The sequence below is a fragment of the Notolepis coatsorum genome, assembly GCF_963971535.1.
Source record: "Notolepis coatsorum genome assembly, chromosome: 2".
Taxonomy (NCBI): Eukaryota; Metazoa; Chordata; class Actinopteri; order Aulopiformes; family Paralepididae; genus Notolepis; species Notolepis coatsorum.
In genome coordinates, this window is record NC_140166.1 from 205,021,074 (window position 1) to 205,223,642 (window position 202,569).

Here is a 202,569-nt window from a genome sequence, read left to right on the forward strand (position 1 = left end):
TGCTCTGTCCTCTGTCCATGACTGTATTGTGTCTCTCTGTATCCATATCGTATGTTCTACTATATATGTGCTTTTGTTTGTGTTTTTATTCTAATGTTATTTATCTTGCTTTTATTCTGTTTGTATTGCTAACCCTTTTACACATGATTTTAGCCTGTACCTTCTGCAGAGGGACTGCGAATGGAAATGAGCCTTTTGGCAAAAATTGGGTGCATTTACGTTTTTAAAATGTTTTATTAATGTACGCTGTCCCCCTTGAACAAATAAAGTAAACCTAAACCTAAACCAGCAGCTTTAAGCTGACATTTTCAACAAAAAAAAGATGTCCAGCCTCTGATGGGCACTTTGTGTACTTTTTGATGTGGAATGCAATGGTTGTCTTAGTTTTCCAATGTGACCCCAGGAATACACTGGCAGGCAGCCAAAAACATCTGATTGACCAAAGAAATCAGCTCCCTGCGTCACTAACCAATCAGATGTTTCTGACCTGCCAAGTGGTGTTCCCGGGGTCACATCGGAAAACTAAGACCACCATTGCGTTCCTCGTCAAAAAGTATACTCACAATGTGCAAAACCAGCTGCCAACCAGAGGCTGGGAAATAAATATATATTCATATTCATCTTAAGCTGGTGCCTCTGTGAGTCTGTGGAAAACATGCATGGGCTTGAAAAGTCATGCTTGCTCTATTTCTTCAGGGCAGGTAAATTCAATTTATCAGAAGTTGCCTACTGCAGCTTTAAGTAAATCAAATGTAAATGTATTCTAATATAGCTATACCCTCCATAGAGCACATGTGTCAAACACAAGGCCCGTCTGGCATTCTAATCTGGCGTGCAGACTGAATTTGCTTAATAATAATAATAATAATAATAAATTAAATTTGTACCGCACTTTATATTTGTGAAAATCTCAAAGTGCTACAGGAGATAAAGATAAAAAGTTAAATGAATAAAAACAATTAAAATGAATAAAACAACCAATGAAATGGAAGAACATAAAAATAAAAATAAAACCATAATAATAATAATAAAATGAATAGAAGTAAAAATAAAAGTAAAAGAATAATTCATAAAGAATAATTGTTAAAAATAAATGTTTTTAGGCCCCTTTTATTAAAAACCTCAATGGACTGTGGTGCTCTCAGATGGTCGGGGAGGGCATTCCACAGCCGAGGAGCAGCTGAGCAGAAGGCCCGGTCACCCATGGTGCGAAGGTGTGTCCTGTGTATGGGTCAAGTCAAGTCAAGTCAAGAGTTTTAATTGTCACGGCATACAGGTATACAATGGTCTTGCCCGCAACGATGTGCAATACAGTGGTACATATAATAGAATCAAAAGAAGAAACAACATTGTGCAGTAACAGATAGCAGGTAACATGGAGTGACATCTCGGTATCTGTACATAGTTATTTACAGCGCATGTGTGACATGCTAGTTAGCTTTGGTAGTGCAATACACTGTTCCTGTTATTCTAATTTAAAGTGTCCTTTCCTTTGGCCATAAGTGTGCGTGTGTGCGACATGAGTGTGTGCCCGCTCATGTTAAAGTGTTAAGTGGCTGCTCGTGTGTGAGCGTGCACAGTGTGCGTGTCGTGTGTGTGTTCATGTGTGCTTGTGTGTGGACAGTTCAATGTTCTGAGCACTCAATGTACATTGTTCATGGCTCTGATGGCCTGGGGGAAGAAGCTGAGCCTAAGCCGCTCTGTCCTAGTAGCTAGGATTTGCAGGCGTCTGCCTGACCTCAGCAGCTGAAACAGGCTGTTATTGGGGTGGTGAGGGTCTTTCATTATCCTGCAGGCTCTGGATTTGCACCTCTTGTTGTATAGAACCTGCAGGGGGGGTAGTGCAATACCCGTGGTACGCTCGGCTGAGCGCACCACTTTCTGTAGGGCCTTCTTGTCCTGTGCCGTGCTGTTTCCATACCAGGCAGTGATGTTTCACTGCCTGGTATGGAGTGTGTTTGAGTGTCCAGAGCGGAGGGAGCGGGTGGAGGTCGGGGGAGCGATGACCTCCTTTAGATAGGAGGGTGCGTTGCTGTGGATGCACTGATGGGTGAGGAGGGAGACCTTGTATTCAGATTACAAATTACGATACAAATTACTTTTGCTCAGTCATCCATTCTCACTCGACTCAAGCCGTGGTATTATTCGGTTGCATCCAATTACAAAATGTTAAGTGAATTATTGCTAATTCCTCATACTTACTCTGAAATGAACTCTGTGGAAATGATTGGTTTATCACAAGATAAGTGAAAGCTATGGTAGAAAGAGATGCTGAAGTGAGAGATTATTTCTGTGTGTTGCTTGTGTGTGTGTGTTCCAATTAAACCCTTTACCGAGGTGCACTTGAAAATCAAGTGCATGCATCGCCCGGAGTTGCCTTTTTGGACATAGAGCACACAGCATGCTATTCTCCGGGGCAGACATGTTCAGACATAAGGAAATACTGCGCTTGGTTTAGGCGAGGGGTGGCGGTTGGTAGAGCAAGAGCATGAGGCAGAAAGCCTACCTCCTCCGGCTGTGTACGCAAGATCATCATTTAAAATGCTCATGTAACTCGACATCTCCAAGTCCAGGACCAGTTTAACCTGTAATTGCCAATCTTACAAACTCTTGTGGGCCAATAATTAATTGAAACCTAGTAAACTAGGTATTATTAGCTTGCAAATTCATCATTACTTTAATACATTTCACATACCTACTCTAGTTTGTGTGCGTGTGTATTCTACTTTGTTCTTAATGCTCCAATAGTTTATCCTACAATTGCTAATCTTACAAACTCTTGTGGGTGAATAATTAATTTAATCCTAATATATGTCATTAAAATCTGTAAAGATTAAAGGCAATTATCCATAAATGATGCCTCCTTACCCACTTTTTAAACAGCCCTCATTGTATTCATTGAGAATGAACAGAAGTGCATTTTCAACATATTGAGCTGGTATGCACAAATTGAATAGATAAACAAAATTACCAATTAAGATAGTGACCTCAGGAAAATGCAGCTTTTTCAGGTATTATTATGTGTCCACCCGCAAAATCATCTGTATTTATCATTTTGGGGCTTTAAAGAGCTTTGGGGCTTTGGGGCTTTAAAGAAAATACAGTGGTTTATTACTGAGGTATAGGCAACGCGTTTTCAGGCATATTCTTTTGGTTCTCAACAACAAGACAGATGATTGGATTCTGAAGCCCACTTAGATGTAGCCTGAGCTTTTAAAAGCGACCAATCTCCTTGTACATAAGTGCAGTTTGGAGCATGTTAATAATAATAATTAATAATAATTTAGGACCTGCTCCGAGGTCACCATTTGGCACACATGCGAACCATGCATACAATGCGTATCTGCGATTAACCCATCCCGTCGTCCTTCCCCCCCAAGGGCAGCCGGGAGCAGACAGGCGCCACGTGAGCCGCGCCAGGGGACCAATCCAAGTGCTCCTGTCCGTCTTCGTCAAGGACGCCACAGCGTTAGCGATCTTGTTGTTGTGCATGTTTTTCCATTGGGTTTATCTTATCGGGGGGGGAAACCCTTGCGAGCACGGGGAGAACATGCAAACTCCACACAGAAAGGCCTGGGAGATACCCCACCTGGGTAACTGGCATCATGGAAACCTGGTCCCCAAGCGGGATTCGAACCCTGGACCTTCTTGCTGTGAGGCGACAGTGTTAACCACTACACCACCGTGCCGCAATTGAATTTAGTTAGTTATAATTAACATAGTTAACAAGACATCTGCTGCTGAATGAAGTCATAGTTTCAGAACATGGAGAAAGACGGGTTTTAAAAAAGATTATAATAAGGGGGGGGGGGGGGGGGCAGAGCTTTTAGAAAAGTGTAGAATAAAAGTATTGCTTCCCCCCCCCAAAAAAAATTATTGAAGAATGAATTTATCATATAAAAAAAATGAAGGTCCAAAATGAATGTTGTTGTTCACATATTGCGTGCATGTATCTATCCCCTCCTATACTTCCCATTTCCCCATGTTGAATGCACATGATTGGATAAATTACATGCTGGTGCTCTAGTGTGACATCTAGTGGCTAGATGTATAATAGGAATCGTATCTATAGCACCTTTAACTTAAGATAGCCTATACATTAGCTTTAAAACATGGGAAAACTCAATTTTACAAACAGAAGTGAGTAAATTTAGTTTACATGAGTTTAGTCTCCACAGCATCCATTTTACCATGCACCCAGCCTTTCCAGTTCAGGGACTGGCTTTGTCCACACAAGGTCCTTTACACAAAACAATTTTGATGTTTACATGTTTACATTTACATTTAGTCATTTAGCTGACGCTTTTATTCAAAGCGACTTACAAGTTCTGTACGACAAGTCAGCAGGAAGGGTACAACTCTTTCAGCTGAGTAACAATGATCCAACAGTGCTGAAACTTGGGTGCTGCAGTATTGAGTGCAGACATAAGACATATGAGTATAGTAGGAAGAGTGCATGGTAGTATAGGACAGTAAGAAGGTTAGTGGTTTATTTATTTATAATTTTTTCATTTCAGATATTGATTGAAGAAGTGTTTTCCCCTGGCAAATGATTCAAGATTCAAGAGATTTATTCGTCACATACTGTACATACACGAGACATATAGTGAAATGAAGGTAGCCATGCCCGCTTTGATTGTGCAAAAAATACAAATAATAATAGAATAAAATAGAATAGATAATAAAATAGACATGAAAAAAAGTACTAAGATAAAATACAATACAATGCTAAGCTTACGAATTAAAGGTAATGAGTCCTATATACACTACTATACAATATACCAGGGGTCAGCAACCTTTTTAACATGGAGTGCCTGTTTGAAATATAGTTGTAACTAGTGTGCCTCAACAATATTCCATGCATCGTAATTCTTTTCTTCTCATAATCAGGTCTTTTTAATGATAATTTTTACATTATTACATCATTATTGTTATTGTTATTATTAACAATATTATTATGATGGTTGTATCAACCCTAAATCTGAGTTGGGGGGGGGGGGGGGGGGGTGGATGCAATGCAGACAAACAGCTGCATACAGTGCGACCATTTAACTCACATTTGCCCATTAATTTTTGGACACATCACACACCATCGGTGTGTGTACTGTACGTGTGCTGTCATAGCTCCACCTACAGGCCTAATGGAGAACACCAGGAGAACACCAGGATGTGAATGGAGGGTGAATGTGAGGTATATCGTGTAAATAAGTTTTGATTGATCGCAAGACTACACTGTAAAAAAAATAAAAAATAAGTTACCAGAACTTAAAAATATTGAGTTCAGTTACTGTGCATTAAGGTTTTCAGTTTTCAATCCATAATAAGTTAACAGAAAAATAAGTACACAACCACATTATTTCAACCTAATAAAACTATGTTTATTGTCATTGTTTTAAGAACACAAGTTGACTTGGTAATACTCACATTTTGAGTAAAAAAATGGCTTTTAACATGTGCAATGTTCAATGAAATAGAAAAATAAATAATACAATTTGTTGATTAATCCCACTGGTCACAATGGTGACCGTAATAATGTTTTTGTTATAAGGCTCTGCAAATGTTACTGAATTATGTAGCAATGTACTTCCAGCTAAATTGAAATAATAAACAAATAAAGGGTCTCAATTAAATATGTGGTAGTAAAAAAAACCTGTGGGAGGATTTCAACAAGATAAATGTGACAACAGTGCGAAATATTTCACTATAATATTTCAAAGCAAACATTTTTTTTTCTTTTTTTTTAATGCTGCCCCCTGTGCCTATGAAAATGCCCCGCGTGCCTATGCAGGCACGCGTGCCTACTGCCTAGGGTTGCCTACCCCTGCATTATACAATACAATATACAGTTATACTATATCTAACTATGCTATACTAGCTATATTACTAACTATACTATACAAAAACATATATATATATATATTTTTAAAGTTACCTTTTCTTTTGTGTTTAAAGTGTGTTTAAAGTGTGTGTGTGTGTGTGTGTGTGTGTGTGTGTGTGTGTGTGTGTGTGTGTGTGTGTGTGTGTGTGTGTGTGTGTGTGTGTGTGTGTGTGTGTGTGTGTGTGCGTGCGTGCGTGTGTGGAGAGATCAGTGTTCAATGTTCTGATGGCCTAGGGGCTGCTAGGTAATGTAGTGGGCAAGGCGCTCGCCACCAATGCAGGAGACACTGGGTTCGAGCCCAGCTCTCCGCATTGCTATCAGCTTGGCTGGTCGTTCATACTAACACAATTGGCAGTGTTAGGGGTGGGAAAGCTGATGGGTGGGGATCGGACGTTGTGGACAGCGACTCCTACAGGTCGGTTGGTGCGCCTGCGCAGCAGAATCAGGAAGCGACGGGGGCGACGTGTCCCTCCAAACGCAGACCCCCGCCGCTGAGAGATCGCGCTGTGCAGGTGAAAAGATGCGACGGCTGCTTCCTCGAGTACACGTGATGTAAGGCTTCGTCCACATTGCAGCCGGCTTGTGGGAGGCATGGCCTAACAGCGTTCGAGACAGGGGAGGGTAGAATTGGACGATACGAAATTGGGATGGGAGAAAAATAGAAAAATGGGAGAAAAAAAAGTAGATAAAAAAAAAATCTGATGGCCTGGGGGAAGAAGCTGAGCCTGAGTCTCTCTGTTCTTGCTGCGTGTATACGGAGGCGCTTGCCTGACCGCAGCAGCTTGAACAGGCTATTGTTGGGGTGGTGAGGGTCCTTCATTATTCTGCAGGCTCTGGATTTGCACCTCCTATTGTATAAGTCCTGCAGCAGGGGTGGTAATGCACTCTCTGTATAGAGCCTTCCTGTCCTGGGAAGTGCAGTTGCCAAACCAGGCAGTGATGTTCCCAGTCAAGATGCTCTCTACGGCCCCGGAATAGAAGGACTGGAGTATCTTCCCCGATACTCTGTACTCCCTTAATTGTCTCAGGTGATAGAGGTGATGCTTTGCCTTTTTTACCACAGTGTCTGTGTGTGTTGTCCATGTCAGGTCCTCTATTTAGGTGGGGTGGTCAAAATACTAATTGATTAGTAAAATGTTTGTGCAAGAGACAAACCATAGATGAATGTTTATTAGATTTGAGCCATGTAATCAAATTACATCACAACAACTTAAATCATATATTTCACGTACGTAAACTCTTGTAGGACAAATGTAGTCTACTGTGTGAATCAGGCTAGCCCAGTTCAAGCCCTGTTTGAATTAGGCAAATACACAACATTATACAAGACAAAATTCAAATTTACCTGCAGCATTCTCTATGTCGTACCTAGATTACTAGATCAAGGAAGTTATTGTTGCATATAGGCAAATATGCTACCTATCAAAATCACACTGGGTAGATGACAGAAACAAGAGTTTATTAATGGCCAGTCTCAACAGGCCTAGGCTGTAAATCCCTATTTTATGTATCAACAATGTTAATACTGTCTCATAGTACACAGTGAAGTCATATGACAAACAGGTTTGTTGCATATTGGATTAGTGCAGTGACATTCACAAACGATTCGATTCTTTTGAACAGCTCTTTGGTACGAACGAAGGGAACCGAGTCATACTTGGTGGGAGCCGTTATTTTTATTGTTCGTTTGTGCCCATTTCACCACCTGTCCTAAATACATTCCCCTTTACATGAACACACGTGGATCTTGTTGTTATGAATCTAAATGCTGCATGCACTTTATTGTTCACACTCAAAAGTTGTTTGAGTACAATAAGTACAAAGTCAGTACAATAAGATGTCACATGGGACATTTTCGGGGGCAAGATATGGTTGAGCAAAGATGACTTCATTCAGGGATATTTTTTCATTAAAACTTTGGTGGACACTTAATATCACTCATGTTGTATCATATCATGTTCTTGGTATCTAGGGACATCTATGGACCTCAGGGAATGTATTTCCAGTATCAGCAATATTGCGTCTGTTACTATGCTTGAGTAAATTGTAATGAACCAAAGGAGAATATACATTTTTCTTTTTTCGTTTCTTTTTTTCATCTTTGACGATGAATAACACCATGAGCTCATGGTTGTGGCCAAGCAGTCACTGCTCCGGAAGGTTGGAGACCTCCTCCTTGAAGTGGACGGCTGCCTAATCCACCCTTCCCCAGAAGTTCGCAACCTGGGCGTCATACTGAACTCCACCCTCTCCTTTCATTCCCACATCAAAACAATAACCAAATCAGCCTTTTTCCATCTCAGGAACATTTCCCGACTCCGGCCATCTCTCCCCGACTCCGTAGCAGAGACTCTCATCCACGCTTTCGTCACCTCCCGTCTGGACTATGCAAACTCTGTCCTCATAGGGCTACCTAGTAATGCCCTGAACAGGCTACAATATGTCCAAAATTCTGCTGCCAGGGTTCTCACCCGCACCAAGTCCTGGCACCACATCACCCCCACCCTCATCCACCTCCACTGGCTTCCAGTCAAGTCCTGCATCAATTTCAAGATCCTCCTCATCACCTACAAAGCCCTTCACTCCCTTGCCCCCCGGTACCTAGCGGACCTCCTCCATCCATACATTCCGCCCCGGAGGCTGCGGTCCTCTGACTTCGGTCTCCTTTTGATTAATATTTTGTTGTTACGTTGTTCCCTGTCCCCCTCCCTTAGCTGTTAAGCGCCTTGGGTCTCCTGAAAGGCGCTATATAAATTTAAGATATTATTATTATTATTATTATACATTCTAACGTTTTGAGGCTTTGTTTCCAGGGGCTTTAAGTATCTAGTGTAAGTTTAACCTCTTAAGCCCTAGCCATATTTTCAGAAAATTTGCCTAAAAGTACATACCCAAATAAATGGAAGATTGCTCCACTTCTACAAGGTCCATGTGCATGTTCTTGGTATCTAGGGACATCTATGGACCTCAGGGAATGTATTTCCAGTATCAGCAATATTGTGTCTGTTACTATGCTTGAGTAAATTGTAATGAACCAAAGGAGAATATACATTTTCTTTTTTCTTTTCTTTTTTTCATCTTTGACGGTGAATAACACCATGCTAACATTGACCAGACGTGAAAAATTCAGCAACTTCTTGAGATCAAGTGTAGAAAAAAATCTAAGCAAATGAATAAAGGGCAGATGATTTAAAGGGTTTTTTGTAGATACAGTACTGAATTTTGCCATCCAGACACATGCTATTTTAAATATGAATATAGAATATAGAATATCAGTCCTATAAATGACCCTATTATAGCCAAGTCATACATCTATGGATCAGGTCAAAGCTCCTCTTTCCAATGGAAGAGTTAAATCTGGATTTAGTACCACCAGGCGCCCGCAAAAGGGCAGCAAAGACCGTGAATGAAATCTACTGTAAGTACAGTTACTTTTTTGTAATGAAAAATGCTCCGCCATTTTTCATCAGATTGAGACACTTCTTTCTAGAAGTTCACAGAAAGGTAAAGAAACAGACGACGTTCTATTTTATGGCAATAACATTCAGGTTTGTTCATGAGACATAATCACGAAAATAACGTGCAAAAATTATTTCACACCAGACGGCTCAAAATTTGACAGGGGCTGGTGTGAGCTGGGTAGTGTAGTTTTATGAAATTCGACTGTATGAATCTATTTATGACGTGAAATAAATCTTGGCCCGTTACAGGGCCCGTCGTATCCAAATCCTATCCTATCATTATCCTAATGACTATGCTGTGGATAAACCAAAGATTTAGATTTAAGACTGATCAACCAAGCCCCACCCCTAAAAAAAGAACGGTGGGAAGGGAACGCAGCCAAAAGACCTGCCTCACTTACAATTCCCATCCCTACTGGGGATCATACATATTAGCTTATCAATTAAATAATATATTGATACCATCAGTAGGATATCACAATGGGACAACACATTTTCACAAACACAATTCTCGCAAACTACAGGGCTGATTTGGATGCACATAGGCTGACAGCAGGCAGAAGACCTGACTTCTCTAATCTTTTTCAAACCGGTCATCAACAACTATTTTATTTCAAATAAAATTCCATCATTGTCCATTGAAATAGATATTCAGTATATAGTTACACCTTTTGAACACAAGAGGGCGATACTACACAGGTTCGCTGCTCAGAGCCAGAATCAGCTCTCTGGCCCCTGTTTGTGTGTGTTTACAACATGGAAATGTCATATGAACCTATTGTCGTTGATATACCTATGCATTAAAACATTATTTCCACAGTGAATCTCTTTGTCACATCAATATTGCTCTGCCAGAACAGTCTTACATTTGCAGGTTAAGTATTTAATGTTCGCCACCGTCATCTTATCAACCAGGAAATGCTCACGTGAAACAGCTGTCTCTACTGAGCGCACTTTTCTAGTTGTCTTTTGGATCCAATCACATTTCGTCCATTGTACCGGCCCAAATCCTCCACTTCATTCCAGCAGGGGACCGAAATTTCCCCAGGTGAAATAATAATAATAATAATAATAATAATAATAATAATAATAATAATAATAATAATAATAATAATAATAATAATAATAATAATAATAATAATAATAATAATAATAATAATAATAATAATAATAATAATAATAATAATAATAATAATAATAATAATAATAATAATAATAATAATAATAATAATAATAATAATAATAATAATAATAATAATAATAATAATAATAATAATAATAATAATAATAATCATAATAATAATAATAATAATATCTTAAATTTACATAGCGCCTTTCAGGAGACCCAAGGCGCTTAACAGCTAAGGGAGGGGGACAGGGAACAACGTAACAACAAAATATTAATCAAAAGGAAAGAAAGAAAGAAAACAAAAGAAAAAAAGGGGAAATCAGGCAGACTTACTTACGCCTATCGCTCCTTTTGTGGGAGCATAGGCCGTCGACAACAGTTCGCCAGGGTCCTCTGTCCTGTGCTTTGCTTTCCAGCTGTTTCCATGTCAGTCCGCTCTGTGTGATGTCTGTCTCCAAGTCCCTGCGCCAGGTGTTCTTGGGCCGGCCTCTCTTCCTTTTGCCTTGGGGGTTCCATCTAAGGGCCTGTCTGGTGGTGCTGGTGTTTGGTTTGCGTAGTGTGTGGCCGATCCATCCCCACTTTCTTCTCTTGATTTGTTCTTCCACTGGTTGTTCGCCCGTTCTCTGCCAGAGATCATTGTTACTGATGGTATCTGGCCAGTGGATGTTCAGGATCCGCCTCAGGCATCTGTTGATGAATGACTGCACTCTAGTCATTGTGATCTTGGTTGTCCTCCACGTCTCTGATCCGTATAAGAGTACTGGCTTGATGTTGGATTTGAATAGTCTGATCTTTGTCTGCTGACTGATTACCTTGGAGCTCCAGATGTTCTTTAGTTGGATGTATGATGCCCTTGCCTTGCTGATTCTTGCTCTGACATCTGCCTCCGTGCCACCCTTCTTATCTATGATGCTACCTAGGTAGGTGAAGGATTCTACTTCCTCAAGTGCTGTTCCCTCCAGGTTTACTGGGTCTTTGTTGTTTGTGTTGATCTTGAGTATTTTGGTCTTTCAACAACAAATCAGGCAGAGTCATTTACAAATTTGGTGAAAAGGTGGGTTTTGAGTTGGGATTTGAAAGAGTGCAGGGATGTAGCACTACGGATGTTTGGAGGGAGTGAGTTCCAGAGGGTGGGTGCGGCCACAGAGAAGGCTCTGGGACCAACAGTCCGCATGTTGGTGGTTGGGATGGAGAGGAGACCGGAGTCAGAGGACCGCAGCCTCCAGGGTGGGATGTAGGGATGGAGGAGGTCCGCTAGGTACCGGGGGGCAAGGGAGTGAAGGGCTTTGTAGGTGATGAGGAGGATCTTGAAATTGATGCAGGATTTGACTGGAAGCCAGTGGAGGTGGATGAGGGTGGGGGTGATGTGGTGCCAGGACTTGGTGTGGGTGAGAACCCTGGCAGCAGAATTTTGGACATATTGTAGCCTGTTCAGGGCATTACTGGGTAGCCCTATGAGGACAGAGTTTGCGTGGTCAAGACGGGAGGTGACGAAAGCGTGGATGAGAGTCACACAAGTATACACACAAGTATACAAATATACACACAAGTATACAGCCAGTCGTCCTAACGGACTGGCAACAGTGTAACCCTTTTGTGTAGATGCCCAGTGTAACGGAATATGACTCTGATATTTTGAGCTCCGAGCCTTGACATTTAGCCTTTATCCTATTTTCATACTAGCGCTCGTTTCCCTATGCTTTCTCTTTTGTTGTTGTTGTTCTTAGCTCTATTCTATTTAAATCTTTAAAAAAAATTCTTATGTACCCCAGTTGCTATTGCATGTACATATTTGTGTTTTATTACACGTATATGTACATACCAACTATTTCGCCTGTTTTATTCTCCACCCATCGATCATCCATAGAATAGAATAGAAATACTTTAATCATCCCGAGGGAAATTTGACACTACAAATCACTCACAGTAAACATTTAGACATTTAGACAGAACAAAGTCACGAATAAGAATAACAAAACAAATAGCCTAAGAATAAGAATAGAATAGGCCTAAGAATAAGATAATAATAATAGAGTACGGACCGGGATTCACATTTCGTATGTTATGTATATATATTCTAGTAGAAAATATACAGTAGAAAATACACAGTAAAAATATACAGAAGTCTACAGGAGTCTTCAGTAAGTGTAATATTGAACAGTGTTGTTTTAAAAGTAAAAGTCCAGGAAGATGGTAACTGTCACCCTGTGCTCAGTGATGCAGTGAGGCACATTGATCCATTGTAAAGTCTGATGGCTGTCGGAATGAAGGACTTCCTGTGCAACACTACTATCACTGACATCCAAGAAGGGGGATCCCCCCTTGAACGGCCCTTCTAAGGTTTCTCTCCTCCACATTGCCTGTGGTGCTTTTTTCCTATTGCTAAGTTTTTTGTGAGTTTTTCCTTACCTTCACTGGGGTATGTCTGGGAGTGTTGCATTTATTTATTTTGGATTTCATGGTGGGTTTTTTGTTCTTGATTTATTGTGATGTTTCCTCTTGACTTGTTTAAAGAAGACTTGTCCGACCCATGGGAACACTAACTTGTGATTGCGGTTGCAGGCTTTACAAATACATTTGATTTGATTTTTGTGGTGCACAATGTAGTTCCACAAGAGTTCCCTACTCCTCCGGGTCTCTCCTCTCTTTATACTTCAGTTGTAAACCTCACTGTGGTGGTGGTGGTGGTGTGGGTCACCTGAAGTAACGATTCTAATTGCCTACGAAAGGGCATTAAGGTTGTGTTCAGCCTCCGCGATTCGTCACGGTTCTGAATGAAACAAGCTTAAAAGTGACTAAGATACAGAGGAGCGGTGGCCTCACATGGCCTGCTGTCTGAGTTCATATCCTGACAAAACACGGTCCCTCGCCCCGCTGGTTAAAATAATCCCTATGCTTTTCTATAGAGGCTGTACAATAGCTTGTAATAAACACATTCATCAGCTTGTCACATTGTTGACAACATGTTGTCATACTCTGGGAAATAAACAACTGAAATTAAACATAATTTTTTTTATCATCATCACATACTTCCTCAACAAAACATGGGCATTTGTTTTTGGTTATGCTTTTGTACACATTTGAAGATATTAAATGCAAAGCATAAGTGTCCCATTTTGCCAGGAGTCCAGGTTTGCATTCATTATGGTACAATTTACTATGGTTAGTGCCGGGGCCTGGAGAAAAACCGCAGGAATACGAGGCAAAATTACAATAACAATGTAGGAGGAAACAGTAAAGTATTACCCTGCCATGACCAGCTGATTGTTCAATTATAGTCATTACAACCATACACAAGTGTTGGTGGATAATGAAATTCAGCATTGTTTTCATTGTTGCTAGATTTCATGGCAACTAATTTGATCCAGTACTCAATCTAAATTGTTTTTAGAATAGTATTCTATGATGCTGCTCCAAGGTGGTGGTGGGTCACTCTCTGGAGGACTCCTAAACAGCTGCACGCCCAGACGGGCGGACAAAATCATCTTGGACCCTCCTCATGTCCTGACACGAGGAGTACCAACTACTGCCCTCTGGGAAGTGCTTCAGGGTGCCAAGCTGCAGGGAGAATATTTCCACACAGGGGACACAACACAGGGGACACAGAGGGACACAACACAGGGGACACAGAGGGGACACAACACAGGGGACACAGAGGGGACACACAGATGACACACAGGGGACACAGAGGGGACACACAGATGACACACAGGGGACACAACACAGGGGACACAGATGACACACAGGGGACACACAGAGGACACACAGGGGACACAACACAGGGGACACACAGGGGACACAGAGGGGACACAACACAGGGGACACAGAGGGGACACGCAGTGGACACAGAGGGGACATGCAGGGGACACACAGAGGACACACAGGGGACACAGAGGGGACACAACACAGGGGACACAGAGGGGACACGCAGTGGACACAGAGGGGACATGCAGGGGACACACAGAGGACATGCAGGGGACACAGAGGGGACACACAGGGGACACAGAGGGGACACAACACAGGGGACACAGAGGGGACACAACACAGGGGACACAGAGGGGACACACAGAGGGGACACGCAGGGGACACAACACAGGGGACACACAGGGGACACAGAGGGGACACAACACAGGGGACACAGAGGGGACATGCAGGGGACACACAGAGGACACGCAGGGGACACACAAATGACACGCAGTGGACACAGAGGGGACACACAGGGGACACGCAGGGGACACACAGGAGAGACACAGGGGACACACAGGAGAGACACAGGGGACACACAGAGGACACACAGGACGCTGAAGGACAGTGAGGTGTCAATTCTCAAGTGTGCAAGAGAGCCTGGCTGTTCACATCAGAAGTTGTTTCTCCGTGTCGGTCAACAAGATTAGTCTCCTCTGCTTCCAATCACATGCAGAGAGATACTTAAATAGAACAGACGCCATCGCTGGAGATTGTGAGCCTGCCGCGGTGAGGTTGGTAAGAACGGGAAGTTAACACGGGCGCCGAAAGCAAACTGGCTGCTCTTCCCGGCATCCGCTGCGCTTCGGAGGCGTGTTTCCGGTGTGTTTCTGGTGTACAAGCCCTCTTTTGTTCTTCATAACACGGCTCAACCAACAGAGGAGCACAAGGCGGTGATCATACCCCCCCCCCCCACACGCACGCACACACACAGGCACACACACACACACCCCCCGTGGGTTAGGTCTGGTCTAATCCTTCATTTTTGACTACATCAACTCTAACATCGAAAGCCGTGGATGAACAGAGGGGTTCGTCTACTGCTGGAGGCATGCAACACCACTTTTAGATCTGGTGATGCACAGGCTTACTGTTCAGCCAGGGCTGAGCTGAAAAGGGGCATCAAACGGGTCAAGCACTGCCACAAGCTAAGGGTTGAAGAGCACTTCAATAACATAACGCATGTGGCAGGGCATCCAGGCCATTACAGATTATACAGCCATCAACAACTCTCCCCCAGCCACTGACCCCTCCCTCAATTACTTTTGACATCAAGGCTGTTCTCCCTGCTGACCTCCAACCCCTCACTCTCTCCCCCATGACATGTGCTACACTGAGCAGGTCTAATGCACGTAAGGCTGCTGGCCCTGATGGCATCCCCTGGTTGTGTGCTGAGGAACTGCACTGAGCAGCTGACTGAGGTCCTAACGTAAGGTTATCCTATAACCCTAGTTACATGAGTATAGCGAGCGCTCTGCTCTTTATGGAACTATCCCTTTATCCACTCTAATAATGAATAATTTTCTCCACATGCACACACCTATCCGCCTGGTCACACCCACATCCGCTCCTCTATATATAACCATCAGCTCCTTCCCAAGTCTTTCACCACCGAAGGCGAAGACCACGGGGTCCTCAGTAAGTCAGAGCAGAGCGCTCGCTATACTTATATAACTAGGGTTATAGGATAACCTTACGTTATAGATCGTATAGCTTTACGCTCTGCTCTTTATGGAACACAGGAGCTGAGCAGAGCGAAAAGCTCGACAGATGTACCCGCTGAGGCCCCCCACAACCATCAGAACTGGGGAGGACCCGAGCCCCCTGGACCCCCCTAGTGGAGGACGGGAGGGAATCGGATCCGACTGTGCAAAGAGGGTTTAGCACCTCAAACGCACAGGGTGAGCAGACCGTGGGACTTACCTTCATTCAGAAGGACCCGCGACCACTCAGGCTCGCATCCCAGATGCCACCAGGGAACGGACGGGAAGCAAAACACCTCCGTCACAGCCCCCAACATCACGGGGTCGAAGGTCAAGAACCCAACCCCATGGCAAGGCCGTAGCAGCGGAGCGCGGAGGAGCTCCCAGCCCTAGGACAACCTGAGGGCCAGGACCCCCCGAAAAAAGGGGGCCTGGTGAGGCAAACAAGGCCGTAGCATCGGGACCACACCAGACGGTCACTGGTGACACCCCCCCCCCACATCGCCAGCGTATCGGACAGGGCCCAAATCAAGAGCAGGCCCTTCCCCCCTCAGCACGCCGCTCTGAAGCACTCTACAAGAGGCTACTCCCCCACAACACTGCGGGGCCAGTCGGCGTGCCGGGGAGACAACCCCCAAGGAGGTTGATCCCTCAATCCAGGCAACAGGCCCCAAGAAAACTCGCGTCCCTCGTGTACGGGAGGCTGCACCGGGCGCCATCGTCCGACGCGGCAGATAGCTGGGCATCTCGTCTCCGGGGTGGAGGTTTTAATCCAGTCCCAGAGTACAAGGAACCCCAGGGAGACGTAGCACTCCCTGCCACTCCCAGAGGGGGAGAGTGACACGTCTCCGCCGGGCCTTCAAACAAGAGAGCCCCCGCCCCCTCCATGTAATCCTCAGTTTCCATCGGATATGGAGAAGAGGCGAGAGAACTCTCGCTCGGCTCCAGCACAACACTACAACCAGGCCGTTCACCCCCGCCGAGGCGAAGAGTCTGCGACGCAAATCCCCGGCCACCAGAGGAACTTTCAGCCTATCAGCCTAGCGGGGGAACCAGGGCCGGAACTCGGCCACCTCACAGGAGATGGGAGCTCAACGGCCCATCGGCGAAGCACACTCTCCTCCGGGCGCCGCCCAGGCGCACCTGTTTGCCACGACTGTGGAACCAGAGACGCCCCACGACGCACGGAGGACGCCGCGATAGTGAAGCGCTGGTGGAGGGTAGCGTTGTAATCGTCTAGACCCTCCAACGGTGAAGACATTATCTTTTTGCTTTTTCAAAAATTTGCAAGAGAGAAAAAAACAAAGATACAATGTCAACGTAGCTCCTCTCCAACAACTATTTTGGCACTAAACTTAAAGTGGTGTGTTACAGACACTTTTCGGTGGTGAAAATAGGGAAGGAACTGATGGTGTGGCCACGACCGCGCTTATATAGAGGAGCGGATGTGGGTGTGGCCAGGCGGATAGGTGTGTGCATGTGGAGAAAATTCTTCATTATTAGAGTGGATAAAGGGATAGTTCCATAAAGAGCAGAGCGTAAAGCTATACGATCTATAACTGACATCTGACAGCTCCAAGACAGCTGCACTCCTGTACATGGCTCCAACACAACTGCACTCCTGTCCATGGCTCCAACAGATGCACTCCTGTACATGGCTCCAACACAGCTGCACTCCTGTACATGGCTCCAACACAACTGCACTCCTGTACATGGCTCCAACACAACTGCACTCCTGTACATGGCTCCAACACAACTGCACTCCTGTACATGGCTCCAACACAACTGCACTCCTGTACATGGCTCCAACACAACTGCACTCCTGTACATGGCTCCAACACAACTGCACTCCTGTACATGGCTCCAACACAACTGCACTCCTGTACATGGCTCCAACACAACTGCACTCCTGTACATGGCTCCAACAGATGCACTCCTGTACATGGCTCCAACAGCTGCACTCCTGTACATGGCTCCAACAGCTGCACTCCTGTACATGGCTCCAACACAACTGCACTCCTGTACATGGCTCCAACAGCTGCACTCCTGTACATGGCTCCAACACAACTGCACTCCTGTACATGGCTCCAACAGCTGCACTCCTGTACATGGCTCCAACAGCTGCACTCCTGTACATGGCTCCAACACAACTGCACTCCTGTCCATGGCTCCAACAGATGCACTCCTGTACATGGCTCCAACACAGCTGCACTCCTGTACATGGCTCCAACACAACTGCACTCCTGTACATGGCTCCAACAGCTGCACTCCTGTACATGGCTCCAACACAGCTGCACTCCTGTACATGGCTCCAACACAGCTGCACTCCTGTACATGGCTCCAACACAGCTGCACTCCTGTACATGGCTCCAACAGCTGCACTCCTGTACATGGCTCCAACAGCTGCACTCCTGTACATGGCTCCAACACAACTGCACTCCTGTACATGGCTCCAACACAACTGCACTCCTGTCCATGGCTCCACAGCTGCACTCCTGTCCATGGCTCCACAGCTGCACTCCTGTACATGGCTCCAACAGATGCACTCCTGTATATGGCTCCAACACAATTAACAGGTTTGACGATGAAGCGGTGGTGGGTCTCATCAAAAACAACTATGAGTCTGCCTGGCGGCGTGGTGCGCCGACAACAACCTGGCCCTCAACACCAAGAAAACCAAGCTCATTGTGGATTTCAGAAAGACCAAAGCAGGCATGCACGTCCCCCATCCGTATAAACGACCCTGGTCTCTACCCTGGTCAAAAAAGCTGATCTTCTCTTCTTCCTGAGGAGACTGAAGGAGAGCCCATCTGTCTCTTTGGATTATGGTGAACTTCTACCAATGCACCATAGAAAGCATCTCACTAACTGCATCACAGTCTGGTACGGCAACTGCTCTGCCTTGGACCAGAAAGCACTGCAGAGGGTGGGGAAAACCTCCCAACACATCATCGGTACACCACTCTCTGCAATTGAGACTGTCCAGCACAAACAGTGTCTGAGGAAGGCATGCAGTATCGTCAAGGACACCTCTCAGCCCAACCATAGTTGGTTTGCCCTCCTTCCCTCTGGGAGGCTCAACAGGAATCTCAGTTCCAGGACCAGCAGGCTCAGGAACAACTTCTTCTTCTCAGCTATCACCTCCCTAAACTCTGTACCACAGTGACTGCCCCCCCCCCCCCCCAACCCCTGGACTGGACCCCCTCCCATCCCCCACTAAACCTACTCCAGAACTCTGTTGAAATCTGAACTTTGTTGTCTATACTCAATCCATACTTATATACTGCCTTACTGTGATGGATCACGGTTTATGTGGGTTTGATTTTAGTTTATTCTTGTGTGTATTTGGAGTTTTCTCTGGTGAGCTGTCAATCACCAGACACCAGTTATTTTTGGTTTTCTCTTGTGAGCTGTCAATCACCAGACACCAAATCGAAAAAAATCTAATCGGATTCAGGCAGAGAATCAACGCTCTAACACACACACACACACACACACAGGGCAATGATATGCATTTCATTGTATACTTGTATGCCGTGACAATTAAAACTCTTGACTTGATATGGCAATGATATGGCATTTTGGATGTGGAACGAGTATGTGTATGTGTGTATGACTACGGCATGCTGACTGACGGACAGCTGAAGGACTCAGATGTTGTATTGTGTAATTTTGATGATTGCTGGAGCATGTAATCATACAGATGTTTTTATGTTGTATCATGTTATTTTTATGATTGTTGCAGCATGTGATCATACAGATGTTTTTATGTTGTATCATGTTATTTTGATGATTGTTGCAGCATGTGATCATACAGATGTTTTTATGTTGTACCATGTTCTTTTGATGATTGTTGCAGCATGTGATCATACAGATGTTTTTATGTTGTATCATCATGTTATTTTGATGATTGCTGGAGCATGTGATCATACAGATGTTTTTATGTTGTATCATGTTATTTTGATGATTGCTGGAGCATGTGATCATACAGATGTTTTTATGTTGTATCATGTTATTTTGATGATTGTTGCAGCATGTGATCATACAGATGTTTGTATGTTGTATCGTGTTATTTTGATGATTGCTGGAGCATGTGATCATACAGATGTTTTATGTTGTATCATGTTATTTTGATGATTGTTGCAGCATGTGATCATACAGATGTTTTGATGTTGTATCATGTCATTTTCATGATTGTTGCAGCATGTGATCATACAGATGTTTTTATGTTGTATCATGTTATTTTGATGATTGTTGCAGCATGTGATCATACAGATGTTTTTATGTTGTATCATGTTATTTTTATGATTGCTGGAGCATATGATCATACGGATGTTTTTATGTTGTATCATGTTATTTTGATGATTGTTGCAGCATGTGATGCAAGATGCATTTTTATGTGAATGGACAATCATGTTTTATCTTGTCATATTCTTTCTCATCTCATCTTATGATATTATATGATATGCATTATTCCATTTTAATGCTTTACGGTGAGACGTGGGGGAGAACATTAGAATGCTGCAAAATCGACTGAACAAGCTTCAGGCCTTTACTTAGATGCTGTCTTTTGAAAAGGCTTGTGCGTGGGCTGTCTCATACTTGCTCACAGTGTTTGTATAGCTGGTTATGTTTATTTATACTTGTCTGAGGGCCATTTTTGCCAGGATGCACTGCAGCATGTCATGGGCCAGCCTGGGTCCACTTTCAAGGTACCACCATGGTAACAAGACAGGCGTTGTGCGGTCAGTATTTTCAGGCACTGGGGTTCTGACCAGCAGTCACATTTGGCAGCTAACCTGGGGTGACCCCTGCCCTTTAGTAAAGCACTGGGCCAAGAGTGCACAATAAACAAACCGTTCAACCGAGCATCACTCAGCACATTCTAAAAAAAGGTGTTCCCTCAAGGAGGGATCGTTTCAGGCCAACCTGACCTAAGCCTAAAATCGAAATAACGAATTACGCATGTGGTCTCTGCGTGACAGTTTATAAGGGTCGTCTTTCAGAAGAACACACCCCTTGTTTATCTGGAGGCTTCCAGAATAATTCAGTATGTCCGGTTACCTGTGAAGGAATACATTATGGAGTTATATTACTGTATTAGAAGTGAATGATCCCAAGAAGAGCTGCCTGGTGGATTAAAAATATACATACATCCTTGGCTGCACCTTTAGGGACAAATACTTTACTTGAGGTCTTATATATATATTATTTATATATATTACCATTGCCAATGAGGTTGTGTTTTCGCCCCTGTCTATCTGTCTGTCTGTGAGTTATTCTGTTTGTATGTGAACAGTATATCTTGAAAGGTAATGACCGGATTGCCATAAAATAAGTATAACTTATATAACTTGTAATTATACCATTTGGCTTATAAGTATAAAAGTATATCCAGTAATACTATCACATTGAATAAAACACAGTAGGTATATATTTACATCTTTAAAATTAAATTGTCTTGTTTGCACAAGATAAAAATGCAATTAAAATAATATTTTAATTATTATTATTATTTATTTTCTTTATCCACTTTTTCTCCTTATTTTCTATTTTTCTCCCATCCCAATTTCGTGTTTCCAATTCTTCCCTCCCCTGTCTTGAACGTTGCTAGACTATGCCTCCCACTGGTTGGCTGTAGTGAGGATAGAAGCCTTGCATCACGTGTCCCCTCCGGTACACGAGGAGGCAGCCTGTCGCATCTTTTCACCGCAGCAGCTCGAACTCTCAGTGGCGAGGAGTAACGCGTGGGAGGCTCACGCTGCCCCCGATACTTCCTGTTTCTGCTGTACAGGCGTCACCCAACCGACCTGTAGGAGTCGCTGTCCACAACGTCCAATCCCCACCCACCGGCTTTTCCCACCCTCTAACACTGCCAATTGTGTTAGTATGACGGCCGGCCAAGCCGGTAGCAACGCAGAGAGCTGGGCTCGATACCAGCATCTCCTGCGTTAGTGGCGGGCGCCTTGCCCACTGCGCCACTCAGCCGCCCCATATTTTAATTATCTTCTTCTTTTATCTTTTATTACGGATCCCCATTAGTCATCACTGCAGCAATAACTAGTCTTCCTGGGGTCCACACACAACCAAACAGTACATACATACATAACATTATAGTAGCATACATTAAAAAATATATTCCAATATTCCTACATATAAAAATAATTCCAAATAGCATTACAGTACACAAACAGGGTATCAGATCACAGAAAATACAATTAAAAGTATTAATGGCAAATAAAGAAATAAAGAAAATACACACAGCACTAGAGTCCGTGCAGGGTTTAGTAGTTAAGAGTCATGATACACACTGCGCTAGATTCCATGCACGGTTTAGTAGTTAGTCATGATACACACAGCACTAGAGTCTGCAGGGTTTAGTAGTGCCGTTAGTTCTCCAGCTGCTGGCAGCAGTCCATGCCCCCGGGTTGTGAAGTCTGATGGCCACTGGCACGAAGGACTGGCCGATGTGGTTAGCGGTGGGGGGGGGGGCTGAGTCCGTGGCTGAATGTCGTCAGCTTGTGACTGCAACTTGTTCCTGTTTGCGGACGACTCAGCCCTGCTGGTCTCTGACAAGAACAAATTACAGGTTGAAAAAACCCTCAGCTCAGAACTAAGCAAAATCTGCATATGGCTCGCTGATAACAAACTATCATTACACATGGGCAAAACAGAGTCCATTCTCTTCGGTTCAAATAACAAACTCAGCAAGACCGACGGCTTCTCAGTTACAGTGGGTGACAATATTGTCACAAGGAAAGAAGATATTACCTACCTGGGTTCCATCCTAGAGGCAAATCTTTCCTGTGACAAAATGGCATCCAATGTAATAAAAAAAGTCAACCAACGAACTCGTTTCTTGTACCGGATCTCCTCACTGGTAAACAAGAATACCCTGAAGACTCTAGCAGGAGCACTCATTCAAGGGTACTACGACTATGCTTGCACCTCATGGTACCAAAGCACCTCAAAGGCGCTAAAAACAAAATTACAAACATCTCAAAACAAACTGGTCAGACTACTGCTTGACCTTACTCCTAGAACCCACCTCACCCCTGCCCACTTTGACAACCTAGGATGGCTTAGAGTAGACGACAGAGTACAGCAACTTGCAATGGGCCTGGTCTACAAGATACACTACACGACCAAGGTACCCATGTACATGACTAAATACTTCCCAAAGGTCAGTGAATACCACGATCACAACACCAGAGGGAGCTCCACAAATCATGTTAAACCCAGATTCGGCTCAAACAAGGGACTAAACACGTTTCGCAATTATGCCACATCAATGTGGAACGCCCTACCCAAAGCTGTAAAGGAATGTGAATCACTACCCACTTTCAAAAACACTCTCAAAAAACACCTAAGGGAGACTGCAACTCGAAACTGGCCCCTGTAAATGTCCGAACACAACCCCCGCCAATGTACAGTAAATTACCAAGTATGGTCTTGTCAATAATCCAATGTACAGTGTTGTTTGTACAGTTGTACAGTGTCCCCCACCCACCCCTCCTACCCACCCCCCCCCCCACCCACCCAACCACCTCCAATGTACAGTCCAATGTACAGTCCCATAATCCAATGTACAGTGTTGTTTGTACAGTTATACAGTGTCCCCCACCCACCCCTCCTACCCAACCCCCCCCCCCCCCCACTCCTACCCAACACCCCCCCCCCCCCCACTCCTACCCCCCCCCCCCCCCCCCCCAACCACCTCCAATGTACAGTCCCACCCCCACCTACCCAATCCAATGTACAGTTTCTACGCCTAATGTATATACTCTTTTCTTTCTGGACTCTTTTTGTATCACAAATACAGTACTGTAATTGCAAATCTGGTATGTCATAAATGTATAGATGTAGCAGTACTGTCTATCTGTATGTCATGTATGTCATATATGTTACGATGAATTGGAAATGGGGGACCCTGGTGTAAACAAGACGAAAGTCTTTCTCTGGTCTGCATCCCCTTAACAATTGTATGTATTGAGCGGTACTGCACTGTACCCATTCTGCAATCTGTTAATAAAGTTTTCATTCATTCATTCACTCCTCATCTTGGCTAGCTCCTCATAGAGGGGGTGGGAGGGGTTCTCCAAAATAGCATCCAGCTTCTTTCTTACACCAGTGTATATTTACAGGCAGACATTTATAAGACAAGATAACATCACCAACACAATGTCTCCTTCTTTCCGGTTTGTCTTGAATGGAGATTGAATTCAAAATAGAGGCTCTGACTAACGTCTAGGCACAGTGTCAGTATTCAGAATATCAGGAACCATAGATATAGTCAGAAACTCACATTTGAAAGAGCAGGGTTCAGAGGTGAATCATTTCTAATTTACTTGGAATTACACGTGATATGTGCTACAACCTGAGCACTGTATCCATTATCACCAGTGTCGTAGACTAAGAATAGCTGGATATGTGTACAAAATGTCTGACTTTTAAAAGTTCTCTAAGCACAATTATTTGGCCAACTCATGTGAGATTTGGTGTGAGGCACTTGCACACCAATATCTGTCATTGTGAGATTTCCTGTCTCGATCGTGTCATTTTTGTGAGTAGCACCACCATGTGGCCGAATGACACACAACTTTGCACACCTCATACCTACCATGGAAGAAACATGTGTGAGTTGCAACGCCTTTTTCTAAATCCAGGGTGTGGCGGTCATAAGGTTTCAGAATAGCCTAATAATGATACACAGCAGGTTTTGTGAGAATCGGGTGGACAACCTAGGAGTAGAGGGTAAAGAAATTATTTAAAAAAATATCTAAATAGCGGGAAATCCAATAGGTGGATGGTGTGATATTTATTGTGATGCATTGGGTCTAGTTTATTTTATTATTTTTTATTATCTTTTTCCCCCTCCTTTTCCCGATTTTTCTCCCATCCCACTGTTTAGTCGTTATGCCAATTCCCAACCCCCTTCCTGGTTGTTGCGCACTCCCCCCTACTGTTGGTCCGGGAGGCCGGAGACTGTCACATGCTTTCCTCCGACGCATGTGCAGCCAGCCGGCAGCCAGCCTGGCAGCGCAGATTCTCACCGGGAGAGTGTAACGTGTGGAAGGTGACACTACCTCCCTCCAGATCCTACCCTCGCTGTGCAGGCGCCCAGACCGAACTGTAGGGGTCGCTGTCCACAACGCCCAGGACCCACCCATCAGCTTAGTATGAACGACCAGCCAAGCTGATAGCAACGCCGAGAGCTGGATTCGAACCCAGCGTCTCCAGCGTTGATGGCGAGCGCCTTGCCCACTACACCACCTAGCCGCCCGCATTGGGTCTAGTTAATCATACTATGGTTTTATTAGACTAAGGTCCAGGGGTGGCTGCATGCGGCTCTTTGCCTGCCAATGTGTGGCTCCTCCCTCCATTTATAAAAGAAAAAAAAAGAAATATATATATATTATAATTTTTTTTGTCATTCATTCCATACGACATAGAATAAACATTTACGGATTTTTTTTTTTAAATGGTTCATTTGCATGTTCTTGGTATCTGATTCTAGGGGCATCTATGGACCTCAGGGAATGTATTCCCAGTGTCAGAAATATTGTGTACGTTACTAGGCTTGAGTACATTGTAATGAACCAAAGGAGAATATCAATTCAATTATATATATATACATTTTTTTTTTATCTTTGACTGTGAATAACACCATGCTAAAATTGACCAGACCTGAAAAATCTAAGCAAATTAATAAAGGGAAGATGATTAAACAGAAGGATTTGTAGATACAGTACTGAATTCTGCCATCCGGACACATGCTATTTGAAATATGATTATAGAATATCAGGCCTATAAATGACCTTATTATGGCCAAGTCGCACATCTATGGATCTGGCCAAATCTCCCCTTTCCAATGGCAGAATTCAATCTGGATTTAGTATCACCAGGCGTGATTCACAAGTACAGTTACTTTTTTATAATGTACATTTCTCTTGCAACGCCATTTTTTTCTAGACGTTCACAGAAAGGTAGAGAAACTGTGTTCTGTATTATAGTAATAACATTCAGGTTTGTGGGATAATCCCGAGAAATAAAAAAGTTTATCCAGAAATCAGATGATTGACAGGGGCTGGCGTGAGCTGGGTAGGGTAGTTTTTCGAAAATAGAAAGTCCATCAAAAGCCCTGGGTCTCTTCCTTCAAAAGACTACACTCACTTTTGGCTGCGCCACTTCCTCCTGTCAATATGCGCTCTGACTGGTTGGCCACCCCACTCTAGTTCAGCAGACTAGGGTCTTATTAGACTATGGTCTAGTTCAGGGGTCGGCAACCTGCGGCTCCGGAGCGCGTCTATGCCAAATACAACGCTGTTCGGTTTCCGGGTTCCTCTGATTAGCCACGACGCCCACGTGACCCCGCACTAGCACGCCCCCTTATCCACGCCTGCCGCTACGCCGCGCCAAGCTCCTCTGTGTGTTGCAGCGCGCGGCAGAGGTCCCTGTGTGTTCTCAGCTTCCTCAATTTATACGCATGGAAGTATTGACTACGCCGTAAAGAATCATTAAAAAAATGTACCGTTAACTGGAATATGTTGTTTCTTTACACATATGTTGGATTATGTAATTGGTTTGTCATGCGCGACAATATTATAAAATACAATATTATAAAGCACTTAGCAGCACTTAGCACTTTAAACGTACCAGAACTTTAGCACGTGGAGGCGGAAACAGGCTTCGACAGCGACTTTAGAAGCGGCTGATTAAACAAGACGAAAGCGAAATACGAAAGTGAAAGTCAAGTCGTCGCCACTCATAGCAAATATGAGAGCTCTGTAGCGATTTTATTGGTTTGTCATGAAATTTGTCAAGAAATTTTCACAAATAAGGGAAGGACTCAAATATACCTGAATAGTTCAGGGTTTTATTTCAAAGTCGGTCTACAGACACCAGTGTTTTGTCTCCTCTTCTGTGTTTTATTTAAAAATAGGTCTACACAGCCAGTATTTTTTCTCCTCTTCATAAGAGTTTGAGGTTTTCCTTTGTTATAACAGGTAAAAACAGCAATAAAAAGTAAAACTAATTATTTTTGTTGCTTTATAATTCCATTAATGCAACAAACTGTGTGCTATAAGTATAAAGTATAATAAATCGCAAATTACTTTGGGTATGCAATTGTCAGGCATGTTATGCTAAATGTGGGGTATGCTTGGGGATATATAAAACGTTATACACTGTGTTATCTTCATTTTAAGGGTAAATAAGTTGTGCGGCTCCCTGAGCATTTTATTTTGTGGGAGGGGGGAAAAGTGGCTCTTTTGATAGTAAAGGTTGCTGACCCCTGGTCTAGTTCATCAGACTAGGGTCTTATTAGGCTATGGTCTAGTTCATCAGACTAGGGCTGTTCCCGACTAAGGATTTGGATAGTCGACTTTGATTGGCCAAAATGTGCAGATAGTCAACTGGTAGTCGACTACCCCCCTGAATGCAAAAAAAAGAAAATGTAAATGTATATATATATATTTTTTTTTTTATCATTCCATTTGGGCTGTGGGGGGTGCGTAATGTCTGAAGGAGTCGACTGAAGGCTCCTTGTCCTCTGCGAAAGCATGCAATTGGTCCACTGATGGATACATATAGATATTTGTCTAGTCTAGTGTGTTCATTAGATGGGTGAAATCCTCTTTCAGTGCCTCTGTGCCTGTTTTCTTAGGTAGTTAGCCTCGCTGGTATGCACGGCCATTAGCATTAGCCACGCTTCTAGGCCTCTTTACTTTTGGAAAGAATGATACAAAAAATTATAATTATAATATATATTTTTATTTTATTTTTTGCATTCGACTAAGAGGTTGGCAGTCGACTACGGCTCCTTTCGATCGATTAGTCGAATATTAGACTAATTAGGGTCTTATCAGTCTAGGCTCTAGTTAATCAGACTAGGGTCTAGTTCATCAGACTAGGGTCTAGTTCATCAGACTAGGGTCTAGTTAATCAGACTAGGCTCTAGTTAATAGGCTCTAGTTAATCAGACTAGGGTCTAGTTCATCAGACTAGGGTCTAGTTCATCAGACTAGGCTCTAGTTAATAGGCTCTAGTTAATCAGACTAGGGTCTAGTTCATCAGACTAGGGTCTAGTTCATCAGACTAGGGTCTAGTTCATCAGACTAGGGTCTAGTTAATCAGACTAGGCTCTAGTTAATCAGACTAGGGTCTAGTTAATCAGACTAGGGTCTAGTTAAGCAGACTAGGGTCTAGTTCATCAGACTAGGGTTTAGTTAATCAGACTAGGGTCTAGTTCACCAGACTAGGGTCTTATCAGACTAGGGTCTAGTTCACCAGACAGACTAGGGTCTAGTTAATCAGACTAAGGTCTAGTTCAAAAGACAGACTAGGGTCTAGTTCACCAGACTAGGGTCTAGTTCATCAGACTAGGGTCTAGTTCACCAGACTAGGGTCTAGTTCACCAGACTAGGGTCTAGTTCATCAGACAGACTAGGGTCTAGTTCACCAGACTAGGGTCTAGTTCATCAGACAGACTAGGGTCTAGTTCATCAGACTAGGGTCTAGTTCAAAAGACTAGGGTCTAGTTCATCAGACAGACTAGGGTCTAGTTCATCAGACTAGGGTCTAGTGACCCACTGTGCACAGCTGCTGGAATGGCCACCAATGTAAAGCTATCAGTGCAGGCTATTTATCTTATTAATCTCCTTATTCAAGCACTTGGCCTATAGGATTAGCTCCGTATTTGGATAGTGCAAGCCAGGGCAGAGGTCTTTGTGTGTGTGTGTGTGTGTGTGTGTGTGTGTGTGTGTGTGTGTGTGTGTGTGTGTGTGTGTGTGTGTGTGTGTGTGTGTGTGTGTGTGTGTGTGTGTGTGTGTGTGTGTGTGTGTGTGTGTGTGTGTGTGTGTGTGTGTGTGTGTGTGTGTGTGTGTGTGTGTGTGTGTGTGTGTGTGTGTGAGTGTGTGTGTGTGTGTATTTGTGTGTGAGTGAGAGGATAGAAGAGAGAAGGAGAAACGTGCCTAACATGAATCTGCCCTCTATGTTAAAGCAGCCTAATCCATAGAGTCTGTGCGTCTCTGTATGATGATGAGTGTGTGAAGTTCAGAGCATCACCAGGCGAAAAACAACAGTCAATAAAATACATTAACATATAACATGCTAAATAAAAAGCAAAGTCAGATTTCTGAAAGTATTTCATGATCACGATACATCATCATAGAATAATAATATATATTTGTTTCCTGGTTAGATTGTGGCAAGGAAACAATAAAATAAGGAAGGAAGGAATCATTACGTCCAAACACCAGTGTTCTATGTTCTGCTTGGTGCCAGTTCTATTGAAGCCTATGGGAGATGCATGGAGAAGCAAAATATACCAGCTATTTGAGGAAATATACATCAACCAATATATAAAATGTTAGCTAGTTAATAATGCGACAAATTGCAGATGATTCTGACATCCGAGGTGATAACCTGTTTAAATGACGAGGAGATGGCTGATCCCATTCGACTCAATGTCGGCAGAACTGAACGTTTTCAGTTTTCACATTTGGCACCATTTTCACATGTGCGTTCACTCGCTACACGGTGACGTAATGACACTTCCTTCTGGGAATGCTTAACCAGTTCACAACCAGGAAACCAATAGAATTCAGAGGACAATGTGTCTTTGAATGAAACAACAAATATCACAACAACATTACCCTCTTCCGCAACACGAGATGCGATCAGCTCCATCCATCCGTCAGCGACATAATTTCCCTCAAACAATCAGCTCCATCTATCCATCAGCGACATCATTTCCCTCAACCGGTTTAGACGAGCATCTCTGCATTCTGAGAAACACTGATTTGTGTTAGAATGCATATTTGATATGGGAAAAGAGACAGGAGTTTGGCATTGAAATTAACTAGTCAACTTGCAAAACAAATTCCATCTGTCAGCAAGCATGTGTGTGTGAGAGAGAGTGTGTGTTTGCATGCATGCACGTGAATGTGTCATCTGCTCTACAGTGTAGTCACAGTGTATATTTGACACTTTTGACCCAACTACACAGTGAGCCGGTGTTAAATGTACTCTTAAAGCATCAAATACACAGTGAGCTGGTGTTAAATGTACTCTTAAAGCATCAAATACACAGTGAGATGGTGTTAAATGTACTCTTAAAGCATCAAATACACAGTGAGATGGTGTTAAATGTACTCTTAAAACATCAAATACACAGTGAGCTGGTGTTAAATGTACTCTTAAAGCATCAAATACACAGTGAGATGGTGTTAAATGTACTCTTAAAGCATCAAATACACAGTGAGATGGTGTTAAATGTACTCTTAAAACATCAAATACACAGTGAGATGGTGTTAAAAATTTAATGTACTCTTAAAGCATCAAATACACAGTGAGATGGTGTTAAATGTACTCTTAAAACATCAAATACACAGTGAGATGGTGTTAAATGTACTCTTAAAGCATCAAATATACATTGTAACTTAATTTGCACCAGTAGCAGTTTGCCCTGCTAATGATCATGAGCAATCATGGTCACAAAGTAGGTCGGATTATATTGCTACCGCCATGACAGGTAATAATCCCACTTGCCTAGCTTCATCTCAGCCTCTGGCAGCGGTTCCACAGCACGCAAGGTTAGGGGAGGGGGGGGGGGCAATTGTGACAGATGTCACCTGTGGAAGATTTGTGGGCCTCGTGCCGATACTGAAGTAGGGCTTTATAAAAGGCTGCAAGGCCTCAGGCCTTGGGTACACCTATATTATATAGGGTTGGATAGTAATTACTGTTAATTACAGTCATCCGTTACCATGGCCACCTATGTGTGTGCACGTGCATGTGCATGTGCACTTATGTGTGCATGCGTATGTGTGTGTGTGAGAGAGTGTTTATGTGTTTATGTTGCTACTACGTTGCATGTGAAATAATGCTTTTATGGTGAAACTGCAGAACGGATGAAGTTCCCTACTGTGAAATAAGAGTACAGTATCTCATCTTATATCTTACTTTACTTACAATGTGATTAGAAGCAGTCAACTAATGTGTTACAGTTCGCCTGATGTAAACAAACTGTCCTGACGACACACTGCATCATGTGATTGTCGTGGGCTTAAAGGGGCAGTTCACCCAAAAAAAATAGAATAGAATAGATCTTTATTTGTCATTGTTGGTACAACGAAATTTGTTAGGAACATCACCACTGGCATACAACATAAGATATAACATGTGCAAAATAATAATGTCAATAATAATAGTAATATAGTAATAAAGTAATAGAGTATCAATGTCCCAATGTCCCAATATATAACATACCATCATTGTCCCAAGTGCATCTAGTGCTTGTGCAAATAAATTAATAAATATAAATATTTCAGTCCAGTGAGTTGATGGAAGGAGGGGGGGGGGGGGGCGTTGACTTGCAAAGGACAGGCGTAGGCCGCTTCGGAGCAGCAATGCAGAAATGGGGTCTCGTGGACCGTGCCCAGTGCGAATGCGGGGACCCAATACAAACTGTGGAACATATAATGAGCAGCTGTCCCAAACACCGGCCACCGAATGGCGATCGTGGTCTAATTGACCTGGACGATGATACGTTGGACTGGCTTGCCTCAATGGAGCTGAAGGTCTGAGGACATACGCCAGAAAGCTCTGCGTAGGCTGGTTCCCTCGTACCTAAGCGTGTTTTTGTGCACTAAGCAAAACACGTATAGCATTCGTTCCCAAAATGCTCTGAATTTGGATGTTCCCGATAACTGAATTGGGAAAAAGGGCTTTTAAATATGCTGCTCCTTCATCCTGGAAGTGGAACAAGCTACAGGACTGCCAGGACAGGTCACCCTCTGAGCATTTAAAACCATCTTAAAAACCTATGAATTCAGTTCCCTCGGACAGTGCAACTGTGTTTGATAACTTGCCTGAAATTGGATCTTGCTGTGAATGTTTTATCTGTATTTTATTGTGATGTTCTTTTTTAAGTTGAAACTTTCTGCTGCCTTGCTTGGCCAGATCACTCTTGAAAAAGAGATTTTAATCTCAATGATGCTTATCTGGTTAAATAAAGGATTGATTGATTGATTGATTGATTGATTGATTGATTGATTGATTGATTGATTGAGAGAGAGACCCAAAAAAGAAAAGAAAACAACAACAGCATCATTCTCCTTTCACCCAGAGTGCTATCTATCCATCCAGATAGTTTCACTCCAATTCAATGGAAGTGAATGCGACTTGGTTTGTGGCTCAGAAGCAATGTCTCTTTCCAGAAATGATGCCCCATTCACTCAAGATAATCCACAGACCTTGTTGTGAACAGTGTCATTTAGGAACTATTTTATATACCGAAGTACACCCCCATTCATTATCATGGCATTGTATTTACATTGTACAAATTGTTACATGTTACATACATCTGGGGGGGATCTTTAACGGAAATACAGAGGTTCACAAAGAATAATTTAGCCAAAAATAAATTATGTATACAATAATATTGTATATAATATTATTATATTATTAATATGAATACATTTGATTTATATAGCACTTTTCTAGAACTCACAAGTCACCTGATATTGTTATTATTATTATTATTATTATTATTATTATTATTATTATTATTATTATTATTATTATTATTATTATTATTATTATTATTATTATTATTATTATTATTATTATTATTATTATTATTATTATTTATCTGTTTTTGTTGTTGTTGTGGTGGTACTGGTAGCAGTAGTGTGATGATTATTACTTCTATTATTATTACTACTACTACTACTACTACTACTACTACTACTACTACTACTACTACTACTACTACTACTACTACTACTACTACTACTATAATGATGATAATAATAAAACCAAAAATGTATATACCATTATATCATTGTATAGGAATGTACATAGGATCCAGTGCCTTTAAGCGATTTATTAACATGTCTATTTACCATGTCTATTCTAGTTATCTTTTTATTATTATTACTATTACTGTTGTTTTATTGCACAATCGAAGCGGGGCATGGCCAACCGCATTTTCACTGTATGCCCTGGTATGTATGTGATGAATAAAACTCTTGAATCTTGAATCATCTCTATGTGAGCCATGTACAGTAATCTATAGTTTCCTAATCTCCCCCTAATCACACAACGTGGCACAATCACCCATATGTTTCCGTTTACAGGTGAGCTTCCATCTTTTAATCTTCTCATTGCATTCCAAATCCTTACCAACTCTTACTTGCCGGCCCGGTGGGGATTAGGGTGTGTTTTTTTTTTTTCATTTACGGGTGTCTGGGAGGCTGTGGGGCTGTCGAGAGGCTTAGTCTCCAGGGTGAGAGGTAGATGACAGCCCTCCACCCTGCTGCTATAGCCACCAAATGGGCCATATGAGCCAGCGGGCCACAAGTGGTCCCATTATGGCCAAGCAGCCCAAATAGACCAAGGCTATTCAAAGACGAGGGACTACTGTAGGACTTTTGTGTACAAAATCCTCAAATGGGACTAGATGTACACAAAGGGACTTACTGTACATGCTCTTTCAACATCGGGTTCTTATTTCTCAGTTTAACTGACTGTGGGTCATGGGTCATGGTAAGGTATTCATGAAAAAAATAATCTCATGCTTTGAATTTTTTGCAAACCTTTTGAACAAAGGTGCGGTTGTTCTGCTGAACTAGTGCTGCCAGCCTGCCACAGTCAATAACCACATGTCAGGTTTAGTTGTGTCAAACAGATATTTATACTATACAACAATTAGCACACCTTGATTCAGGCATTTAGGTCTTGGTTGATTAGTTGATTAAGTAATTAATCAGACATAGGTCTTAGTTGATTAATCAGTAATTTAGGTCTTGGTTGATTAGTTGATTAATCAGTAATTTAGGTCTTAGTTGGTTCATCTGTAATTTATGTCTAAGTTGATTAGTTGATTAATCTTCCTTCCCACCTCTCGCAGAGACAAGTCGCATTTCTTTCCTCTCTCCCTAAGGTCTCAAGGCCGTTCCTATCGCTGCCTCACACTGCCTCCCTGAAGCCTCCCTGCTGTGCTCTGTGCTTCGTGCCATTTGTCGAACTATACTCAAATCAACTCGAAATGGATCTAATCAGTGGATTGCATATTTTCGTCAAGAAAGCAGAATAAGAGGGCGGCTAGGTGGTGCAGTGGGCAAGGCGCTCACCACCAATGCAGGAGACGCTGGGTTCAAGCCCAGCTCTCCGCATTGCTATCAGCTTGGCTGGTCGTTCATACTAATATAATTGGCAGTGTTAGGGGTGGGAAGCTGATGGGTGGGGATCGGACGCTGTGGACAGCGACTCCTACAGGTCGGTTGGTGCGCCTGCGCAGCAGAATCAGGAAGCGACGGGAGCGGCGTGCCCTCCAAACGCAGACCCCCGACGCTGAGAGATCGCGCTGTGCAGGTGAAAAGATGCGACTGCTGCTTCCTCGAGTACCGGAGGGGACACGTGATGTAAGGCTTAGTCCACATTGCAGCCGGCTTGTGGGAGGCATGGCCTAACAACGTTCAAGACAGGGGAGGGTAGAATTGGACGATACGAAATTGGGATGGGAGAAAAATTGAAAATGGGAGAAAAAAGTAGACAAAAAAAAGGAAAGTAGAATAAGGCTAACCCTCTCTGCCTCTTGGGACATTTCAATCGGGCTACCAACTTGAAGACGTGGACATTTGGATTATCGAAGCTTTTGGATTGCAATAAGAAGATTTTGGATCTGTTTACAGCGCACAGGACCTACCAAAATGAACTGACTAAGACACTTCGACTAACGCATTCAGTCATTTGGACGGAGTTGTTAAAACTCACTCCACTCAAAGCAATAGAGTTATAATTCACTCTACTCAAAATCAAATTTAAATCGACGTGGCTGGAAGAAATGTTGCCAGTCAGCCAAAACAAATTCCTGGACGACTCACCAAGGTCGAACCAGAGAGCTGCTGGAGTCGAAAGAAGATAAGGATTGGTATGCGACGTCCCATCCCCCAGCCCTCTCCCACCCCCCCCACCCCCCACCACCCCTCCCTCCGCATGATGGCGCCGCGTTGTCGGCCGCCAATGTTTGCGGCGGTGAATATGCATTATGTTTGTCTCAAGGCTAGTCCTGCATGCATCAACAAGCGCATGTCGGTGATTTTATGCTCTGTGCCATTATTACTATCTAAAATGTAATAAATTGTGGAATATTACTATAAATGAGCTGAATGTGTATGAACCAAGCGTCCTATGATCTCACACTCTTAGGAGCAAAACAGAAAAAAGCATTTCATGTAAAAGTATTCTGTATTTTTGTATGACAACTAATAAAGAAACTTGAACTTGTAATTTAGGTCTTAGTTGATTAGCTGATTAATCTTTCATTTAGGTTTCAGCTGATTAATCAGTCATGTAGGTCTTAGTTGATTAAACAGTAATTTAGGACTTTGTTGATTAGTTGATTCAGTCATAGGTCTTAGTTGATTAGCTTATTAATCAGTAATTTAGGTCTTAGTTGATTATCTGATTAATCTGTCATTTAGGTTTCAGTTGATTAATCAGTCATGTATGTTTTAGTTGATTAAACAGTCATTTAGGTATTGATTGATTAGTTGATTCAGTTGATTAATCAATCATTTAGGCCTTGGTTGATTAGTTGATTAATCAGTTATTTAGATCTTGGTTGATAGCTGATTAGTTGATTAATCAGTCATTTAGATCTTGGTTGATTAACTGATTAGTTGATTGATCAGATTCAGATTATTAAATAATAGTAATAATTTAGTAATTTAGTAAATTAGTAATAATAAAACAATATATAAAAATAGGAATACCATTAAAATAGTGCAAATGTGTGTGTGTGTTTGTGTGTGTGTGTGTGTGTGTGTGTGTGTGTGTGTGTGTGTGTGTGTGTGTGTGTGTGTGTGTGTGTGTGTGTGTGTGTGTGTGTGTGTGTGTCTGTGTGTGTGTGTGAGAGGGAGTGTGTGTGTGTGTGTGTATGTGTAACAGGCAACGTGGGGCAACAGTGGCTCGGGAGGTAGGGCAGTTGTCTGGTAATCCGGAGGTGAGCAAGACACTTGACTTAACCCCTAACTGCTCCCAATGAGCAGGTTGGCACCTTGCATGGTTGCCTCTGCCGTCGGTGTGTGAATGTGTGAGTGAATTAGTGGTGGTAAATCCGGTTCATTTTAGTGTGAGTCACTCACTAAAGTGATCCGGATCACGTGAGTCACTCCCCCCTCCCTAACAGTAACAGGAGATCGCTAAGAGATCTCGGTTGTTCCTCTGTAGAAGGCCCCTAGGATCTGGGGCCCGTGCCGGTCTGCACGTCCCACACGAGGCCCTCTGTGATGTGGACATAGAGGAACGTGAAGCTCACTCCCAGGCCTCTCTCCCCCCCTCCGCTGCAGCCCACGAGAGAGAGAGAGAGAGAGAGAGAGAGAGAGGAGAGAGAGAGAGAGAGAGAGAGAGAGAGAGAGAGAGAGAGAGAGAGAGAGAGAGAGAGAGAGAGAGAGAGAGAGAGAGAGAGAGAGAGAGAGAGAGAGAGAGAGAGAGAGAGAGAGAGAGAGAGAGAGAGAGAGAGAGAGAGAGAGAGAGAGAGAGAGAGAGAGAGAGAGAGAGAGAGAGCGAGAGCGAGAGCGAGAGCGAGAGCGAGAGCGAGAGCGAGAGCGAGAGAGAGAGAGCGAGAGAGAGAGAGAGGCTGTTCACCACGACCAGCTCCTTGGTCAAATAAGATACCTCTCTGGAATCACATTTAGATTCAGAAATAATGGTTCAGTCTTTAAAGGCCCAATCAGTGATCAAAACGTAGCCCTATAAGAAAGGGTAGCTCTACTACCAAATATAAGAAATAGGAATGGAAACCTGTTTTTATTCTAATAAAATAATGTGTTTTTAATTATAGTTTGTTTGTTGTTTTGTGGCTGTCAAGTATTTGTTTAAATAATAAGTCAAACAAACATATATAGTGCATTAAGAAAGTTAAAAAATAAATATATATATATACACTCTTTTGTATATTTTGTTTAACTGCCTGTACATTGTATATTGCTGTTGCACTTTACTGCTACATTTTCACTCTGGTTGGATATTTTCATTGTACTGTACTTGTGCTGTATAATGACAATAGATTTGAATCTAATCTAATCGAATATATTTATATTTCCATCTACAGATCACATTTCTATGGTAAAAGAAAATCACAATGTAATGTAAAGAGGTATCCTGCATTATCGCATTAATCTGGAGAAGGGCTTCATGAGAGAAAAGGAATTTAAAAGATTTGTTGATTAGTGTAAATGGCTATAAACTAAACTATATAGGCCGCCTACTGTTATCTTCATACCATTTAGGCCGCTGCACTAGAATGTAAATTATTCCTTGATCAAAACAGTGTCGTCATCTAACCTTTTCGTTTCTTCATTATTCTGTATGTGCATGATATTGAAACGACGAGAATCAAATTGCTTTTGACTAAACCCTTGCCAGGTAGTTAACATAATTGCCGACTGATTTGCAATGGAGGAATGCTTTGATTATACAGGAAGACTCTATCTGGCTTCGGGTCGCTTTTTCTGGTTTAGCTGAGGATTTCCTGCAGCGACTTGCCAAATACAGTTGTTGTAACCAGCTGTCCTCGCACACCATCTAGATTACACTGTGCTCATGACTCCACAGAATATCTGCTCAGCAAAGAAATAAAGCCTGTAGTAACACACTATGACCACTGTGTGTCATCACTGAGCAGTGAAACATCAGTACAATCTCTACAAACCACATCTGCTAAATTCTCTAATCTTTACTCTGTGTGCTTGGTTGGTACTGTAGTAGGCTATTGATTCATCGTATATCCGAACGTCAGTTAAATAGCAGTGAATCTAACCGACTGTCTGACTTTCATGAGCACCACCTTGAAAGGAAACAAAGGCAAAATACCTGTGGCCGGCAGCTGCGATGAATGTGATCTTTCTGAGTCATGTGTAATGGATACTGTCCAAATATGCCGCCTGGCTCCAACTAATGTCATTACCATCCACACTGTGGACTTCCTTTTATCCAAAAGGACTACCTCAAGTTCTCCATAAGAATCAGCCGAAACAAGAAGGATGTTAAATATATTATCTGTCTGTCTGTCTGTCTGTCTGTCTGTCTGTCTGTCTGTCTGTCTGTCTGTCTGTCTGTCTGTCTGTCTGTCTGTCTGTCTGTCTGTCTGTCTGTCTGTCTGTCTGTCTGTCTGTCTGTTTGTCTGTCTGTCTGTCTGTCTGTCTGTCTGTCTGTCTCTCTCTCTCTCTCTCTCTCTCTCTCTCTCTCTCTCTCTCTATCTCTCTATCTATCTATAAGCTGGATGCATCTCCTTACATGCTAAGGGCCCCATACTCAAACGCACCATAAACCACTGCCTCTACACGGTGAAAACAACAACACTACACAGGGATGGGAATCAGCACCAAACAGCTCACAGTATGGTAAATGGACTGTATTTATTTATATAGCACTTTCATCCAAAACGCTTTACAACATGTGCCTCACATTCACCCATTCACACAACGACGGTGGAGATGACCATGCAAGGTGCCAACCTTATGCATACTGCACCTTATGTGACACTGTGAATAATGTGAATATTTCTTCAGCTAGTCAGATAGTAAATTATATTGACCATATTGACCAAATTGTTTACACTGCCTGTGTTGTTTTTACTACCTGTACACTGTGTTTTTGTTTTACTACCTGTACCCCCCCCCCCTCCCCCCCATGCTGCTATGATGCCTGAATTTCCCCAAGGGGATCAATAAAGGAATATCTTATCTTATCTTATCTTAACCTGCTCATCGGGTTAGCAGTTAGGGGTTAGGTGTCTTGCTCAAGGACACTTCGACACACTGCCAGGAGGAGCCGGAATCGAACCAGGAACCTTCTGATTACCAGACGGCCTCTCTACCTCCTGGGCCACTGTTGCCCCCAACAGTATGATATCCACAATGATGTGTCACCACCTTGAGACCAGCGGACCCATCCTGACATCCTTCTACTCATAACCCCAAGACTCTGTCTGTTATTCTGCTCTCAGATTTATTACTCACCATTGTATCCTATAAAGTGTAAAGTACTCGAGTAATTGTTCTTCGTTACAATACTTAAAGGGGAACTATTTTACTATTTCTTTCACTATTTGGGCACTTTTACACAATTCCTGTGAGTTTATGGAACACATATGTAAGGTTTATATTTCTTTTTAAAACATTTTTTTCTTTCTAATCAAGTCCTCAAAAACAGCATTTTTCTACCTGAAGATCTTAAGCTGTTTTGAGGCTGGGCTCCTAAACCACTGTGTGGCCTTCGTGGCATCTGGGACATTAACATGCAGCGGAGTCTCTCTGACATCACAGATCATCACATTTTCAGATGACTCAGTTCAGTGAGGGTGAATATTGTGAGAGGAGAATTGGAAGAATGCGCCAATATGAGAATTAGAGACTTAGATCATATTAATATAAGTCCACATAGCTAGGAAACAATGCTAAACACTGAAAAAGGCCATTTATAAGATAGTTCCCCTTTAAGTACTGTTTTTGGGGATTTGTACTTTACTCGAGTATTATTAGGTTTGTATACTTGTACTTTTACTCAATTACATTTCAGAGAAAAAAAACATACTTTTTACTCCTTACATTTAAAATGCAGACCTACAAAGTACAAAGTACAAATCTCGCAGGTCCAACTATTTTAATTAGTATATTTGTTTCTCTGGCCGAACTAACATTATTAATCCTGCGGCTGCACTTTATTTAAAAACGGCAGATCAAATCCCCATCAATGGAAAATGAACCCGCCCATACCCATGCTGATTGGTCCTTGTGCAAGACAAGAAAGCGGGGATCTTTGATTAAACAGCTGCTATCAGAAGAATAGACAGTCAGAAAAAAAGTTTTTACTTTAACTTTTTAGTACTTAAGTACATTTAAAAGTAGAAACTTTTTTTACTTTTACTCAAGTGTGTTTTTAGCCAGATACTCTGACTTTTACTTGAGTAAGATTTTGAGACGGTACCCATACTTTCACTTAAGTATAATTTCTGGGTACTTTTACACCCCTGCCTGTATGATAAGGTGGGTTGCTCTTCTCTGGCAGAGAGGCGTAATAACCACTGGTATTTGTTTATCAAGCCCTAGTTGGTAGGCATGGCAACCGCCTTACATCGCAATGACGCTGGATTGGAACTTTGGAGCCTATCTGACTCTAGCTTATGGTTAACACTTTCACTACCACACTACCAAATGGTTAACCCTTTAACTGCGACACTACATAAGGTTAATCCTTTCACTACCACACTACAGAAGGTCCCCTGAACACTGTCTGGAATCAGTTGCTCTAAAATTCTTGGAATGATGTTCAACACACGCTAAAGGTCAATACACTACTAACCTATGGACAATTCAAAACCATGATCACAAACCTCCCTGCTTCAGTGATTCATCCTTCGCCACTCGAGAGGAGATGTGCTGGACAAGGTGTCGCATCCACTCTGTTTTGCTGTCAGATAGTGGGGTTTGGCTGAGCTGCAATGGAGATTAAAGATTAGATAAAATTGGACTTGAAGTAGTTTTTATTCGTAGCACACATTTCAAGTTTCAAGTTTCAAGTTTCTTTAATAGTTGTCATACAGAAGTACAGAATACTTTTATACAAAATGCTTCTTACTGTTACGCTCCAGAGACTGTGCAAGACAAGATAAGTAGTCATGCAGCGAACACACACACATGCGATAGGTGACAAAACACCCATGCATTTTTTTGGGGTCGCCGATTACATTTCTTCTCTGCGCTTCACCCATCCCGTCGCCAAGGGCAGCCGGGAGCAGACAGGGCGTCGGCGAGGTACCGCACCCGGGGACCAATCCAAGTGCTCCTGTCCGTCTTCGTCAGGGACGCGACAGCGATCTGTTCTGCATGTTTTTCCATTGGGCTTATCTCTTTTTCTGGAGGGGAAACCCTTGACACCCTTGTGAGCATGAGGAGAACATGCAAACTCCACACAGAAAGGCCCGGAGATACCCCACCTGGGTACCTGGCAACCCGGCAACCTGGTCCCCAAGCGGGAATGGAACCCTGGACCTTCTGGCTGTGAGGCGACAGTGTTAACCACTACACCGCCTGCTGAGTGGCGCTGGGTTAACCTTAAGTGCATTGGTGGTGACTCTTTATTCATTTGACTGGCAAACGACAGGCAGCTTCGGGAGAAACAACCTTTTGGGTGGCTGTGAGATGTGTGTGTGTGTGTGTGTGTGTGTGTGTGTGTGTGTGTGTGTGTGTGTGTGTGTGTACGCCACGGTGTTGTGTCTCGTGTGAACACGTACGTCAGCGTCGATAGGTGTGGCGGCTTGACAGACTAAACTGTCAACACAAACCTTTTGATGGGGATGCCATCAGACAAGCTGCTCATTGAATCCACAGGTGGAAAAAATAACCCAGGCATCAATTTTGCGGTTCACTCAGAGCCACGCTATCTACACCAATGCGACGCCGACGCCCCTCATTCATAGCCATGTGTGCTTTGTTGGAAGGATTGCAGCAACATCTTTATGGGGTAATTGAATGAGCACTAATACAAACACACGGCAGGGGCACCTCTCGAAAAAGTGTTTTCCCTTCTAACTGAACCCACTTTATTTTCCATTTCCAAATCTATTATTTGTGGAAACCTCTGCTTGTCCAGAGATTCTGTGTGGTTCGTTGCTCGTTCATTGCTCCTGATGGATGTAGATGCATGAACATAGGTAGACTGCCTCAGAGGCTCTGAGTAAATATACCAAAACATATTCTATTCATGTTCTAATTGTGTTATCAATAGGGATGCACTAATGTTTGTTTTCATTCCAATAGAGCGGCACATTTTTCCACAACCAATATTGGCAGATATAGATACAGATTCTTTTTTAGGTACAAAACAGGTTCAGACATGCCTATCTTCATCAATTAGTGTTTAACAGGGTGCAGCCTACCTCTGTAAAACACTACACAGCCATGTAAATTAACTGAAATGTATTTGTTCTTTATAGATCCCCTCCACACATATTTTTAACACTTACCACATAAAAAAAACGTGTATATTGAATACGAATTTGTTTGGTATGGTTTTTCTCCCGGAAATGTTGAATAAACTACTGAAAATGGCTTAGCTACATCCCTACACCTTTGCCCTCATTGATAATGCAAGCCCCCCCCCCTTCCCCCCACATGTACCCCAAGCAAACTGTCTTTTTCCACCTAAACGGTTCGCCAAAGATTCCTTTCACTTCTCAGCTACACAATCATATTAAGTTATAACTAAGAAATTCGCTGAAAGAAATATTGTTTTTGTGCATAGATCCCTAGATGTATCAACTTAGAATACAAGTTTCATGTCAGCATTACACATTAACAGTTGGCTTTTCCTGGATGACAGCAAGGAGGGTAAAATCAAGGAGATGTCCCTCCCTCGTCAATCATATCGCATCAGACGTGTTGGAGTATGACACATGGGGTATGACACATCTGACTCCATACCCCCATCTCCCATTGGATGGCTGACTGGTGACTCAGCCTACATGTATTAGCCTTGGATGACAGTGTAGCCAGCTGGGCAATAGTGAATGAATGAATGAATGAATGAATGAATGGATGGATGGATGGATGGATGGATGGATGGATGGATGGATGGATGGATGGATGGATGAATGAATGAATGAATGAATGAATGAATGAATGAATGAAAACTTTATTTAACAGATTGCAGAATGGGTACAATACAGTACGGCTCAATACACACAATTGTTAAGGGGATGCAGACCAGAGAAAGACGTTTGTCTTGTTTACATCAGGGTCCCCCATTTTCAATTCATAGTGACCATGATAGGTTTGCAGGATTCACAAAGGCGAAAGTACAGAGCCCCCCCCCCCCCCCCCCCCTCCAGTGGAACAATGTGAAAAGGGCGCTCTGGTGACAAGTTCTGCACAAATAACTATCTGTCATGAAGGCATGCCTCCAAGGAGTTAACCGTAGAAGAAACAGTGAGTGAAGGGTACCTTTAAACAAAAGTCCTCAGTCTGTGTAATCTGTTGTTGCTTACTCGTATTAAGCAACACACTCCCAGTGACAAAGGTCACAAAAATGCAAATCAATTTCAAATCAATTGGCCGCAAAGATACAATTGCACAGATTTCATTATGGCTCCGCTCAGCGTCAGTCTGCACGCACTTCACTTCGTGCACGAGCACTGAATAAAAAATTCCACAATGTACCTTTACATCCCAACATTCGTCTGGCCACACCCCTATCCGCTTACCTTCATAAGCAGGTGTGTGGTCACCTACTCGCCTCCTTCTTCACTTTCACCACAAGGAAGTGCCTTCGGTAGATCCCACACTTGACGAGGTTGTTAGCTGAAGAAAGTTGAGACGTGTTTACATTTTTTCTTGCTTTTTTCTTCTCTCATATATTTCGAAAGAAAAAAGCGAAGTCATAATGTCTACTTCGGAGGGTCGCGCTCGCAACGCCACTCTTCACCAGCGGTTCTCCATCGCCGCCTCTGTCGTGCGTCTTGGAGCGGGGTTGAGGCCTCTCTCGTGGTCGGCAGCCACGCCCGGTAGGCGTCCGATGGGTAGTTTGCCTCTCCAAGGAGCTGGTGCACCAGTGCCGTCTCCTGTGCGATGGCCTGGTTCCGGCTCTGGTTCCTCTGCTTCCGGGGAGTCGTCCGCTGTTGGGCGGCCGGTGTTCTGCAAAATCCTACTCCCTGCAGAATTCTACTGCCGAGCGCTTCTGCGCTTGCGCACGCATGCGCATGACCCACAATCCCTTTCCACTCGTTTTCAGCTACAAAATTCTGCTGCCGAACGTCTTGTTTGACTTGTTGATGGTGACGCAATATCTTAAAACATATTTGTACATACATAACTTATTACTGTATAAGCATGTAAATATTTGCATGCAATTGGCTTTGCAGCAGAATGTATAAAGCATGTAAAGTAGATAATAAAATGTCGTACACCAAAATGTGACGATGACGACATCCAGCTGACACGCAGCTGTAGTGCGCAGCTGTAATACCCAGCTGTAGTGCCCAGCTGTAATACCCAGCTGTAGTGCCCAGCTGTAGTGCGCAGCTGTAATACTTACTCTTCATCAGTAGTGTTGTAAAGGCCGAATGAGTGTTTTTTGTTATTTATTATTATTATTATTATTATTAGTATTATTATTATCATTATCATTATTTTTATCAATAGAAGGTTACAATTTATGGGAATGTAATGATTGAGGGGAATGTTATGATTGAGGGGAAGGTTATGATTCTGTGTAGCCTGTTGGGTGGACTCTGTGGCGCTGTGAGTGGATCACCTGCACCTGTCGGGTGATCGGGCACAGCGCAGCGGAGATCATTAGATAGGTGATAGGAATCAGCTGTTGGGCGGTAGCCGATGGGGAAACCATATGATTTTCTTACCGCTTCAGGACGCTTTCGGAAACTGTTTAGATTACACTTTAAGCAATTAGACCAGGTTATATGACGTTTTAGGATCACTGTGATCAACCCTCCCATGTAACCTACTTATTCTAATTAAATCGGGTCACCACATCGGTGTCTGATAACGGAGCTTAAATGTGTGGAAAACTATTTCTTTGGACGTTGAGCGCGTATGGATTCACTCCCCGTCTACACCAAGAAGCGGCATTCTGGCATGTTGCCGCTATATTAAGTAAGAAAATCGCGTTTATTGAACCCCAACCAGCTTCAATAAAGTGAAAGAGGACTCGCGCAGATATTGACGCGACCCAAGGCAGAGGCGCGCGTCAATAAGCACAACACCAGAGGAGGACTCGCAAGAGGACTGACAACAAGGGGCCAGCATTGTTGTGAGAGACAATCAAAGATCAGCGATCAGCAGGAAGGAATCGATCCACATCAGCACAGTGAATGATCACAGCCCGAGGACATCGCTGCCTGTGATCAGCTACAGGATCGATCAACGAAGGCATCACCACCAAGAGGGGAGGATCTTCCCTCCCGGCTCGAGGACATCAAAGGGAACGTGCGTGAGTAGAATGTATGAATGGAATAGACACTACCACGTACGTGGCGCGCGCAAACGGCGCTGTGGAATATAAACCAAATTATAAAACTGTCTTAAGAACTGGTGGATAAATATAGACAAGATGTCGGATATTGAAACAGAGAATATGGATTTGACACAAGCGGATATTGAGCTGAAACAACTAATGGCATCACGTAAAGCCAGGCTTGCAGCATGCACCCGCAAGAAAAATGAGATTATTCTGATGATGAAATCAAATGATGAACAAGGAGTAAGAACGGACATGGCACTGTTCAATAAGACACTCAGTGCTTTTAAGTCAGCAATTGAGTCTGTACAGCCGTATTTACAGGAAAGCGATGAGGATGAAACACAACGGTATAAACCAAGAATAGATGAATTCAATGCATTTATTAATGTGATGGAAAAATGGTTGATGGAAGGGAATAAGGAAAGGCAAACTCCAGCCCAAAGTCCAACTGGGTCTGGGATCCAAGAGTCTCCAGTAGAGACTCAAGATGAGCTGGAAAGGGACCTTCAGGCTACAATAGGCCCAGAGGATAGCGTTTCCAGGGCCCCATCAAGATCATCCAAATCATCAAAATCATCAAGTAAAAGCCAATCATCCAGGTTATCTGCCGCCCGTCGAAGGGCTGAAAACGAGAGGGCCACCATTCTGGCAAAGGCCGCTGCACTTTCAGCCAGACAAGCCATAAGCCTAAAGGAGGCTGAATTAGAGGTTGAAACAAATCTAAATAAAGCTAAAGCCATAGCTGAATTAAGTCTGCAGGCTAGCCTAAAGGAGGCTGAATTAGAGGTTGAAACAAATCTAAATAAAGCTAAAGCCATAGCTGAATTAAGTCTGCAGGAGGCTAAAGCCAAGGCTAAATTAAAGGCTGAGAAGGATAAACTCGACTTTGACACAGACATGGCTGTATCAGCGGCCAAACTCAAGATACTGGATGAGTATGAGACATTATCACAAACCAACTCATCTAGAACCACGAGGTATCCATCACAAATTAACCAGCCACCCTCTCAAGAGGACGGATATGTGTACAAGATGCAACCTAGAGATGGTATGAATGATTATGTTGACCAAGCACATGCTCTAGACACCTCAGAAGGACTACCGATATTGCAATCCACGGTAGAATATGCATCCATAAATGCTGTTCCAAAAACCCCTGTGCAAAGACAGCTCTTGGACCAGTATGCATGGGCGCACACACCACAACAACAACAACAACAACATCAGCAACAACAACAGCATCAACAACAGCAGCAGCAACAACAGCAACCACAACAACAACAACAACAACATCAGCAACAACAGCATCAACAACAGCAGCAGCAACAGCATCAACAGCAACAACAACAGCAACAACAACAACAACAACAACAACAGAGGCCTCCACAAGTAGTGAGACCCAAACAGCCGTATATACAGCCACTACCACCTGTACAGTATCGACCACCACCATATGTGCTACCTCAGCCACAACCTTGGCAACAACCACATGCTCCATATCAGCATCAGAACCCTGTGCAGCTTCAGCTACAACCATCTGGAGCTACTGCAGGACAACAGGGTCAAACCCAAACAGACCAGGTTCTATCAAATGTCATGGCAAGGCAGAACGACATTGCAGATATACTTGTCTCACAGCAGAATCTGGCGCTACTCCCAACCAGGGAGATTCCCATGTTTAACGGAGATCCTATGAACTTTAGGTCATTCATGCGAGCCTTCGAGTATGGCATAGAAAATAGAACCACCAGCGAGCAAGATAGACTCTACTTTTTAGAACAATACACCACAGGGCAACCTAAAGATCTTGTGAGGAGCTGCCTACACATGCATCCACAGGATGGATATGTGGAAGCCAAAAGACTACTTAAAGAGAATTTCGGTGATGAAATAAGGATAACTAATGCTTATATAAAGAAGGCCTTGGACTGGTCCAGCATCAAACCAGAGGATAGTCAGGCTTTGCGCGCCTACGCCCTCTACCTGAGAGGATGCAGTAATGCAATGCAGGAGCTCCACTATATGGATGAGCTGGACAATCCATCTAACCTACGACTGATCTTATCCAAGATACCCTTTAGGATCAGAGAAAGGTGGAGGTCAACAGCCTACGACATCCAGGAGCGCACTGGGCAAAGAGCCAAATTCAAGGACCTTGTGGCTTACCTGGAAAAACAAGCCAAAATGGCCTCCGACCCATTGTTCGGTGATATTCAAGACTATGGTACTGACAGAGCTGCCCCAAGGTACCTCAAGACGGCAGCCTCTGGATGGCAAGCACGAGCAGGAGCATCAGCCGCACCGGTTAAAGAGAGAAAGGAGAGAAGCAGCTTTGCCACGACAGTGACACCGGCCACAAACATACCGTCAACCGTCGGTAATGTAGGATGCAAGGCAGATGGCTCTGTGGCTTTTAGAACTCCTTGCTTGTACTGTGCAGGCGATCACTCACTTGAAGCCTGCAGGAGGATAAGAGCTCAGAAACATCTAGACAAAATAGAGTTCTTAAAGGTGAAAGGACTTTGTTTTGGTTGTCTCACCAAGGGACATCTCAGTAGGCACTGTAGCCAGCGGATGAGGTGTCAGCATTGCCAGAAAGAACACCTGACTCTGCTACACATAGAGACAAATGACCAAGAAGGACCAGGCCATCAAAAGGGAACAGTCAGGTCTACGACATGGAAGGTGAAAACACCTCAACAGGTGAGGACACCAACCGTGAACAAGAAAACTGTGGGTAGTGCTCTGGTGAGGCTGGGTGAAGATAATGGGGCCGGTAAGGACTGTGCCTTAGCCATCGTGCCAGTTAAGGTGAAACAAGCTGACGGAAGTAGGTATATAACTACATATGCCTTCCTGGACCATGGCAGCTCGGCATCCTTTTGCACAGAGAGCCTCATGAGGAAGCTGAATGCTAAGGGCCGGAAAACCTCAATTCTCCTTACAACCATGGCACAAGAGAAACCAGTCCCGGCATATGAGATATCAGGCCTGGAGGTAGGCAACATCGATGATGACACATTTCTTGCACTGCCTACAATTTACACGCAACCAGCCATCCCTGTGTCAAAGGAAAACATCCTTACTCAAGAGGAATTGAAAAGATGGCCCTACCTGAAAGATGTTCACACCACTCAGATTGATGCAGAGGTGGAACTTCTGATTGGAGTCAATACCCCAAGAGCCATGGAACCTTGGCAGGTCATAAACAGTCAGGACGACGGGCCATATGCGGTGAGGACACTCTTGGGATGGGCGGTTTGTGGTCCACTTAACATCAACGCGGTGGATGAGATGGGAAGACCCAAAGCCACAGCAAATAGAATATCAATCGTGAAACTGGAGGACCTGCTTGTGGAACAATACAATCAGGACTTTTCTGAAAAGCACCATGATGAGCAGAATGAGCCATCGGTAGAGGACAAAAAGTTCATAAAAATCGCCACCAGTTCAATAACCTTAAAAGATGGTCATTATCACTTGCCACTCCCCTTTCGAAAGGGAGATGTGATGATGCCCAACAACAGACAGGTGGCGACACAACGAGCCATAGGCCTGCAAAAGAAGCTCAGGAAGAATGAGGAGTACCATGCAGAGTACAAAAGCTTCATGGAAGAGGTAATCAGCCAGGACTACGCAGAGAAGGTACCTCTTCAAGAGCTAAGCAAAAAAGATGGCCATGTCTGGTACATACCCCATCACGGGGTGTATCACAAAAGAAAGAAGAAATTACGAGTGGTGTTTGATTGCACATCATCATTCCAAGGCACATCACTCAATGATGAACTGCTTCAGGGTCCAGACCTGACAAACACACTAATAGGAGTGTTGTTAAGATTCCGTCAAAACCAAGTAGCCTTCATGGCAGACATACAAGGAATGTTCCATCAGGTCAGAGTCCATCCAGATCACATTGACTTTCTCCGATTCTTATGGTGGCCAGATGGCGATATCACCCGGCCGCTGGAAGAGTACAGGATGAAGGTACACCTGTTCGGTGCCGTATCTTCACCTAGTTGTTCCAACTTTGCTCTGAGACAGACAGCGGAGGATAACAGTGATCATTACGGCCAAGAAGTCACCGATACCATCAGGTCTAACTTTTACGTTGATGACTGCCTGAAGTCGGTGGAGACAGTGAGCCAAGCCGTCAAGTTGACAGAAGGACTCAGAGAAGCATGTGCAAGAGGTGGATTCAGACTCACCAAATGGGTGAGCAACAGTAAAGAGGTGCTGGCTAGCCTCCCTGAAGAGGACAAGGCCAAGCAGAACGTTGAGTTGGATCTTGATTGGGAGAAACCACTCACTGAACGGGCTCTAGGCATCCAATGGAACCTTGAAAGTGACACATTCAATTTCCGAGTTACTATCAGGAATCGACCCCTAACCAGGAGAGGCATTCTTTCCATTGTATGTTCCATGTATGACCCACTTGGTTTCCTAGCTCCTTATGTGCTCACGGCAAAAATGATTCTTCAAGAGCTCTGCAGGAACAAGTGCGGATGGGATACAGATATCCCGGAGCCACTGGCAAAACGGTGGAAAGAGTGGTTTTCAGACCTGGACAAGCTGTCAGAGCTCAGGATAAACAGGTGCATGAAACCCGCCGGTTTTGGGAAACTGGAAGCTGTTCAACTCCACCACTTCTGCGATGCAAGCGAATCAGGATACGGCACAGTGAGTTACGCAAGGTACACAAATGACCAGGGCAAGATACACACGGCATTTGTGATGGGAAAAGCAAGGGTAGCCCCTCTGAAACAAGTAACAATCCCTCGGATGGAACTTGCCGCAGCTACTCTGGCTTCCCGTATGGACAGAATGCTCAGAAAAGAGCTACACCTGACACTGAAAGAGTCGGTACTATGGACAGACAGCCAGACAGTCCTAAAATATGTCTACAATGAGAAAAGACGATTTCGGACATTTGTGGCCAATCGCCTCGCCATTATTCAGGACCTCACCACGGCATCTCAATGGAGGTACGTGAGCTCGAAGGAGAACCCTGCAGATGAGGCATCAAGAGGTTTGGATGCTGACAGGATGCTCAGGTCAAAGCAATGGTTCAGTGGCCCAGAATTCCTACAGAAGGGAGAGGAGCACTGGCCGAATAGACCAGAGGAATTATATGGTTCGGTGCACCAAGATGACCCAGAAGTCAAGAAAGAGGTCTTTGTAAGTAGTGTTACGGTAGAAGAGGCGAACCCGACAAGTCAGCTGATTGGGCACTACTCAACCTGGAATAGGTTGACAAGAGCAGCTGCGTGGTTCCTAAGACTAAAACGACTACTTCGAGCCAGGCTCCAAAAGAAGGAGCCAGGCCCTAGCATGGATCAAGCCTCCACCGACTCCATAGTGCAAACTAGCCTGTCAGTAGAGGAACTGACTAAGGCCAGGCATGCGCTCATACGCTACTCTCAAGAGCAGCACTTCAAGGACGAGATAACATCCCTCAGGAAGGGAAAATCTGTGAAGCTATCCAGCTCCATTTTAAGACTGGATCCTCTCCTGGATGATGGATTGCTGAGAGTGGGAGGTAGGCTGAACAAAATGGCCATGCCAGTGGAAGAGAAACACCCACTGATCCTGCCCAAACACACTCGCATATCAGGCTTGATTGTGAGGCAGATCCATGAACAACTGCAACACTCTGGGAGAGGACACACCCTTTCCAGGCTAAGGGAGCGATACTGGCTACCCTGCGCTAATTCCATGACCAGGAAGGTCATTAGGGAGTGTGTAGTCTGTAGACGTGTACTAGCCAAGCCTGGTGTACAGAAAATGTCAGACCTACCCGTGGATCGGATAACGCCGGACCTCCCACCTTTTACTCATGTGGGTATTGATTATTTCGGCCCCATAGAGGTAAAGAGAGCACGGAGTACCGTCAAGAGATGGGGTGTCATTTTTACTTGCCTAGTGACACGGGCCGTTCATCTTGACGTAGCACACTTCCTCGACACTGCATCCTGTATAAACGCCATCAGAAGATTCATTTGCAGACGGGGTCCAGTACGCTCCATAAGGACGGATCAAGGGACCAATTTCGTTGGTGCCCAGAGAGAGCTAAACCAGGCCCTCAAGCAGCTGGACCAAACTAAAATTAGCACCATAATGGCGGACTCTGGAGTAAAGTGGATTTTCAATCCCCCCTCTGCGGCCCACTTCGGTGGGGTATGGGAGAGGTTGATCAAGTCGACAAAAAGGATCCTCCAGTCGGTCCTGAAGGAACAAAAGGTGGATGATGAGACTCTCCTCACAGCACTGTGTGAGGTGGAAGCCATTATGAACGATCGCCCACTTACCACGGTGTCCAACGACCCCAAAGATTTAGAACCCCTTACACCAAACCACCTACTCCTCTTGAAGGGACAACCTGTTATGCCTCCAGGTGTATTTGAGAAGGAGGATATGTACACCCGCAGAAGGTGGAAACAGGCACAATACCTGGCCGACATCTTCTGGAAACGCTGGGTGAGGGAGTGCTTGCCCATGATGCAGGAAAGATGTAAGTGGCAGACCCAGAAAGAGAACTTCGCCCCTGGTGACTTGGTGGTCATAGTGGACGACACAGCGCCCAGGAATTCCTGGCCGCTTGGACGGATCCTGGAAACCTTTCCGGATAACAAGGGCCTGGTACGAAGTGTCAGGGTGAAGACCAAGACCAATGTGCTACAGAGGCCAATCACGAAGCTTTGCCTACTACTGGAGTCAAAGGAGGATTGCCAGCTGTAATGAACACTCGCCCGACCATATTTTGTAATTGTGTAGGCACAATTAGGGGCCGGTGTAAAGGCCGAATGAGTGTTTTTTGTTATTTATTATTATTATTATTATTATTAGTATTATTATTATCATTATCATTATTTTTATCAATAGAAGGTTACAATTTATGGGAATGTAATGATTGAGGGGAATGTTATGATTGAGGGGAAGGTTATGATTCTGTGTAGCCTGTTGGGTGGACTCTGTGGCGCTGTGAGTGGATCACCTGCACCTGTCGGGTGATCGGGCACAGCGCAGCGGAGATCATTAGATAGGTGATAGGAATCAGCTGTTGGGCGGTAGCCGATGGGGAAACCATATGATTTTCTTACCGCTTCAGGACGCTTTCGGAAACTGTTTAGATTACACTTTAAGCAATTAGACCAGGTTATATGACGTTTTAGGATCACTGTGATCAACCCTCCCATGTAACCTACTTATTCTAATTAAATCGGGTCACCACATCGGTGTCTGATAACGGAGCTTAAATGTGTGGAAAACTATTTCTTTGGACGTTGAGCGCGTATGGATTCACTCCCCGTCTACACCAAGAAGCGGCATTCTGGCATGTTGCCGCTATAAGTGTATATATACTGTATCTTAGTCAGGGACAGCTCTAGTGTATATATACTGTATCTTACTCTTCATCAGTAGTGTATATATACTGTATCTTAGTCAGGGACAGCTCTAGTGTATATATACTGTATCTTACTCTTCATCAGTAGTGTATATATACTGTATCTTAGTCAGGGACAGCTCTAGTGTATATATACTGTATCTTACTCTTCATCAGTAGTGTATATATACTGTATCTTAGTCAGGGACAGCTCTAGTGTATATATACTGTATCTTACTCTTCATCAGTAGTGTATATATACTGTATCTTAGTCAGGGACAGCTCTAGTGTATATATACTGTATCTTACTCTTCATCAGTAGTGTATATATACTGTATTCTGCAATATACTGTATCTTATATTATACACTAGGCTTGTCCCAGACTAAGATACAGTATATTGCAGAATGGGTACAGACTACAGTACAGTACGGCTCAATACACACAATAATAAGGGGATGCAGACCAGAGAGTTTACATCAGGGTCCCCCATTTTCAATTAATCAGGACATATATGACATACACAACATACAGATACAGTACTGCTACATCTAGACATTTATGACATACCAGATGTTCAAATTTGAGTACTGTTTGTGATACCAAAAGAGTCCAGAAAAGAGAGTATATATACATTTGACGTAGAAACTGTACATTGGAGGAGGTTGGGTGGGGGGGGGGGGGGGAATTGTACATTGGAGGTGGTTGGGTGGGTGAGGGGGGGGGGGGACTGTACAATCAAAACTGTAAATAAATACTGTAAATAAGTTTGAATGTTGATAACTGATAACATGTTGTTCAATGTTTTTTTTTTTCAACATATGCATACAGTATACATGGTGTATATAAATAAATCCATGGTTAAAAGCAACAGTTTTGTTCCCTGAATTCTGAGTTTATTTGATAGCGATATATTGGTGTATTGAAATACCTTACCCCAGAAATCTTACATAAAAATGTTATGATAGAGTATAAAAATATGCTCACCATATGCATACAGTATACATGGAGTGAGTAGTGAGGTCATATAAAATGATTCTGTAGTGGGAGCATTCTTTGATAGCGATATATATGTATTAACAATTAGATTAAAAACAACTACTCTGCTGAATTCTGCTGACAGCGCTCCTGTGCTTGCGCACGCATGCGCATGACCCACAATCGTTCACTCTACAATATTCTGCCACCTTGCTGACGAACGTCTTGTTGAGTCTTGTTGATATATCTTAAACAATATCATCCGAATGTATTTGTAGATGATAAAATGTCGGTACACCTGTTGGAATTCGGAGTGAACTATAGGGTGACGTCACCCAGCTGTCCAAAGATATAGGCGATTCGCGCTACGGCAGTAGTTCTCAGCAGAGTAGTAGAATTTTGCAGACGCGTTGTTCTGCGGAATCCTACTGCCTCCTCGCGTCTAGCGAGTCGCGCTACGGCAGCAGTTTTCGAGGAAGTAGTAGTGGAATTTCGCAGCACTGACGTCACCGGCAGTAGTTCTCAGCAGAGCAGTGGAATTTTGCAGACGCGTCTAGCGAGTCGCGCTACGGCAGTAGTTTTCGAGGAGGCAGTAGGATTCCGCAGAACACCGGCTCCTTTGGTTGCGGGGGATTTGAGACGCAAACTTTTTGCGTCAGCTCGCTCCCGTCGCAAGATGGTGGCTTGCAGATGCGAACGGCCTGGTTTTGGTGAGTTACTGGAGCCGGATGAGGATGCGTCTGTCTCTACATGGCCGATGGAAACAGAGGACTACATGATAGAGGCGGACGGGTTCTTGTTTGAAGGCCCGGTGGAGACATGTCTCCCGCCCGTCCAGGTAACACTGGAGGGGGGTGAGATGTCTCCTTGGGGTTCCTCGTCCGCGGATGTTGGGTTAGAACCTCCGACTCGGCAACGGGATGCCCTGCTATCAGCCACATCAGAATGTGGCTCCTTGACCAGTAGTCTGCTGCATGTGAGGGACGCGGGATCGGAGGAGGAAAGTATGCAGGGGGAACTGCGTGCTTTGTTCCCCGAGCTCATGGCGGCGGCGGCAGTTGCAAACGGTGTGCCGCTGCCGCAGCCACTGCCCGTTCCTGTCCCTGACGATCTCATAGGTCATCTATGGCAACGTCGCCCAGTGAGAGGGGTAGACGTTGTCTACCCATTTTCCCCTCAATGGCGGCCTACGTCCGTCAGGGCCAGGTGGTCTCCCACATCATGGGCCTTACTCCCGCCTACGTGCAAGTCACGCGGGTGGCGGGTTTGGTAGACGGCATGAAGGAGGGCGTGCCACGGCTTGATAGGCCGATGGCGGCGCTCCTTTGTCCTGAGGTCGTGTGGGAGCCGTTACGGAAGCTGGTTCCCCAAGGGAAATCGGCGAGGCGGTTGGCATTTTGGAGCGACCAGTCATTTATCACCGGAACACAATCTCTAGCTGCCACTTCTAACATCGCGCAGCTGGCGAGATTCATGTCCGGGATATTGACGGGCGGCACGGAGCTGACTGATTTACAGCATGGTCAGCTCGCCCAGTCGGCAGGAGCCATCCTGCATCTGATTCAGCCGCAGGCTATAGCCGCTGGGAAAGTGCGCGCCCTGGCCACTCTGATCCAGCGCCACCTTTGGCTGGAGCAGGCGCGTGTGCCGGAGAAGAAGAGGACTCCCCTTCTGACGGCACCCCTCTCCGAGGCTGGACTATTCGGGTCGGCACTGCAGCTGATGACCTCAACCTGCAGGGAGATGCAGGAGGAGCGCTCCGTGCTCCAGCCTCATTTCCCCCCGCCCGATGTTGCGGGTGGAGTCAGACGGCCGCCGCGTCGTCGAGGTTCCTTTGCCGTGGCCGCCGCTGCTACCACCGCCACTGCTGGACCTTCGGCAAAGAAGGCCAGGAGGAGAGAGGGCGCCTCCGCCACTGCAGCCGGCCCATCTACACCCGGAGATGACGGTAGGGATCGTCGAGACCAGCCGCCGATCGTTTACCGTCCCTCCGGGGCTCCACGGGGTGGGAAGCCCCGAGCGGCTCGTGGCAGGCGTCGCTAAACTTCATTGATTTTTTCCCTCTGTGGTCCCCCCCTGTTCCCTTCCCGGCCCCTCTATGATTTTTGTTCGAAAATAAAGAGTCCCTCCTAAAGGGGGACTGTATTTTTTGTTAACAAACTGTGTGTTTATTCACCAAACATATGATGGGGATGCAACGTGTGAATCTTTCACTAGTATGGGTTTGATAGGAGGGCTAGACGTTACTTCATGTTAGAGCTTAAGCAAGGCCTGCAGCCTACACTCGGTTGAAAAAGGGTTTTTTCTGCCTCGACCTGAATCTTCACATAAAGGTAGAGGTTATTTGTGTGCTCGGTTGCTTAAACAGTGATATTGAGCTGCAACACTATTGTGTTGGTTTGCAGTAATGCTCGTATGAAAACGTATCACGGCTCAGCCGCTCTCTCTCTCTATCAGATTCTTCTGTGTCTTACAACATAGATACGGGTGTCGGGTTTACACATACACAACTTGGCCTTGCTACAAACCCTGTTCACAGATGTGTCTGTGGCTAGCGGGCATTGAATTAGCTTGCGCTATTCATTGGCATTGTTACTGAAGGTATCATATGGCTGTTGTTGTTGTCATATGCGAGGGTAGGCTTGCGAGGGGGTACCGGATAAACCCCTCCTTCCCTCTTCTGATTGGTCAGGGGGTTCTGGGACTCTCTTTTCATTCGGTCAGGGTCAAGCTGTTAGGCAGCTTGGCACGGGGGGGGGAAGGGTTTCCCAGACTCCGCACCTATCACAGGCGATTGAGTCTTGGGTTTCCCCCCGTCATAGCAAACGTCTCTACGCACGTTTCTATTGGACGACGGCTTCCGTGAGTTTAGACCCGTATGTAGGGTCTGTTGTTGTCAAGTTGTCGGGGCAGAGCGTAGGAACTTACTGTTCTACTACGCTCGATATACGTGTAACTTGAGTCGGTTGGTCACATGACTCAATGTTACCGTGACTTTTCAATCTATGGCTCACGTGGGAAGTCTCGCTGAGGAGTTCCGTCTCTCCTCTGTAGTGAGGGTGGCGGGATGTAAAAATGTAAACAATTTTTACCCTCGGCTGCGTCACGTGGGATTCATGTCAGTCGGTGTTTCTTTCTTTTTTAATAAAAAAGAGTGGAGAATATGAAGCACGACAACCTTCTTGTCGTTCTCCCAGGCGCCTTGAAGGATCAATGTGGGGTCTGGTTAGACTGTCCATTGATATGTTTTGGGTCCCGACGCATACATAGTGCTGGCTCGGGGTGTTTCTGTTAAGAATCATGCAGGAGGCTAGTACGCCTTGGTTGCTTGTTATTAAAACAGCGTTTTTATAGGGCAACTGGGATGGGGGATTTTTTCCTCTTCCGAGAGCCTGTTACTGGGTCTCGACGGATTCTCGTTCATATCTGGGGGATGTTAACGGAATAGATTGGTACATAGGTAGAGGGGTCTCACGCCCTTGGGGTGGGCCACTGAGCGCGGTATAAATAGGACCGTCTGGGTGGCGCCCTCTTTTCATGTTTTAGATCAACACGCATTCCTGCCCCCTCTCCTGGAGTGGGCATGTCGGAGTGGTTAGGGCACGGGACTGGTTCTGGTCACGCTGGGGTTAGGCGTTATGGAGACCCTTTGTTGGGTACACTTTGTACCTGGCACTATTATAAGGTGCTGGTTCTCCTTTCTTTCGCTCCTCTCTCACGCATGGCGAAGAGGGGGCTGTTGGGGTGGTCTTCTGGACCTCCTCTGGTAACCCTGTGTGCTTCCCGAGCCGCCGGGCCCGGTCCGAAGTAATGTTTCGTTGAAACCGTAGGCCTGGGATAACCCTTTTTTCTTGAGGGGTTATAGGAACAACCACCGTAGTTGGTACCAAGAGGGTGGTTTATTCCCTGGTGTGGTGGAGCAGAGTAAACTCCCGGGTTACCCGGTTGAGTGTGCCCCTGCACGTTCATGACGTCTGCCAATCGTGTTAGCCTTCTCTGCCTCGACCCCTCTGGGTGGGTTTTTTTTTATGGAGGCTTTGTCATGGTGCGCAACAGTGCCAGCATACGCCCCTTCCGCCGGGGGGGCTGTTTTCAGTTGACCCCTTTGGCGCCTGTCTCGTCCGCAGTGCTCCAGGCTCGGGTCTACAGCCTGCTGCCTGGTTTCCCCGGTGCACTGCCTGCTTCCGTTGGTTAACCTTTGAGTGCTTACGGCCATGCTGACTGCCTGTGTTGCAGGGTCAGTGTGCCAGGCGGTGTACTATTGGGGGGAAAGGGCCCGCTCTTGGAGGGGCCCTATCCGAATACGCTGGCGATGTGGGGGGCGGTGTCACTAAGTGACCGCCTGGTGGGGTCTTGATGCCTGGCGTCATTGACCTCTCCGGGCCCCCTTTTTTCCAGGGGACCCAGTCCCTTCAGTGGGTCTGGGTCTTCCTTCGCGCTCCGCTGCTACGGCCTTGCCACAGGGTTGAGTTTGCTCTTGACCCCGTGATTTTGGGGGCAGTAACGAGGGTTGGTCCTTCCGTTCGTTCCCTGGTGGCATGCGGGTTGTGCGTAGTCGTGGGGTCAAGCCACGGTCTGCTCACCCTGTGCACTGAGTTGCTTGAGTTCCTCTTTGCACGGTCGGATCCGTCTCCCTCCCGTCTTCCAATAGGGAGGGTATCCCTCCATTAGGGTCGGGGGGCTCGGTCCTCCCCGGTCTGATGGTTGTGGGGGGCCTCAGCGGGGTACATTTGTCGAGCTTTTGGCTTCCGCTCAGCTCCTCTTGTGCAGACTGACGCTGAGCGGAGCCATAATGAAATAGAACGTAAGGTTATGTATATAACCAAGTTCTATGAATTATGGTGACGCTCAGCGTCAGGACGCCACTGCGGCCCTTGATCTCACCTTGTGGTGAAAGTTTGGGAAGGAGGCGAGTAGGTGACCACACACCTGCTTATGAAGGTAAGCGGATAGGGGTGTGGCCAGACGAATGTTGGGATGTAAAGGTACATTGTGGAATTTTTTATTCAGTGCTCGTGCACAAAGTGAAGTGCGTGCAGACTGACGCTGAGCGTCACCATAATTCATAGAACTTGGTTATATACAGGGGGCGAAACTAGAACCCGCCAAGCGCCATTGGCGGTCAGTTTTTACGTTTTGGGGACTCCCACTGAGAGGTCTGCCACCGTGTGGCGAGCAATCAAATAGTCATGTGAAAACCGAAAATCATTATCCAATTCTGAGCGGAGTTCTCACTCGCTGTCTCAGCACAGACATGCAGCGCACCGCGCACTGCTCCTCCTACCCCTCCCGCACCCGTTTCTGTATGCTGCATGTAAACAGAGGCTATTGCCTCGGACAGTCACCGTGACGTTAGTCTAGTCAGAGGGACCTCCGTGAGCTAATGTTAGCTACTGTTACAAAATGACCCAGTCAACTATTCACTTTTAGTTTAATACATGAGGCATTGTGTAACGTTATCCAGCCGGCTAGCTACTGATAGCTCCCGACATCAACAACTGCTCCAGCAAGTGTCCAGTGCATAATACCTCCGTTGGCTAGGTAGCTCATGTTAGCCCACGTTAGCTCACTAGTCACTACGAAATGTCCCAGTAAACTAAATAGTTCAGAGGCGTTGTCCCAACGCCATCCAGCAGTAGCTACAGATAGCTCCTGACATCAATGTCCTACACCATGCGTATTCGAGCCCCTGGCTTACATCGCATGAGGGCTGCTGAATAGGGTCCAGCTGCAGCGCAGGAGAATCCTTTCATGCTGAATGTAGAGTTTAGGGTCCAGCTGCAGCGCCGGAGAATCCTTGCTGGAGCTGGAGGCCACTCGAGTATACACACAGACAGTGGAGCTGTTTGCAGACAGCGAGGTGGCGATGTCTCGCAGATAATACAACTACAAGTATGATTATATAATATATATATTTTATTAAAAAAAAATTATATAAAATAATAATTTTTTTTTTTTATCAAAAAAAAGTTGGCAGGTAAGAAATATGCTTGGCGGGTAGATTCTTCCCATCTACCCGCCACTGGCCGGTGAGTCAAAACGTTAATTTCGCTCCCTGGTTATATACATAACCTTACGTTAACCTTTCACTACCACACTACAGACGGTAGTGTGGTAGTGAAAGGGTTAACCTTATGTAGTGTGGTTGTGAAAGGGTTAACCCTTTGCAGTGTGGCAGTGAAAGGCTTAAAGAAAAGCACAGGCACTTCACCCTCTCTCTGAGTCCCAAAGCCACAGCTGAGCTCATCTCCACGGGTCATTCTGAACGACCTCTTGTCATTTCACCGTCCCTGTGAGGTTTCGTGCAGCCTCTTCCTCCTCATGTTAATGTGTCCCTCTCTTCTTCTTCACACTGAATCATGGCCATTCATCGCCGTAGAACAGTGGGCCATTATATCGGACTGTACATTATCATACCAAGCTTCCCAAGTAGAGAGGACTACAGAGTAGCCTACTGGGCCGAGCAGATCAACAACACCGTCACTATCCTTACTTACAGTAAGAGTACAGATCTCTTCATTCCTCAAGCATTTGCTCTGTAGTCACAGTAAGCCATATGAAAGGAATACAGAGTAGTAGGGGAAGTAGAGGAAAGAAGGCTCTGGCAGGACTGAGGCCAAGAGAATCATAAAAGATACCAGCCGTCCGAACAGTAGACTCTTCTCTCTACCGAGGACAGGCGAACACTACCGCAGCCATTAAACCGCTTTTGATTAAGAGCATACACAACCATGAAATTTACAATGCGTAGGATGTGCAAAAAGAAAATAACAGTAAAGCGGTAGATATGCGAACAATTGATTCTACAAAGGAATATGGGCATGTCGTGCAGTCAATGAGTAGTGTACAGTTACTAGAGAGTAGAGTGTGTATTGTTTATTTAGGATCTTGTGGGTAGTAGCTTCACTTAAGCCTCTCTGTGTTGGCCTAGATTCATGGCAAGTCCTTTCATGGAGATTGTCAAGAGTTTTATTCTATTAAAGGTGGAATCTGTAATGCCATCAAACAGCAACCTCTCTAGGCAAAAGAGCCCATGCTTGGCACTGCACATTGTTTAACTTTTTTTTAGTTTTTGGTCTGATGTGTGGGTGGGAGCCGAGTGGAGATATGGGGATGGGTTGCTATGGCAGGGCCACACCTCTGCCAAGAGAGGTTGGAGAAGTTCACACTATAATAAATTGCAATGTAGCACAGTATATGAAGAAATTCACACTATGATAAGATACTATATACTGCAGCTTATCTCTCTTGGCAGATCCTGCGTTGTGGCCAGCAATAGCAACCCCTTCTCTATCCCCACTCAACTCCAACCCACAAATCAGACCAAAGCCTTTGAACAAAGTGCATTACCTAGTGTGTGTGTGTGTGTGTGGGGGGGGGGGGGGGGGTGCCTAGAGGTTGCATTATAGACTCTATTAATTTAATATTGAGTTATTTCTAAAATAAGATATTCCTTTATTGATCCCCTTGGGGAAATGCAGGCATCATAGCAGCATGGGGGAGGGGGGAAGGGATACATTTATAGTACAGTTGAAAAGATAATACAGTGGTTTATTTGATCTTTTTGATAATTTATCCCTTTATCTTTTATTTGATGCTTGCTATGGGGGGGGTGTTCTAGGGGCGTGGGGTCAAGCAGAAGAAACATTTCACTGCCACAAATAAAGACTTTGACTTTATTTAGCCCGAACAGCAACAGGACCATACAGGCAGTTCTCCTAACAACCACAGTTTATCCTGGCATGTCTACTGTACTTCTACGGAGAGTGAACATCATTGGTTGCATGGTGGCTCATCCATGGAGAGGGAGAGAAAGGAGGTTTCTATGAGCCGTGAGGAGGAGGGGGGGCTGCAGCTGTCCTATGGACCAGTTTATGACTGCAGATGGGCGGAAGAGGTGGCCCTCTCTCTAACAACCCCCCCACACACACACTCAGCCAGAGGGGGAGGGGGGGGGTCTCTTGGCAATGGACACATGATGAGGTACTGACCCACTCCCACGCCATGCCACAAGTGTGACCAATGGTCCGAGTTGGACTTATGCGTGTGTATGCGTGTGTATGCGTATGTGTGTGTGTGTTTGCGTGCTTGTGTGTGTATGCGTGCGTGTGTGTGTGTGTGTGAGTGAATGTGTGTATGCGTGTGTGTATGTATGTGTATGTGTGTGTGTATGTCAGACATCCAAGCGTCTCCATCACAAGCTCAATGCTGGTGTTGATCCATTCCACAGTAGGTGGACGGGGTGTCGCGCCTTAAGAAGCCCAGTGAACAGACCGCTGTACGGCCTGTCGGACAGGTAACGCATGCAGACCCGTTTGGTTGGCAAAGTACAGATGGAGCACCTTTGATCTGCCACAATGACCTTTCTTAGGGTCAAAGTTTCCTTAGGGGCAACCGTACACGGTGGTGTAGTGGTTAACACTGTCACCTCACAGCTAGAAGGTCCTGGGTTCGATTACCGCTTGGGGACCAGGTCGCCGCGTTGCCAGGTACCCAGGTGGGGTATCTCCCGGGCCTTTCTGTGTGGAGTTTGCATGTTCCTTCTCGCATGTGTGTGTTAATCTGCATGACAATTAAAGACTTCTTCTTCTTCTTCTTCTTCTTCTACAATCGTACATCTCAAGGCTTTAACTCATTCACGGCCAACCGACTATAGTCGGGTTATCTCGCCAACCGTTGAGCGCCAAAACCCAAGTATAGTCGGGTTTTCGATTGTTTTCAGCATTTTTTTGTTGTTGATTTTAATATCCTTTTTTTCGAACAAATGTTTTTTATTTTCCCTTTTTTAACATGAAACTAGACAAACAATACAATAACAGTAATAATCAATGATAAATCACAGGACAATGACAGAAATAATAATAACAATGACAGTCCAGTAATTAAGTCAAAATGAATGTAGATTAAAAGACATAAAAATAATAAATACAATACATGTGCTCTTGCTCGCTTTCCTTCCCCTTCCCTTCCCTCCCCCCCACCCCCCTCAGGACCCCCACTTGGACTATACATCCACTATTTCATTTAACATCAGAAAATTACAAGTTTATATGCTTCCCTTTATCTTCTCCACCATAGCTACCCAGACTGCTATGCTGGCTTCATTAACACCTAAAATTCGTGCAGTGGATATCTCTAGATAAATCACATCGAGATAGGTAAGAACCCATACCTTCCGGCACATTTTATCCGGTTGAATCCAGCGTGACGCTATCAACTTTTTGGCAGCCGTAAGACCGGCCAAAATTAGTCTCTCTACATGTACAGAGGTTGTAACTGAGGGGTACAATTCCCTGACTGTATTGATAAGTATGGTATCATTAAACCACTACCGCTTTATGTACTTTAATTACTGGCCATACAGTACACGATATATGAATATGATGAACACTTCCCACAATGAAATCGGTTCCAGTCAAAGGTATTAATCAAGTATTTAATGGAGCAAAAGGTACATAGGATACTTTACATTATTCTTTGAATGCACTTGTAAGGCAAAGGAGTATGCGTAGGCAAATCAATAACGAATGTCCATTCTCTGGTTACGCAGGAGGTAATTATACAACCTGAATCTTAGGGAATTATATCTATGGTGCACTAGTAATATAGCGGAGATACTGGAAGGGGTTCCCCTGGTTGTAAGCCAGCGGGGGGGGTAGAAGATCTGTCGGTAGTAGGACGTCTGGTCAACGATGACTAGGGAGACTTCAGGTACAGAAGCCGGTGCAGTAGTCTCTTGATCCACAGACGAATACAGCTTGGTTCTCTTGTAGACTGTAGCTCTACAGTGAAGAAAGCTAGGCGGCCTCAGGCTCTCTGAGCGCCGACTCGACTTGACTCCTCTCGGGGTAAATCCAACACGTGCAGGCGTCTGCGATTATCCGCTCCATAAATCATAGGACCAAAGCAAATATATTCCAGCCGCAAAGGGCTATGTAGTCGTCGGGTAGATTAATCCAGTGTACATGTCCATACGGTTCTCGCCTAGGTCTCCTCGGGTGAAAGCGCCATGCGGTCGGCCCAGCCTGGATAAGAACTCTAGCTAATACGAGAAAGCGTTGGAGATGCTGGTCACTATAGAATTCTAACCGCACGATACACTATACACAAATAGACTATTAAAGACTCAATAGAAATATGTCGCACTCGACGGTATAGTGCCAAACTCTGACAATTCAGTTATTAATTCGCACGCGGTCTCGATGCTCTATTCTGAGGCCAAACAGGCCATACTTCACCGCACGTTGTATCGTGGGTGAGGCTTCACTTAGTGGGTAACAAACTAGGTTAACTAACTTCTGTATCCACCTGCGCTATATTTATATGCACGGTGAACAAATAGTGCCACTCTCATTTCTGTCGCCGTATCCCTGCGCAGGGCCGGGGCTAGTATGGACATGTCTTGTCGGTAACTTTGAACTTGGCTCCGGGGGCTGGTCCCCTGGCGCCTGGTCCTTTGTCCAATAGGAGAATGAACTATTATGGGCTATAGTAGGCTAAAGGGATATTCCGTGTATATGTACAAGGAATATACAAGGGATATCAAACGATATACAAATACTATTCAATATATATCAATAAATAAATATATATACTCTGTTTAATCTGATCCTTCGTAACACAATAACTGTTATTATTCGCGATAATAAGCCACAAAAAGTAACGTTTTTGACAAATATTGAAACGCAGTTAGTTTCTCCTCCCTATTGTTAAATTAGTTTCAAAACGGTTGCACTGTGGGGAAAATAAAAAAGTACACTAGATTACAGTAGATATCATTATCTGTTCTTATGCACGCCTGGTGATACTAAATCCAAATTGGAACTCGGGCATTTGAAAGATAATATATGTATATATATATAAATGTGCGAATTAGCTATAATAAGGTAATGTATAAGCATCTATTCTATATTCTATAATAATATTTCAAATTGCATTGGTTCGGATGGGAGAATTCAGTACTGTATCTACAGAACCTTCGGTTTTATCATCTTCCCTTTATTAATTTCCTTAGATTTTTTTGTACACATGATCTCAAGAGGGTACTGAACGAGGTCAATGGCAGTTTTTTAAGTTTGGTCATTATTATCATGGTGTTATTCACTGTCAAAGATGCAAAGAAAAATCATAATTCATATTCTCCTTTGTTTCATCACAATTTAAGCATTTGATACCTTAGATCATAATATTCTAATTTCTAAATTATGTTCATATTGTGTGAGAGGAATGGTTCTAGAATGGTTGAGTAGTTATCTCCACAATAGGCAACAATATGTGCAGTTGGCAGATGTCAAATCTGAGCTCATGAAAATTGAATGTGGGGTACCGCAAGGTTCGGTTTTGGGGCCCAAACTCTTTCTTTTATATATTAATGATATTTGTGATGTTTCAAAACTATTACAGTTTGTCTTGTTTGCTGATGATACCAATTTTTTTTGCTCTGGAAATAATTTAAAGGAACTAGCTGAATATATTGTGTATGAAATGACAAAGCTAAAGAAATGGTTTGATGTAAATAAGCTATCACTGAATCTGAAAAAAAAATTATGATTTTTGGCAATCGAAAACTATATGAAAATATAGTACTGACCATAGAGTTGATATAGAGAGAGTTAATGAATTTCGTTTTCTTGGTGTGATTATGGATGATAAATTAACATGGAAATCGCACATAGCACACGTTAAAAAAAAGTGACTGTATCCTTTTTTATTTATTGCACTTGTTCCTGCTGCAAATGAAATCCTATGCGAGACATTAAAGATGGCGGCTTTCTGTTTTTGTGGAGAGCCTCCAACGAGTGACGCGTCTCTCTTCTGACCAATCAGTGGTCTGCAGTGTTTCACGTGTCTTTTCTGGTACCACAACATGCCTTTCGCGTTGCTCTGATTGGCCAGCCCTCTATGCTCGTTTTCCCCCTACGCCGGTAACGTGCGCATGCGCATTATCGCTGGCCAATCAGAGCAACGCAGAAGGGCATGTTGGTTGCCGAAAGTATTCACGCGCCCAGAGGCTGTAATAGTAGAAGAATAACGTAAGGTTATGTATATAACCAAGTTCTATGAATTATGGTGACGCTCAGCGTCATTCTGCACGCACTTCACTTCGTGCACGAGCACTGAATAAAAAAATTCCACAATGTACATCCCAATTTACATCCCAACATTCGTCTGGCCACACCCCTATCCGCTTACCTTCATAAGCAGGTGTGTGGTCACCTACTCGCCTCCTTCCCAAACTTTCACCACAAGGCGAGATCAAGGGCCGCAGCGGCGTCCTGACGCTGAGCGTCACCATAATTCATAGAACTTGGTTATATACATAACCTTACGTTCTATTTCATTATGGCTGCCGCTCAGCCTCATTCTGCACAAGAGGAGCTGAGCGGGAGCCAAAGCTCGACAAATGTACCCTGCTGAGGCCCCCCACAACCATCAGACCGGGGAGGACCGAGCCAACCGACCCTCCCTAATGGAGGGATACCCTCCCTATTGGAGGACGGGAGGGAGACGGATCCGACCGTGTGAAGAGGAACTCAAGCAACTCAACGCACAGGGTGAGCAGACCGTGGCTTGACCCCACGACTACGCACACGCACAACCCGCATGCCACCAGGAAACGAACGGAAGGAACAACCCCCGTTACTGCCCCCAAAATCACGGGGTCAAGAGCAAACTCAACCCCGTGGCAAGGCCGTAGCAGCGGAGGCGAAGGAAGACCCAGACCCACCGAAGGGACTGGATCCCCTGGAAAAAGGGGGCCCGGAGAGGTCAATGACGCCAGGCATCAAGACCCCACCAGGCGGTCACTTAGTGACACCGCCCCCCACATCACCAGCGTATTCGGATAGGGCCCCTCCAAGAGTGGGACCTTTCCCCCCAAAAGTACACCGCCCTGCAACACAGGCAGTCAGCATGGCCGTAAAGCACTCAAAAAGGTTAACCAACGGAAGCAGGCAGCGCACCGGGGAAACCAGGCAGCAGGCTGTAGACCTGAGCCTGGAGCACTGCGGACGAGACAGGCGCCAAAGGAATCAACTGAAAACAGCCCCCCCGGCGGAAGGGGCGTATGCTGGCGTTGTTGAGCACCATGACAAAGCCTCCATCAAAAAAAACCCACCCAGAGGGGTCGAGGCAGAGAAGGCTGACACGATTGGCAGACGTCATGAACGTGCAGGGGCACACTCAACCGGGTAACCCGGGAGTTGACTCTGCTCCAACACACCAGGGAATCAACCACCCTCTCGGTACACAGACGGTGGTTGTTCCTATAACCCCCCAAGAAAAAACTCAAACACACCTGCGGGTATACACTGGCTATACCGCAGTACAAGTGTTTCAGTTTTCAAAAAGGGTTATTCCAGGCCTACGGGTCGACGAAACATTACTTCGGACCGGGCCCGGCGGCTCGGGAAGCACACAGGGTTACCAGAGGAGGTCCAAAAGACCACCCCAACAGCCCCCTCTTCGCCATGCGTGAGAGAGGAGCGAAAAGAAAGGAGAAACAGCCCCTCTTATGATAGTGCAGAGTACAACATGTACCCAACAAAGGGTCTCCATAACGCCTAACCCTGTGACACTCGGGCCGACCCGGCATTTTTCCCCCCGAAAAAAGCACAAGTCCCTCAGGGTACCAGAACAGCAGATCCACGTCCCCGGCGGACAACGGGTTAACTGACCTGGACCAGCGCGACCAGAACCAGTGCCGTGCCCTAACCACGCCGACATGCCCACTCCAGGAGAGGGGGTAGGTATGCGTGTCGATCTAAAACATGAAAAGAGGGCGCCACCCAGACGGTCCCATTTATACCGCACTCAGTGGCCCACCCCAAGGGCGTGAGACCCCTCTACCTATGTTCTGATCTATTCCGTTAAGATCCCCCAGATATGAACGAGAATTTGTCGAGACAAACCTAGTAAACTGGCGCTCGGAAGAGACAAAACTCCATCCCAGTTGCCCTATAAAAACGCTGTTTTAATAACGAGCAACCAAGGCGCACCAGCCTCATGCGTGATTCCCATCAGAAACACCCAGAGCCAGCACTTATGTACGCGTCGAGACCCAAACACATCAATGGATAGTCTAACAAGACACCAGACATTGTTCCTCCAAGTCGCCTGGGAGAACGACAAGGAGCCGTCGTGCTTCATGTTCTTTCCTCTTTTTATTTAAAAAAGAAAGAAACACAGACTGACATGAATCCCACGTGACGCGGCTGAGGGTAAAAATCATTTTCATTTTTACATCCCACCACCCTCTCCACAGGGAGGAGATGGGAATCCCCAGAGAGACTTCCCACGCGAGCTGTATAGATTGAAAAGAAATATTGCAACATTGAGCTATGTAACACTTGGGTTATGGCTCTCCGAGGAGGAGGCACTGAACCAATACACACTCAATAATCGAATTGAATCGAATACACACACAATAGAGCAGAACTCCTTTTTGAAGTTCTACTCACCTTGACAATCTGAGGAGGAGGCTCTGAAACTCTGAGGAGGCTCCCTCACAGGGAAGGAGAGTCCGAACTCACAGAAGGCACTTCTCCCCGAGGAGGAGCTTCGTGAGGAGGAGCTCTGACAACTCCCTGAAACAGATCCATAACATGGACCTGAACAACCCACGGAAGTCTTACCAATAGAGACGTGCTCAGTGACGTATCTATGGTGGGGGAATTTCCGCGGTGCACACGCCCAATCTTTCAGGGCGTGGGACCAGGAAACTCCCCCCCCCCCCCCCCCTTACCCTGTAACGTGCCAAACAGCAACGTGACAGGAACCCTGAAAGACAGGTGGTTTTAACCCCTGACCAATCAGAAAAGGGGAGGAAAGGTTTACCAGTTCACCCCTTTATGACCCCTCACCCCTGATACGATGTAATGACAAAGTAGAGCCATGACACCAGTCATAGCATGCTACATGAAGCATTTAACAGCTTCACATAGCTCATGTGCTAACCTGCTATCTGATTTTTAAAAAGGAAAAAACACAGAACAGAGAGGGCCTCTTTAAGAGCACCGGTACCAGACTTACATATGTGCTTCTGTGGGCCAAACCTAATCCAGTTGTAGATCTCAACGACACACACAACCCTTCATCACAACAAAAAATGGCAAAAATACATTCTTACTACAGAGGAACGCCGTTTTTCATAACGAGAGAGACATGAGTCCTTGATTACGTATTGGCCACAGGCCTTGCTAAACACACATGATAGTGACCAAACAACCTTTTCCCTAGGAAAATAATCGTTTCTCAAGCAGACGCACAACCCCAGCAGCTTAAGCTGAGGGTTACATCGTATCCCCACAAACACAGTGACACAATATATTGTAAACAACATGTCTGAGAGGAGGGGGGGAAGCCCCAGGGAAACCGGGGGGGGATCACCCCTCCTACCTTACCCTTGATATGACCAAGTTGAACAGGTAACCCTGTTAATATGTGAACACACTGTTCATTGTCATCACAGGCTGAGAAAAGAATTCATTCCTCAATCACATGTCACTAAGCATAGCTTCACAGGTTAATTAACCCCCTTAGTTGTGAGTTCACCCACGTTACAAACGTTACATGAACACACATGTTCTCATCACAACTAACCAGATCATTTTTACACATGTAAACAACAACACCGATTTCTATAGAAGCTATACCAGTGACAAGATAATTCACACGCAACACGCGTCGTATCCTCAATGTATTGCAGCAACACACGTTTTGGAAAACATCGTTATTACAAAACATTTAGAAGGGAAGTGTTTAAAGTCCGGTCGGGACTCCTACCCTGAGCGCAGGCCGAGAGGACTGCAATCTGGTTAACGGGACACCGAAGTCGAACACGGCATCTCCTGCGTTGGCGACGAGGGTAACGTCGCTGCGCCACCCAGCCGCTACGTTTCTCCATGTTGACGCAGTCCTCGCTGGCAGGGCTCCCGGTGTAGGTTCGACTAACATCCTCTGTCAAAGATGACGTCGTAGTCAGAGTGTTTAAGGCATGTTATAGTCATAGCAACGTTCAACAGTGTAGCATTAAGCTAACAGCCGCTCTCGACTGATAGCAACAAGCTAACGTTTCCTAGCCTAGTGACACAACGGGCTAGCGCCGCAGCTAACAGCTGACTGGCTAACAGGTAGGCCACAACTAGCATGCAAGCTAAGCAGCTATCACCTGAACTGTACACAACGACATAACAAGCCACACTTCAGACAGGCCGCCGTCTGAAACCCTCCTCATCCTTAAGAGAGAAAAGAAAAAGAAATGTCAAACACAGTTTTCAACTGTGATTTTACCAGACATACGGCGGATCCGGCACAATTCCCATCTGGGCTGCAGCCGACTTGAACATGGATCTTCCGATAACGAAAATCCATGCCCACATTTCCTCGTTTAGGGTGTACTTCCACTCAAGTGAAAGATGGGGCCTGCACGGGACAGAGAAGCATCCGCTTGTCCAGAGAATCCCGGGTTCTAACCAGGTCTCTGTCGCGGCCCACTAGTTGACCATCATGGGCTTCAGACCAAGATCCTCCGCCGTAGCCTAAGAGGCCGAACAGAGGACCCCAATCTGGGGCCGGCTTTCGTAGAAATTGTCAGCTAGCCCCCATAGCACTAACAGACAACTGGTGCTTGCAAGCAAAACATGACTCACCCAGGCTAGAAAACAACCAGTCTCTCACAACAGACGGTGCCTTCCACAGTCCAGCTGTATAACCGGAGGTTCAATTACCTATCCAGCCGCAGCAAGGAGGACTGCCGGTGGGGAGTATATCAGCGACGCGAGCCCCTAATACGAAAAAGCCGGTGGAGGTTTAGAATGATCATCATCTTCCAGACACTCCAGTGACGAAGACAATATCGCCGTATTTTCTCGAAAATAGTGAGAGAGAAAATAAAGATATAATGTCAACGTATCTCCTTGTTCTTCTGTTTTCCTTTCTCCAGCTAATACTTTCTTCCTCGCCAAGTGATTGGTATACAGGCACTATCTTGTGGATGAAATTTGAGAAGGAGATGAGTGTGTGGCCCCACCCCTGCTTATGTAGGCAGCAGATGGGGGTGTGGTCAGACGGATGTTGGTATGTAAAGGTACATTTTGAAATGTATTCAGTGCATATCCACTGAAGCGAGATATATGCATTATGATGCTGAGCGGAAGCTAGCATGAAACAGAACCATAGGTCCAGGAAAGATGGTGGCACTTGTTGAGCTCAAAGAAGGTCCAGAGATTGCTTCCTTATTTGGAGATGTAACCAGTGTTTTTTCTGCCAAGTGGATAAAACATCATGGTACAGAGTACCGCTGTGACTTGATTATCTGTACTGAGGTAGCATTTGAGATGCCTGTGTTTTGTAAGATCAAGACTATTGCTGTGAAAGATGACAGTGTATTGCTCTGTGGAAAACTGATGGAAACCATGTGTTTTGATGACCATTACCATGCCTTTAAGGTCAGACTGCATCCAGACGGAGTTGTAAAGGTGTTGGATATAAATCAGCTGTGTTACTTCAAACCATTTGATATTCAAATGAATTATCGAACGACAGATTTCTCAAAGTATATTGTTCCATATTGCCACTTTATGCAGACCTGCTAATGTGATTGTTTTATTACTGCATCCAGACGGAGTTGTAAAGGTGTTGGATATAAATCAGCTGTGTTACTTCAAACCACAGATTGCTCAAAGTATTGTTCCATATTGCACTTTATGCAGACCTGCTGAGATCAATGTAATTGTTGTTTATGTTTTCTTTTTTTATAAGCCTGCCTGACCCTGCCTGACAAACAATACAATTGTTGAACTAATTATTTTGTGGTAACTTGTGATTTTTACTTATTATTGTATGTAAATGTAATTTCACACTATACAAGAGTAAATTAAGTGTAAAATTAACACCAGTGAGGTTTATTTTCACCAATATAGTGTCCGGTTTCATTGACACTGTGCAGTGTTAATGGGTGTTATTTTCAGAGCTGTTTTTTCACTGCAAGTGAGTAAATTATCAACACAGTACTGTGTAATATCAACACTTCAGCAGAGTTATTTGACCTCAGTGTTAACTTTTAATAACGCAATTCAGTGTTAATGAGCATTGGAATTCAACTCAGAGTTAATTTGTTATCACAGAAGAGTAAATTATCAACACTTCTGAGAATAATATTTACACTCTCAAGTATTATTAAACTTAATAAGTTTAAATAACACTATACAGTGTAAGCGAGTGTTAAATTTGTACTCTATTTAGAGTTAATTTAACTCAACATTTTTAACACAGGAGCAAGAGTCAATTTAACACTATTCGTAGTTGGAGTCATATACACTCTGGAATAGTGTTAAATTCGACTCTTTAAGTGTTTGACACTGCAAATTTTACTGTGTAGAAGAAGAAGAACTGAGAAGCCCAGAAGCTGTAGTAGAAGTAGAAGAACTGAGAAGCCCAGAGGCTGTAGTAGAAGAACTGAGAAGCCCAGAGGCTGTAGTAGTAGAAGAAGAACCGAGAAGCCCAGAAGCTGTAGTAGTAGAAGAAGAACTGAGAAGCCTAGAGGCTGTAGTAGAAGAAGAACTGAGAAGCCCAGAGGCTGTAGTAGAAGAAGAAGAACTGAGAGGCTGTAGTAGAAGAAGAACTGAGAAGCCCAGAGGCTGTAGTAGTAGAACTTAGAAGCCCAGAGGCTGTAGTAGAAGAACGAGAACTTAGAAGCCCAGAGGCTGTAGTAGAAGAACTTAGAAGCCCAGAGGCTGTAGTAGAAGAAGAACTGAGAAGCCCAGATGCTGTAGTAGCCAACTAACCTGTAGTCGACTATGACATTGGTTCTCAAACTTTTTCATGTCAAGAACCCCCAAATTGATACATAATAGGTCAACCCCTATTTGATAAGATTCTGTCTCAGCCTCTCAGGGACCCCCCTCTGAGAAGATTCTTGTTGTTAGATGTGATTTAGTCCAGAACACACAACTGCATCTCTAATGTATGTAGGTGGGGAGACAAGAGGTGAGAGTTCATTCTTATGGATTCTCTTATTGTAATAACTTTTAGTGAATAAAATATGAGTGACTCATTTTGCTGGCGAGCCCCTGAAACCCCCTCCAGGACCCCAGGTTGAGACTAGAGCCACTGGATTGGGGCACGGTACAACATACAGCAGAGTGAGTTGGTTTGTTTAAATGCAAAGCTATTTCTGAAAGAAACGTGTATTATTTGAACCTCTGTGACTGAGTTGCAGGCTCCAAAGTTGCACTATTTTGACAGAGCATAAGTGCAAAACAGAGGTGGCCATGGAAACTGCCGGCATCCAATTGGAGAAGGATATGGGTGTGGCCAGTTGATTGACGTCCCCTTCCAGCTCACTTCCTCCTGCTGGTTAATGAACAGCTTTTTACAACAGACGGGAAGACATTCTAACCAGTATGTCTGAGAAGTGGGAGAGAATTCCCTGGCACATTCTAGAACAACAAAGAAAAGTGGTTGTAAGAATGAAGGCTAAAGACAGAAGTTGTATTTATGGCTAGAGCATGCAGCAAGGTTTGAGGAGCAGACCTAGAAAACCACCAACAACTCAGAAATAGACCTATGAATTGAATCTAAGGTTGCTGTTGCATTACCAAATCACTCAGTGGCTGCGGCCCCGTCCACACGAGCGCTGGATTTAATGTAACCATGATTGTATGTGCGCAGTTGCACTGTTCGGGCACACACAACCGGGGTTTTGCTACACTGCAACCGCGGTCTTTGAAAACCGGAGTCCAGGGTGAAGTTTTGCGCACATCCCGGTTGCAGTGGGTGCGTGTGGGCATAGCAACCGAGGTTATTCCCAGTGTTTACAGCAGAGCTGTCGCAATTATTTCCCATGTTCACGGCAGACTGTCGCAAACAATAGCCAGCTACACCAGTGTTTACAGCAGAGCTGTCCCAAGTAGCGTTATATGAAAATGATTGTAACAAACTTTTGTTCGAAACGTATCGTCTGTGTTGAAGAGTGTTGTGATCGACTGATGTCTGTTGTTGCATTCCTGACCTGACGCTCAGAGTAAACATGTAGCTGTGTTGTCAAGTTATTGTTATAAGGAACCCAGTCCAGACTGTATCCCCTTAATAATTGTTTGTATTGAGCCGTATTGTATTGTACCCATTCTGCAATGTGTTAAATAACGTTTGCATCCATTCATTATACTAGCGTTAACGTTACCACATTATTACGTTAGCATGTAAGCTATATACTATACATAGAGAATGCCATTCACATTAGCATGTAGCTAACAACACTGGAGATCTTTTTGTGAGACTAAACTATCCGCTCTTGGTGGTAAATTGTGTTGCTGTTGGTTTTGTTTCATCAACAAATGAGAGGCAGAACACACAGTGAATGTATCCGTTTGTTTATTGCACTTTTATTGCAGTTTCTTTGCTGAAAAATATATGCTCCGTTGGCTAAATGACTAACGTGAGGTATTTAAAGATGGTGGCTGTGTTGTTTTTAAGCAGGAAGTGTAGTGAGCGTTCAACCTTTTCTGATTGGTTGAAATGGCCTTCAAGTCTGAACAACATTGCCGCCTACTGCTTTGGCATTGTACTACATGTATCGGTTGCTGGTTTTCCAGCCGCTGTGAGTACGCGGTTATACGCGGTTATTCACCTGTGTGGACAGAGGTTTATTTTTTTCAAAACTTCTGTCATTGGGATCATCCCTATGTTCCCCGGGTTCTATGTTCCCCGCTTTGATTGATTAATAGATTGAAAATTTTATACATTTTTATTATTTTATTAATTATTAATGTCTGCCTTGTTTCGAACGGTTAAGCTTAGGCCCTCTTTCGAACTGGTTAAGGTTAGAGTTTGGAATCAGGGCTGGTGGTCTAAAATTTTCAATCAATCAATCAATCAAAGCGGGGAACATTGGACCCGGGGAACATAGACATGCTCCCCTGTCATTAATACCCGTGATCGTGTGGACAGGGCCTAAAGACTCTGACATTACATTCACGTGTTACAAAATACACCTATGGACAAAGTAGAGCTCCTGAATAGAGAGCATGATATTCTACAAAGTGTGACTTAAGCAAACTCTAGGGCGTAAATGTGTTTCACATAATTTTTCAGACAGCACACAATTGAGACTGATGCGACTGGAATTAGAGGTTGGGTGTGGTGATATTCCTTCCTTTTCTTCCTATCTTCAGGATGAAAGGTCTTGTGGTTCTTATTGTAACTTTAAAGCTATACTGTATGGTCTCCCTGTAGCAAACACACATGGGCGAGTATAGGTCCCCTCTCTGGCCCCTGTGAGCATATTTAAAAGGAACACGCCAACATTATGGGAAATACGCTTACCGTCTTCCCCAGAGTCAAACAAGAAGATAGATGGCAATTTACTCTCTGTGCATTCAGTATGTTTATGTTTATTATGTTTATGTTTATTAACTCATTGACCGCTGAGAATTAGTCGGGCCCCGTTCTAGCACTGCCACGCTTTAAAAGATAGGAGTGCGTCACCTTGTTTGTAGAGCTATAACTATATTCTATATTATAGCTATGGATACAATACTATGGCCCATTTGACATCACCTATCTATCGTTCAATATGTGAAAAATTATGAATTTTTCCATCCATACGTTCCCGTGTTATACCGTGGTGAATATAGCGTGGTCTGGGGTAATTCCCGAAAGGCTGAGTAATAGGCTTATACGTCAATTCTACTATAAGCGTTGTCGTTTCTTACCTGTACACGCTATAATTCCAAAATCAACTCTATATCATAGGTATTATGTTCCATCATGAATGCATGAAAGGGGGGGGTCGTTTCTGATTATTTGTATTGAACACTAAAAAATGCTTATCAGCCCGATTGGTATAAAAGCATTGCACGATCAAGCAAAAATGTACAGATAGTCCTTACCTGTGATCGGGAGTATTCCAAAAATAATATTCCAATTGTTTGATCGCCATCTGGTACATCCGATGTCCATTTGGTCCACGGCATAACCCACCACAACATATGGATCTGGGATATTTGACGCGCTTCAATGGAACCGGGAGAACCGCTCCATTTGCCCGACAAGGAAAAGTGAGACTGGAGAAATTTGGCCATTACACAGGCCAAGATACATTTACATTTAGTCATTTAGCTGACGCTTTTATCCAAAGCGACTTACATGTTCTGTACGACAAGCCATCAGGAAGGGCACAACTCTATCAGCTGAGCAACAATGTTCATCAAAGTGTTGAGTGCTACAGTGTAGGTTAGTTTATTAGGACAAGTGCATGACAGTAAGGTTAGTTCGTTTTTTCGTTTTTTTTTTTTTATTATTATTCAGATAATGGTTGAAGAAGTGCGTCTTTAGTCGACGGCGAAAGATTGGACGTGTTTCGGCTGTCCTAACTGGGGTGGGTAGTTCATTCCACCATTGTGGGGCAAGGACTGAGAATAGGCGACTTCTCTTTGATGACCCTCCCGGAGCTTGGATAGGAGTAGGTCTGAGGCGGCCAGAAGATGCAGAGCGTAGGGGTCTTGAGGGTGTGTAGTTAGAGACCATTGACCGGAGGTAGGCGGGAGCGGTTCCCTTTGCCGCACGGTATGCTAGGTCGAGGGCCTTGAAGTGGATTCGTGCAGCAATGTTCATTGACTACAGCTCAGCGTTCAACACCATAGTCCCCACCAGACTGGTGGACAAGCTGATCGAGCTGGGTCTGAGCTCCGCCCTGAGCGCCTGGGTACTGGACTTTCTGAGTGAAAGACCCCAGGTGGTCAGGGTGGGGGGTCAGACCTCCAACACCATCACCCTGAGCATCGGGTCCCCCCAGGGCTGTGTTCTAAGCCCCCTGCTGTACTCACTCTACACACACGACTGTGTGGCCAAGTTCAGCTCCAACTCCATAGTGAAGTTCGCAGACGACACGGTGGTGGTGGGGCTGATCTCGGACAACGACGAGAAGGCCTACCGGGAGGAGGTTGAGGTACTGGAACGCTGGTGCCAGGACAACAGCCTGCTCCTGAACATTGGTAAAACCAAGGAGCTGATCGTGGATTATAGAAGAGGACAGCAGGAGACACACACACCACTGATGATTAACGGGGCTACCGTGGACAGGGTGAGCAGCTTTAAGTACCTGGGGGTCCACATCTCAGAGGATCTGACATGGTCAACACACATAGACACAGTAGTAAAGAAGGCGAAACAGCGCCTCTACCACCTGAGACAGTTAAGGAAGTTCAGAGTATCGGGGAAGATACTCCAGTCCTTCTACTCAGGAGCTGTAGAGAGCATCTTGACCGGAAACATCACTGCCTGGTATGGAAACAGCACGGCACAAGACAAGAAGGCCCTATAGAGTGGTGCGCTCAGCCGAGCGTACCACGGGTATTGCACTACCTCCCCTGCAGGTTCTATACAACAAGAGGTGCAAATCCAGAGCCTGCAGGATAATGAAAGACCCTCACCACCCCAATAACAGCCTGTTCCAGCTGCTGAGGTCAGGCAGACGCCTGCGAACCCCAGCTACTAGGACAGAGCGGCTTAGGCTCAGCTTCTTCCCCCAGGCCATCAGAGCCCTGAACAATGAACATTGAGTGCCACAGAACACTGAACTATCCACACACAAGCACACATGAACACACACACGACACGCACGCTGTGCACGCTCACACACTAGCAGCCACTTAACACTTTAACATGAGCGGGCACACACTCATGCCGCACACTTATGGCCAAAAGGAAAGGCCACTTTAAATTAGAATAACAGGAACAGTGTATTGCACTACCAAAGCTACCTAGCATGTCCTATATACTATGTAAATAACTATGTACAGATACCGAGATGTCACACCATGTTACCTGTTACCTGTTCATTGCACAATGTTGTTTTTTTATTGGATTCTATTATATGTTGTACCACTGTATTGCACATCGTTGCGGGCAAGACCACCCGCATTTCATTGTATACTTGTATGCCGTGACAATTAAAACTCTTGACTTGACTTGACAATGGGGAGCCAGTGCAGGTCCCTAAGAAGTGGGGTGACATAGGCCGACTTCGGTAGGTTTGAGATCAGGCGGGCCGCTGCGTTCTGAATGAGTTGAAGAGGCTTAGTGGCAGTGGCCGGGAGGCCAGCGAGCAGTGCGTTGCAGTAGTCGAGGCGGGAGATGACTGTTGATTGGACGAGGAGTTGGGTGGCTTCTTTTGTCAGGAAGGGGCGGATCCTTCTGACGTTGCTCAGGAGGAATCGGCAGGTTCTGGTTGTCGCCGCGATGTGAGCAGAGAAGTTCAACTGGTCGTCGAGGACAACACCAAGGTTCTTGGCGGTCGGGGACGCGGTCACAGCTGCATTCTCGACTGTGATGGAAAGGTCGGTCAGGGCGGAGGATTTGGCCGGCAGGTGGAGCAATTCTGTTATACAAGGTTACAAAGGGTGCTCGATACCGCCGTCCAGCTGGATGCGGCCGGTATTGCACTTTTGCAATCTCAGACTCATTCCCTATGGTAACACAGAGGTCCCCGGATGAATAATGAATAAAAATATCGGAAAAAAAGGAAAAACGATCAAATAATGTATACACGTGGTTGGCGTTCAGCGGTTGTCGGCCAAATGCGTATATAAACGTTGTTGGCGGGGATTGAGTTAAAATGATCCCCATTAGAGACACATGAAAGAGCCTCTAGTCTTCCTGAAAAAATAAGATAAAATACACAGATAACAGTTACATACTTGACAAGTTTGCAATTAATATTTTTTTTTAAGTAATTTTATTATGTATTGTGGATGAGATGTTTTTCGGCAGAGCATTCCAGAGTACTATTGACCTATATATGTCAGTGAGTTTGAGAAAATGAGGTTTTCCCATAATCCCGTGGGGTCAGCTGGCATACCGGGGAGACAAGCACTCCAAGAGAGGAGGTTGATCCCTTAACCCAGGCCGACAGGTAACAAGAGCAAAGCTTGACCTGCGCCCAGACGACTGTGAACTACACAGGAGCGCCTAGAGGGGCTGACTGTAACAACAGTACCCCGACGGCCCACCCGTATTACCAGACGACTGGTCTACCTACTGAGTTACTGTCACCCCATAACTTACCACTATAGGACATAGTTGCATTGTCACCAAACTGAGCACCCGTCACTTTCATCTGCATATCACAAAAAACGAACATCTTGACTGAAGACAAATTAACGATAACAACTACCTTAAGTAAAATGTTACTGTCACACATTTGTTCAAAAGACAATGGGCCTCATTCATGAAGCAATATAAGAACAGATTTCGTTCTTAACTAGCATTTCCTCTTATTTTGTTCTTACCTGGGATTCAGCAATGTTTTCTTATTGTTGCTTTTCTCTCAGGCAAGACCAAATTCTAAGAGTGGTCGAGAGCCATCTTACCCAGATAAGAAATTCTTACCCAGATGAGAAACATTTTAAAAAGCCTACCATTCCCAATAATAATAATACATCAGATTTATATAGCGCTTTTCCTAATGCTCAAAGACACTTTACAAAACAAACAATACAATACAATAGTTTTAGTAGATACAATAAAGAAATATATATAAAAAGGTGAGAGAAGAAGGAGTTCATGGGTTGAAAGCAAACCATTGGTCAATTGCCCCCAAATACGACTTTATAAACCCAGAACTTTTCAATAATAATTATTATTATTATAACTTATTGCGTGCGTTCTTCTTCTGAAATTTATTATATATTGCTGTTAGACCAGTTAGATCCTGGCTTCCCAGGCGTACGCATAGAACGCATATTTACAACATCTCCTCTCCTCTCCTCTCTTCTCTGCACCTACAAGTTCTGAGCGAAATCGGGGTTTTAGCCACAGGGACCTTTCAGAGAGAAATGACAGGTGACAGATCCAGTATTTGCCAACCTACTGCGCGATTGGTTCTTGACAAGCATGCAGTCGTTCAGTATTGACAAAGCCTACTTTTCTGGAACGATTTATTTCGCACTATACAGTACGCGGTATAAGTGTAGCAGGTATATATAATATACTGTTATGTATTCCACAAATAATCCCTCATGTTTTATTTTATTGCTTTGGTTTTATTTCTTTGCTTTCATTTTGTTTTATTGCACTTTTGGAGCCAAGTCTTTTATTTTGAAATCGTCACTTCCTGCCAAAGTGACGTATTTCCTCTTGCGCGTCCCTCTTCACGCCAGTCTATACTGGGTGTTTGAAGAGGTAAGATGGTTGCTCATCATCTGTAAATATATTTCTGGTCTAAAAGAACGTTATGATGGTTTAAATGTTGTAAATAAGGTTTCGGGCAATTTCTTTTTTAATTTTTTTTTATGAATTAAATATCGATACTTGGCGTCCCTGTATCGATACAGTATCGCCACGCAAAGTATCGCGATACTACTACGTATTGATTTTTTCCCCCACACCGTCATGTAGTGTATCTTATAGACCAGGCCCATTGCAAGTTGCTGTACTCTGTCGTCTACTCTAAGCCATCCTAGGTTGTCAAAGTGGGCAGGGGTGAGGTGGGTTCTAGGAGTAAGGTCAAGCAGTAGTCTGACCAGTTTGTTTTGAGATGTTTGTAATTTAGTTTTAGCGCCTTTGAGGTGCTTTGGTACCATGAGGTGCAAGTATAGTCGTAGTACCCTTGAATGAGTGCTCCTGCCAGTCTTCATGTCATAATCACAGCACGGGCCTACTTCACTCCCCCTCCTTTTCCCCTCACGTCCTCCACACACTCCTCATCATCCTCTCTTTCTTCAGTCACCCCTTCCTTCACCCTCATTCACCCAGCTGTATTCCATCCCCCTAATTCACACACGGGCAAGCACACCACTCTCCCCAGCTGCAACCTATCCTCCCCTGATGAGGGGACTATATCTACACCTCGACGCTGACCAGAAGCTGTCGTGGTATTAATTACCACTGCCCAGGTACGACGTCTCTGCCACAAGCTCTACTGCTAGATACCCTCCGTGTATTGGCTTACTCTAACCCGTTTCTCTCCTGTGCCCCAAAGGACCGCCGTCCCTGTCTGGACGTCACCTGTTCTCGAGAGGAACACCTATCTCCCGCTGCCACCCAGCAGCTCCAGTGTCCCTGTCTGGACGTCACCTGTTCCCGAGAGGAACACCTATCTCCCGCTGCCACCCAGCAGCTCCAGCGTCCCTGTCTGGACGTCACCTGTTCCCGAGAGGAACCCCTATTCACCCGCTGCCCCCCCAGCAGCTCCCCCGACAAGCACCAGGACCGCTTGCTCGCTCACTGCCGCCGTGGCAGCCACAGGACAGAACATTAACCCCGTTCTATTTTCCCCCCCAATTCCTGTGTTGCTCTATTCAATTAAACACCCTTGAAACCGCTCCCTTTCTCTTCTCGTGTATTCAGCAATTGGGCTGTGCTCCAGACTCCAGTTCTCACACTTCAGGGTATTCTTGTTTACCAGAGAGGAGATCCGGTACAAGAATCTAGTTCGTTGGTTGACTTTTTTTATTACATTGGATGCCATTTTGTCACAGAAAAGATTTGCCTCTAGGATGGAACCTAGGTATGTAATTTCATCTTTCCTTGTGACAATATTGTCACCCACTATGAGGGCCGACGGTCCACTCTACTGGTTAAAGTTGCTTACTCGTGAGTAGTACGTTCATTGATAAAGAAAAATAATGTCCACAGCCGCTCCGGTGTAAAACAAAGCTATCCAAATGGTTTATTTCTCTTCCACAGCGAAGTCTTTCTTTACAGAAGTGATCCTAAAGCTATTTTCCTAAACTAAAACTTGTTTGGCTGTTTACTGCCACGAAATATTCACGTCACTACTACAAGGTAAGAAAACTGTATTTTCCCAGTCTCCAAAATCACCGCAGACTCGACACATGACAAAATGCCTCCACACCCGAAAGCCGTAAAACTCAACTTGCTGGCTCTTTCAACAGCAAAACGGTAGGCACAGCACCCTGGTCTAGAAATGCAGGCTTCAATCTATGTTGTTTAGTCTATCTGTTCAGTACTGCTCAGCACTGTTTCAAGATGCACAATGAGCTCTTCTGAGAGAATGTTTATGGATGGATTTAGATAGTCATTGAACCGTCTTATTTGTCATAATAGGACATTCTAGAACATTTGTGATGTCACAGTATGATGTTATAATCAAACATTCTAGAACATTTGTGATTTCACAGTATGATGTTATAATCAAACATTCTAGAACATTTGTGATGTCACAGTATGATGTCATAATCAAACATTCTAGAACATTTGTACAATTGTAGAACATTTATTGTACACAAATGTTCTAGAATGTTTGATTATGACATCATACTGTGACATCACAAATGTTCTAGAATGTTTGATTATAACATCATACTGTGACATCACAAATGTTCTAGAATGTTTGATTATAACATCATACTGTGACATCACAAATGTTCTAGAACGTTCTATTATGACAAATAAGCCGGTTCAATGACTTTATCTAAATCCAATCAATATTCCTAATGCCGTTTCAATGTAAGGTTATAAAAATAAACACACATTCATATAATGCAATAACCTAAATATACAGCTAAGCCTCATTGTATTCTGAAATGTACTTTAACAGTGTAATAATAATAATAAATCAAATTTCTATAGCGCCTTTCATAGAGCCCAAGGTTCTATTGGCAACTAAGCCAATAGAAATAAGGTATAACTCATGAGTAACTGAGAAGCAGTCGGCCTTGCTGAGTTTGTTATTTGAACCGAAGAGAATGGACTCTGTTTTGCCCATGTGTAATGATAGTATGTTATCAGCGAGCCAGGTGCAGATTCTACCTAGTTCAGAGCTGAGGGTTTTTTCAACCTGTAACTTGTTCTTGTCAGAGACCAGCAGGGCTGAGTCGTCCGCGAACAGGAACAAGTTGCAGTCACAAGCTGACGACATGTCATTAGCATAAATTAGGAACAGTAGCGGTCCTAGTATGCTTCCTTGTGGAACACCACAACTCACTGGGAGAGGGGGGGATAGGGTACCATTTACCTCCACCATCTGTTCTCTCCCCTCCAAAAGGCCTTCGACACTGTCAATCACACCATTCTGATTGACAAGCTAAAAGCAATTGGTTTTGATAGTCTATCAGTGAGCTGGTCCCCCCCCACCTACCCAACCTCCTCCAATGTACAGTTTCTACGTCAAATGTATATACTTTTTTTTCTGGACTCTTTTCGTATAACAAACAGTACTGTATTTGCAAATCTGGTATGTCATAAATGTATAGATGTAGCAGTACTGTCTATCTGTATGTCATGTATGTCATATGTTACGATGAATTGAAAATGGGGGACCCTGATGTAAACAAGACGAAAGTCTTTCTCTGGTCTGCATCCCCTTAACAATTGTATGTATTGAGCTGTACTGTACTGTACCCATTCTGCAATCTGTTAATAAAGTTTTCATTCAATCATTCATTCATTCAGGTAGGATTGCATCCAGCATCCACCATTCTTTTGTTATGTTTTAGATAGTGGGAGTGGTTAAGGGTAGGAATATGGATATGTTTACAAACAACCTTTAACATTAAAATGATGACCACTTGCGGCTTGGGAAAAGGCTTTTGAAAACCGGCAATAAAACGCCAATGACCCCGTCCGATCTAGCATCAGACATCTATGATCACCCATTTGATCTAACGCGGTGTCCTCATCCGAGTAGGGTATATCTGCAGAACTGACTACTGCACAGTCAAACAAAGTACAAGCCCCGAAGCCCCGCCCAGACGTTGGGCTTGCGGCTCTGCAGATATCCCCTATTGCCTCATCCGCCACAGAGTGTATTTTATACTAAGGAACAGGAGGGCCTAACCACGACTCGCGCGGAGTGATTTCACAATGACTCCACCCTACGCGCTGCCCGGCTGCAGTGGCTCATTTTCGCGTCCTGCCCATCATCACACCCACCAGAAGAAAGCGGGGAGTGACGGAGCTGGGGATCTGCTGCTGGAGGCCTGAACCACTGACACAATACAGCTTGCTCACAACTCTGCATTGCTCGAGAGACAGACCACCTGTGACTTATTTGACGAAACACATTTCCATCTTTTAAACGTAATCCACACAAATATGTCCTGGCAAAGTTACGTGGATACCCTGATGGCAGACGGCAGCTGCCAGGACTGCGCCATTGTTGGGTATACAGACGCCAAATATGTCTGGGCATCTTTTCCCGGTGGTACCTTTGTCAACATAACGGTTAGTATGTTTTTGTTGCGATGTTGATCAATTGGTTGGTTGTCGTTTTTTTTGCGTGTTGGGTCAGATCGCGAGGATAACGGGGCCTTGTTGAATGGGATACACATGGTTCCTGTGTTGTTGCATTGACACCTCTTTCATGCCATTATTGTCTGTTCTCCGGACATTTTCGGACCAACGCCGGGGTTTAAACAGATGAAGTTCGGCATCGTTTTATCGTGTTATGCGATAAAGTAGCTCCGCGCCGCGACCACAGGAGAACAGCTACATAACGGTAATACGAGTTGGGCTAACGTTACGTTATTAGCGTTATAGCTCAGCGAGCTGCAGCTTCTTTAGGGTTACATTTAAAATAATGGTAGGACATTGTCAGACAAAGCACGGGTTTTTTTTCGGTCTAAAAATGATAGCTACGTTAATTACCTTCAAACATTGTCATTGTCTGAGTTTATTGTTGCTTTGTTTTGATGCACGGCTCAGTGTCAATGCGGTTCATTCGCTTTATAGCAACAGTAGCTCAAATCGTTCCGTTAGCGATCTAATGATTTTTTATCCGATCTAGATGATCGGCCCAATTTGAGTTACTGTTACTACTAACTACGATCAAATGTAATGATTGTGAAATATTACTGTAATAATTAGTTGTGTGAATCAAGCATCATTGACTCCAGGGACAACGATGGAAATAATAAGTCTTGGCTTTTCGTGTCTCTATCCCTGACAAAGCAAAGACTCATGTGATCTGTATATGTTGTCTAAAATAAAACTTACCTACCTACTATGTTACCCTTAAATGGCACGAGAAGCTGCAGCTTGCGAGCTAATAATGCTAAGTAACGTAGCTCATGTTGCTATAAGTTATAGCCCGACGCTGTATTACCGTTATGTAGCTGTTTTCTTCTCGTGGAGCTTTAGCCTCGTTAGCTTGGAGCTACTGTAGCGTCGGGCCGCTGGTCATTTAACTTAACTTACGCAAAGTTCGCAGGCCTTGTATACTCTCCTCGCGTGCCGCTGAGCTGGTTTTCACTACGCTGTTTGCGTAGTTGCGTTTTAAGAATCGGGGCCCTTTGCTGCCGCCCCTAGTTTTCCAAGATGGCGCGTTCACTCCCCGTTTCTTATTCATTTTTATTTACTGAAGCTAATCGCGATGTTGGCCCACAAATCTATCTTAAAACGACCATTCCAACTGACTAAACCATGTTATACGTGTCAGCCATAATTTAAGCATACATAGACGTTTCCCAATATCCCCACATCTGACTACTTGGCGTTACTGATTGTAATTCATACACAGCCTCCATTTTGTTGGGATAACAAGCATGTAAATAAAGTAGGAGCTAGCTAACGTTATCTTCTATAATGATCGTTGTCTTATTGGAAGCAGAATGAGAATGACACTGATCCGCACTGTCAACAGAACCATGATCTGATGTCCTAAACTAGCTTTGTTAGCTGAGCTAAATGAGCGAGGCGGGTGCGTTGTGTGTGTCCAGTCGGGGAGTGTGTCCACCCAGTCTGTTTGTAGGATAACTGGGATCATCCCTATGTTCCCCGGGTCCTACAGTATGTTCCCCGGGTCCTAACATAGGACCCGGGGATACATAGACATGCTCCCGGATAACTAACCACCATATAGAACCACAAACATGCTCAAATGTGGTGCTTCATGGCGATGTCGTGTTTTCCACATCCATGTTATTATGCTTGTGATAACTGCGAGCAACCACCTCGTGGCCATTATAGTAGGGAATGCTAGTATAGAATGCTATTTTTATAATCCTGCGAGGTCAGCCAACTAACGCTGTTAGCCAGCCATGGTTTGCCCAAATCTGCCATAATTAGATTTGTCAAATGAAATCAGCTGTGCTTGGCATGCGATATGATCCACATATGTGAAATGGTGGTATCCTGCAGATAACTTCATTCCCAGGGAAGCGTGTTGTTGTGATTAATAAACTGGGCCCGACATCCTTTCCAGAGCAAGCCATCAAGCTAAGGTAGCCACATTGAGCTACCAGAATCTTTTTGTTCTCTGCCCTGTTCAGCAGCCATGACTTTTTCCATACAAGGCACATATTCTGTCTGGCATGATCTCTTGTTTTGGTCAGTGATAGTCCAATGCTGTGGTTGCTGACTGAGATTTATGAAACATTTGCTCATCATGCAGGTCCATTACAAAAGCAGTCACACACAGGCTGCATTTTACTGACAAATATACAATGTAACCAGAGGTCATTCACCCTGTTTCTACCTACAGTATATTGGTCGTATTGTGTGAGAGACTAGCCTGCCTGTTTGTACATCCCAGAACATGCTCATTTTAATGCCCAAGTCTAGATGCATGTGGAATGGTTTCTTATTGTGTTATGTTGCTATGACACCTGGATTTCCCTACAGGGGATGAATAAAGGTTTGTCTCGTCTCATCAGTGGATCAGGAGGAGGTAGAGCAGTCGTCTGGTAATCGGAAGGTTCCCGTTCGATTCCTGCTCCTCCTGGGCAGCGTGTCGAAGTGTCCCTGAGCAAGACACTTAACCCCTAATTGCTCTCGATGAGCAGGTTGCCACCTTGCATGGTTGCCTCCGCCATCGGTGGGTGAATGTGAGGAACAATATTGTAAAGCGATAAAAGCTCTATATAATGCACCATTTATTATAATCTAATGTCTGACTGGTGTTGCCCTCAGAGTGAAGAAATCGACACCTTAATAGGGAAAGACCGAGAGGGTTTCTTCACTGGCGGCATGACCTTAGGCAATAAGAAGTGCTCCGTCATCAGAGACAGCCTCCATGTGGACGCTGACTGGACGATGGACATCAGGACAAAGAGTCAAGGAGGAGAGCCAACATACAACATTTCTGTAGGCAGAGCCGGCAAAGGTACGTGCCAGTCCCTGTCGTCGGAGCGCTTCCGTAGGCAGAGCTGGCAAAGGTATGTGCCAGCCTGCTGTCAACTGGCTCGAGTGCCACAGTGAAGCCATAGGCTAATGTGGAAGTAGTGTGCTAGATTAGCCGTTTATAACTTGTAGTCTGTGCATGTGTGATTCTAAATGGAATGCACCTTTCCTCAATATATGACTCATTGTAGAGGTTACATTCCAGGTTAATGTGATTAGCAGCTGGAGGTCATTCCAGTGAGGAGAAACGCATCACGGATGTTTTATTTATTAGCGCTCGTATGTCTGATTGAGTATCGTAAGTGCAAGCTCGGTTTAACAGCAGTCAGGGTAAAGGGGAATTCTTTACAATTATTCTCAAATCCATTTCCCCTTTATTGTTCCTAAAGTTTCTCTCTCGGGTGTTTGTTCCCTTGCCTTCCTTGGATGGTTTAAAATTAGTTCAGTTATTGTTATTAATACTCGACTCATTCAAACACTAAATGCATGTTTCAGTTGTAATCCCTTTGTGGCTTTGGTCATGAATCTAATTACTAGCCTTCAGAGGGTTTCGTCAATTTAACAATGAAATATTTACAAAAGAATGGTCCTTGAAGGCAGGGTTTCCGTTAGAAAAAATTGTTGCCGGTCTCCGTGACCTGCAAGATTTCAACTACCGGACAAATGAGATTAATTCCGGTCATAGTTTATTGAGCTTTAAAACAATTGAGATAGGCAGGCTATATAAAGAATGTCATCCTCAAGGCATGTAGATTTATAATATTATTACTTAAAACTAGGCTACTTTTGCGTATACAGTCATTAATATATTCCAAATAAAATAAGTCCCTCGATACTCCGTCTCCGTGCTGCTGCTGACTTGAAATAAAATAGACCGCGTATGTGGCAGTCGGTCCGACAATAAACAGCAGTCTGTTATAATCACATTTTTATGAGCTAACGAATTCCGTTATATTGGACATTTGTATTAATTATATCAAGCGAAGAACTGAGAAAGCAGAGACACGGCAACATTATCGTGGTTTGCGTGACTACTCTCTCCACCTCAATGTCACGCGGTCGAAAAGGGCGCTTGTCTATTGGACAGTGGAAATGTGTGTGTGGCTGCGATCCTGTGTGTGCGCGCGCGCGCGTGTGTGTGTCTGTGTGTGTACTGCGGAGCCCAGATCAGCGGAGCCGAGTTTTGACATGGCATTGATCCATTGTTCTATTGAAGCACATTATTACCACCATCCTCTCGCTAAACAACTTGTAGACCACGGTGTTTTTATGAGTGCCCACAAGTAGCTGTTTTATTAATAATATAATAAGCCGCGCGCCTCGGTAATAATAATAAGCCGCGTTTTTTCTTCCTTCTTCCCAAGATGCACAGACATAGATAGATAGATAGATAGATAGATAGAGAGAGAGAGAGAGAGAGAGAGAGATAGATAGATAGATAGATAGAGAGATAGATAGATAGATAGAGAGATTAGATGCAGTGTGCTTGTTTTGCAGTGAGTGCTGCGAGCAGTGGTAATAATAATCACTTCCTATATTTGGTTCGCGTTTGGTCCGCTGAAGCGAACCGAGACCTACGTTTTTAAAGCTCTCGCTGACAACGTCGTTGTCATTATTAGAAGCAACGAGGAAACAAATGTAATGATCGTTTCGTTCATCGCATAGGCTATTTAATTTTAGCCTATTTTAATACAATTCAAATAATCAAATTGTGCTTAGACTCAGGGAATTATTTTCACCGGACATTAAGACCGGAGAAATTAAATATGTCGGACTTCAAGAGATTTTGCCGGACAAATACCGGTAATTACCGGCTAACGGAAACGCTGCTTGAAGGACCATATCATTCTAATTTTGACTTATCGCCATTACCAGAAATAGTCCCTGTCTTAAACCAAATTTGGCTGCATAGGTGTATAAAGTGTACGTTTTGGTAGATCTCAGCCTACCTTTCACCCTTGCATTGAAAATATGCTCCATGAAACTTGAAAGTAGCTAGGCACAAGGTAATTTACCCTTGTGAAAATCACTATTGTTGATTTTCTCTAATGTTACTGACTGTATTATAATGTTACAAGCTATTCCAATGAGCTCATTACCTGGGAGTTGATAACAAGCTCCCCCAACTGGATGTGGAGGTTTGCTGTGCAGGTCTTCTAGTTAAGTAGAGTGTTGGAAAAAGTGGTTTTCAGAAAGCTGTTGCATATGCCTAGCGACTTTAAAACAAACATTCAATTCTCATGGAGTATTTTCCACCCCTTTCAACATCTGTGGCAGCGTGAATGGCATTTAGTAAGGTAAGCTGATATCAGCTAAAACACCCTATATACAACATTTGTACGATGGGGGCATTCTCCAAGTAATGGAGAAGTCTAGATTAGACTGGTCCTTTTCAATGTATGTACTACCTAACCATGTAGCTCAGTTATTTTGATGGATAAATCCAATGTAAGAGGATAATAGAACTACACATTTTGAAATGAAATTAATTTTTTTTAAAGAATTGCGCTAGTATTAATACTAAACATACGATGTCAAATTATTCCCCCAAAATTGGTACACAAGTAACAAATTGCAGATGTCCCTAGGAGAGAATTAGTCTTAATTGCCTGAGTCGTGCCAGATTTCATCTTGCCTGTATGGGCCCTGACGTCCTGTCCTCCTCCACCCTCCTCGCTAGTACCACAGTGTGCAGGTGAGAGGTGCTGCCACAGGGGCACGTTGATCCGCTTCTCTCCACTGACCGAGCTCCCATTTCTGGCCCTCTGAAAGACTCTCTAAACCGCATGTATCTTCCTCCTCTTCCTCCTCCTTGGTTAATCCACTCTTCTTCCCTCGTACCAAAATATCTTCAAAGTAGGGAGCCATTTCCCTTCTACCGCGAGGTGACTTTGTTCCTGTTAGGATGGATATTTATACTTAAAAGGTGCCACTAAAGGATTCTCACATGTATTGAGGAGAGGTACCATGAGCATGCTGTGTACTACATTGTGATAGTAGGTACCATGAGCATGCTGTGTACTACATTGTGTTAGTAGGTACCATGAGCATGCTGTGTACTACATTGTGTTAGTAGGTACCATGAGCATGCTGTGTACTACCTTGTGATGGTAGGTACCATGAGCATGCTGTGTACTACATTGTGATAGTAGGTACCATGAGCATGCTGTGTACTACATTGTGATAGTAGTGAGTAGTAGAAGCATTCACTTTCCTGTTCCCCTCTGCTGCTGGCATGTTACACATTGTTTTTGTAGCTGAAAGATTGAAGGATTGCACTCCTACAGCCATCTGTGCAATAGAGTGGAGCCATTTATCCAACTTGCATGATGCTACCTACTTTAGTAAAGGGATGAATGTGCTATTGGACGCTATTGGACGATTCTTGAGCCAGTTAAGCACCAAGTTGTCACTGCAGCAAGTTGAGAAAAGGGTGAGTAGTGATAGAGTGAGGGAGTAGAGGTGCTACTTCAAAATGTCAGGAAATCCACAGAAGCTATCACAAGTGACACTAATCCATTCAACAATATTACAAACATGGCTTTTTGATAAATGGCCTCAATCAGACGAGGGTACAACTGGAAATTACCAATAATTTTAAGTGTCGTTTTATTGTTATCACGTTTCCATTTTGTCTGATAGTCATTGATTGAAACATCATATTTTTTTTATGATGTAGTGGAACGTTCTTAGATGGAGTGTCACGCCTGATAGTTAAAGTTTGTTTAAGAGTCTCTGCCAGTGTCCCGTGGTTCTTTTTTAAATGGTATGACGGTGCCTTAATTGGGCATGAATCTGCTCACATTTTTATTTAGAAATTATTCAGCCCCAATTAGACAAATATAGAAGATCAGTGTGAAGATCTTGATGTCACCGGCTGTGAGTCTGACATAATTGTTACTCAGAGCACTGCACTTTAAAAGTTGGCTGCCATGTCAACTTTGGTGCCTAATTGGTTCAAGAAATATTGTGTGTTGGTCCTCTAGGTTTAGTGTGCATTAAGAAGTTAGAGGATCTGCTACTTAAAGGGATAGTTCAGATTTTTTTGGAACCCTTACTTAACCAACAATGGTGTTGCTCGAGTCCTTTCTCAGCACAAGCCACGGCTGTTCCTCATACTAGCTCGGGATAGTGCACGAACCAGTGCAAAGTCAATGGGGTCACGCTCCCACCTGTACAAGCTGATGGTAGACGTCAGCGAGCCTCCGTCAGCTTGTGCAGGACAGGAGCTTGACCGTATTGGCTTTGCACTGGTTTGTAGCTAACCATCTAGAGCTAGTATGAACGACAGCTGTGGCTTGTGCCTAGAAAGGACAGAGCAACATCATCGGTAAATAAATCTGAACTATCCCTTTTTTAAAGAGCACTTGGGGTCTATGAACTACAATCCTGATACGTAGCCAGAGCACTTCTTTGAAAGCCTCGTCACTTGCACACCGATTTAGTTTGGCTCTGCATGCACTTTCTTTGCCAAGCCCAGCAGCCGCGATAAGGAAATGAATGCTTAGGTTCCAAGTAGCCTGTGGTGCGAGATAGACTGGCTGGTTTGATCCCTATGTCTTCCCTCATACTTGACCTGTCCCACCTGCCTGTTGTGGATCTGTACGGTTTTCTTTTCACCTGTGATCTCCTAACCTCACCGTCTCTAAATGTCCCTTCTCTGTCTCTTTTCTTTCAGTCTTGGTCTATGTAATGGGCAAGGAAGGGGTCCATGGAGGCGGACTGAATAAGAAGGCATTCTCGATGGCAAAATACTTAAGGGATTCAGGGTTCTAGTTTAGTCTTAACTTAAGCCTGTGTGGTGTAGTTGAGGGAGAGAAGGAAAAAAAGGAGAGAAAAAAAGATGAAAAGAAAAAAAAATACAAAAAATACATAAACTCATAAAAACTAAAAACACAATTGCTGTCCAGAGTCCCCCCCCCCCCCCCCCCCCCCCTTCGAGCAGAGCAGTCCCATTGAATGACGTCCTGGGGAACGTTACTAGCAAAAGACATGTGCATGGTCCTACGTGGCCAGGCTTTGTCATCAAACCATGTACCCCTGTGTTTCTCGGGGGGAGAGAAAAAGACGTCTCTTTATTTATTTGTCCAGCCCCCCCACAACCACCATCATGTCTGTTGATTTTCTGTTGTTTTTTTGTTTTCTTCTTCATTGTGTTCTCCAGCGATGGTTTTAGTCATGGGGAAGGAAGGTGTCCACGGAGGGCAGCTCAACAAGAAATCCTTTCACATGGCTGATTACCTGAGGAAGTCTGGATACTAAAGGCAGCCTCCACCCGGCCACCTAGCAGCTCACCCACACCACCTGTTGCATTTCACACTACTTCCACTACTAGATGGTAGTTGCTTTTTCTTTTCCCCTCCCTCCCTTTCTCCCCCTCTCCTCCTCCCATTTCAGTCTACCCTTTGTATCATCGTCCCCCCCCCCCCCCGTCATCTTTATGCATTCACGCTGTGTACTCTTATCCCATTCTAGCACTATTGTTGCACCATAGTCTTTTAAAAAAAAAAGATGCGCATGTTGTTAACAAAGACATGACAAAAAATGTGTACTTGCTAAAGACCAGCGACCGTTCTGGCCAGAAGGCTCAGTGGTGACACTGACGTCAAAGTGAAGGAAACCTAAACGATTGAAGTAGTGCCATCTTTTTTTTCTTCTGTGGTGGTGTGCCCCCCCCCCCCCCCCCCGAGCAGCCGATGCCTTTTGGAGCACTTGAGTGGTAACCAAGCTCATTCTGTCTTCCTTTTCTAGAGCATGTCTGGGAGGGGAAACTGCATGCATATCTGCCCCCCCCCCCCCCCCCCAACTCCTGCCAAATAGTCTGCTCCTCCACTCCCCCTGCTCCCATCCTGTTTATTCATAGTAGGTAACACAGTACACTCCATACGTACACGGGAAACATGACCCCTCTCCCTCCGTTATTAATCAACCACTACATCTCCCAGACTCTCCTCTCCCTTCAGCCTCACTATTTTGTACTGAATAATTTTGGGGAGGGGGATTGCGCTTGGATCAGTTTGGTCATCGATGGAGTCTATATGCGGCAGGAGACGGCGTCGCTGGGCTGGAAAGCTCCTCGCCCTCATCGTGACTTCCCTGACTACACCAATCCCATGGACATTCCATCCTTACAATGGCTCAGGCACTTAAAAACTATTGTTTGCCAGCTCCTGTAATATATTTCCTTTTTTATCTTTTATTTTATTTCTTTTTGAAAAGGCTGCCATTTTTGGACAGTAGATATCGCAGCATAACCATCTGGAGTGTCCAGTTTGAATTTTCTTTCATAGGACCAATTTTAGTCGCAGCTTTGGGTATTTATACAATTGCTCTAAATCATTGTGAAGGACGACTGCTAACCTCGTTTTTCTGCTGAAGGCAAAACACTAACCTGGGGGAAAATAACACTCTTTTATCACACGAAGACATGAAAAGCTTCTGGGAAGGGGAGGGTTTGTCTGAAGGAAATTTGCAGTTTATTTTTTTTGAGAGAAAATGAATTACTGCATTTGTAGAACCCATGCTGTGTGATGAAAACAAAACTGTGGAATAAATTGCCTTGTTCTCTAGTCATCACCTAAGATGTGATATCAATTGTCTGTTCAAGCGGTACTTAAATGTAATGTCCAACTGAAAAGATCTTCAAAACAAAAAAAAGAAATAAGTAGAAATGACACTCGATTGAACAGGAGATGGGATTGGTTGGAATAAGGACACTTTGGTTGTCTTGTTGAAAACTTGCAAAAAAAAAAAAAATACAAAAAAAAATAATGTAGGCTTATCTATCCTGTGCCATAATGTAGAGAAACCTGTTGCTATTGTGAGATGGATTTGACCTGCTCCCCAATAAGGAGTCATTTCATTGGCACTTTTCTAAGGATGTCTTAGCATCAGCTGCAGTGTTCAAGCCTTGTGGGAGACTTACTGATTAAAAATACTCTTCGCTGATCTGTTTCTTCTCCCCCCCCCCCCCCCCCCCGACACCTCCTTTTTTTTCTTAAATTTTTCTTACATCTGGGATACAGTCTCTTTAACACATCTTGATTTCATATGCATAAACCAAGAAATGCCATAAATTGATTTATCACCTTGTTTACAGACAGATCAAATAAATTTATTCCAACCAGATCGTGTGTACATGTGCCCTCTTGGTTTTGTCCGCTGTTCGGGGTTGTGTAATTGGTCAGGTTTGCCCTCTCGACCTTGAGCTGAATTTCTCGACTGAAATGCCTGTTCTCCTAGAATGTTCCTTGGGAAGAAATCTTAAGGCGAAACGGTACCCCCAATAGGCAAAACAAATATTTTAATAGATATCACTATGAAACTTTCCCAGTTATGTACATAACTTAATAAAAATGTATTGCACGTTTTCTGAGATTTTATATTATGCAAAATGGGCGTTACCTACTTAAATATGCGCTCATTTGCATATATCACCAGGATAGACCACACATTGGATGATGCCAGATAATAAAAAAAATCATTATTTTGACAACACAACTTTTTACAGAAGGGGGAAATGGATTGTGGCTGTCTTTAAAAAAAAATCTCAAATCAGGAAATGCTGTCTACATTGCAGCTATGAATGATATCAACAAACCCCTTTGTAAAAAGATGCAGGGTATAGATGGGAAGACATTTGGAAAGTGGTGTGTGGGTGCTAGGGAAATGGGATTTTTTTTTTTATCTCGCATGTAAGAACTAATTTTTGGGAAAACGCCCTCAAAGTTCTGTATTGTAATTGTGATCTATGGACACAGACACAATGAAGTAAAATAAACAACTAATTGTGTGTTTTTGATATTTTATTGCCACTAGTTTGAAATAAGACATGTTAAGGAAGCAAAATATAACAATCAATATCGTTCCAAAAAGGTGATTTCGAGGGTACCGTCTCGCCTTAAGATAAAGTATGTTGCAGTTGTGCCACAAATGCTGTGAAAACCCTCATCTATGTGTAGATTAAAACTTAAATCTGACTTATAGTGAGAAATTAGTTTTTGCTCATCTTGTAATTTAAAAGAATATTGACCTACCATATTGTCAATCGACTGCAGAACTACGGTATGAGAGTGCAACACGTATGTCTTACAGTGCTTGCTTTAAAGTGGTCAACATGTGACCACGAAGCAAGTTTTTTTTGCAACATGTACAATCTTTTAGATGTAGTAAATTAATGGGCCGATGTTTAAGTAATTACAACTACAGTATTATTAACACACTACAGCTGTACAACGAGCCAAGAGTGAGCTGATCACCTCCCAAGTATTCAATTGGGAGGTTTGTAGGACACATCTGGAGATTTGATATGCTGACGACAAAGTTGAATTCATCTCAATGAATAATGCTAAGAAGAATGTCTAAATCAAACCAATCGGCTGCCGTGACGGCAAACCTCGCGAGGGGCAGATGTCAAGTATTCAGTGGATGAAATAAAGTGTAATTTTTCTTTAATTGAAGTGAAATTAGATCGAGTACACGGAGGTGAGCATAAAACATTTACAAGACTAATACATCGACTGAAAAAAAGAAAGGCAACGGGACGTGTCGACATAACAGTTCAAGCCTTGTTAGAAGAGAAACAAGAAGAATGTATGTTTTGTATTCACTACTTACAGTATTAAGATGTGATTAAGTTGACCAGATACATATTTCAAGACCTCAACCAATAACTGCTCATGTTACAAGGCCGTTGCTTGGTCTTGACCAATCAAATTAAGTCTACCACAGACTGTGCAGCGTGGACACAGGTACCACTGAGTAGAAGAGTCTCTACCCCGTCATCTAACATTACACATGACCTTTGTGAAGTTATCCATAACAGGACATAATAAAAATTAAAAAAACACTACATGGAGCACATCCTTTGGCTGAATGCTACGAATGATGCAACAGATCAGTCGTAGGAAGAAAAAAAATCACGCCGAGAGGAACAACAGGGCTCCCAGATCCGTCTAGAAAGAAATTGGCAAGACCGTAATCCGATGGTTATTAATTTGTCTGTATTCACTTGGAAAATGTCAGTTCAATTTTACAAAAAGGATGCCACATAGTGCATGGATTAAGATCTTTCTATGCAGCATGAGTATGTATATACATTGATGGACCTTCCCCACCTTCTGATACAGATATGCGGACTACAAAACAATCAAAAGGTGAAGATGGAACTTGCGGTGATCTATACATTTTATATACATGATGTTTTCGCTCCTGTGTCAAGCACACTTCTGGCCAGGACCTTGCTGCCCCTCTCTCAGTGGCTGAACAGTGGAGGACCAGCCAGAGTACAGTAGTCTTACTGTACACCATACTGTCAACACGCTGACTCGTCTTCCAGACACACCGTCGGCACTTGGCCCAGTCCTCCCGTGAAGCAGATTAAAAAATAAAAAGTATAGTGATTTTTGCATTCTAATTTTGGAGGGAAAATACACATTAAGCAGTGGCAGGAAGAGAGAAATAAAATAAAAATGAAACCATGTATCTGATTCATTCACATCCCCTGACACGAGTCTCTGCAGCTGTGAGGTTGGGGAAGGCGGGCCCTGGTGACCTGTTAGTCCTGCCATCGGTCAGTCCTCAGGCACGGGGCAAGTCGCGCTCGTAGTCGTGGTCCTCGGAGCAGGGCTGCTGCAGCTGCACCACGACCGTTTCCACGGTGACCTCGTCGTCAGTGCCGCTGCTGTCCAGCTCGTCCTCGTACTCGGAGGACTCCTGCTCGTGCTCGGAGTGCGATGCCCCCGACATGGTGCCGAAGGAGTGGGCGCTGGTGGAGGCCAGCGAGCGCAGGAGAGGGGTGCTCTCCGACACCTCCTCGTTCTCCTCCGGGCCGCTCTCGCCCTCCTCCGAGTCAGAGTCCGAGTCGCCCTGCGATGGGACCACCTTCTGCTTGCAGACGGGACACGTCTTCTTGGTCTTGGTCAGCCAGGGGTCAACGCACTTGCTGTGGTACGCTGTAGGGTGAGAAAGGTGCGGGTATGAGGTTATCGGGCCAACACGCAGGTCAAAGTGCGCGTGCAATGCCATGGGTGTTTCACTCGACACACCTAGCTCTGGGTGTGATTTAAAAGGTAAAGGTCAAAGATCACCAAGGACAGGGTGAACCACCACGTATACAATTACCTATGGAATTTGACATTCGTGCAAACAAACGGTAAAAAATTAAGAAAAGGGCTCAATACATTTCAATAGGATTACATTAAATAAAGTTTTCATTCATTCATTCATTCATTCATTCTTGTGGGGGAAATATCCTATAGCTGTCATGTGCAATGTCAAGGAGGTTTAGCCTATTGTACATGTTAAATGTAAATGATCTCCTTGTTCAACAATGTTTTAAATATCACTAAGCACTAAATATTGGACAGTAGATAATACAGATTGGATTAGAATATAGTCATTATACAGCACAAGTACAGCACAATGAAAATAAGTTTGGCATCTAACCAGAGTGCAAATGTAGCAGTAAAGTGCAGCCGCAATATACAGGTGACTAAACTGGGAACAAAATATACAAATTAGTACAAACTGAGTGATGTATGTACAGAGTTGTAGTATAATATGTATAGTGATTAGTGACTACCAAATATAACTAGCAATCCTAGTGCAAATCAACAGTTAAAAATGATTTCTCTCAACATTGTGTGCATGATATCCCATTTACTTCCACTTCTCATAACTACATAAAGTTAAACTGTTAGGAAGGGATGTGACTTTGAAAGATGGATGTTTTCATACCCCAATGACTTTCATTTAACTTCCAAAACTAAACGGTTTTGCATACATTTATTTAGTTTTGACAGTTATAGAGGGTTCATGAGTCTCAATATGCCCTCCAGTGATGTCATCAGAGGACACTGAATCCTTGTGTTGTGTTAATGTGGGACTATATTTAATATGGCTGTCCCCATTAATGTCATGAAAAATTGTCTATCACATAATGCAATGGTTCTATCCCAAAATGCAAAGCATCTCTCGCTGTTAGCAATCGCATTAACATTTGACACCAAACATTAGAGCTGCTATGTCAGCTACCAAATGTTACAGCTAAATAAAAATGGTAAATGGTGCATTTATATAGAGCTTTTACCCAAAGTGCTTTACAATTTGTTCCTCACATTCACCCATTCACACACCGAAGGCAGAGGCAACCATGCAAGGTGCCAACCTGCTCATCGTGAGCAATTAGGGGTTAAGTGTCTTGCTCAAGGACACTTCGACTGCCCAGGAGGAGCGGGAATCCGACTGGGAACCTCCGGATTACCAGACGACTGCTCTACCGCACAAGCCACTGTCACCCCTAGCTAACGCTTGTTAGTGTTCATCAAAGATGGTCTTTGATTAACAGTAGCCAGAGTTAGCTGCAACATTTTGGTAGCTGACATTAGCTCATATCTTTGTTTAGCTAATGTTAGTGCTAATGCTAGCTAACGGCAAAAGTTGACGTGTTAGATGCTTTGCATTGTAAGCTAGATTAGGACAGATACCTCATTACTGGGGACAGCCATATGTAATACATTCCATCATTACACCTCAATGAGATCATGTAGATATGACATCACTGGAGGACATTCAAACTAAATAGAGCTTTGGGATATGCAGAAGATTATGTGCAAAATAAATCAGCGTTTTCTGGCTTAGTGTCCCTTTAAGTAGCGGTAACTCTTCCTCATCTGCAGTGTTATGGGCAGAGTTCCAGGACGAACGTGGATTTTATTTAAACTTTGAACCTCCTTCCGCTAAGCCTACATCACACAGCTCAGACGTTTTCACGCTTGTTTCTGTGTAAATTCTAAGGACATGGAGAGTGTATGAATCTCCGGACGCCCTCCGAGGCGGTGGGGGGGGGGGGGACGGACGGACGGTGTGATGAGGGCTGAACCTCTGGGCGCAGCTGGATTTATGGGAACATGTATGTAGTGCTGAAGCTCTCCGGCTCACCGTGAGAACAGGGCAGGACTCTGAGCTTGTCTCCTTCCTCATACTCGTCCAGGCAGATGGCACACACGTCGTAGGCATCCCCTGGGTAAAGAGAAATACAAATAAATAAGAGACCTCTTATACCTGATTTTTGCATTTTAGTTTTGTATATTGCATATTTTGTATATTGTTTGGTCTTTTGCTGTTTTATGAAGCACAATCTCCCTAGCCTATTTAATTTGATATTCTACTTCTATTTTAATTTATATTCCATTTAATCTTATTCTACCTTTTATTTTATACTACCGTAATTGTCTGTCCGTTAATGTCGCACCAAGCAACCAAATCAAATGTGTGAAACTACTTGGCAATGAAGACCTTTCTGATTCGGATTTGTATCCTGATCTCAGGAGGGTCACACAAAACCAAGCCTTTCACTATAATGTACATGTACCTTATGTGTGACAAATAAAACGAAACTTGAACTTGACTTGACTGACCACATCGTGCCATCAGCAAAAAAAAATTAAAACGAGCGGAACTGCATAATGTCTCGAGCCGCGGCCGCGCAGTAAAACGAGCCACCGAGGCTCCAACTTCCCTTTGCTGGTGAAGCTCACAAAATCAACGGACGCTGGAAAATGAACAAACTCAGAAATGTATGATAAAGGTTAGACGCTTTTCATCTTCCAGAAAACGGTGCTCAACCCATTATTAAATATGTATTTTAAATGTCACTGTAATTTCGCACTCCATTCAGTTCCACACTGAGCTGCCTGGCGAGATCACTTTGATGACGGTCTCCCCGAAAGGTTTTGGAAGCGCAGACATGAGTACAGTGTGGGCCATTTGTTGTATTACCCTCTAAACAATAGACATTATTTAAAAATGGCCATTGTTCCCCTTTAAATGTTACTTAACACTTTCAGTGCCAACAACGAGATTTCTCGTTAGTTCATGCCAACCGTTGAGTGCCAACGACGAGATATCGTTTTTTTTTAATTATCGATTTCCATTCATTTTTCATCAATCTAGCCTCACGTTACCAGTGGGGATCTATCTGAACTCGAACAGGGAAAATACCGCCCCCTATCGTCTCTCCGGATGGTACTGCACCCCTTTGGATTGGATTGAATGAAACGCATGGAGAAAAAAAAGTCCTGCTTCCACATTTTACTTGTCAGACATGTAACCGGAGACGATCGAAGTCATCGCCCACCACCAGAACAGCGGAAAATGTGTGTTTCCAGTACCCAGCGTTGGATCATTTGGAATGGCGATCAGGAATTGGAATAATCTTTTTGGAGAACATCTGATCTGAGGTAAGGAATCTATTTTACCAGTCTTGGGATAATCAGAGCTGTTTTCACTTATATATCAACGTGTCCCATATGTGTGTATGTGTGTGTCTGTGTGTGTGTGCGATCAGGAAATAAGGTAATCGATTTTTCATCCCGCTTCTATAGTGTGCATAAGTACACATATACTATCGATAATCTAGTGTTTATTTGAAAACTATTCATAAATAGGCCGAAAAATGACAACGTGTTTTGTGTATTCCAGTGTATTCCAGTAAAGGGCGTTTATCACAGAATCTTTATTTTCTTCTGGAACTTTCATAAAACGAGCGTTTTTCAAAATGGTATAAAACGGAAATGAACCGATTAAAAAACAATCCGTTTCGACAATGTTGACTGCAAACACGTCATTGATATAAGCGACGGCCATATTATACACATAGCCATAATTTAAGATATAGTTTATGCGTTCGCAAATTTGAGAGTTCTATCATTGAAGTGGGTGTTGGCACGCAACAGGGTTCCGGGGCACCGGACCCGTGGCACTCAATGTGTTAAGGTAATACGCAATTGTGTTCATTGGTTCTGCCTGTCATCCTGAAGGAGATATTTGACGCCAGGCTAAGTCCACAATGTGCCAAATAATTAGAAACCCACGTTGCCACACACATCTTATCCCCCCGGCAGGTAGAGTGTCTTGCCAAACGGCCGCACCAGCATTTCCTTTTGGAGTCCTGACATTCCAGGAGGTGGGGAGGAGCGCCGGCCAGTGCTCTAAAAGCCCAGGAATTTCTCAACGGTCTCCCTTTCGAATTCCACAGCGTTCCTTCCCCTGCTCCCCTTCCCCGGGCTGCGGGCTCGCTGTGTTTATGTAAGCTCTAAATGAGCATGTTTTCTCCCGGCTGGGCGCTCGGTCTGTCTGCGCCGCTGCCCGGGCTGCATGTGACCTTATAAGGCTGGGAGTCACTAACCCTCCCCTCCTTCCTTCTCCTTCTCTGGACGTCAGCAAGTCAAACTCCAAGGCAATGTTTTCATTTCAGTCTCTCTCTCTCTCCCTCTCTCTCCCTTCTTTCTTGTCATCTATTTTAAATCCTCCATCATCCCTCGTGTCTCTCTCTCTTCTTGTCATCTATTTTAAATCTTCCCTCGTCTCTTTCTCTCTCCGTCTCTCCCTCTCTCTCTCTCCCTTCTTGTCATCTATTTTAAATCTTCCCTCGTCTCTCTCTCTCCCTCTCTGACCCCACAGCTGGACACTGGGGTGAGAGACGGGGAACATTTATAAAGGCATGGTTCCAGTGTACAGGAAATGCTGAACTGTGGCACCGGGCTATTCTGAGTGAAGCTGAGAAGAAAATTAAAGTCCAGCGCCTCTCACTCAACTCAAAAGAATGTGCCATGTGATGATAAGATTCGGTGCATAATATTTCACTTGGCAACATCGTTCCAAAAGTGGCAGCAACAACAAAACAGCAGGACAAAAAAAAACTGGGATATAGATTGCTCCAAACACATTTCTTTAAACGTAACAAATGTGCCCACATTGAAAAGGAGTGATGAACGGGGCAGGACAGGGTTCTGTGGCAGAGTGTAGTTTGTGTTCTGTAGGGTTGGGTACCGAACTCAAGGGTTCCGACTGAATTACATTGGTACTACAGAGTACAGATTCATGGTAGATCAATCTGTACCAGATTCCGGTAATTTTACATGTTTAGTATAAGAGTGTAATATTACTAGACAAGAGGGAGACTTTTTCACAAATATATAATTACTGTCTCGTCTTTTTGGTCTTTGGAAAGACCAGACAAGGTGATTTAAAATTGTGTTGTGTGTTCCAATAATAAATAACAAAATGTTCAAAATAAATAACAATGTTGAAGTTGCAGTTTGGACAACAAAAATGTTTTAAAACTGAAACAAAATCTTTAAGTATCGAGAAAAGGTACCGATACCGAATTCCAGGAACTGGTACAGTTATCGGTTCAAATGTGAACGGTACCCAACCCTAGTGCCGTGTCCTGGTGGTCATCCCTTCTCAGGGAAAGGTACATTTATATAGCGCTTTTATTTTTATGTTTTTATTTTGTTCCTCACATTTGACCCATTCACTCACCGATGGCGGAGGCGACCATGCAAAGTGCCAACCTGCTCATCGGGAGCAGTTAGGGTTTAAGTGTCTTGCTCATGGACACTTACGACACGCTGCCCGGGAGGAGCGGGAATTGAACCGGGAACCTTCCGATAACCAGACGACCGCTCTACCTCCTGAGCCACTGTCACCCCTGTGAGCTATCGGCTTGGAGGATGAGTAAGGGAGGGCATTTGTAAGGCCAATGCCAGATAATGAATGCATCACTAATCTAGATCTCAGGAGGAATCGCTCTGTCCTACTAAACTTCAGATGTGGGGGTGAATATGTGTGTGTGTCAGTGTGTGAGACAGAGAGAGAAAGTGAAGACGGGTGGAAAACACAAAACACAAGCTTCCGCGCAGCTCTACACAGAGAGAGAGAGAGAGAGAGAGAGAGAGAGCTGGTGTACTGTGGCTAGGAGAGAGAGCGAGCAAGCTGGTGTACTGTGGTTAGGGGTGAGAGTGCGAGAGAGAGAGCAGCTAGGAGAGAGAGAGCTGGTGTATTGTGGCTAGGGGAGAGAGAGAGAGCGAGTGAGCTGGTGTACTGTGGCTAGGGGAGAGAGAGAGAGAGAGAGCTCACACCAACGATTTAGCCACTGCAGCTGCTGTGTGTTTGAGCACTCAACTGGCCTCTTAGGGCTGGTACGGAGCAGAGGGGAGGGATCCTCATGACTCATCGGGAGGCAACCCTTCTATCCCCCGGGCCCCAGACTAGACGGGAGGGCAAGGGTCAGGGGGAGAGCCCGGCCCGGCCTCTCTCTCACACACACACACACATGATGGGACAGCGATGGGACACAGGCTTGGACACCGGGGCGGCTGAGAGAGAGCAAGGAGGGGGGGGGTAGGTCTACACGGAAAGCACCGTCACACATTAAACGTACAGCCTGACCCGGGGATGATGCAAGGCCCAGCAATGAAGTCAGCGTGTATATAAGTCAACGTAATAGCGGTGGTGCTGTACGCTAACAGCTGTGGCGGCCGCCGTTGCATAACACCGTTACACTAACAACACAGGTCTCACGTGTGCCCGCTCCTCACGCCGGTATTGTGCACCGATTACGCACACATCTCGCCTTTCGCCAAGACCACCATTCACAGAGACGCCCTTTGTGTTCTCGTGTGTATTTCTGCTCTGTGTGGACTCTCATCCGGAGACATGCAAGTCTGACATCATCCCACGCCCGCCGTCCTTTCCACCGTGCCAAATTCTTCATCTGTAAGGTAGATACAGAGGCACCGCGGCAGATCGGCACCAGCGCCAGGGCCCCGGCTAATCAGCTAACTGTCTCCCACGGGTCCACTCCCGCTTGGGAGAAAAAGACCTGTGTTGCTCATTTGATAGAATTATAACACTGCCTATACTGACTGGTGAGTATAAATGGTATCAGAACAGCCTGTGTGTGAGGGATCTGCCCAGCAGTGTAAAGAGACCTAAAAAAAGATACTGAGAGAAAACCGAGAGGCCTAACAAATTGTCTAATGGCAGCGTTAGTGGGTAATTTGACTGGGATGACACTTATTGCCTTCAGCTGAAAGCAAAGGGACATTGACGGGACATTTCCCCTCTGTGGTCAATATAGACGACCGCTAGTACAGGACAGTCAGGTCGTAGGACGTGTCCCGTAGCTGATGGATGGTAAATGGTGCATTTATATAGAGCTTTTATCCAAAGAGCTTTACAGTTTGTTCCTCACATTCACACACCGACGGCGGAGGCAACCATGTAAGGTGCCATCGGGAGCGGTTAGGGGTTAAGTGTCTTCAAGGACACTTCGACTTGCTCCCGGGAGGAGCAGGAATCAAACTGGGAACCTTTAGATTACCAGACAACTGCTCTACCTGCTGAGCTACGGTCGCCCCATATAGATAGATGCTGTCTGCTCTACTAGTCGACTTCACCAAGTTATGGCTCTGGGTGAATTTTCAACATTATGAAAGGGGGCTTGGCTAAGTGGTGTGTGTTGTCTGTACCACCTTTCAAACCAATTGAGTGTATTATGGTTAAATTATGTGTCTGTCCCTTTAAGAAGGTTATTTTTAATGCCCATGCAACCTCCTTGTGCCCTGGGTTGATTAGCCGCACCTGCCCAGTCACACTCTAGGAATCACAGAAAATCTTCAAAACCGCATAGTCAATCAATATGAATGACGCAAAAGTAAAACATGGCATTGCTTTAAATGTTTGTGTGGAAATGATAGGAGCAGTAGGAAGTTTGAAGACATGCTTAACAAGTTAGAATAAACTGCCACAAAAACGAAAGGTTTAATTATCCCCACACCAAGCACAGAAACTTTCCACAAAGTAATAAAATGCATTTTTCTGTCTCAAAATTCACAGATAACCCTGTGGTCTCTAACACTCAAGATATGGTATCTGTAAAGGCCATATGAGTGTTTTGGTTATTATTATTATGAATTATTATTATTATTATTATTATTATTATTATTATTATTATTATTATTATTATTATTATTATTATTATTATTATTATTATTATTATTATTATTATTATTATTATTATTATTTCAAATAGAAGGATATGATTTATGGGAATGTTATGATTTATCTGTGTAAGAGCCAAATATATTTCGGTTATTGTATTACATGAATGTTTAATATTGATTGGATTTAGATAAAGTCATTGAACCGTCGTATTTGTCATAATAGGGCATTCTGGAACCTAGAACCTTCTAGAGCGTTGTGGTGAGGTCATAATAGATCTTTCTGGAACATAAAACAGACTGGAACGTTTGTGGTGATGTCATAATAGACTTTCTAGAACATAGTACATTCTAGAACCACAGTATGACATCATGATAGAACGTTCTGGAACATTCGTGATGGCACTGTATGACTGTATCTGTATCTGATGACATTTGGGTCTCTATATATAGCCACGATTCTCTCTCTGTGTCAGGTGCATCTTCGACCAGACTGGACGGGACCGAAAGGATGGACTCAACAATGAACTGAAGCCAGAAGCCAGCAAGTAGATTTACGGCTGGCACACTACGAAGGAATTTTCCTGTGTGGAGTCGGCTGTGATTTTGGAGACTGGGAAAATACAGTTTTCTTACCTTGTAGTAGTATGTGCATGAGTATCTGTATCTGATGACATTTGGGTCTCTATATATAGCCACGATTCTCTCTCTGTGTCAGGTGCATCTTCGACCAGACTGGACGGGACCGAAAGGATGGACTCAACAATGAACTGAAGCCAGAAGCCAGCAAGTAGATTTACGGCTGGCACACTACGAAGGAATTTTCCTGTGTGGAGTCGGCTGTGATTTTGGAGACTGGGAAAATACAGTTTTCTTACCTTGTAGTAGTATGTGCATGAGTGACAGGAATATTTAGGAAAGTAGATTTAGGACCACTTCTGTAAAGAAAGACTTTGCAAATAAACCATTTGAATATCTTTACTATACACGGAGCGGCTGTGGACATTGCTTTTCTTTATCAACGGACGTACTACTCACGAGTAAGTAATTTGACCAGTGGAGTGGAGCCCCGGCCCGCACAGTATCAATTCCGTCTGAATTTTGGGTTTAAGCTCCTTTTGGGCCTAAGTCCCATATATACAATAACCACAATTTCCCTCCTGCTAGAACAGACTCTGCATTCTCTTTATGGCAAAGGCGTGGCATTTGATCTCCCCAGGTCAAGCCTGTTTAGATATTTTCAAGTGCGTCATTTTCATAGAAGTCATGACCCCAACTTCCCAAATCTGTCTTCAACCCCATATTTAGAGGACATGTTGAAGCTCCCCCCTGATTCAGCTAGACTTATTTCAAGAGTGAACTGATTCATATCCTCTTTCAAGTGTGTTACTCTTGATAAAATCAAAGCAGACTGGGAGATTGAGTTAGGGGAGACTATGGAGGAAGAGGTTTGGGACTGTGCGCTACAACGGGTAAATAACAGTACCTCCTGTGCACGATTAAATATAATACAATTTAAAGTGTTGCATCAGGCTCACTTTTCCAAATCTAGACTGGCGAGGATATACTCCCTTCCAGATGCTAGCTGTGATAGATGTCACAACACCCCGGCCAATTTATCTCACATGTTTTGGTTTTGTCCATCTCTATTTAATTTCTGGTCTTCTATTTTTGGAGAGACCCTTGATATTAACCTCGAGCCTAACTCCTTCACAGCCATATTCGGCATAACAGTTGGAGAGGACCCTAAGATTCTCAAAAGGCATACAAATGTAATTGCCTTTGCAACTTTACTTGCACGAAGGAGAATCTTACTACAATGGAAATCAAAACACCCACCACAAGCTTCGGTATGGCTGAGCGATCTTATGCAATTCATTCATCTAGAGAAGATTAAATACTCACTTAGGGGGTCCAAAAACAGATTTCTGCTCGTCTGGGGTCCTGTCCTGAACCATGTTGGAGGACTTTTTTTTTAAAGGGGACATGTCCTGCTATTCCTTTCACTATTTGGGCAACTTTACACAATTCCTGTGAGTCTATGGAACACATCTGTAAAGTTCTTTAAAAAAACGTCATTGTTTTGTATTTCTAATCAAGTACTATAAAGCAGCATTTTTCCACTTCAAGATTTCAAGCTGTTTTGGGCTGGGCTCCGCCCATAAGCGCTTTGAGTGACAGTCACCCACAGTCAGACAGAGAGAGATATAGAGAGATTGAGGGGGATACTAATTAGGGACAATGCATTGGTAACTTGTTTCAAATGACAATATATACCCCTGTGAATATTATTGCACGGATCGGAATACGGGCGCACGTGTGGGAGTCAAAGATATTTTGACAGTGATATGCGAGTGGAGAAGCCCCATCCCTGCATTAGCAGCCGTAAGACCGGACAAAATTAGTCTCTTTACCTGTATAGAGGCTGCTAACTGAGAAACATCATTCAACATCAATACAGAAGGCAGTACAGCTATAGTCAGTTTTTTTTTTTTTATATAATTTTTTGTTCTCACTTTTTCTGTATTTTGCTCCCATCCCAATTTAGTCGTTATGCCAATTCCCTTCCTGGTCGTTGCGCGCATTGCCCCACTGTCGGCCTAGGGAGGGTGTAGAACTACCACATGCCTCCTCTGATACATGTGGAGTCAGCCAGCCGCTTCTTTTCACCTGACAGCGAGGACTCTCACTGGGGGAATGTAACGCGTGCGGAGGTTCACGCTATTTCCCTCGATCCCCTCCCTGCTGAACAGGCGCCCCGACCAACCAGTAGGAACCGCAGTTTACAACGACCAGGGAGGGGATTTTTTTACAAAAAAAATTGTAAAATGGGAAATGATGTGAATTTAAATGATGTTGGCCATTCCCAGTGAAGCCGCTCGATTTAAGGTATTACCCGTGACCGCGGTGTGAAAACTCTGGAATGAGTAACGTTTTTTTTTTTTTATTAAATCTCTGGGACTGACTAGGTGCTTGGTCGCAGCAAAAAAAAGTCCCATTCATTACAGCTGGATCTGTTCATAACCCGCAGAGACCAAACTCAGCATCATCACTTTTTGCTTCAGTTCAGGCATCCTTTCCACAGTGTGGCACAGATGCAGCACGTTGACCCCCTCCCAAGGGTGGGCACCCTGCCCAGAAGCATCAGAAAAAGGAGTGTGAGGGTGAGAGCGGGGAGGGTGAGGTCATGGGAGACGATGTGATGGCAGGCGGCGGCGTCTCAGACGCTCCTGCACGGTGCCGAGCCGTCACACGGCAATGCTGCAGGCGGCTAAAAATATCTGCCGGCCCTTGAGAAGAATAAAAAGCGTTTGCGTCAGCACCTTGTAAACAATGGCTGTGGGGTAGTTTGCGGAGTGATTTAACAGCCTCTGAGATTCTTGCTTGTCATTGCTCCAGTTTAGACGTGTATATATTCTATACTATCAATTGACAAATTTAATACCTTTCAAACATGCTCATTCATATTCAAGTTCATTAACAATAGGCAAGATCTTCCTGATACCTTCCATAGTTTCTTCGTCAGAATTTCACTCATATCCAACAAACCATAGTAATAAACTCCACTTACCTTTCTGTCGGACATCTAGCCATCAATTCAACATTAGCTTTAGAGGTCCTAAACTCTGGAACACTCTAAGTTCATCATTGAGGTCAACAACCTCCTTATCTATATTTAAAAAACAATTAAAATCTAATTTAATTCCATCATAAATCACCATCACGTTAAGTTACTCCTGTGCATCAGTGTTACATCTACTGTATGGCTGCTTGTTTCTTTTTCCTCATTATATACTGTGCATATGTTATTCTCCTCTCCTTTGCCCTTGTGTACTCAAAAAAAGATATAAAAAAAGATTGTTTTTGTTATTGACTCGTGTCAATCTTCCATGTTTTCGCTATAGTGTCTGCCTTATGTCTCTGATCCTGTTTTGTAGTTTATTTTCTAGACCATGTTTACATGTATTTCGTTCATATTGTTTATGGACAATGAGATGCATGGGAGTGGAACTTTGTACAAGCCCTTTGGGCTTCGTTCCCTCCTAGCACTGTTTTTTATTTTATTTTAAATAATGTGCTAAATAAATAAACTAAACTAAACTAAACATATGTGGCATCGCCTCTGCTTCCCAGTAACATAGATGCCATTCCATCCAGGACGGCGATGCCAGCGTACGCAGCGCTGGGACTCACTGCCACGCTGGGCTGGGACACAGACAAATCACCAAGAGGTCGGGATACCACCCCATTTACATGTGGTAGCAAAAACAACACCAACACTAATCCTTCGATTACCTGGAAGCACATAGCCTATCTATGAACCATATTACATAACAGGGGCTCTCCCATTCCTCGCAGGGCCTTGACTTACAGCCCCCCAAGGGTCAAGAACAGGCCAGTCAATTCCTTGGCACGCTAGCATTGCTCCAGAGTGCAGGGCTTAAAAGGTGATTAAGTACAGATTTGGCCCCCCTGGTCCCCTGTCTTGTGTCACCAAACCCCCTGACTCAGCGATCAGGAGCGTGTAGGGCTCGCTGCCAGTGAGGAGGCAGTTTCCTGGACATCTGAACTCCCCGCAACGCTCAAGGTCGGGTGAGCTGGCATCCAGCGAAAAACTGCAAGTCAGATACGACCAAGCGAACCTGCACACAGTGCACAGCCGTAGTAGTTGATACACGACAGCTGAACAGAACACACCAGTCTCGCCTGGTGTGATCTCCCCGGCTTGTGTCTCAGCCCTGCAGCACATGAGAGAGGAGGAGCTCTGCTTATATGCACCCACCAAATTACCACCCAGACTCTAAAGCTCCCCAGTGTCCCCTGCACAGCTGATTTTAATCAGGGGCTTCCCACCCCAAGCCGACAGGGGCCCCTGTGGACTACACCTGTCACGGGGGAAGACGGCAACTGGTCCGAACTCCCACTCAGTGTACAACAGACGGTCGACCAGGCGGACGCACACCTCAGCCGTAGCATGAGAGGATTTTTCATTGCAAAACACTGCTATAGCCCCTTTAACCATTTAGTCCATGGGCCAGAGGCCAAAATTTCACTCGTCGGTGCCACTCAGGGTGAATAAACGTACATATCATTTTTTCAAAGATCTATGTCTGTAGATGATATTTTTGTATGATAGCCCTTCCAGAGTGGTAGCTTTATCATAATTATCAAGTCATGAAGTATACCTTTCAGATGCTGGTGCATATCCTGCTTTAGACTCACGTAGAGGACATCTGTCAATGTTTCACAATATTGTGTTTGGTATCATTTTAAAGGGGACTATGTACTCTTTCATTCAAGCTAAGATGTGAATCTTTCTGACCAATATAGAGGTCACTGGAGCTCTTTGAACAGTCAACAACACACATTTCTACACGATTTTCGCCTAAATGATATACTATATTTTAGCCTTGTGTCATGCTGACATGGTAGAGGAGGATCATCAGTATATAGAGAGGTTGGTCATGCTGACATGGTAGAGGAGGATCATCGGTATATAGAGGTTGGTCATGCTGGTAGAGGAGGATCATCAGTATATATAGAGGTTGGTCATGCTGACATGGTAGAGGAGGATCATCAGTATATACTGTAGAGAGGTTGGTCATGCTGGTAGAGGAGGATCATCAGTATATAGAGGTTGGTCATGCTGACATGATGGTAGAGGAGGATCATCAGTATATGGAGAGGTTGGTCATGCTGACATGGTAGAGGAGGATCATCAGTATATGGAGAGGTAGGTCATGCTGACATGGTAGAGGAGGATCATCAGTATATGGAGAGGTTGGTCATGCTGGTAGAGGAGGATCATCAGTATATAGAGAGGTTGGTCATGCTGACATGGTAGAGGAGGATCATCAGTATATAGAGAGGTTGGTCATGCTGACATGGTAGAGGAGGAGCATCAGTATAGACTAGAGGTTGGCCATGCTGACATGGTAGAGGAGGATCATCAGTATATAGAGAGGTTGGTCATGCTGACATGGTAGAGGAGGATCATCAGTATATAGAGAGGTTGGTCATGCTGGTAGAGGAGGATCATCCCTAATCTGGGCAGGGAGGAAAAAATTAAGCCGTATTAATCCGATTAGCCAATAGGTGGACAGCTCCGGGAGGATTGATGTGTAGTGATGCATTCATAACATCCTTCCTCTGGACACCGTCATGTGACACAAAGAGCAGCGGGGCAGAGCTCAAGTCAGCTTACAGTTGATCGATAGACCCAAAAGGTTAGGATGTTCTCTCACTCTGTATATGATCTGTGCATTTCTTGATCTTCCTAAAGAACAGACCGGTGTGGACCCAGTGAACCCAGGGTTCCTGCCGGGTTTCAAGAAGTTCAATTTAAGACTTTTTAAGAGTTTTAAGACCACTTTGAATATCATTTAATTTATTACCCATTTTATGGCCACACTGGCAAAAATGTAAGATGGAAAATTACTATGAAATAAGTAATTCCATACAAATTGTTGGGGGGGAGGGGAGCTGATCAACTATTAACGTACTGCTTACCTGGACATTTCCCCAAAACACATTTAAATAAGATACAGAGAAGTTATCACAAAATATAAGTAACTTCCTAATCCAATACATTTTTAAGACCTTAACACTTTCCGCGCCAGACCCGATGATAGTCGGGTTAACTCGCAGAACGTTCAGCGCCAGACCCGAGTATAGTCGGGTTTTGGCCGTTATTTCTTTTATTCGATATTTCCATTCAGTATCCATCCAGGGAGCCTGGTGTTATCATTGGGAATGGGTCTGAGATCGCAAAAGTCCAATACCGCCGCCTGGTAGGTTGCAGCCGGTATTTCACATCCTTTGAAACTCTGTGTATTGGGGTGTGCGTCGATTATATTAGGTCCGGGCGGACTTTTCCTTGTCGGGCATGACGAGCGGTTATAACGCATGGATTGATAAGAATCAAACACTCCCGATTCATGTTCTTTGGTGGATTATGTTGGCGACACGATCGACATCAATACTTGGAATGGCGATCAGATAATTGGAATATTCTTTTTGGGGTAGATCCTAGTCAAGGTAAGGGCTATATGGTATCAATCTTGCGTTGATCCAAGAATTCCTTCATTGCGATCGGAGTGTATGTGTGTAATGTACTGTGTAACGTACATTTCATGCATTCATGATGAAACATAATACCTATAATCTAGATTTGATTTGAGAATAGTAGCTAGTCCAGGCAAGAAACGACAACGCTTTTAGTAGAATACACGCATATGGCTATTACGCAGCCTTTTGGGAATTACCCTAGACCGCTCTAAAACTATACTTATACGGTATAAAGTGGGAATGTATGGATGAAAAAATCATTTATTCTTCACATATTGAACGATAGATACTCGATGTCAAATGGGCGATAGTATTATATCCATAGCTATAATATATAATATAGTTTTAGCCCTGCAAACACCGCCACATATTCCTATACTTTAAAGCGTTGGCCTTTCAACCACACAGTACACAGCGCCCTCTGGCGCTGAATGAGTTAGGATCAAAATCCTATTTAAGACCTTTTTAAGACTTTTAAATTGATTATTACAATTTATGACTTTAAGAACCGGCGGGAACCATTGTAGTCGATTGACTCTGAACACACAGCTACTCTGTCTGTGGTAGTAACTTGGAACTCTTAATTACCACTCCATTGGAGAAAATTATGCATAAATTAAAGTGGTGTCTGATTGTCCTATTTGAATTCAAGCCTTGACCAATCACACTCCTGTCCTGTGCTGAACCAGGAAGTACCTTTCTTGTACTTGTGGATGGGCAGCTTCTTCAGCTGGTCCTTACGCAGGCGGCTCCTCCGAGCCCGGTGGCGGTCCTGGACGAACTTGGTGATCTGAGTGCAGAGGGGGAAAGTCTTAAAGGAACATGCCAATATTTGGGGATATTAGCTTACCGTCTTCTCCAGAGAGAGACAAGAGGATAGATACCAGTTTCCTCTCTGTGCGTTCAGTAGAAAGCTATCTGGCTGCACGTTAGCCTAGCTTAGCACAATGAATGGAAGCGGGCATGGCATATCCCAAGTGTTCACCCCCCCCCCCCCCCCCCCTGTGCTAAGAACTTAGCTAACTGCATGAATTGATTTCAATGAGGAACGTTAGCAGTGCTAACAAGCCATTTCTTGGGGTCGATGAAAAACAAATGCAGAAACGTTTGTCATTTGAATGATTATGGCCAAATCCTGGAAAGGGAGAAAAGAACTAAGGCTAAAATTCTAAATATCAATGTATCCAAACCAAAAGGGATGTCAGGGCCTTAAAAAAAGTGCTTTGTAGTTTCAGAGCTTTGTGTCGCCGGTGTATCTGCTACTGAGTGAGCGAATCCACTGGAAGGAGAAGCGAGGCATAATGCACTCACCATGAACACAACGATGAGGATGAGGCAGATTCCCACGATAATGAGGAAGGGGATCAAGTAGTATTCCAGAGGCAGGCTGAAGTCTGGCAACAGCACCACATGACCCCTGGCAAGAACAAGACATGGAGGTTAAAACCATGGCGCTACAGACGAACCAGAGGATAGTGACCTCGCGGTAGAAGCATTTGATGGCAGCGTTTTGATACGGTTCATCATAATAAATGTGTGATGACTAGTGGACTAATGGTTTGAACTGACGACTCGCTGTGTGTGTGTGTGTGTGTGTGTGTGTGGGGGGGGGGGGGGGGCTAATTGATATAATGAGGTGGTGACTCATCGTCAAGTCACTCATTTTAAACCAAACACTGTGACTGTCATACCAAGGCCAGGTGCCAGATGAGATTTCACACACTGGTCATTAATGGGTTTTGGCCAACGGCACCCCTTTTACAACGCTCACGTCTTCAGGGCCCACATTTATTTATTTATTTAACAGTCAATTCAGTTAAAGTCTCCATGAGATGGCTAGCAGAATGCTATTTAATTACACATATTTATGTGTTTTCTGTAAAACAGGGAGCTAGGGAGGGACTTGTCGTGGATTGATTGGCATTTGTAGTAACCAATAGTGCTTAATGTGCATTACGGTCGACCCATTAGCTAGCAAGCTAACATTGAACAGAGTGCTAGCTCTGTTACAATGTGCTGTAAATGTCATTCTAGAAAGCATTTCATTGGACGCTAAATTTGTATACACTGGATGAAAAAATTACAAACAGGCCTTTAAGACCAGGTTGTGATTTGTGAAAAACTGTAGACCATAAAAAGAAATAGTTATATCCATATAAAATGCACACTATCATAAAACGATGCAGCAGAAAGTACTTTACGGTTTAGTTTGTTTGTTGTTTGTTTCCATTTTTCTAAATCGAGGGGTTTGCCCTCAAGCACTTGCAAAGAGATTAAATGTAAACGTAAATAACGTAAACTTATTCTCAACAGGCTGTGTTTCACTTTCAAACTGATGAGTTACGAAATATAATGCAATGGTTTGATGCTCCCTTTTCATCTTGTAGGCTGATCAAATGCAGGCTAGTGTGGCAATTTTGTGGGACGGTAAAATAATAATGCAATATGGACGTTTAACATAATATATACAGCATTTTGATAAAAAATATAAGCATTTTGATTAACACTTTGGTTGCCTAAGGTTAAATTAATGATATACCATAGATTGGCAGCGCTATTTGTCTATGGAGAAAGTCCCCTTCTTTGCAGGGCTATAACTTTTTAAATTCTATTGCTACATTGCCATTATTAGGGCCCATTCAAAGTCCTATATGTATTGTTCATTGTGTAGCAACGTTAAACTTTTTCATTCACATATTCATAGTAAAGTATGGTCTAATGTATAAGTATGTTTTCATCTCTTTCTGCAGCTTTCTCCAGAACGTGATATATAGCCCCAAATGCATTATATTGATGATGAAATACAGTTTGATGGCAATCAGCGCGATATAAAAAATTCCAACTAGACGTACTTCTAGAAGTTACTACACGTCATCTGATGTTGACCGGATGGGCGAGGGGGCGTTTATAATTCCGTGGGCAGCGTTATACCAATCATCTAATGTGGGTCAAATGTTGATAATATCAGTTATTATCGAAGACGGTAACGTTACACGCTGAAACTCACCCCAGTCTCCGCGCGCCGTTGGGCGATCATCGTCGAGTAGAAATTTTATCATTATGGGATATATTATTACCCGGTCCATCTCCAGCTTGTATAATGGTATATACGTCCAAATCATGTTGTTTATCGAGTTATTGGCAATCGATCGCTATGTAGAGTGACGAGCTAGAGTCACGGGACATGTACCGAGTGGCCGGAAGCAATACGGACGTCTAGCAAAACCTCTAATGCGCTTCCTGTTAAGCGCTTGCGCCGATCGGCCACCAGATGGCGCTCCTGAACCGCCAGAGAGCTCAGTGGGTCCTGCTGGTGGATCTCAGGCCAGCGGAGGGACATTATGAATCCGATCGCAGATTTTTGAAATATTGATATAAAGACGACGTACAGCGTCCCCCGGCAACTTTAGCATGGCCAGCAAAGACGTCTAAAGACGGCTCCCGGCAGTCAAAGTGTTAATTAACAAATTTCCTAACCACTTAACGTTCCGACGGCCCGCCCTCAACCAACACATCGGACCTATTACATGCTTCCAATCTCGGGTTATAAGACCAAAGAGCCAACGAGCGAGCGTCAGTTTAGAAAAAGTTACCACCTCCAGTTTCACCTCTCAATGACCGGACAAGTCACCACTGACAGTGAAAATGATTGACTGTGTGTGTAGCCAATGAAATTCTGAAAAGAATGACATCTTACTTGAGTTGGTTTTCTGAGACCGAGAAACGGTAAAAGCGGTAAAAGCGTACCGTACGCAAGAGAATTAACCGGTCTCTCCGGAGCGCAGATTGCGCTAATCTGTTGTTGCACTGATTTGTTGTTGATCCGTTGTTGTATGAGAAGAGGTGGGGGTGGTGTATGTAACAAGAGATTAGTGGGGGAGGGGGAGAGGGGAATGAGGTACTAGTGTTGACTCCTCTCACACATTTTTGGAAAAACGCCTATAATTACCATTAAAAGATTATTTGTGATATTGTTATCAACTTTGGACATGTTCTAGGTAAGACTTCAGGCTATGGCCCCATCAGTGTTTTCAGCTAATAACTATAGAGTAGATAGATCTGCAGGCATCTGTTTGCAAAATAATTCAGACGAAAATGGAAAAAAAAACGTTACAAAAAAAACTCTAACTCTATGACAATAGCACTCGGAGTGATTCTTTCGGTTGTGGAAGAAAATAGTTTCCTTTCAAAAGAGGCCAGACTTGTGCATCTGCTACAAATGGTTCCAGAATAGTGTCCAATTTACTTTCAGTATGCAATCGACAGTGATGGGCAAGCTACTTGGAAAATGTAGTAAGCTACACTACAAGTTACTCTCGATTAAATATAGCTCAACTACAATGGAAGCTATCCCCAGAGAAATGTAGCAAGCTACACTACAAGAACATGGCAAAAATAGCTAACTACATCGGCACTTTTTTTTTCTTTTTTACTTCATGATCAAGTTTCCACCAAACAAATAGGCAGGCAAAAAAAAGGTTCAGTTTGATTGTTTATTATAAAACTGAAACAAGCCCTCGGTCTGGCTTTTTGTTCTCAAGTTAGTGCTGGCCGTGTGGGAAGTTGAGAGCAGCTTCGTTTTTGGCTGACACAATAAACACCTAAACACATATGTTTTAGGCGTTTTTTCAGTCAAACTCATAAATCTTTCCAGATAGGGCCATGGAGAGGCATTGTTGTTATTGACATCATCATCAATGCCATCAGCCCTGGAAACATCGAATCCCTCTGCCATTTCGCGCGGACTGGTTCATGTAATTTGTTTCATTCATTCAGTGGTCTGTGTTTTGATTTTCACTTCCTGATTTGTGGAGCTGGAGCGGCATGTCCCGCCCTATCCTGCCTCTGATTGGCCTACCCGTAATGTTTGGCCTAACCTTACCCAATCGTGAGTCGTCATACTCATATCTAAACCAACCAACCCAATCATAGTGGGTTTTCTCCGGGGAGTTTTTTTTTCTTCACAAATCTTTATTTAGTCTGTTTCTCCGGACAGTAGCGTGTAGCGTTTTGCTCACGCTACGTCACTACTTGGTTCTAAAAATAGCTGCAGTACAGAGAACGCTACTTGGTTCAAAAGTAGCGACGCTACCATCACGCTACTGAGAAATGTAGTTAAGCTATGTAGCATCGCTACTTGTAGCTAGCTACTGCCCAACACTGGCAATCGACAGGCGTTTCATGCAAAATGTGGGGACTGTTAAGGACTGTTAAGAGGTTAAAACACTGCAGAACAGAACAGAAATTGTAACTTGAAACTCTGTGTCTTGGGCTGTGCGTCGATTATATTGGTCCGGGTGGACTTTTCCATGTCGGGCAAGGGGAGCGGCTTGAGGAGCGTCAAATGCTCCAGATGGATGATGTATGGCGGATTATGTTGGCGACACGATTGACACCAATACTGGGTCTCGCGATCAGATAATTGGAATATTCTTTTTGGGGCAGATCCTAGTCAAGGTAAGGGCTATATGATATCAATCTTGCATTGATCAAAGCATGCCTTCATTGCGATCCGAGCGTATGTGTGTAATGCTAGTCCATAACGTATTCCGTTGGTGACGATCAAAGCATAAAAAAACACGGTTAACGCGGTATTAACGTGTTATCGCCCGATTCTATTAACGCCACTATTTTTTTTAACTCACGATTAACTTTTAATATTTTTTATTTTATCATTATTATTATTTTTTACTTAAACAATTTTTTTTTTTTACTAGACTTCACTCAGGTGTATTATTGATGCTCTCATTGATACTATGTTTGTTTCTGAAGTGTGTGTGTGTGTGTGTGTGTGAGATATATAGAGAGAGAGGGGGGTGAGAGATATGAGGAAGGGGCAAGAGAGAAAGAGAGCTGGGAGAGTCTGTGTGTGTGAGAGAGAGAGCGGGGGTGTGTGATTACTCAGCCCTTGTGTGGGTGAATGTAACAAGTTCCTAACGTTTTCTTTCCCCTATTATTTCATGCACACTTTATTCATTGTTTTAAATTATTATTTTCTTTTAAGTTATTTTGTGCATCACTCTGTTTTGAATTTAATGCAAATTTGCAATGCATGAGGGTCATCCTTTTGTGTTAAATGGCTGCATAAAGCAAGCATTTGTTGACTCTCATGTTGATAAGAGTATTAAAACTTGGAACTTGAAAAAGATCCGTTTAAGGTAGATAAAAAAAAAAAAAATGCGATTAATTTGCGATTAATCGCGAGTTGACTATGGACAATCATGCGATTAAATATTGTAATCGATTGACAGCACTAAACATAATACCTATCTATTTTATCATGGATGAACAAAACCTTCAATGCGAATGGTTGATTTAAATTTCAAGGATTTTTTAAGCACCTTGTTAAAAAAATAGACTTTTTCAAGGAATTCCAATTCCAATTTATCAAGCACTTTAAGCACTTCAAGGACCTTGTGTGAACCCTATTCGTAGTTGTTACTGGGTGCCTGAATGTTACCCTTCCCAAAACACTAATCTGCTAAATCCGAGACAAATATTTCAGCACCATGGAGAGTGCTCTGTGGACAAATAGGCTGGACAGCGCTGCTTAGAGACTTCTGACAAAGAGGATGTTTGCAAAACTCTTGAGAAATTTGATTCACGCTTCACAAGATCCACGCTGCATCAATTTCTCCGGTCCGTTCATGCAACCAATCGCGATGGAGAGCAGCCTCTCCACAAACGCATTTGTGACAGGGATGCTTAGGAAGAAGCAGATGAGATCGATATCCCTTGGTAGCAGCCCCACAACTTCACTCTCGACAGTCGCTCCCATTTCCACCACTTCCCCTTTTGATGCCATAGAGCAGCGGTTCTCAACAGGGGTGCCGCAGAGAGCTGCCAGATTTTAGATTTTTTTTTTATTACAGAAAATGATCACTAAAGTGCTATCTGTTGCAGCTGCACTGTTTTCCATGAAAATACCATATTTGGATAAGTTTGACCATTTCTCAAAATCTGAAAATCATTATTTAATAAAACACAGAAAAGGATCACCAAGTTACTCTGGATAAAAAAAAAACTTTACAGACAACATTGAGACAACGCTTCCTGACACATCTCCATCCAAACTCTTGGAAGAACTCATTGAAGTCTCATCTGATACCACCTGGAGAGCTAGTTTCAGAGTGTGGTGCTGAGTATCAAGTATCTCATGATGCAGCAGTTAAGGTGTTGATACCATTCAGCGCCACATATCTGTGTGAAGCTGGCTTTTCATCCATGACAGCTCTGAAAACAAAATATAGGGCCAAGTTGAGCCTTGAGGATGACATGCGTGTTGCCTTGTCAAAGATCTCCCCACGTATTGACCGTATTATTAGCCAGCAGCAGCAGACCTCGCATTGAGCTAGAAATGTCCACTGAGTGAACAAGTGCTTATTTTCTGTATTTATTTATATTTTTTGAGAAATGGTAACTTGGTGATCCTTTTCTGTATTTAAAAAAAATACATGATTTTCAGTTTTTGAGAAATGGTCACACTTATCCAAATATGCTATTTTTATGGAAAAGTGTGCAGCTGCAACAGATAGCACTTTAGTGATAATTTTCTGTAATTTTATGCTATTTGATTTACTACTACAAGCAGTGTAATGTCAACAGTACTAAGCCATTTAGACCTGAAACACCTGTTAATAATGCATTATATAGGCATATACACACAAATGTGTTTCCCGGTTTCTTAAATAAACATTATTTTGAAAGCAAGCACTTTTGTCATCATTGTAGCAAAAAAGACAGGACCGGAAAAGTCTTTATCGTATGTAGGGGTGCCCTGGAATATTTTATTGAACACAGGGGTGCCTTGGCAGCAGAAAGGTTGAGAACCCCTGCCATAGAGCACATATTCAGCTGCAGTGCGGAGGCCAATTAAACAAAGTGTCAGGCTGTAGTTACTCAAACTGCGCGCAACAACACAAGTTGCGGTAGTCAGCAGTGGGTCTCTCTGTCCCAGTGAGAGGACACACTGGTAAGCTGGGAGATTTTGATAAATTCATGTATTCAATTAAATGCTAGAATGAACTATAATCTAGACTACCAGAAGTGTGGATGAATCGTTTCCCCACGGGTGCTAAAAACGTGAAAAGCATGGGTAGGGAAATCCCCCCCGATCTCCCCCAGTGAATCGCAGCCTGGGTAAGACTGATATAACGTTGTGCTCATGCTGTGCACTATTCATCTCTGTTCAGATGACTTGCAAATGACCCCAATTCTGCTTGGATAATATCAGCTTGAGAAAAAAAAAGCACACCAGCTTATTTCAAAAAGGAGAAATGGGTCTTCCATGCTGTGACTCGGTTTGCTCCAGGCTATTGGATTGAAACACAGACATTTCATTACCCTGTTACCACCTCCACAGCCTTAGCTCAGAGAAAGTGACAACTCACAAGATCCTCTGCTTTTAAAAACCCGATCATGCTCCTTCATATGACCACTAAGACACAATCACGTCAAATTGACATCCAAAAGGTGGCAAATGTAAAACAAATTAACGTTTCATTGATTTGATTGAATAAAACCCTAGGTAGGCTGAGATCTATCAAAACATTAAAAACACTTTTCCGGCAGCATTTTTAGAGAGCTAAGACAAAACTGCTTTTGAGTGCAGGGGGGGCGTCGTTTTGGTATGGCAAGGTATGGCACTCGCCATAGCTTGGCTTGTGACAAAATCATCTAATTTGCGTGTCATTTGTGACGCACGCTGCCGCATTGTAGTTGAACGCCAGACAGAGGGGCTGCTCTTTGTCTCAGAATAAACAACCAAGCCGCCAAGTACCCACCTGGCTACCTGACTTTGCATAACAATAGGCATAGCTCAGGCCAATGTATCGTCGAGCCAATGGATCTAGCAAATAAATTTGGCCTATCTGATCAGGGTCTTCAAATATGATGTCTGGGGGCGCATACAGACAGTGAAATGAGGGTGGACTTTGTAGATAATAAATAGCGCGATATCTCTCTCTCTCTCTCTCTCTCCGCAACAGCCACCCTCCCTCCTTGCCATACCTTGGCTTTTACTGAAACGACGCCACTGTTTGAGTGCCTTCACTGCCTCGGGTTCGATCTAGATTAAATATTCATAGACAAGAAGACGATATTCAGGTCCAGACTTACCCCTTGTCATATGTGTAGTCCTCTTTCAGAGAGTTGGCAGTCACCTCGCTTATGAACACAGATGGAATGTCTATCTGCTTCATAACATCCACTAATAAAGGAGAGAGGAGGGGATGGCTGTTAATATACTGTACAATACACTCATAATACATACACACTCATAATACATATACACTCATAATACATATACACTCATAATATATATCAGCCTTACCGACTGAATGCGGACAAGACAATAGAGGCTGTTAAAAGTCAGCTATCAGAAAAATACATTTAAGATGGCTCAGCACATTTAGCACAACCACATTTAGCACAACCACATTTAACACAACCACATTTAACACAGCCACATTTAGCACAGCCACATTTAACACAACCACATTTAGCACAACCACATTTAACACAACCACATTTAGCACAACCACATTTAACACAACCACATTTAGCACAAGTAGTCAAAAAAGAAAAATATATTGCATTGTATTAGAACTAGAGCGTCCATTTCAATTAATTAACTGCAAAAAATATTAAACGTATAAGAAAATGACTCATTTTATCGCACGTTGTGGCACTTTGCTCTCGTCTGTCGGCTCCGGGCTGCGTTTTCGCGGACCAACCAATACATTGTTGGTTAATTTGCCGCCTTTCAATCGTCACCCCACTCAACCTATTGCGTGATTCCATTCTGGAGTTACAAGACGAAACATCCAGCAAGCTTCATTTGACAAGCCATTCGGACGAGTGACCACGTCCGGTTGTGAACGGTCCTGAATTGACCAGTGACCAGTCACCGCTGATGGCAAAAATAATTGACCACCATTGTAGCCAAGGAGGGTCTGCTCCGGAAGCGATCACAGACGGGCGCTCAGAGTGGAGGAAGGTGACACAAGAAGACGAAGTCCTTTGTTTTGACTCGAGAGGCGAAATGAATGGCAGTGGACGGCCATTTTGGATAATCACGCTAAACTATTTCCAGTACACACATTACAAAAACCTTTGTGAAATTTTCTGTGGGATTTTTATAAACTTTGGACCTGTATAACTATAAGACTTCAGGCTATGGAACCGTTTCCCAGCTCCTACCTCTCAGCTGGAACTTAAAAACAGGCATCTGGCAACCACTAAACAGAAATGTTGAGTACACAAAACTTTTACTTCAGTGTGTTCAAATCTCTGTTACTCTATTTTATTAGCACTCAAAGTGATTTTTCTTTATTGTGTAAGAAACTTCGGAATGTTTTATTTTAATTTTTTTGATTATCTTTTCCCCCCTCCTTCTTTTTCCGATTTTTCTCCCATCCCACTGTTAGTCGTTATGCCAATTCCCAACCCCCTTCCTGGTTGTTGCGCACTTTCCCCTACTGTTGGTCCGAGAGGCCGGAGACTGTTACATGCTTTCCTCCGACGCATGTGCAGCCAGCCGGCAGCCAGCCTGGCCGCGCAGATTCTCACTGGGAGAGTGTAACGTGTGGGAGGCCGCACTACCTCTCACCAGATCCTACCTTCGCTGAGCAGGCGCCCCGACCGAACTGTAGGGGTTGCTGTCAACAACGCCCAGGACCCACCCATGGCTCCCCTCCCCCTAACTCAGCCAAACGAGTTAGTATAGCGATCAGCCCGAGCCAAGGTAATGCTGACTCTCCGGGAGTCGAGACCGCAGCCTCTTGCATTGGTGACGAGCACAATCTCCGCTACGCCACCTGACCGCCGAAACTTCGGAATGTTACCTTTCAAAGGAGAAAAAGGTCCTTTGCACTATATATATTATTCCAAAAATTGCTGCACTTTATTAAAAATTGCATTGATCCGACTGTTGGTCTGTATAGTAGCTAATAAACAAGATTTAGCTTTTCGCATCAAATATTGATATGCGTTTAAAATTAGATTAATCAACTATAAAGTCTTGAATTAATTTGATTACATAACCACTCATTAGAAGGCGTGCTTTGCTGAGAAACACTAGCTGGTACAAGGAGCCCTCTAGATAACAGACTCCACACAGGGGACCTGACTGGGAACCCAAACAGGGCTTCTCAACACATTCATAGGCCTTTCACACCGTGAATAATTGGTTCGGAACATGACGGAAGCTTTAGTTCGGCCCTCTAAGAAAACACTGAGCACCGATTTTTCATGTTCCGAACCAATTATTCCCGGTGTGAACGTGCCGGCCGGTTCAAGATTACGGCACAGAGCCCGGCAGGTGTGAAAAGCCTATCAGATGATCAGGGGCAAGGTAAATGTATGGGCTGGGTAACAGAGCACCACATTCCTCCTCAACATTAGGAGTTGGAGACCTAGATTGTGGTCAGAGCACCAACTAGCTATGCTCTGTGTTTTAAACCTAGAGGAGAACCTCAGTGGCATTACGCATCCATAAGAGACATATATTATGACCAGCAGCTTTTTAAGAAAAAGGTCAAAACCTGGCTCCTTGAAAATGTTAAAGCTTAACACATTGGGTGCCATGCATTATGCCCATCTTTACCACCCTCTGCCAGTGCTGTAACCCTATGGAGTGGCTCACCTTCTTTGCAGGGCTATAACTTTTTAAATATTATAGCTATATCGACATTACTATGGCCCATTCAATATCGGGTATCTATCGTTCAGGATGTGGGAACGTTATATTTTTCCATTCATACATTGTCGTGTTAGTACCGTCGAGAATATAAGTATGTTTTTAGACTGTATAGCAGTAATTCCTAGAACGCGCGCTATAGGCCCTGACGCGTATTATACATTATCAATTGGCGTTTCATCCCTATACACGCTATATTAAAAATGTAAAATGCATATGATCGCTATACATTATGCTCCATCATGCTTGAAGGAAAGGGGGGGGTCGTTTATGATTCCTTGATTGTCAGTAACGGCTTTCTTTAGTAAGACACCATACGTTGATCGGACAGATTGCAATGAAATACATGGACAATCGAGCTGGAAATAACGTTAGGTTCCTCTTACCTATGCCCGATGAGACTGGAGGAAAAAGATTCCAATTATTTGACGTCGATCTGCTAGATCCATTTTCCGTTTGTATGACGCAATAAACGAGTTTTAATACTCTTATCATGAGTCAACAAATGCTTGCTTTATGCAGCCATTTAACACAAAAGGATGACCCTCATGCATTGCAAATTTGCATCAAATTCAAAACAGAGTGATGCACAGAAAATAATAATTTAAAACAATGAATAAAGTGTGCATGAAATAAGGGGAAAGAAAATGTTAGGAACTTGTTACATTCACCCACACAAGGGCTGAGGTATCTCTCTCTATCTCTGACTTTGAGTCAAAAAAAAAATAAAATAAAAAAAAAATACTTTTTTTCCTTCTAAAAAGTAAAAATAGTGGCGTTAATAGAATTGTGCATTAACTCGTTAATACCACGTTAACTTTGACAGCCTTCGTTTTTTTTAACTGAAATGTCAAATAAATCAAATCAAAATATGAGCAGCAGACAACTGTGTGCCATGATGTACGTATGTCTGTGTGTTTGTGGGAGGACTTACGATCGTTGGAACCCATGCTGATTAAGTCATCAGAGTCCACATTGTGAACAATGGCTGCCTTGTATCCGGCTTTCTGGGCATTGAGGACCTGTGGGGAGATGAAACGTTCATTGTTGTTCAGTGTTGTCGGTCAGGGAGCTCAATCAAATACACTTGAATTCCAGTATGCAACATGTAAAAAGAAACAGTACCAAAAGGGCTGCCAACCGAGGGGTTGAAACCCACTGTGGGTGAGAAAGCCAGATCTTCTGCTACTCTCTACTACTATATCCAGGCTTTACTGAGCCAAAGCCTGGATATTACTGTACCTTCTGAAGCTAATTTATGTGTTGAGGTGTAAGACAAGGCTGTCCAGTGTAACCACCCTGCATTGTATGTCAATACTATGCTCCCAATAACACACCTGAAACTAAAAGGGTAATGACATTCTGGTTTCCTGACATTCTCCACTCTGTTCAGAATCTTTAAAAAGGTCACAACAGTGGGATGAGATGGGATGGGGCTAGGGGGGGGGGGCAGTGTTGTGTGTTGTGGGACAGAGTCATGCCCCATGTCTGATTGTGCTGGTTGTCCAAACTCCGACTTTCAAATTTGCCAAGTTCTTTACTTTTTACATTATAAATAGGCTACATATGTGCAGAAGAACTGTAGTCTGCTACACAACACCACATTTGTCCTGCTCACATTAGCTTAGCTTGCAGCAACTTTTCCTCTGCCTATATTTTCAAGCAGCACAGTGACAGGAAAGCCAATGGAACCCTCTGTTTAATACTGTGACACCTCCAATCCATCTCCCCGACACCTCAGGTTCAGACTTACTACTCCAACTAGACATTAGCTGCCCTATTACCAACATGACGGTGGAGGTTACATTGTTATATACAACAGAAGTAATAAACTAGTACAAATTCACTGCCTGGTTTGGGCCAGTGAATGTGAGGAGTCCTCTGTGGTTCTATTGAGCCCATTTTCATTCAGATATCTTGAGTCAAGGGACCCCTTTGAAAATGGCCGTGCCCATGGCATTTTCCTCCCATCAAATTTATGCTAGTTTAAAATAGTTTAACTTTGGAGCAAAATCGACCCCCTTTGCCAATAAGCTAATACCTTTGCTTGGATTCCTCCAGATCTCTAGTTTCATACAAGACCAGTATCTTCGCAAGGTCATTGGGCCTATAGAGCTTTAGTGTGACTAAAATGTCCTCGGAGCAGAGAGACACACAGAGAGTACCGTGGTTAACTAGCATGCCATCTATTGATTACCGCACCATTTGCATGCCCCATGAATCTCTCTACAGGCTATATGTAAATTATGAATGGGATACACCGCTATATTTGGATAGGGATGAATGGTAGATTCTACTCTGATATTACTCTCTAATATTAGAGATATTATATATGAATATATGAGGCGTCCAACAAGCATTAGGTTGATGTCAACGTCAATCACACAACATTGACACACACAGGGTACGGTATGAGCGCTCCTGGTAGGAAAACACCATTACATTTTACTGACATTTTGGGACGTTTTTATAGGGTAGCACATTTCTTCATTTGTCCCAAACCAGGGTTGATGTACGCTAAGTATTTAAGTTACTGAGGGGTCGATGCGCAGTACTTATGTAATTTATTGACATTCTGGCGGCTACGTGGCGTAGTGGGCAAGGCACTCGCCACAAAATGCTGGAGACGCTGGGCTCGTCAGTTCGAGCCCAGCGCTCCACATTTGCTTTCAGTTTAGCTGGTCGTCCGTACTAATACACATTGGCCGTATTAGGGGGTGGGAAACTGATGGGTGGGGATCGGGCGTTGTGGACAGCGACTCCTACAGGTCGGTTGGTGCGCCTGCGCAGTAGAATCAGGAAGTGTCGGGGGCAGCGTGAGCCTCCCACGCGTTACTCCTCGCCACTGAGAGATCGAGCTGCGCAGGTGAAAAGATGCAACTGCTGTTACCTCAAGTACCGGAGGGGACTTGTGCTATGTATGACTTAGTCCACATTGCAGCCGGCTTGTGGGAGGCAAGAAACAGCGTCCGTGACAGGGGAGGGTTGAATTGGATGATACGAAATTGGGATGGGAGAAAATATAGAAAATGGGAGAAAAAGTGGATAAAAAAAAAAGGTTATTGACATTCTGAACCGTGTTTTGCAATTCACCAGTCACCTCATTTATAGGGGTGGGAGTCTTAGGGAATCTCACAATTCGATTTTGATTCTTGGACCATTTGATTTAAAGTAGATCCATCACGATTTTCTATACAATTCCATAGAGGTTCTACTTTGCTATTAACCTTTGTGTAACAAAGCTTATTGTGCAAGTCTTTCTGCTTGGCGAATCCTGGCAATCTGTAGGATTAGTGATTTATGGTTTAAGGCTATGAGCGTTGGAATTTGTCCTTCGATACAGATGACTCCTGATTCAAAGAGATAGTTAGATGTTGTTAGTTCACAACCTACTGCCTGACAGGCTTTCCCAATATGCCAGCAGAGTAAATGAACTTGTCTTTAGACAGACCTTGGTAATATCACAGTATGCACAGTGACATAGCCTATATTGGAATGCTATACTGTAGACATTATTTACATTGAGTCAATAAATAGAAACCACAAATTAAGGAGTGCTACAGCTCCGCACTAGACATCTCCTCTAACAACTCATCTGTTTACGACCATTTTCCCCAGAAAGATGAGATCACATGAGATTTCATAGGAGATTAGATATATGAGTTCCAATGCCCAGCCAGCCAGCCAGCCCTCACCACCACCATAAACAGTGGTGCTTTGCTGTCTGTTCTGAAACAGAGGGTCCAAAACAGGAACCTGATGACAGAAGGTGAAATGCTCATGGCCAAAGTCATATTTTATCGTGTTCATTCACATTCATGCCTCATACGTGAGAAAACAATTTTTTTTTGATTTGCATATTTTGACTTGAACTATTTCCTATTTGGCAGCCACAATTTATGGCCCTAATCCTGAAGCTGCTCTTCAGATGACAGTATATAGATGAGCCCAGCTGTCACCTTCTTATGCGTATAAGAAGAGTTGGGTAGCTGAGGAAGTGTAGGTAGGTGTGTGTGTGTGTGTGTGTGTGTGTGTGTGTGTGTGTGTGTGTGTGTTTGTGTATGTATGTGTGTGTGTTTGTGTGCGTTTGTGTACATGTGTGTGTGCGAGTATGTGTGTGAGCGAGTATGTGTGTGCATGCCTGCATGCATGTGTGTGAGGGTGTATGTGTGCATGCTTGTGAGGGTGTGTGTGTGTATGTGTGTGTGTGTGTGTGTGTGTGTGCATGCCTGCGTGCAAGTGTGTGAGGGTGTATGTGTGCATGCGTGTGAGGGTGTGTATGTGTATGTGTGTGTGTGCATGCCTGCGTGAGGGTGGGTGGGTGCGTGTGAATGTATGCCCAATTATTGCCTGCCATTTATCTAAGGAGTCCATTTTTTCCCCATCTCCTCTGTGAGATTGAAGCCTACTGTATCACTGCCACATTAAAACAGATGCTACAGCTTGAATGTGACTAGCATATGGTGTGTGTACGTGTGTGTGTGTGTGATTTTCAGTGCAGCTGTTATTCTCTAATGGCCATTTAGTTACCTTTAAATCCAAGACCACCCGCCCCCCCCCCCCCCCCCCCCACACTCTCAATTACAGCATGTCTAGTACGCCAATCTTTTTCAAAGCCTTGGGACTCAAAGGTTGCTTATGTGGAGATTAGAGGAGAATAACAGCCAAGAATTCCCTATTTACTCCTGTGCCACAGGTCAGTTCAGTCACTACTTCTGAACATGCAACACTGGGGCCGCTCCATAGGCAGTGAATGGGGCACTGACTTTGTGAGTCCAATGTTTGTTTGAGCTCTTACACCCAAATGAGGTATACATTAGGGATGGGCATTTTAAAGAAAAATCCAGATATTGATCGCATGCTATACTCGATTGATCGTGTATTACTCGAAAAGTAGTATAAAAATAAAAATAATAATAATTCGATATATTTTTTTTGTATTACTTCTTTTTGTTCATTCACGTATATATGTTTAAGGAAACCAACAAACAGTTATAATCTTACACATACATGTGAAAAGATATGTTAAAAAAAATATATATATTTCATACAAATTGATCATTTTGATAATTTTTTTTTCCCGATTTTTTTCATAGCTACGAGTACTCACGCCCATCCCTAGTATACATTGTGGGTCAGACATGTTGGCAACATTAGAACAGCTTTTAAATCAAAGTAAAGTCAAAGTCCAGATTTATGAATTATGTACAGTATATACACAAATATATATATATATTTTGTAATAATGTTGTGGCAACTTTCCAGCTGTGTGCGTGTGTGTACAGCCCCCCCCCCCACACACAAATTGAGGAGTCATTATAGGATGCCCAAAACATCATTCTAAACGAACACGCAAAAGCAGAGAGACTTTAGGCATTTCAGGAGCTCCGTCATCAATTATTATAGTCAGAGGATGTGCTACCGCCCCCCCCCCCCTCCCCTTCCATCCAGCCTGAAGCCAGACGGTGAAAGTGGGATGCGTGGGGCGGGCTGTACCATGTGAAAGAATCAGGGGTGCAAAGAAAAATCTGTTTACTACGCCAGGTCACACACTGTAGCTGCGAGCCGCGATTCTCACCGCCTGCGCTAAATAATAGATGAGGGCTCTCTCACCTGCCAGAGCAATCAGTGTGGCTGTATCAGCGCATGGTGTTAGCATGGCGGCGAGGCTATAGGGCTGAGCCACTTTCTGCCCACATTGTGCTCTGTACTTGTGATGCAAGCAAATCAATTCAGACGTAAGAGGGGTGAGAGACAAAGAGAGAGAGAGAGAGAGACAGAGAGAGAGAGAGATAAAAGAGAAAGCGAGAGAAAGAGAAAGAAAGAGAGAGAAAGAGAGAGAGAGAGAAAGAGAGAGAGAGAGAACACTCAGGAAGCCCAGGCCTGCTCGTAGATGTCAGCACATGACTCTCTTTTGTCTGGGCCTTGTCACTGTGATTTTATGCACGGGCATACGTGAAGTGGTGTGTATGACAGCCGGAGCATTGTAACTCCATGCGTTTGTCTGTGGGGGAGTATTGTGTGCGTGTGTGCGTGCGTGTGCGTGCGTGTGCGTGTGTGTCAAAGGCTTCAGTGTGCGCCTCGGGCCTGTGCATATCACTGACACACACAATGCTGAGTGTCTGTTCTTCATTAACACCGAGTGTGTGTGTGTGTGTGTGTGTGTGTGTGTGTGTGTGTGTGTGTGTGTGTGTGTGTGTGTGTGTGTGTGTGTGTGTGTGTGTGTGTGTGTGTGTGTGTGTGTGTGTGTGTGTGTGTGTGTGTGTGTGTGTGTGTGTGTGTGTGTGTGTGTGTGTGTGTGTGTTGTGTGTGTGTGTGTGTGTGTGTGTGTGTGTGTGTGTGTGTGTGTGTGTGTGTGTGTGTGTGTGTGTGTGTGTGTGTGTGTGTGTGTGTGTGTAGTTCAGTAGGGACTCATGCAGAGAGGAAGAGAACATGCTGCGCGTGTGTGTGTGTCAACCCATTACCCACATATTGCACAGAGCACCTCGACAAGAAAGTTAATAACAATCAACACACGTCAACAATCACTGCCACACACCGCCTACCGCTAGTTTGTACTTAATTATGTTTAGGACTAAACAGATGAACAGAAATAACAAGCACTCATCCCGAGCTAATATTTGATCCAGACGCTGGATGTGAAATGGTTTCTGCTACCCGACCAAAGCCTGCCCCCCCCGATCCTACGACCACATCCTCAGCTCCACGCGTCACTGATTGGGGGTCTGTGTTTACACTGCTCTTCCCTCTGTGTACCAGTGAGGAGGAGACCTTACGTGCGGTCGGTCACAAGGGGAGTTTTAAGTGAGAGAGAGAGAGAGAGAGAGAGAGAGGGAAAGAGGGAGGGGAGCAGAGATAATTGAGACATGAACCTTAGAAATCGATGACGAGTATGTGGGGGTGGGGGGTAGCATGAGAGACTGCTGGGTGGCTTCTTTCTAAAACCCTGCCTAAGGGCACAAGATGTCCGCCAACTATCACACCGAGCAACAACCACCGTCCTTGATGGCATTTTAACAGCCTTCATTGTGCAACTTCATTACTGTAAGTCCCTGGGAGGCGACACATAAAAAACCCTTCTTCATTAATGGCATCCGACAGCAAACACTGAACTCTATGATGGGCCGTAAACAAACAACAACATCAACCTCTAAGAAAGTAATTTTCACAGCAAGACTCTCTCTGTCGAAACCTCTGGGGAACTTGAAGCTCAAAGGGTAGCGAAAGGATAACGACGATGAACGTAAACCAGTCCTGGATAGAGAGAATATTTGAGAACTTTGTACATTGTGTGATTTGGTCAAAAGGCAAAGCCCAGCATCCGTGTTGCAGGCCTACATTTCCAGTTGTGGCAGAGACTCTGCAGGGTGCAAACTCCCGCACTTCCAGTAAGTACGAGCCGCCACGACCACGCGACCAACGTCTGGGAAACCGGGAGGAATATGGGTCGTAAGCAGGAATGCTGCAGGAATTCCTACTGTTACATTCAAGGTTGATGTCAAGCTCTCCTGTGCAGTGGGGGCAGGGTCTTTGCTATTTCTGTTATTCCGGTGAGTCAAATCCACTCGTCAAATGAACTGGCGCCATTTCTGGATACTTTGAATGTGCAAATCGGACACCTTGAAGCCAACGACTAAAAGCATTTTACGCCAGGATGTGGAAAACAGGAAATGAGAGAGATTAAAAAAAAAGAAAAGAAAGAAGTGATCTGCTTTACAAAGGGCAGAGGGCAGAGAGTTTCCCAGGGAGCAGGTTTAGAACAGAACGTAGGAATGTTGTAGTGTATGTTAGTAGTTTTCCAGTACACAGAACTGCAGTTTGTGTGTGTGTGTGTGTGTGTGTGTGTGTCTAAGACCTTTCCCCCATTGGCCATGGATGACTGGCAGTGTTTAAACGGTGCCACCTGGAGACGCCTGACTCACTAGCGCTCCGGTTAACTCTTTGGATGCCGGGAAGCCGAGACAACAGCTTTTGAGATAGAGCCTACGACACGTCAGACCCGAGGAACGTAAGCGTGAGCCAACTCTCCGTTGGGTCTGAAAGCGGCACATTGAGGAATACATAAATAGCTTGCCCGGCAAAAATTGTCATCAATAAAGTAAATTTGACTCGCTGTGGCGATGTGACAGTGTCTTGTCTCTCGTGCCGCAATGGATTCCTGGCGCTGTGATTACATTAAAGTACAGGAAAATGACAATTTGTGTGTTACCAGGGCGACAGGCTGTCACAGTGTGACATCAGACGGGTTTTTTATATTAAAAGTTTGGAATGAATAGCCCTCGTGGGTGAGCTGTGCCATGCTGCTGTTGTTCGTACAGAGAAAGGCACAGAATAGTCTTTTCCCACATGTTACTGTGATTACAGCGCCAGGAATCCCCCCTGGCATGAGAGACGAGAGACCACCACATCGCCACGGTAAGTCAAATAGATTTTTATTGACGACCATTCTCGCTGGCAAGCTCTTCGTTTCTCAATTTCTCAATGTGCCGCTAGGAGCAGACCCTAACGGAGCAGACCCTAACGGAGCAGACCCTAACGGAGCAGACCCTAACGGAGCAGACCCTAACAGAGCAGACCCTAATGGAGCAGACCCTAACGGAGCAGACCCTAACGGAGCAGACCCTACCGGAGCAGACCCTAACGGAGCTAGCTTGCATACTAATTTGTCGAATCATAATCAAGTAGGCCTACATGATTCAGAGAGCTATGGTGAGGGGGCCCACATTTGCAATAGCTTTGGCATGACACAGACACGCGCACACACACATGTGACCTCCATGACCAATTACAGGCATGGCGAAACCTGTGGCTGAGGATGGGGACATATTTGTGGACCAACCGACCGGCCTATAGAGCTGCTGGTTGCAGCAAAAAGAAAAATCCACATATAGCACACACACACACACACACCTTTGTGCTCTAACAGTATCATCCCTAGCTTTGGTGGTGATGACAGGGAGAGCTGATAGCATCAGTAATTACTGCAGTATCACCACTGTGTGTGTGTGTGTGTGTGTGTGTGTGTGTGTGTGTGTGTGTGTGTGTGTGTGTGTGTGTGTGTGTGTGTGTGTGTGTGTGTGTGTGTGTGTGTGTGTGTGTGTGTGTGTGTGTGTGTGTGTGTGTGTGTGTGTGTGTGTGTGTGTGTGTGTGTGTGTGTGTGTGTGTGTGTGTTGCCAGCGCTGCAGAATGTTCTCCAGGGTGGCTGCAGCCAAACCCATCTTGTTTTAACGCTCCGTCCTGGAGCTCCTGCCAGACAGACCAAGGTCCTCTCTCCTCCTCTTCCTTCATCCCCCTCTCTTCCTGTCCTCCCCTTTTCCACACTTTACTCCTGCCAAGACCCACACCAAACAGCTAATTTATGTTCTCTCACTGTGACGTGGACGTGGTTCTCTCATAGAACCAATTCTTTTGTCGTCTGGCATCGTACCAATCCATCCCACCGTTAGTCGCCATCAAGTGGACTCTTAATAAGCCAGGAGTGTTTTCTGGTTGCTACCAGTTATTGCACAATCCGCGCGCACGTGCGTGCATTGACCATATTCACACAGCGGCCATTTTGCTCTTATATCATGCTCAGGGGGTAGAAACAGGGGATTAACCCTTTCATTAACACACTACAGGAGGTTAACCCTTTCACTACCACACTACATACGGTTAACCTTTCACTACCACACTACAGAAGGTTAACACTTTCACTACCACACTATAGAAAGTTAACCCTTTCATTACCACTACAGAAGGTTAACTTTCACTACCACACTATAGAAGGTTAACCCTTTCATTACCACACTACAGCCCGTTAACACTTTCACTACCACACTACAGATGGTTAACCCTTTCACTACCACACTACAGAAGGTTAACCCTTTCACTACCACACTACAGAAGGTTAACCCTTTAATTAATACACTACAGAAAGTTAACCATTTCACTACCACACTACAGATGGTTAACCCTTGCATTACCACACTTGACTGACTGACTAATTGATGTCACTGACTCAGCATTGTGAATGAGTACCTGTCATACCAAGAAAACGGTGTGGGTTTGGGGGTCCAGCTAGTCTTGTTTAACTGTGAAAGGACATATTCTGTGTCTTGGTAACAATCTTGACTGGTAGTAAACTATTGAAATATTCCAATAGGTAATTGCTGTTTGCTTCTTTCACCTCATCTCATACCATCCCCTTTCCTCTCCTCTCCTCTCTCGAGGCTGGATGAACACCCTCTCATCTTGTTCCTTTCATCCCTCCCCCACCCCCTCCTCTAGCCCTCTGCCCCTCTCTCCCTCCCTCTCTCAGCATCTTTCCGCCTGCACTGTTGTTCCTCTCTTCTTCACTCGTCTCCCTCCCTCCCTCCCTCCCTCCCTCCCTCCCTCCCTCCCTCCCTCCCTCTTTCCTTCCCTCTTTCCTTCCCTCTTTCCTTCCCTCTCTCCCTCTCCAGCTCCTGTGTAAGGAATGCTGTGCAGTGGCGTGAGGCTTGGTTTCAAGGTTCAGACATGTGATTAGATAAGATCCTGCTGAAACAGAAGGGAGGGGCGCTGGAACTGATAATGCTGCACAACTGTGATGCACCAGCTAGTGTTGTTGTTGGCCCATCTTTGATCCCTCTCGACATCCACTTCAGGAGGGGCCGCTCCCCACCCTACACCAGCCTCGCACCAGATTGCCCATTGACAGTTGGGATCAAGAAACCTTGAATCAGATGGGTTGGTCCAAAATCAAGTGGATCGTCGGCCCATCTGGCACTTGCTCCAGTTGCTGAATGTGCCAGTCCCAGCCCGTTAGCAACACATCTTCTCTGTGCAGAAGGTAAATGCCCTGAGATGTGGGGATTGTGAGTCAATGGAAGGCCCTTTACAAGTACAGGAATACATACGTGCATGTGTGTGTGTGGGGGGGGACAGATCAGAAGGCCAGTGGTGTCTGGTCAAGGAATGCAGCTGCGGCTGTTTGATACCATAACAGAATGCAAGAGACATAACTACACAAGACCACACAGTGATGCCAGATAAGTCACTTCCTGGCTCTCTCCCTCTCCCTCTCCCTCTCCCTCTCTCTCACAAACACCCCCCACATACACACCTGGCAGTCGCTCGCTCTCTCTCTCTCACGCTCACACACAAACACCCCCCACATACACACCTGGCAGTCGCTCGCTCTCTCTCTCACGCTCACACACACTGGCTAGTCATGCATCCAGTCACCTTGGTCAGACTGTAATAAGACTGAGTGAGGGAGGGATGGAGGAAGTGGGTCTAATCTGGGTCAGTCTTGGTCATTGTTTGAATGGGACACACACACACACACACACAACCCAAAGTGACTAAGCCAGGTGCTGTACGCATCGCTGCACAAAACAAGCAAATCAATGACTTCACTTTACTGTGAGTAACAAGGGGAAATGGTAGTAAGTCAACAGCATTGTCACTTGTTTATTTAAAGGCACTCGAGCGTTACATCGTTACAAACCATTGGAGGCCCTTCTGACATGTGGCTTTCACCTCAGGCTTCAGGGGTCTTACTTGTAATAAGAAACCACGCTTCTCAACAGTAATGGTGGGTATTAGGCATTCAATTCCACTCAATATCATACTTTTTTTTGGTAGTTGTCCATAGTAGTTGAGCAGAAACTCAGCGCAAACCAGAGACATCTGCAGTATGGGAGGTGCGCTATAATATTCCAAATCCAGGAATATGATTCATGGATATCATTGGTTTATCTGTTCAAAAGTTGTCATGAGTTGTTGTCACGGTAATATGACAAATGCAAATGCGGTTACTGATGAAGCCAAGTTCAGGCTACATGATTACAGGCCTGAGGTTCTGGAGATCAGAGGCAGATCGCTGTTCACTCGGCACGTACACATAACGTGCGATTGCTATGTGTGAATTGTTCCAAGATGCGACCCGAGCGACTCGCAGATGTGTCGCACAGCCAATGGGAGAGCAAGACCATATATATGAGAGAGAGAGAGAGAGAGAGAGAGAGAGAGAGAGAGAGAGAGAGAGAGAGAGAGAGAGAGAGAGAGAGAGAGAGAGAAGCAAATAATCACCTAAAAGAAAGCGACCCAGACACACTCCATAACAAAGCCCTCACCTACAGAGAGACCCTTGAGAGATGCCCACTTAGCCAGATGGTTCTGGGACTCTGCTCACAAACACTAAACCAAATTATCTGACACATTGGAAAGAATCAACCCAAAACCAGAGCAAATTGAATTATTAATTAAACAGAGAGTACACAGTGGCAGAATACCTGAGCACTGTGACTGACCCAAAACTAATTAGATCCTTGACTAGGTACAGACTCAGCGAGCACAGCCTAGCCATCGAGAAAGGCCGCCATAGGCAGACCTGGCTCCCAAGAGAAGACAGACTGTGCACCCAACTGCACACAAGAAGAGGTGGAAACCGAGCTACACTTCTTAACAACCTGCCCACTATACCAAGACATCAGAGACATATACTTCCCACAAATTGCAAACACCCAAAGAGACTTTGAAAACATGGAAAATAACTCAAAACTCCCATACCTACTGGGTGAAATACAACAATGTGCAAACACAGCAGTAAGATTTGTGAGCTGCTGTGACAAGAAAAGGACATCCAATGGAATACAACCACCATAAAGACTGTCAATCACACAAAATAATTCATTCTGTACGGATTACTTCCGATTTCTCTGTTTGGCAATGTAAACCATGGGAATGTTTTACCCAGACAAGGAAAGAATGACAGCTCATTCTCTCAGAGGAAAAGAGAAACCGCTAAAACCTTGCCATGTGATTTTCTCCAGTGTATTCCTCTGAACAAGACAAATATCTCCATGACCAAAACCTGTGTCACTTCTTGCATGTGTTTTTCGTGACAAAACATAATTTGGAGACCAGACAGAATCATCTGGGATTCCTCCTGGGCCCCGTTCCCCGTACCTGGCTAACTGAGTTAGCCGGATAATTTTCAGCATAGCTTGACTTAAGCCAGACATTTCCATTCCCCGACGTCGGATTTTCTAAATGGCCATGGTAACAGATCAGAAAGTTTGAACCTGGTCGAGGGCAGGGTTAAGTTCACGCCCCCGCAAAGAAATGCCAGCTCGCTTCCTGAAATATTTCTCACAGTCTAGATCCCATTATGCCATTCTGAATTATGTTTTTGTGCTTCGTTTGAAATGTAAAATAATAGGTCTACCTAAAATGCTGATAATAAATCATATTCAGCCTATGAATTTACTTTGTCCTATATAATGCACGTCATATTTATACGGATACGGCGCTCGCGACACACACAGTTATTTTAATAACGGACTAAACGGATCATTGCAAATGTGAATCCCGCAGGGATATTTTAATGAATGAAACCTATTGGGTGTTTGGCTCTGATTAGTTTAATATTCTTCGCTGTGTATTTGCTTAACGGAGCACCCGGATGCGTTTCATTCAAGCTGAAGCGTCTATGCGCGGATTGTGGATATGAATTATGAGGAATCTGAATCTGTGGAGTATTTAATTGTATCACTGTCACTGTGACAGTGTCACACGTTATTGTGATATTGTAACTGGGATTAAAATATATGAGGAGATGCGCTGTTTGATGGATTTGATGACGTGACATGACTTGATAAATTGAATGAGCCTTTGACGTTTTTGATGAATGCATTTGAGAAAATGCATTTATCTTTTCAAGCACTGTTATCTGATGATGAACATGAGGTGTCACTGGTATAAACCAAAGGGTAATCAATTCAATGCATGTATGGATTAGGTCCAAAACAGATTAAAACCTGATTAATAGTGTAACTGCAAGCCTCCCTCCAAGCCTCTCTTTGGAAACCATGTATTTATATAGTACATAATACCTAAGCACATACAGTACAGATATCCTCATAATATAATTCGTATCAATTAGATATACTATTTGGGCTTGTTTTTATCCTTATTCTGAAAGAGTTGAACTAATTATTTTCGCTAGCAAGATCTCATTTGATTATTCATTCCATAAGCCTACTGCCAGCAGGCACGTTTAAAGAAATATAATCTGATTGATTGGGGTAATGAGGGACTTAAAATTAGCCTATAGATTATGCATTTAACTTGTCGGCGAGGCTATTGAGCCGTACTGCATTGTACCCATTCTGCAATCTGTTAATAAAGTTTTAAATCAATCAATCAATGCCGTTAGAAGATCAGGATTTCTGCTATCAACACCTGCTGTCTTTTCAGCTGAGGCGGCCGCGCGCAATTATCCTGAGTCTCAAGTCTGGTTCAAATGAACGAGACTGAATCCACCTTCGAGGAACAGGAACATCCCGGATTCAAACATCGGGTTAATTGAATCTGGATAATGGGACTTTTGATCGACTTAGTTGAACCAGGTACGGGGAATAGGGCCCTGGTGAAAGATCTTGTAATGTGTAAACATGACTGTCGCTGATCAGTCATGTACTGTGAAACCACAACGACTTCAAGATCCCCAATTACAAGATGAAGATGAAGGTTAAAGTTAGAGCCATATGAAATCCGTTTTATTATTTTCCAAATTCCATTTTATTTTTTCCCAAATTCCGTTTTTTCCGTTTTAATATTTCAGAATTCTGTATTTTGCTTTTTATGCTCATTTTACCATCAGAAATAGTGTCTAATAAGTGGGAATGAATAAATGTCCACAATTGAATAAGATATAACAGTCCATTTAATGTTTTTAAGTGCTGCAACTCAGAAATACAGTTCAATTTTACACAATATTTTTCAATTAATATTGTGACAAAATAAAACACACATTTCAAGTGTAAACAATAGATACAGCTAGCTACTGACATTATCACAATGACAATGTTAGCCTATCTATTATATTGTGATGAAATATAGTAATGCATCATTTAGGCACCTTTAGTTTAGTTTTTCGTTTATAAAGGACAGTGTATAATGACAATCGTTTGCATTAAACAAATGAATGGGTGCACTAGAATTAGCAAGAAGCTATCATTTCCAACTATAGTCCTATGTACTGTAACGTTTCATAGCTATTTAAGTTTATTTAGATTATAAAGGGCAGTGTATAATGACAATCGTTTGCATTAAACAAATGGATGAGTGCACCAGATTTAGCAAGAAGCTATCATTTCCATCTATAGTCCTGTACTGTAACGTTTCATAGCTATTTAAGTTTATTTAGATTATAAAGGCAGTGTATAATGACAATCGTCTGCATTAAACAAATGGATGGGTGCACCAGATTTAGCAAGAAGCTATCATGTCCTAACGTTATAGCTATTTAATCACAATAGTGTCGCAAATGTTTTTGCGGGTCCAGTCCAGGGAACGTTGACAGAATTAGCAAAACACCTTATCACCGGAGGCATAAAAGTCATTAGGATACTGCTCTGCTCTGAATTGAGGGCTTATTGCAGAATTTATTAGCTTCTTGACGATGTTAACACTGAAGCAGCCAGACGCTTGGAGACTGCCGTGTTGTGTGTAACGCGCTATAGCGTCCCCGCCTCCCCGGTCGCGTGTGCACCACAACGTTCCACCCAAAAACGGAATTTCAGTCCAGATTAGGCCAAATTCTGCAATATTCCACGTTTTGCAGTTTATTCCATTTTTATTGCTTAATTCCGCGATTCCGTCCGCGATTCCGTGAATGCGGATTTCATATGGCTCTAGTTAAAGTGGTGCGACTTGCAGACGTTGTGGAGATATTGAGGGAAAGCGCTGAATTACGTGGCTGGGTGGCTCACTTCTCTAGACGCACACTGTTCCAAATAATTTTCTATTATTATTTCCAAATAAAAAATTAAACAATAGATTTGGCGTCCCTGACAAAGACGGACAGGAGTACTTATATTTTGTACAGTGTTTGGTATTTTATTCTTTTACTGTATGAAGCACAATCTCAAGAGGCTCATACAGAACCAAGCATTTCACTATAATGTACCTTAACTCAATCAGTGCCACCCACGTAATATTACGTGATTGCCCGACAACCGTTGGGTGCCAGACCACGTAATATTACGTGTTTGGCTCATTTTTTATTTATTTTAATATCCTATTTAATGCCAGGGACCCGTATGTTCCCGTTAGAAGCCCTACTGCGATGCTGAGGGTGCAGTACCGGACAGATTCTCCCAGGTGGCGGTATCGAGCTGCAGTAAACCTTGGTCCAGACCCTTGTGTTACACTGTAAGGTCTCTGGGCACAGATTTTCACTAGACGGCAAGGCTATAGGTTCAATCGGTCGCATCAAAGCGTCTACGGGACATCCGATGCATATGCTGTGATTGATTATGCCGTGGCCCTAATCGACATTGGATGTACCAGATGGCGATCAAACAATTGGAATATTATTTTTGGAATACTCCTGGCCACAGGTAAGGACTATCCGACGTAAATTCTGGCTTGATCATGCAATGTTTTCATAACGATCGGGCTGCTAAGTGTTTTTAGCATTCAATACTAATGCCGTTACTGGTAATCAATCATCAGAAACGACCCCCCCCCCCCTTTCATGCATTCATGATGGAACATGATACAGATCAAATGCATTTGGATTTTTAACTCTAGCTTGTGTAGGGCCAAAACGCCAATCAATTTAACGTTATTAGCTTAGCGCTAGGGATGTCCCGATCCGATCACGTGATTGGGATCGGGGCCGATCACGTGATTTTCCGAAGATCGGGATCGGCAAAAAATAATAATAAAACATCTGCAATTTTTTTATTTTTTTTTTATTTTTATTTTTTATTCAACAAACATGACCATGTTCACGTCTTGAACTCATACTGAGGCCTTAGTTTTGGTTTTAAATTGCATATCATCATTCATTTATTTATTGTCACACAGAGCAGAAGAATTTTGCCAAAACAAACCAATAGTATCCAGCTGCAGAACAGCAGACCAGCCACACTCTCAGACCCAAATAATTTTTTTTTCTTTTTTTTAATCCCAATTTCTCACATAACATTCACCCTGAATGTTGACGTTATCCAGGTGAAAAGTTAACTTCATAAATCATTTGATGTATAATTAAATCAAAGGAAATGCGTTTGGGTCTGAGAGTGTGGCTGGTCTGCCGTTCTGCAGCTGGATACTATTGGTTTGTTTTGGCAAAATTCTTCTGCTCTGTGTGACAATAAATAAATGAATGATGATATGCAATTTAAAACCAAAACTAAGGCCTCAGTATGAGTTTAAGACGTGAACATGGTCATGTTTGTTGAATTAAAAAAAAATATATATATATATATATATTTTTTTTTTTTTTTCTTTTACATTTTTTTTTTTTTTTTTTATCGGATCGGGAAATATCAGTACATTTACATTTAGCTGACGCTTTTATCCAAAGCGACTTACAAGTTCTGTACGACAAGCCATCAGGAAGGGCACAACTCTATCAGCTGAGCAACAATGTATCGGTATCGGTATCGGTAGATACTCAAAATCACATGATCCGGATCAGATCGGGAGCAAAAAAACGTGATCGGGACATCCCTACTTAGCGCCTTATAACTAGCTTTGCAGGAATTATCCCAGACCATTCCGATATAACGCTCATATTCATTACGGTATAAAACGGGAACGTATTGATGAAAAAAATATTTCTTTATGGCATATTGAAGGGAAGCTTCATACTGTCAATTGACAATGACATTGGACCCATAGCTATAATATAAAATATAGATTTAGCTCTACAAACAAGGTGACACACTCCTATCTTTTAAAGCGTGGCCTAGCTAGAACAGGATGAGGCCAATAGCTGGCACTGATTGAGTTAAATGTGACAAATAAAACAAAACTTGAACTTGAATGCAGGTTATAATGTAGAGGAGACCCATCCGGCTACAGAGAACCAAGTGGTGTTTGGAAATTAGCCGGTGTTGCAGAGATATTGAGGAAAAACACAGAATCAAGTGGCTTTTTCTCTCCAGACGCACACCATTCTAAAAGATTTCAGTGCCACAACATTTCCGTTCAAATAAAAACAATTGTTGTAGGCACACAATTAATCAGCGTGTCGAAGTGTCCTTGAGCAGAACACTTAACCCCTAACTGCTCTGGATGAGCAGGTTGGCACCTTGCATGGTCGCCTCCGCCGTCGTGTGTGAATGAATGCCTGTATGAATGGGTGAATGTAAGGCATAAGTTGTAAAGCGCTTTGGATAAAAGCGATATAGAAAATGCAGTCCATTTAATCTCAAAATACACTGTAAATAAACACTGCCGTTTTCTTTGTTTTTGTCTTTTAAACGCAAACCCTAAGGCAGCCTACCGTACATACATTAGGCTGTGTGAGAGGAACACACACAAGGCCATGGTGCGTTGGTCAGAACCCGCAAGGTCGTTTGACCGCGCTGGCCGCGCTCCACAGAAATGCGCCAGGCCTGCTGTTCTAGTGTTGAGCTGCTGCACAGGGACACAATGGCCACGGTTCCACTGGTCACTTCAATGAAACTTTAATCATCTGATCTCACCCAGGGACGTGTTGACCGGACAGGCCCAAATCTCACTTTGCTGGTATTGTGATCAAATGAGCGAGACTGCATTGTGTGATTAGGGTTGGGTACCGAACTCTGTACTTTTAAGGGTACAGACCGAATTACCAGTACAACCGAGTACCGATTCACACTAGATCAATTGGTACCAGATTTCAGTACCTTTACATGTTTAGTATAAGAGTGTAATATTACTAGACAATAGGGAGCCTTTTCCACAAATATATATATATATATAATATATATATTACTGTGCCGTCTCTTGGGTCTTTGGAAAGACCAGACGAGATCAGAGGAGTTTGATAATATTTAGGATGGCCAGATAATGTTGATATTTAAACATTTAAAAACACAATACGATCATGCGATTTATTTTGTGTGGTGGTGTGGTGTTGCAACAATAAATAACTAAATGTTCTAAATAAATAACAATGTTAAAATTGAAAACCTCCCTTTCCCTCCCACTCTGCTACTTCTCTACTTCCTCCCTGCCACCCTTGACACCACAATGTGTCTCATACCTATATCCACAATCTGCTCATCCAGAACCGATTCAACCCACCCACGGCAGTTTGCTAGCAACCCGGCTAATCTCTCCTACCCTCCTACAGCCACTAATACACCTGTCACAGTACGGGGAGGCTTATGGAACTGTCAATCAGCAGTCAAGAAAGCTGACTTCATTACTGCCTACGCCCATAGTCAAAATCTGCAGCTCCTGGCTCTAACTGAGACCTGGATAACCCCCAATAACTCATCAACACCTGCAGCATTATCTACAAACTATAACTTCACTCACACACCTCGACCTTCCAGACGGGGTGGAGGCACTGGCCTCATGACATCTCCTTTATGGGCTACAAACTTAACACCACTCCCAGAACTGTCACTCTCCTCTTTTTCGAATATCATGCAGTATCTGTCTCTAATCCTTTCAATCTCACCATTGTTACACTCTACCGCCCTCCAGGTCCGCTCGATCACTTCACAGATGAGCTGGACATGCTTCTAAGCTCCTTACCGGAAGATGGTACCCCTCTCCTTCTATTGGGCGACTTCAACCTGCCTGACTCATCTCAGTCAGTCATAGTAGTCTCCCTCCTACAATCGTTTGACCTGACTCCCACTGCCATGCCTCCCACCCACAAAGCAGGCAACTCCTTGGATCTCATATTTTTCCGTAACTCCAGCATCATTAACACCACGGTAACTCCCCTACATGTATCTGACCATTCCTTCATATCCTTCTCACTAACTCTCATGCTTAACCGAAAGGTCTTCACCCCAACTCAAACCGTCTCACTCAGACGCAACCTGGCCTCCCTATCCCCCTCCACCCTCTCCTCTGACATACTATCCGCTCTACCTTTGAGTGACACCTTCTCTGCTCTCTCCGCAGAGATGGCAACCTCCACCCTCCTCTCAGCCCTTACAACCTCCTTCGACAAGCTCTGTCCCCTCGTTGAGAAACCTGCCCGCCGTTCCCCACCCAGTCCATGGCTGACAGATCCAGTGAGAGAACAAAGACAGGTCCTGAGAGCAGCTGAAAGGAAGTATAGAAAGTCACGCCTCACTGCTGACATCGACACATATCACAACCTCTTGTTAACATTCTCCAAAACCATTACTAATGCCAAAGCTTCTTTCTTTCACCATAGGATCGAGGCCTCTGCCAAGAATCTACGCAAACTGCATGCTACCATGTCCTCCCTCCTCACTCCCCCCCCACCCCCCCCTCCCTCATCTTTCTCTGCCGAAGACTTTGCGATCTTCTTTGAGGAAAAAGTGGAGAACATCCGCAGCTCCTTCTCCCAACCCCCACCCATTCCAAATGCTGAATCGAGAACCTCATCCTTCACTCTGTCATCTTTCTCTCCCATTACAGAAGCCGAGACCCTGACACTGGTAACGTCGAACCGTCCGACTACATGCCAGCTGGACCGGCTACCCTCCCCACTCCTCCAGACCATAGCACCAGACATCCTCCCATTCCTAACTGCAACCATCAACTCCTCACTCAACTCGGGGGTGGTCCCCACCTCCCTAAAACAAGCCAGAGTCACGCCCCTCATAAAAAAACCATCCCTGAACCCTACCGTCATAGGCAACTACCGTCCTGTCTCTCTTCTCTCCTTCCTTTCTAAAACACTTGAACGTGCTGTATCCAGCCAACTTACTGCTTATCTCTTACAGAATGACCTCCTAGACCCTAATCAGTCAGGCTTCAGGACTGGTCACTCCACAGAGACAGCCCTCATTGCGGTCACAGAGGCACTTCACTTAGCAAAAGCGAAAGGCCTCTTCTCCGTCCTGATTCTCCTAGATCTATCTGCAGCCTTCGACACAGTCAACCACCAGATCCTCCTCGCGGCCCTCGCAGGAATGGGAATGGCTGGCTCTGCGCTGACATGGCTGTCATCATACCTCAATGACCGCTCCTACCAAGTGTCATGGAGAGGGACCCTGTCGGCCACCCGCCCCCTGCGGACGGGTGTCCCCCAGGGCTCGGTTTTAGGACCCCTTCTCTTCTCTCTCTACACTAAATCACTGGGTAACATTATCACGTCTCATGGCTTCTCCTACCATTGTTATGCCGACGATACTCAACTCTTCCTCTCCTTCCCTCCCTCAGATATCCACTTCTCTGAGCGGATTTCGGCCTGTCTGTCCGACATCTCCGCCTGGATGACGACCAACCACCTCAAACTGAACCTAAGCAAAACAGAATTGCTCCACCTGCCGGCCAAATCCTCCGCCCTGACCGACCTTTCCATCACAGTCGAGAATGCAGCTGTGACCGCGTCCCCGACCGCCAAGAACCTTGGTGTTGTCCTCGACGACCAGTTGAACTTCTCTGCTCACATCGCAGCGACAACCAGAACCTGCCGATTCCTCCTGAGCAACGTCAGAAGGATCCACCCCTTCCTGACAAAAGAAGCCACCCAACTCCTCGTCCAATCAACAGTCAGCTCCCGCCTCGACTACTGCAACGCACTGCTCGCTGGCCTCCCGGCCACTGCCACTAAGCCTCTTCAACTCATACAGAACGCAGCGGCCCGCCTGATCTCAAACCTACCGAAGTCGGCCCATGTCACCCCACTTCTTAGGGACCTGCACTGGCTCCCCATTGCTGCACGAATCCGCTTCAAGGCCCTCGACCTAGCATACCGTGCGGCAAAGGGAACCGCTCCCGCCTACCTCCGGTCAATGGTCTCTAACTACACACCCTCAAGACCCCTACGCTCTGCATCTTCTGGCCGCCTCAGACCTACTCCTATCCAAGCTCCGGGAGGGTCATCAAAGAGAAGTCGCCTATTCTCACTCCTTGCCCCACAATGGTGGAATGAACTACCCACCCCAGTTAGGACAGCCAAAACACGTCCAATCTTTCGCCGTCGACTAAAGACGCACTTCTTCAACCATTATCTGAATAAAAAAAAAAAAAAAAAAAAAAAAACTGACCTACTAACTTACTGTCATGCACTTGTCCTAATAAACTAACCTACACTGTAGCACTCAACACTTTGATGAACATTTTTGCTCAGCTGATAGAGTTGTGCCCTTCCTGATGGCTTGTCGTACAGAACTGTAAGTCGCTTTGGATAAAAGTGTCAGCTAAATGACTAAATGTAAATGTAAATGTAATGTAAAATTGAGTTTGCTGTCTGCTGTGTCCAGTTCTAAACTAGTTCTAGACTCAAAACAATAAAGAAAAATACATCTGAGCATCTGTGAAAAAAGTTACCTGGAGAGCAATAAGGAGAATCAAGAGGGGAGAATAAAAATAGAAAGAAGAGAATGAATAATTTGCAATAAGAAAAGAGAAACAAAAATAGTATGAATAGAAAGACAGAAAGAGTGAAAGAAGATCAAGGACAAAGGAATGACAGCCACTGAGCTAGTGGCCCTGGCCCATGTCTTATTCACTCAGTATTCACACAATCAGCAGGACCCGTCCCTACATCTCCATGTGTCTTATGCAACAACACCATTGTGCATATGTGTGAATGTGGAATGGAACTTATCGGTGTGTGTGTGTGTGTGTGTGTGTGTGTGTGTGTGTGTGTGTGTGTGTGTGTGTGTGTGTGTGTGTGTGTGTGTGTGTGTGTGTGTGTGTGTGTGTACTGAGAGACGAGAGGGGGACTGAGAGGGTTGACAGGAAAAGACTTGGTTCGTTGGCTTTTCCTCTCTCCAGCGTCCTGTATGTGTAGAGAACCGGGGGGCAGGAGGGAGGGAGGGAGGAAAGGAAGGAAAGAGGGAGGGAGAGAGAGAGGGAAGGAAGGAGGGAGGGATGGAGGGAAGGAATGAGGGAGGGAGGGAAGGAGGGAGGGAAGGAAGGAAAGAAGGAGGGAGGGAGAGAGAGAGAGGAATGGGGGTTTCTCCCTTGATGCAAGCAGACGGGCAGGAAAATAAAGAGTTATTCTAGGGAAACTAGTGGTGATGGGTTTGGTTATGATTTTAACGGTACTACTACTGTTACCTACTGCTCATCAATCTGGTACTGTTGGTTATCTTTGTTATTTCTTAAGAAAAACAACTAAACAAATTAAGAACAGAATTAACATTGCTTCACGTTTATGTACTGTATATAAATTAACATTGCTTTATTTTCTCATATGTACTGTATATAAATTAACATTGCTTTATTTTCTCATATGTACTGTATATAAATTAACATTGCTTTATTTTCTCATATGTACTGTATATAAATTAACATTGCTTTATTTTCTCATATGTACTGTATAAATGAACACAAATCACTATCACAGACTATGATGTGATAATTGAAATGTAAAATAACACTTTAATGAGAATATACAAATAAACATGTTTGTTAACTCTGTGTGGGCTCTAGGCTGCTACTAGCATTTATTACATGAGGTGGATGGGGCAACAAGATATGAACTAGGAGCTAGGCAGTAGAGATATGAACTAGGAGCTAGACAGTGGAGAGATGAACTTGGGTTTCCTGCACCCCCCCCCCCCCCCCCTCACCTCCATGCCCCATCCCTCCCTCCAATCCTTCACACAGCTGGGGTCAGAGGGATCACCCATTGAATTATATACAGTATATATATATACACACAAATAATCTCTCTCTGAACTCCCTCCCTCCCTTCCCTTTCTCCCAGTTCTCTCTCTCTGAACTCCCTCCCTCTCTCCTTCCCTCCCTCCCAGTTTTCTCCATATCCCCCCCCCCCGCTGTTCTCAAATGAGCAGCAGGACTGAAATCCCTTCCTCTCTCCCTCTCTCTTAACCATCACTTGATCTCTTCGCTCCTCTCCACTCAAAACACTCTCCTCCTGACAGTGAACCCTCCCTCTGTCATATCACACCTCACAACACACATACAGACACGCAAACACACACACGAACACACACACACACACATGCACACACGAATGCACACACACACACCCACTTGGTTCTCTCCCACACCCGCTCATCGGGGGGTTAAGTGGGGGAGTTGCTCCTAATCGCCTTATTATGTCTGTGGATGGAACTCTTCTCTGTCCTCCATTCATTAGCTCACACATGGAGTGCATTAGCTCCATGTCCTGTTAGCTCCATGTCCTGTTAGCAGTGGTGCAGTCGTAATATGGGAACTGCCCGGACGCCACGTGTACGCGCGTGCACGCTCGCGCATGCGCACAGAACAGATGATTATTATGCAGAATAAATAGTAGGAAACATGTTTGTATAGGAAATTACTAGTTTTAGTTTAGTTTTTGTAAATATTGCCTTGAAATAGAGAAGCTGAAAAAGGTAGCAGGTGCCTTCAATATATAAAGAAATTATATTGTCAACAGATATGGTTGAAAAACAAACAATGTTTTAAATGTAATTGTAGTTACAATTTCTTTAATTGAATGAACTTAAACTAGAAAAGTAAATACAAACTAAATTAACAATGTAACTTAGTTTACAGAAGGACAGTTTCCGTCTGAAGCACAACTTAATGATCCTTGATCCTTCCAGTCGGGACCATTGTCACATAGTGAGAGGTTCCACAGCTCAAGCAAACCCCCACCAATTGGTACAGGCTTGTATTTTGGTTTGGCTCTTCTCGTTCTTTGTTATGCTATCGGTATCCTATTATTATGCAAAGTCTAGGTGATAGATAAGTGCCGGCCGCCGAGTACTTGGCGCACGGCGCGACGAGTCCAGTGGAAATTGTGAACGCATTTTTGTGTGCGCGCGCGTGCACATCCGTGCGCGACTGCGCGTACACATCCGTGCGCGATTGCGCGTACTTCTGCTCACCGAACTACTAGGACGGCGTGGTACCGCCACTGCATCCCTGACTGTTAGCAAGCCTGTATGTACTGTTAGCTCCATGTCCTGTTAGCCAGCCTGTATGTACTGTTAGCTCAATGTCCTGTTAGCCAGCCTGTATGTACTGTTAGCTCAATGTCCTGTTAGCCAGCCTGTATGTACTGTTAGCTCCATGTCCTGTTAGCCAGCCTGTATGTACTGTTAGCTCAATGTCCTGTTAGCTGCATGTACTGTTAGCCAGCCTGTATGTACTGTTAGCTCCATGTCCTGTTAGCTGCATGTACTGTTAGACAGCCTGTACTGTTAGCTCCATGTCCTGTTAGCCAGCCTGTACTGTTAGCTCCATGTACCGTTAGCCAGCCTGTACTGTTAGCTCCATGTACCGTTAGCCAGCCTGTACCGTTAGCTCCATGTCCTGTTAGCCAGCCTGTACTGTTAGCTCCATGTACCGTTAGCCAGCCTGTACTGTTAGCCAACCTGTACTGTTAGCTCCATGTACCGTTAGCCAGCCTGTACTGTTAGCCAGCCTGTACCGTTAGCCAGCCTGTACTGTTAGCCTGTACTACAGCTGTTAGCTGTACTGTGCTGCACTGGAATGGAATGGCAGCCATTTCTCTTGGCTTCCCTCTCCGGTTAAGATAGAATTCATTTTTTAGGAGCGTGGGATAATGGATGGATTATCCAATGGGGGGTCCGGGAGGGGGGGGTACGAGCTAGAGCATAATAGTGTGTAGGGTATTAGATAGCAGGTATTGGGGGTATATCCTGTATATAAGACATTTAACTATATGGTGATTTCATTGGATGTGCACTGTTAATAATGCTTGTATATCTTATCGTGTGTTGTCATGTTTGTTTATATGTTTGTTTAAAAAATAATAAAAAAATAAAACACAAAAAGATTTCATTTTTCCTTTGTTTCTCTGCAGCTTCTGTAGGGTTAGGTGAGGAGTCTGACTCAGAATGTGTGTGTGTGTGTGTGTGTGTGTGTGTGTGTGTGTGTGTGTGTGTGTGTGTGTGTGTGTGTGTGTGTGTGTGTGTGTGTGTGTGTGTGTGTGTGTGTGTGTGTGTTAGGGGGCTATCCTCTTTCTTACAGCCCCCATCCAGTCCTATAGCGGGGGTCCATGTGTAATTAATAATGTGCCCGGAGGCCAAGGTATGACAGCTAGGCCTCCCATCTACATGTGGCATAGAGAGGAGAGAGAGAAACATGGAGAGAGAGAGAGAGAGAGAGAGAGAGAGAGAGAGAGAGAGAGAGAGAGAGAGAGAGAGAGAGAGAGAGAGAGAGACTGCGCACTGCTCGCTGGCCTCCCGGCCACTGCCACTAAGCCTCTTCAACTCATTCAGAACGCAGCGGCCCGCCTGATCTCAAACCTACCGAAGTCGGCCCATGTCACCCCACTTCTTAGGGACCTGCACTGGCTCCCCATTGCTGCACGAATCCGCTTCAAGGCCCTCGACCTAGCATACCGTGCGGCAAAGGGAACTGCTCCCGCCTACCTCCGGTCAATGGTCTCTAACTACACACCCTCAAGACCCCTACGCTCTGCATCTTCTGGCCGCCTCAGACCTACTCCTATCCAAGCTCCGGGAGGGTCATCAAAGAGAAGTCGCCTATTCTCAGTCCTTGCCCCACAATGGTGGAATGAACTACCCACCCCAGTTAGGACAGCCGAAACACGTCCAATCTTTTGCCGTCGACTAAAGACGCACTTCTTCAACCATTATCTGAATTAAAAAAAAAAAAAAAACCTAACCCTAACTAACCATACTGTCATGCACTTGTCCTAATAAACTAACCTACACTGTAGCACTCAACACTTTGATGAACATTGTTACTCAGCTGATAGAGTTGTGCCCTTCCTGATGGCTTGTCGTACAGAACTTGTAAGTCGCTTTGGATAAAAGCGTCAGCTAAATGACTAAATGTAAATGAGAGAGAAAGAGGGAAAGAGAGAGGGAGAAGGAGAGGTAGAGAGTCAGGGGAGGGAGAAAGAGAGACAGTATCCCCGTCTCTCTCTCACACACACACACACACACACACACACACACACACACACACACACACACACACACACACACACACACACACACACACACACACACACACACACACACACACACACACACACACACACACACACACACACACACACACACACACACACACACACACACACACACACACACACACACACACACACACACACACACACACACACACACACTTCAGCTATGGTCTGGTTTCAAACTCCCGTCACCTGTACAGTACGGCCCCGCCTGCTTGGACATCTCAGTCCTTGCTTAGCTGGTGTTACATAACACACTGTACTTAACAGCGGAGTGCTGTACTTAACATCCGCTTGGCTGCTCTTGGATCAGCCTCAGAGGCGCTGTGCTATTAGGTTACCGCTCATTCTATTCCCAAGACCTGATTTCAGCTCAGAGCCTGAGGCGTACGACATACCTGCTCCTTTGATCACCACTGAAGAAATCTTGTTCTGAAGTAATTTGATCTCGTATAGTATATTGAGTATATTGATATATATATATGCTCAAACTTGATTTCAGCTTAATTTATTTTTTTAATCAAATAAAAAACACAAACTATATTTTACAATTTAAAAGGTAGCGGTGTGACAACACTAAGATAGGATTTCTGTAAACCTTTTGAAATGGCCTATAATACCTGTATATTAAGTGAATATTATTTTAGTTTCAATGCTATAAAATGAATAGTTGTGAACTTGTGAGTAATATAAAATGAATAGTTGTGAGTAATTTAAAGGCACACTAAGTAGTTTCAACCACTAGATGTCACTGGAGCACCACCAAAAACAATGTGGTGTTTATAATAAACCTCTACAACGAACGTATTTCAGATCAAACTAGGCATTGCAGATCTAATATGACTCAATATCCAGCGATATCATATCAAACTTACTGCTAACAATGTTGTCAAGAAACATATTTTAGGTTCAACTTAAGGTATAAAAAGAGAAAATTGACAAGCGAACAAGCCGACATTTTCTTTTTGAAAGCGGGAGCACGTACTGCCCACTAGCAGCGCGTTTATCCAATCAGGTGAGTTCCACATGGGGAAATGGCAAGCGGTGAGGGGATACATGCACATAAGGTGCGCTCACTGCCCAAAGGTTGATGCCCAGAAACGCCCCGAGCACAGCAAAATAGAAAGAAAAAAAATACAGGCAGAGCAAAATACAGAAGGAAAGGTCTCTGCAGACAAACACACTTCTAGTGGGTCATAGCATCAGTGATGACCGACGGGGATTATGTTTATACGAGTCTATACATTGTGTGTTTCTTTAGGATAATTCTACTCAGTATGCCTTTAAAAGAGAAGATGGCAAGGTATTCCAAAGCCAGGTCACCTTTAGTCACCAGCCGGGTCCCTGCCTGATGATCTGAAGCTACAGCTCTTGCATAGGCCAAACCCTGTTGAGCTTTGAAGGTTATTAGGCGGCCATAAGGTGAACCCCGTTATTGTTTCATCCCGTTCCCACCTTGGGGGACTACGAAATGTTCACTCTGGGTGAAATATCTATTTGTGTAGATTTAGGAATAAAAAGTTCTCCATCTACAATCCTGCCGTTTTTGCGCACTTATACTTTTAACCATTTCACTGCCGCACTACCAAAACGGTTAACCCTTTCACTGCGAATTCACAGGTTAACCCTTTCACTGCCACACAATAGCCGGTTAACATCGACCGTCGGTTGTGCGATAGTAAAGGGTTAACCTTCTGTCGTGTGGCAGTGAAAGGGTTAAAGTCGGGACTAGATATTTCCTTGCGAACGGATACTTTGGTCAACGCATAGATATATTTGATGTAAGTGGTGCGAGTTCTGTCACGTGTCTTGCGCTCGACCAATAGCAGCAGACGCTTTGTTGCCAGGTTACAGACGAGGGTCTAGCAGTAGCATGGAATCATATCGACAAGTACAGAAGAGGACAAAAATGGACAAAAAACACCTTCTAAAGTTCGCAAAAAGGTTTCTAAACAATGTTATATGTATCTCACGTCCGTTCAGAAAGAAAGTGTACAAGATTTTACACAGACACGGTGGGATAGATATAGAAACTGTGTCGTATGGTGGCTTAACTTGCCAGGCGAGAACCATTGTGGAGACCTACAAACATTGTTTAGAGATCGAGTTTGCCAATGTTCCTGGAGATGCTGGTTTTGACGCTACTTGCTATAGGCATTTTATCGACAAAAAGTGCTTGGATCCAGCTGAGAAACTGGCCACAACGTGTTCTGCAGCTCAAGATGTGGATACACTATTTGATGCTGTGCTGAGAGACAGTTTATCTGTGTTTTTATAGTTTACATAACTAGCATTCTAGTTTTCTTCAGATACTGTAAAAGTGTGTGGGTCTATTCTTTTTCTATACTATCCACTGAACTGTTTTATGTGTACAACCTCAATCTTTAGACAATTTTACCAGCATCTTTAATATTGCAGGTTGGGAATCACAAGGTAAAGCGTTTTTGATACAAATTTGCTGCATATCATGGTATAAATTCATGAATAACTGTATTCGTAATGACTAAAGTTACATCCTTGTTATAAGAGCAGTGTCCGGGATTCTCTTTAAACAGGGGTCAAATAGGGGCCATATGGTCCTGTCTCTTAGGATTGTTTAAAGAGAAATCTGCTGCTCTAGCTGCAGACAGGCAAGGGAAGAGTAGAGTTACAGGGGTCTAAACAAGATGAGATGAAAGCATGGATAACCTTCTTAAGGTCAGCAAATGATAACAAATACCTTTTTCTTTTTTAATTAATGTTCTTCAGTTAGAGGGAACAAGACCCTCTTAACTTGGTCATCAAAACAGAGGTTAGCATCAAATATCCCATCCAGATTACTAGCAGCAGATTTAATGGTAGTTCTGGGCCTGGTTAATAGAGTTTTGTTGGCAAAAAAGAGCAATTTTAGATTTGTTGTCATTAAGTTGGAGAAGGTTCTGTGACATCCAGCACTTCACTGCTGAAATGAATTATTTTCTTTTTTACGGGTAGACAACTGAATATCAAAAGCGTAATAATATTCTATTTTGTTTTCCTTCTGCTGTGAAGCACCTTGAGAGCTCACCAAGTTTAAAGTGTGCTATATAAATGAAATCCATTATAATAATGGAAGGACGCCTGCCTCTTTGCACTGCTGTGGTCAGGCAAGTGCTTACCGGAGTCTCATGGCCAGCACAGAGAGACTCAGAGGGAGCTTCTATCCCCAGGCCATCAGGATGCTCAATGACTAATGAGCAACACTAACCCATCCATCTATATTCACTGCACACAACATCCACATGCACACACTCACTTTAAACATTCACCTTTAACATTCACTTTAGACACTTTAAACACTTTTTAACACTACGCCATATTTAATATATTTATTACTAAAAGATTTGCACTACATCTCTACCTCATTTTTGCATTGTTTGCATTTTGTACTCGCTTGTACACGTGCATACAGAACCAAGCAGTTCACTGTAATGTACCTTATATGTGACAAATAAAACAAAACTTGAAACTTAAGTGACTGACCTAGTGGGAGCATGTATATTGAGCCCTTGAGGAATGCCACACGGGTGAGAGAAAACGGTGCTTTTTCAATGTATGTGATGTATAGATTGGGGAGAGATGACCACAGCTAAAATGGTAGATCGAAATGTGCATGGAAGCAGGAGACGGTGATAGAACGGTGGTGGAACCAGTGGTTTCACAGGCACAGGCCGCGTCAGCGAGGGTTTTGTTATGAATTCCTTAGAAGAACATCTGAGATTAGAGTGTACTGTCTCCCAGGACAGGAGGGAGAGAGGTTCATCTTAATGAAACGTGAGTTTATTAGTGTTAAAGGTTATGCAGTTGTCATGACAACACGTCGCATGACAACCAGAAGGCGGGGCCGTCGTTGCGACGACGAACATCTATAAGTCGAACGGTGTTTCCGGGTGTTGAGCAGACTAGAATCTGACTCAGACCAGAATCTGACCGAGAGCGAGTAGGACTGACACACAGAGGACTCTCTCTCTCCTCTTATCACGAGAGAGGGGGGGGGGGGGGGGAGGAGGAAGAATGCCACGACATCATTAGCTTCGGCTAACACGAGGAGGGTTCAGGCTAACGACTAGGCCTGACCACTATTGGACTGAATAACAAAAGGACAATCTGAACACACCGAGAGATCATTAGAATAGACTCTTCAAGGACGATACAATTTGATAACATCTGATAACATCTGATTACGAGGTTCTGTTTATAGCAATAAAACAACGCTTCTCCTCATAAGGTATCTCACAGTGTCGAAGTGTCGAATTCTTACGGAAGTGGAGAAGTATTATGGTTTATGGATTGCACTAACGGGGGAAGATAAGGATCTTATCTACCAGTATCGGAGACGTCAGGACCATTAAAAGTACACAACGCAGAGGAATTGGATGGAGAGCCAAACAGACGAAGACGTGATACTGGCCAGTTTGATCAGAATCTTACAGTTGGTGCCGTGACCCGGATTTGCAAGAGATTAAAACAACGGGAACAGTTGGTTGTTGTTGGTTGTTGATGACAGCCGGATATGCAAGAGATAAGAACAACGGATAAAGACTTTTTCAATAATGGGGCGACAGTGGACAACAGTCATCAATGTGTGGGAGAATCATGATCGAAGCAAGGCCGGCCAGCCCTGGGAGAGAGCGGCGAGTCGAGCGGTCAGGAGGCGAACCAGCGCTGTAGGGGAAACAGCGCTCCGATCAAAAATGTGAGTTCACTGTGCACACGGTTGTTTTGATTTTTTAAGCCAAATAAAAACGAACAGATAGTGAATCCGTAAACGTAAACATTTCTAGTTCGACAGAGAGAATGCCAGCTGTAATAATATGAGCAGAGAGCCATGGTGAAAATCGAGGGTGTTATCTACAGAGAATGAAAAGCAAACGAGGCAGGCTGCACAGTTTTGGTTTAAGGAGGGTAAATGCGAGATGAGGAAAGGGGGGGGGGGGGGGGGGGGGCGCGCTTGAATCAGATCGAAAAATTGTTGATGGCGGGACTGTTTTCATAACAGAAGGAAAGTCGAAAGGAGATTGTACCAGTGTGTATTATGTCCGATCAGGCAAGAGTATTAGTCTGAGGAAGCGTCCCCTGATAATGGATAGGAAAGAGAGGAAAAACAGCTGTGTTTTCAGGCCTTGGAAGGAAGGGCAGCGTTCGTTTGTTGAGAGAGTAGCCATTTGCACTGAGTCAAAATGGCCGCAGAGCCACGAGGGGTTTAGAACCAGGAAGTGACACGTCAACTAAAACACCATCGAGGAGGAGTAGGTTGCCACCTAGTGGCGGAGGGGGGTAGTGCTGGGGAGTTTTCATTACCCATAGGGGAATATTGAGCACAGAGAGTGGATTATTATTACAATAATAATATTAGATATAGAGTTTAATTATACAATGGATTAAATAAGAATTGCACAGAAAGATGGTGCAGTTATTTGAATGGGTTAATTATGGAATTAAAGAGGGAGTTTGAATTCCAGTGGGGCCTTCTCACACCTAATAAATAGGCAGAGTCTTGAGGGGACACGTCACCAGAAAGAACTGGCGCGCGCTGGGGGTCACCCGTGGGACAAACGTAGAGCGCCGAGTGGGTATCGTTTAGCTGCTGGTGTCACGCCGGAAGACAACAAAACAGGGAACAGCCCTGTAGGATTAGATATGGGTGTTGAGAAGGTGGGGGACTAATAGAACAAATAGGGGCTTGCAGAGGAAAAAAATATATAGAGAACGAGCTGCAGGCCCAAAGCCATGGTAGACTAATAGCAAAACAAGGGAAGTCGAGTGTACAGAAAGACTGCCGGTGTTGTGTTTCTGCTTTCAAGGGGGGAATGACACCGACAGCGATGGAGATGGCCAGGAGACAGACTGGAGGAGGAGGAAGCCGCAGGGGCCAGGCACCGACGCCTGGTACACAGATGATCCACGACGAGAGAGAGGAGACGGCGGCGGTGGAGGAGCAGATGTGGAGAGGACAGCCAGAGACACTGAGCAGTAGCAGACCAGGGGAGACATTTTTGCCTAGGGGACCGCGCCCTGGGAGGGGGACCAGCTCAGGAAAGGAGCCGTCACTGAAAGGGGCCCTTGCCTAGAAGACGGGACCGGCCCGAGATGGGAGGTGTACTGTAAGAGAGGGAAGGGAGCGCTCTGATTTGGACGTGGGGTACCGAATAGGGGGGCCGAAGGGTTTAGGTGTGTCGTCTGAAAAGTTGCAATCTGTGTTTTTCTCTGTCTCTCTCTCTCTCTCTCCTCCATGACCGTTGTTTATCCTTTCTGGTTTGGGTGTGATGCGGGTAATGGAAAACAAAAGGAAAACAGCAGACGGCGGGGCCCTAATTGTTATGAGTCTATTTTTGTGTATAATTAATTGAAAAACCAAGTAGTCTTATGATTCTGAGGGGTGATAAGAATCAAGGGGGGATTGAGAGAAAACGGTGCTTTTTCAATGTATGTGATGTATAGATTGGGGAGAGATGACCACAGCTAAAATGGTAGATCGAAATGTGCATGGAAGCAGGAGACGGTGATAGAACGGTGGTGGAACCAGTGGTTTCACAGGCACAGGCCGCGTCAGCGAGGGTTTTGTTATGAATTCCTTAGAAGAACATCTGAGATTAGAGTGTACTGTCTCCCAGGACAGGAGGGAGAGAGGTTCATCTTAATGAAACGTGAGTTTATTAGTGTTAAAGGTTATGCAGTTGTCATGACAACACGTCGCATGACAACCAGAAGGCGGGGCCGTCGTTGCGACGACGAACATCTATAAGTCGAACGGTGTTTCCGGGTGTTGAGCAGACTAGAATCTGACTCAGACCAGAATCTGACCGAGAGCGAGTAGGACTGAGATCACACAGAGGACTCTCTCTCTCCTCTTATCACGAGAGAGGGGGGGGGGGGGGGGAGGAGGAAGAATGCCACGACATCATTAGCTTCGGCTAACACGAGGAGGGTTCAGGCTAACGACTAGGCCTGACCACTATTGGACTGAATAACAAAAGGACAATCTGAACACACCGAGAGATCATTAGAATAGACTCTTCAAGGACGATACAATTTGATAACATCTGATAACATCTGATTACGAGGTTCTGTTTATAGCAATAAAACAACGCTTCTCCTCATAAGGTATCTCACAGTGTCGAAGTGTCGAATTCTTACGGAAGTGGAGAAGTATTATGGTTTATGGATTGCACTAACGGGGGAAGATAAGGATCTTATCTACCAGTATCGGAGACGTCAGGACCATTAAAAGTACACAACGCAGAGGAATTGGATGGAGAGCCAAACAGACGAAGACGTGATACTGGCCAGTTTGATCAGAATCTTACACGGGATAGCAGCCAGAGATGATGAGGCATTCCTCACAACAACAAAAAAGGAAAGTAACTTACGAGAATTTTGAGCCAAAAGTCTTTACCAACCCATTTTTCCAGACAACTGGTTGAACTGGTGGTAAATGGACTGGTGGCTGTGGAGAGGAGGATGAGAAAGAAGCTGGACGGACACTATCCTGGAGAACCCCTCCCTTCTCCTCTATGAGGAGCTAGCTAAGATGAGGAGCACGTTCAGCCATAGACTCATCCCCCACAGACACACCACAAATCGCCAGTCATCATCAGTGCTTTGTGCCAGTAGCCATCAGGGGAGGGTTGGCTGGGGAGGGTGCTGATGATGACAGAATATATTGCTATAATGCTATTTTATTAGGTTTTAAGTGTGTGAAAGGATACCTTTCTACAGCCATCTAGATAAGGAGTCATCACAAAACGTCACACCTTTTTTAAAATAGCTTTACACTTTAAAGGTTTGTGTAAAGCTATAAATATCATATATTGAAAATTAGTGATAGTTTAAAATGCATGAAAGTATAGCCATGTATTCTGTTATCAACCCTTAGTTAGTAATACTATCCAGTTATACTCCCCAGGAGTGAGGAGGACCCATCAGCATTAGGGATCAGCTGATACTGATACAGAATACATTTTTGCACTCAGATCATCTCTATCGGCAGTGAAGAAGTGGTATCAGTGCATCCCCAGAACTGATCCAGTACAGGTTTCTGAGGAGTTTAAAGAGCATCAACGTCTTACTGTACAGGCCTGTGTCCTGCTCAAATAGAGTAAAAGAGGTAGAGACCTTTGAGGTAGGGGTGCACCGATATATCGGTCGGGTATCGGTATCGGCCGATAAGTGCCTTGTTGACTGCTATCGGCCTATCGGCCGATAAGCTCAAATGTGCCGATAGCAGTCGCCGATAACTAACCATCCATTTGTGTAGCGTCAAAAGGCAAAAAAAAAAAAAGTTCACTCGCGACCCACCTGCACAACGCCCGCCGTCCCCCCCACACACACACAAGCTACTGCATCAAAGTTACTATTTATGATTAACAAGGCATTCGTTTTGTGGCATTAACGTTATATAGTTAGTGTTACACGGACAATAACATCAGCATATTATTATTACCCATAGCAGCAAGGCATTACTCCGAGTCCGTTCATAGCCGGGAGGCAGAAGACTAACGTTACTGGTGAAAATGTGATTTACGTTGGAATACTCCTTTGCCAACTTGCTGTACTTTGCTTGCAGGTCTGCAGCCATTATTACTGGATTAAGAATAGCCCCAACTTTAGCCAACGTAACGTTATGGCTAAACCTTTAACATTAGTTAACCCTAGCTTTCGGTTAGCTGTTCAATGCATAGTAATAACACAACCAAGCGAATCCATCAGAGCTCCCCATCAACACCGCTCTGTCGGGAGGATGGCATTTAAGAAAGTATCTGCTGTTAAAATGACACAAACATTCGTTTTGTGGCATTAACGTTATTATAGTTAGTTACACGTTCAATTACATCAGCATAGTATTTACCCGAAGATAGCAAGCAAGCCGTGCATAGCTCGGTTACATTCCGTTGCTCATTCCGTACACAACTACACATTCTGCAATCTGTTAATAAAGTTTTCAACCAGACAAATGTATAGAAAGGCTTTGTTTTATTATAACATTTGTTGCAGTAAAATCATTGTGTCTCGTTTGGCCATCCTGTGGAGCGCGCTGGTCGGCGGGCACTGCCGGGCAGCTAACGTATTAGCTTGTTGTGGTTCTGAGTTTGACTCGCATTCTCGCAAGCAGATCATCAATGGCGGCATGCCCCGAAGTAGAAAAATGAATAAACGCTTGGTGGTAAGCAGGAGGTGGGTGCTAGCGGTGTGGCGTAATTGGCCGAATCGACTGTCAATCAAAATGGTTCCATTGCATTGGTTGAAAGCTCTGGTTGAGAGAATAGTATCCCGCTGCAGGCCGCCAGAATGGTTCCATTGCATTGGTTGAAAGCTCTGGTTGAGAAAATAGTATCCCTCTGCAGGCCGCCAGACGATCCTGGGAGAGGGATCAGTGATACCATAAACATATTTCTTGATGTTTCCTTTTTTAAGTAAGTAAAGAGGCCTACAAATACAAACACACATACAAATATACAGTAGTTTCATTAAAAAAATTTAAAAAAATAAAAAAAAAATATTAAAAAAAATATTAAAAAAAATTAAAAATACTTATTTTTTGCCACAATTATCGGTATCGGTATCGGTATCGGCCGATTGTGTTAGTTGAACAATCGGTATCGGTATCGGTGGCCAATTTTCATATCGGTGCACCCCTACTTTGAGGAAAAGGTGAAGGCAGATAGTAAAAGAGGTAGAGACCTTTGAGGAAAAGTTGATGGCGGAGAGTAAAAGAGGTAGAGACCTTTGAGGAAAAGTTGATGGCGGAGAGTAAAAGAGGTAGAGACCTTTGAGCTCAAGCCAGAGTGAAACGAACAGAATAGAACAGAACACGGTGTTCTGAAATCACTTGGTTTGTTATTGTGATCCATTTTGGGAGTGTGACATACTAGCTGATTAACAGGCGATATGCTTACAGGATAGCACTCTTTATTACATTTGATACAACAGAGGCCAATTTTGTGATATCACAAATATATCACATACCTACTAGAGGGAAAACATGCCAAACAATAGTCTGCGTTAGGAAGAACTGTGCAGGCATGGGAACAACATGTCGATAAAACGGTGGTATTGTCCTTTAAGGGAGAGGAGGAGGTTGAGGGAGGAGGTTAAATGGCAAATCTGATCGTAGATCAGTTAGAGTGGCGTGTCGGGCTGCGGCTGACGCAGGAGGGGGTCTGTGGAAGAGAGTCTGGTTACACTCCTGCCTAGAGAACACCTTGCTGTGTGTGTGTGTGTGTGTGTGTGTGTGTGTGTGTGTGTGTGTGTGTGTGTGTGTGTGTGTGTGTGTGTGTGTGTGTGTGTGTGTTGTAGAGAGCCCTTATAAGGCATGGCTGGACCAGGGAGGGAGAGGGAGAGAGAGAGAGAGAGAGAGAGAGAGAGAGAGAGAGAGGGGAGAGAGAGAGAGAGAGAGGGAGAGAGAGAGAGAGAGAGAGAGAGAGACACCTTCACACCAAGAAGCTGCATGCTTTCTGCTCTCTTTCGCTCCATTATTCAATCTGTCTCACTCTTCTTTCACGGTCCCTTCTTCAAGTCCATTCTTCCGTCTCACTGACTTCACTCACCTCTTACAATCTGTCTCTGATTTGCTTGCAACCTTCTCTCACCTCACTACTGCAACCCCCCCCCCCCCTCCCCCAACATCCCAGCATTTCTTTCTTATGATATCCACACAAAAATGATTCTTATGATACCCCCCCCCCCCCCCAAGGCCCCGCTCCCCCCCCACCCTTTCCTTACTCAGCTCAGATGTTTTCTCTGTCTTGAGCAGGGTTAGCTAGGAACAGCTTTCTCAAGCTTCGCACCTTGGGCATGGAATGGGCTACAGGACCATTATCCACTTAGACACCCCGGTCTCTCTTGGTGAATTTAAATCTGTATTACATAACTTCCTACAAGAAGAATATTGCTGCTTTCTGTAGTCGGGTCCCAACTGCAAAATTACTGTATTACCCTGTATTATACACTTTTACTATCATGTAGACTATTCTGCTTTGTGTTTTTGTGTTTACATGTGATGTATTGTATACATGCACATTTATTATGTTCTTGTGTGATGTATCGCACATTTTATTGCTGTGTGATGTATTGCAAATGTTATTGCTGTCATCTTGGCAAGGTCCCCTTGCAAAGGAGATCTTGTATCTCAATGGGACTTCCTGGTTAAATAATATAAAAAAAATAAAAATGTTTTTTTCTTTTTTTGCAGGCCTGGCGATTTTTAATTGCATCCTTTCAATCGCGATTTCGATTAAAAATCGATTAATCGTTCAGCCCTAGTCACCCCCCAACCAACACCATCCTGCTTCCCTTCATCTCCCTCTCACTAACTCCCGTCTCTCCTCCCCGTCTCTCCCCTCTCTGTGCAGCACACAGCTCACCCTCTAGCATGACTAATGGGGCAGATCAACTCCCTCCCTCCCCCACTATGGAGACGTATTAGGCAAATACAATTTCTTGGGACAACTCTAGCTCTACAGACATGCCGCGCCACCCACCCACCCACCCACCCACCCACCCACCCACCCACACACACACACACACACACACACACACACACACACACACACACACACACACACACACACACACACACACACACACACACACACACACACACACACACACACACACACACACACACACACACACACACACACACACACACACACACACACACACACACACACACACACACACACACACACACACACACACACACACACACACACACACACACACACACACACACACACACACACACACACACACACACACACACACACACACACACACACACACACACACACACACACACACACACACGTCTGCAAAGTAAACACACATATACAGCCACACACAGATTCCAGATACTCTCCCAACAGGAGAGCTATGCTGTAAAAGCAATTCTCAGCTCCACTGTTCCCTAAGCTGTTATCTGACTGTTCCCTAAACTGTTATCTGACTGTTCCCTAAGCTGTTATCTGACTGTTCCCTAAGCTGTTATCTGACTGTTCCCTAAGCTGTTATCTGACTGTTCCCTAAGCTGTTATCTGACTGTTCCCTAAACTGTTATCTGATTGTTCCATAAACTGCTAAATACATCAGCATTATAAATAGCTTATAGAAATAATAATTATTCATTTTGAGAACCAGTATCATCAACAATACATCATATGAACTTTCAGAAACCCTGTTGACCCCCCAGCTCTCATTTACCCACCGCATTGAAACCTTTGTGCAAGAAAAAGAGCTTCGATTATTCAACGATAATTACTACTGAAGCTTCAAATCGGGACAGCCCTATGCAATAATATGATTGATGTAAAATATTGTTAAAGCAGGCTGTTGTTGCTTTAACACCGTCAGGATTCTCTGTTCACATGGACAGTGGATGTCTGCTTTCTGCTGCTGAGGTCACTGCAGAGCAACACTTAATGGACCACAGCAACACATGATGACAGATGGAAGCAGTATGAGGAGGTGAAATGAGAGAGGGAGGGTAAGTGAGTGGGTAGCTTCTATACTTTAAGCAAGTGGCTTGTCCTTCCGCGTTCCCGTTTTGCGCTCCGATTGGCCACGCACGTTTCTGGTCATGTGACATGTGCGCCAATCGTGGGACGGCAAGTTTTTGGACGGTTAAACTTAGGCGCTCTTTCGAAGTTGGTTAAGGTTAGAGTTTGTCTTAGAGCAGGGCGATAGAACGCCTGCCCTGATTCCAAACTCTAACCTTAACCAACTGCGAAAGAGTCGCCTAAGCTTAACCAGTGATAAACTAGGCGTTAGGTAGTTTGCAGGCTGTTAGACTCGGAAATAGGCGCAGAACTTGCCGTCCCACGATTGGCGCACATGTCACATGACCAGAAACGTGCGTGGCCAATCAGAGCGCAAAACGGGAATGCGGAAGGACAAGCCACTTGCTTAAAATATAGACGCGAGTGGGTAGGTTGATGAGTGAGTGAGTGAGTGAGTGAGTGAGTGAGTGAGTGAGTGAGTGAGTGAGTGAGGAGACAAGAGGGGAATGGAAAGAAGAGGAAAGAAAATGAGAAGAGAGGACAGGAGAGGAGGAGAGAAGGGAGAAGAGAAGAGGAGAGAAGGGAGATGAGAAGAGAAGAGAAGAGAAGAGAAGAGAAGAGAAGAGAAGAGAAGAGAAGAGAAGAGAAGAGAAGAGAAGAGAAGAGAAGAGAAGAGAAGAGAAGAGAAGAGAAGAGGAGAGGAGAGGAGAGGAGAGAAGAGAAGAGAAGAGAAGAGAAGAGAAGAGAAGAGAAGAGAAGAGAAAGCAGGATGCTGGATTGGGCATTGGGTCTTTGTGTGTATAGGAAGTTACACAAAGTGGGAAATAACCACTTCCTGTTTTTGTGTTCAAACTAGCTGACCTGGGCTGACCTCAGAGGGTCGGTGCGTGGGAGAGCTGACCTCAGAGGGTCGGTGCGTGGGAGAGCTGACCTCAGAGGGTCGGTGCGTGGGACCTGGGCTGACCTCAGAGGGTCGGTGCGTGGGAGTGCTGACCTCAGAGGGTCGGTGCGTGGGAGTGCTGACCTCAGAGGGTCGGTGCGTGGGAGTGCTGACCTCAGAGGGTCGGTGCGTGGGACCTGGGCTGACCTCAGAGGGTCTGTGCGTGGGACCTATGTGAGAATGCTATTCATCGACTACAGCTCGGCATTCAATACCATAGTCCCCTCCATACTCATAGCCAAGCTCAGGGACCTGGGCTTGAACTATGACCTCTGCCAGTGGGTCTTGGACTTCCTGACTGGCAGACCCCAGGTGGTGAGAGCAGGCAACTGCACCTCCTCATCCATCACCCTCAACATAGGGGCCCCCCAGGGCTGTGTTCTGAGTCCCCTCCTCTACTCCCTGTACACACACGACTGTGTGGCTCAGCGGAGTAGCAATACAATCATCAAATTTGCTGACGACACAGTGGTGGTGGGCCTGATCTCTGCCAACGACGAGAGGGCCTACCTGGAAGAGGTCAAGGTCCTGGCGGGATGGTGCCAGGAAAACAGCCTCTCCCTGAACGTCAGCAAAACAAAGGAGATGATTGTGGACTTCAGGAGGTCGGGGGTCAAGGACTACAGCCCCCTCAGCATCGACGGGGCACCGGTTGAGAGAGTCAACAGCTTTAAGTACATCGGAGCCTACATATCCGAGGACTTGACATGGACCACACACATTGACAGTGTTGTGAAGAAGGCACGACAACGCCTCTACTTCCTCAGGCGCCTAAGGAAGTTCCAAGTCAGTCAGAAGATCCTTAAGAACTTCTACTCATGTACAATAGAGAGCATCTTGACTGGCAACATCACCTCCTGGTTTGGGAATAGCACTGCACAAGACCGAAGCAGACTACAAAGAGTGACACGTTCAGCCGAACGCACAATTGGAGGGGGGCTCCCCACCCTCCAGAACATTTACAACAAGCGTTGCAAGGGCAAGGCTAAGAGAATCATTAAAGACTCCAGTCACCCGAACAACTGCCTCTTTGAACTGCTGCGATCAGGCAAGCGATACCGGAGTCTCAAGGCGAGCACAGAAAGACTCAGAAGAAGCTTCTATCCCCAGGCCATCAGGCTGCTAAACGAACAATGAACACTACACAACAACAACCACCAAACGCACATAGCACACACATCCACACGCACACACTCACTTTAAACAAACACACTGTAGCACCCACTCCCCACACTTTATATTTATTGATGAAGGATTGCACTACAACTCGTACACCTTAATGTAAATTGTACCTAAATTGTACCTCATCCCATTTCTGCTTTGCACTATATAGTACTGTACATTAGTACACTGCATAGTATTGTATATTATATGGTAACTCAGAACATTGTACATATGTCTATACCGAACACTGTGACCTCATTTTCTTCTTCTAAATTACATGCTATACTATGTTATTTGATACTATCTTGTCTAGCACAGTCTCTGGAGCGTAACAGTAAGAAGCATTTTGTATGAAAGTATTCTGTACTTCTGTATGACAACTATTAAAGAAACTTGAAACTTGAAACCTGGGCTGACCTCAGAGGGTCGGCGCGTGGGACCTGGGCTGACCTCAGAGGGTCTGTGCGTGGGACCTGGGCTGACCTCAGAGGGTCTGTGCGTGGGACCTGGGCTGACCTCAGAGGGTCTGTGCGTGGGAGAGCTGACCTCAGAGGGTCTGTGCGTGGGACCTGGGCTGACCTCAGAGGGTCGGTGCGTGGGACCTGGGCTGACCTCAGAGGGTCTGTGCGTGGGACCTGGGCTGACCTCAGAGGGTCTGTGCGTGGGACCTGGGCTGACCTCAGAGGGTCGGTGTGTGGGACCTGGGCTGACCTCAGAGGGTCGGTGCGTGGGACCTGGGCTGACCTCAGAGGGTCGGTGCGTGGGACCTGGGCTGACCTCAGAGGGTCGGTGTGTGGGACCTGGGCTGACCTCAGAGGGTCGGTGTGTGGGACCTGGGCTGACCTCAGAGGGTCGGTGTGTGGGGCGGGCTGAGCCCAAACGTTCGAACCTTCGTTCGTTAGGTTGGCATTCGAATTCTAAATCAACATTCGAATTTTTAATTTTTAATAAAAAAATGTATATATATTAGAGATGTCCGATATTATCGCCCTACCGATATTATCGGCCGATATTGGCATTAAAATGTGATATCGGAAAATATCGGTATCGGTTTAAAAAAATATATATATATGTATATATATATATTTTTTTTTACATTTCTATAAACTTTATTTGCCCAGGCAAGGTAGTAAGAAATAATTCTGATTTTATTTATTGTCAAAAGTATGCATAATGTTATATTCAGAAAGTTGATTTAATTGGGCGGTCAGGTGGCGTAACGGAGATTGCGTTCGTCACCAACCCCGGAGCGGCTGGATTCGCCTGTTCGAATCCAGCTCACAGCTCCGGGGTTGTCACCAGCTTGGCTGGCCGTTCACACTAATACAATTGGCAGTATTAGAGGGTGGGAGAAGCTGGCGGGGTGGGTCCGGGTCGTTGTAAACAGCGACTCCTACAGTTCGGTCGGGGCGCCTGCTAAGCGCGGATAGGATCTAAGTGGGATAGTGTGATCCTTCCACACGCTACGCCCTCTCAGTGAGAATCCGCGCTGCCAGGTGAAAAGAAGCGGTTGATTGGCTGGACGTGTGTCGGAGGAAGCACGTGATAGCCTCCACTCTCCCAGACCGACTGTGGGGGGTAAGTGCGCAGCGACCAGGAAGGGGATTGGGAATTGGCATAACGACTAACATTGGGATGGGAGAAAATCGGAGGAAAAAGGAGGGGGAAAAAGATCAATAAAAAAAGAAAGTTGATTTAATTGATTTAGTTGGGCTGGGGCTTCTCCCTGGGCTGGGCTGGAAAGTTTTAATAAAAAAATAATAAAAAAAAATACTAATTTTAATCAGATTAATCACTTTATTCAAAGTTTGAGGATATTTATCAAACATTATTTTTTCTTTTACATTTTTATTTTTTTAAATTAAAAACGAAGGTTTGAACGTCCGTTCGAAAAACCCTGACGAAGTTCAAATCCCAAAAACAGGATTCGGGGACAGCCTTAGTGTGGGCGTGCTGACCTCAGAGGGTGCGTGGGCGTGCAGTGCTGCCTACATGGTAGGGGTGTAACGGTACATGTATCCGTACTGAACCGTTTCAGTACTGGACCTTTTTTTGCGTGCAGAATTTTATTCAAAACTCCGAGTTCACCCCTTCCCAAAATGTAATTTGCGCAAAGGGCCGGGTGTTCGTCTTCTATCCGTCATGCAGCGCATTCAGGCCCACGCCCACCGGGGGCTGTTTCTTTCTCACAATTTAATAAAAAAAAAAAAAAATCGATTATTAATTTCAATATACCGGTAGAATATTCGTCGACAGCCCTACAAGTACAATTAGTTACTGTACACTACATCACCCATGGGTGGAACAGGGAAAGCCAAACTTTCCTCCACTGTACCGAAAAGTGACTTCAAAACCGAGGTGCGTACCGAACCGTGGTTTTTGTGTACCGTTACACCCCTACTACCTGGGCTGACCTCAGAGGGTCGGTGCGTGGGACCTGGGCAGACCTCAGAGAGTCGTGCGTGGGACCTGGGCTGACCTCAGAGGGTCGGTGCGTGGGAGAGCTGACCTCAGAGGGTCGGTGTGTGGGACCTGGGCTGACCTCAGAGGGTCGGTGCGTGGGACCTGGGCTGACCTCAGAGGGTCGGTGCGTGGGACCTGGGCAGACCTCAGAGGGTCGGTGCGTGGGACCTGGGCTGACCTCAGAGGGTCGGTGCGTGGGACCTGGGCTGACCTCAGAGGGTCGGTGCGTGGGACCTGGGCTGACCTCAGAGGGTCGGTGCGTGGGACCTGGGCTGACCTCAGAGGGTCGGTGCGTGGGACCTGGGCTGACCTCAGAGGGTCGGTGCGTGGGACCTGGGCTGACCTCAGAGGGTCGGTGCGTGGGACCTGGGCTGACCTCAGAGGGTCGGTGCGTGGGACCTGGGCTGACCTCAGAGGGTCGGTGCGTGGGACCTGGGCTGACCTCAGAGGGTCGGTGCGTGGGACCTGGGCTGACCACAGAGGGTCGGTGCGTGGGACCTGGGCTGACCTCAGAGGGTCGGTGCGTGGGACCTGGGCTGACCTCAGAGGGTCGGTGCGTGGGACCTGGGCTGACCTCAGAGGGTCGGTGCGTGGGACCTGGGCTGACCTCAGAGGGTCGGTGCGTGGGACCTGGGCTGACCTCAGAGGGTCGGTGCGTGGGACCTGGGCTGACCTCAGAGGGTCGGTGCGTGGGACCTGGGCTGACCTCAGAGGGTCGGTGCGTGGGACCTGGGCTGACCTCAGAGGGTGCGTGGGAGTGTGTGGGAGTGCGGCGCTGCCTACCTTGATGTCGAAGTTGCAGTCGAAGCGCTTGATGAGGACGATGAAGGCGCCCGTCAGGTTGTCCCTCAGGGGGGGCGGTTCGATGGGCTCGCATGCATTTTCTGGCCGTGCACCAATCAGAAAGCCCTGTGCAGGGGGATGACATCATCAAATAGTGTCAAATGAGACAAACCAATCACACTCCTTAGAAAGTAAACAGGCGGAGAGAGAGAGTATCATCCCTACTGCTGATCACTGTCATACCAATACACACACACAGTTATCATTAGGGATGAACCACAAGCAACACTGCTATCAGATATTAGACAGCTAACAAGGTAAGGTAAGAAATATATATACTAGTATTTTATTATATATACTATATATGTTAAGATGTTATATATAATATATATTTAAGATGTTATATATAATATATATTTTAAGATGTTATATATAATATATATTTTACATTTGGCTCTTCTCCTTCCCTCCTCACTTCCCTGTGTTGTTTTAAAGGTGTTTGAAGTGACAGATTAAAGAGAAACAACCAGAGAGACAGAGATAAATAGAGAGAAACTGAGATAAGAGAGGCAGAAAGAGATAAAGATAAGGCACAGAGAGAGAGAGAGAGAGAGAGAGAGAGAGAGAGAGAGAGAGAGAGAGAGAGAGAGAGAGAGAGAATCAAATTCACAGACTCCAAATTCTAATTGGCTATACTAAAAGTAGAGCCATATGAAATCCGTAAAAAAAAAATCCAAATTCAGTTTTTTCCGTTTTAATATTTCAGAATTCTGTATTTTGCTTTGTACGTGCATTTTACCATCAGAAATAGTGTCCAATAAATGGGAATGAATAAATGTCCACAATTTAATAAGATATAACAGTCCATTTAATAGGGCTGTCTTAAATACTTCGAAGCTTCGTTCGATGGGCATGGGATTTGAATATGAAAATAAAATTCAATATTTTTTTTATAAAATCAACTCTGCCTCTCTTTGTTAACCACAAAAAGCAATGCTGTTTTTGTCTAGCACAGTCTCTGGAGCGTAACAGAAAGAAGCATTTTGTATAAAAGTATTCTGTACTTCTGTATGACAACTAATAAAGAAACTTGAGAAACTTGTTATTTAAGATGAGGTCGGACTCGGCACTGACAGATTTGTGTTCATTGTGCTGCTTTTATAAAGCCTGAAATGAAAGCAAAGTGTTTTGTTTGTCTAAGATTTAAAAAGGTTTAAACTTTACAGCACTGACAAAGTTGAACAAAGTGCTGTACAAGTCCCACAACATAAAAAAAAAATATATATATATATAAAAAATGTATTGCTCAATTCCGCGATTCCGTAAACGCGGATTTCATATGGCTCTAACTAAAAGTCCTTAACATTGTCAGACAGACAAACAGGCAGAAAGAGAGAAAAAGAAAACAAAGAGAGAGATTGCAAAGGGTTGGATGCGTTAGGCTGCTTTCACTTCTTATAAACCAGTGGATCTACCGGTAACACTGTGTGTGTGTGTGTGTGTGTGTGTGTGTGTGTGTGTGTGTGTGTGTGTGTGTGTGTGTGTGTGTGTGTGTGTGTGTGTGTGTGTGTGTGTGTGTGTGTGTGTGTGTGTGTGTGTGTGTGTGTGTGTGTGTGTGGTGTGGCAGACAGGGAGTGTGCGTTGCTGTGGGACTGTACAACTATAGTCAGCTGTGGAATTGATGAGTTCATACTCTCTTTAATCCTCTCTCTCTCTATTTTCCCATATTTTACCTCCTTCTCTCCCTCTCTTTCCCTGGCCTCTCCCTCCCCCCCTCTCTTTCCCTGGCCTCTCCATCCCCCCCTCTCTCCCTCTCTTGAGATCAGGCAGGGCACAGTCCAGGCTTCAAAAGGCCCAGCCCATACACTAGTCAGCACTTTTGTTACACAGACACACACCCTTATACCCCCCCCCACACACACACACAAGGTGGTGTTAGATCCATTTGCTTGTGTGCAGTGGGTTGAAAGTTGATGTAACTTACCGGTAGATAAGACATATTGAGTGTCATATAGCAGTTAAGGCACTTTGTGTGTGTGTGTGTGTGGGGGGGGGGGGGGGCACTAAAAAGCCCCTCTTGCCAGCAGCCACACTGAGGTCACTCCCGCCACATCAGAACCCGGATGGAAAATAAATGAAGTCCACAGTGACACATCATAATCAGTTATAAACCCCCGGACTGTACCAGGGGTGACCGACATCCACAAGAATGTCTGGGGGCAGGGCTCTGCCGAAGCCTTTTCATGTTCCTTTTGCTATACTTCCACATCTAAGATGGCTGCCATCTGATATGTCGAAGGAAAGTGCAACAAGATCCTCAATGAGTCTCGTTCTGGAGAGGAGGATACTTGAGGAATCTCCCCGGATACCTTTTTGGAACACCCTGACTGGCTAGCCAATGACATCACTGTGCCACTGCCTCACATTTCACCTGGCTTCAAAACAAGCTGCAAGAGCGCCCTCTGTTGACCATGAAGCGCCACGAAGAAATAACTAAATCCCAGCCACTGAGAAATGCTGGTCTGGGTGTAATGAACAGCCGAATGTCCCTCGAGCCCGATTCTCTTGTTCGTGATTCTTATGGTAAACTTCACTGGTGGCTGGGTCTGAATAAATGCAAGGCAGAGGCAAATCACTCACCCATGTTGAAACTGTAATTTTTTTTGCTGTGGTCAGCACGTTGTGTTATAATAACCTCTACACAGTAACACACAGATTTGAGTTTCAACCAGACAGTGAGACAGAGAGACAGAAAGAGACAGACACAGAGACAGAGAAAGACAGTGAGAAAGAGAGAAACAGAGAAAGAGACAGACGGAAAGAGACTACGAGAGAGAGAGAAAAGGAGTGTGTGTGACAGAGAGACAAACAGAGCTGGATAGAGACATACAGAAAGAGACAGAGCAAAAGAGAGACAGACAGAAAGACAGAAATGGAGAGACAGAGAGAAAGAAAGAAAGAAAGAAAGAAAGAAAGAAAGAAAGAAAGAAAGAAAGAAAGAAAGAAAGAAAGAAAGAAAGAAAGAAAGAAAGAAAGAAAGAAAGAAAGAAAAGAAAGAAAAGACAGAGAGACAGACAGAAAGAGACAGTGAGACAAGAGAAAGAGAGAGAAAAATAGAGAAAGAGAGAAAGAGACAGACGGAAAGAGACAGCGAGACAGAGTGAGAGAGAGAGAAAGAGTGTGCGTGAGAGAGAGAGACAAACAGAGCAAGAGAGAGACAGAGAGACAGAAAGAGACAGAGCAAGAGAGAGAGACACAGACAGAGAAAAGGAAGTGAAATGCAGGCTGGTTGGGATTTTCCATTGTAGCAGACTAGTGGGCTGGAGTCGGCAGCTTCTCTCCACTGTTCTGCACGGTGATCACACTTAATCCCAACATTAAAAATCTCACCGTAGGGCCTCTGCTTGCGGCTTTGTCCCAGAGGCACAGGGCAGGGAAAACACACGAATTAGTAACTTGCCCCTACCCAGCTGGGCTTCCCATAAGCAGATTAAGCCCTACTGTATATTATGAACCCAAAGTCATATTCATCCAGGCAGAGGTTCAACTTTTAACCTGCTTAAAGCTCCCTGTGAACACAATAACTCGTAAATCCTGCCTCATGCCAAGCCATAACAGAAAGAGACTAAGGAGGCTCTTCCGTTTTAGCTATGACAAGCAAAGGCACAGAAATTAAAGCAAATGGCTAAACTAACCGTATGCTGGGAAGGCAGTGACGTCCAACACAACCCAAACTCACTGATATTGGAGCACTATAATAATAATAATAATAATAATAATAATAATAATAATAATAATAATAATAATAATAATAATAATAATAATAATAATAATAATAATAATAATAATAATAATAATAATAATAATAATAATAATAATAATAATAATAATAAATAATAATTAATAATAATAATAATAATAATAATAATAATAATAATAATAATAATAATAATAATAATAATAATAATAATAATAATAATAATAATAATAATAATAATAAAAAAGACCAGAGATATTTGCCATGGCACCTGCCTGTTAGCAGGTTAGTGGGCCACGCAGGCCTGGACAGCGGGCACAGGGCCAGGGAATGTCCGGGATATTACCTCTGCCTCACTGAGAAAAACAACCAGGTTTATCTGAGATGGGGTGTGAGTGAGTGAGTGAGTGAGTGAGTGAGTGAGTGAGTGAGTGAGTGAGTGAGTGAGTGAGTGAGTGAGTGAGTGAGTGAGTGAGTGAGTGAGTGAGAGAGAGAGAGAGAGAGAGATGAAAATGCTGACTTGGTGAAAGTTGGGTACTGTGTGTGTCACTGGCCTATATTACAAACATTACGTTACTGTACATCTCCGGGTCCGGTCAGTCAGGAGGAGGCTTGTGCAAACCAGTTAGGATTAGATCAGAGCCGATTCCCAACCGGATGATGTCATCGTACGGTTATGATATACACGTAGGCCTAGGCCAGAACACCTGACCGACTCATTTCAGAACTTTTTACGGAAACCACTTCATTGCTTCACTAACAGGACAAAAGGCAAGTCATGACAGCGGCCCTGGATGTCAATATGTGACTGAATGTAAATTCAGGAAAACTATTCCTTGAAAGATCACTCTCTCCGACTGTGCCACTCCTTCCCAGTGAAAAGGCCGTGGCCAGAATGCTGCCGCCTAGAGAGCATGCGGCAGCGTCCTCTAGGGCCACGTCCCGTGGTCAGCTTGTGACAGGATATGACACGGGAGGGCTACTCCCCGTCACCGCTCTGTGGCCCAAGGCACCCACTTCCAACTGAAATACGAAGTCTTTGCTTCCAACGGACAAAGGATTACACAAATAGAAGTCCCTAATCTTATTTTGGGGCCAATTCAAACAGCTTTCAGCAGGTCATTTTCATTCCTCAATGTCTTTGGAGCAGTTGCTGATGCTAACAACTTGATTGGTGTAAGTAATTATATTACTTAGGCCTATTTTTACAGAGACGGTTATTTAGTGATTTAATAACCACGTCTGGGTTCCAAGAAGGGCAAGAGGCTATCGCCTGCTTTCAGTGACGTTAACACTGGTCAAACTCCACGTTCCCAATAGAACAGGGGTTCTCAAACTTTTTTATACCACAACCCCATTTTATTTAGGATTTTTTTTTGGTGACCCCACACTTAATGTATCACATAATTTCAATGTGGAATTAAGGAATATCAAAATAAAAGCACACAAACTTGATCATGCATATTTATTAGAACATTTTATTGCAGCACTATGTTATCAATACACATTTATAAAACGAGGCATATTTAGCCAAAATTATGTTGCCAGAAAAAAATATTTCTTTCAAATGCGCTGTCATCTACCCACGACCCCACATTGGGTGGCGAGTCGACCCCGTAGTTTGAGAACCGCTGCTCTAGAACAATCTGCACTTTGCACCGCAAAACCATTCCCCAGGAAGCTTGAGTATGCATTCCACGATTGAGGCTACAGAGTAGCCTATATTTAAATTGTGGAAGTGAAAAAAAACTGCATGGAAACAAACAGTTTGGTGGCCAACAGTGAAAACAGAACTATCTTCTTGAGTATCAGTTCTCAACACCGGTGGTGTTTATGAGGGTTTATGCAAAAACCCACTGTATTCCGGGGGAATTTCCATCGGTGTGGTGCTCTTTAGTGAAACTGTCCTCGTCTGGCCCACAGCGCTTGGCACTCTTGGTAAAAAGAATTTGGAGCTTGCCAATGCCCTCATGCGGAAATCTCTCAGAGCATTCAATTTGCATCTGGATGACCACGTGTGGGGCCAAAGGCGGCCCTCGGAAACATGTCTGGCGGCCCTCGATGGTGTAACTGCATGCCTTATATTTGGTCCGGTTCCAATGTGGTTTTAATTTAAACCAACCTACAACATCACACAGTACTTTGCTTTTGAGAAGGTAAAACTACGCCCCCTGGGCTAAGCGTTACGTTAGGAATGACTGCTTGTTGAAAGTTTGCAAGGCTACCGATTGCATGGCAACTAGGCATCTCGTGAGCCATGTATGATTCATGAGATGTGTTCCGTTCTTTTCTTGGGTGGCCCTCAATCCAATGTTAGTCCCTAAATTGTCCCTCAGTCATCAAAACCTTGAGAATCTCTGGTTAAAATGCTCTTCTTCTAATAAAGTTGAACCTTTATTAATTGGGGGAAATTAGTCATCTGCATTTGACCCATCCTAACTATTTCAGGAGCGATGGGCAGCCACACACAGCGCAGCGTTCAGGGAGCGACTGCAGTTGTAATGCTAGTATCTTGGTCAAGGGCAATGGCAGGAAACCTAGCATGCATGTCTTTTGTTGGCCAAAGATAATTGCTTAATATTTAATGATTTAATTATGGAAAATGTATGCCATATCCCAGGCAGGAAAGTCGAGATATCATGCAGTTATCATTTCTATCATTTCTATCGTGCTTGAAGTGCATGGTTCTAAGTATCCCCCCTTACAATCAGTCAATATGGCCTAATTCCTATCAAAACTAATATCAATGAGGTTAAACATTGAGCCTCTGAATTAGCTTCATAAAATGTATGCACACTTTTTTTAACCACAACAGAATGGAACTGCATGTGCAACAAACAGTCCTCAGATAAACAGCCCCAGTTGTGTTGAAATAGGAAAAGCTATGTTTAACGACCCCTAGGTTCCCTCGAATCCCTCCCCATAGGAAACCCCTTGGAGAGGAAAAACAAGCCCGAGCCGTCTTGTGATGCAAAGGCTTTCTCCAGGGCAGAGCTCTGTTGAGATGCGGAGGGGATGTTTGTCAGCTGGGAGAAGATGGGAGAGGGTTCGTCTGAACATAAACCTCCAACACACCAGCTCGATATGCATAAACTGAACTGAAAACATCACCAGTTCTGATCCCTTTCTTATCAGACCGGCTCACAATCAGACAGACTTGAGCATGTGAAAAATCTATAGAGAAGTGAGATAGAGAGAGCATGGTCACGGACAAAATAACGTGTTTGGAGATTGATCGCAAGTCAAGTAACTCCTCACTCTCACTCAAGGCTTACAAATATCAGCATGTTGAGCAAAATAGACGTTTCTATAAATAGAGACTCGATCCCACTGTTCCACTGGTTCAGTGAAAGAATCCCCAAGGAGATCTTCCAGTGGTGTCTTTTTGGAAGTTCCAGCTCCGCTCCATCATGTGCTGTGTCTGTCTTTATAGAGACTAACGTCTGATTGAATGACTGTATAGGGGCTTGTCGAAACAGAGGCAAGCCCTGCACATGCACTCTTTTTCTCTCTCACACACACACACAACATACACACAAACAACTTACATCTAAGCTCAGTCTGAGAAATCTCTGTCTCTCTCACACAAACACAGTAAATATTGAAATACCTGGTTGTGCAACTGTGCTGCTTTAACCTTCAGCCGGTTTACTTCCTCGCACTGGTCATTGTCTAGCAGGTGGGGCAGCGTTCCAGCAGATAGCTGTGTTGATCCCCTGTGGTGTATCTGTCTGAGAGGTCTTTCAGTATGACTCTCTTCATGTTGTCTGGAGGTCTTTCAGTATGACTCTCTTCATGTTGTCTGAGAGGTCTTTCAGTATGACTCTCTTCATGTTGTCTGGAGGTCTTTCAGCATGACTCTATTCGAGTATCTGCCTGAGAGGTCTTTCAGCATGGCTCTATTCGAGTATCTGCCTGAGAGGTCTTTCAGCATGGCTCTATTCGAGTATCTGCCTGAGAGGTCTTTCAGCATGGCTCTATTCGAGTATCTGCCTGAGAGGTCTTTCAGTATGGCTCTATTCGAGTATCTGCCTGAGAGGTCTTTCAGTATGGCTGTCTTCATGTTGTCTGAGAGGTCTTTCAGCATGGCTCTCTTCATGTATCTGTCTGAGAGGTCTTTCAGTATGACTCTCTTCATGTATCTGTCTGAGAGGTCTTTCAGTATGGCTCTATTCGAGTATCTGCCTGAGAGGTCTTTCAGTATGGCTGTCTTCATGTTGGCCATGGTGGGGGTCTTCCTCGTCAGATGCCATGCGCTGCTCTATTGTCAGCTTCAGGGGCACAATGAGAGACACTGGAGATCTTCTCATCGCACAGCATGATGGTGGCTGCGTTCAGAGGTTTAAGAAGCCTCACTATGTTCTCAGCATCAGTGATGTCGGAGACATCCAGAGTGTCGATTTCACACACGTACTTCTGTACTCAGTAGAGCTGCTGCTACGTCTGCTTCCTGCTCAAGATAGCGTTTGAGCATTGTCCAGTGTGCCATTCCAACATGTGACAAACTGACAATGTCCATGATCAGTTTGTGCGATGGAAGCTTCAACAATTACTGTATGGAGGTGAATACAGCTGTGGCTGTGGAACTTCGGTGGAAGAAGCCCTACTAACCTACCTCACTCGACCAAGCAAACGACTGACACAGGGTATATTCAAACCCGCTTGTGAAGCTAGGTTTAAAGTGTGTGCAAGACACATACAAGCCCGGGCTCTCTCACTGCTACATTGTCTGTTATGATAGCAAGCAATGCTATGATGGTTGTTATTAGTCATGTCAAGCTCCCACTCCAAAACAGCTGATTTCAACACGTTCACTATGTTGATTCCAGCGTGTGAATGGAAAAGAGGGTGTATCTGGGGTACCTAACTCACCATTTCCCACTCGCTGGTCGTTGCAAGTTTCAAGTTCAAGCTCAAATTCATGTTTTATTTGTCACATATAACTGTATGAGCCGCCTGAGATTGTGCTTCATACAGTAAAAAAAAAAAAATGGAAAATGAATAAAGACCAAACACTATACAAAAAAATATACAATATACAAACTAAAGTACGAAATGCAAACAAAATGCAAAAATTTGGTAGGGATGTAGTGCAAATCTTTTAGTAATAAATAGATTAAATATGGTGTAGTGTTAAACAGTGTTTCAAGTGTCAGGGTGAGTGTTTAAAGTGAGTGTTTGCATGTGGATGTGTGTGCAATGAATGTAGATGGATGGGTTAGTAGTGCATGGGCTGTGACTGTAATGTCCCCTGTCGTCTGTTGTCATTTAGATGCACTCTGTCTCTGTACTGTGTCTCTGAGGTTTTATCTCTTTGTACAGAGCAGGCGTGCCGTGGGGTCGGTGTTACTTGGTGTTCAGGCACCGAGTACATTACTTGCCCACCGCCCCGACCAGTGTATGTTTTATTTTATTTTATTTGTTTTAGATTAGATAACAAAAAAATCTGTATAGCTATAAAAACCAATTTAGTTCATTTTCGCATTTCAGTGCCCACATAAAATATATAATATATACTAAGCATGTTATCAGACAACATTATAAATTGAATGTGTGTGCGTGGACGGCAGATCTATTTTATAGGTATGTGCAGGAGAGTCGCAGTACAGAGTAGCTTAAGTTTCACTTTCACTTAGAGAGTTAGTAAGTAGATATAACTTTGCATGAAGGAGAGAAAGGAGGCTCTAGAGATGGCATGGCAGGTTTCACAATAATGGCGGAGAAATTGGCAATATTTCAGATTTAAACCCGGCAGCAGCTCATCTGGAGAGGAGCTGAGGACCAGTCCAAACCGGCAACAGTATGTTTGCGCGATGTGCTAAATAAGGCTGCAGCTACATTGATCCATCACTCATCCGCCAATAGATAATACCAGATCATACCGGTGTTGTCATGAGTTTATTAGTCATGGGAAATTTCACATCACCGTGGCAACCCTAGTACAGAGCTGGCAGCACAGTGTAACTAAAGTGTGGCCATGAAGGTATGTTGTACTTGGGCACCAGCATGTTCAGTAATAACCTAAATCCATCGTTATCCGTCTGGACTGTAACGCAAAGCGCTGAGCTGCGACACCAGTCAACATGGACAAGCTGGCTCAAGTGCCTCAGGAGGCAAAGGGGACAGAGGGACAGGAGGATGATGACAGACACACATACACACACACAGCCAGACTAAGCACAGCACAGGCCCGATCCATTCCATTTCCAACACACCCCTTGTCCAGGAAGTGAAACATTAGTCACCATTGAACATTCTCATATTCAGCCTCTCGCCAAAAATGCTTCAGAATTTTTAACCTTTATAGTCACTTAATGCTTTGGAATTTCTTTTAATTTCCGGTGCTGGCCGGGCCGGCCCACTGCGCCTGGTTGTGAAGGAAGGAAGATACAGAGGAGGCGAGACTGAGAGGAACCGTGGGGCCGCTGGAGCACTACAGTATGTCTGCACTGCACACAACATCTGGCCCGCTAGACTCTGATCCGTGGGGCGGGAAGAACTGTTGGGAGGCTAGGGGGCTTAAATAGACCACATACCACGTTAACACAACCTTCAGAGGTCAGTGGATCCAGGATCGAATGCTCCCTGAGCACAGGAGCACAAGAGCGCCATATGGAATGTGCATTTTTACTTTCGATGCCTAAGTACATTCGATTTATTTATTTATTTGTATTATTATTTTTACTTACGTACTATTTTAAATGGAGGACATTTACTTTTACCAGAGTACTATTGTAACTGGCCTGGGTATTTCTACTTTCACTTAAGTAAAGCAGCAACTGTGTACTTCTTCCACCACTGGGTCAGAGTTTCTGCTGCAGTAGTTAGCTGTGTGGTGGAGACGATCCCCTTTGTATCGTTAGATGTCCTTAAAACCATGTGGAACCTCTGCAATATGTCAATCTCACGTGGGTTATAATATAAAATACATTTATTGGCGATTTGGCGGATTCAAATAAAGCAATTCAATTGTGCATGTTTGTTTGTGTGTGAGAGAGAGAGATAGATAGAAAGTAAGCCATCACTCAGCTTTCATAACACAGCCTTACGTAAGCGCACACACACACACACACACACACACACACACACACACACACACACACTACACACCCATAGCGAGGAGCAGCCGTGACCCCTGCTCTTTGCCAGAACTCTGGGGGGTAAGGCTTAACTCACCACATAGCATCCTTCCCGTTAATAAAATCCATACCAACACACAATGGATTGTGTTCAACACAGCAGGTGGTAGCAGTGCTGTTAGGGTACTGAAGTCAGTGAATCGTAATGATGACCCACCCACGGGTCTTAGGATGCGAGTGAAAATGAACTACAGTAAGAACAAAGCAGCAAAACAAAGCATTTTAACCCCCCCCCCCCCTTGATGGAACAACACGCTTTGAATGAGGGAGAGCACCACAATGGCCAGCTTAGAGGACTAGACGTGAATCATCGCCACCGTTTGTCATCTGTGTGGGTTGACAGAGACCTTACATCATGTGACCTCATCACAGAGCCTCAGCGGTCAGATAGGCAGCATAGAAGAGCTCACTGTATGACAATAACAAGCTAACGGTCGGGCTTGGCTAACGATAGCGCGCTGAGAGGAATCTTTTAAACCATTAAGAGAGATGGTCCTGAGAATGGCTAAGCAATAAATAATGTAAGAGAAACGGGTTAGTATTTGGAAGATGTAACATTACTTCAACACTTTATCTTTCGATTCTTGCATTAGGCTCTCACAAAAACACAACAGAGCTGTGAGGAAGTTGTGTTTTCAGGGTTGTTATTTAACTTGAGTTAGATAATAAGTAGCAGAAAACAAGTGGCTGTTATGGAGCCTTGGTATTGTAGGGACTTGAACGACTGCTGGACAACTTTGTTTGTTTAGCTGCGAATGACCTTCGACCCCTTCTCTACTCACCTTTAGTCCATCACTGGGCAGTCGATAGCCAAACCGTGCAGGCAGGTCATCAAAGTTCCCCGTTTTGTTGTCAAATGTATACTGAAAGAAAAAAGAAAACGTATTAATTAATTTTGAGTATGTTATCAATCCAAGTCCTTAGAACCTTGGACCAGCAACTTTACTTTAGTCAAAAACTTGATGAATGGTAAATGGTGCTATTATCCAAAGTGCTTTACAATTTGTTCCTCACATTTTACCCATTCACTCACACATTCACACACCAATGGCGGAGGCAACCATGCAAGGTGCCAACCTGCTCATCGGGAGCAGTTAGGGGTTAAGCGACTTGCTCAAGGACACTTCGACATGCTGCCCGGAAGGAGCGGGAATCGAACCGGGAACCTATGGATTACCAGACGACTGCTCTACCTCCCGAGTCACTGTTGCGAATCATAACTTGCATAACTGAATTAACATAACATAGGTGAAAGAGTTCATACAAGCAAAGTGATGATCACGACAATACATTTAAAAGCAAGCAAGTATCCTTGTGTTTGATTGATTGATTGATTGAAAACTTTATTAACAGATTGCAGAATGGGTACAATACAGTACAGCTCAATACACACAATTGTTAAGGGGATGCAGACCAGAGAAAGACTTTCGTCTTGTTTACATCAGGGTCCCCCATTTTCAATTCATCAGGACATATATGACATACATGACATACAGATAGACAGTACTGCTACATCTATACATTTATGACATACCAGATTTGCAAATACAGTACTGTTTGTGATACAAAAAGAGTCAAGAAAAGGGAGTATATACATTTGACGTAGAAACTGTACATTGGAGGAGGTTGGGTGGGGGGGGTTGGGTACATTGGGATATTGACAACCATACTGGGTAATTTACATTAGAGGTGGTTGGGGGGGGGGGGGGGAGAGAAACACTGTATAAACAAGCAAAACTGTACATTGGGGGGGGGGACACACACTGTACAAACAAGCACAATTGTACATTGGAATATTGACAAAACCATACTAGGTAAATTACTGTACATTGGAGGGGGTTGGGTTAGGACATTTACAGGGGCCAGTTTCGAATTGCAGTCTCCCGTAGGTGTCCCTTGAGAGTGGTTTTGAAAGTGGGTAGTGATTCACATTCCTTTACAGTTTTGGGTAGGGCGTTCCACATTGATGTGGCATAATTGCGAAACGTGTTTAGTCCCTTGTTTGAGCCGAATCTGGGTTTAACATGATTTGTGGAGCTCCCTCTGGTGTTGTGATCGTGGTATTCACTGACCTTTGGGAAGTATTTTGACATGTACATGGGTACCTTGGTCGTGTAGTGTATCTTGTAGACCAGGCCCATTGCAAGTTGCTGTACTCTGTCGTCTACTCTAAGCCATCCTAGGTTGTCAAAGTGGGCAGGGGTGAGGTGGGTTCTAGGAGTAAGGTCAAGCAGTAGTCTGACCAGTTTGTTTTGAGATGTTTGTAATTTTGTTTTTAGCGCCTTTGAGGTGCTTTGGTACCATGAGGTGCAAGCATAGTCGTAGTACCCTTGAATGAGTGCTCCTGCCAGAGTCTTCAGGGTATTCTTGTTTACCAGAGAGGCGATCCGGTACAAGAATCGAGTTCGTTGGTTGACTTTTTTTATTACATTGGATGCCATTTTGTCACAGGAGAGATTAGCCTCTAGGATGGAACCCAGGTAGGTAATTTCATCTTTCCTTGTGACAATATTGTCACCCACTGTAACTGAGAAGCCGTCGGTCTTGCTGAGTTTGTTATTTGAACCGAAGAGAATGGACTCTGTGTATTTGTGAGTAGTCTTTTTTCCCCAACATTATAATTGTTCTATAATGCTGTATCTGTGTGTATGAGAGAGGGATATGCGCATGTGTGTTTGTGCATAATATGTGTGGGGGGAGGGTTCTGTGTAGTTATTCTATATAGGTTTAACACTTTGAGTGCCAACAACGAGAAATCTCGTTGTTCGCCGGCATGCGTTGAATGCCAACGACGAGAAATCTCGTTATTTAATCGTTATTGGTTTTATTAGCGATATCCATTCATTTTTCATCAATCCAGCCTCACGTTATCATTGGGACTGTCTATGAGCTCGAACAGGGCAAATACCGCCCCCCGGATGGTAATGCACCCATTGGATTGGACTCAATGGAAATGCATGGAGAAAAAAAAAACCCGGAATCCACATTCATTGTGGACCCTCAGAGCAGCGTGGAATATGTGTTTCGAGGTTGGATCGTTGGATCAATAAACGCGATCGATATTTGGAATGGCGATCAGGAATTGGAATAATCTTTTTGCAGAACATCTGATGTGAGGTAAGGAATCTATTTTACCAGTCTTGGGGTAATCAAAGGTTTTTTTCACATATTCCACAACGTGTCCCCTATGTGTGTATGTGTATATGACGTTAGCGCTGACCAGGTCATAGATAACCGATTTTTCAGCCCGCTTCTCTAGCGTGCATAAGTACACATATTCTCTCGATAATCTAGCGTTTATTTGAACGATTCATAAATCAGCCGGAAAATGACAACGTGTTGTGTGTATTACACTAAAGGGCGATTTTCACGGAATCTTTTTCTTTTTCTAGAAATTTCCAAAAACGTCAGTTTTTCAAAACGGTATAAAACGGAAATGTACCTATGAAAAAACAATCCGTTTCGTACATGTTGACTGCAAGCAAGTCATTGATAAGCGACAGGCGTATTAGACACATAGGCATAATATAGAATATAGAAATAGCTCTGCGAAAATCATGAAATATCGGAAAATCAGTCCCAAAACGCTGGCATTCAAGCGATAAATCGTGCGCCCCCTGCTGGCACTCAATGTGTTAAGAGGGGGGGTCGCTTATAAGCCCTTGGGCTTTTTGACCTTTCCTGCACATTTGAACTGTTCTGCTTTTACCTTTTCTTTTAAATTCCAGAATGCATGTTTGTAAGCGCAAATAACAATAAACAAACAAATAAACGAGAAGGGAGAGCGTGTTTGTATTAGGAGGGCTGCACGATTTGGTGAAAGAGTGCGATTACGATTATTGTGGACAATATTGCAATTGCGATATAATAAATAAATGGTGTCATGAGTCTACTTGCTTGGTTATCAACAAGGAAAATGCAGATTACTGATATATTTAATTTAAATGTTTATTTCTCAACTCAAACATACAAATGCATGTGCAATATTCATATTAAATTCATTCATATTAAAATAATAGGGCTGTCAATATTAACACAAAACATAATGCCCAAACATAACATATTGGACAGCATTAGGGCTGCAACGATTAGTTGTCGTCGATTATAAAAAAATCGTCGACGAGAAATTGTTGCGTCGATTAGTCATTAAAAAAAAATATATATATATATATATATATATATATTTTTTTTTTATTTTTTATTTTTTTTTGTGTACTACCTATCTTTGTGAGAGTGGCTTCTCAGGGTTCCAGACAACATCATAACATGATGATCCCATAGCAAATTTTGGACATTGAAAACATTGTTCCCCTGCAGGAGATGATGATCAGACTAGACACACAATACATTACACACGCACTCTTCTCACTCACACACAGCGATCAGAGTAAGACACACACATACACACTCCTCTCACTCACACACAGCAATCAGAGTAAGACACACACACATACACACTCCTCTCACTCACACACAGCGATCAGAGTAAGACACACACACATTCACACTCCTCTCTCTCACACACAGCGATCAGAGTAAGACACACACACATTCACACTCCTCTCACTCACACACAGCGATCAGAGTAAGACACACACACATACACAAATTACACAGTACACACCTCTCACTCACACAGCGATCAGAGTAAGACACACACAAATTACACAGTACACACACTCCTCTCACTCACACAGCGATCAGAGTAAGACACACACACATACACACACACACGGACTCCTCTCACACACAGCAAACAAAAGTTATTTAAAGTACACTTCCACTTTAATTTGTATTATTTAATTTATTTATCTTGTTATGAGTGATTGCTGTATTGTTCTTCAAATACATTTTCATTTAAAGTGGCTTAAAGATCCAAATTCAAATGTTTCATGAGTCATTATTTTAATTTGCTATGGGATCATCATGTTATGATGTTGTTGTTTGGTCCTGACAAGAGTCTCAAAGTCTGGGGTGATGGTAGACAAGCAACTCTGAGGTCATGCTCAATGTCCAATCTGTTCCTCTGCTCTGTCTTCAGCTGGACCAGAGCTGAGAAGCCACTTTCACAAAGATAGGTAATCAAAAAAAAAAAAAAATCATTTTTATTTTTATTTATTTTTACATTGGTTTTCGATTAGTCGACTAATCGAAAAAATAATCGGCAGATTAGTTGACTACCAAATTAGTCATTAGTTGCAGCCCTAGACAGCATCAAGGGATCTTTCTGGTACAATACTTGTGTAGAGAGGTGTCCAGTGACAAATTGAAAAATGATTGGGAACAGGAATTCAATACTGAAATCTCAGTTGGAAGGCAATTTTTTTAGGGCATTTCTGCTTTTTTGGATAGGACAGTTAGTGACAGGAAAGCGGGGGTAGAGAGAAGGAGATGATGCAACTAAACGTCCTAAGCCAGATACGGACCCAGGACGAACCCAGAACGCCAGAGACACTTGAGTACAATTCAAAGTAGTTTACAGACTCCATTATTCAAAGTCCAGGCTTCAAGCCATATATCCGTTTATATCAGTTTTGGTCCTGTCCAAAGTTCAATTCCTTTTAGACTGTATTTGATTATATATTCAAAGGCCTTTAATAAAACTCACCTTTAACAGCACCCATTACCGGCTTATCTTTGGATCAGTGGTAGTAAATCCTCCCATCAATAAACCTGAAGGGCCAAGCCATTTCCCTCAGTACACAGTTAAGGCAAAACAGAGGCTCTAGCCTTCTATCCCAGCAGTGGCTTAATGATCTGGGGAATATGCTTCATATGGACAGACTTTGCTATAAGGTAACACTTTAACACTTTAACTGCCACACACGAGATATCTCGGGTTTCCAATAGTTATGTTGAAAGCCACTCACGAGATTTCTCTGATTTTTAGCGATCTGAAATCATATTGCATCACGCGAGCCTACCCGAGTATACCCGAGCACCGCCGGCGATCATATGTGGAAAAAAGCGCCCCCTATCGTCTCCCAGATGACATAAGGGATTTTGGAATGGACTCAATGAAAATGGATGGGGAAAGAAAAAATCCGGTACTCCACATTTTCCAGTCCACTGATCCAGCCGGGGTTACCACAGTTCATTCTGGAGCCTCTCAGCCCCGCGGAATCATGTACTGCACTGTATACACGTTGGATCCATACACTTATCGATTTTTTCGAATGGTGATCAGGAATTGGAATATACCAGTTGGATACCATCTGATGTCAGGTAAGGAATCTATGTTATCAGTGTTAGGATAATCAGACTAATTTTGATGAAGATATAGGCTATTTTGTGAAATGGGCTCTTTCGGTTTCACTGGAAAAGTCCAAGAGGAAATGAACACGCCGATTATCGGTGCGCGGCGCGAATGTGCTTGCGTGCACGTATAATATTGATCATCTAGCGTTTATTTGAAAACGATTCATAAATAGGCCGACGAATATCGACGTTCTGGAATATTCCAGTAAAAGACGATTATCACAGAATGGTCTAGAATGAACTGTTTTTTATTTCAAAACGGGTGCTTTTCAAAATGCTCTGAAACGGAAATGAAGCGATAAAAAACCAATCTGCCTTGACAGCACTGACTGGAAAATAGTCTTTGATAAGCGACGGGCAGATTAGACACATAGCCATAATTTAAAACATAGATTAGGCGATATTAACGCTAACATTGAAGTGGATGGTGGCATCAAGGGGGTAAAAAGGAAAACCCGGCGTGGCACTCAAAGTGTTAACAGAAGCAGTATCTTCCTGGGAACATGGTGGCTATTTGATAATTGGACGGTTACCTGTGATAAGGCTCATGCTTAGTATGGCACCCCATGCACTTGAAAATATATATATATATTTTTTTATTGAATCTATATTGTAATATTGTATAAAAAATTTATTTATTTATTTTTAATATTATTTAATTAAATCATATACACAACAAGTAACAACTAGAGCTATCAATCGAATCGATTAAACTTGACAGCCCTAGGAAACAACACATAACAACACACATTATATTATTATTATTATTATTATTATTATTAATAAATTCCCCATTCATTATATATTAGTTAATAATAGTTAATGGGGGGTGTACTTCGGTAGAAAATAAAAATGAAACTGCTCACAACAAGGTCTGTGGATTATCCCGAGTAACCGGTCATGATTTCTGGAAAGGGATATTATTTTTGAGTGTTTTGAGCACCACAAGTGTCATTCAGCTCCATTGTATTGGCGTGGTGGCAGACATCTATATGGCAGACATAACGCTAATCTAGCTGCAGTCCAACGAAACAAACTTTTTACAGTAATGTTACTCCTCTCCAACTCTCTCTCACGCTTCCACTGTTGTCTTCCTGCAACAACTCACACCTTGCGGGATTTCTGTTTCAGTGTCATAAAAAGAGTACCTCTTGGCGCAGAGTAATCGAGGAATCGATTACCCTACTGTAGGTACCACCATTTTTAGATTAACCTCTTAAGACTTAAGCCCTAGCCATATTTTCAGAAAGTTCGCCTAAAAGTACATACCCAAGTAAATGGAAGATTGCTTCACTTCTACAAGTCCCATTTGCATGTTCTTGGTATCTAGCGACATCTATGGACATCAGGGAATGTATTCGCAGTGTCTGTATTGTAATCTTGTGTCTGTTACTATGCTTGAGTAAATTGTAATGAATCAAAAGGAGAATATAAATTATTAGTCTTTTTTTTTCGTCTTAGTTTTACAGTGAATAATAACATTGACCAAAAGTGGAAAATTTGCCACTGAGCTCATTCAGCACCTTGCTTTTTGTCTAGACGTTCACAGAAAGCATTTTTCACTTAAAATCATTGGTAAACAAACAATGCTGAAAATATACACTTTTACTGCTGTTTTGATAGGGTTAGGGTCTTTACTCTTGGCTACATCTTAAAAAGAAATATATTTGTGACGTGAAATAAATCTTGGCCCGGTAACGGGCCGATCGGGCTTAAGACGTTAAATATGTCTTAAAATTAGCATATTTTTTACAATATGTATATATTGTTGAGGACGCTATTGTAAAAATGCATACCTTTGCACGGATTCATAACGGTATACCTTGATATCCGGTGTACCTCCCAGCCCTAATATGAGTTTGTCCATATCGTTCAGCCCTAGTGTCCACTGTGTGTAAATGGTAAATGGTGCATTAATATGGTGCTTTTATCCAAAGCGCTTCACAGGACACTTTGAGATGCTGCCCAGGGGAAGCGGGAATCAAACCGGGAATCGACCTCTACCTTCTAAGCCACTGTCGCCCCTACAGCACGTGTGCGTGCAATACTCACGGCAGCAATGTCGGCCTCCACGGGCAGTAGGTTGAGGAAGGCAAAGAGCTGCACTGTGAAGATGGTGTAGATCTGTGTGGCTGACAGCATCAGCATGCCCAGGGACAGCAGCATCTTGGCATTCCTATACCACGCTCAGCCACTGTGCCACACACCGACCTGCAGAGACCCCTGTGAGCTCCCTTCACACCTGCAAGAGACAAGGATAAATTAAAACACTGCACAAACACACTGAAGAGGTAAACAATGCCCCCCAAAAGGAAAAGAGTCAATATGCAATATTAACATTTAATAAATACTTTTCAGCACAAGGTAGGTGTGCTCCACCCCCCCCCCCCCCCCCCCCCCCCCAAATCAAATTCTATGCCTTTTCCATGACTATCCCATGATATATAGAGGCTACAGTATGCCAGTATGCCCAAAATATCATATCACAATATTCTTTTTCGAGTTTTGACGGTATAACAGCATAGTGTAACTGAGGGGTACAATTCCCTGACTGTATTGAATAAGTATGGTATCATTAAACCACTACTGAGTTATGTACTTTACTACTGGCCATACAGTACACAGGTATATGTGATGAACACCCACACAATAACACGGCTTAACAAAGAAAGTCCTGTTTGGAATATTTATTAGAAGAGCATCAATATTATCTTACAGTATTGAGAATTAGAGTCGCGCTTGTAAGGCGAAGAATGTGCATGAATAGGTCAAGAGCGTAAGTCCATGAGCATATTACGAAGGGGATAATTAATACCACCTGTAGCATAAGAATTATATAAGGTACACTCGTAGGTCAGCTGGAGATACTAGGGGGGTTCCCTCCGGTTGTAAGCCAGCAGGGGAGAGAATTTGTCGGGAGCAAAAGTCTGGATCAACAAGGAATAAAGAGACTCCAGGTACAGGAGACGGTGCAATAATCCCTTGATCCGTAGACAAAGCAACAGCTATACTCCGGTATGCACTGCAGCATGGATGAAAGCTAGCCAGCCTCTGAGTCCTAGAGGCGGGCTCGACGGGGCTCCTCACAGGGTAAATCCCACACGGTAGTGGGGGTAGACGGTTCTCTGCTCCAGCAGCCACAGGACCAAAGCAATATAATCCAGCCGAAAAGGGCTCTGCATTCGTCGGTGTAGGTTATCCAGTGTACATATCCACACGGTTCTCGTCTAGGGCTCCTCGGATGGCGGCACAAGGTTAGGCCGCCCAGCCTGGATAAGCACACTAGCTCGGTACGATGAAACGTTGGTAGTGCTGGTCACTGTAGAACGGTAGCCGCACGATACACTATACATAATAGACTATTACTTAATAATAGAATAGGTCGAACTCGACGATACAGCGTTAAACTCTGACACTTTAGCTATCAATTCGCACGCGGTCTCAAGGCTCTATTTCGGGGCAAAACGGGCCCACTTCACAGCATGTTGTATCGTGGTGAAGGCTTCTGCTTTTAGTTACTAAGTGCATCTGTATCCACCTGCGCCGTATTTATACGTAAGGTGAATAATCTAGTACCAGCCTTATTTCTGTCTCGTATTACTGCGCAAACCTGGGCATGTTGAGACATGTCTTAGCGGTGACTTTGAACTAGACATTGGGGGGTATGGCCGTGGCGCCTAGGGGGTCGCTGTCCAATAGGAGAACGAATATTATGGTCTGGCCTGTACTAGGTAAAGGGATATTCCGTGTATATGTACAAAGAATATACAAGGGATATCAGACGATATACAAATACTATACAATATATCTCAAGTAATAAATATATATATTCGGTTTAATCTGACCCTTTGTAACACATAGTATAGAATATAGTTGGAATATTAGTATTCCAGTACAAATTACCATGTGATATGACATATTTGACATGACATATATGACATATTTTGCATGATCTTAGGCCTAACAAAAGAAATTGTTTGGTTCCTGTTGGTTGTCAGTTAAGGCCATGGGTAGGTAGGGAATTTATTTAATTTAATTTTTTCCCACGGCGACTATGGATAGGGAATTTCTTTATTTAATTAAAATGTTCACGACAACATGGGTGCATGTTTAGTTTAGTTTAGTTTATTCGGATCCCCATTAGCCATTGCCACAGGCATAGGCTACTATTACTGGGGTCCACACAAATCAATACAATACAATAAAATCAATACAATACAATTAATACAATACAATAAAACAATACAATACACCTCAATAACACCTACAAATATTATATAATAAAATATCTAAGTTCACCAATCACACATACCCATCTACTCAATCATGTTTCAAGGCATATATTTTCACTTAAAGCACAACAATACATCTCAATACAATATACAAATATATTAAAAATCTAAGTTCAACAATCACACATACCCATCTTCTCAATCACCCACTATGTTTACTTAACTGACAGTACCACTCTTTCTTATATGATTTTTAAGGTGTTTTTTAAATGTCTGTTTGTTTTCAACCCTAGTTAGTGCAGGTGGTAAGGAATTCCATGCAGTCATGGCTCTATACATCACAGTCATTTTCATTGCATTTGTTCTTGGCATCTTTACAGTACATCTTTCCATTGACACATGCCTGGTGGAGTAACTGTGTCTGTTGATTGTGAATTGTATCTCATCATATAGACAAGCAGGTTTTTTGTTCTTATATACATTTCTAAAAAACATTATGATATTTACATTTAGTCTTTGTTCTACCATTAACCATGACAGTTTTTCATGCATGCTTACTATGTTTGACCTTTTCCTACAATTCAGAGCAAGGCGCGCTGCTTTGTTCTGTGTCATTTGTAGTTTTCCCAGTTTTTCTCTTCCAGCACTTCCCCAGATCCCCGGACACTAGTAATCCAGATGTGAAAGGATCAGAGCCTGGACAACATGGATTACCGACTCCGGAGTTAGGAATTCTGCACATCTTCTAATTAAAGCCAGCCCTCTCCCCATCTTTTTTGTTATGTTATTTATATGCGTTGACCAGTTCAGATGACTGTCCAATGTTATACCTAGTAGCTTTGCTTCTTCTACCTGTTCAATTTCAGTTCCCCCCATCATTATTTTTAATTTTGGATTAGCAATTAGCATATGGTGTGAACCCATTAAAATACACTTTGTTTTTGCTATGTTTAAAACCATTCTATTCGCTCTAATCCACTCTTCTACTTTTTGTAGCTCTTTATTTAGTGCCACACCCAGATCTTCCACAGAGGAGGATGCCATGTACAGGGTTGTATCATCCGCATATATAGCCACCTTTGCTTGCTCTAAAATTAACGGCAAATCATTTGTATAAATGGTGAATAACAGAGGTCCAAGGCAGCTTCCCTGCGGAATTCCATACTTAACATTTTTGGCATGTACTCTGCCAGCATGTTTAATATCCATAATACTAAAGGTTTGACTAAGATTTTTATGAAACTTTATTGTAAAAAAATTATTAAAAAAAAACATTTAAAAAGAAATAAAAAATTTATTGGGTCGCACCTAAATCGGCAGGGTCGGTCGGCAACCGGAACCAAAACATTTATTTTGATAAGCCTTATCTCATCTTATCTACTGCCCAGCCGAACCCTCATTCTTCCTTTAGACTCAGAGAAATATGATATCATAATATTTTGGAGTTTTGTCAGTATAACAGTATTTGACTGTATAGTTTTCCATGTGATATGACATATTTGCATCATCATGGTCTTGTTTAATTTCATTCAAACTGGTGTATTCTATTACCTTTTAATACTGCTGCAAGGAATCTTTTTTGTATAACTTACAGTATTCAGTATACCTTCCAGCCCTAAGCTATAGCACAAATTCCATGGCCAAGATGTGTTGGTGTTAACACATTGTCCGCCATGCATTGTACCCATCCTTGGGCCCAGTCTGCCAGTGCTTAACCCTATGGAGATGTTTACCTTCTTTGCAGGGCTATAACTTTTTAAATATTATAGCTATATCGACATTACTATGGCCCATTCAACATCGGGTATCTATCGTTCCGGATGTGGGAACGTTATATTTTTTCATTCATACATTGTCGTGTTAATACCGTCGTGAATATAAGTATGTTTTTAAGGTTTTCTGCAGTAATTCCTAAAACGCGAGTTATAGGCCCTGACGCATATGATAAGATTATCGATTGGCGTTTCTTTCCTATACACGCTATATTAAAAAATTCAAATGTATATGATCGGTATACATTATGCTTCATCATGCGTGAAGGAAAGGGGGGGGGGGGGTCGTTTATAATTCCTTGATCGTCAGTAGCGTCTTTTTTTACTATGGGTTGATACGTTGATCAGATGGATTGCCGTGAAATGAATAAACAATCGGGCTGAAAATAACGTTAGTTCAGCCGATGAGACTGGAGGAAAAATATTCCAATTATTTGACGTAGATCTGCTAGATCCATTTTCCGTTTGTATGACGCAATAAACGCCGAAATCATATTGATTATTGTGTTTCGAAAGCGATCCCAATGCACTCGAGTGTGTATCTAGATCCACGCTACAAGATATTACTGCCGGAGGAATTTCCTCGATGCACCGAGCGCCACTTCCGGTTTGGCTTGGAGTGTAACTCGCCCGACATCCACCAGGCGGCGGTATTGAGGCGTTGCAATATCAGACAGGGTCCAGCTGCAGCAGCGGAGGGAGGCTGGATGAATTATGAATGCCATGGTGAAAAAATGAAATATTGATCCCAAAACGAGTTAACTCGTTTCTGGCGCACAACGCATGGCGGGCAATAACGAGTATACCGTACTTTTCGCACTATAAGCCGCACCTGACTATAAGCCGCAGCAGCTAAATTGAATGATGTGTACATATATAAGCCGCACTGGACTATAAGCCGCAGGTGTTTTAATGTTTAATTACCATATGTAATTAGCATTGGGACACAATGCTGTCGGACAAATAACAAGCATTAACTCATTTACAAGTTGTATTAAGTTTAGCAAATAAGGGAACAGATAAATAACATTTCAATGCAGTCAAAAAAGCAATATTTAGATGTTTACATTTTCGAGTTTGGTCACGTCGAGTCACATATAAGCCGCACCGTTATATAAGCCGCAGGGTAGAAAAATGGGGAAAAAAGCCGCGGCTTATAGTCCGAAAAGTACGGTACTTGTTTTTGGCATCCAATGTGTTAATGGTCAAATGTCACATTTAGTTGGACAGCTTCTTTGAATGTCCGAGCCAGGTCTTGTTTTTTTGGACATTCATTTTCCATAACTTTTCCAGGCCTGGAAAAACACCATTTTCTAATTCCACAACTATTCAACGTGTTCCATGATGATATGAACCCGGTAGGTGTGTTGAAATATCTATAGGTATTAGTAGCCTAATGATTATGTGTACCATCTGGCACCGTAATGGCAAAGCAAAATGTAGATGTATAGTGTTCTTATGTACCCCAGTTGCTATTGCATGTACATTGTGTTTTATTACACGTATGTACATCGATCATCCATAGCAACACTACTATCTACTATTTATTTGAGAAAATTCTATTTGTAAATCCGGATTTGTTTTGGCAGTCTGAGAGTTGTATGTTGAGTTCTTTTTTTGTGCAGATCTTCAGTTTTGCAGGATTTTTGGAGAAAGCATGGCACTTGAGACAAAACACACTATATCCTATATAACTGTATATGAATTCCTCTTGTTTCTTTGTTTACAGCTTACTTTCACTGGGGTATGTCTGAGAGTGTTGCATTTATTTATTTTACATTTATTTTGGATTTCATGGTGGGTTTTTTGTTCTTGATTTATTGTGATGTTTCTTCTTGACTTGTTTAAAGAAGACTTGTCCATGGGGACAAGTCTTTATAAATAAAACCCACCACAGAGGAAGTCAAAGTCAGACACCTATCTTCTGTTCTGCTCCTCATGATATGCAGAAGCCAAGGCGGATTTAAGATGCTGCAAATGAACAGTAAATGGGTCAATAATGTATAACTGGCCATGGTCATTCAGAACAACCAAATGAGCTGCATGGAACGACCTACTTCCGGTATTTAACCAAACTGTAATGTGACTGAGCTCAATTTATTTCAGATTTCTTCTAGTTCTGTTGGTGATTCCAAACCACGCCCACTGGCTTGTACTGAATGATTTGAATGATCTGAATTATTCATCATTAACCCAAATACAGTCTAGTTCAAACCAACAAGATAAAAGGACGAATTCAAAGACTAGATCTCCAACAAGAGCATGATTAAAATAGAAATGTGATTAAAATTAGGCTATTGCTCGGGTATGCGGAAGCAGTGTGGCTGATGACCCTATGAACTGAACTGAGTTTCCGAGACAGTCGAACAGTGTTGTCTAACTTGTCTTTAATCAAAAGCCTCCTTCATACTGTTCCCTCCATGTAGTCCAGAGGGCATCCAGTGAGCTGCTGCTAACCTTGAGAGAGAGACGGGTCCCGGCGGGGAGGAGAGACGGAGAGATTAAAAAAAAAAAAAAAAAAAAAAAAAAAACAGTGTGGAGGTCAGCATGCTCTGCTGCTCGGAGACGCTAGAAGACTACCACCAGTCCACACTGGAGGTGGTCTACATACCCCTGCCTATTGCAGGGCTGGGCGATAATCCAATGTCATTGGTTATTTTTATTTATGGTATCATTATTGAGATGAAGTTATGATAGAGACATAAGAGTATGATCATATCACTTCATATTACCCTGCACAGCAGTTCAATGCCATGAACACGAATTGCAGGATTTAATTCGAGAATGTCCCCAATAATGTTGGACAAAGTGATAGCCTACATTTTTATTCAATAAAACCTCAGACTCCGACCTCCGGTGCTCACTAGGCCAGAAAATGCTCTTGCCAAAAACTTTTAAAGTCCCCATGAAACGGCTATTTGATTCCACATATTTATGAGTTTCCTGTAAAAACAGGAAGCCATGGAGGGACTTGTCGTGGATATTGATATGGCATTTATAGTAGCCAATAGTGCTGAATGTGCATTACGGTCGGCCCATTAGCGCTAGCGAGCTAATGTTAGCAACATAGGTTAGCAACATTACTATCATGACTATCTGACAGGCAGACCACAGTATGTGCGCCTACAAGGCTGTGTGTCAGACAGACTGGTCAGCAACACCGGGGCCCCGCAGGGCGCAGAGGACAGTCCTCTCCCCCTTCCTCTTCACTGTCCACACCAATGACTTCCACTATCGGTCATAAAGGTTGGTGATGAGGAGGAATACCGGGCACTGGTGGTGGACTTCGTCACATGGTGTGAAAAGAACCACCTCCAGCTCAATGCGACGAAGCCCAAGGAACTGGCTGTGGATCTGGGGAGGAGGAGGAGTACACCGGTGACCCATGTCTCCATCAGGGGGGGTCGACGTGGACATGGTTGAGGATTATAAATACCTCGGAGTGCACAAAAAAAACTCAACGGGATAAAACACACCGAGGCACTCTACAAGAAGGGCCAGAGCCAACTCTACTTCCTCCAAAGGCTGAGATCATTCAACGTCTGTAAGGATGTTGAGGATGTTCTACGAGTCGGTGGTGGCGTGCACCTTCTTGTACGCTGTGACCTGCTGGGGCAGCGGACTGAGAGCGGGGGGGGGATACAAAAACGCTGGATAAGCTGGTCAGGAAGGCCAGTAACATGGTAGGGGTGGAGCTGGACTCTAGCGGTGGTGTCAGAGAGGAGGAGCCTTGCTAAGCTCCATGCCATCATGGACAACCCCTCCCACCCACTATACACAGACTTGGCCGATAGAAGCACGTTCAGTGTTAGACTCAAGACTCCCAAGATGCAACACTGAACATCACAGGAAGTCCTTCATACCAACAGCCATCAGACTGTAGAACGCCTCACTGTGCCAAACTGAGCACAGAGTAAATCCCTGTATATCTTCCTGTACATTTTACTATAGGTATACCTTCCTGGACATTTACATTTTACAGTACATTACTGTATATTTTCGGACTGCATATTTCAGAATTTTAGAATGTATATATACATATTTTAGAATGTATATCTCTGACTGTGTATTATTATTCCTATTTTATTCATATTCTTATTCCTATTCTTATTTTTGACTGTTGACAAACTAAATGTTCATTGTGAGCGATCTGTGGTGCTGAATTTCCCTAGCAAGCTAACATTTGTTCAATTTAGTTAAAGAGTGCTAGCTCAGTTACAATGTGCTGTAGATGTCATTCTAGAAAGCATTTAATTGGACGCAAAGTTTGTATACGCTGGATGACTCATCAACATGTTTTATGTTTTCCAGGAAATTTCAAACATCTATTTTGATTTCATGGGGCCTTTAAGTTAAGGCTATTATTGTAACGCACCTCCATGAACGGTGGCACTAGGTGTCATTATCACACCATGGTCCAGTTATCAGCAAGAGCAGTTTAAAATATCCCCTTCAGGTGTATAAAACCCTTAACAGAAATCCTATATTAAAAAATATTTTTTCCACCAAGTTTTTCAATAAACTGCTAAAAATGGCTTAGCAGCATCCGTACACCTTCTCCCTCATCTATCAATATGCAAATAGGCAAAAAGCACCCATTTATATGAATGGACTGCATTTATATAGCGCTCTTATCTAAAGCACTTTACAACGTATGCCTCACATTCACTCACACACCAACGGCGAAGGCAACCATGCAAGGTGCCAACCTGCTCGTCGGGAGATGTGTCTTGCTCAAGGACACCTCAACATGCTGCCAGGAGGAGCCAGATTTGAATGAGGGAACCTTCCTTCCCTCTACCTCCTGAGCCATTGTCGCTTTGATATTTACCATATTTTCCAAGTCGGCAGTTTATATGTTGTTGTTCAAATGTTTTTTTTTTTTTTACTTTATTTTTTAGCGTTTGTCGCTTTTCTGGTCAAGCATGACCGACAGATACAGGGTGAAACGGGATATAGAGCAGGGGAAGACATTCTGGCAAATGACGGCGGGTCCGGGAATCGAACTCGGAGTCCACTTGGACATGTTCTGCATTTGCAATAAAAATTATTGAAGTGAGATGAACAGTTATTTTTAAATGTGTGATCTAAAGATAAACAAAGGGTTTTAAAAGTGTTATATTTATCTTCTCTTATAGTACCAGAGAGAAGCTGAGGAGAATCAACCAGCAACAAAAGCTAAATTTGTTTAAAAAAAAGTATATATATATATATTTTTTTTTTTATATCGAAATGGTATCGAAGTATCGATACTTTTCATTTTTCAAGGTATCGTATCGAAGTCGAAATTCCAGTATTGTGACAACACTACAACAACATGGATGCATGTACTCTGCCAGCATGTTTAATATCCATAATACTAAAGGTTTGACTAAGATTTCTATGAAACTTTATTCTATAAAAAAAAAAAAAAAAAATGTAAACTCATAAAATATATTGGGTCGCACCTAAATCGGCAGGGTCGGTCGGCAATCGGAAACAAACCATTATTTTTGTTAGGCCTAGGGATGGGTACCGAATTCGGTACTTTTGAGGTACCGAACCGAAACACGTCGGTACTACCGATTATCGATTCAAGTGAGATACAGGGGGAAAAAATTAAAATAAAGAAATTACCATTTTTTTTTTTTTACCTTTTTTTTCATGTCAATGTTCACACGCACAATATATGCTTACCTAGGATTTGACTTGATTCAACAACAAAGCAGTCGGAGCAATGGCAAGCCGAAAACTGTCGAAATTGTAGTTATTTGAAGTTTGGATATTTTTTTCACGACTGAGGTAGGTAAATTAAATTTCTTGAGACTAAAGTACCGAAAAAAGGTACCGTTGGGTACCGGTATCGATTCACAGGTACCGGTACCGTATCGGTTCAAATGTGAAAGGTACCCATCCCTAGATAGCATGCACGATAATGCTGTATATACCATATATACTGTATGTATTTATGCTCACCGCATACCTGTCTGTATTTACCTACACATAGCTAGTACTTTTACATACCTGTAGATACTATATCTATATCTGTACATATCCTATTCTTACTAGTTACGCTGCTGGCCAGTATCACTACTACCATACTGTCTTTACTGTATCACTGTACAATAGAGCTGGCCCCCGAAGCCTGTTTTTGGGCTTCGAACTTCATTAAAAAAAAGTTTAATAAATATCCTCAAACTAAATCCTCAATTTGAATAAAGTAATTAATCTGATTAAATTTGTCTTTTCTTTTTATTAAATCAACTTTCTTTAATGAATATAACTAATCAGTTTTAATACTATAATATTAGTGTAGCCTAATCTTTATCTGCAACTGTGAAGAAAAACCCCATTGGTTTAAACAGAATGAATAGACACATAAATCACATTGCATGCGTGCACGACAAAGGATAATAGTGATGATCTAGCGTTGATTTCAGGAAGATTCGATAATCAGGCGAAAAATGACAATGTGTTTATTGAATTACACAAAAACGCTGTTTTCATGTATTTTCCTTGGAATTGCTCAGAAGCGGCCGGACTATGTTCATATTCAAAACGGTATAAAACGGAAATGTACGGATGAAAAAATAATCTGTTTTTTGCACGTTGACCAGAAGCAGCTCAATGAGACTCGACGGCGTTATTAGACCCATAGCTATACTATAAAATATAGGTTTAGCTCTACAAAGTACAACTACGTTTACATGGGGTTAATGGACGGCAAGGCCAGGTCACTTCCCGGAAGGGGCGTGGCACTCAATGTGTTAATTAAACATTTAAAATTCTAATGTTGATTTAGAATTCCAATGCCAACGTAACGAACGAAGGTCCGAACGTTCAAACGTTTGGGCTCAGCCCTACTGTACAATACATATTATGCTATGACTCTGTAAATACATCCGATTAGCACTACATTCAGTACAAATTTGTATATTTTGTACCCAGCATAATCACCTGTACATTGTATATTGCTGTTGCACTTTACTGTTACATTTGCACTCTGGTTAGATTACAAACATTATTTTCATTGTACTGTACTTGTGCTGTATGATGACAATACATTTGAATCTAATCTAAAACTCTTCCTTTAGACTCTGAGAGAGACGTATAGCTATGGGGGACTGGACTGCACACTTCTTTTAGGAAAACAACCAGAGAGAACTCAAACGAGTGAAGGAGGGAGATGTGGTCATCTTCATTATATTACTTGCTTGGACCATCATGAGGCTTGTCCTGCTGCAACACGCTCCGCTGCCTCCACTTAGGCTGAACGTTGCACAGCAAGGACTCTCCTCTCTAGCGGGCCAACAGCCATACGGACCAGCGTGAACGGCAGGCTTGAAAGTCCCAGCGTGTTAAGGGATAGAGAGAGGCACACAAAGGCCTTTAGACAGGGTTATGGGAGTTTTCAGAGCATGTGATCAGGGGCCAAGAGAAACCATGGACCATAGGCTAGCTAGTCTGCGCCTGTAGATTACTCTGAGCTGTGCCGTCAGGTGATGGGAGTTGGCTACGTGGAGTAAGGAAGAAACACTCCGTGTTTAGATTTGTTTTTGCTTGTCATGGAGGGAGTTTCCTAGGGGTGGTGGAAAAAATTGATAGGTAGTAGTATCACGATACTTTGCGTGGCGATACTGTATCGATACAGGGACGCCAAGTATCGATATTTAATTATTCATACAAATAAATAAAAAATATGACTGTAATACAAACAGTTCAGTTTGTCAGGTACATGCAACACAGATTACAGTGTTTACATCCGTCTGCTTGAGAAAATACCATGTTCTGCAATAAAAATGATTGAAGTGAGATGAACAGACTGAACTTTATTTTATTAGATAAAACATGTTGACAAAGTTTGACTTTGCAGTTGAAAAAAGGTAATAAATGAAATTTGATAAAATATATATATATATTTTTAGCAATACTCAGCGTATCGTGATATATTTAGTATCGTGATACTATCGTATCGTGACGCAAGTATCGTGATACTATCGTATCGTGAGGTCTTTGGCGATTACCACCCCTAGAGTTTCCCCCGTAAAAGCAATCTTTTATGGGTAATCAGGCTGGTTTTGTCACTCAGGTGAAGGTTGTCAGACCAAAACATTGGTGAAACTCAATAAAAGATCTGAGAAGCAAGAAGCAGTATGCGGACATGATCTCTTGATCATACAAATTAATTGGGTAATCGGGCTAAAAGCAACCGAATTCTGAAATTCTAGGCTACATGCCAGTCTTATGCAATCCACTATTATGTCCTCATTGACAGCGTCAGACAGATACCCTGGCCTAAATCTAATTCTGATATTTTTGTAGTGTTATGGAATGTGACTGACAATGCAGTCAATAGCCGGGCAAAAACTAAATCATCTGGTGCAATGTCTTAGCTTTAGGCTGCATTCAGCTCCTGCTACTAATATCTATCAAAACATGTCTGTAGAACAATACACTCTTGTTTGGAACTAAACCAAGTCATCTCATATTGTTGTCATTAATATCTGCACTCTTTCTTTCTAGTTGTGATATGCTCATTGTGATCGTATGCCAACTCCTCAAAAGGCTGTTCCTCCTTTCAGTATGCGGCAGCTGATAGCTGGGCCTGGAACACACTACAAAAAACCTTAAATATGGAAACGCTTATTTCAATTTGATTGTTTAACTAACCTGCCAATACAAATAAAGGTTTGATGATGATGATGATGATGATGATGGTAAGAAGAGAGTGAGACAGAATGGTTTAGTTTTCATGCAGAACTACCCATCTGATTTTATGCATTATAATGTCCTGATCTTCGCAGGCATAATGACTTGACTCAGATAAATAAATAAAATAATGGATCTCTATATAAGGAAACAACCTGGGGGGGGGGGGCGTGCTGGAGCTGCATGCTGTGTAGAGTAATTCACATGGGTCATTCATTAATCATTTTCATGGTCATAAAAAATTCCATCTTTTTGTACATCCATCGGAAATCTCACAGGTCCACATAATTTGATCCACTTCATCATTCAACCTTTAGGCTAGGCTAGGTTCACTACATGCCAGTGTCAACCACTCATTCTCCGCCACTGACTTTACGAGTAGTGCTGTAATCTTTTCTCCATCTCTCCCTCACCACTCAGTGAAGCCTCACATCTGCCTAAAAGGAGAAGACTTTCTTTTTTTTATCCACTTTTTCTCCCCATTTTCTATTTTTCTCCCATCCCAATTTCGTATTTCCAATTCTTCCCTCCCCTGTCTTGAACGTTGCTAGACTATGTCTCCCACTGGTCGGCTGTAGTGAGGATAGAAGCCTTGCATCACGTGTCCCCTCCGGTACACAAGGAGGCAGCCTGTCGCATCTTTTCACCGCAGCAGCGCAATCTCTCAGTGGCGAGGAGTAACGCGTGGGAGGCTCACGCTGCCCCCGATACTTCCTGTTTCCGCCGCACCGGCGTCACCCAACCGACCTGTAGGAGTCGCTGTCCACAACGTCCAATCCCCACCCACCGGCTTTGCCACCCTCTAACACTTGCCAATTGTGTTAGTATGACGGCTGGCCAAGCCGTTAGCAACGCAGAGAGCTGGGCTCGATACCAGCATCTCCTGCGTTAGTGGCGAGCGCCTTGCCCACTGCGCCACTCAGCCGCCTTAAAGGAGAAGACATCTTACATAACTCATAACCATGCTGTGCTAATGTCACTCGAGACATATCCTGTAACGAAGGCACACAGAGATGTCATAAGATTGTCATACATTAGTCACATTAAAAAGTAGCTTTGGAGGCTTGTGAGGCACTGGCCGAGGCATTAGTCCCCCAACTCTATAGTAACTTTGATTAAAATAGCGATGGCAAACTCTTTGAGACACCAAATGTCCAAAATGGTTTTGGCACTAGTAGCATGGCTATTGAAAATGCACCCAGAAAGTAGCTACTGTAAATTGAGTATTTATTTGGACACCCCTCCACATACTCAAAAAAAGAAAACATGTATATGATTATTGGGGAGGATATGTGATAGCACTGCACAGTGATACACATAGGGGAAATCCAAATAAGATAAATAATGGACCCAAAATAACATAAGCACCACGGAAAAGGAAGTGAAACTAACCAACACCACTCAAGGGGGGGGGGGTGCAAAAAAAAAATGCTGACAAACGTATCCCGTGGCCACGATCTGTTATTACGTTGTTGTTCATTGTGAACTAAATTATCCGATTTAACTGCATTGTTTTCTAAAGTGACGTTAGCCTATACCGTTTTCACGCTAAGACACAAGTAAACAAGACGAAAGTATTTCTCTGGTCTGCATCCCCTTAACAATTGTATGTATTGAGCTGTACTGTACCCATTCTTCAATCTGTTAAATAAAGTTTTCAATCAATCAATCACACTTTACTGATTAACGTTAGATAGCTTGCTATAATACAATGCAGGCTTCACACATGTAACTAGCGTTAGTTGCTAAATATAACACGACTCACTCAAACCCTATGGATTACTGTACGCAAATATCCGAACAAGCTGTTACTTCCTACAGTAGCTGTATTATTAGAAACTGGCCTGTAACGTTAGTAGGAATTAGACAAGCAAGCTAACGTTAGCCAGCTTGCTCACTACTGATACACATTATAACAACTAACGTTATCAACAATAAAACATTTGATATCTTCATATTTTAATAATAACATATAATAGTAGTGTGATGGTGCTAGGCTAAATAGCAGTAGCTAACGTTAAGCTAACAATCGTGGATCCTTACCTCTTCAGATCTGTCCGTAGTTTTATCTCGTTTTTAAAATGAACTTTTGATATGGACATACCAATAATTCACAGTACGTGTAGCGTATTGCATATGACAGCGATGATCATTCCGTTTATAAGAAGACAGGTCAGTGCGCCAGGATGTCAACAATAATCCTCTCGCTAGTTTTTTTTTCATGTGAGGGCGCACACTTCCGCCTACAGTACACGCCCCCCCCACCAAAACTCACATATCTGATTCGTACAAAATATCAATCAATCTGATATGCCGGAAGTATATCTAGACGTAAACATAGCCACGTGATGTTACAAACAACCATTTACCAGTTACATTAGACTCATACACTGTTTATTCACCTGCGGCTGCCGGTATATATCACAACACTAGTTAGTTTGGCAACATTTAGCGTTCGGAGAAATATTTTAGAGCAACACAGGGACAGGGATGGATATAAACAGGATACAACTGTCAAGTTCAACCCAAACGTTATGAGTCCAAAAAAGGTCATAGAGGACCCTTAATCGGTAGCGCCCTCTATGGTGAGTTTGTGAAATCCTCTTCTCGGAGGATTATTTTGACAGGATTTGCACAGTACAACCATCTATGAGTACAACCACTGACTGATTGATTGATTGGTTGATTGGTTGGTTGGTTGATTGATTGGTTAATTGATGTGAGTGTGTTTATTTGATAGACATTTTAAAAACAGTTAGCATTATGTCCTTGTGTACGGTTCTAAAACTAAATATCTAGGATAACACAATGAAGCTTGGACATTTGGTATTTCCATTGTGCTCCTTCAGTGGGTTGGATGTGAGCGATATCTAAAACTACATTCCAGCTGGATTAGTTAAATAGCCCATATTATAGCTACTACAATTTTGTGGTCTATTTACAAACATTTGCATGCACTAAGTTACATCTGTATAGGCTGCCTGATTGCTTTTACCAAACGGTTCGTGTTTCCGCATTCCCGTTTTGCGCTCTGATTGGTCACTGACGTTTCTGGTCATGTGACATG

At 43.8% G+C, this 202,569-nt stretch overlaps 2 protein-coding genes across 3 annotated transcripts; one reads left to right on the forward strand and one right to left on the reverse strand.

Annotated features, from left to right (window-relative positions):
- The first annotated feature begins 83,197 nt into the window (after window positions 1-83,197).
- On the forward strand, window positions 83,198-93,528 carry LOC311248990 (profilin-2-like). Of its 2 annotated transcripts, none has more exons than XM_084338236.1 (3): window positions 83,198-83,505; window positions 86,191-86,383; window positions 91,565-93,528. In XM_084338236.1, exons 1-3 carry the CDS (start codon window positions 83,377-83,379, stop codon window positions 91,660-91,662), a joined length of 420 nt encoding a protein of 139 aa, XP_084194362.1. In that variant the 5' UTR covers window positions 83,198-83,376; the 3' UTR covers window positions 91,663-93,528. The 2 variants fall into 2 exon arrangements, with proteins under 2 accessions (XP_084194362.1, XP_084194363.1); XM_084338237.1 differs by lacking the exon at window positions 91,565-93,528 and adding an exon at window positions 91,079-91,558.
- Window positions 93,353-201,706, reverse strand: rnf13 (ring finger protein 13). Its single transcript, XM_084338235.1, has 10 exons — window positions 201,546-201,706; window positions 186,863-187,052; window positions 179,335-179,415; window positions 167,657-167,782; window positions 123,890-123,977; window positions 120,375-120,465; window positions 112,569-112,674; window positions 111,954-112,047; window positions 98,341-98,421; window positions 93,353-96,353 (listed from the first exon to the last, which is right to left on the reverse strand). The coding sequence occupies exons 2-10, from the start codon at window positions 186,974-186,976 to the stop codon at window positions 95,980-95,982; spliced, it is 1,155 nt and encodes a 384-aa protein (XP_084194361.1). The 5' UTR covers window positions 186,977-187,052; window positions 201,546-201,706; the 3' UTR covers window positions 93,353-95,979.
- Window positions 201,707-202,569: the final 863 nt, after the last annotated feature.

What these genes read in the sequence shown, in the direction of transcription:
- LOC311248990 (XM_084338236.1), top strand. Translation starts at nt 83,377, where the DNA reads ATGTCCTGGCAAAGTTACGTGGATACCCTGATGGCAGACGGCAGCTGC. An exon ending in GTACCTTTGTCAACATAACG is followed by an intron (nt 83,506 to 86,190) that starts GTTAGTATGTTT and finishes TGTTGCCCTCAG; the next exon opens with AGTGAAGAAATCGACACCTT. An exon ending in TGTAGGCAGAGCCGGCAAAG is followed by an intron (nt 86,384 to 91,564) that starts GTACGTGCCAGT and finishes TGTGTTCTCCAG; the next exon opens with CGATGGTTTTAGTCATGGGG.
- rnf13 (XM_084338235.1), bottom strand. Translation starts at nt 186,976, where the DNA reads ATGCTGCTGTCCCTGGGCATGCTGATGCTGTCAGCCACACAGATCTAC. An exon ending in CAGCATGGGTTCCAACGATC is followed by an intron (nt 120,466 to 123,889) that starts GTAAGTCCTCCC and finishes CTCCTTTATTAG; the next exon opens with TGGATGTTATGAAGCAGATA. An exon ending in TCCTCATCGTTGTGTTCATG is followed by an intron (nt 112,048 to 112,568) that starts GTGAGTGCATTA and finishes CTCTGCACTCAG; the next exon opens with ATCACCAAGTTCGTCCAGGA.